The 288358-nt window shown below is 44.3% G+C and overlaps 12 protein-coding genes and 1 non-coding gene across 14 annotated transcripts; 4 read left to right on the top strand and 9 right to left on the bottom strand.

Annotated features, from left to right (window-relative positions):
- Positions 1-6234: 6234 nt before the first annotated feature.
- LOC119811643 (beta-defensin 4-like) lies at positions 6235-8370 on the bottom strand. Its single transcript, XM_038325538.1, has 2 exons — positions 8286-8370; positions 6235-6368 (listed from the first exon to the last, which is right to left on the bottom strand). Exons 1-2 carry the CDS (start codon positions 8341-8343, stop codon positions 6235-6237), a joined length of 192 nt encoding a protein of 63 aa, XP_038181466.1. The 5' UTR covers positions 8344-8370.
- Positions 8371-17240: 8870 nt separating this feature from the next.
- LOC119811073 (beta-defensin 14-like) lies at positions 17241-18177 on the bottom strand. The gene is made up of 2 exons (XM_038324637.1): positions 18120-18177; positions 17241-17386 (listed from the first exon to the last, which is right to left on the bottom strand). The coding sequence occupies exons 1-2, from the start codon at positions 18175-18177 to the stop codon at positions 17241-17243; spliced, it is 204 nt and encodes a 67-aa protein (XP_038180565.1).
- Positions 18178-42791: 24614 nt separating this feature from the next.
- On the bottom strand, positions 42792-44253 carry LOC119811642 (sperm-associated antigen 11). The gene is made up of 2 exons (XM_038325537.1): positions 44199-44253; positions 42792-42955 (listed from the first exon to the last, which is right to left on the bottom strand). Exons 1-2 carry the CDS (start codon positions 44251-44253, stop codon positions 42792-42794), a joined length of 219 nt encoding a protein of 72 aa, XP_038181465.1.
- A 23452-nt stretch (positions 44254-67705) lies between these two features.
- LOC119811118 (beta-defensin 13-like) lies at positions 67706-69415 on the top strand. The gene is made up of 2 exons (XM_038324690.1): positions 67706-67763; positions 69273-69415. The coding sequence occupies exons 1-2, from the start codon at positions 67706-67708 to the stop codon at positions 69413-69415; spliced, it is 201 nt and encodes a 66-aa protein (XP_038180618.1).
- Positions 69416-74275: 4860 nt separating this feature from the next.
- Positions 74276-77722, bottom strand: LOC119811639 (ubiquitin carboxyl-terminal hydrolase 17-like protein B). The gene is made up of 4 exons (XM_038325533.2): positions 77633-77722; positions 76492-76701; positions 75578-75758; positions 74276-75489 (listed from the first exon to the last, which is right to left on the bottom strand). Exons 1-4 carry the CDS (start codon positions 77720-77722, stop codon positions 74276-74278), a joined length of 1695 nt encoding a protein of 564 aa, XP_038181461.2.
- A 10914-nt stretch (positions 77723-88636) lies between these two features.
- LOC119811638 (forkhead box protein H1-like) lies at positions 88637-90157 on the top strand. Its single transcript, XM_038325532.2, is given in 2 exon segments — positions 88637-88818; positions 89020-90157. Coding segments are annotated over 2 exon segments (1320 nt in total).
- Positions 90158-94547: 4390 nt separating this feature from the next.
- Ccdc70 (coiled-coil domain containing 70) lies at positions 94548-95219 on the top strand. Its single transcript, XM_038324873.1, has one exon. The coding sequence runs from the start codon at positions 94548-94550 to the stop codon at positions 95217-95219; it is 672 nt and encodes a 223-aa protein (XP_038180801.1).
- Positions 95220-102180: 6961 nt separating this feature from the next.
- Atp7b (ATPase copper transporting beta) lies at positions 102181-172537 on the bottom strand. Of its 2 annotated transcripts, none has more exons than XM_038328823.2 (21): positions 172187-172537; positions 136176-137400; positions 131637-131894; positions 129870-130033; positions 126413-126574; positions 124318-124394; positions 122654-122828; positions 121047-121280; positions 120311-120402; positions 119244-119371; positions 118983-119137; positions 118447-118581; positions 115380-115574; positions 113823-114005; positions 112680-112833; positions 109149-109292; positions 106555-106697; positions 105805-106008; positions 105607-105724; positions 104295-104397; positions 102181-103675 (listed from the first exon to the last, which is right to left on the bottom strand). In XM_038328823.2, exons 1-21 carry the CDS (start codon positions 172268-172270, stop codon positions 103402-103404), a joined length of 4407 nt encoding a protein of 1468 aa, XP_038184751.1. In that variant the 5' UTR covers positions 172271-172537; the 3' UTR covers positions 102181-103401. The 2 variants fall into 2 exon arrangements, with proteins under 2 accessions (XP_038184751.1, XP_038184750.1); XM_038328822.1 differs by lacking the exon at positions 172187-172537 and adding an exon at positions 155945-156211.
- On the top strand, positions 172307-182673 carry Alg11 (ALG11 alpha-1,2-mannosyltransferase). The gene is made up of 4 exons (XM_038328824.2): positions 172307-172948; positions 174136-174366; positions 177472-178403; positions 180491-182673. Exons 1-4 carry the CDS (start codon positions 172905-172907, stop codon positions 180760-180762), a joined length of 1479 nt encoding a protein of 492 aa, XP_038184752.1. The 5' UTR covers positions 172307-172904; the 3' UTR covers positions 180763-182673.
- Positions 182674-185410: 2737 nt separating this feature from the next.
- On the bottom strand, positions 185411-229971 carry Nek5 (NIMA related kinase 5). Its single transcript, XM_038325531.1, has 18 exons — positions 229855-229971; positions 228423-228507; positions 226143-226240; positions 223064-223147; positions 222913-222983; positions 221545-221631; positions 219549-219603; positions 216786-216986; positions 216646-216710; positions 212836-212902; positions 212125-212241; positions 209955-210041; positions 204982-205050; positions 203966-204092; positions 199588-199716; positions 197667-197798; positions 189844-189949; positions 185411-185612 (listed from the first exon to the last, which is right to left on the bottom strand). The coding sequence occupies exons 1-18, from the start codon at positions 229969-229971 to the stop codon at positions 185411-185413; spliced, it is 1899 nt and encodes a 632-aa protein (XP_038181459.1).
- On the bottom strand, positions 216135-216233 carry LOC119813871. The gene has a single exon (XR_005285314.1). It is a non-coding gene; the product is annotated as a small nucleolar RNA U13 (small nucleolar RNA).
- Positions 229972-234390: 4419 nt separating the features above from the next.
- On the bottom strand, positions 234391-263078 carry Nek3 (NIMA related kinase 3). Its single transcript, XM_042055012.1, has 16 exons — positions 262954-263078; positions 259173-259343; positions 256395-256488; positions 256209-256306; positions 255200-255283; positions 252870-252937; positions 252698-252784; positions 250692-250746; positions 244927-245127; positions 243931-244003; positions 241826-241875; positions 238453-238549; positions 237473-237622; positions 236654-236788; positions 235412-235535; positions 234391-234863 (listed from the first exon to the last, which is right to left on the bottom strand). Exons 2-16 carry the CDS (start codon positions 259296-259298, stop codon positions 234713-234715), a joined length of 1593 nt encoding a protein of 530 aa, XP_041910946.1. The 5' UTR covers positions 259299-259343; positions 262954-263078; the 3' UTR covers positions 234391-234712.
- A 2094-nt stretch (positions 263079-265172) lies between these two features.
- Ckap2 (cytoskeleton associated protein 2) lies at positions 265173-284939 on the bottom strand. Its single transcript, XM_038328139.1, has 9 exons — positions 284831-284939; positions 277421-277502; positions 275716-275788; positions 274836-275629; positions 273708-273903; positions 272956-273126; positions 271902-271971; positions 266503-266752; positions 265173-265669 (listed from the first exon to the last, which is right to left on the bottom strand). Exons 1-9 carry the CDS (start codon positions 284937-284939, stop codon positions 265417-265419), a joined length of 1998 nt encoding a protein of 665 aa, XP_038184067.1. The 3' UTR covers positions 265173-265416.
- Between the last annotated feature and the right edge of the window lie 3419 nt (positions 284940-288358).

Here is a 288358-nt window from a genome sequence, read left to right as displayed (position 1 = left end):
CACATTCGTAATTCCAGTGCTTAGGAAGTAAAGGGCAGGAGGATTGGGAGTTGAAGCCAGTCTCGGTGATACAGTGGGTTACAGGACAGCACAGGCTACATAGTAAAAACCTGTCTCAAGAAAATCAAAAGCAGCAAGCAAGAAAAAAACCCCTACATGGGGTTTATAGTAAGTCAGGATTTTCCAAGGGGTTTCGTTTCTACTCATGATTTGAAGGACTTGTGTTTAGTTTTTATTTTATTTTGTTTGTTGGTACAGAGTCTCTCTATGTAACACTGACTGACCTCAGACTTGCTGGGTTGACCCGACTGGCCTTGAACGTGTAGTGATTCGCTTGTCTCTATCTCTCAGGTGCTTGGGACTACAGGAATATACACACACACCCTCCCCAAGAAGCTAAAAAATTAGAAGAGACTTTGTAAATGGAAACCCCCTTCTTTGCTTATTGAGTTTCAATTTGTTATGCTAGCCAATGGAGAAAGGCTGCTCCTGCTCAGGTTCAGCTGTCCCTGCGGCCAGCTCTTGTATTGCCCACAGCTGGTGAAGCATGCAGGGACAAAAGATCCTTAATACTGACGCTGCATCAAAGACGTCAGTACATAACAGAATAAACGTATGGGCAGACAGAAGAAGATGGCAGGGAGATGAAGAAATGCTAGAGTTTTTATGTTCATGTCCCCTGAAAAGCTCCGTGTTGAAAAGCCAATCCTAAGGAGTAGGACCAGTGAGAGTCAAAGCATTGGGGTCAGGGCCATCGTTAGATAGATCCATGCCCTTACACGGATCTGCAGAAACCATCAGGGGGGTTCTCAACCTCTGTGACTATGAAAAATGAAGTGTGTGCATCTGTGTGTGTGTGTGTGTGTGTGTGTGTGTGTGTGTGTGTGTGTGTGCAGCCTCTTAAAGGAACTGAGACACTAAGAAGTAAAGGACACAATAGAGTGAGAGGAGGGAGGGTGAGGAACTAGGAAAGGGATTCAGAGGCCAAATATCCCTACTCACTTACTAGTATTGCCCTACACTGCTGTATCCCGGTTGCGGAATCAAGGGAAGATGGTGCTTGAAATGTAAGCATCAAATAAATTGCTCCACCTCTGAAGTAGGCTGCATCTTTAAGTAGGTAGGGAAAAAGGAATCTTATCTACAAGTTAAAATATGTAGTTAGGTAACTGGGCTCAAAGACCACTTTGCTGCTCACTGAGTGATGCTTTGCAAATAGTTTGCCTTTTTAACACTTTAGTTCTTCTTCTGCTCTTGCCACACAGTTGAGTGGCTGTGGGGAAATGGACTCTGAGCCCTCAGCTTCTCTTCTCATCGGTCATGTTGATGTAGCCAACTTCCTTCTCTACATTCCAGAGGGTGACTCAGGGCAAGCTGGTGGTGGACGTAACACCTCTTCATAAAGAGTGTTTAGTTTTACTGAGATGATGGCGAGGCATTTCAGCGTGAGGCTGCAAAGGCTTTCAGGAGCCTCTCAGCAGTGCTTCCTCACAGGAAAGCTAGGCGCTCTCAGAAAACGGGGCGGGAGGGGAGAGAAATTCCAAACTAAACAAAGGACAATCTCTTGCAGCCCATAAGTGAATGTCAGTAGGGAAACTGGCCATGTGGGGTAGAGATCTTAGAAAGGAATTAGAATTGTAAACACAATTTCCCCTTGGTTTTTCACTTCTAAATAGTGTCAGAACTTAATAGCTTTATCATTTAATATTATATTGAACATCACCCATCACTCAAATAAGAGAATTTTCTTAAATAACTTTATATTCCAGAGTCTTAAATATGACACTTAGCTAGAACATTGAGGTAACATAGGTACTTTCTTCCAGCATGATAAGGCATATTGAGCCTAGATCCATTTAAAAAATTATACTTATTAACGGTTTCTTTGTTGCTAAAATACTACTTGAAGAATGAAGGAGATGGCTACAGGAAGATTGTGTGTATGTGCACGCATGCCTGCATGTGTGTGCATGCTCATGTATGCAAATAGACATGCCTAAGAACTAGAGAGTATAAGAGCAGAGAGTAAGTAGGGTCATGTAAGGCCAAGTCAACCTTTCTATCAGAGGGAAAGGCCAGGGCAGCATGGTAGATTGTAGTTGGTTGAGATGCTAAAGCAAGGTTGCCAAATTAGTAACAGTTTAAAGAGAGGTGCATTCTAGATTTCAAGGTTTTATTACTGATAGTTGCTGCGGAACAAGAGACAGGCAGGGAACCAGAATAGAGTGCCGCATGATCGCTAAGGAAACCTCTCGTTTAGTAAGTATATTCCTGTGTTGCAGGGTCATTCTCTCTCCTGCCCATCCCCAACCTCTAGAAATAACCCCAAACAGTGACTGACCACATGGTTTTCTAGGACATGGTGATCATTGATGGTGCTGGTTTATCTTTCCAACTTATCGTTGGCACATTTCCCTTCTCAGCCTAAGAACCACAGGAAGGCAGGATCAGAGAACAGTAGTGAGCGCCTGGGCCCCACTCGGAAGTCATCACTAGAGTGTGGAATGTATCTCCAAGTGTACAGCCACGTCAAACACTTCACTCTGAAGGGCACACTATTTGCAGTGCATCCCACAGAAACAGTGCTGATGCAGGGGTTTTTTCTTTCTTTCTTTTTCTTTTCTTTTTTTTTTTTTTTGAGGAAAATTGACTCTTTTATTTAAATAAGAACAGAATTTCTTTTTTATTTCATTTTTTATTGATTTTTATTGAGCTCTACATTTTTTTTTCTGCTCCCCTCCCTGTCTCTCCCCTCCCCGGTTCAATCCTCCCCCAAGGTCCCCCTGCTCCCAATTTACTCAGGAGATCTTGTCATTTTCTACTTCCCATGTAGATTAGATCTATGTATGTCTCTCTTAGGGTCCTCATTGTTGTCTAGGTTCTCTGGAACTGTGATTTGTAGGCTGGTTTTCTTTGTTTGGTGTTTAAAAACCACTTTGAGTGAGTACATGTGATAATTGTCTTTCTGGGTCTGGGTTACCTTAATCAAAATGATGTTTTCTAGTTCCATACATTTGCCTGCAAAATTCAAGCTGTCTTTTTTTTTTTTTATGCAGGGGTTTCTTAATCTCAAAGGACACCCGGATGAAGGCTTTCCTGTCATTTATTACTGAATATATATATTCTCTTGGAAAACATTCAACACCGAAAGGTATAATCAAATTGCCTTTAGACTAAGACTGGAGTGTTGATAAATGACTTCCTTCACACTCTGACCCTAGTGTCCCCTACTGGGTTTTGAGGGACCTGGAGAGGATTCATTGCCCTGCTCTTCAGTATCTCTGTGGGAGAACATTTACTTCCTCGCTGGCCGCTGGCCGCTGGCCGCCTCCTCCTCAGCCTTCCACATTCATAAGGGAACTAATTCTACTCATGTTGTCTAACCAAGTCCCCAAAGTCTCACTTCCTAATACTGATGCTCTGGAGATGATATTTCAACACAGAAATTTTGAGCAGACCCAAGCAGTCAGATGATAGCAAACGAGGAAAACAAGAAAGCGCGTGGTGAAAGCTTTTCCACCCTCCACAAGCCGTCTCCTAATAACTTACCTAGAAAGTCGGCTCCCTCTGCCCTCCACAGGCAATGTGCTGCCTGGACTCTGAGGCAGGGCCACTTGGGAGTAGGAGCCCATTATGATATAATTAAGAGTCAGGAGAATCATGTGCAGGGGGAAGGCGTCATAAAACAGCACTGTGAGCCTGCTGACTAGTCAGACTCGGGTGGGGAATGAAGGATGAAGGCAGCGGGGCTTATGGGATACCTGTTTCAAACTGCGTCGCTGAAAAGCGCAGCGAAGAGAAGCTTAGAGGTAACGTAGTGCCAAAGACGTTTTTTCGACGGATACGCTCAGTAGTGGGGCATACAAGGTAAAGCCTTAGGGCCAAAGAGCCAAGCTCTTCTCCTTAGTTTTCTTGGACTGCAAGTCTCTAGGGTGTCTTCCAGTTCTGTTCTTCTACTGGTGCATCTCAAGAAGACTAAATGACTGGGCAGTGGTGGCACACACCTTTAACCCAGCACTTAGGGGGCAAAGGCAGGCTGATTTACAGTCTGAGTTCCAGGATAGCAGGGTCTACATGGAGAAACGCTGTCTCATTAATTAATTAAAAACCAGATAAACAATCCACAAACCACAGGAAAACAGAAAATACAAGGATACTCAGTAGAAAATGACTTCTACAAATTCATAAATTCCACAAATGTGGCATGCCTGGTAGGCAGTAGCAATGAAAAAGCAGTCTAACCAGAGGCCAGGAAATGCCAGCTTTTTTTAAATAAAAATTTTTCTGTGTTTTTAAAAAATATATACTTTTATATTTAAGTTTGCCCTGTCCGCTGCAATAAACATCGGTCACACAGGCTAAAGTTTTATCAGTTACATTCAGCCCAAAGGAAACCCTTGTAGAATGAACTGCAGTGAACAAGCTTGTAATTGGAGACTTTTTATAAAAGGCTAAAACATCCCCAAACTTTCAAACTTCTGTCATGGTGCTCTTGTGTTAGACTGAGCTTGACTAGGTGTCTGGTGGAAAAGATGTTCATGAATTGTGAGAAGCTGGGCCCAGAATCTTCTCAAAACTCACTTGCATTTGATGACTGAGCTGAGAGGGCTTGAGAAGCTCAGGGGGTGGGGAGTCATTAGGCAACCCCCTCTTTTTCCTCCTGGTTCCTCCAGATGGGCTCTCAAACATGGTGATTTCAAGACTTAACACACTGTATTTAAAGGTTCATATCACTGGCCATGTTATATTCTGGCATCTAGAGAGCCACATGGGAGATTCTCATCTTTGATGACATCCAGGGGTTCTTCAGCAACACAGAGACCACCTTCTCAGTACAGACAACTACAACAGCCTATTTGGGAAGCAAGGGAAGCTTCCATAAGCCACCTCTTGACGGAATGGTGGGATGTTTGGGGACCATTTGGAAACGCTGTATCTTTCATGCAGAACAATGTGGAAGTATGTGTGCCACACACAGAGCCTCATTAAGAATAAAACCCAAAGCACTTAACCCGCCTCCCTCAACACACAGCTCAGCAGACTCTAAAGCTGGGACTGACCGTACTAGTGATTGCTGGGAGAAGAAAATGAGCCTCTTTGAGGGGCATCGCTGTGCGTTCATCCCGCTGGGCAATGAGTCTGTCCCTGCTGGATGCACAGAGGCCAAATGACTGAAGTGTTACAAGCAATTATTTGCTGAAGATAATATAATGCAATGTATCTTTAAAATAAAAGTAGGGGTCTGGAGGCAGGACACAGTTAATAAAATGCCTGCTGCTTACGCTGCTACTCCCCCATGAGATCCTCCAACTGCACTTCACAGCCCAGCCCCAGAGAGACCTCACCATGTCATAATTTTTGCCAACAGCCTCATATCCTCTGAAGGTTTCTCAGAAGGTGATTTAAAGGCATAAATGTTTCTTATAAAATGATCTTGAAGCCAACTCATTAATGGGCTGGGGACTGGGATCAAGAAAATAATGTATCCAAAGGCAAAATGTGGAACCCAAGGAATTATTTTATTTAACGTATTTATTTTTAATAGGTTTTAATTGAAATAGAATTACATACATAACTTAATTTTCTTCCCTACAACCTGCCTCAGCTACCTTCCCTCAAACCCCACTTTCAGGTTGATTGCCTCTTTCACTTTGATTATTGGTATCATACTATATTACATACATATGTGTGTGTGCATTGGTATGCACAAATATATATAAATACAACTTTTGAATCTGTTTTTGTTGGTGTGTTTATGTAGTTTCAAGGTTGATAACTCTGCTTTATAATAACTAACAAGAGATCTTCCTTTATCAGTTCCAGACACAATGAACTAAGAGGCACGAGCCGGAGAGAAGCTGTAGCTGGCTCCTTTGTCTTGTGTTGGGACTGGACGCATGAAGCAAAGAGGTTAGAGGACACCGAGGGATGCAGAGGGAGGGGCAGGAAGAGCACTGGATGCAGGAAATCAGCCAGCACATCCCGAATAGGGATGGATGTCCATAAACCCGAGAAGCAGAAGAAAGACCCACTTCAGAGTCCCTGACCGACTTCCTCAAGGATGTTGGAGTTCAACCCACGAGGAAACAAATCAAACGACAAGCCCACACAGCCATGAGGAGGCAAGGTTTTGTATTTAAACCAAGTACTTTAATTTGGTTGAAGTTTTGTACTTCTCCATGGGTGAGCGGATTCTGGCCTTTTATTTTCCTCGCTGCTTCTTGGTCTTCTTATTTAGGTTTTCTTGCAGCACCTGACTTTAGGAAGGCCACAAGTGCCAATCTGTTTAAACCCTGAACCACATGGGCCCCAGCATATGCCTCCATTGGTGATGCAAGTTATAGGATTCTTGATTCTTTGAGTAAAGACTGAAAGATAAGGAAGAGAAACCACATATTAGAGTTGAAAGTATCATGTCAAAAATACACACCCATGTGCTATTATCATGAACAAATTCCAGCAGCCTTTTTTTTTCCTGCCAAGGCTAGGATGTCTGTTTCATCGGGACTGAATCCAGCTCTTGCTAGAGAGCGGTGCTGCTGCTGTCAGCTGCTGCTGGCTTTCCTAGGACCCAATGGGAAGAGTCTGCTCCATACCTGTATGGCGAGAGCTCCAGGACCACCAGGCAGGAGCTCAGCAAAGACTCTGTGTGAGTCCCCAGCTCCTTCACAGCAGCCTTGCCTCTGCTTCTGCACACAAGCCCCCTTGTTCTAGTCTCACGCATAGCCAGTGGGGTATGAGTGTGCGTGTGTGTGTGTGTGTGTGTGTGTGTGTGTGTGCATGTACACATGTGCACACACATACAGAGACCACAGGTTGGTATCACATATGTTCAGCAACTGTTCCCACCTCAGCTTTTGAGACAGGGTCTCTCACTGTGCTCAGAACTCACTGAGTAGGATTTTCTGGCTGGCCAGTGCACCCCTGGGATCCTTTCCAGGGCTGAGGTTACAGATGTGCACCAGCTTGCTCTGCTTCTGCATGGGTGCTGGGGATCTGATGAGCTTGTCCGGCAAGCACTTTACTCAGGGAGTCAACTTCCTACCAAGGTGTTTAAACTTCCAGGTGCCTACTTTTACCAAACAATCTGACCTGAAGCTCAACATATAGGAATTGTTTAATGACAATTTGATGCCCAAATAACTTACAATGAAAAATAAAAATTAATAGTAAAAATAATTTTTTGATCATTTCTAAAGTCTAAAATTAAGTTTAATCTCATCTTTCCTACTTTCCTTCCTCCCTTCTTCCCCATCTTTTTCACACTCATCTAAAGCTAGACATAGCAAGTGTTTGGTATCTCTTGGTACCCAGATGCTTCTCTGCAACCAGAACCCATGAATGAAATTTGGTTTTTCTGTCTGCAATTTATGTCTAATGCAGTTTCAGGCCTTTGCTTCTTTCATCTTATTTTCTTTCTCTCTTATGCGGGTTTTGTCTCATTTTGTTTGTTTTGCTTTTTGGTTTTTCAAGACACAGGGTTTCTCTGTAGCTTTGGAGCCTGTCCTGGAACTAGCTCTTGTAGACCAGGCTGGCCTTGAACTCCAGAGATCCACCTGCCTTTGCCTCCCAAGTGCTGGGATTAAAGGTGTGAGCCACCACAGCCTGGCTCTCTCTTATGTGCTTTAAGCCCTTATTTTGAGTTTTCTATACCATTTATTCTGTTTGCCTAATGTCAAGGGTGAAATACATACAGCCTTGGAGCTGGAAAGATGACTCAGCAGTAGTGCATAGTGCTCCTGCAGAGGACCTGAGCTCAGTTCCTAATATCCTTATCAGGCAGCCCACAACTGCCTATAACTCCATCTCTGAGAGATATAATGCCTCTTTATGACTGCAAGGGCACATACTCCTTGGCACACACCAATACACATGTGCACATATTTTTAATTAACCTTTCTACAAAATATAATTAAGAAAGAGTTGGGAGAGAAGAAGAGGAATAGAGATTTAAGACAGATGAGGTAAAAACAAGAGAAGAAGACAGGACATAGGAAAAGAGGGGAAAGGAGAGAGAGGAAGCAAAGGGAGGGAAGGACAGAGAGAGACAGGCAAGCAGACACAGACAGACAGACACAGGAACAGAGACAGACAGAGACAGACACACACAGAAAGAGACACAGATAGACAGACATACACACAGAGAGAGACACAGATAGACACACAGGCACGAAGAAAGACAGACAGACACAGAAAGAGAAAGAGATACAGAGAAAGACAGATAGACAGAAAAACAGACTCTGTTTCTCACTTCCCTTTGGAACCACCCCATTCCCCTGCCTCACCTGCAAGAGGTGACAGCAGCACCAGGAGAAACATGAAGAGGAGGTAATGGATCCTCATGACTGAAGCCTGGTGAATTGCAGAGACACAGAGGGAGTCCAACGCAGCGCCTTATATAGGTCCAAGTGCTGGCTCCTGGGTAGAACCCCAGTAATTACAGTTATGAAACACAGAGTGCCTTACCTCTCTTGCCAAGGAGTGGCCCTTTGAGAGCACAGTCATTGTCACTTATGCAAATGAGGGGAGCCCCAGACAATTTCTTCCTCTACTGGAAACCAAGAGCAGCTTCCTGTCTTGTTTCTTTAGGTGTGAGGGACCCGGGCTGCCAAAGGTCACAGACTTACTGGTTACAACTTGACCTTACTTGCCTGTTCCTCACGACTTTACCTTGGTCATCTTAGAGTCTGAAAACAGTCTTAGGTCCCACTGGGAACTAATTTCACTTAGATCCATCAGGGTTTAGGTCCCCAAGCTTTTCCAGGTCAGAACATGGACCTTGTCTCATAGATTTCTCCCTCCAAGTTACTACAGAATGGTGAAATCCATTTGTTGCTTTAAAAGATCACTAGCAATTCACCAACCACCCAATGTGATGGGCATGGAGTCAGATCGGTGTGATTGTTCCTCTTACAGAGAAAGCAATGAATTGATAACATTTTCCCTGGACATGTGTCCCTTGGCCCACCTAGAACAAAGCCAGAAAATGACTGGTTCTGGCCACCACTTGATATGCAACTCCATGGGACTTGATAGCCATTGAGTCTGTGGTTCTCAGCTTTCTGGGACAATGGAATATCAGTGGCGGAACTGAGGTTTGGATTCTATTATGAGACTTTATGACAGTGGATTCCAGTCCTTCCTACCTCCTCCCTGTTGGTCTTGGTTCTGAGGGAGGCCATGCAGCTCGGGCCTGAGTGAGATCTCCTGTGACTCCCATAACCCAGTTGGTCATTTTTAACCTAGAGAATCATTGACGGTGATTAGGACATAGCCCATGCCGAGGACTGAGAGATGGGACTTTCTAAGAGAAAAGAGGTTTCATCAATCATGAATTCTTCCTCTCTACAGGGACTTTAAACAAATAAGCAGATAGGCAGAAATATAATTTAAGGTCAGTTTTGACAAAGGCTGTTATGGAGTTTCCTGCAAAGAGATTGGCAAATCTGCAGAGTGAGGAATTTAGACACACAGTAGACTGCTTCATTCCCTTTGCTGCTGTACTTTGAAAACCCATGGAACTGGGCTGCATAGGGCATACAATAGAGATTTTAAAAGATCACACACAGTAAGTATGCATACTGTGTACTATTTCAACATATGCTTACAGTGTGTAATGATCAAATTGGGGTAATCACCATATCCATCACTTCAAATTGCATGATGTTATTATTACTGAGTAGCCTCTATTCCCCATCCCATAGCTATTTTTAAATATGCAGTAGCTCATTAGCTCCAGTGATACCACTATCCAATAGATACAGTGGAAACCAGGACTTCATTCGCCTATATTTTTTTAAACCATCAGCTAACTTCTCACTACACCCCTCCCCGTATCCGTGCTTTTCTCTGGTTATTATTAACTACTCTGTCATTAGAGGTGTTCTTCAAGGTAGTCAGTGATTGCCATGTAATGATGGTTTGGTCCAAAGAGGAAGTTTCTGATGAATCAGGGAAGGACAGGGCTGGGTTAGGATGCTCTTGCAAATTATAAACAAATTCCTATCTGGGGCTGGAGGATAGCCATATGACATCACACCCCTTGTCAGGACTTCTTTTCCCTGTGTGATGCATGCATGCAGTACTAAAAAGCATGCTCACTCATCCCCAACACTAAGAGTATTTCTTCCAGGCCAAGGAAGCGCATACAAAAACCGAATGCAAAAAGGTAATTGTCTCTAAATGTGCAGCCTGAATTAATACTCCAAACCTATTAGCCTGAGTTCTCTCACTTTTGACAGTAAAAATTAAACATTAGTTTTCTATCAAGGTGGCAAAATACTTTTGACAAATCAACTTTGATGGAAGGAAGAAATGTTATTTCGGCTCAAAGCTCAGATATTCAGTCCATAGTCAGTTGGCTCCACTGTGTTGTGGTCTTTCACGAGCCAGGACATCATGACGAGGAGCATGTGGTGGGGTAAATTCATTCACCTCCTGGCAACCAGGAAGCAGAAGGGAGGGATCTGAAATACCAATACCCATTGCTATGGTGCATGTCCAAAGATCTAGCTTGCTTCTACTAGGCCTGCTGGCTAAAGGACCCATCTCCCAGAAGAGCCTCAGGCTAACCAAAACTTTAACATGTGACCTTTGGCATATATTTAGGATCTCAGTGAGGGCCAGGTGTGGCCATGAATAAACATAATCCCACTCATGTAATCCCACATACCCAGGAGGTTGAGGCAGGAGGACGAGAAGTTCAAACCCCATTAGAGTTATATAAGACTTTGAGGCCAGCCTGAACACCTTAGAGAAACCGTGTCTCAAACCAGAGTGGAGAAAAAGGAGCTGTGCATGAGGAGTTCTGGTTTAAAGAGCACTTGACTAGCACAGACGAGGCTCGTGGTTCACTCCCTAGCATCATGTGAAAAAAATTTCAAATGTCCTGAATCACAGAACTTCATTAAACTTTTTTCTGATTATCTCATCATATGTTTCTTTAGGGAAAATTCCCTCATACATACAGTCCTATTTATATACACAAAGAATTATGCCTTAATACAGTTTAGTATCTGGTCAATACTCATAAGCCTTCCATTATTACAAGTAGGATCTCAATAGCTATTGATTGTTTTTTCCTGGGTCATTTTAAATCTAAACATGCACTTCAAGTTAGGGTAGTGTGACCATTTATTTGTAGACTTCTGTTTTTGTCTTGCTTTTGAGCAAGCAATCTTAAGGCATTCTTATAATAAAGGGGAGAGGCTTTATTGGGCTTAGAGGTTGAGTGAAGGTAGTGGATCCCACGTTAGTATACTTAGCCTTGACTCCGACTCACCATCTTCCAGTGACTCATCTGCTTCCAATTACTCTTAAAGCAACACGCTCTCTTTTAAAGCCCCACCCATCCCAGTGTGAATTTCCCATAAAGTCCTGTTGCAATCCCAGAGAGCAGCCAGGAGCCCTTTCCTGGATGATGCCTGTCCTGCCTTAAACTCGGTGAATGAGTGAGGCCTTGATAGAAAGAAAGCAAAGATGACCTGAAATACACACACGGAAGGGGGCATTAACCTTCCCTACCTCCTTCAAGGACAAATACCTCAGCCTGTCTGAAAAACTCTTGTACCTGAAGTTTATACTTATCGACAAGGGCTAAGGTGACTTCTTGTGGCTGTGTTCATCCTACTGACTGAATCCATCCACTTGAAAGGGACCTCCAAAAGGGATTCCCCCCCCCCCCCGCAGAGAATGACCATTCTGTCTCAGCCTAGAGGATGCACACTACCATAATCAAGGGCCCCTCACCACTACCTGGAGATGAGATTGCATAGCTCTTGGGTGAGTTCAAGTGTAAACCTAAACAAGGTTTAGTTTCCTAAGAGCTTCATGCTGTGGGTGTGATAGTAACTGGGAAAGCTGGGAACTTGGGGAGAGTAGACTCGTGGCCCTTCCTTTCTAAGGAAAGATAAAGACTATAGCCCCATATCTTTCGTCTATACCTGGAGAAAGCAGCTAGCGTCTATTTCCTTAGGGAGGAGCTCAGTCACCCAGGCAAAGGCAAAGGTTTTCATGGGTGTGATTTCTGCAAAATATGACTTCTGGGCATGATGGTTTCAGTGTTTCTTTTAAAACATAGCTCTTCATCTTCCTTTTGCTCCTGGGTAGGGTGGGGTAGGGTAGAATTCAGGGCTTGAATATTGTGGGGTGTCACACAGGGCCCTGTTCACAGAGTGGGTGGTGCTTGGTGTCACACTCTGTTGTCATCATCTCAAACTTTTTCTTTTCTCTTGACATTTTGTAAGTAACGTGCAATGAAACGATGGAGCAAGCATGTCGAAGCCTGGACATTTCTAGAAACAGGACACAGGCTCAGGCCCAGAGGACAAGGTTGATCTGGCCATCTTGAGAATCTCAGGAGAAGCCTGGGAATCTCAGGGTCCAGACATAATGGTGACGGCAACTGTGACCCCAGCCCTGGAGAGAAAGGATGGTCTCCATGTGGGCCAATCTTGGAAAGTGCATTTATCCATCAATGGAAATAACCTGGAGTATGTGCACCAATGTTAATTCTGTCCTGAACTCTGGGCTGGAACTCGAAGTCTCCCAGCAACAGTCAAGATGAGGAATCATCTCATGCTAGATGTGACCGTGTAAAAAGGGGGACAGACACCAGAGCTCTTAAAACTTTTACAGGATCTTAGAAACTTCAAGGGCTTAGTGCTACCTCAGAAACGGGGGTTAAATGCATGAAGAGTCAAATTCAATGGAGAAGAATGCCATTTTCATATGAAGCTTTAGATAAATTTATTGTTAACAAGAAAGAGGGCCAGTCAGTGGTGGTGCATGCCTTTAAAACCAGCACTCCCAGAGGTAGTGGCAAAATGATCTCTGCAAGTCTGGTCTACAGAGCAAGTTCCAGGACAGCCAGGGGTCCACACAGATAAACTTGTCTTGAAAAAAAACAAAAACAAAGAAAGAGGATTTTAACTTTTATTTTTCTTTCATAGTGAAGACACAGCAATTGAATGCTGCAACAGAGGGCAGAATAAACTCTAAGGCATGGAACTGGGTTCCCCACCTTACCTGCACAAAATGTGAGCAGAAATACTACAGACCACATTTCCATTTCAAGTTAAACTCAGGAGCTGAAGAGATGACTCAGTAATTAAGAGCACATACTGCTCTTGTAGAAGATCCAAGCTTGGTGTTTCCGGTACCAATATGTTAACTTACAACCATATGTAACTCTAGTTGTAGGAGATCCTACCCACTTCTCTAACCTCCATGGGCACAAGGCATGGACAGACGTGCAGGCAAAACACTCACATATAAAATAAAATTAAATGAATCTTAAAATGAGAAAAGTTAAATTAAAATCTACATGAAACAGACATTTTAAGTAATTAAATAATAGGATCTTTATAAGAATAACCATCTTCAAAATGCATGCACCACTTTTGCACACCAAACTGATACATCTGCACGCAACACAACTCCTACACCTATGGCTCAGGAAACATCACTGAGGAAGGAGTAGGAAAGATGGAAAGAACCAGAGGACTGGGATACTGGCTACAATATTGTGTCTTCTACATATGACAGTGAAGTTACACCCAAGAAATTTTAACAATATGATTTCCTCAACAAGACCTGCACAGTGATATTACCAATTAGCATTTCAACATGGATGGGGGAAATCTCAAAGGCCCAACCCTTGGGTAAAGAGGTACAGGCAATTAAGGGCTGAGAGAGGATCAGCCCCACTTTTAGGCTACCCATTTCCAAGTGGTTTGCTCCAAACACATATACACATGAGCAACATTAAAGGAACTCAGCAGGTCATATGTATATATACATGTGTGTATATTTATGTAATACTAATAATTAAAGGAGTCATGATTTTGAGGGGAGGACACAGGAAGAGCTGGACAGAGAGAGGGAGAAATGGAAGTGATATAAATATAGTACATATAAAATTCCCAAGAGAATTTGAATTAATCTTTTAAAAAAGAATCAACATCTCAAGATAAAGAAATATCTTTGTTTTATAATAACGTATCCCAGCATTTCCTAGGAAATGCCTAGGAAACACCCTTCACTCCTGCACAGCACATCACCAAAAAAAAGTAATTAAGTTGCTCAAAGTGTAAATGATCTAAGAAACAAATTTGTAAAAAATGCTGTATGGAAAAATTGAACAATCAATCAATTCATTTTACTAATAAATTAATTATTTCCCAGATATATAACAACTAGAACGGTTCTTTACCGTTTATAAGCCCATGCTATTTGTCCTCTATAGTTCTTATTCTTATTACATATTACAAATTGTAAAGTGTTATTAAGGAAGAAAGCTTGCTGTCTTCTTGTTCTCAACACAGCTTCTCTTTTCCGGTCTTTGCATAGTCCTGCATCTTTGTCCAGCACCGAGCTTTCTAAGTGTGGAGTTGGCCCTGTTTTGATCACCTGTGGGTGAATCATCTCATTTAGTCCTTATTCACAAACCTGCCTGAGAGGAATGACTCAATCTCACACAAGAAAACTCCAGGACCTGGAAAAGTTGAGACACCCATGGTCACTTGGCTAAGTGACAGGGCTGTCAAAGGAAAACAGAACCAGCCTGTCTTCAAAGTCTTTTCTGCTAATCCCCTACCCACTAACCAAGGTGTCCTGACAACTTCACCCCTTTGTCTTTCTACAGCACAAAGCCCAGAAGGGTACTCTACCAAACACTAGCTTTACTTGGCACCGCCATCAACCTCTCCAGTCTCCTGAGAGGATGGGCTGAACTTGCTGGGACTCCGATTGCAGGCTATTGCCACCTTGTGGGGAGCCTTCATCCAGGTCCCCTTAAGATCCACTTCCTTGCTTGCCCAAAGAAGCATGTACAAACCCGAGACATCTCATAAACCATGCTGACTTCAAGCTTGGTATGAAGCCAAGGATGACTTTCATCCTTGGCTCCTCATGCCCTCACCTCCCAAGTGCTAGGATTACAAGCATGAGCCAAGTTTTACGCAGTGCCAGGGAGTCAAATCCTGGGCTTCATGCATGCTAGATAAACACTCTACCAAGTGAACCACATCTCCCACCAAAATTCAGCATATTTTATTCAGATGTTTACTGTTCATCTCTGGAAGTTCCGTTCAATCCTTTATGGGCTTCAGCTCTTTCCTTGTGAACTGTTTTATCCTGGGCCTTGGGCATGCTTACACTGACTCTTTTTATACCACTGGCTAACTCTACCATCCTCAGCTTCACTGGGTTCATCTTGCTACACCACCTTTCTTCTGATCGTGGCGTGTATCCTTATGTTTCTCTGCCTCTCTGGCCATTTCTATGGCATCTAGCACACTTGAAACTCTTGAATGTTAAGGATGGATTTGACCATCTCCTTTAAAGAAAAGCTGGGCTTTATTCCAGCTTGGATTTAGGTTTGTTTTCCTTAGATAGTTCTTTCAAAAATGACTTCACAATCTGTCAGAGAGCTGCAGAAACCTTTGTAAAGAACTCACCAGTAGCTCCCCACTTTGCTGTTGGCAATGCATTTCCCAGGTCCATGTACTCCAGAAACATCCACACAGGTACTTTCTGATGTTTTCATTTTCCTCTGGCCATGTGATGTTTGTCCCAAGTGTCCTTGTGTCATTCGTCACCCCAGGACTGAAGTCCCCTCTACCCCTCTGGTGCAGCTCTCAAGCACTTTCTCCAACTGAGGCCCTATCCTCCCTTTCCCACCTCTGAAGAAACTGGAGGTGTGTTGTGCTGTTGGAATAGCTGTCTCAGTGGTTTAAAGCAGAAACATTGCTTGCTGGTCTTGTGATTCGGCCTCTCTGTGCCTTGGCTAAAAACTGCTCATGTATTAAGTGTTGTGTTCATGAACTTGCCATTTTCCTTCCCTTCCTCTTTCTCTCCCTTCTTCCTTCCCTCCTTTCCTCCTCTCTCTGCCTGCCTTTCTCCCTCTCTCCCTGTCTCCTTCCTTCCCTCCCTCCCTCTTTCCTTCCTTTCTTCCTCTCTCTCTTGCTTTGCCTCTCTCTCTCTCTCTCTCTCTCTCTCTCTCTCTCTCTCTCTCTCTCTCTCCTTTCTCTTCTGTCACAGGTTCTGTACTAGTTGTTGTTTAGTGTCTGGAAACAGCCCTTTGCACCATCCTTTTGATGAGAGGTGAGTTCCATAAACTGTGTGGCAGGATGATTCTTTCACCCTAACTGAGAGCCTGGTTATCTTGTCTGTGTGCCCTTCTGACTGGGTGCTGCTGTCAGGGGAGACCTTCCATCAGGGTGTACTGGACTCACTCTATATCAACATCTAGAGAGCACCAAATTGAAGGAACGTCTAAGCTGTGTGGATGTCCTTCACTTCAAATGACACTTGTTAACCAGTTCCACAGTCAGCTTACTAAGTGTCCAGAGATGGGGGCAAGGGCCATGCTGTTGTGAATTCCACAACTGAAGGTGGAGAGTGGCAATATGTGAATGCCTGCAGATCAAAAGCCACGCAAGAGCTGTAGATAGAGGACTCGAGTCGGAACCTGTGGCCCATCAAGGAAAGGTGCTCCTATTTGGGAAGTCTGCTGTTTCGAGGAAGAAGAGAACACAGGACAGCCCCCCCCCCCAGAGGCACTTTAGGGATGAGAAGTGAGTGGGTGGAATGCAGATCAGGCAGGAAGCAGCTGAGCAAAGGCACTAGCAGTGAGAAAGCAGAGAGAGCAGAGGAAGAGCCAGGTTCCCGTTTCTCTGAGCAAAGTTTTCAGAAGGGATAAAGAGTGAGTTCTGGGTTGAACTGATGTTTTCGGTTCAGGAAAATGCAATTCTGGGGAGAAGACTGTAAAGATCAAAATATCTACAGTAAGATCCAAAGGGATATTTCAAGAGATAATGGCTCCACTTCCAATGGAATATAGGGCAAAGAAAATATAAAATGTCTATCTATACACGTGTGTATGTACATTCCATATATACATATATTTCTATACATGCTACACACCACACACACACACACACACACACACACACACACACACACACACACCTTTTCGGGTCCTTGGCCCTTGGAAAATAAGCTAGGTATCTTGTAGACCACTCCAGAGGTGCTGCTTCATTCAAATCAAACTGAGTCTCACAACTTTCTTAGTCGCCTACTTGTTTATGACTGTGATGACCAGAATGTTGAAAAAGATTAAGCTACTAATTTTTTAAAAAATATATATATATTAATTTGATTTTACTCTTATACGCCCCCAAGAGGATTCCCCCCCCCCACCCCCAAATGGTGACACTCTCGTCCTGAATCTGGATCTTCTACTTCTTCTTTCGGCAGCATTTCCGACCTCTTTTTGAACAGCGACCTATTTGTTCTTCCGTTGTAAGACAGCTAAACAGAGCGCAGCGGCCGCCTCTTATCTTGCAGTATATTTTTCGGAGGTTTTTCTGGATGAATGCATCCCCTGCGAGAGGCAACAAAAAAAAAAAAAATCAAAGCACATTTTAGAAAGAGTGTTAGGAAGACACTGGCTCCAGCAAACCATGCTTTGCTGACTTGGTTTCTTTTCATGTCTGTCTCTTCTCTCTTGTCCTAATAAACCTAAAGAAAAGCTAAGGGTGCCTAAGCAGGAAACAATGCCTCCATGGGCTGCATCTCAGCTGGGACCACACAGCAGCCTGGCCTCTAAGCCCTACTGTAAGAACTTGGAGTTGGGGACGCCCTTGTTCCTAGCGCCTTTCAAGCGGCCTAGGGTGCCGCTCTACCTCCAACCACTAAGCCCATTTAGAATAGACATCTGTGGGCTTGGGTATCAGACTAAATCATTCACTTCCATCAGAATTAAAATTCCACATCAACTTTCTCTTGCCTCATTAATTGTATCCCAGCAATGAAGTGGGTCAGTGGGTGGAGAGTTGGCTTCGGGGCATTATTTAGTCTTTGAAGAGTGGAGCAAGAGGAACTCGGAAGCCTGCTTTCATTTTAATGCTCTCTTTTGACTGTTGTTGTTGTTTTGTTTTGTTTTGTTTTTTTTGAGACAGGGTTTCTCTAATGATTGTTATAGAAGGAAACACTGGCGATGTTTGGTTTCCACCCAACAGATCCACCTGATCTCTGGCGCACCAGGAACAGAGAAGGGCTGACTAAATGACAAGTTCTCAATCCTCTCCCACCCTTAATTTCCCAACCCATCTTACCTGGAGCAGGCACCAAGAACAAGACGAGGAATGCAAATAGCAGATAATGGAGCCTCATAGCTGACTGCTTCCCAACAAGCCGAGACTGGGCCGAAAGGTGTGCTTGTGCGCCTATATAACGAGGTAAGCTATGCTTGTCATTCTTGCAATGTCGTAGTGATGACAATATGACATACTTCCTGACGTGTCTTCCCAGTGTCTCTCACCGCAAAGAGCACACCCACTCCGCCAGGAGCTCACACACCCGATGGGAGTCGTCAAGCTTGATTGGACTCTTTTGAGGTTCTCCAGGCCCTGGGCACATTTCCAGATCAGGTTCTGGCTGTGGGTACAGATAGAACTGGTATGGACAAGATATTTCTTTTTGGAGGGTGGCCCTAGGACATGTAGCCCAGGGCTTAATTGCCTTTGAATGTAATCTGCTTTCTGTAGCTGCCTAAAAGCCTAGAAGAGAAAGATGGTCTTCTGAGAACCAAGGAAGTTAGGCTTTAGACATGTTCAGAATTGAGGGACAGAACTAGAATTTAGGTAGCGAAGATAAAAGAAACTTGGGCTATATTGAAAAGCTTTTGCTACAGGAATACTCTAGCTTAAATGACACTTTTGTCCCATACTTTATCTTTGTCTAAAAACTATCTAGATTCATGAGTGAGGGCATTTCATTTTATCAGAGAGAGTGCCTTAGTGATACATATTCATCTTCTCTCTGTACCAGAGAGGCTTACAAAGACAACAGTAAAGACTTCTAGGTGTTCTTGACCCATGAACTTTTGAAGAAGGTCAAGGCTCAGTTAATTCTTCTAGATAGAAATTCAGTAGCAGAAGAATCAACAGATTTTTGACCAATACATTTAAATGTTGAGGAATTTGATTACTGTGTTATGATCATTAATTGTCTCTTCAGTCAGGAGATCAAGTCATCTCATGGAGCTCAACTGTTGCAAGATGTCAACGCAACTATAGTGGATCCAAGGTTTGGGTGTGTTAGTTCTGGGATGGAAGGGATCCAAAGTACTGGGATACCTAGCAGGACTAATAAACAAACTCCTACAGGTTCAGACTAGCCCATGTGCCCCATGGTGGGGGAGACAGAGCAAACCCACAATATAGCAAGAAGGATAAAGCTTCATTTCTTCTCTTGAGGAACTCAAAGTGGGCTCAGGCCTATGAGCAGACATTCAAATATAGCACGGGTGCTGACAAGTGAGAACGGCACTTATTCAAGCAAGAGGCTATGTGAATGTAAAATATAGTGTCTCGTGTTAAAAAGTGGGTTCAGATTTAAGAATACTTTGAAGTTATAGACACTGACATTTTAAAATCTAGTTTCCTCTTATATCTGGGGTTTAAAGACAGTGGGAAATATTTTGAAATGAATGAAGTTGATGAGTGTGGAGCAGGTTGGGGGTTGGCTTGGCAGTCTTACTATATCTTATATATTACAAGACATAAAAGGACTGGTCTTAGTGTCAGAGAATAACCAGATCGCAGCCTTGTGTCACTGGGCCATCCTGTCACTGGGGGTGACTCACTTTTCCATGTGGAGAACAGATTCCACAGGTGAACTGTTGGCTCTGACATGTTCCTGCACAGACAGAGAGGCCTTTCTATCACACCATCATTGTCTCAGAAGAGATACATTCGGAATAATGGTCACTCTTCCTCATTAACCACCTGCAGATTCTGTTTGTTCTACTTTGGGTATTCTGTGGCCATGCCCCTCTAAAGGACATCTCAGCTGTGACTGCAGCTTTAGGAGATTCTATCCTCCCCCTCCTAAGGCAAATTCAGAACACTACCTCACAATAGCAGAAGATTAAGGAAAACTGACTTTATTTCACAGTGGGTAACAAAGCTGTGTGACACCACCAGGCCACTGGGTATGTACCAATGTCTGTATCATCTTCAGACCAAAGGCTTCCCAGGGTTTTTGCATCTTGCATGTAGGAATGTACACTCTATGGCTTAAACACCACTGAATTTTGAACATTGATATTGTTCTCTATCCACTATAATCCAGACACTATATCAAGAGGAGGAGAGAGGCAGAGAGAAAATGAGGGCAGAGCGTCCAAAGCATGGATAAAAAAATAGCACCAAGGATCCCTGGCTCATCCTGAGTCATGTGATTTGAGGTATGGCAGAGTCAATAATTCAGGCAGACACACAGACGTGAATTTTCCCCAGAAGCAAGATCACGAAGATGGGAAGCATCTGGGGAAACAAAGTGTGACGATCAAGATTTGGTTCACGTTTGCATTTGATTTAGTTAATGAACTATGCTGTGGGAACACTAAAACTAAGATTCAAGTTATCTGAAATTATAACCCTATCAATAATTCCTTGCATGAAGACAGAGGAGAGAGCCTGGAAAAGTGTGTACAATTTAACTGAGTCTTTTTTAAAAAAAAAAAAATCCCTGTGTTTACATAATCAACCTGCAAATAATGGTATCCAATTAGCAGGCACACGTGCTGCTTGGCTTTGGGAAGAGAGGATAACGTTTAGCACAATGAACCCACATTCATATTGGTCACCAACATCAGAGAGTGCTCCCCTCGATCTTTTATCAGAACATGGGCCCAAATCCCTCCAACTGCTGAGCATGGCTGTCTCTCCTGAAATCATCATGCTTAACTGATATTGCCTGAACAAGCACTACAGGAAGAACAAAGAAAACCACAATTGTTTGGACAATAGAGCCTCCAAGGACTACAGGGGAAGGAGTCTGAAGACCGTGTTGTCCAGAGGTCAAGCCTTAAGGTAATGAACGCTATGTATAGAGATGAAAGGAGAAACCAGATTACCGTAGAAAAGGCCTGGGAGTGAACATTCTTCCAAGATCTGGGCAAGGGCAAACTATGGCTTGCATGCACACTCAAGTTTGTTTCGATCCGGAAAGCGAAAATCAACCTGAATCGATGCAGGTTTTGTTTATTTAGATAACTTGATGCCCGCGTGCTGTAAGGAAACGGTTCATGGGACGCGATTTCAAGAAACGATGAAAAGGACATATATAAGGGTCTAAAAGCTGGTTCTTCCGGTTTACTCACTAGGGGGCCAGGGCTGATGATCAAAACAGAAAGGCCGAGGTCTGTCACGTAGAAAAAAGACAGGGCACACACAATTCAAAACTCCAGGAGCCAATAAAGTAGCGCCAAGTCCCAAATCCACTCTTCAGCCAGCTGGCTATACCCTGTGTTTCTTGCAACAGTGGAAGGAGCCAGGCCTGCTGATGGATTTTGAAATACAGACGCCTTGGTGGACGTCAAAGACCGCTGGTGTATGTACAAAGAACATTTGCAGAGAAGCCCTACCTAGGCACTCCGAATTCCTTATCCTTGGAGTAAGCAGTTGGTCCTGAAGGCGTCCACAGCCTGTTGGCCTTTCTTAGCACAGTTCCCTACTCTGTGGTTTAGGTTAATGGGACCAGAACTCACCACTGTTGCCAGGATAATCTCCATATTATAGACTCTTGCTCAAAGTTTTGTTTCCACCCATTCGTAATGCTTTTGTCTCAGAAAATAATCGATTAATCTTCTTTTGGAGATGTACTTCTGTAGCCTTGGAACCCAACTCTGAACCATTGCCCCATTGCTACTTTGCTCAACTCTCTCTCTCCCTCTCTCTCAGCATCTGTAGTGGCCTAAACCTATGTATATATGCATGTACCTATCTTACACTTACCTAATTGCCCATAAACCTATTATTTCCTGGCATCTGTCTCAATAACCCATCAAGGTTTTTTTTTTTTAATTTCAACAATGAATTATGCATATTCAATCCTTTGCCTTTTTTGTCTAATTTTTACTTGGTCTCCTTGAATCATGTGACCTATGGGGCATATTTATGCCTGAAGCCACCCCTCTACTTCAATACCCAGAAATCATTAAACACACCCTCTCTTGGGACCTTAGGAACTGAGACTGTACAAAGGTCAAACATAAATATAAATAACATAAAAAATAGTATTCGGTATTTGGGCTCTATTGTCCATCACTATTTCCAAGTTTGATGGGGGGAACACCACAGAGACTGACACAGGAAGACAATACACTTTCTACTTCCTCCAGTACCAATTGCTGTTTTTCATTCTTCACGGGCTGTCGCCTCTTTTTATCCCCAATCTGGCTAAGAGTAAACATCTTCAAGAATTTGACAATCCTCCTCCTCCTCCTGGTCTTGTCATCTCCATTCATCTTTATCAAGCACACACTATGTACCTATGCACATTGCTAAGCAACATAAACATACTTATTTCATTTGAATCATTCAATAGTTCAATCAAGTTATATTTTTATTTTACAGATGAGTAAATGGAGGCTTAGAGAAGGTAAGAACATACCTTGTGCTCTTAGTTAGGGTGACATTTGTACTCCGTTCCCTCTTACCACAACACACAACCCTGGGATGTGGTAGAGAGTGTTTTCCAGCTTTTCTGGCTGACTTCCACACCTACTTGACTAGCATGAGCATGACTTCTGAGGCCTCTCTCATCTCAGTTCCCAGTAAATCCTTCCGTCTTTTCTGTGAATGACACCTGCATCTTCCAGTTTTCTTTGTTATGGAATCTGGGGCTTCAAACTATCTTGAGTCTTCTTGTTTCCTAATTGTTCGAATGCATCACTTACTGTATCCACACAGCTCTTTCCACATGGTGGTTTGCACAGTGTTCAGAGCCTGGCCCAAGTACCATGCCCTAATGACCCCATCATCATGGTTAACAGCGGCCCCTTGGTACTCTGCACTGACTCAGAGATTGGTTTGTAAGACAGATGTGCCTTTTAACAACTCGACAGAGGATATAATGTGTTATTGGTAATCATTTCTGGTGATCTGTATATTTATTGTCTTTTTTTGGCTCCTTGGATTCATGAGAAAGTAAAGCCATGAGTCCTATATTTCCCTTACTCTTTGAAATATAGGAACTTTTCAAAACTTAGACACTTCAAGGCAAATATTATTAAGAACAACTAATTCCAGTGGGGGTGTAAATAAAAGGACCTTTATCAGATAATGAAAATGTGTTGCAACAATACAATAGCTAGAAATAAGTTTACGATTAAATATAAGCTAGAAAGTGGGTTAGATGGTTGTGGAAATGAAGACCAGAAGACTAAGCTCACTGAGAAGTTGTCATATTTCAAGGACAATAGCACAAACAGATGGACTTGAGAGTCACGGTCATTTAGGAGGATGAAATAAAAGCTAATATCATAGTTAAACTTGAGTTAAGGGAGCAATGAAAAGAAGCAGGCTGTGAAGAACACAGGGTGGAAGAGCGTAGGGAGCACAGCTTAGAGTCAGCATTGGGGAAACCAGGACTGTCAATCATGCAGGTCTATTTTCTTCAAAGGAAGTGACTTATGCCTCGTCACCCAGAAGCCTTTAGTGAATGTTGTCTGACAACTTGGTGATCTTTTTGTTCTTCTATGGAGCCAGCCTTCTGGAATCCCCCCAAAATCCTGAGGATTGAAATCCCCCAAATCCTGAGGATTGGAATCCCCCAAAATCCTGAGCATTGTTTTAACCTTAATCATGAGCTTTGTCTCTTGGTGACTAGAGCCATCCTTATGAAAGAGGCGCCATGTACTCTGCATTCTCCACCAACAGAATTTAACCTTACACTTACTGCAAATTCTTCCTGTCTAGGCCCTGGCCCTGAGATCTGGGTTTTCAGCCCAAAGAACTCCTTCTTATTGTAAAGGTCACATGGGTGTTGTGGTGCTTTGCACAGAGAGTTTCTATGTAGTTGTACCTAAAGTTTTGTTATGAGAATTATCACACGGAGATTTTTTTTTTCTCACCAAAGTTTGACCGTGTTTAAATGTGTAAGAGAATTAAACCACGGGATCAGACTCTCTAGAAGTTTTGATCCAGTCTGACTGGTCAAGTCCAGATGGATCTAGTTTTCATCCTCACCTCTTCATATTTTGCTTCCTTGTCAGCACTGATACATGCAGACCCTACAACAGATGAAGGTACCCTCCATGAGGAGAACTCAGTGGTAACACTTGGCAGGGAGATAAGATCTGGAGAGATAGCCAGGATGAACACACCCTACTTTTTTGATGTTTGATAATTTCCTACATGCATAGAATGTACTTTGGTCAAGTCCATCCCTATCCCTCCTCCAATTTCCACACTATCCCCTATTATAATTCCCTCCTAATTTTATTTGATCCTGTATTAAAATCACTGAGTCCACCTAGTGTTGCCAGGATCTGCATGCATTAACAGCCACCTACTGCAGCATGGGTAACATCAACCCTGGAGATGACTGGCACTCCCTCCTCCAGGAGCCACCAGCTGCCAAGAGCAAGGTCAGTTCGAGGTGGAGCTTAGTGACTGCCTCCCCTATGCTTGCTGGGATTTTGTCTGGCTTAATCTGCACGGTCCTTACGCATGCAGTCACAGCCGCTTTTGACATGCTCAAACTAGTTTAAGAATGTGATGCTTAGCAGTGATGTGAGCGCTTTTGTTCAGTCTCCAGAGTCACAGCTGACCCAGCAGGGGCTGACTCCTGACTCTTAGGGCTGAAATAAAGTGAGAGACAGCATAGCACATTCAACAGAAGGCTGCCCCAAGGACGTTCTTCTATACATCTAGCTGTGATTGACTCGTGCCCAGTGGGATGAATGCACAGGGATGCCCCTGTGTTTATACTGCTACTCCCTCATCAGATCCCCCAACTGCACTTCACAGCCCAGCCCCAAAGAGACCTCACCATGAAGCAATTCTTGCCAACAGCCCACACATCCTCTGGAAGAAGGTTTCTTGGGCAAGGGGATTTAAAGGCATAAATGTTTCTTATAAGATGATCTTGAAGTCAACTCATTAATGGGTTGGGGACTGGGATCAAGACAATAATGTATCCAAATGCAAAATGTGGGACCCCAGGCATTATTTTTATATAGCTTATTTATTTGAATAGGTTTTAATTGAAATAGAATTACATAACTTTCCCCTTGAAAACAACCTGCCCTGGCTACCTTCCCTCAAACCCCATTTTCAGGTTGATTGCCTCTTTCACTTTATTGATATCATAAATGTATTACATACATATGTGTGTATGCATTGGCATGCACAAATGTATATAAATACAACTTTCTGAGTCTGTTTTTTGGTGTGTGTGCAGGTAGTTTCAAGGTTGACGACTCTACTTTATAACTAATAAGAGGGCTCATCCCTGAGAGGCCAGTTCTCCTTCTCCCAGCAATCACTAGTTATCTTTAATTTTGTCTCGTGGAGGGACCCCAAGAGAATTTCTCCCATCTGAACATGTCCCTTGATACTGCCACTGTTCTGGTCTTGTTTATGCAGCCGTCTCTAGGAGAGACAGTTTCACAGCAGACTTCCCGGTGTTCTGAGTCTTATAAACTTAGGGACGTTTCTTTTGAGGTGTTCCTTGATCACTGATGCAGGAACTGGGATGTAGATGTATCCATTGCCAGTGGACTCCATTCAATCTCTGCACTGTGTTCAGCTGTGGTTCGAGTGTCCATTTGTTGTATTGTAAAGAGAGGCTTCTTTGGTGAGGCGTGGTAGCTGCACTTACCCGTGGGCGTAAGAACAAGATTTAGAATGCAGTAAGGGATTATGCTGATCTAGTAAAGTGGCAGTAGCAGATTCTTTGCTAAGATCCATGACCTTACTAGCTCCAGGAAACTGGATAGGTTTCTGGTATCAGGCATGATTCCTTCCTGTTAAGCCAGCCTTGAAATCCAATTAGATAGCCCTTGGTTGCTGCTTACATGTGAGTACACTTATTGCACATTTATGCATATCTTGCTATGCTGGTCATTGCTATGGTTCACAGGTGTTGCAGCTGGGTCATTACTTCCTTCCCTTGGCAGTTTGCATAGTATTTTCTGAAACCATGGGAGATAAGAATGCAGGAAAAAGGCCTACAGGTCATATCCAGTTCAAATCATCCAAGACCTCCTGTGTTGTTAATGTGTGGTGTCTTCAGCAATAGGGGCCCATCTTCAACCCCTGAGAGGAAACCAATATAGCCTACAACTATAATCTATTTTTATGAGGACAGACTTGGACTACCCTCACTAAGTTTATGATTCTTATGGGAAACATTGTCAGGCCAAGGGGCTGAGATATAATATAATTTTAGGTAAATATAAAATAATATGATTCATTGAGGATTTATCAAACAAGCTTGGTTTGGTTAGTCCCTCGTCCTCCTTCTTATGTATTGATCTCCTTCCCTTCTTCCAAATTGGAGTCCCATTCATGTTATTCCGTTTCCCACATCATCTGTATCCCGCTTTCCCCCTCCAAAATCCCCTCCACCTATGGTCCATTTATACTTTCCTCGTTTCTATGGTTATACCATGTTGTATATACACTATTCAGGCTAGTTTTCTGCCAACTTGGCACACACTAGAGTCATCAGAGAGGAGGGTTCTTCAATTGAGAAAATTCCTCTATAAGATTCAGCTGTAGGCAAGCCTGTAGGGCTTTTTCTTAGTGATTGATATGGGAGTGTCCAACCCATTGTAGGTGGTGCCATCCCTGGGCTGGTGGTCCTGGACTCTATAAGAAATCAGGCTGAGAAAGCCATGAGGAACAAGTCAGTAAGCAGCACTCCTCCAGGGTCTCTGTATCAGCTCCTGGTTCCAGGGTCCTGTCTCATTTCCTCGGATGATGAACATGATATGGATGTGTAAGTAAATAAACCCTTTCCTCCCCAACTTGCTTTGGTCATGGTGTTTCATCATAGCAATCGAAACCCCAACTAAGATGCTTACATCTGAGAATTTAGAGCAGAAACTATTGATGAGAGAAAGCATGTAGTGCTTGTCGTTTTGGATCTGGGTTGCCTTACTTAATATTTTTTTTAGGTCCATGCATTTACCTGAAAATTCTGTAATTTCATTTTTCTTTGCAGATAAATAGTATTCATTCCACTATGCATATTTTCATTATCCGTTCATCTGTTAAAGGATCCTGAAGCTGTTTCCATTCCCTAGCTATTGTGGATAGATCAGGAACAGATAAGTCTGAACAAGTATTTGTGGAGTAGGATGTCACAGCATCTTGGCATGTCAAGGAGATGTATACCTGGGTCATATGTCATATGGTAGATGTCTTTGTTCTTTTTTCCTTTTTTGTTTTGGGATTCTCCACACTAATTTCCAAAGTGGCGCCATTTGTAAACAGAAACTGTACTTTTGTTTCCTGGCCACCCAGACCCGAATAATCGCACAAAACTATATTAATCACAACACTGCTTGGCCAATGGCTCAAGTGTGTTCCTAGCCAGCTCTTACATCTTAAATTAACTCATTTCTATTATTTTATATTTTACCACGAGGCTCATGGCCTATTGCCTCACATCTTGCATCTTGGGTGACTACATGGAGTCTCCCTGACTCTTTCTTCCTGCATTCAATTTAGTTTTCCTGCCTAGCTACATTCTGCCCTGCCATAGGCCAGAGCAGCTTCTTTATTAACCAATGGTAATAAAACATATTTACAGCATACAGAGGGGAACCACACATCAGTGGCTCTACCGTTTACATTCCCACTAATAGTGAATGAGGGCTCACTTTCTCCCACATCACCTCCAGCATCCCTTGTTCATTGTTTTGCTTACCTTGGCCATTATGACTGGGCTGAGATGAAGTTTCAAAGTTGCTTTGAGTTTCCCTAGTTACTAAGTATCTCAGCCACTTTTCTATTGCTGTGAAGAGACACCATGATCAAGGTACCTTGTAGAAGAAAACGTTTATTTGGCTTACAATCTCAGAGAGTGCATTCATGACCATCATGGTGGGGAACATGACAAGCAGGCATGGCACTGGAAAAGCATCTGTGATCTCACATGGGATCTCACATGGGATCCACAGGTATGAGGTAGAAAGAGAGGAGAGAACTCTCTAGGGTAGATGGGATTTTGAAAGTCCAAAGTCACCCCCAGTAACACACCTCCTCCAACAAGGTCACACCTTATAATCCTTCCCAAATAGTGTCACCAACGGAGGACCAAACATTCAAACCTATAAGCCTTTCAGGGCATTCTCATTCCAACTATCACACTAAGGATGATGAATACTTTTTGAGGTATCTTGGCAATTTTTATTTCTCCGATTGAGAACTCACTGTTTGGATCCCTAGCTCATTTTTTAATTGGATCATTTGTTTCCCTAACCCCTTTATTTTTTGAGTCTTTTGTATAATCTGCATATCAATCCTCTGTCTGATGTATAGCTGTCAAAGGTTCCTTCCCATCCTTTACTTTATTGTTTCCTTAGTTGTACAGAAGCTTTTTAGTTTTATGAGGTTTGGGTTGCTAATCATTTACCTTGATCTTTAGTTAATGAAGTCTTGTTCAGAAAGTCTTTTCCTGAACCTGTATCTTGTGGGGAACTGTCTATGTTTTCTTCTATCAGTTTTAGTGTTTCGGATTTCAAATTGGGGTCTTTGATGTAATTAGATCTAATTTGTTCTAGATATGGGTCCATTTTCATTCTTCTGTATGTAGACATCCAGGCTTCCAAGTTAAAAATGCTATCTTTTTTCAAATATATTTCTCTGCCTCTTTGTCAAATATCTCATGATTGTAGTTATGAGCACTCATGTTTAGGTCTTCTATTTAATTACTCTAGCATACATGTTTGTTTTGTGCCAATATCATACTGTTTTAATTACTATAACTCTATACTATATCTTGAAGTCTGGAGTAGCAATTTCTCCAGTGTTCTATTTTTCTCAGCATTGATTTGGTTATCCAGGGTCTTTTCTGGTTCCACGTGAATTTTAGGATGCCTTTTTTTCTATTTCTATTTCTGTGTTGTGGAGACTGTTGTAAATATTTTAATTGGGATTGCATTAAATCTTTAAAATTCCTTTTGGTAGGGTAGTCATTTTCACAAAATAAATTCTACCAATCCACTTAAGATGTCTTTCCACTTTCTAGTGTCCGTATCAATCTTTCTTCAAAGAGTTGACATTTTCAGTGTAGGGGCTTTTCACTTCCTTGGTTAGATTTATTCCAAGATATTTTATTGTCTTCAGTGCTACTGCAGAATTACCACAGGTAACCAACAGCACAACTGAAATATCCTTTATGCTATTGTACACGGGAGTGCTGCCATAAGCTCTTTCTCAGTGTGTTTGCTGGTGATGCATACAAAGGCTCCTGATTTTTGTAAGCTGATTTTTGTACCTTATTTTGCTGAAATTGTTGATTGTTTCTAGAAGTTTTCTGGTATAATTTTTAGAATGTCTTATGTTTAATATATATCATCATCTGCAAATAGAGATAACTTGACTTCTTGTTTCTCTATGTGTATCCCCAGGGGTTGTTTTTAATACAATGTCTGATGTAATCAAGCAATCAGAACTGGTTATTGAAATGAACTATTGGCTAATGGTGCAACGGTCACGGGTGAAGCACTCACTGTCTGTGATCGCTTGTAATCATGAAGCTGTGATTTTACAGCTGGCCCTGTAGTTAAAACTATGTTTTCAGTTTGAATTTTAATGCATTTTTTTGATCCAAATGATGTGAAGTTACTATTATAATCTGTATTGTAAGAAGAAGGAAACCATAATTTTCAATTCACATTTGCAACCTAAGTCATCTGACCAACAGACTGTTACACTGCAATCCCTCTCTACTACTTGGGTTCAGTGTAAATATTTTTCTGCTCATCCTGTTGCTAAAGGTTCGAAAGTTCACTTTCTCAGTGTAAAGACCAGTCACTGTAAGTGAAGGAATATGAATGAAAGAGATTTAGGGAACTAAAGACATGCCTCCCATACTCAATACAGAACAGAGAACAATTCTGGTTTTGAGAGTTTCCAGCTAGCCACTTTATGAAAGTGCAGGGTGTCAGAGAGAAATCTAGTCCCAGCAGCTCAGTTTCCTCTTCGGTACTCTTTGGTTTCATGATGCCCTTGGTCAGGAACCTAAAGGAATAAGTCACAAAACAATCCCACACCAGTTTGGAATTATGATTAATAAAAGGGTTATTTATTTAAAGGGAAAAAGTTACAGATCACCATCCTAGACAACAGTCCTCTGCAGAACCAGGAAAAGTCTGGTAGCCAAAGCAGATTCCAAAGCAAGAGAGGGAGCACAGGGCTCCCACTGCTTTTTTCAAACCAAAGAGACCACGCCCAAGTGGGCTGGTATATTAAAGACTATTGACTAAAGGAGAGGAAGGAGCTCCTGAAGCAGGAACCAGTGAGTCTCCTCTATAGAGTCTACATAATGGGGACTTTTAGGTTTTGCTGGCCACACAGTTTCTAGTGCAGCCACTCAGCTTTGCAGGTGTAGCGCAAAATGTATCAGAAACAATAAGCAAATGCCTATGGCTTTATCCAATAGAACACCACCTACGTAAGCAGGTGGCATCTGGAGTGAGCTGGGAGCTGTAGCTTGCTGAACTCTGGGATGCATTCCAGAGCATAGGAGTCTAGTGCGCAGTCCCCACAACCTGATAGCCATGCCGTGTGCTCTGCTCCTTTGGATCAGGGGCTGCTCTCCCAGACACTAGCTGTCTCCTGACCAGGCTGTCTTCTCAACCTTCTCCACAAGCATGAGAGCCTGAGTTGGATCCCCAGCACCCATATAAAAGCCAGGGACAGTGGCACATGTCTGCTGTGCGGTCTCAATGCTAGTTGTCTTTTCTATGTCAAATGATGAGTTGCTCATAGCACCAGGCATACCAACAGCCCATATCCTGCTTCAGCTTTTCTCCAAAACATACTGGGGTCTGCCTCTTAAGAAGAAGGCTGTCGGGGTGGGAACCCGTTAGCCTGGTGCCCTCTGGAGCTAGGTCCATCTCTCACACTCCCAGTGGCATGAGAGCGCTACAGAGTTTCCTTATCATAAAGAGACAGTCTTTATCCAAAAGGAGATGCCTTTTTCTTTATAACTCTTTTATTTCTGTGTATCATCTCTCTATATATCTGATTTCAAATTTAGTTTTGTAAGTAAAGTGGCAGATGATTTTCACACCCTACATTTTATTTACTGTTTTTTTTTTTTTTTTCTGAACGCCTGGACTTTCTCTGTCCACCTTCCTTAGGAAGATGCTACCATTGCCTTGCATCCTAAGTGGGAGAGTCTGACATCACCGCCTCTAATACAAGGAGAGAATAACAGTATGTCTTAAGTGTCCAGGCAGACATCGGTGGGATGTGGAAGATGCCAAATGGATTCCTAAAGCTTTGGGAAGTGAGGAAGTCTTAGCAATCAGGGAACTATTTCCTTCACCACAGTGATTACGAGTGTACTATCCTGAAAGGCAAACACCCATCCTAAGGAGTGACACAAATACTCTGCCCAGCAAGTTTATGATATAAGGGATGAGCTTCTCTGCACTCATGCTAGCGAGAACAAAGAAGAAAGCCTCGGGTGTTGGAACAATGCCATTCTAGACAGAACGCCATTGAAACCCCACAGACACCGCTCACACTTCTCCTCCTCAACCTGGGCATCACTACACACCCACAGTTAGCCTGCAGCTCCTCACGGTGGGTGATCCAGTCTGGTCATTTGAGAAGGTCCCCAGACAGGCGTTCCTGAATTGAGCCAGGGTTGGAATTTCCAGGAGTACGTGGAAAATGAATAGAGGAGAAAGAGAGTAGGCAGACAGCTTTGGGGAAAGAGACTGAGCCCGGAACACATAAGACAGCACTTAGAAAGCCGGCCTTTTAGGGGGTTAGGGAAGGTGCTTTTTTTTTTTTTTGAATTCAAAAAGAAACCATAAATTTGCTTGACTTCACTATTTTATCTCCTCCAAGGAAACACTGAAGACATTTGTATCTGACACATCCAGGGTAGATGTGTTGGGGGAGCTGGAGGACATGAGGCAATGAGGAATTACCATCATTATTATCAGCCCTCTGTGAGCTACTGGGGAGGGAACACCATCTACTGCATATACGTGACAGCGGCAGGCTGGCTGTGCCAAGGGCGGCTCACAGGTTGTTCAGGAAGCACCAACACTCCATAGTGTAGGGGATGGCTGTCACTTCATGATATAAAATAATTGCTCTTTTAGAACCTCAGTAAGAATATTGAAGGAGCTACGCCAGCCGCACAGGTCAGATCCTGGGAAGGGGCCTAGGGATAGCAGTAGTTTTCTGAGCTCTGAGGTTGGGACTGAGCGTCACAGTACTGGAGGAAGCTGATTCCTGAAGGGTGAGGACAGATGTCTGGCTGAGACACAAGCCCTGCCTAGTGACTGGCAGGAAGAATCAGTGTCCCTCCAGTCACCTCCCCATGACTGCACAATGAGGGCCACAGTGAAACGAGACTCTTTCTGGCTCCCGTGTCTATGCTGCCCTGTGGTGTACACCACGCCTAGCATCAAGCATTGCAGTGCAGCCGACTAAGCGAGTCATCATGACTCTCTGCTCCCGACTGGTTTGGCAAACGTGGGTTCCAGGAAACCCTGGGCTGACTCATCAATGCCTTCCATCCACCAGGGAAGGCCCAGATCATCGCAGCTCTGTCTCACGGTGTCTCTCTGCACCTGGATTGCTAACATCCACCCTGCTTTCCTCACCTGGAAGTCAGGGAGTCACGTGTGTTTGGGGAAGGGAATGGGATGGAGAGACACTCCCTCTGTAGAGGAAGAAGATAGAGGTACACAATGAAGTAGAAATGTTTCCTTTGAGGACTTCAACTTTCAACATTCTCCAATTCTTCCTGCTTCTGCGTAGTAACCTGGTGTACCTGCAAAATTTTCCTGGTGCACCTCAGAGAGCCTGCGAACTTCCTCCTTGGCTGTCCCTCCCTTCCGTTTGCTGCCCTGCCACCTGGTCTGGCCCGGATGCCGCCTTCCTTAGGTTCCCTCATCCTATGGCTGGGAATGAACCAAGAAGAGCACAGCAAGGGCACTGGGGCTCCGTTGACTCTCCCTACATTCTGGAGGATCTTGTCAAAGTCACCCTTCTGGATGCCAGCCTGGATTGTGGTTCTTTGCTTTAAACTCTTGCCCTTCCTTCCTTCCCTCCCTCTCCCCTCCCTCCCTCCTTCCCTCTCTGCGCCTCTCTCTCTCTCTCTCTCTTCCCTCTTTCCTTTCTTTCCATCTTCTCCTCCCCTTCCCTTTCTTTCTTCTGTCCAAAAATATAAAATAGATGCCCAGTTTAGGGTGCAAGAAAGAATGGCACAACTCTGGGTGTTCTGCATGAGTGGCAGCTGGGCCAGGTGACAGATGAGGTTTGTGCCAGCTGCTGAGGAAGGAGGTTAAGGCGGGCACCTGGCTAATGCATTATAAAGCTTAGAAACGAACTGGGCATGGGAAACAGGGGTACAAAATAGGGAAATAAATGGCATGATAGTTAAGAAATCTAAAATACTTTGAACTGATTAACGCTGACCATGAAAATAACTGCAGTTCAGTTTATCAGAGTTTGACACAAGGAGTCCCAGAGGTCATGTTGGGAAATTTAGGTATAACTGTCAAGATGGATACTTAGGCAATCCCAAGACATGAGAGAAACAAAGAGATCGTGTCCTTCTTACCTGTGTTCCCATTGGCTCAGTACCAGTAACAGGCGTATGCCAGAAGGGCTGTGCTAAAGCCAGGTTCCTTGTGTTTCCAAATAGTCTTACAAACAATGGACCCAAGCCCTCTTAGGAAACTCACACATCAAGGTGAGAAGGCTATGAGCATGACATGGAGAATTTAGGGGAAAAAAATCATTTGCCGACTGCTGCTACCGCCAGGCTGTACTAAGAGAAAATTTCCCACTTTCCTGGGCCACCTTGACAGCTGCCTGTCACCCGCCGTTTTCTTCCAAGAGAGGACAACGGGAGTTCTTTGGATTTTGCCCTGATGTGGCTTGAGGTAACGTCCCAAGTTCACTTCAAGCCTTGCAAATCTAGAAACACCTGAGGTATGTCAGAAATTCCAACGTCTTTTCACATTCACCCACTGCATAGGGATGACAGGCTGCTTTCCTCCCTTCCTGCTGCTTTCCTAACCCAGGTCCCCATTTCCCCATCTCTAGAGTCTGCATGACTCACTTGTCCCCCAGAATCAGGCACATATATGAAGCGTGATTCACAGTACACAGTCTTCCCCTCATGCTGTGCCTATAGTGAGTCTCAGAATAGCCATCTTCTAAGCTAGAAAGCTCTGGGGAGCAGGAGTAGCATTGTGCATTGGTGCTGCAATCCGTATGTTTTATGAGATGAGAAGAAGGTGCCATAAGAGACAGTGGTTTGGACTAGCAACCATTGACTTCCTGAGAGTCATAAGTACATGGCTTTGTTTTATTTGTTTTGTTTCCTTTTGTGTGTGTGTGTGTGTGTGTGTGTGTATTGGGGGATAGTCTCTCTAATATCAGTGAGATTTAAACTGGAATTCTGCTCTTAAACATACAGAAATTGTAGGTAATCTGCCGATGATCTATACCTACTGAGCACCAGCAAGCCCAGCTATGAATCACAAATCTCAAGTTATGACCTTTTATTTTCTGCAAAGGGCTAAATATTTTGGACTTTATTGTCACGTGCGACCTGGCGCTGCCACTGTAAGATGAAGACAATAGATAATACAGAAATAAACTGGTGTGTTGATTCCAATCATTGAAAATATGAGGTGTATTAAATTTATTTCAACATGTACTTTAATATAATCATACTGAAAGTCTCTGCCTCCGCCTTGACAGCTTAGAGTCGAGCTTCCTTGTAGAGCAGCTCTGCGGCTCTCAGTGAGTGACTTCATGTGCCTGAAACTTAGCTGTCTCATCTGCATTGTGGGCAGGTGCGTGCCACCCTGTAGATGAACTGAGGTGGTTTTGTGGGAAGAGCTTAACGCAGAAGCTGGAATAGGAAGGGTATTAGATAAGCCACAAGTAACTCGTGATTCCCATCCCCAGAGCTGAAAAGTCCTTAAGGCTCGGTGCCCAGCGTGTTGCTGTTGGGAGATAGTGGAACCTTTGGTAGATTTTTGCCTAGTGAGAGGTTCTTGGTATGGGGGTCGTACCTCTGACTGTGTTGGTTCTCATTGATTCTCTTCTCCTCCTCCTCCTCTAATCCTCTTCTTCCTCCTCTTAATCCTCTTCCCCCTCTTCCACTTAATCTTCTTCTTTCTTTTTCCTCTTCATCCTCCTGCTCTTCCTCCTCCTCTTCTTCCTCTTCACCCACTTCCTCCTTCTCCTCCTTTTGTCTCCATCCTCCCTTCCTCAAAAGCAAAGCCTCAGATGCTAGATGAGAACCTCCAAATGTGTGGGCCCAAATAACCCCTTTCTCTTTAAAAGCTGATTCTCTTTGGTGTTTTTCTTTATCTTCCTATAGGTTAAAACTAGAAAAGAAAAAAGAGGAGAGAGATTAAGAACAGGTGATAAGGAAGGATGCGGTGGTCAAAAGGACACATGGGTGTGGAAGAGAAGACACTAGGAAGGAGGTCACAAGGGGGAATCGGGTAGGCAGGGGTGGGGAGAGGAGAGGGGAAGAGAATCACTAAATGCACATTATGTGACAATGTCATAATGATACCTCCTATGCTAATTAAAGAACAAATGCACAAAAGTTAATTATCTCCAGTGTTTTGTTCATAGTGACAGAAAGCAAACACAGGGATGTAGCTGGGTGTGTCTTGGAGTACTGCCTGGCCTTTGGGACATTGCTCCCAGAATTCGTCTGCATCTGGATGCCGGGAAGACTTCATCTGAGTTTTGCATTGTCCTGAGCCAGGCTACACTAATGCTCTTTGTCCCCCAAGATGCCTCCCTGTGGCTCATACAGAAACTACCAGCCCCTGGCTGCCCCGTCAATGGGAAGAGCACTCTCTGTGAATTCTCAGACCCAGCTGGAGGAAGCACATTCCCTTGCAGGCGAGATACATGGCGGCCTCCAATGAAGTCACCTATGGAGCAACCTAAAGTCTACTGTGAACTGATCACACTGGGCATCTCCCTACAGTCTAGTGTGAACTAATACACTCTGGGCATCTCACACTGAGAAAGCTTCGGGACCTGGCATGTTCACCTGGCATCCAGCCATCCCAATGACTCAGGAATTTAGAGAGCCATTCATTGTCTGTGGACTGTGTGTGCTGAAGATTTGCTTCTCCCTGGAGTGAGGGGAGTAGCAGAGAATTGTAGGTAGAGCTCCTAACTTCCGGAGGAACCCCTGAACTCCTTTAGGAGAGAAGCGTGTGGTCCAACGGAACCAGATCTATGCAGAGGGTGACTTTTGCAGGCATGTTATGTGCAGGGACTCTGAAGCTAGTTCCGTGAAAGTTTTCCTGGTGTTTTGAGCTGCCGTGACATTGCTGATGAAGAGTCTAGCTTCTGGTTCCCAGAGGGAGTGTTTGGAGTGTTCCTTAATTTATAAATATATATTTCATATGTGTATCACCTATATGTCCTAAAGAGAGCTGTGTTTGATTACTATGTCTTAGTTTTAGGAGGCAAGGTTTGGCTCAAAGATGTCTGGTGGGGCTAATATAATAATGTCTCCCAGAAGAGCATTAGTAATGGGTGGAATCAAATGATAGTAAGTCACCTCTGGGGACAGGTGGCAGGACTGCCCCTTCTGTCTTTATGTTCATCTAAGTCAGGGGTTATGAGGCTGTGGGTTGCGATCCCCCCCCCAAAACCCTCAGAAAAATGCAGACATTTGAACTATATTAATAGCAGCTACCAAGTTACAGTTATGAAGTAGCAGCAAAAATAATTCTTTGGTTGGGGTCACCACAGCACAAGGAACTATATTAAAGGGTCATAGCATTAGGAAGGCTGAGAATCATTGAATTAAGGGTCCTAGGAGCTGAGAGGGAGAAGGGAGTCTAGAGCAGTCGGCTGACTCTGATGTCACAGACACCGAGCTTGCATGTGGCTCACAAATCTTGATGCACTGCAGGGAATGATTCTGTGTAAATGTGAATATATACACACAAGCGTGTAAATGTGAATGCACACACAAGCGTGTAAATGTGAATCACACACACAAGCGTGTAAATGTGAATGCACACACACAAGCGTGTAAATGTGAATGCGTACACACAAGCATTTAAATGTGAATGCGTACACACAAGCGTGTAAATGTGAATGCACACACAAGCGTGTAAATGTGAATGCACACACAAGCGTGTAAATGTGAATGCACACACATAAGCGTGTAAATGTGAATGCATACACACAAGCATGTAAATGTGAATGCATACACACAAGCATATTTTCACCACGGCATTACTGTAAGCATGTGATACTCAAATATCTCCACATTTAAAACAATCTCAAGTACATATCGTGTCTTATCTGAAGTCATATCGAACCAGTAGAGAGCAAAATGGATCGCCCATGTGTTCCATCCAGTACTCTAGCCTTGGTCTGAACATGGTGGCTTGGCTTTGGAATTACAGCAAGCCAGAGACTGGAGTAATTCATCAGTTAGTAAGATCATGAGTGAGTTCAAAGTCATCCTGTGCTATCAATAAGTACCGGACTAGCCTGAGCTACATAACAAAATGCTATCACATGCCCCGGAACCAAAATACAGCCAAGTCATCATTCACCAAGTTGCATGCATATACTATCACTCATAATTAATAATTGCAAAAACTCACACCCAAACTACAATGGTGGGGGACTAGAACCTCTATGCGGTCAACCAGGGCCACAAGTTCAAGACAGGGACTGGGGACTTTGACGTATCGCAGGAATCTGTTGCCTGTCATTGAGGACAGGTTTACTCAGTGACCTCCTAGGTCGCTTTCTTGTCTGAAGCTCTGGCAGAGGGACATAGGAAGTAGATTGTGGCTCTGCCAGAGGCAGGCATTCCCCCAAGAGGCTCAGGATTCAAGTGTTCCCTGTATGCCCTTACCATACCCTTCCCCCCACTGCCTCCTGTGGGCCATTCTCAGTGAATCCTAAGCGCCCCTTGGAACTGAATTGGTTACTGAGTCCCACTGAGAGGAGAGAAAAGACAAACCCCATCCCACACTCTGACTAGAGTTGGAAGAGAAGAGAAGGACACAGCAAAAGCTGGAAGGGTTAAGACAAAGGACACGGGAGGGTCTTCAGGTTGTCGCAAGGATGCTGCCTGACACACACCAGCCCCTGGGTGAGAAAGAACAGGAGCGCCAAAGGAAACCTGTGTTGAGGTCTGGATTAGTTAATTCATGAATTTATTTTTCTCAAATGGTCAGTAAAAGTATAAATGTTAGTGTTTATAACTACCAGACCTTTTATGACAGTGGTTCTCAACCTTGCTAACTCTGTGATCCTTTAACACAGCTCCAATCATGTTGTGGTGACTTCCAACCATAAAATGATTTCATTGCTACTTTATAACTGTAATTTTACTACTGTTATGAATCGTAATGTAAATATCTGATATAGGACTTCCCAGTGGGGGGGGTCATGACCCAGGGTTTGAGAACCACCGCTTTATACCTAGTCTGCCTTTAAGTTCTAAGTATAATGAGGAAAACAGGAACGGAAGCAGATTATGGGGCCAAAAGGCCTGAGTCCTATAGCAGGGATGCCGGGAAGGGCACAAGAAACAGAGAGAAAAAGCGACTGACCCTGCAAAGCGATGGTGTGGGGAGGGGGACGGAAGGGGGTAGCTGTGGAGGCCACACTAGAGGGGAGCAGCTGTCCTTACAGCTCTGGAGAGTAAGCCAGCGCCCTAGAGGTAACAAAGCTTAACCGAACTTCTCACAGGTGAAGAGCCATGGAAGCTCTTTGGCACCGCTGGCTGCACGGAGCAGACTCCCAACCAGGGACACCTCGGCTGCTTCTGGGGTCAATAGAAGGTCTCTGCCAGGCTCATCAAGAGAGGACTGAGCGCATCCCTAACGTGGATCAGCTGCTCTGGGCTCTGCTGCAAGGGTCACAGGGCAAGCGCGGTAGGTAAATGCGTTGCTCTTTGAGGGCAGCTGCAGTGAAAGCCGAAACTGGCCTCTATTTGCTTGAACAACTACGAAGTTTCCGGGCTCTGGTATAACCCCTCCGAGGCGGCGCTGGTGCCGTACAGCTCTGCTGCTGGACAGGGCCGGAAAGAGCCCACCAACCCTGCGCTGAGTCAGCTCTGAGCCCTAGCTCTCCGGCTGCCACGGACCTGCCTCCTGGCTGCTGAGAAATGACGGACTCCGCGGGGGTCACAGCCACTGAGGATCAGCCACAGGAAGCGAATGGGCTTTTAATTTGTTACATGCGGCTTTGACTGGACTCTGCTCTCAAACAGGAGATTCATGGGGATGTTTTAATAAGTATTCTGATGGATCACTCTGAACTGAATTCTTTTCCAATGCCCGGAGTGAACGGCTATCCTGGGCAGGTAGAGATAAAGACACTGCGGTTAGTTAGTACCAAGAAATCCAGGCTAGAAGCCCAATTAATTCCGAATCCTGCGGCAATCCTGGGGGATTTTTCTTAACCATGGGACGAACCTCGGTGGGGGAAAGTAAATAAAATAAAAATGAAACAAACAACAACAACAAAAAAAAAAAACCCTTCAGGCTCTAGCAGTGGCGGCTCGCCCTCTTGTGGCCAGTATTGGTATCGACGCCTGGCCCACCAGGCCCCGGCTTTCGGTAGCCTCGGAAAAACAATCATTAATAATATACACCAGGACTGTTTAGTACTTTAAGTACTTTCACTTAATAATATGAGAAAACGTATAGCTTGGGGATGAGGAATGAATGCTCTTCTTGGCGCTCATTAGGAGTTCTAAACCGATCCCTTCAGACTCCGGGGACGTCTTTCACAGGGTATCAGATTGTCCCTAAACTGCCACTGAAAACTTCCTGGGGAAGCCTCTTGCCACCTTGTTCTTTCCTACCGACTGTCACTTCGGAGCTGTCTCAGTTTCGAGCAGGTACGAGAGACCGCAGGGGCCTCTTTTCTTCCGTCTGAGGTGCCGGAACATTCTTTCAAAGAAGCTTTGCATTGTAGCCGAAGACTATCCCTACAATGTTGGTCCAAATTCCAGCTCCAGATTTTTGTACAGGGTCTTAGAGTGGGCTCAGAATGTTTGCCTGGCGTGCGTGAGGACTGAGCTCAAGGCCCACTACTGAATACACACAGTGTGGGGGTGTACACTTGTAACTCTAGCACTCGGTTGGTGGACACAGGAAGAGCGGAAGTTCAAGGCCAGTCTGAACTACGTGAAAAGGTGTTCTTAAAAATGAAATAAACAACAACCAAACACACATAAAAGCATACAGTAAGCAATATATTCTACAATGTGAGTACATAATAGGAATTTCTAAAATCTATCTGGCCCGGTCCTCAGCTGATCTTGCTCCTCGTTTAGACGTGTCCGCTGTGTGGTGGAAAGAAGGTGAAGGGGTGGGATCTCTCAACACTTTGCTTGCAGAGAATCCCATCCAGGACTACTAAAGAAGTCTCATTCTGCTCTCAAAAGCTGGCGGCGTCCCGGCTGGGGCGTCAGTTGTCTAGTTCTGGTTCTTCATCTAAGTGTGACACAGCCAGGAGCCAGCCTGTGCCAGCGGCCTCCTGTGTCCTGCTCCGTGGGAAGGTGAACCAGGCCCTCGTCTCAGCACCGGTTGCCACTTCAGGCCATTTCTTGTTGAGACAGATCTGCTATGCTCACAGAGGTGACTCTGCTGCTTGTGGGCAGGAGTTTCACTACCTCAGAGCAGAGGCTGAACCCCGGGGGCCAGCGCCCTCCCCAGACAGGCTTCACATGGGCAGGCATGGAGGATGCTCTGAAGGGAAGATGGTATCTGCGGGAAGCTCCCCTCTGTGGAGTCCAGGAATTATATTTAGGGGGAAAAAATGAATGTGTACCTTGGGAAAGGGCCGGAGAAAGGCCAAATACAGGATATCAGGTGTTCATTGTAACTTGGGAGGAGAATTGAGGCAGGAACCCTGAAGTAGTTTCAGCTGGTTCAGAAGCAAACTGGATTCAACCAGTAAAGAGAGACGTGGAAACAGGGATTTTTATCTGTTAAAGGGAGCTCAGCATGTGGTCTCTAAGCACAGTTCCCTTAAAGGGAGTCTACATTCATCACCTGTAATGAATTCACTACTCCTAGGCAGCTGCCCCACAGAGAACAGCAAACTGCTCCTTGTTAGGAAATTTCACCCACAAGGCCCTGCAGAGCTCCGAGTCTCCGGAAACATGTTCTTTGAAAATAGCAGAATGCAAAGATTTTTCTGTTCCCGGTGTGGTTTTTGTTCTGTTCTGGTTTCTGTTTGCTTGCTTCCTTACCTTCTTTAGTTTTCTTTCATGGGGGGGGGGGGGGGCACAGCAGGGGTGAGAGGGGATGTGGCGGACTAGGAGGTGAACAGAATTGGGAGGTGGGTTCAGCAGATAAACCTGCAAGTTTTATCTGACCCTAATTACCAGAGTTCCACCCCCAGAACCCATGGAAGAAGGAGAGAACTCATTCCCAAAAGCTATCTTCTTACCGCCAAGTGTGCACATGGCATGAGAAGGTGTGCATCTGCACACACACATACATGTATACATACACACAAGCACAGCACACACATGCACACGCTGTACACAGACAAAGACAGCAAACACATACACACATATATACACACACACTGTACCCACAAAAGACAGCATATGCACACACACAAACACAGCACACACATACACACACTGTACACAAAGACAGCAAACACACACATATACACACACACTGAACCCACAAAAGACAGCATATGCACACACACAAACACAGCACACACATACACACTGTACACAGACAAAGACAGCAAACACATACACACAATAACACACACAATGTATTCACAAAAGGCAGCATACACATGCACACACACAAACATGCTGTACACACAAACACAGCACACACATACACAAACTACACAGACCGACAGCATACACATCACACACGCACACACACTATACACACACAAAGACACCATACACATGCACAAACACAAACACACTGTATATGTGCATACATACCAACACACACACAGAGACAAACATCCCCCACACAAACACACACACACACCACACACACAATAAAACAAATAAACACCTAAAGATAAGTAACAGAAGGAACAACTCTTACAGGCTTATCAAGAATCCTGTTTATGAATTTCTGATTTGGGCAATTTAATTGGCCTTGATAATTTTTTTTTCATTTTTCTTAAATCCCACAGATGGCCGTGTTTAGACCTTACTACATTCTCTATAAAGATGGCAAGGTCACCATTTATTATATTATAATAATCACCATTATTTGGGTGAGATAACCAAAGAGTAAATGTTGAAAGGGCAACAAAACCACAACGTGAGGAGGCTCCCGGACTCCAGCCGGCACCCTAGTGGCTTGAGCAAGAGGGAAGAAGCTAGTGCTGGGCTTGACAATACGGGTGCCACAGAGGACATAAGGCCAGGAAGTCAGCCATTTCTGTCCCTTTGAAACTGTTTGGGGCTGTGCTTGTTTCTGCTCTCTGCTATCCCCGAATGTGTAGGAGACAGCTCCTGAAACCGCGTAAGGGTGAGGTAGAGAAATGAAGTGAATGCTGGAAGTCCCCCGGGTTCTTTAAAACCAATGGTGAATTAACACGTTTCCAATAAAATCCTTTCATCAAACCTTCGCATTGGAGCTACAGTCATTCAGCAAGTGTTTATTGAGCACACACCATCAGATGCCCACCCTCAAAGACTTTGGGGTGTCTCCAGGGCTCCACCTTCCAAAGGCTTGCATCCCAGATCCTAGCTCTTCCGTCCTATGTCATCTGTCTTCTGTTTTCAAGGGAACTGGGAATGCAGCATCTGTTCCAGGGATCAGAGCAGATTTCCCCCCTTCTTTCACCAGAACGGCACATAAAAAGTCTGCAGTGGCCATACTGCATGAGGCAGATAGTATTTCTGATTCCGGGTGGAATGTCTCCTGTGGATCCAGTACACAGAGAATTAGCAAGTCTAGTCCACAGCCCAGTGCTAAGAGTTCACCATATTCTTACAAAACCAAGGCCTGATTTCAGTGAGTTTTGACTCCCTAGCTTATAAAACAATACTTTCTATCTCATGGTGGTCCCAGGATGGCATGAGACAGGCTGTGTGTGTCATGCAAATCACTTGGCTCATTGCAGGCCTTGAGAAACTTCTGTTACTTCAGGATCCTTCAATGACCTTGGCAGGGTGGCATTTTAGAGAACAGAATAATAGGAGGTAGGTATCAGGCTGTAGAAAAATTAGAAATGGGTCTGCCTTTCAGCTTGTGGCTGGACTGTCACTCATATTACTACAATTTATATTTTATAATTTTATAATTATATATATACAGTTTATATTCTTTATAGAAGCAAAATAAAAATATGACTTGTGTGTGGCCTTCTAAGAATATATATAAAAAACCAACTAGAATTGCCATTAAGAAAGCTCTGTGGGAAAGAGACTTTTTTAAGAATGTTATATATCATGAGTTTAAAAGCAACAGTAACATAACATGTTTCTTACATGTTTAGAAAAATAGTCTTCTGCGATAGCCAAGCTTCAAATGGGGACCGATCTATGATAGTGTGCCCATCAAGTCTACCACAGTTTGGAGGGGACAAGGAGATGCAGGTGTAGCTCACCTTGACTAATGACCAAAGAGCCACTAATCCAATGGCTTCGGGATCTGAACTCTGGTTTTCTTAAAGTAACTCATTTTCTCTCATTTGGAAGTTCATTTAAATGGATACATCTGTTTGTCATGGATATAACAGGCTATCTACAAAAGCTAGGGGATGCTGTTGACAAGAATACCTTCTCTGTTCTCTGTAGGGCAGTAATCTTTCTCTGCAGTCTGGTTCCCTGCCCACAGACTCTGGGCTGCCTGAGAAGATCTCTAGTTCTCTTCCAGTTCTGACACATGTGTGACTGTACTTCTGGCCTGCACAAACTGTCTCAGAATGTGATTAGACCTTTCTATTTGTATTGGAGAAAACAGGCTTCTGTCTTGTGCTGTAAACCTCACATTTCTCAGAACAAACAAAAACAAATATAAAACCCCCAAACCTCTTCATTATGCAAGTGGTCCAGCCCTGAGCCCCAGAGTGGCCCACTATCTGTACTCAGACACACCTCAGGGCTGTCCACACGCAAAAATGGGAGTCCTGCCTTCTTCAGAGCTATCCAGAACCGTTTACCTGAGTTTCCTTGGACCAAGCAGAAGAAAACAGCAAAGAATAACAAGACGTTCATGTTTTCTGGATCCCTCGGTCCACTCTGCTCGTCTGAGCAAGAACACAGGTGTGACGCCAGGTGGTGAGGGGGGAACTGGGGCCTTTATAGTTTTGAAGAATGCAACTTGGAAACGAGTGTATTTATCTGCTCTACTGACTTAGACTGTGGGCAGAGAAGAGCCAGGCAATCTTTCCTTTTTCTGGCCTAAAAATAGACAGGCATTGTGACATTCCCTAGAGGCAGAGATTGACCAGTTAAGCTGGGAAACTTGAAGAAAGACAGTCAACAGGAAGCCCTGGCTTCTTCGCACCAAGCGCTACAGTAGTAGGTGACAGAGAGGTGACTGTGTCCTGGGCCTTCAGGGTATTCAACAGGGGGCAGGATGCACCTCAGCGGAGAATACCACAGAGTCTGACCAGAAGCCACGCCCAGATATTTGCTCAACAGAAGCAAGGCCCCATGTACACCCAAGAGGGTGTACAAGAACATTCAGTGTAGTGTGACTCATCAATCTGTAGACAAAATTTAAGCAGCAGATTGCAACATAATGAAACAATTAGTCATCTCCCACCCAGCAAGGAAACAGCAGAACACAATGACGTTAGCAATGATATAGGGATGCGGAGTAAAAAGTTAAAAAAAAAAAGGGCCAGATATAACATACCAAATTCACAAATTTGCAGAATCAAACTGGAATATTGTCCAGTAGTCATAAGGCCCCAGGGGAGGCTTTAACCTCTCTGAGGAGCAGATGGGAGGTGAGTTGGGAGGGGGAACTTGGATTAGCACGTTAAAAAAATAATTAATTAATTAATTAATTAATTAATAAAAACCTTATTTAGGCAAAAAAATAGAAAAGAATATTGTTCACATGGGAAGAGGAAGGTGTATTTTATAAACATTTCATAAACATTGACTTGGGCATGCATTTTATTTTGAGGGGTTCTGTATCTGGAGGCTGAGAACAGTGAAAATTTCTTCAAGGGACTGTTATATTCTTAACACTATGTTTACAATGCTATGTGCTTAATAAGTGATTGACATCTTTTGGGAACAGCTTTGTGAACTGGAACCCCATACCCACCCTCTGAAATAATACACAGTTGCTCTATAAAAGGTAGAGGTGCTGGAGTCTTTACAGTGTGAAAATTCTGTGGACATCAGTGACGGGTCACTGGGTATCTCTGCCCAAGTTTGATCATGCTTTGCTGGAAGAAACCTGCGGTTCTGCCGTTGCAGCATCCCTAATGTGCAATAAAGATCTGACTTCCAATGTAATCTCAGTGCCTTCGCTAGATGAATATCTTGACAGAATAACTGGTCCGGGAATGACATTGACCCGAGACAGAAGTGCTGCTGAAACAGACCTGTGCCACTCTCTAGCAAAAGTGAGTCAAGCCATTTGCTTTTTCCCATTTATTTATATGGAGAGGTTTGGTCCATTCATTGTGCATTTCACATCTGGAATGTTGCTTGACATCGCGTGGGTACCAGTAACATCTGTCAAACAAGATGACCTATTTGCCAACAGACACCAAACTTAAACAAATGTATAAATAAAAAGAGTTTAAATGGAGTTACCCTACAGAGGGGATCAAGCTCGTCCAAGAAGCCGTAGGTTACCAAATAACTTTTACTTTTAAAAATAGCTCATTGCCAGCCGGGCGGTGGTGGCGCACGCCTTTAATCCCAGCACTCGGGAGGCAGAGGCAGGCGGATCTCTGTGAGTTCGAGACCAGCCTGGTCTACAAGAGCTAGTTCCAGGACAGGCTCCAAAGCCACAGAGAAACCCTGTCTCGAAAAATACAAAAAAAAAAAAAAAAAAAAAAAAAAAAAAAAGCTCATTGCCCTCCAAAAAATGGAATGCTGGTTGCCAAATTCATCCTCTAAATATATCCATATTAAAACCCATTTTCTTATATCCTTATTATAAGATTTACACATCATCCCAAGGACAAAAATCGTGACTGTGGGGGCTGGAAAGATGACTCAGCGTTCAAGAGCACTTGCTGCTCTTACCTCTCAGGTTCTGTTCCCAGCTACCACGTGGTGGCTCGCAACCATCTGTAACTACGGTTTCAGGGGATCTGACACCCTCTACTAACTTTCATGAGCACCAAGTGTATCCATGGTGCACATACATCCATGCAGACGGAACACACATACAAATAAAAGAACATAATTAGGACCATGTTCTTCAGTGCTAAGTCTGTTTGAATTTGACCCTCTCTTAGTTCCTTGAATTACCCTACCCCTATTTAAAGTCTGCTTCAAACTTATAATTAATCAGACCAAGTAACAGGAACAAGGAATAGCCCGGGGCACTTTGTCTCTACTGTAGAAAGGAATCTGCACGTACACCGAATTAGTTCTTAGCGAGCACACGTTGTTACACTGCTTCCTCTGAGTTACACTGCAGGTGGGTAATGCAGACACTGCTGTGACTCAGTCTTCCAGGAAGTGGCTGAACCCAGATGTCCGGAGAATGAGGAAAAGTATAGAGTGTGGTAAAAGAGGCAATACATGTCGCAAGTCTCATAAACGTGGCCGACGAAATGGCCTCAGGGGCAAGCCTGAGCTCCTGTATGATAGACTGACTGCCTTTGTCGTGAAGCCTGCTGGCTGCAGGCGAGAGAGAAGCCAGCTTGTTTCCGAGGTGTTGACCCTTTGCCTTCTCAGATCCCTGGATCTCTAGGCCAAGCACTACTTAAAGATGCAACCTCTTAACGAGCTGTCTTACAGTGAACAGAAGTACTGACTGGCCCACAACAGGTGCCTCAGATAAGAACATAGCAGGCAATGACCAGAATTCTCTGTGCTGAGAGTTCTTAGGAGTTAGAGGATGATGGTGTTGGGGTCCAAGCAGGGAGTCCCCAGAATGCTCTCCTACTTCCCTCAATGCTTAAACACAGTGACTTTGTGTACCATCCTGTCACCCAACAAGCACGTCAACCCAACAGAGCCATGTCTGAGACCCTCTGAGAAGATCTCTGCTCATCAGGAGACCGTGCCATGTTTCTCTGCCTTCCTCCTCTGCCTGGAAAAGCTGATGTGACTTGGGATTGCTCCAGGAACCTAGTCTGTTGCATCAGGAAAGCAACAGAACCTGTGTTTATGAACTCAGTCTCACAGTAGTTTCCCTTCTTTCTCTAGAAGATTTCTTGGGAGCCATGGTATCAGTTCCTGTGACCTAAGTAGCAAAAACAAGCTAAGCCAGGAAAGCCCAGATCGTAGGGTTGTAATGCCCACCACACATACAGACAGGGGGAAAAGGTTAGACGTGGTTGTCATAGGTCACAGAAAGCCAAGTTGGAGACAGGATTGACTGAACTTGCCGTCCCTCAGCTGCCTGACTGACTTCAGGTACTGAGGAAGAAACAGATTTCCCAATGATGGGGAAGTCTCAAGCAATGAACAAAGCAGAGGGATCAAAGCTCTTGGAAGACTTCCATGGTTCCGTGGGAGGGAGGACATTGTGTGTGCAAGGTAATGTGGAAACGAGGAAGACCGGGCAGTCAGCTGTGCCCCAAGTGGCTCTTGACTAGCCTGCGGTATTGCTGGCTAGAGCATCCTCCCACCAGGGTACAGCTCGAGTCCATGAAGATCCTGTCATTGTTTGGGATTCTGTAATAAACGGCTTCGGCAAAAAGATCATGAACAAGATGGCTAATAGATCCGATGGCTCAGAGCTGACCTCAGGAGGCCATTGTGTCCACTTCCTTGTCCAAAATCAGAAATGCAAAATTTACCTCAGATGGGTGACAGAGATATTTTTTATCCCTTGTGAATCTAGTGAGGCTCTACAACCTTCCTGGGTTGTAGTCCTATCACTTTAAAGTCTATCATTTTAATGTTTAGAAAGTTCTGTCTTACATTAACTTTATAATTCTGCAGCATTTAACTATACTACAGAATACAGGTCTGAGATGGTGCTGTACATTCATGCATGTCCTGAGGCATAGGGTTTTTCCTCCTTAGCATGTATATTTCAAATTTAAGAATAATGCAATGATTTCATGGGGAACCTATAAAGATAAAATAATTAAAACCACCAGTGAGATTTACATTGGACTTTGTATTGAATTCAAATAGTTTTAACAATAAATTTCATGCAAATTATATAAATATTTGCTTCCTATGCAGACAGAAAGCTACCTTTGAGGTTTTTTTTTTTAATCTTTTCTTTGGTTTCTCACTGCTTTGTCTTTGTTGCATCTTGGTTTTAATATCCCTTTAAGTAGACATACCGTAGCTCGCTCAGTTAGATATGGCTCTCCTTTGCACACTATGGTATTTTTTCCAAAACTTCAAAATGTTTTTGTAATCACCTAGGGGATAATTTCTGCGATGCAGAGCAGCTGAGATGACAGGAACATGTATTTTGAGTCTTGTGTTCATACAGATAGATCGCTTCATAAAGTCTTTTGTAAGTTTTCCGTGCTTCTACTGTATGGAGTTTGGCTCCTGATTCAGCTGGCTCTGAGAGTAAATGATTACTCACAGGTGTCCCGAGAGCACAGAAACCAGAGAGGTAACTTTAATGGGGCTACAACAGCTTAGAGCAGCTCTCCCCTTGGGTACCACACAAGGACAAAGAGCACAAGGTCTAGCATCCGGGTCATGGAGGGAGAGAGAGGTTTGCCTACACACGGTTCACTTGCAAGAAGTTTGTCCCTATGTTAAAAACTCAACTTGTAGAAAAGGTGTGGTATTTTCTCAGCACTGGCAGGGTAAGGTCATCCTTGGCTACATATTGAGTTTGGGAATGGTGTAGGCTACATGCGTTTCTATCTAAAAGTAAAGACACTTTACAAACAAAAAGAAGCTCAAAGTTTACAGCTACCACTTGAGTGATTGGCTTGGAAGAGGAATGGATGGGGCTTTGTATTTTGAAGTCTTCTGAGAGTAGAGGGAAGTAAGAGCAGGTTTTATTTTTTCTTATTTTCTTTTAGCATGTGTATTTATGAAGACTGTGTATGTGTGTGTGTGTTGCACTCCAGAGAATAGCATTGTACTTGATGTTCACTAAATTAGAAGTGTGTGTGTGTGCGCGTGTGCGCGTGCGTGCGTGCGTGTGTGTGTGTGTGTGTGTGTGTGTGTGCGTGTGCGCGTGCGTGCGTGCGTGCGTGCGTGTGTGTGTGTGTGTGTGTGTGTGTGTGTTCTTAATTCGTGCTGTCTGCAGCTGTAAATGTCAGTCAGCAGAGGCAGGGGGTGAATCTTTAAGTTGTGTTTTATTGAGAGCTTGCGGTCTGAGAAGACCAAGAGCTAACAGCTGGATCAGACTTCCTTACCTACCTTCCCCAGCCATCCAGCTTCATAGATGGTTGGAGGATGCTGGAAAGAAGCCAACCCAGAACTGTCAGTCATTCTTGAGCTCAAGAATATAATGTCCTGCAGGTCAGGTGATGAGTCACCTTTCTGAGACTTGTGATGTCTGTACTTCTCTCTGGTTCTTGTCTCTTACCTTCTTCCTCAGTCTCTAGATGGAAAAAAAAGGAAATCTAGGGCAAGGGGTAGAAAGGGAGAAGAGGGGTAGCAAGGGGCGTGGAAGACCAGGAGAATGAAAGCCACAAAAACACACCTTGTCTGAAAACACATTGTTTGAATGCTTTCCTATGAAGGTTTATTACAGCCACCTCTTCCGGCATGAATGACGTGACTTTGAAGATGTCTTTGAAGTTCATGGACCTCTTGTAAGCTAGTTTGTAGACAGTTCTTGTTATTTACTTTTGTCATAATAAAATGTTTAGATTGCCTTACATGGGTAGAGATGCCTCAGCCGCCCCTCCAGGGCTCCCACACCTGGAAGGACACCGCGGTTCAGGCGAGCTGACAGGTATGCAGGCCTTCAGCTTCAATTACTGGTGACATCAGTTTGTATGTGCGCAGCAGGTTTCATTTTTTCTCGGATGGCAGTCCACCTGTGTTTTCATCAAATTACAGTATTCTTGACAGTAGCCCATGCTTCTCTTGCGGTTGAAAATTCAGTAATTTGGTTCAGGCTCGGTATAAAGGAATGTCCAAATTAATATCATCAGACTATGCCAATAGTCAGTCGGTGACCATTTCCAAAGGCCAGGCTATGATGTGAGGGATGGCAATCAATATGAAATAGCTTGTAACATTCATAATTTCACATTCTAAACCATGAACACAAGTCCAGACACAGCTCCGTTCCTTCAAAGTCTCCTAAATTCCTATTTTATCAGAATGGATTGGTACCTAAAGCACATGCGCACATGACATCACCTCATAGCACATTCAGACAGAGCAGCCTATGCCCCCGTTGGGCCTGTTTATATCAGTGCTGCAGCAACTGCATTCCCTGTTTCTCTTTCTTCAGTCTATTAAGTCCGTCGGAACAGAGATTATGATAGGAAAACGCAGGAGGCAGAGTCAGTGGAACTGTAACTATCGCATATCACCAGGAATTTTCCAGCCCTCAATTGTGCCCCACGTCCATTGACCCAGATTTGTATCCTGCTTCCCTTGTCTCGGGATCAGAAATGACTTGAGATTAAGAGCATTTCAGGAACTACCAGCTCTTTCAGGCGCTGTGGATTTGAAACAGGCTCTGGGCAACGGTTTGGGGACAGAGAAGAAACCTGGACCTGACGGAAGAGTCCCAAGGAATGCCTGAGCTAGTGGTACTCGACAGTCCCTGTATCTGTCCCCACTGGAGTTGGCAGACAGCACAGTTTTTCCTCTACCGGCTTCCTCAGGAGACCCTGTCAGGACTTCATCCTCCACCTGAAACTTTGTGAGGATTCAATGAAGTCCTATTGAGTAAATGGTCCCCAAGACTGGGGGAAGAAGATACCTGGTAGGAGGAGACTCATCTCCTCTGGTTAACATTTGAATAAGGTAAGAGATTACCATAGGAAACTCAGAAAATTCACCTCGTGCACCCCTCCCCCAGGCTCCTGAGTTTCCTGAGACCTTCAATGATCCAGTGTCAGCAGAGGCTGCAAGATTCCCCAACTTTCTTGACATCTAGGAAAGACTTGCCATGTCTCCCTAAACAATTTCTCTTTTTCATCATTTTCTCCTCCCCTCTCTCTCTCCTCCCCCATATATAAATTTTAAACTGAAAAGAATACAGACTCAATTCTGTTCCTCCTCCTATAATGTAATCATTTGGGGATCTGCTTTATTTTCGAGATTTTAGCAAAATAAAATATATTAAGATAAAACAAAACCATCATATCAAGTTGGACAATCCAAGCAAAAATAAAAATAAAAGAGCCCCAAGAGAAGGCACAAGAATCAGAGACCCACTTGTTCACAGATTCAGGAGTCCCAGAAAAGCAGGAAACTGAAGGCTGTGGTATATGTGCAGAGGCCCTGGAGTAGACTCATGAAGCCCCATGATCACTGCTTTAGTCTTTTTTTTTTTTTTTTTTTGGTTTTTTCGAGACAGGGTTTCCCTGTAGTTTCTAGGGCCTGTCCTGGAACTAGCTCTTGTAGACCAGGCTGGCCTCGAACTCAGAGATCCGCCTGCCTCTGCCTCCCAAGTGCTGGGATTAAAGGCGTGCGCCACCGCCACCCGGCTCTAGTCTTTTTTTTTAAAGATTTATTTATTATGTATACAACATTCTGCCTCCATGTATGCCTGTATGCCAGAAGAGGGCGCCAGATCTCATTACAGATGGTTGTGAGCCACCATGTGGTTGCTGGGAATTGAACTCAGGACCTCTGGAAGAGCAGTCAGTGCTCTTAACCTCTGAGCCATCTCTCCAGCCCACTGCTTTAGTCTTTGTGAGTTCATATTGTTTGGTTGAAAGTGTCACCTCAGCCCCTGAAATCCTTATCCAAAGAAGTCTGGAATGTTTGGTTGGAAGCATCATCCCAGCCCCTGACATTCATTTTGGAATGTTTGAGTGGAAAGTTCCATTTCAAGACCCCTCCCCTGGGAGTTGCCTCAGTCCAAACTCCACCCCTGAGAAAACCCACCAAATAGTGACCCATCCCCAGAGAGGGTCAAGACCACTCCCACAGGCTGTTTAAACTGCCCTCCCAGAGAACAAACGTGTGGTCTCTCTGGTTCTCCTTCCCCCTCTCCGTGTTTTCCCGGAGGGCCTCCCAGAAGCACTGGTATTCATGAAACCTGGGCCTTTTCTAATTTGGTTTGATTTGGTCTGATTTGGATTGTTGTGTTGGCAGAGAGGCTTGTCAGGCCAGAAAAACTTTACACATATGAGCTTTCTTCAGTTGTTTTTAGAGGGCCTTCTTCTCCAGGTGTCCTGCATCTCCCAAGCCTCCCTCACTCCTTCCACCTCCTCTTCCACAGGGTTCCCTGAGTTCTAAGGGGAGGGATTTGATTGAAACATCGCATTTAGAGCTGTGTGTTCCAAGGTCTCTCTCAATTCTCCTTTATGTTGACTTTCACTGGGGGCCAGGTGTAAAAGCTGCTGAGAATCGCTGCAGATCTGTATTTTTGGAGAGAAGATAGTGAGTTTCTGGTTGTATATATAAGACCTTGAGAGCACAGCATTGTTTCCTGCCAATTATGGAGCAATATACCCGATGCCTATGTTCCTTTTCTGCTAAAAACAAGATGATGTGACTGTCATTCTGTGTAGTGCAGATAGCAAGAATCCACTAATACTAATGTGGAAATTGGACATTAGAAGATATAATGCCACTTCAAAGAAATAAATTCTTTAAAGGGCACTTATGAGATCATCAGGATCATTTGAACCCTGGTTGGTGATTGAATTATACACCCATCTCATCTAATCATTTCCCACAAAGCCAAGGGGCTAGGAAAGCTGACACAGATGGACTGGTTACCTTCAGGCTATGATTGCATGTTTCATTTTGATGTGGAAAAGAAAATGTTATTTCCCATGTCTAGGTGCAGTTTAGATCGTATGCTTTGGGATCTGGAAGAGCCACATAAGGTTGGGAGTGCCCAGAAGAAAACATGGCTGTCACTAAGCAGTGAGCAGACTTGTCAGAGTAGAGGACAATGAAGCTCGAGGGAGGGAAATGGTGATGAGGAGGTTGAGTCCTGACTCTCTGACTAGACACGGGTCATCTTACTCCCTGGAGATGGAGGTGACCAACAAGTTCTGTGACCTTAGAGAAAAAAGATGAAGGTTCGAATGACAGTGGACACAGAACAGACTAGACAGAGAACATGAGCCTCACGACACTGTCCTATATGTCACAGAATGCTTCTGTATGCATTTACTCAAAAAAAAAGAGAATAAAGGTTGAAAGAAGGAATGTGGGGAACTGTCAGCAATGTAGGCACAGAAACTCAAGCCAAAACCTGGTTGGTATAGTTCATAAGCTACCAATGTACTTAAGGGAGAATACAGCATATACAGTAAGCGATAAATAAATCCTTGCTAGTGTTAGTCAAATCATACTAGGTCTGATCCCATGCAAAGGGTGCACACCTGTACACCCCGAGACTTGGGTGAGTGTGAGGGAGCTCACAGTATGTGGGGCCACACTTTCTCAGCACACCACATTCACCCACACTCGATATTATCTGTCACTCTACTCCCCACCAGCTTGCCTTAGGATGCAAGTATAAATGAAACACACAGACCTTTCTGTCCATAGCAACAGCTCTGCAAGAGCAAGCCCTGGCCCTGGAGGAATGTCTGTCCCGAGAGTTTGCACTTTGACAGGTTCTTTGGTGTGTGGTCAAACACTGACAAAGACTTGACTTCTGGGTGAATAAGGATAGTGTTATACATACATACATACATGCATGTATGCATGAAAAATATATACCCAGAATGTATTTATAGTAAGAATTTAGAGAAGTAACTGTGGCAAATGACAAAGCAAGAAGGAGTTGAACCCGCTCCTTCTACGAACTGATCCCTCTGTATCTCTGCAGACAACTATAAAAGGATAAAGAAGGGAAGAGACGACACCTGGGCAACCGGCTGGGTGGCAAGGGAAGAAAGAGCGTATGGATCATTGGAGTTAGCACTGCAGGATTTGTGTTGAATGATTTTGGATTGGTGACACTTCTGATGCTGTGACAAAACACCATGTCCAAAGGAAACTGAAGGAGGCAAGAGTTCTTTGGTCTATGATTCCAGAGAAGGAAAAGTGATGTGGGAGTCCCCTCTGTGTGCTGTGATTACCATTAATGAATAAAGAAACTGCTTTGGCCTGTTGATAGGGCAGAACTTAGGTAGGCGGGGGAGGACTGGACTGAATGCTAGGAGAAAGGAAAGGGGAGTCAGAGAGACGCCATGGATCCACTGCCAGAGACGTGCTGAAACTTTGCTGGTAGGCTACGACCTTGTGGTGATACACAGATTAATAGAAATGGGTTTAATTAAAATGTAGGAATTAGCCGATAAGAAGCTAGAGCTAATGGGCCAAGCAGTGATTTAATTAATACAGTTTCTTGTTTCAGGGCTAAGCAGCCGGGAATGACCAAGCAGCCCCCTCCTCCAACAGAAAAGTCCATCATAGTGGGGAGCGGAACAGCAAGTGGCAGGCAAGGATGCAGGAGCAGGAAACTGAGAGATTGTATCCTTGGCCCTAAACTCAAACACAAAGAGCAAACTGGAAGTGGAGCGAGGCTATTACCTCTCAAAGCCAGCTTCCACATGTACTTCCTCCACTGAAGCCACTGTCCCTAAACCTCTTCAGACAGCTCCAGCTGGGACCAAGGGTCCAAATGCCTGAGTCGCTGGGGGGACATTCTCATTGAAACCACCAATGACTCCAAGAGAGTTTCTTCCCTTCTCTGAACTAGAGAGAATCTGGGCCAGCTTTTATAGAGAGGGAATTAGTGATGCTTCCAAATGCACATATTCGCACGGGAGCCAGAGATTGCTAACGTCTGACTCTCACTCAAAAATCTCCTCAGTGGGTCTAAGCAGTACCTGCTCCTCTTTTTTGCTATCAATAAAGTCCTTCTTCTAATCAACACAATGTGGTCCTCTTAATCTTGACGTTCTGACATGATAAGAGGGAGGGTCAAGCTTAAGGTGCACAGCGAAGCTGCCAGGAGGACACAGATGTGAGAGGGCACCTCATTTCCACATGTCGGCTCTACCTGGGCTGCCCCACAATGGAGAACAGTCAAGGAGTCTCATCACCCAAAATCCCAAGAACGATACCTATACCGGTTCCTAGAGACTGCCTACGCTGTCTAGGAATTCTGACTTCTACCTTGTTGAGTTTTCTCTCATTTCTTCCTTAATCTAAGCTTCATTACAGGAGGTAGGTAGGCGGGCTATGGTTTACAATGTCCCATAACTTATTCAGTGAAAATGACGCTATGGTTGACGTAGCTTGCTTAAGCTCCCAGGATTTATTTTTTCAGTTGTTTCCCCAACTTCCATCTTCTTCAGCGACATGAGCTTATGGCTGAGAGTCCTTTTTTTAGTTGGAGGAAGTAAAAGAGACTTAGCGAAGAACAATACAGAACAGCAATGCCAGGGTTGCTAGAGAGAACCAGAAGCGGGTGGAGGATCTCCCCAGCATGGGAAGGAGCTGGACTTACAGACAGTGTGTCTTCAGCTTACTGAAGACATCCCAGGCCAGCATTCCTTGGTGGCCACACACCAAGGCATAGAGTAAAAGAAAACATTTTTAGGAGTTATTAAGTTATACAAATGCAAGTTATTAAGGTGTATAAAAGCAAGTTATAAAGGCCTAAGGATTACAAAAGCCTAAGTGATGACAAAGGCAAGTGATCTGAGCCATTTAAAAGCATGAAGCCTGTTTAGATTTCTCTCTCTCATTATCCCACTGTTAAGACATGAGAAGGTCATAGTCTTAACATTAATCAGAAAAATTCTGATAAGCTATTGATCTCGCTCTGACAGAGTACTACCACTATCACCATGGCTACAAGCTTAAGATTTCAAATTCCATTTGGTTGTTTCCTAACTAAAGACTTAAGGGGGTGTTTTTTCATTGTGCTATAAACACTGTGCTAGTTTTTGGATAGAAGAAGTTTAATGTTTCAACCAAAATAATTTCTGGCATGAGTATATTGCCATTTCTACAATGTAAATTTCAGTGCAGATTATAAACAGTGAAAATGCTGATGTGTCTAAACCTATCTTTTCACAAACTCAAAGAATTCTTGTAAGTTCCAAGAAGTCCACGTGGATTCAACTCAGACAGGTCAGAAACACTCCAAATAAGTAAGTACTTCCACTTGGCAGCCTAAGCCACCCCACCTTTCCCTGGTATTGACACCTTCCTCCCTCAGTTACCAAGACCTAAACTGAACCTTGTCCTCTGCTCTGCCATCTCCTCACCAGGTCCAAGAGGCACCAGAAAACTCCACAGAGCCTGGACAGAAGAGAGACAACCAGCTACTCCACATGGTCAGCTCCTCAGTTTTCTCAGGTACTCCCCCCGGCAAGATTTCAATGCCCACAAATCAGCAGGAAGCAGTGTTGAAAGCCCGGTGCTTCCATCCCTGTCCCACCTGCTATCCCCTTTAATTTCCCCACATTTTTATAATAAGCAAAGGTAGGAATATTAGGATTCAGGCATTATGCTGGCCTGCCTCCTGTTCCCTGACAGGATGCACTCAGGCAGTATCCTAGCCAACCCAGAGTTGTGTGGCTGCTACCTCACACATAGTCTGTATGCAGGCACACACACAAAAAGGCCCCTTTAGTGTCTCCTGTCATGCTGGCTTGATGGCTATGAATTGCTTTTATGTATGTTTATTGTGGAAGGTCTTCACGTATCCTTTGACTTTTACAGTTTAACCTTGCAAGATAGCAAGGTTTTTGTGGGCAGTTCTGTTGTTTCAGAGCTTGAACTAAGTCATTTCCTGCTCTCCCAGCCTATGCTGTTCCTGCTCTTATTTATTGTTACCTACCTTTGTAAGAATCTGGGCACTTCTCTCTCACAATGTTCAGTATTCTCTATTTGTTTAGTCCTGGTATTTTAACTATGATATGATGTGGATAGGTTTGTTTCTGGTCATTACTGTTAGGACACAGGCATTATGCTGGCCCACCCCCTGTCAACTGGCTGGTGAGTTCACAGGCAATCAGGCAAATATTTAGTCAGCCCAGGGACCTTATGCTGTACGTCACTACATCATACACTGAGTGGCCAAGGCATGCGCTGAGTGGCCACGTCATGCCTTGTGTGGCTATGTCATGCGTGGCCTAGCTGTGTAATGCTCTGTAGGCATGTCTGCACAAAGGGTCCCTCATAAGCAAGTTCTGCCTGCCCCTTACTCTCTTAAACCCTCTCTTAGTTGAATGTCACAACCTCTCTCCTTTCATCTCCCTACCAATAAACTCCTACCGGGTTTGTTGTATACTGTGGTTCGTTCTAGACAACTATAGTTACTATTTGCACTCTGAAAGACTCATATCCTCAAATATTATTTCTTTCCCCAGACTTAGGATATTGTCGTCTATAATTTTATTGACTAAGTGTATGTGCTTTTATCCAGTTGTTGGACCCTCTCTTCTCTACCACAGATTCATGGGTGCAATCTCTTAATAGTTTTCCATGGGTTTTGAATTTTTCAGTCATGAATTTTTATTGTTACCTAAATGTAGCAATGCTTCAACCTTGCCTTCCACTGCGGTATTCTTGGTGATGTTTTGTACTGAACTTTTTGTTTGATTCATTGATTTTTCATTTCTATGATTGCTACTGTGTTGTTTTGTTGCTTTGTCAAAATCTCTTTATCTCTAATGAATTTCTCACCTGGCTTGTTGATATCCAACTCTGGGTTATGAATTTCCCTTCTTCTTCTTCTTCTTCTTCTTCAACTTTCTGTTTATTTTAATTGGATATGAATTTATCAATTGTTCTCGAAAGTAAGTTTGAATTCTCTGCCATTTCAACCATCCCAGTGTTTGAACTTAACCACTGCAGAGTTGTGAGCTTTTAGAAGAATTGTGCTTCCTTGCTTTTTCGTAGTTCTCAGGTTTCTACCTTGTGATTTGTGTGTTGTTGGAAGGGGAATCAAGTTTCTTGATGGTCATGTTAGTGAATGGTCTTCTCTTGAGGGCTTAATCCCTAGTGTCACCCAGGCGAAAACAAACCACCATAACAGCAACAACATCAAAACAGACTAGATATAAAAACACAATCAGAGGGAACTAAAGCCAAACACTATACTACTGATAACTATTTGAAAAAATAGCTGGCATCATAGAAGTGGGCTGCTTCTTACTTTTTTCTGTGTGCCATCTCTGTTTCTACATGGTTCTTGGCTGTTGTATTACCTCTCTGGAACAATTGCCTCACCCCAAAAGCATAGAAAAATAAACAAGAATAGGGGGACCATAAAGTTTAGATAGCCATTCTTGGCCTTCTGAAAGAAGGAGTTGACAAACTGAAGAAAAGCAGCCGTTTATTTTCATTGACATATCTGCTTCCAGCAGATGCCACAGCAAAAAGACACAGCTAGGTCATCTCTGAATCTCTATGTAGCTGAATCGTTGCCTTTGCTCCTCTCGCATGGCCGGACTGTCACACAGCACTTCAAAGACTTCCTACAGAGAGAAGTAAGTTCTTCATTTTTCTGACAGTAATCCGTGCATCTCCCGTTAAGCTTGCTGCATTTCTCATCGAAGAATGCATTCTTGGCTACAAAAAGAAGAAATACCCTCACTCAGGTTAATTCTTTGTTCAAATGTGGCTAATTATTACTTGTGATTGGTGTATGACGTCAGCAACAGTCTCTACAAGCTGTGGCTTAGTTCGTTAGTTCTCTAGTAGATGAGTTACTAGCACAAGCATTTTCTGTGTGGCATCTCTGTCTTCTGTCACACAAGGTAAAAGATCAGAAAGAACTAGGTAATGCTTGAAGAGTTTTGATTAGGACTTTGGAAGACAGAAGCTGACATCCCTTTATACAAATCTGAAGGGGAAAAGAATATCAACTCAGCTCATAAATACTTTCACAGCTAGGAACTTCCCTGAGATACTTTCAAAGACTGCTACTCTGTAAGGGTTGAGAGCAAGACCCGAGAAGGGGGAGATGACTCAAGACTACTATTAAAAGTGATAGCTGTGTACATAGAACAAAGGCTTAATGGAGTAGTCAGAAAATAAAGAGCCTGTAGACTATCCAGTTCACAATGGTGGCCCAGGCAGAGTGAAGCCAAAGAACATCTCTGACCATGGGTTTCTAATGGGCCATCACAATACCCAAGTAGAGAGAGACGTCTGATTTCTCTGCCACGTTCCAGGATGCCACTGTGAAAGTCAGACACTCTAGGGAAATAGGGGTAGTTGAGACAAGCTCGCTGCGACTCTTACTCATTATCTTACTCATTCTTTTTCATGAAATTCCAGTTCTTGCATTAGCACCTTGTCCGCAGCTTTCACAAGAGCAGACCACTGCATGTTAAGGATAGACAATTCATCTTACCGGGATCAAAATCTCAAGAGTTGCTGACTTGCAGTACGTGCAGTGGAGGTATCCAGTGTGTAGAGATTCCATTTGATATGAATGCATGAAGTTGCTAATTTAAATTTATGAAAAACATATAATCCAGGGGTGACAACCCTCAACTGTACTAGCCACTAACTACCATGAGAATATCGGTTCACAGGTATAAGCGGCCCATGTTTCAAAGCCCCTTGAACTCTGGCTTTCACTGAAATATTCAAGACTTCTCTGCTCTCCTAATATAGTAAGGCTATGTCAGACTACAAGTTCAGGACCTTCTTAGAGTCTTTGTAGGACATCCAATTCACAGTGATGAACCAGCAGCTTTTAGAACAAAAGAACATCTTTGCTGATAGCTTTCTAATGGCTTCAAATTGAGTCTCTACACATGTGGTGCATTTGGTATGATAGATAATTTTATAGTAGATAATTTTTGTGTTAACTAACTTGTAGTACATCTGAATGGTCGTAACACTTCTAATCAGCTCCCAATGTTCACATCAGTTCCAGGAGGATGCAGGATAAACCATTCATTCACTGAAGGCCTAGATCTCCAGATCCTGATGCAAAACCCATTCATATAGACTTGTCACAACACAGACCAGGGGCACATACAAAACGGTGAGCAACACACATGGGCTGATACAACACTAGAACCTGGAGTAAAGTTAAATTCACGTTGGCTCCCAAAAGTCCCTTCATTCAGCTCCCTGGAATTAGGAAGCATCCCTGTGCCTTAATTTTGGAGAGAATACAGCTACACTTTTTCAAAGTTGCCAGAAGTGTGAGAGAGCATAGAGAGCTCTAATGTGGGAAGGATATCCCACATCTCTCACTGTGTAACACTGAGTACCAATTCTGCCTTATCTGTATGTCCCTGAAATGAACCTTCACCCATCTGAGTCTCTGTCTGCATGAACATGTGTGTGTGTGTGTGTGTGTGTGTGTGTGTGTGTGTGTGTAGGGTAAATATTTTAAACAAAAAAAAAGAAGAAAAACCTGAGTATCACTCAATTAAAAGTAGAACAGAAATTTTCTTAAAGGCACTGGTTTTGGAGAACTCAATGCATTTCATTATCAGGAGTCTGCAACAGAGCATCCATCTTCAGATGAGCAGTAAACTGGTCGTCTCCAGTATGGTCTTTAGCCTGATGCCATTATGGACATGGATATGTAGCTCCATTACTTTCCTCTTCCACACCTTTCTTTTTCTATTTATGGCCTATTTACTCTTCATTTAAAACACATTTGAAAAATCTGGATTTTTTTTCATTTTAATTACACCTTTAATTTTTGTCCATTATTTTTGTTAATAAGCATAAACCCAGGCATCAAAAGGTATCTTTCTTCATGTTTTGCAACTTATTCAAACCTATGACAACTTCTCATAGATACTAATGGAAAATGCAATGTATGAATATATGGTTATTGATGAATAGGTGATTCATTGTAGGAAAGTTACCTTCTGCAGCAACTGTTCTCTTTCAAGGCAACAGACCAAAGGCATCCTTCCATCCTAGGATTGATCACACCTGGGCATTTGTAGGATAGACCTTGTGTCTGGGCCAGCACCTTAGATCACCCTCCATATAAAGAAGTTTGTTTTCTTTACCTGGGTCCAGAAAGAAGAGAAGAACAAAGAGAAAGAAGAATGTCTTCATGACCTGGAGGACCATGAGGGGTCAGCGCAGTGTCCGTGGGAAAGGACAGCAACACCCACCTTTATATACATTTCTCCAGACCAAGATTCTTGATCAGTGAAGCTCAACAGAATGAGTGAGCCCACGCCCTGCTACACAGAGCCTACCTGCCGCAGTGGGTGTCCCTCAGCCTGCAGCTGTTGCTTTTCTGGTTCTGGAAAGTTCCCAAGAAGGAAAATAAGCATGAGAGAACAGAGGTGGATGCAGATGGATGAGTGGAGACAGGGGTCACGGGAGACGAATCTGGAGTCCAGCCATTTTATTGCTAATCCTGACTGTGTTCCTTAATAGCGTCAGCTCTCAGGGGTAGTGGGAGTATAAGCATATGACAGTTAAGAACCGGTGCGCTGTGGACTCTGAACTCCAGATTCAATCTTTGCAAACTGTGCACGCTGGGCTAAGAACGTGATCTAAGCATGCACACCATTGTTTGTTTTAAATTCTGGACTTTGTTATATGCAACCCATTTCAAGGGTTACTCATCTTACTTTAGCTGAGGGTTTCTTGTTTTGTGTTTGTTCTTTTTTTTTTCAAATTTTGCACAATATATTTTGACCATATTCTTTCCTCTCCCATAACTCCTCCCAGATGGCCCCCAACTCCTCCCAGATCACCCAACTTCGTGTTGTCTGATTTGTGTTGGCCAACTACCCTAAGCATAAGGCATGTCCTGGAGTGTGGTTGATACACCCAGCGTCACTCCAGTGGCAAAAACTGTTTCTCCCTCTTCCAGGGCTATCAATTACACACAAACAGCTTCTTGTCTAGGACTGAGCCTGGTGCCCGCTTCCCCTGCAGTGTGCTGGAGCTTTATCTGTTAAACTAGCGCTGGTCTTGTGCACACTTTCACAGTCCCTGTGAGTTCACATGTGCATCAGTGTCGAAGGAGTTCCCTCGAAGTTGGCCGCTACTGCAAGTGCTTATAATCGTCCTGCCTCCTCTTCCACATAGACCCCTGAGCCTTGAGTGGAGGAGTGTGGTAAGAATCCCACTAATGGCCGACATTCCAACCAGTCTTTTGCTCTCCACACAATGTCCAGTAGAGAAGGTCTATGTTAATTACCTTATAATGCAAGATTCTCTGGAAAGGGTTGAGTGATGCCCTGATCTGAGTATAGGAGATGTCTTTAGGTGTCTTATTACTATGCTCATTTAACAGAATAGTTGTTCAAAAAGTTATATAGAAATATGAATGTAATAGTAACAATAATAATAATAATCAGACATTACGCTAAACACTTCTATGTTATATGCAATGTTTTCAAATGTCCCATGAGATAGATATAATTCTAACCCAATTTTAAGGATAAGGAGACTGAGGTTTGAAAAATTATGACCTATAAAAGGTGGTCTTCTTGGTAGGTATCTTTCTGATATATAGTCTGCATTTTTCATGTATGTGCCTCTCTCTCTCTCTCTCTCTCTCTCTCTCTCTCTCTCTCTGTGTGTGTGTGTGTGTGTGTGTGTGTGTGTAAAGGGAAAGAGAGGGGAGCCCTTAGAATTAAGTGTAAGGCTTTTTGTGTGCTAGACAAACACTACAGCCCTCTTTTTAAGTATTTTATGGTCTTGAGCTCACTGAATTCACTGAATATCCCAGGCAGGGTGTAAGCTCATGATGCTCCTGCTTCAGTCTATGGAGTAACTTGTTTATAAACCTATGGATCCAGGCCTACCTCGGCCTCCAAGACTGAAGATCAGAAACATCATGTAACTATAAGCATCAGGGTGGCAGTAAATGGGACACAGTTCATGGGACTGTCATGAATGACATGATTATTCTTTTTGATGCCCATGTTTTTGATTGTTAAAGATTGCTATGGTTACGAGTGGTCTGTGATGCGATGTCTGACAGGCACAGGATTCAAAGCAAACTCAGCAAAAGGGCTGTTCCCCCCGCCACATTCTCCTGAAACATTTCCAAATACGTCAATGAGACAGAGGAGGACAAGGGTGCACATCTGTGGATGGCCTCCCAGTCCCCAGCAGAGCTCTGTAAGCATGAGCATTCAAAGTACTTCTGTGTTGGGATCATACCAGATCCCCGGGATTCCCGCAGTAGAAGTGTGCATTCTACCCTGTGTTCTGCCAGCCTCGAACAAATACCCACTCTACTCTCCAGGCTGGCCAGGTGTTGGGGAATAAGGCTTTGCAGGCTCCGAGGTTATACCCCATTGCTTCAGTTCTTGATCTTGGCAAATGGAGCATGCAGCTGTGCTTTCTTTATTGATGCACACCACTGCCCAAGAACAGAACCCATTACTTTCAAATATAAATGCTTTCTTGTCCCCTCAAAGAAATCGTGACCCTGTGTTCTGAAGAATCTTCCCTCAAACGTGGCCCTGAGCAGAGAGATGTTTTCTTTTGTGTGTGCTCTGTTCCTCGGTGTAGCCCTCCTGCCGTCAGGTAAAGAACAGCTGATGGGACCTTGACGGGGTGATGGGCGCAGATCATGAAACCCAACGGCTCTCCCGTATATCACCCTGAAATTGACAGTAAACCCCCCCAAAGATTTCTTGGAGCTGTACATCCTAAGAGCCACCTGAATAGAGCTTTAATTTTCGTTTTATTCTTGTTTTGTACATTAGTCTTCCTGGCTCAGGAGTGCTGGCCTTGAGAATCAAATAAAGGATAGTAGCCATAGCATGGGTAGTCCCTCATGGGCCATGTCACATGCAGGAGAAGTCTTACAGAGTGTCATTTCTTGCCTTAATATTCTTTCCTAAAGTGTATTTTGTTTTAAATTTAGGTTCCTGGGCAGGACTTGAATACTCCCAGTCATTTCCAGGAGGTAAATTATATTCCTTATCCATACTTTCTCATTCTCTCTTGGGGATGCAGGCCTAGTTAGCTATCTTTGACCGATGAAACCAAGGATGGAAGGTAGTTGTGTATGGACTGAGTCCTGGATCCTTGGCTCCATATTTTCTTCTTCTTGTATCCATGATCCTGTTTGTATTTTTCCATTGACTTTCCCATTAATTTACGGTGCTTAGGTTCAATCTCATCCACAGCAGTTGGAACTACCACAGTTTCCCTTATCTTATAACCTAAATTTAATGAGGTCTGCACAGTTGTGTGCTGCTGGAGTAAGGAGGATTAAGTAGAATGGTTTTGTAATAAGTCATCTTTGTTATAGAAAAAGCTGCTTATAATGGTTAGTCACGAGCATTGGGTATGCACAGGAGAGTCTCTTACATGGGAAGACAGCAAAATGTAAACACTAAATAAATATTGAAATATTCTTGGAAGGCTGGAGGAATCGCTCACTGGTTAAGAGAGCCTGCTGTGCAAACATAAGGACCCAAATTGGATTCCAGCCCCCACGCGGCCTTGCTTGAACTGTAACCCCAGCACTGTGGAAACAGAGCTAGGAGTCAATGGAACCTTTTTATCTGCCAGTCCAGCTAGAAAAAAAAATGAGCTAAGATTCAAAAAGAGATCCTGCTTCAAGGCTGAGAGTAATAGAAGGGAGGGGATACGCAATGCCTTCTTCTTGCTTCTATATGTGCACATACATGGGTGCATGTACCTTTACATACATGTGCATGGGCACCAAACACACACACTAATAATAATAGTAATAATAATAATAACTTATTGAATAGATTAAGACAATATTCCAGAGTGAGAAATACGGAAGTCATAAACTACCAACTTCTCCAGGTCTTAATAAACACACATCAATTAATCATTAAATTAATTAATCATTAAAACCACTTAATCATTAAAGAACCCTTACAAGTAAATACTCTACAGCACAAACATTCTCACACAGTTAATTTGTTTGTTAACAAAGCAAATTTAAAATGTGCACAGGTATTTCTGCTATGTTCCTAAGTTGAATAGAACGAGATAAATTAAGAAATTTATTGAAAATACACAGCTGTTACTAGGCCCACACAAGAATTGAGACTAAAATACTTCATTCCAGCTTCAAGGATATGAAACCCCAAGCTATTCCTTTCCTTTTCATTTAGTAATTTTTCAGTAGTATCAGATGCACATTTAATAGTTCTGAAAAATAGATATTATTCTATCACTTATATTGGAACAATGAAAGACAATAAACACCTGGGGAACATGGATGATGTTCTCAGCTCCACACCATGGTAAACAGAAGCTATGGGGTAGCTATGAGGCAGTGCTTTTCTTATATGGGGTATGTGTGTGTGAGTGTGTCTGTGTGTGGTGTTCATATATGTGTGGAGGCCAAAGTTGGAACTTAGATGTCATTCCCAGGAGCCATCCATACCGTGTGTTTTGAAACTCAAGCTGACTACTGAGTTTCCAAGATTCAACTGTTTCTGCCTCCCCAGCTCGGATCCAGCCCAGGATAAGATTCAGGTCCCCATGCTTATACAATAAACACTTGACCAATTGAGCCATTCCCCCAAAGCCTCTGGGCTAATTGTATAGAAAATGCTCTCCGTAACCATATGTGCGAACCATACACGTGTTTAGGTGGCCTAAGACATTCTTCCCATTCCCAACAAGTTCCAGCGAACATCTCAGCAGCTCTTTCCTGGCACAGGTGAATTTGCTGTGTGTGAGACCTGCAGGCTCGGTCGGGGGAAATGCAGGACGGTGTGCTTGGAAAATGAGAAGATTGCAGGAAGGTGCAAGCTGAACTTCTTCTGCTGTCGGGAGAGGATCTGAACAAACCAGCCATCGCTCCTCGGACCTTCTACTCGTACTGAATGAATGTCCAAAGCCAGAAGTTCTGGGGCTCAACTGGGCCCCAGCAAATGTGGTCCAGGGTCCGTCTCTCCTCACTTTTGTTTCTGCACTTCCTTTTTATTTTAAGATGATAGAAATCAAAACAGCAACGAATACCTTGTACTCAATCTCTCATAAAGCACGGAACGGGGTCACCCCCTGAGAGTAGGTGTGGCTGAATGCAGAGCGGAGAGCCCGTAGGTCACACACCGACTGAGTTCAGTTACTTTATAAAGAAAAGTTTATTTCACTCCCAGGCTAAAGGCCAAGATCAGGTAACCTCACACGTTTGACTGTAGAGAAGGTCTCCCGCGCTGTGTCAGATCATGGTGAGGGCATCCCGGAAGAGGAGCATGGATGAGAGCAAAATTTTGTGCTGCATGAAAACAGGGAGCCAGAGAGCAGGGAGGGGAGTGGGGGACATTTTCATTATTTCATAATAAACTCTCTGGGAACAGCCAGTGTCCCCATAAGAACCATGCTAACTCCTTCTAAGGACAGTGTCCCCAGCAACCTAATAAACTTACACTACCTTACACGCAGTTTGTTGATTTTACTTTTGTTGAAACAGAGTCTCAGTACGTGGTGCAGTTGGGCTGGTACTCACTCCGTAGCCCAAGCTGGCCGGAAACTCCCTGCGTCCACTTCCTGAGCACTAGGGCACATATGTGTCACCACAGCAGGATTTAAAGCCCTAATTTTAAAGGTCCCATCATATCTCACGCTGAGGGCCATCACAGGTAGCTCCCCAACTTTCATTCCTTAACTAGACGTTTTCTTTTCTCCAAGATGGCTTCTCTGCATCTTTCTCATCCTTTTGGCATTCCTCAGAAATTAATTTACATAGATTGATCTGTCAAGCGCTCGCTCTGTTGTGGATGTTGGTTTTTATTCTTCCAGATAACTGTACTACACAAAACTACACAGGCTCCATTGCCTTTAGAACAAAATTAAGGTCTGTTGGTAGCGCATAGCTGTTTAATACAAATATACATGGCTTTTCCACCACTAATGGTTATGGAAGAAATTTTAAGAATTATATCATCTTCAAAGCCTTACATATGTATAAGCTTGAAAGATTTAACAACAATTTGCATCTAATTGCTTGTTTATTCGTGAATTCCCCTAATCAGATAGCTTTCCGCTAGAAAATTAAACAAAACTGATGTTGAACCTAATGGAGAAAAACAATCAAATTTGAGCTGGTTTCTTCTACGAAGTTTGATATCTATTGGGATAGCTAATTTATTCTAAACCTTAAATTTTAAAAGCCATTCTACCAGGTATCAATCAATTAACTAACAACCGGTGGTTAAAACTTGTAAGTATACATTATGCATAAAATTTTAAGGCACAGGAAGAAAAGAGAGCATGATTGTAGGTTTTGTGGAAATGGGGACACTTGAGATGGAACACAAAGGGAAATGGGGAAAGCCTAAGAAGAAATGGAATAGAATATTCCAGGCAAGAAGGCAGGGTTCTTTCTCTGCTTTGTCTCCGATAAAAGACTTAGACGAAAACCTGATCTGCTGGCCCACACAATACTCAGTGGAGCATGGAAAATAGTTCTCTCTTAAGGCCATTTCTGAGCAGCAGAATGAGTCTGACTCTGCTCTCTCAATAAAGGAGCCAGGCTCTATGCTGTACCTCCTTCATCTCCTCTCCACTGATGCGTAGAGACATGAGAATTCTTTCCTTAGTTGTTGCTGGGCTCATTCTTCTTGTTCAACTTCACCCAGGTAAGAGAAAAATCCCTAGAGAGGTAGTGTTGGCACTTTAATCGGGATCTGTCTTTGGAAAAGCAAGCTGACTTCAGGGAGACCTCACTGTTCACCACTATGATCTCAATACTCTCAGGCTAAACCGGTCACCGAGCTGAGAAACAGAAGAATCTAATCCACTGTCTTCTATCCTTAGCGACTAGAGCACCTGGTCCACTTCCCTAGTCAGTCTACATGGGGATTTGGGCTTCTTCGTTATTTTAGATCCCTTTCCTGGTTTTCAAATCTTCAACACACCTCAGCATATGACAAAGTAACTGCTTTAAAATGGAAAACAACATTTTCAGTGTCTCTGTAGTTGGTTCAAATACTTTACCCTAAGAGTATCCCAAACTTTCTTTGGGATCTCATAGATAATAAACAGAAAATGATCTCATTGAAACCCCTACCATCCTGACTTGTTTGCACTCGAGACTCGGTGCTTTAAACAGATCTGTTTGCTCAGTATAACCCACAACCAAATGGATCTTCTGGCTAGTCCTCCTCAAATACCCTTGGAACGTGCTACCTGTATTCTGAGGTCTCCCATCCTTCATAAGCTCCCAAGTGTTCAGTCCTCCTGAGTGTGTGCGTCATCCTCAGAAGCTCTAGTTAGACAAGAGATCCAGACAATGTGTCCTTACGACTTGGGAGACATTTTCCCCACCTGCATTCATTCACTTATACAAAACAAACAGAAAATTTTAATTAGAGCCAAACCTTTGTTTTTAATTTTCTGTTAATAAAATGTAGACTCCCTGAGACAGTAATCATTCAAAACTTATGATGTATAAATAAGTAAATGAGTGAGAAAGAAATACACACATGGAATTTAGCACAAAACAATACCCTTAAAAGCCAGAATGCAAAATATAGAGAAACCATGTTAGAAAAAGAGCAAGCTATGTTCTCACTAGGAGGTGCAGAAAGGCCTCCTGGGTAGTAGGGATGAACCTTTGGGAAGAAGCATCCGGGGAACTGTGACCACCATTGTCAAGGCAATGAGGTAGGGGTGAGTTCAACGATCAGCAGAAGGCAGCACCCATGAAACTACTTGAACTCTGTGCTTACTTTTCTTTTCTGCCAGTGGCAATAATGAGAGTGTTGGGTTACATCTGAATCTTAAAGGTCTTACAATAATGGGCACAGTTTACTGTTGATCTGCCTATAATATTGTGCACGGCTTTGTAAATTTTGATCTCTGTCAGACACTACTAGAAATACAAAGAAGAAACATCGTGTTGGAAAGGTTTGTTTGTTGGAGTTGGAAAGCGGCTTGCCACCTTCCTAGGAAGAGGCATTCTCTTCCGGTGTAAGCCGGCTGATTTGAACAGGGGAATGACCTGCGTCTTTTGCAAATGATGCCAGAGGGCATTGCATGTGATTTACCAGGAGTCTGGCCTCCCCACCCCCCAGATTTAGTAATGAAGAATTTACTTTTTGGCCTGGTAGATTAGTAGATTGCTAACCGCCACTCTCTTCCCCTAGGCAGTGCCTCACTTTACAGACAGCACCTCTGTTCAAAGCTGGATGGTCACTGTGCGATTGACTGCCTTACCTTTGAAGAAAAGATCGGGGGCTGTCGGGCTGACTTAACACCTCTGTGCTGCAGAAAAAGAAAGAAACACTGAATTCCCAACAGCAGCTCCCAGGCAGAATCTCCCAACAAAGCTCTCCAGATTTTCTCGACACTATGTCCTGTAAACCCTCTGTTTCTGGCAAAAAAAAAAAAAAAAAAAAAAAAAAAAAAAAAAAAAGTCTATGGGCTGTTTTATTGGCTGATCAAAGTAAGAAAACATGTAAAAGCAGGTAAAGATGGAAAACCAACTGATTTCTCTAGTTCTCTCCCTAGTTTTAAGCAGATCTTTGACAATGGGTCTTTCTTCTCCCCCAGTGTCTGATAGTTGTAATTAGAGGGAACTTGACCCTTGCAGTAAATGGCTACTTGCAAGACACCAACGGCTTCAGCTGTAGCCCTGTCACGTGTTGTGAGGCATTGTTTAGGCTGCTTTCCATATGCTGTGGCCTAGAACGGAGTTCCATAGAGAGTGGAGCTCACATCAAAATTCGGGTTGGCTGTAAAGTAGATATGTTTCACACAGGCCACGTACGGAGAACTTTACATCACAGCCCATGCAGACAGCCCAGTTCTCAGAAGTCATGAGCACAGTGCCTCACTACAGATGAGCCCGCCTTCAGTTTCTGACTTACTACATTCATAACACAGACGTCTGGCTTTTGTGTCTCATGCATGTCCTTAGCATGCCCAGTAAATAGTGTCCTGTGTGAGGATGGAACAAGGAAGGCCATTCATAAAGGTGCAACTTGTCTTAGGAGAAAATGTGGTCAGCTGAGTGGAAGGACAGGTTAAAACAATCTGCTGAGAAAGAAAGCTCACGCTGCTGGTGAGCCCGTGCTCCATCTCCCACCAAAAAAAAAAAAAGATAGCACGCTCCGGCCTGCCCTTTGCCCTAATTTGACAAAACTGGAAGGCCAGTGTATTTCACAGGCCACTTTTACCATGCTCCTTTCCTAGCTCTCATCCCACAGGGATTTGTGTACCCTGACATAAAATCAAGCTTGTTTGGTCTACATTTAAAACAATGGCTTTGCAAAACTTTTTGGTGGTGTCAGACATCGAGTTAATGAGCATAGGCCCGATTTCAAGAAGTAAGTGTGGTTTACAAAACTCAACTTGCTAATACCATTTGAATTTTTCTTCACTTTTTGATGGCTCCATTTTGATTTTAGAATTCTCTAGGACAGTTTACATTTCAAGAGATCAGAAGATAGTCAATGGCACCATCTAGTGGAAATGTCATTTAGTGAGCATTCCTTTGCATCCTGCTCTTTTTGGAATGGCACCCCAGCTCCACCCCCTTTTCTCTATAAACTTTTTTTTTTTTGAAGTCCTTGCTGACTATCCTGTGATTTGATCCTGTCTGGACAGACATATCCTAATGAGCAAGTAACACACTTGGGAAAAAGAAAGAGTACTGCAATCCACGATAGCAAAAGTCCATTGGAGCCAAACGTGAGCAATGAAAATGTTTAGAATGATACCCTTAACTAAGTTTATCACTTAAATAATAAACTAGTATATTAAAACAGGAGTTAAATAAACATAGAACTCCAATAGAGAATAGTTATGACGCTAAAATCAGTTTTTAAAACAAACTTGTCTCTGTCAAGAGGTTATATTTGAGAGTATTTTGGGGGCACAGGAGATAGGTCTATCAGTAATGTGACTGACTCCCTGCAAACACAAGGACATGAGTTGAATCCCCAGTGCACACATATTTGCAGGCCCATAGCTGTAATCCAAGGTCTGGGAAGGTGGGGCTCGGTGACAGACGTGCCAGAGACAAAACCACTGAGAAACCCTGTCTCAAAAAGAGAGGGTAAGACCTGAGGAAATGGCAGCTGAGATCTCTTCTGGCCACCACATGAATGTCACACGTGTTCTGACAAATACACGCAAGCTCTTGTGTGTGCTTGCATGTGCACACATACATACCACAAATACACACACACACCACACCACACCACACCACACACACACACACACACACACACAGAATTTATGTGTGTCTGTGTGCAGATCCTGATGAGTTATCATTGGGAAGAAAGTCCATAATTTTACCTTTAAAAAGTTTTTTAAACAACTGTGAAAGCTTGGTAGGAATAATCTTAAGTTTTCCAAGCTAATTTTTCCCTGGAATTTAATGTATCTGAGGGTTTAATCGTACAAAAATGCCACAGGTGTGTTTTGTTAAAGATGCCTTCCTCTTTGATCTTCTTAGGACAACGCTTCTCATCTGCAGCATAATTTCAGCCCACGTTGCCCAAGCTCCTATCTCTAATCCCCACTTGATGAAGCTATGAAGGCAAATGTGTCTGGATCACAATTGCCATTTTTCTTTTAAAATTTATGTTTATAGTTTCACACTTATATATGATGTATTATTATTATTATCGTATTTTCCCCGTCCTAGCACCTTCCTTCCTTCCCTTCAGAATCCATTCTTCCACACACCTAGTCCTTCAGTGTTTACACCATTAGAAGAAATGACATCACTGCCTCTAATAACCACCAACAGCCATTAGCTCCTCAGGAAGGGATGGGGTCTCATGGGCATCCTCTATCCAGGGCTGAAAGTTGGGGCTGTTATGGCTGGAGAAGCTCCATTTTGTGCCAGGCATCCATCTTGGTACCCACAAGCCATTTGACTCTGACTCCAGGCCCTGGAAGATAAGTTCCCAGGACCCCCGACTCAGTAAACCCCATCTGAAAGTGTACAGCCATGACTCTCTGCTTGTTATGATTTGACTAACTGCTTTTATTTTGCTTCTGTCAACGAAGGTAACTGAACTTGAGAGCCCAGAGTTCCATACTTTGTGATGTTTGTACCTAGATTTCATGATGTCAATCAGGCCAAACGTTCAGCAACACAGCACTTGTTTGGACAGGGAGCTGTACAGATTTGTCCTACCTCTCAGGGGTCTTATGACCACAAGGTAGGTGTAGGTGTGCAGTGTCCATGTGGCAACCTGATGAGGTAGGTTGATGCCACTAGGGTTTGCAGTACATTGGTAGTGTGAATAGCCCCATGTGATCCACAAGAAAAGCCCTGTATATACATAATTACTAGGACAATTTTAATGCTATAAGTTAATAATGTCACACCATTTGACAAGATAGTTATGAACATTGAGGTCATCTAAAGGATTTTCTTTATGTTTTGTTTTGTTTTGTTTTGAGACAAGGTTTCTCTGTAGCTTTGGTGCCTGTCCTGGAACTAGCTCCTGTAGACTAGGCTGGCCTCAAATTTACAGAGATCCGCCTGCCTCTGCCTCCCGAGTGCTGGGATTAAAGGCGTGCGCCACCACCGCCCTGCATCTAAAGGATCGTATAGAGGTTCCTAATCATGGCAATGGAAAGGACAGGTGAACCTTTCGAGAGTGCTTCTCAGCAGCACACTTCAGAGTCCAGAGTCCATGCTGAGGTAATGCCAACGGCATGGATAAGTGAGTCAAGCCATTGGAGGAGTTCTCGGTATTGCTGCCGTTTGGACGGAACGTGAGCGATCACTGTCAACTCCTGAGTTCATTCTGGAGAGGAGCATCCGAATCCACGCAGATTCTTTTCACTCCCCTAAAGCTGTTGGTGTAAGCATTGGAGCCATGTGTCTTAAGACAGAAGACATGTTTTATGACACTTGTGGTTTTCTCTAAGTCTCTGATTCCTGCCAAGATGAGCTGTTTGGTAAGGGCTAAGAGAAAAGCTTATTTCCATACAAGGTGGACAAAAGAATCAACTGCTGCTTAGTAGTGGGGGAGGAAACAATTGCAATTCAGGTAAAAAAAAAAAAAAAAGACTCAAGGAAGCCATCCACCATTTCAGTAGCTACAAAATTTAGTGTAAGTTGGTTTGGGTAAGCAACTCCGCGGCTGAGTAGAAATCCAGAATTAATCGCTAATTCTGGCAGGTGAGCTAGTTTCAATATACATGAGGTAAACTTTCAGGAAATACTTCAACTTTAATAATATTCAATATCAATTATCCTTCAAGACAAAAGAAAGGACAGAGAGGCCAGGCAGTGGTGGCAAACGCCTAGCACTTGGAAGGCAGAAGCAGGCGGATTTCTGTGAGTTCGAGATCAGCCTGGTCTACAAGAGCTAGTTCCAGGATGAGCTCCAAAGCTACAGAGAAATCTTGTCTCAAAAATAAAACAATAAAATAAATAAATAAAAAGGACAGACAGTGTCAAGTAACAGATTTTATTTGGTAAAAAGAACTGTAGTTCAAGCACAATGAATAAAACTATCCCCCCAATGTGTTCTATTCAGTAAAACCAAGAGAAAGGGTTTTTTTAAGGTATTAGCTTTAAAAGTGGGTCTGGCCAGCACCTCCTTGGCTGAGAGGAAATCCTAAATATAAAACTTGTGGGTGGCAGCATCTACCCTACTTTGGGTCATGAAATCCAGTAGGGGGCGCTGCAGACATCACCTCCCAAATACAAAAGAATACTGAGGGTTAACTAGCCCAGATCTCTGAGCAGTCTCTGTCATGTCCAAATTGACTTTCTTAGGGTCACAGGAACAACAGTGGAGGACACAGGGGAAGGTGGAGAGAACCTTCAGGGTGAGAAATTCTGTCCTGCCTAGAGCACAGGTCCCCATCTCTCTCTCTCTCTCTCCAAAGTTACCTTCAAGATCACAGATCCCAGGGTCAGGGAGTGGCGTGAGACCTAGAAAACAGCCAGAAGCCTCCTACCTTAGTTTATCTTCTTAGATCTTGGTCTTCCACCCTCATTACAGAGCTGCCCAGTGTCCGTGATCCCCAGATGAGACAGAAGCCTGGCAGAATGTTGATCGGGGTGATTCTTCCTATCGTGATGGGGATGGTGCCTCCCCCAGTCCACTCTGTATATGGACTGGAGAATCACAACTCCATTGGCTGACAGAGTGAACCCGTTTTTTGCCAAGATTCACCACAGGCTTGGGTAGTCAGAAAGCATATCCCACTGGAAATCGTTGGTATCTGTTTTCTTTGTGAGATCCAGTGGCTCTCTTATTTCTATGGGGGATCCTCTGTTGGTCATTCTCTGCCCGGATGTTCCTACCTGGGGTTCTGGGCAAAGATCCCTGCTTACTGTGTCCATGGGAGCATCTACACCATCCCTTCTGAGAGCAGTCTGCTGGACGTAGAAGAGCAAATAGGCGGGCTCACTTAGGACCAAAGTCACGTCGCATCTGTCGACACTAGAATCATCCATCTTATACCATCGGCCATTGCCAGCTTTGACATAACAGAAGTAATGGCCACTGTGACAAGTCACACCATTATGGACCAGCACAGCATACAGGGTATACACCAGTGGGCTGCTACTGGACTGAGATACGTATGGCTGGAAATCAAGGGACTCAGGGTAGCTCACTTCCCTGTCCTTGTTGTCGCCTGTGAACTCTGAGAAGCGATTCAACACCAGCAGGAGAACCTGTGGGGCATCCTGCACAGTCAGAGTCTTGGAAGCTGCCGTCTTCTCCTGACAGTGGCCGCAATGGTAGGCATTTTCCCCACACAGCTTTTCCTCCTTTATTAAATCCTCCAAGGCTTGCTCCACACTCTGAGCTGCTTTGATATCCAGGGTGATGTCAAGGAAGGGCTCTAAGATGTATGTGGTTTCCTGGCAGCGGAGACACTTGATCTGAGATCTCCAGGAGCCTCCAAATATCTCACAGATCAGGGTGCTGTGCTCAGATGTGGACCCCAAGTCCTTGCTTCCTTGGAGACAGGATATGTGCATGGCATTCAAGATGAACATCAGAAACTCATGGGCATCTTCCTGCCTGTCCTTATGGAAGGCAGCAGTCAGCGTCTTTGAAGGCTGGATGACATCCCTGGAGTGGAGAAGACTCCGGGACACATGATGTTCCATAGCACACAACACGCAGCTTCCTTCGTGACAATTCTGAGAGTGCTCCCGGGACAGCATGTAGTCGACAAGAGGTGGAGTGTGTGTCAGACACTGCAGGGCAGCATTCAGGTAGCAGCTGTTCCCCGTGTTCTTGAGCCCAGCTCCCACGTCATAAGGCTTCTTCCACCTCAGATTGTGATTCCCCTTGGCAACCAGCTCTGCTGCCACCTGAGCTTCTTCATCCTGATGCTGGGCTGGTTGGTCAGGAGATGACAGGGCAGGATCTGTGGGAGGACAAGATCACATAGACTCCAGAGCTAACAGCCTTGGTTGAGGACATGTAAGTTCTAATTGACTTACTGTGAGACTCACCTTCTAAGAACAGCTCAGCAGACTCTATGCCCCCTGGAGTTCCTTCATCAGGCAGAAGGATATTTTCACTCAAGTAAAAGTTCACTTCTTCATCTAACCAGTCTAGATGGCTCATCTGGTCTTCATTAGATTCTGACATCCCAAAGTAAGAGTCTCTGATGCCAGAGGACAAATGGAGTTGCTAGCAGGGTAGGAGCAAGCAGGAAAAGTCAAAAGCTTCCTTCTTCCAGGTTCTTAAGTAGGCTTTCAACAGAAGGTGTGGCCCAGAGTAAAGGTGTGTCTTTTCTCCTTATGATCCCAATCAAAGCCTGGAGTTGGTGGCTCGCACCTTTAATCCGAGCACTCAGAAGGCAAAGGCAGGGTATCTCTGTGAGTTCCAGGGCAGCCAGGGCTGGAACCCTGTCTCAAAAAGGCAAATTAAAAAAAAATCCCATCAGGTGTATGTCTTCCAGAATCAAGATGAAAGTTAAAGCCTTCCGTCTTCGCACCTCAAAGTCTGGTGTTCCTTTTAACACAAATCTACACAACAGCCAATGCAGAAAGGTTTGTAGACATGCACTACAAGACTTTCACTTCAGTGATGGGCAGGGCAACAAATGAGACACAATCCTGGTTTTAAACTAGCTTTCAAGATGGTGGAGGCAATGCCCCTGTGGCAACATTCCTTTCAGCAGCTTGTTTGCTTATTCCCTAGATTACTGTTTTTTCTCATGCCTATCTTTGATTGTCAAGGTAACTACATCTGGAACTATCTAAAATCCAAACATGGCAGCCACCTGTAAGAGATTTTTTTTTTCCCTTAATTTGAGGCAGGAAGATCCACCTCTACTCAGGATCTTTGAGTTAGGAAGACACGCCTCTAGTCCACATCTTTCCAGGTCAGAAAAGAGAAAGCCTAATTTCATAGAACTAACCTTACGTTTGACACTCTGGAGACAACATTTTGCTCTTGGGAGCAGGAGTGAAACAGGAGGAGGGTGTTTGTCAAATGTTTCTTCTCCCTTTGCCCTCCAGACGATGCCCTTTGTTCCTTCACTCAGATTTTCAAGGTCAAACTTATCACCCAGAAGTACAGCTGTGCTTCCCGGGCACAGGCGAGGCTGCTGGCTTCTATGGCTGTCCATCTGCACACAACATGTTCTAAGCAGGCTTCTCAGAGGCTTTGGGGTTCAAGCAGCCCTCTATCCTGATCACTCCCTAGTAACCCCACTACTGAGAAAGAGATCCCTGTCTTATACAGTGTGAGATGGTGGAACCCTGCATCCCCACACCAGAGAGGTATAGGAACAAACAGTAAAATATCTTCGCACCACAAGGCAGAAGCACACAGCTAACTCAGCACACCACAGAGAACCAGCGAGGCTATGAGAGCCATGCTTTTGAGGAAAAAGAGTGTGTGGTGAGCCTGGGTTCTCGTGGAGAGTGCCGGTTGACTAGTTTGGATTATGTACAGACTTACAGAGATGGCAGTGCCAGAGAGTTATTAATCAGGAGAGGTGTAGCCAGTAGATTAATTAGGGTGCTGGCCAGGTGGGAAGCATTTTGCAGTGGACAAGAGGCACTCGCGAGTGCAGGATTGCTGTTAGGTCTTTGGAACTTGGTGAGGCAAGAATATAACAAGGGAGTTGGGAGAAGTTCATCCTTTCCACACTCAGGCCTAGGGCAATCTTGTCTTGTTTTTTCTTTTGGCCTTATTCCCTGGGTAGGGGATTTCAATTTTCTTAAAGCAAAAAAGGAGGTATAATCAATGATAAGATACACAACGCCTGTGAAGCAAAAATAAACAAGTGTTAATGCCTCCCCCACGGCTGGTAGGCTAGGACAATCACTGGCCTTTCTTTGGCCTGCCGTGGGAAATAGGTGTTTGATTAGATCCCTCCAAATCCACATTTCCTTTTGACTCCTCCTCCTCGCTGCTGTATTTCAGAGAGACCCCTCCGCCCCCCACTCAACAGAGCTGCTGAACTTTGACCTCTAGGGGACCTCACATGCCGGACCCTGATGGGGGGGGGGGGAGGAAGAGGGGCATGATCTGTGATTAAGGCAGCCTCTGACCGCAGGAGCTCCTGGCCATCTCAGGCGAGGAGATCTCAGGCAGGGGAAGGGTCTTGGTGCCTCACTGAAGGGTTTAAGGTGCCAACCCATAACTCAAAGTGGCCTCTGGGTCCTGCCTACAAACCAGCGCACTGATGCCTTTATGCCATCCAGCTAGTGAGGAATCCTGCATCCAGGTCTCCAGCTTCCACCTTTGCCACCACTTGGCACTTTCCTTGTTTGTTTTTTTTTTGTTGTTGTTGTTGTTGTTTTGGATTTTTTTTTTGTCTGCTTTGTTTTACTCCCTAAGAAAGGGCAAAAATTAGGCAGGTGGTGGTGGCATATGCCTTTAATCCCATCTTCGGTGAGGCAGAGGTTAATGGATCTCTGTGAGTTAGAGGCCAATTTGGACTACAGAGATAGTTTCAGGACAGCCAGAATTACACATAGAGCAAACCCTGTCTCAAACAACAACAACAACAGCAACAATAATAGCAATAACAATAGTAATAAGAAGGTGGAAGAAGTCTGGTAATAATGTAAATTTCACAAAGTGATTAAAATTAGAGTAATTAATGTTTAAACAAAAAATTCTCAGATAATTAGTGTTTATCATGAAGTAGGTCTAAGTCCTAGGCTAGGGTTCCCTGGAGTTTACTTTGTGGTATAAACTGTACTGATTTCCGTCATAAATCTTGCTGACTCCCACCTCAAAAAGATAAGATGAATGTTTAGGTAGCAAATGCTACTGTTGTGTTTGTTTCTGAGGCAAGATCCTTTGTGAACCATCCTGACTGTGCTGGTGGATTTTGTGTGTTACCTTGACCCAAGCTAGAGTCACCAGAGAGGAAGGAGCTTAGTTGACAAAATGCCTCCCTGAGATCCAGCTGTAAGGCATTTTCTCAATTCCTGATCAATGGGGGAGGGTCCCGGCCATGGTGGGTGGTGCTATCCCTGGGCTGGTGGCTCTGGGTACTATAAGAAAGCCTTCTGAGCAAGCCAGGGACAGCAAGCCAGGAAGCAGCACCCCTCCAAGGCCTCTGCTTCAGCTCCTGCCTCTAGGAACCTGCTCTGTTTGAGTTCCTGTCCTGGCATCCTTCCGAGGTAAACAGCAATATAGAGTAAGCTGAGTAAACCCACTCCTCCTGTTGGATTCAGGGGGTTTGCGCAAAGATGGGGGCAGACCACCAAAGTCTAATAAACCAGAAGCAAACTTTATTCCAGAAACCAGATTCTAGGAAAAAAATTTAAAAATTAAAAAAATCTCCATGGGGCACAAAAAGTTATCAGCTGAGACCAGAGCCAGAGATTTTTTTTTTTTTTTTTTGGAGGGGAGTAAGGCTGTGGTAGAGATCAGTTTCTGAACCCACCCTTTTATAGTAGGCACCAAGCATTAGGTCTGAACAAAGAAATTTTTACAATTTTAAGGTAAAACTCAGGTACAGATTGCCTTACTTTACAATCTCCATTAACAGTTTTTTTGTTAAACTAGTATGTGTACTTAACCTATTATCTTCCTTGGTACTTCCAGGTGGTGTTTACTGAAGCCCTTGCTGTCTGCTTGATGATGCCAGTTTAACATAGCAGGGATAATGCCTAACCCAGAGGTCATATAACTATTTTCTAAATGTTGGCTCATATTCATAGGCTAGCTCTCAGTTTGCAGAGAGATGCTTTGGCCTTGTAAACAGAGTTGTGGGTTGTAAAATGGAGTAACCCACTGTTAATAGTTAATCCTCAAGCTGCTGAGAAAGCTGTTGACAGTCTGTTCTCATTCTCCTAGGCTTATAACTTCATATTTCTTTAATTTTACATTCTTATTTCTGGAATCTACATTTTTATATTCTTATTCTTGGACCCTTCCCTCCCAAACTTGCTTTTTGGTTATGGAATAGAAATCCTAACTAAGAAAATCTGGTACCAGTATACTGGGGTGTTGCTGGGACAGCCCTGGTCATGATTTGGGGATAATTGTGGAATGACTTTGGAACTTTGGGCTAGAAGAATAATTGAGTGTTAAGAGCTCAGTGGGGTGTTCTTTAGGACCTTGAAACTCAAGAATATTAAGAGCAACTCAGAAGACTAAGGCCTGGCTTGGGAAGTTTCAGAGGAAAGTTTAAAGATTCTCTCAAAGCCTTTTGTTATTCTGAATAAAGATTCTGTGGTTCTGGTTAGCAGAGGCTGAAGAATCAGCTGTGATTAACAACAGACTAGCGCTTTGCTTTGCTGGTATACTTGATGTTGCTCAGTTGGAACACAGATGTTAGTGGTGAATGAGAATAGACCTAGTCACTGAAGTGAAATCTTCTGGGAAGTGTTTCCTGAGAGCATGGAAAACCTAAGTTCCAGAGGCAGCCCGGATGAACCTCGTGCGGTGCTGGCAGTTGGGCTTGGTGATGAGTAAGTCACCCAGGTGGTACTGGTTTTGAAGTCATGAAGGGGTCATGGAGAGCACCTGAGGTTTGGCACTGTGAGAAGGCAGAGATCATTGGTGAAAGTACAATCTCACTGGCAGTTGAAGGCTCAGGACTGAAGGGGTCATACAAGTTGTTGAGGCTAGGCACCATGGAGAGAGCCTATGAGAGCATTAGTGAAAGTTCAGTCCAGTTGCAGCAGAAGACGCCAGCATTTTGGAGATGACAGTGAAGCATGGGATGGATGACCACCAAGAACAGCAGCAGCAGTGGAGTGGAGTCAGCCAGAGCCAGAATACGAGCTGTGTTTTCTGTGGAGTGCAGAGCCTGAGAAGTGACCCAACTCTCTGGAGGGGTCTAGGAGATCGTGAGTAGATCCCAGACATTTGCGTGTGTGAAATTAATTTTGCTTTGATTTGATTGTGACTGTGCCCTAATGTTTCCCTCCTGAAGAAAATACTTACTAGAGGCAACAATAGAAAGACTTTAAATTTTAAGAGAGATTGGCTATTTTAATGGGACTGAAACTTTAATGTTTGAATTTGTAAAGACTGGGGCATTTAAAGTCTCTGTTTTTAGTGTGAGATTTAAGGGATGAATAAGAAATGGCTTGTGGCTTAATAGTGAGATGCATGCCTGCAAAAGTTTACAAGGTTCTGTTGTAATTGCTGGTTTCAGGAGTTACTCCACTAGAGTAGAGGATTTAGCCCTAAGGAGTGCATCTGTGAGATCTAGCTGTAGGGCATCTTCTCAATTAGTGACTCAATGGGGGAAGGTCCAGCTCAAGTGGGTGGTATCAGCCTTGAGCTGTTGCCCTGGGTTCTATAAAAAAGCAGGTTGAATAAGCTAGGGAAAGCAAGCCAGAAAGCAGCTCCTCTCCAAGGCTTCTGTGTCAGCTCCTGCCTCCAGGATCCTGCCCTGTTTGAGTTCCTGTCCTGACTTCTTCAGTGGTGGACAGCAATGAATATTCCCCAGAATATTCAAATTTCAAGTTCTTAAGTTCCCACTTAGTTAAATATGCTGGGGATGTGGAAACACAAAACAGGAATCATTGTTTGATGGCTATTAGCAGGCACGTGTTCTTCTCATGGAGTTTGATTTCATTGACTCTGCTCTCCGATTTCCTTTGATTCAGCAAATCCAAGGCAACGGCTCCGGATGACTGATTCACATTTAGCAATGAGTCAGGAAACATATATGGAGATTCAGGGTTACAGAGCCGTTCCAACCTAGGGAGTCCAGGGTAAGCCAAGAGGGACCATAGGCTCCACTGGAAGAGGAGAAACCTAGAGTAAGTGGAGGCCTATATGTGTCAGAAGACACTGGGGCTAGGAGACACATGGATTGGGTTTATGACAGAATCTTTGTACTGTGGGGTATCCACCAGAGAAGATGCTCAGACATGGGATTAAGCCAATAGAAAGTCTTTATTAGCGGGCAGGCAGAGTACGTGCCAGGTGGTCCTTATCTCGGTGGATCACTGAGCCTTTCTCAAGGTGAACTTTTAAGCACCATATTCTCAGTTGACATGTTTCAGTTAACAAGAACAGTGGGCCCCAAGAAGAAAACAAAAGCCAAGGGGCAAGGGCAGTACATTGGCCACAACTATGGACTTGGATGGATTAGGACTCTGTTTTCATTTTGGCACCCAGTAGTGTTAATGGGATGAGTTCTATGGCCTGAATGGTATGTCCATCCTGCGGTCAGTGGTGCCAATATCTACTATGGCCTCAGGCCTATTACACTTGTCCCACTGATCCACAATTCTGATCATATCAGACAGCAAGGCAAGGGAATTACTACTCCTGCTGATAGACCTAAAGAGAGACTGGGAGGTAGGTGCAGCTACTCTTCAGCAGGATAGGATCTTTGTCTGATAAAGGGCTTACTATCTTCACCTGGGCACCTCTCAAGTAAGCTTGTTTCTTCCATGTTCAAAGGAACAACCGTTTGATGTTGAAACCCATGGTGCATTGTGTGTCCTCTCTAGAGAGAGAACACTGAAGCACATTTGGACCTTGACAAGGACCTAGGGTGGGGAGGTGCCAAATCCCTTTGTGACTCTCTGGTATCTCCTTTGCCATGCGTAGGTGAAATGCAAGGAATGTGGGGCCTTTGGTCACACCTCAAGGAGCAGCAGGTGCCCCCTCCTAGTGCGACAGCCTCTGAAAACCAGGAAGGAGAAAGAGAACCAGGATCCTCGCAGGCTCTTGGGTCTCCCAACACCAGGAACCATAAACCAGGCTGAGAGAGACAAGAAACGGAAACAAGTCACCGGACAGAGGTGAGTGATGGCCAAGGGCCAGGGTACATATGGAAAGGGCTGGCAAGAGAGAAGGTGACAGCAGAGCTCATGGGGAAGCCATACCTCACCTTCTGCCCCCAAATATCTGAAAAGGGGCTAGAGATCTAGAAAGTCTCCCCTTCTGAGACAAAAGCTGACGTGTTCCCACACCATTGTGTGTCCCACACAGTTCTGATAAGCAGCGGAGGAAGGCACCCTTTACGGAATTTCCCATGGATAGTCCAAGGATGGACCAAGACTTCAACTTGGCGGTGAGTAAAAGACCTGATCCTGTCGAGGAAATTCTGTCTTCCTGGTCCCTGAAACATTGTCCTTTGCCTGCCATGGTGGGTCTTTGCTTGGCTCATATCCACTGTGCCCATCAGATATCATAAACCTCTCTGGTGTGGCAGCATTGTTTCCCTGTGTCACTTCCAGACTTCAGACTGACTTGGGTTTTGACGTGGGAGCCTCTGCTGTGTGGCTCTCCTCCTTGTAGACCAGCTGTCCTAGAGGACAGGCAGCTTGTCCTTGTCTCCCTCACTTGTGCTTAAGCATGACCTTGGTACTCGGCCTCCAGGTCCTTCAGAGCTCCATATCACAAACATAGCCTGCCCTGTTAGCTTTCTGGCCCCCTTCCCCTCTGTCCACTGATTCTGCTCTTGCCATTAGGGCTCGGCTTCTTACTGCTGCTTCTAGAACCCAGACTTTGATTGGAGAACTCTTACTGGAACCTACATATCCCAACCTCTTCCTTCCCAATCTGTTGGCTACAGAGTTGACCCAAAAGACCATGCTGAGAGTTGGGGTCAAGGCAGGGCATCTAAGAATACCTACAAACAAGAGCTTCTCTGTTCTCATCCAGACCTTTTTGGTTTTTTTCCAGAAGCCTTCAGCTGCCCATATTTCAGGCCAATCCCTGAGGATGCAATTCACCAGACTCTTTGGTGACCACTGGAGTTCCAGGTTCATGACAGCAGCCCCGGGACTTGGCATTGAAAGGGAAACACCTCCTTCTGTGTGTCCTGCCTCTCAGGAGAATGGCGAACGAACACGCTCCCAGGTCCCATGGAGTGTCCTCTATGAGGACCTACAGGTCTCCTCGTCTTCAGAGGACAGTGATGGGGACTGAGTCGTCACCTGCAGAGAAGATGCCACCTCTCTGTTCAGACTGCCCAGACGCCTCTGGGTTGTCACACAGTGGCCTCTTTGGGAGTGAAAAGAATCCGAGTGGAAATGGATGCTCTTCTCCAGAATGATCTACGGAGATGACTGTAATCGCTCATGTTCACTTCCAGAGTGGCAACAAAACTGAGAACTTTTCCCTCCCATGTCTTGACCCACATCTCCATGCCCATAGCCTCAGCTCCGAGTGGACTCTGAACTATGAAGTGTGCCCCTGAGAAACACTCTAAGGAAGTCACCTCTCTTTTCCTTGTCAATATCAGTGGCATCTAGTACTTTCCATAACCTCAATGCCCTTACCTATCTTCTAAGTGTCATGTTTTTATATTACCAAGCTTTATCATTAAAATTGTCATGGAAATTATGGATATTCAGAGATTTTCCTGTGCCCAGGACATGGGGTTTTTCCAAATACCTATTGTTCAATAAAAAAAAATAATCCACTAATGCAAGTGGCATTCAAACCTACCACATTGGGTGCGCCACACAGACACTGTGCACACACACAGTCACCTTATGATCTCAAGACCATTGAGAGGTCAGACAATCTGTAGGCCTTGCCATCTTAGCTATCCCTGTGTTGCTGAAGTGTTTGGCCTGATTGTCATCCTGATATATAGGGACAACTACCATGAGGTATGGAACTCTGGGCACTGAAGCTCAGAGTTTCCGTAGGGTTGTGTATTCACAGTTACACTAGAATTGACTAACTCACGAAACGAGATGTTCTCTATCTTTGTCTCTGTCTCTCCCTATATCTCTAAAATGCAAACACATACAAACATAAGCCTACACACACAAACACACACACACACACACACACACACACACTTGTACGCACACACACAATTTCCACCCTGGCTTTTGGCTTACAGCCATTCATGTCAATACCCACTGCCTCTTTTTTTGGTAACTTTCATACAGTCTCACACTGACTGGATGCTCTAACAGCTTGGATCTTTTTGCTGGCTAGCAGCATCAGGAATGTGTGTGTCTTGAGCCTACTAGATTGAAAGAGGGCTAAGTCTTGTATAGGGTTTCTCCCCCAACCAACTAAGCTCTGGTAACTCTTGGGGCATCCCCTGCTGCATCCTCCTCTGTCATAAAACCTCTATTCCCTGGGTGCTACTCATGCCCCAAGGCCAGATGGGCTCTCAGCTGAGATCATTTCCTCGCTATCAACTCTTTCTGACTTCTCCAACAGCTCTCTTTTGCTTCATGCTCCATTCCTGACTTCACTTGCTCGAGCAAGGGTCCTCCCGGGATCTTAATTGGTATGGGTTTGATGTCCTTGAGCCACGAGTCAGCAACTGTGTGCCTGTTGCCCCTGTTCTATAAACTCCACGTCTGCAAAGACAAGCTAGCTGGAGACAGCCTTGATGGACAGCACTTCCTGATTCTAACTCTCCCTAAGGATACACATTATACACCCTCTGCGTCGAGGTCAGTCCTCTGCTCAGAACACTCTCTTCAGCACCTCGAAGGGAAAGGCATTGTGTTCTGCAGCTCAAAGCAGCCCAGCCAGAACCCAAGCTCAAGGTTGCATTTGGCCTCAATGGATCTCACCTGAGACAAATACGCAACAGTAACATTTCCTTCTTGCTATCCATCTACATGTGCATTGCAACTCATTGCCATGGGAGGATGGAGGATTTTTGAAAAAATTATGTCAATCTACAAGTCATAGTCAATTCCAGGCTATGCTGGCCTAGGTTTTGAGACCTGACTTGATGGTTAACACTAATCACTAGTTGATGATAATCACTACCAATCCCACTTCCAGCCCCTCATCACTACCATACCCTCAACAGAGGAAACAATACAAATTAATCAAGCAAGCAAAGAGATTCAGTCACAAAACTGAAACCAACCTGATCCAAACCAAGCAAAACAAAAAGAAAAAAGAGAAACCACACTAAAAGCAAAACAAACAAAAATCACAGTAAGAGAAAAAAAATCTCTATCCACACAATGTTGTGTGGATGACAAGCCTCTGACTTTCCTGCTATGACCTGCAAATATGTGTCTGTCGAAGACACAGCCACCCAAAGGCATATAGTGTGTTGGAAGTCAACGTCACATCGTGTTTCAGTGTGTGTACATGCTTCCCAGCAGATGATCCGAGCACTGGCAGAAAACTCTTGTTGGGTCCTTAATGGAATTTGCCTTTTGAAACTCTGTCCGTGGTTCTGGAGCTTCGCACGAGCACTAAGAAAATCATGGAGGCTTCCAGGCCAGTTCAGAGCAGGTGATTTTCAATCGAGGTAGGGATCAAAGGGCGGGTGTGTCTCACTCCTCAAGGTCAGCTTTCCCTACAGTCTCCTTAAAGCAGCCTCCTGTCTGGTGTGAGGGGCCAGATTACACCGCTCGCAGAACCTGCTGCAGAGACCACAAGGAGACAGCTAGCTCAAACCGTGCAAGACAGAGCCCTGTTTCCTCCTTGGTTGTCACATAAAAAGAGTCCTCACTGGTGTTACTGAGAGGGGTTCTCCCTTTCCGAATCTCCATACAAGATCCTGCGTACACCTGGACTGCATACTTCCTCATCCTGACTGAGGAGCAGCTTAAAGCAGGACAACTTCGTTAGGGCTCACAATCTGAGGGCAGGGTGGGGAGATGCTTCCATCATGGCCGGGGAAGTCTGATGGCTGGAGCCTGGAACAGTGGGTCACTTTGGATCTGTAGTCTTCAGGGAATGAATAGGAAGTGGAGCAGGACTCTAAAACCTTAAGGCCCACCCCAGTGACCCAGTTCCCTGTGCTGTTCCACTGTTCCCCAGCCTTCCAAAACAGCCCCCAGGCTCTGTGGGTGATTGGTCCAACACATGAGCCCGTAGGGGTGCATTTCCTGCTCAAACCACACCAGAACCTGAAGCTCACCAGTTAAAGGAGCACAGATTTCCCAGTTCAGGCCCTGATGGGGTCAGTGTCTGTGCACACACCACACACACCCTCCTGGATGCCAGAGGAAAGAGTAACAAGTGCAGCAGCCTAGGTACTGCATCGTTCACTTCCCCCGGGGTATCCCAGAGGGCACAGAGGAGCAGACTGCCCCGCATAGTACCCTGACAATGGAAAATGCCACAAAGAAGTGAAATACATGATTCAGTCAAACAAGAGTGAAAGCCACTAGCCACTGTGCCTCTCCTCACCCTAGAACAGATGGAAATAACGGAATATTTGCAGTTAATACCTTTATAAACAGTGGCATGCAAGAGAAAGATTCCATGCAACAGGGCTCACGTGGAGGGTTTTTTATTGGGAGAAGGGAATGGGAAAAGGGAGGAGGGAAAGGGAGGACAAGCCTCTGGTGACAGGAAAGGTGGAAGAGGAGAGAGACAGAGTCAGACAGAAGCAGAGAAAGAGAGAGAGGAGGTGGGCAAGGCCCACCTTTTAAAAAGGAACGTAGCAAATGTGCACTGGAGGTGCCCTTAGTAGCTGCAGCTGAGGACGTATCCTGTCAGGACCCTAAGGGCACGCCAGTACAGATGCCTGGATGCTAATAAATACCGTACCATTCTCCTGGTCACAATCAAGATGAACCAGCCAGGTCAGTTCATCTCCTGTGCAGCAGCATCTGATTCTCTGGCCCAAGGAATCAATCTCTGGGGCTGTGATTCTGCGTTGCGAGGAAACCTGTGTGTGGTTGCGTACGCAAGAGCCCGATTAAATGCAGTTCATGGCCTTGGGCGTAATGTCTCTTCACAGCAGTAGAACCACCAATTGGGGCAGGGCTGCGCGAGTTCTAATTGGTATTAACAATAAAAACCCAGAGTCAGCTATTAGGGGGTGAAAGTTGAACGATCAGAGAAGCAGAGCAGCCAGTAGCTAGTTCTTACCTCTACTGAATCCTCAGACCAAAGGGAGGATCCTGTCTCATTAAATCCGCAGACTTAATGCTGTCTCTACAAAACCTCAGACTGAATCTGAGCTCGTCTCCTTCTGTCTTATATTCCTTTCTCTGCCCAGCCTTACCATTCCTGTCTCCACCTCCCTAGTGCTGGGATTAAAAGGCATGTGATTCCCAAGCGCTGGAATCACCTTTGTGTGAGTTCTTTTAGACAGATTCAGTCTCGTATAGCCCAGGGTGGCTTTGAACTCACAGAGATCCATCTACCTTTGTCTTCCAAGTGCTGGGATTAAAGGTGTACGCCACCACTGCCTGGCCTCTATGGCTAACTAGTGGCTTAGCTCTGCACTCTGATCTTCAGGCAAGCTTTATTTGTTAGATCACAAACAAAACAGGACAGTCACTCTGTTTATCACAGCAACAGAAACCTAATTAAGATAATATCCAAAGTGATGAATAAATTAAAATGGCTTTAAAATGTGGTTTTCCTTTGCTGCAATGTTTTGGGTTTGTGTGTGTGTGTGTGTGTGTGTGTGTGTGTGTGTGTGTGAGAGAGAGAGAGAGAGAGAGAGAAACAATAAATTTGTTCACAGAACAAGCAAAGTTGAGGACTCCAACATTCATGTTTTCTTGGGATTCCTATCAATATATTGCCCCTCATCAAGGGCTCACTTGAAGGACAGACAGCCTGGATGTCAGCTCTGGTTAAGCAAGGAAGGCTGTAGAGCCTCTGCCTGGGCCTCACCAAAACCACTCACCCCGATCAGTGACCAGAGTCTGCTAGGGAGTCCACACAGTGTGCTGAAGGTGACCCCCAAATCACTCAGCACCCCCTTCAGGCACTGACATATATAAACATTATCTTTCACACCTCACCCATATTTCTCCAGAGGGGAAATAAATTTTACTTGAGGTTTCATGTTATTATTTTACTTTAGTGGCAAGGAAACTCAAAGCCAAACTGTAACCAGGTTGAAGGAACTGCTAGTGGCTATGACAGCTAGTCTCCATGGAAGAGGGAGTGAGTACACACAGCCCCTCCCAGCACTCCACCCTGGGACAGAAGCAAGTGTGTTGATATACACAAATAAAAAGGTGGCAACATCTGCATTCTAATGGCCTCCTGGGGTTTCCCTACTGACATCGTTTCCTTATATTTTTCCTTTAACTATATACAGCAAGGAATCTAAAGATTCTGAGCTTGTTACAGAACAAGATTTAGAGAAGGAAGAAAGGATGACGGGAGCTCCTTCTGCCAATATCTGGTAAGTCATCAGGTACATTAAGGTAAAGATGGCTGCGACATTCCAGAGACATACAGGCCTCTCTATGACTCCCCAGAACCCAAGAGCAGCTGCTGATGAACCCAGAGCTCCAGCTCCCATCGGGCACCTGGACAGCATCTTGGTATCCATGGTTCCCACAGGCTACCCGTCAGCAGCCCCGACACCTTCAAATGAGAGCGGTACACACCTGTGCGTGTGCGTGTGCGTGTGTGTGTGTGTGTGTGTGTGTGTGTGTGTGCGCGCGCGCGCCCACGTATTTAAGGCTGAATTATCATATAATGAGGACTCTAACTTCACCAACAAAATTGGAAAATATTTCACATATTTGAAAATTGAGCTAAAGACTTGTAAATAGCAAATGTAAAAGTAGGAAAAAAAATGAAATTGCAGGTTAAATCAGACGCCCACACAGGGCCGCTCTCCTTGCGTGATGTCTTGCAACACCTCTCATCAGAGGCCTCCAAAGGCAGAGTCTCCCCCCAAGAGGAGGAAGAAGAGATACCTGCGTCATGATAAGCCCCCCTACACCTACTTGGCCATGATCGCTCTGGTAATTCAGGCAGCACCTTTCCGCAGGCTGAAGCTGGCCCAGATCATCCGTCAGGTCCAGGCAATGTTCCCCTTCTTCAGGGACGACTACGAAGGCTGGAAGGACTCCATCCGCCACAACCTTTCCTCTAACCGGTGCTTCCGGAAGGTGCCCAAGGACCCTGCAAAGCCCCAGGCTAAGGGCAACTTCTGGGCGGTGGACGTGAGCCTGATCCCAGCAGAGGCACTCCGCCTTCAGAACACTGCCCTGTGCCGGCGATGGCAGACCCGGGGCACACACAGAGCTTTCGTCAAGGACCTGAGCCCCTACGTGCTCCACGGCCAGCCTTACCGGCCGCCCAGTCCCCCACCACCATCCAGGGACGGTTTCAGCATCCAGTCCCTGCTAGCGGACCCCGGGAAAGAATCAACATGGCCCCAGCAGCCTGCGCTAGCTGGACAGAGCAGTTCAGCTCAGGCAGGTACCAGCTCTAAGGGGGAAGAAGAGATGTGTACCGTGCCTTGTGACTCCACTGAGAAGCCTCTGTGGCCCCTCCGCTCCCTTCCTGGGCCCACAAGAATAGAGGGGGAGACTTCCCAAGGGGAAGTCATCAGGCCTTCTCTTTCCCCAGAGCAAGGCACCTGGCCAGTCCACTTATTTCAGGGTTCCCAAGATCCCATGGGGATGTCCAGCAGGGGGTGCAGAGCTTCCCTGTGGGGATAGCTACCCACTTCTTATTTGCCCATCTACACTCCCAATGTAGTAGTGCCCTTGGCCACACTACCTCCTACCTCTTGCTCCCAGTGCCCGTCTTCAACCAGTCCAGCCTACTGGAGTGTAGGTACTGAATCCCAAGGATCCCTGGACCTGCTCTGTGACCTAGATTTCCTCTTCCAGGGAGTACCACCCAACAAGAGCATCTATGATGTGTGGGCCAGCCACCCTTGGGACCTGGCTGCTCCTACCCCCAGCTGGATGCTCTCCTGGTACAGCCTGTAATAGTTCAAGGCAGGCAGGGGCTGCTTCTCCCTTCTACCCCTGGCTACCATTTTGATGGAGATCAGACCTAGGAGCATGTCCACAGCAATAGCTTTAAAACACCAGGCACGGCCTCGCTGAAAACCCACAACTTTAACTGGGCTACTCCAGAAAGGGTTTTGCCTCTGCTAGACACGACAGGTCAAGCCAATCACTCTCCCACACACAGGGACAGGATCTGGAGAAGCAGCGCTCAGCCTAGAGTGGGGTATCTTCTTTTTATCCCACTCTGTCATGCCATCCATCTAGCCATCCCTCTGTCACCGCGCCTTCCTGGCTCCAGGCTGGGGGAGGGCGAGCCAAAAGTGGGTCTATTCTGAAGTCTTCCTCCCACCCCTCAGCTGCCTGGGTAGGAGGTAGCACCTTTTAGGGAAAGGGTTAGGAAATGAAATCTGGACCCTACATGATTTGGGGTGGTGGAAGTAGGGGAGAGATTAACAGTAAAGGAATTAACAAGGCTTTAAAAAAAAATGAAATTGCAATGGATGTCAGGAAAGCTATTTCTTTTTAGATACACCCTCTCTTTGTAGCCAGAACTACCTTTGAGCTTACGTGGTGGTTCAAACGGGCCTTCAACTTCTGATCCCCCTGCTTAGCCTCCCAAGGGTTGGGATCATTGGCATGTCTACCTCAGAACACAGTTTAATTGAACGATACTTACAATCTTAAAATGCAGGGGAGTTAAAAAAAAGGAAATTGTCTTAAGCAAAAAGATAAATTAAGCCTTAAGATATCATTTGCCTCCTGGATCAGCCTGGAAGACATGACTACTAAATAAGTTAGACACAATAGAAAACTACTGTCTGGTCTCACTCATATGTGGAATCGCAGAAGAAAAAAATCTGAATATATAGAAACAGAATTAAACAATGGTGGGGTAGAAATGGGTGAAACTTGATAAAGCATATATCTGGGATACATGTTTCTTGATATAACTGTGTTGCTTTGAAGATTTTTGATAAGTAAATTTTGGGTGTTCTTAACATCTTATCCCCCAAAGGATAAACACCTCTGTGAAATAACGGATTTGCTAATTTTCTGTGATATAGCAAAAATTTCACTGTGGTTAAAAAAAAAATTAGCTCTAGTGCTGAAAATGAAAAACTAAATCGAGGGGCTTAATAGTAGATTTGAGCCGATGGGAAAAGAACACATGAAGTCAAAAGCAGATCCTGAGATTTGGATTTCTGTCCAAATGACAGAAATGAGGGAGCAAAAGAAACAAAACTTCAGAAACTCGTGGGCCACCATCTGCTCCAAGCATGTGAATAATATAAATGCCAGAAAGAGAGAACAGGGATTAAAATGACAAAACCTGACTGAAATTGGATGAAAAAAAACAGATAAAGTCTTCAACTATCCAAGGATCCCAACAAAAGCAACTAGCATAAACTAAAAGAAACACAGACCAAGACACGTCCTAGTCAAACTACCAAATGACAAAGACAAACAGAGCAAGCGACAAGAGCCCTTCATCACATACATATGCCCCCATGAAGCATGGTCCCAGAGGCCCTTCCAGAAACAACCTGGACAGAATCCGAGGTAACAGTTACAATTGGTGAAGTCCAAGATGAAAGGTGTCACCATCTTTCTCTGGTGTGCTCTCTCCTTTCATAGGTCTCTCACTGAGGGCCCCATCTTAGCCCCCACCCTGTGACTCAGAACTGAGTACAAAGGGGTCACTGTGAGGAGGGGAGGGGTGGGCCCAAGAGAGACATCACTAGGATTCTGATGTGACAAAGACTGCCTGCCCTCTGAGGGCTACGGAGCTTTCCCAGTTGGGAAACAGCTAAGCAGTAAGTAACCTCAAAATAAGTCCTAGCCTCATAAGGTTATGAAGGCCAGGCATGTTTTTATTGAATTTTAAAGTATCTACATAGACACATATAGGCAGTTTTCTACTGTTCTTGATATATGATGCATTTATGCTTGATTTTACCGATTTTATTCCTGTTAAGAGCATTTGTTTTACATTCGTTTGTGTGTATGGGTATGGGGGTGTCACCACTGTGTGTGTGTGGAGGACAGGGAACAACCTGTAGGAGCTGGCTCTCTCCTTCTGTTATGTGGCTTCCAGGAACCAAACGCAGGTCTTTGACCTTGGTAGCAAGTGCTTTTACCCTCACCAGCCCCTGCCCCGCCCCCCAAAGATAATGCAGTGGAAATGGAAGAAAAACTGGGATGATTTTTCCTCTTATATTCTAATTCAGGAAACTGCCATCAGTTCAGCTGCTGCTTCTTGACCAGCTACTCTGAAGCAGAAACTGCGCTAGGAACTGCGCCTAGGGATGGGAGACGGGGCTACTAACTGCACAGGAGGGCAGCCCTGAGTCAGCAGCTGTGAGGAGAGAGGGTCTCCTTGCCTAAATCTGAAAGAATCAGGTCAATTAGTTCAAGCTATCCAGGGAAAAGGAACTAATGGAGAACTTAGCACATTCCAGGGATTCTAGATCAAGAACAATACGATGACATAAACAAAATCAAAGTTCTAAATTCAGTTATATTCATCTAGCATTGTTTTACTAGCTCCCAGGTTACAGAGACAGCAGGAAGACACATCCAAACATAATGTCAAGTATGCCAGGTAACGGTAGGACACTGGCAGACAGACACAGAGAGGAAGGGAGAAACAAGAACTGGAGCCCACGCCAGAAGGTGAAGGAAGCCTTAGAGGGGACACAATTGGTGCTTTGGTATAGAGGTAAAACTGCTCAGGTTGTATCTAGAGAATTAGCTATATGCCACCTGGAACAGAGTGGAGAGACAGAGGAAGCGAGGAGACAGACAAGCGCCATTGGTTGGCCTTGATTTGCAGCCTAAGGAGTCTTTGACTGCTTGTAAGCAAGTGTGATGCACCAGGACAAATTTTTAGAAATCCATGCAGGACGGAGGAAGGCTATACTGTGTAGGCAGAGAATCAGGACTGCAAGATCAATGCCAGACACCAGGCAGGCGGGGAAAAGACATCCTACCCTGAAGATGGAACAGGAAATGTGTGCCTGCCTCCAAGAGATATAAAGAATTAGGGCTTGGTGGTGGTGGTGAAGTCTGGTATAGGAGAAGATCAGAGGTGAGCCTCAGGTTTCTGGTTTGTGTTACTGCAGAGAGGAGAGGTCAATAGCCATACACACTATAGCCACTATCTTCGTGTATGCATGTGCATCATGTGCGCACGCGCACCTCCTTCCATTGGTGGGGTTCACCATCCAATTCCCAGGTGTCTTACAACAACTTTAATGTGTGAGCCACCCAATGTGAATGAGCATGAAGATGCACGCAGTTGGGGGAAGAGGGGAAGAAGGAGAGAGGAAGAGAAGAGGGAAAAAGGAAAAGGGGGAAGGAGGGAGGGGGAGGGAGGGGGAGAAAGGGAAGGAGGGAGAGAGGTTATTTATTTTCTCATCCCAAGCCAAGAGAAAGAAAAACGCAGGGAAGGTCTGGGAAACCCCCTGCAAATGTCTCATGCTGCTTTACACTGCGGTGCTTTGGTGAGGGCCATTGAGGACAAACCCCTGCTTCCGAGAAGCACACGATGCGATCTCCGCACCTGAGTATACACACTGTCTGCATTCAGCTTTCCCTGCATTCTAAGCCTTCATCTTTCTCCTAGTGCGATGGCCTTGGTAGTTATCTGAATTGTGGATTGTCCTGATACACGCTACCTCGGATATTTAAGTGTTGAAAATCCTCATCCTCTCCGTTTCCTTCTTCTTTCCTTTCCTGCCCTTTCCTTCCTTTCCCCTCTTCCCTCCCTTCCTTCCTCTTTCCCTTTCCTTCCCTTCCTTTCCTCGTCTCTCCTTCCCCTACTTCCCTTTCTCTTCTCTTCCCATTCCTTCTCATCATCCTCTTTTCTCTCTTCTCTTCCCCTTTCTGGTGTGAAATGTTTTACAAACCTTTTTTTTTTTTTTATGACGTATTTGCAGCCACTTCCCAAGCAAAGAAACAGGACACTGCCAGCCCCTCTGAGGCCCTTCCCGGGCACTCACCAATCATCTCTTTGTCGCTCCCCAATTGTTCTGCCACGAACCATCTTAAATTATCACATCATTCTTGTGCACTTTGGTTCCTAGTTTAGGACTGCAGTCTTTACTGGGCGAGATTATTTGTGGAACGCTAGACCGTGTATCCCTGATCAAGTAGCTCAGAGCCATGCCCACCCAGCGTTCTTCTGTACTAAGTCTTGCCTCTCACGAAGAGAGCAGTGATTAAATTTTCTGCTATCAGACAGGGTGCCTCCTATACTCATGGACGTGTTCTCTCTGGTGTACTCACAGGGTTTGACCAACTGACCTGGACGTGGCCAACAGACTGATCTCCAACACAGCCACCCACCATTCCGACCGACTGGAAGATGTTTCCCTTCAAGGTGTGCAAATGGATGGGGCTGGCTTGCCTCCGGTCCCTGGTGCTGTCACCACCCAGTATTCGTCAGAAGAAACTAATACACAAGGTGCAAGAGGAAAAGGCTTTTCGAGAGGAGATGAAAATTTTCCATGAGAAAATAAAAGACTTCCGGGAAGAGATATGGGATTTCCGAGGCAAGATCCGGGCTTTCCGGAGCCAGATCCTGGGTTTCCAGGGGGAAGAAAGACCATTCTGGGAAGAAGAGAAGACCTTCTGGAGAGAAGAAAAAACCTTCTGGGAAATGGAAAAATCTTTCCTGGAAGAAGAAAAGGTTTTCTGGAAAAAATACGGAACCTTCTGGAAGGAGGACAAGGCCTTCTGGAGAGAGGACAATGCTTTACGGGAAAGAGACCGGAATCTTCTTCAGGAGGACAAGGCCCTATTGGAGGAGGAAAAAGCCTTGTGGGTAGAGGAAAGAGCCCTGCTTGCAGAAAAGAAGGCTCTGTGGGAGGATAAAAAGTCTCTCTGGGAGGAAGAGCATGCCCTTTGGGAGGAAGAGAAAGCCCTCTGGGTGGAAGGCCGTGGCTTCCAAATCCTTGGGGAGCAGAGACCCCAGAATGGTCCTCACCATGCCAATGAAGAGCCGCAGTCAACAATCTTCCCCCGAGGGCGTGCATAGTGAACACTAGACACGCAGGACCACGGGGTACAGCCATCACTGGTAGGGATCCAAGACCAGGATGGCCCCATGTACTAGAGTAAATAGACACTAATTTGTCTCTTTGCCATAAGAGAGGTAATAAAGGCCTGAGGAGAGGTTTGAAAAATGGGTCTTCGAGGAAGGTTGGCTTCATTCTCCCTGCCCCGCCATGATTCTGTGATTTTTGTATCCCATCCTCCAAACTGGACAGTTCCCAGTGTCTGTCCTCTGCCTGTGTGGGGGTTTGTAGGGTTGTGTAAAAGAGACCCAATGTCAGACAGACACACACAGGGACAGAGAGGGGCTGAGACATCTTGCCTCTGTCACCCTGCGGGAGTGAGCTCTTTACTCTGGCCAGTGTGGGAGGCCTGACTTGGGCTGACAGACTTCTAGAAGTCTGCCAAACTCCTTTGTTGCCCCAACCTTATTATCAACGCTGCTTGTGTAACTCATCAGCCTGTTTCCCCGACACACACAATCATTTGCAGCTCCTCAGAGCATTGAGCTCTGCTATTCTCTCCTGGAACGTGTTTGATATCTCAGCCCCCAGCTCATTCCTGCTCTATTGGTGAGCTTCTCCAAGCATTTAGCCCCTCTAGGAAACATTTCTTCAAGTCTCCACCTACCCTCCTGGCTAGAGAGAAAAGCAAGGAATCACTCCCAGGCAGAGCTGTCTCTTCCGGCTTTCACTGTCTGGAGATACTGTTGCCCAAGGTCCTGCCTGTTTCCTATGTAGATCTGGAAGAGCAGAACCTGAGACAGTGAAAGGTCACCCGTGGGTGCTGGAGAGAAGAGTCAAAGAGGCCCGCTACTCATCTCTGACAGCTTCTCGAGGCACTTGTCAAGTGACAGCTGTCTTCTCCAGTGGTCTCTTACAGGACACTGAGAAAAAGGCCACCTCAGTCATTCTCAGCAACGGATACACCTTCCTCGTCACCCCAGAGTAATGGGAAAGCTCACAAGTCAGCAGGCAAGGGCTAAGGAACTGACGACATGGGGACAGGTACAGTGAAAGCTGTCTGGGTGTGAGGACACAGAGGCAAGACAGGGAAGACTCCTGGTAGCTCCTGGGTCATCCCACCAGCTACTGGGGAGGGCGAGTGGGGGCTTGTAGAAAGGTTTCCTAGAGGGGCTAACGGCTTGGAGAAGCTTACCTTCAGAGTAGGAAGAAGCTGGGGGCTGAGATAACAGATGCAGTCCTTGTGAGAACAGCAGAGCGCAGTTGTCTGGGGAGCTGCAAATGGTTGATTGAATGTGGGGGATGGAGAGACCGATGAGTTAGTTATATACAAAGTGTGGCATAAGGTCAGTGGGCAACAGGGAGCTGCCGAGTGGCAAGGAAAGTAATGACGTATTTATATTAAAGTTAAGGAATTATTTAGTGCCAGAGATCAAATCTAAGGCCTCCTGTATGCTAGAGGAATTCACCAACACTGTTACACCTCCAGTTCAGGCTTCAATCTTACTTAGAACAGCAGCTGATGACTGTCAGGTGACACACAGTGTTGGCCTCACCCGAGAGCTTCTTAGAGATGCAGAATCATAGGCCTTGATCTAATCTATTGACCTAGGGCCCTGCTTAATAAGGTGTCTGAGCTACTTGTGTGGCTTTGAAGTTGAGGGCATATTTCTGTAATATGAGTGTGCATGGGAGGGGGCAGTGAAAAATGGTGAGACTATTCCTCTGTCTCCTGCTTTCCCCTAGAGAGGCCTACCCACCCCAGGTACAGACCAATGCTCATTCCTGATTTATGGGTCTTTCTCTACAGCAGACCTTTATAACTGATAGACTCCAAATGCCCTAATCTCTGGGGTTTTGTTTTTGTTTGTTTGTTTTTTGGGTGTTTTGGGGGGCGGGGAAGGGTTTCAAGACATGGTTTCTCTGTAGCTTTGGATCCTGTCCTGGAACTAGCTCTTATAGACCAGGTTGACCCTTGAACTCATAGAGATTATCCTGCTCGGATTAAAGGTGTGTGCCACCACCGCCCATCTTAAATGCCCTAATCTCTGAAAAACCACAGCCCTGACCTCTTTAAGTCTATTCTACAAACCCATGGACCCACCTGGGATGAATGTTAACAATTGCTTTTGACTGTTCACCTCTGAGGAATGATGTATGTTGGGATTTTCTTGGCCACAGCTGCCTGCAGAGGGTAGAAAACTGGAGGTTTTCCCTTCTACCCACTCCAAATGGGACCCTAAAATGCCCACCAGGCATTCCTTGAATGTTTGATTAATAGGAAGCTTTCAAAACATACATTCCTTTGGACCCTCTAGAATGGACAGGCTCTAATTTTGGCTTTTGTTACCAAGTCAAGAAAAAGCCCCCAAAACTTGAGGGTTTCATGGGGACACAAACACGTCTCAGCTTCTAGAAGTGCCCAAGAGGTTCTCATAACTGAGATACTGAGAAAATAAAGACAGATTAGACTCTAGATGTGGTCGCTGCCTTCAGAATCAGCCCATTCTGGACCACAGGATGACCTAAAGAAAAAATAAACCTTGACAATAAAAAAAAAGGTGAAAATAGACAACACCCACTAGAAAAGGATCAATGTAATTACTGTAAGCAAAAAGGGTACTGGAGAAATGGATGTTTCTGCTGTCACAAAAAGGTCCCGGTCCTTCCAGTCACTGGAGGATCAATAATGAGTCCTAAGGGGACTAAGGTCTGCTCTCCTAGGTGTTCAGGAAGCCTTGGATACAGCATCTATAGGAATCCATTTAAACTAACTTCTAGTGGACAATGGGGCCAAACCCTGCTAGATCTGCCTCCCATTCAGGGAGCTTCTGTAGTCAGGGACAACCACTTCATTCCTGAGAGCGCCAGGAACCTGGGTCATAAGCAAGTAACTGTGAGAGCCCAGTGAGACTGTGGGTCACTTCATGGGCAAAAAGTTACAGGGGAAACAAACTGCTAGGTGTCTCCAAGAATAACAGATGAGACTTCAATGGAAGAGCAAGCAGACTTTGTGATAGTTGTTAGCTGGGGTGGGGTTAGGGGTAGGGGCTTGGGGGTTGGTCTTTGAAATGCTGCAGGCTGTTCAGATTAATCAGGAACTAGTCACCCTTGACCATTGGAATGGATAAAGGAAGTAATGGTTTCCCTGGTAAATGGAAACCTGCCTCATGAGATTCCTGTGGAATGCTGAGTTTAGGTTTCTGTTTACCCACTAACAACCCTGTTTACCCAGTCAGGGCCCTCTGTTTAGGAAATTATCACCAGCACCTGTGCTTTTGAGGCCCACTTTGGACTTACTGCTGATGGGAGTGCAAACTGGTGAAGCCACCACACAAATCAGTGTGGAGGTTCCTCAAAAAGTTAGTAGATCTATCACGATGTGATTTGGCAATATACCCAAAGAACCCTCCATCCTATGCTAGAGACACTTGCTCATCTTTGTTCATCGCTGCTCTAGTTACAAAAGTCTAGAAACAACCTAGACACCCATCAACTAAGGAAAAGATGATGGAAATGTGGTACATGCACACAAGGGAATATTATTCAGCTATTAAGATAAACAAGTTAGGAAATTAGCAGACAAATGGGTGGAGGCAGAAATAATTATTCCAAGTGAGATAAACCACACTCAAAAACAAACGTGCTTTCTCTTTTGTATAGACATTAGTTTTGAATCTTTAGATATGTGTGTTTTATTCTGAACACCCACAGAGGTCACGAACTTAGTAGGGGGTAATGGGAGTGTTAATTAAAGGAAGGGAAATAAAGGTACGAAGGGTTAAAGAAATAATGGAACAGGAAGGGTTGGACTGGGGTGGGCAGGGTAGAAGTGGGAATAAGGGATAGATAAACAATTAAAAACTTGAAAGTGGGAAAAGAGGGAATGAAAAGAAAGGTAAAGAAGGGGAAATGTAGGGAAAGCACATAAAAGAGAGACAGAGACAGAGTAAGCTGGACCTAATCCAGGAGTTTCATCATCATATAATGGCATCCAAAAAGAAAAGAAGTGAAAATATTATGGTGGAAAAAAATCATGCAGAAATGTTTCAGCACTGTGTGCTGAAGACAAGTGATAGATACTCAGGTTTTTGTTGTTTGGTTGGTTGGTTGGTTGGTTGGTTGGTTTTCCTTACATCTTACCAAAGCAGCTAGTCTGCTCTTCGCCTCCTAACACAAAAGTGCTATACCACAATAAGCTCGCCTGGTTAATACTGATTGTTAATTGGACTGGGTTGAGAAATACCTAGGAAAACAGTAAAGCACAGTTTGGGGGTCTGTCGCAAGGGTGTTTCCTGCCTGACGGTGAGCAGCAGCATACAGGAGCTGGGGACCTGGATGAGACAAAACTGCAAAGAGGCAGCATGCTAGAACAGTCTCTTTCATCCTTCCCCCTGCCCCACCCCAGCTTCTGAAGAGGACAACCTCTTACCCCTGCCTTGCTGCAGGCCCAGATCAATGGGGCCGGCTGGTGCTGGATGGAAACACTGAGCCCAAGTGAGTGCAAAAGAGAAAACCCTACAACATCCCAAAGAAAAAAGGAAGACGGGTGCAATGGTTAAACTGGGTTGAAGAAAAAAGATTTAGTTTTATGTGTATGGGTGTTTTGCCCACGTTTGTCTGTGTACTATGTGTGTCTGGTGCCCTCAGAGACCAGAAGACAGCATCTGGTTCCTTGGAGCTGGAGTTCACAGATGGTTGTGAGCCACCGTGTGGTGCTGGGATCCTAACTGGGCTCTCTGCGAGAGCAGCAAGTGCTCTTAATGACTGGGCTCTCTGCGAGAGCAGCAAGTGCTCTTAATGACTGAGCCAGGAGCAGCAAGTGCTCTTAATGACTGAGCCGTCCTTGTTAAGAACCTGTTTTTATTGGTGTTTTTCATGTTTACAAATTCACTTTTGTCTCTGTGATTACAAACAATTAAAATGTCTCTCCTTTCCTCCCTCCAAACCCTCCCACACACATACTCCCCCACATATACCCCCCACACACACACCTTGCCTTGCACTCTTTCAAATTCATGGTCTCTTATTTCATTAATGGTTGTTACATTTGCATATGCATATATTCTAAATAAAACTGGCTCATTCTGTATAATATTACTTGTACATATGTTTTCAAGGTTGGCCATTTGGTATTGGATAACCAATTGGTCACTTCCCTGGAGAAGACTCTCCCACTCTCAGCCATCCTTAGTTACCCATGGTTCTCTGAGGCCTCTCCTCATCAACTATAGCATGTCATATTGCTGTCAAGTTTGGGCATTCATATTGGAAGAACTTTATGGATATAGCTTCTGAGATCACAAGAGGCACCATCTCAGAAAATCCCCTGCTCCTCTGGCTCTTCATCTTTCCACCCCAGCTTCTGCAACGATCCCAGAGCCTTAAGTGCACGAGTTGTTTTGTAAATAGATCCATTGGGACTGGGGTCCAGAACTCTTTGTCTTTGTTGGCTGTGGTTTTCTGTAAAGGTCTCTGCTACAAAGGGAAATGCCCTTGATGAGAGGTCAAGACTACACAAGTCTGTGGGCCTAAAGGCAAATAGTAAGACTGTAGTTAGGGATTGTGCTGGTTTAGTACAGTGGTGGCTATATGTTCTCCTTCAAGATCCATGACTTCATTAGCCCTGAGTGGTTAGCTAGGTTTCCCTTATAAGGCATATCTATTGAGTGGGTCTCGAGTCCAATAAAATAGGAGATGGTTACTACCAAGGTACACCTGGCATTATAGCACCCTTAAGGTTACACCATGCTGGTCGTTGTTGTGGTTCATAGGCATCGTAAGTGGGTAGGAAAACTGATTGCTTACCTCCTTTGGAAGCTTGCTAAATCCTCCCTAAAATGAGCAAGAATGTTCTTTCAGGATGGTGCAGGGAAGCCCCATGCCTAGACTGAGAAGTCCTCTAGGGTGCACTAGAGATCAAGCAGTGCACAGCATCTGGGACACCCAAGGACCAGCCTCTAGTTAGTGGTCCTGATGCAGCACAAGAGGCGAATGCTGGCCCTGAGAGGAAGGCCTGGACCTTTCGTAAAGGATTGTGTCAACAGCGTATCTCTGCTGATACTCTTTGCACTCCCCGTGGTGGCCAGGTCGGGTGACAAATTGTATCATTAGGGTACCCCAAGCAGAACTTTGCTTCCCCAACAGAAGCCCCCCGGTCTTGGGTTTTTTTTTCACTGTCTTCTATCCCACTCTCTCAAGGCAAGGATCCCAAAGTACATCCTCGCTGATCACTATATGTTTTTCAGGAGGGAGCCAAAGTCCACGAGTCAACCCATTGGGGCATGACTTCAACAAAGGCCTCTCAGCAGTCCTGCATGTCACTCTGCCAGGGCAAGGCAATATTGGGTCCCCACCACCTCGTGCCTCCACTGGTAGAATCCTATTCTTCTCTGTCTCTGTCCTCCAAAGGAGCCCTCACAGGTTCTCATGCAGACAGAGCAGCCACGGCGTCTCCCGTAAGAGAGCATGCAACTTTACCCTCACACTGCATGGGAAGCTTTGAAGAGAGAACGGTTCTCTAGTCAGAAATGATTCCAGACTCTTTGAACATCTAAAAAGTTATTTATTTGTACAATTACATAAATATTTTCATGTCTACATGTGAACATGATGCTTCTGTTCTCAGGTGTAAAAAAAATCAACACAATTAGAGTCTTTAGAAAATGATTACCTTAAAGCAAGAAAAATTCCAAAACAAAGCTGTAGATTGAACGGGTGGAAACAGTGGGAAGAGTTCTGGTGGGCGGTGTGGAGGGGTTCAAAACAAAAAGCACAACAAATTCCGGAACTTGGGACTTGAGAGGAAAAAAACTCCACAAAAACACATATGCAAAACTAAAACTAACCATCCAAAGTGAAGGTTAGTAACCTCGTGACCAGCTGCGCTCTAAGTTCATACAACTAACACACGTCCTCCAGAGACAAGGACCTTTGTCCAGTTTACTCTCACCAAGCATAGTGATATTTAAGACGACCTTCAGGGCCAACAGAACCGCACACTGGCTGTGAGTTCCTAGGGAGACACTGAGCTCCTCTGAATCCGTTTCCTTGTTTTTAAAATGTAGACAACAGCTACTGAGCTACTTTTGGGGGGAAAGAGACAATTAATCTGCAAAAAGTACTAACTGCCCCTGGCAATAAGTGACATTCAATAAAGGCAATATTTTTTGTGTGTGTCACAAATGAGAGGAATCTGATTCTGCCAATCTGTTCCAGGTAGTCCAGTAGCTCAGTTAAGCAGGACCTTCTGATGATACCTGATCACAGTCACTAATGACAAAAGCCATTTTACTGGGGAGCTGTGCATGTCCCTCTATTAAATGTCCCTCAGCAGCGGACAGCTCTCTCAGGACCCTCTCTTCTGATGGAACAGTTCTCTCTAGGCACACACAGTAGGCATTTGTGACAAACTCCACGGGACCCCACTAGGTTCCCTTATGCTTACGCCCACCAAGAGACACTGCTTTAAGCACCACAGGTCACAGCAGGGCCATATAGGATGCCCTGGGTGACGAGGACCTGGATCCCACAGGAAAATGGACTCTGGCTTCCCTCCAGCTGTTTGGGAGCAGCATGTATGAATCTGCAGAACTGGCTCTAAGCAGAACAGAAATCTCTCCTCAGAGTAAAGAGGGATGCAGGGAAGCTTTTGGGTTGGGGTGTAAATCGGGGAGTCACATTTAGGCAGAAAATGCAAGAGCCAGAGCATCTAATCCAAGACAGAGGGGCAAGCACATCCTGGTATCAAGATGCCAGCTACACAAGGCAGAAAGCAGCAGGCACATGTGAGGGATGCATGGCCCATGTGTGCTATGTAACGCCAAGCTTTCTGGGAGCTCTTAGTATGGAAAAGCTCTGGATGGGCGCTTGGCTAGGCTTTTGGTACTGAGGGTTCCCCATTTCACTGCCAGCCATACAAATATAGGAGGCGGAGCTCTGAGGAGTGCTGGCTTTCTCTCCTATACTAGAATCCAAGCAGGATTTGGAGAGAGCAGTCCTACCCGGTGTCTGCAGATACACCAGGTTAAGTTCCCACACACTTTGGGAAGGCTAGCAGGATGGTCGGGGCTCGTGATGAGCTTCACCCCCCCCCACCACTGCTGCTTGTTGGGGCTACCCCTGCCGGCTCAACCAGATTGAGCGGAGGCAGGCTCACCTAGAAGGAGCACCTTGGCCCGCCCAGGGCTGCCACCTGAGCTCTCAGATGCACTGCTCTTCATCCCTGTCACTCAGAAGCAGGGACCATTTGTCCCCAGCGTCATCTGCTGTGCCACCATGACGAGACAGTCTGTCTGATGTCAAGGAGGACAGAGACACTTGGCTCACATAGCTGACCTGGTCCCACGACGTGGCCTTAGGGGAATCCCGCCGTCGGTCATCCATGCCAACGTGCACGCTGACCTGGGATGCACTCAGAGGCTTCATGCGGCCATGGGCCTGCGCCTCGTATCTCTCCACGTCGGGCTTTCTGTAGCTGGAAGGCAAGAATCCGAGAGTACTTGAATCACTCTGGACACAAGGCTCTTTTTTGTGGGTGAAATCAACATTTTTCAGTAACACGTGTAACAAAATTTCATGGGCCTTGAAGGAAAAAGACCCTGAATTCCCATGGTTCAAATTCATCTGATCCAGAAACTTTCTATGTCACAACCCCGCATAGTAGGCTGCCATTCACTTTCGTTCAACGAATGCATGAATCAGGAAATCAATGTCTTACTTTTCTGGCAGTGTTAGGGACTGAACCCAGGGTTCTGCACTTGCTAGACAGGTGCTCTGCTAGTGAGTGGTACCCCAGTCCGTGAACATCTCTGTTAAGGAGAACTGGTGACACACGGGGATCGTGTGCTGACATGTGTTCATACAAACAGCTCCTGAGCGTATGAGAAACGCCCAGCCTATGACAAGGGGCAAGTGGTCAGTTTCTTGTCCAGGGTGCTGAAAAGCCACTGCAGAAACCCACTCAGGTCCTTTGTGGTTTTCCCGGATAAATAACGGGGAATGAGAACAAGGAAGCAGGCTGTGTGCCCCCGCCCGCTGGGAGCGCATAGAGCGGAGCCTGCGGGACTCCAGCAGCTCTCCGGGCCAGGACTCACCACTTGAGCTGGAGAGAGGAGAGCACCACAGACACAGAAGAGGCCGCCATGGCCGCTGAGCCCATCCACGGCTGCAGGACAATGCCAATGGGCATGAAGACACCTGCCAGGAAAAGGGCAAGCGTCACCTGACTGCCAGGGAACACGGAGAGCCCTCCTCGGGGAACTGAGATAACTGCGCCCACCAGCTTCCGAGGTCAGACCATCTTCCAAAGCTAGCAGAGGTGCTGCGAAGGGAAGGTGGGTCTCTCTTGCCTATCCTGATTAGATCTATGAATTGGTAGCACCACCCAGCTCAGGGGTTGGGAGCCACAAGGGACGAGCACTATGGATGGTCATAGTCCCTGTCTACAAAGATAACGATCTGTTCTGTTGGGAGGGTCAAAAGCCAGGTCCCAGACATCCCCCTGCAGGAGTCTAAGAAGGGACTGAAATGAAATTCCTGAGCTGGCTCTGGAGATAGAAAGACCCTTCCTTGTCTGACTTCAAGGTCCAGGAGGCTGAGGCAGACTGGATAATTTCTACTATGGAAGTCACCAATAGCCACTTGTACACAAAAGAGAAACTGGCAGAAAAGCTGTGCTTAAGAACTTCTGGCCAGGGGCTAACAAGATGGCTTAGTGGGTGAAGGAACTTACTGACAGCCCTAATGGCCTGAGATCATTCCGAGGACCACATAATGGAATGCGAGAACTGATTCTGGCTCAGAATCCTCTCACCTTAATCAATACCCACGTGCACACACGTGTGTGCACACATGCACACATGCACGCGCGCACACGCACACACGCATACACACAAATAAAATGTAACAAAAAAATTAACCTTCAGGTCCTTTCAGCCTACAAAGCCTTGCAGAAGTGTCTGGAATGGTCCCTTGCCTGGGTCCTCATTTTTTGTGCGGGGAGTAGGAGGGGAGGAAGGGCAGTTTCAAAGCAGAAATACTTTTTCTCTCCAGGTCATTAGTAGGAGTTAGACAGGAGAGTCTGGGCAGGATTCACTTTAAAGACAGGCTCTGAGACAATAGGCTGTGTGTCTGGCATCGCAGGTACCTCAAAACACTCCACAATGCTTATTACTCAGTCCACTTGTCTTAATAAAGCTCCAGAGATTAGGGTCACCTTAAAGGAATGGCCAAGCCTCTTAATCAGCGGTCTATTGAGGGCCAGAGGGAAGGAAGCTGTGAGGCCCCCTCAGGACTTTCCATACCGTGTCTGGCCAGCCAGCCCAAGGGAAGGATGACTCAAGAGTTCATCATGAACTTAGCAGAAAGACCAAAGGTGATGTAAGAGCTAGAGCCGCCCCTACCTACCTGCGGCAATAGGTATTCCAACCATGTTATAAATCAATGCCAGCACCAGATTGACACGGATCCGCCGGACAGTCCTCTTGGAAAGATGAATACTGGCCACCACATCCAGTAAGTCATTCTACAGGAGAGGAGCACGCTTGAATAATGAACTCATGCCAACCCCAGCCCCTCCTAGGACCTGGACACAGCCGAGCTCACTCTGATAAGAACCACGTCTGCTGCTTCGATGGCGACATCTGTGCCAGTCCCAATAGCAATCCCCACGTCAGCCTGGGCCAAGGCTGGGGAGTCGTTCACGCCATCTCCCACCATGGCTACTTTCTGCCCTTCGTTCTGGAGTTCCTGGACCTTGGCCACCTTGTGAGAAGGCAGTACCTCAGCAAAGACTTTGTTGATGCCAACCTGAAAGGAAGGAAATCAATGCCTACTGTAGGTGAGAGGTGACCAGAAGCAGAGATCCTTGGCAGCAACGACATTCTTGTGGCTTTGTATATGTCTGGCTGGCTGGAGTAGGGTGTGTGGGGGTGGAAGTACAATGTTCAGGCATTCACACTAGAGCCACGGTTTATGGAGAGCCATTCAGTGACACATCCTTGTGCCCCAAGCCTCAGTCCAGAGTAGGTTGAACCAAAACAAAAAACAAACAAACAAACAAACAAAAAAACACTCCCATAATAGGATGCTTAAATGATAGGTTTTGTTCTTATTGTTTGTTTATTTTGGTTTGGTTTGGAGACGGGGTCTCTACGTAGCTGTGACTGCCTAAAACTTGCCCCATAGATCAGGGAGGACTCAAACTCACAGAGGTCCACCTGCCTCTGCCTCAGCGTGCTTTTACACCAGGTGCTTAGATTACTTTCATTTTTTTATTTTACTTACTTATCTATTTTGCGTGAGTGGACATGTTTATAACTTTCAAGGACAGAGAATGTCTGGTCACTGTCATACCTGAGTGGCAATGGCTCTGGCTGTCTTGCGGTTGTCCCCTGTGATTAGGGCCACATCCACGCCCATGCTTTTCAGTGTGTAGATAGCCAGGGCAGCCTCCGGCTTAACGGCGTCTGCGATGGCAATCATGCCGCAAAGCGCACCTGAAACAAAGCATCCGCAATCAGCAACAGCGGACCAGGCAGCTCTGCGCAAACGTGATGCCAGGGCTTGCAATGATGGCTCTCTTCATACAACGCATCCACAGGAAATGATCCCCCCAGTACCTCATATGTGTCTGGGTTCTGTTGATTTGTTTTTTTAGTCCTGAAAATGATGGCAAAGAGTACACAGCGGCTCCTGAAGGGGTGGGAGCGGGGACAACCTCACATCCTTCTCCAAAGCCCTGCAGATTGTCCACAGTTTCCACTAGGAACATATATTACTTTGCCAAGAACATTTTACATAATAAGAACCTAGTGTATCAATGAAGTACTACAGAGCAGAAAAAAAATGACATCTTGAAATTTGGAGGCAAATGGATGGATCTAGAAAACATCATATCGAGTGAGGTAACCCGGACTAGAAACACAAATATCATATGTATGGCATTTAGACATAAAGCAAAAAACTAAAAAATAAATGAGCCTACAATTCACAATCCCAGAGAACCTAGACAATGAAGAGAACCGTAAGAGAGACTTACATGGATCTAATCCACATGGGAGTAGAAAAAGACAAGATCTCCTGAGTAAATTGGGAGCATGGGGACCATGGAAGAGGGTAGAAGGGGAGGGGAGAGGAAGGGAGGAGAGCAGAGTAAAATATATAGCCAATAAAAACAATGTATATGTATGTATGTGTGTATATAGATAGATATATGTATATCTATCTATATATATGAGCGGGGAGCTAAACAGAAAATTCTCAAAATATGAAATACAAATGGCTGAAATATTCATTTAAATGTTGACATCCTCAGACATCATGAAAACAAATGCAAATTAAAACTAAAAAGCAGAACCTAGTGTATGTTTGCTTACTGAAATATGAGAACTATACAAACGCTGCTTGCAGTGATGGACAGCTAGCCTAGGAAAGCTGTCCTTTGTTGTCTCTTCCTACAGAAAACATGTTTGTACAGTATGCTTTCTCCTAGAGCGCCAGGCTGCGATGTGACACAGTAAGAGGAACACACCCGGGCACAGAGCCTCTCCTTAGCCCAGTTCTGTCGGAAGAACTTGCAGAGCCCAAGGATTATGGGGGGGGGGGGGTAGAAATAAGGCAGGAAGGCACATCTGACTGGAGCATTCAAAATACAGGGTTGTAAACTATTTTTTGTTCAAACCCAGTTTTAGTTCTAATAACGAACACCAGAGCGAACAAATCGTAGGCTCTGATCTCTCCGGCATACAGTCTGGCATACCCTGAGTACTAAGACACCTACAGTCATGAGACACTGTGCTCACCCATGGGTTGGACGGGGGAAGCTGCAGGGGCCTCCATCCACTAAGGCTTCTGCAGGGAGGCCTCTGATTTCTGTTTTGTCTGTAGTGATGAGCGAGACAGGTGACTGAATTGTCACCTTAGACAGAAGCAAAGATGACAAGAAGCAATTTAGACTTCTAGGAGCAGAATCAAGGCACTGAATTCTAGGCACTGAATCAAGATGGAGATATGACAAAGGAAAGCCTCAACTCTTTGACGAGTGGGAGAAACAGTCTTCCCAGGGAAGAGATACCAAACAATTAGCCCTGGAAACATACACAAAAGAAACATCGTACAGACTGAGCTGGCTATACTTACATATTTGGAAATATACACATATATACATTTACGCTGTCTTAGTCGGGGTTTCTATTGCTGCGATGAAACACCATGACCAAAAACGCAAGTTGAGGAGGAAAGAGATTCTTTGACTTATACAGATCACAGTCCATCGCTGGGGTAAGTCAGGACAAGAACTCAAGCAGGACTGGAACCTGGAGGCAGGAGCTGATGCAGAGGCCATGGAGGGTGCTGCTTCCTGGCTTACTTCCCATGGCTTGCTCAGCCTGATTCTTATAGAACTCAGAACCAACACCCCAGGGATGGCACCACCTCTGCTAACAACCCTCCCCAGTTGATCATTAATTAAGAAAATGCCTTACAGCTGCATCTCATAAAGGCATTTCCTCATCTGAGGCTCCTTCCTCTGTGACGACACAAAAATCCAGCCAGTACATACAGCTATGTCAACAATTAATGAAAAGGAGGCCATGATTTTGACGGAGAGCAAGGAGATGTATATTGCAGAGTTTAGAGAGAGGAAAGGGAAGGGAAGACGATGTAATTACATTATAATCTCAAAACTGAAAGAAATCATTTTATAAAAGAGGGGGCCTCAAGAGAAGTAAGCAAGTGAAAAGAGCAAGAGAGCCTGGAAAACACAGCAGAGTAACAGAAAGGAGACTTTCAAGATAAGAAAAAAGAGAGAAAAACCATGACAAGCAAAAGGAAGAGGAGAGAAGTGGGGCAAGAAGAAAAAGAATGGAAAGGAGGGGAAGGGGAAGACAGAGGCGCCTCCCGCAGAGCTGGGAAGGGTGAACTGTGTTCTAGGCTCAGGCAGAGATTACCATCAATAGCCACCAGGATGGCTGTCTGTCCTTTCATCTCATGGTCTGTCATGGTGTCACTGATCTCGCTGGAGATGGTCAAACCATTGCGCTTCATCCATTCCCGGTTTCCAATCAGCACCGAGAAGGTCTGCGGGCCTGAAGCTATTCAAAAGAGAATGGTTACTCCTGGAAAGGTCAGCTTCACAGGGAAGGAAGTAAAACCCGGGCAGAGACTACAAGCTCCTGTGACACTCCCCTTGAATGACCAGAAAGATACGCAGTACAGAACACTAACGTGAATTAAATGCAGTGTTTCATGCCTTCTGCATGTGTGAAAATGCTGTCAGCATGTTAAACATCATGTAATGTGCTTGCATGCCACTAGAGGTACTTATTTAATGTATGAGAAAGAGTATTTTGCCTGCATGTATGTATGCGCACCACATGCATGCCTGATGCTCACGGAGGTCAGAGGGTTTCGGGTCCCTTGGAACTGGAGTTACAGATGGTTGTGAGCCCCCATGTGAGAATTGGAACAGGACCTGGATCATCTGCAAGAAAAGCATGTGTTCTAAACAGCTGAGACATCTCTCCAGGTCCTGATGCCTTTTTAATAGGGGTCAGAGGATGGCATTTTAGGTCAGACCAAAGAATGTGTTGACTAGATTATTTTCTGGCAAAATAATCCCAAAGTGAATCCACAAAAATCAGGTAAGTCTGTTTCTATGGTACATATACATACTATGAGATAGAGTCTTACACTGAGAAGGGGACACACACACACACACACACACACACACACACACTGCTCTTATATATTAATTTAACAAAATCAAATTACTGCTCCATGTCATGACAAGCTAATGGAAATGCTGGCCTCGAAACCATGATTGTGTAGAAAGAAGCAGAATGGGATAAAGTCTCACCTAGAGTCCCCTGATTTTTTCCCGCACAATCAGGCCCCTTCCCCTCGTCTTTGAAAGACAGAAATACACAGAGACTGCCTAAAGCAGTGACTCACTGTAGGTCCTACGTGCTAAGAAAGGAAATCTTTTGTTGCTGCTTCCAAACGCTTGCATACTTCTATCACTGCCTGCAAAACACCGATCTGCAGAGATGCTCATTCTATTTCTACAAACATGCTGGTGACAGAAATTCCTTTGGTGGGCATGGAGCTCAAAGACCACCCACTAATTACCCGACTCATCAAAGCTATAAGAATGTGCACAAGCAGGGCTGGACCTTTCCAAAGCATTACCTTGGGTTTCTGGCCACAAATAAATAGTTTCTTCTGTCTCTTTAAGTGCATGCTTGATTCTTGCTGGCTGGGATCTTCCATAACAATGTAGCCTAGGTTGGTTTTATATTCCTGGTACTCCTGCCCCATCTCCCAAGTCCTGTGACTGAAGGCATACAGCACACCCAGCCTCTATGACAGGCTCTAAAACCACGGCTCCAGAAAGCACAAGTGACTTTTTATCTGCCACCTTCTGGCAGTATATGACCCCGATGAGACACTACCCAGCTTCTGGATGCTCTAATTAGAAAAGTCGCCTTAGGGATTGAAACTATTAAAAAGCAGCACATGGATGGCATCTAATAACATCGCCTAAATAAGTATTTATTTTGGGGAGCATTCTAGCATTTGCTACCAGTTTAATGTAATCTGGGGAATATTGGGGGGGCAGGCAAGGGAGATGGCTCAGTGCTTAAATGTGCTTCCTATGCAAGCTTGGGAACCTGAGTTTTGATCCCCAGCACTCACATCAAAGCCTGGCCCATGGAACCCCAGCACCAGGGAAGGGATCAGACAGGAAGAACACTGGCCTGCTAGCCTAGCCCACAACAGGGAGCTCCTGCCAGCCAAGCCCACAACAGGGAGCTCCTGCCAGCCGAGCCCACAACAGGAAGCTCTAGATTCAGCAAGAGACCCTTCAAGGGCTAAAAGTGGAGAATAGTAGAGAAGGACACCTAGCCCCCCCCCCCCCCGCCTTCCTCTGTATACACACACATAAGCAAGTCCTACCATCACCACACACAGATGTACACACTTGTGCATACACCATATACACACAGGAATAAAAGAAGGAAGTTAGGAAGGCAGGCAGACAGACTGACAGACAGACAAGGTAGGATGAAGGCAGTGCCGCATGCCTGCAATCCCAGCACTCAGAAGGTGAGACAGAACCCCAGAAGTTCAAGACCAGTCTGGGTTACACAGTTTGACCTTGCCTTAGACAAAATCAAGGAGAGATGGCACAGAGAGGTTAAGAGCACTGACTGTTCTTCCAGAGGTCTTAAGTTCAGCAAGCACATAATAGCTCACATACCAGATCTGTAATGAGATCTGGTGCCCTCTTCTGGCCTGCAGCATACATGCAGATAGATAGATAAATAATAAATCAATCTAAAAAACTTTTTAAAAAACAAACAAACAAACAAAAAAAAACAGTAAAACTAAAATCAGCATCTGCCGCTGAGCAATGTCTTTCCCTGGTGTGAGCAGACCATTTCCGCTTCCCTGGCTTTCTGTCAGCTCTGAAAGTACTCCACGTCACACCAGAGAGCACCCAGCTGGGAAAACGACAGGAAAAACAGATTCTGTGCCACTGCCACCTGGAGCTACGGGAAGGAAAATCAGTGTGGAGTGAGAAAGATGACATTCCAGGGAAGGAGTCGCTATGACTCTAAGTCCTACGCTACCTCAGCCTTCCGTAGGCATGAGAACCTGGAGGCGTCAGCCAGGGACAGTAGTGCACACCTCATGAGAACCTGGAGGCGTCAGCCAGGGACAGTAGTGCACACCTCATGAGAACCTGGAGGCGTCAGCCAGGGACAGTAGTGCACACCTCATGAGAACCTGGAGGCGTCAGCCAGGGACAGTAGTGCACACCTCATGAGAACCTGGAGGCGTCAGCCAGGGACAGTAGTGCACACCTCATGAGAACCTGGAGGCGTCAGCCAGGGACAGTAGTGCACACCTCATGAGAACCTGGAGGCGTCAGCCAGGGACAGTAGTGCACACCTCATGAGAACCTGGAGGCGTCAGCCAGGGACAGTAGTGCACACCTCATGAGAACCTGGAGGCGTCAGCCAGGGACAGTAGTGCACACCTCATGAGAACCTGGAGGCGTCAGCCAGGGACAGTAGTGCACACCTCATGAGAACCTGGAGGCGTCAGCCAGGGACAGTAGTGCACACCTCATGAGAACCTGGAGGCGTCAGCCAGGGACAGTAGTGCACACCTACAGTCTCGGCCACCTGGAAGGCTGGGGTGGAAGAGCCACTCGAGTTCACAGGCTGGAAGCTAACACAGCAAAACCCATTGCAAAAACAAAATACATAAAAACTTTAGATGTACCAAAGCAGGCAAGAGAAAAAGCAGGCATTCCTGGGGTAGGCAAGGCAGGGAGTGCCCAGCGATGAGCCTTTCATCTCTACAGGAAGGGAATCACACAGGAGGGTCTGGTACAGACTGGCTTGACTTTGCTTTCACCCAAGATGGGTCCAACCACCCCCAGATCCAGGAGGGACAAAAGCAAGGAATACCTTTTCCTGTGGGAGAGTTGCCAACTCCATTCAGGGGACCAGTCGGATCACTGTGAGACAGGATGCTTTCCACGTTGCTAACTTTACAGCCAATCCCACAGCCTGGCACTGCCTGGAAGTCTGTGCAGTGTCCAAGGGTCTCTGTCCCCAGTTCCTGTGGAGGCAAGAGAGCAGGACAGAGGCTGGAGTGAGGCCAGTGAGGAGAAAAAGGGACGGAAGGGGCAAGTAAAGGCAAAGCGAAGGAAAGGCACGATGAGCTCAGCAAGCGTTCTCTCATCAGACTCAGGGTTGGTTGTCAACCTGAACCAGGTTAAAGAGCTAAACCCTCTCTAGGTGAATACCTCATGACACGGGCAGGCAGCAGAACCAAGAGAAAAGTCAAATCACCTCATACCGCACAGATGTTTCCATGTCGAAAGTGATTACACTACAACAATGTGTAAGTGGCGTGGGACAAAGCCACTCTGGAGCTGCCAGACATATCATTCCCTGTGTGTGATACCCAGGGAAGGGATCAGAAATGATGGAAGTCATCAGAACAGCCAGCAAGAGGAAGTCTTCCCCCTGACCCATACAGGGAGAGGTCAAACAGCAGTGTGTTGACCCCTCTGAGGGACAAGCACAGTATAAAATTTCTCAAACACCCTCTCCCTTGTCGATGTTTTTCTAAGGTACCTACATCACCCCATATATCAATGATAAAATTTTGCTCAAGCCATTTAGACACTATTAGTATAGTCCCCTAATGCACTCCACTGTTTTAGGGCAGAAGGAGAGGTACAGTGCTTCTCTGAACTCTCCAAATTCAGGCTTCTCGGCTCACGTGTGCTAGCTCCTCCCAGTGAATGCTTGTGTCCTCTCACCCTCACCAAATAAAGAAGTTACTGAAGTACCTGTCTTCCCCTGCCTCAGACTTAGGTTCTCAGAAGGCAGAGGAGTCGTATCTCACTTATTCTGTCCTACGTCCAGTGTTATCATCTCGTTCCACAAACGGCCATGAAGAAGTCACTACAAGCCCTGTCTACCACAAGTGAAGACCTCCTCCGAGGCAGCTCAGCAGGGAAGTGTGTGGAGGATGAGGTTGATGAGAGAGAAGGCAACGCAATGCCAAGGCCCGGCAATGCAACGCCAAGGCCCTCATACCTCTTTGCAGTATTTGGTGACCGCCACACCCAAGGGGTGCTCGCTGCTGGCCTCTGCAGTACCCACCACAGCCAGAACCTTCCTGAGGGACAGTGCAGCTGTGTCCATAAGCAACAGGAACCGCATGACTTTGGGGACCCCATGGGTGATGGTGCCAGTTTTGTCGAACATAACAGTCTTTATCTGCAAGAACAACTTTATGTCAGGACTTAACATGGAGGCAGCTTTCACAGTTCCCATGTCTTAAGGCAGAGTTTCTTCCAACCTGCCTTGGGTGGGAACTATTCCTACCTTCCTAACTCTGAACAACAACTGCCAGTCTGTACAGCTAACTGTACTTTTCCTTTGACCCAGTAGAGGGCAGCAGGTTGCTCTGTGCAGACCATGATCCAAGAGCAGCAGATACAAACACTGTTGGATTCCCAAGCTCAGTGGTAGCCCCTGCCTTCAACACTGTTAATTGATCGTCTCCCTCCAAAGATCCCTGCCTCCCCTAGTCCACCCTTACCGCGCAGCCAGTCTGACTTTCCCAGCATGCAGCCTAGTGGCTTGAAGGAGCAACCTACTCTATTATGTGATCTCTCAAAGCTTTTGTAACTAGGCCCTCCCTCAACACGTTCTCTGTCTCAGATTTTCTCCTAGTTGTTCATTAGTTTATTCAGCACGATGTCTCCAGGTGCTTTAGGGCCGAGTGCCAGGGTCAGAACAGTGAAGGGAAACGCAGCAGACTTCATGTATGATCCACACAGCTGCATGGTCCCCTCGGGTGATCTTCACCCACCCACTACTTCGCTTCTGCAACCCCCCAGCTACCACGTCAGCAGGCTAGCTCTTACTCAATGTCCCCGAGCACCAGCACTACCTGAGGACCCCTGAACAGACCAAGCCCCAGTACAGTGTCCTTAGGGAGTTGTAGTCCTAATACTCAGTACTTGGGATACCTGTCCTTCCCCTGTGCTGTGAGATCCTTGGAAACTAGGAGCCATGACAAGTGCCAGAGCCTGGTGAGGGGCCCGCCTGCAGGAAGTGTGCAGCAGACAGTGCAGAGAACAAATAGGAGTGTAGACTGGAGTGCTGGGCGAAAGGAGGGCTCTGGGTTCCTAGATACGGTCTCACTAGGCAGCTCAGGTAAAACGTGAACTCATGATCCTTCTGCCTCGGCCTCCTGAGAGCTGGGACTGCAGGCACATCTCACTACACCGACCTATGTGAAGAGTCGTAATAGACACTGTCGCTCTTCCAAGTCACAGGCACCTGTGAGCTGGCAACTGTGTTAACTAACAGCTGCAGGTTACCTAACCTCCCCCTGATGTAGTCTCTTGTGAATCCCATCTACCACATGAGATGGAGTCCAGGACCGTCCACGAAGCAGCGAACTGTACAGCCATTAACTGCTGCTGGTTTTGCTACTACTCCCAGGCAGTCATGGCTTCCTGCTCCGGCCACCAACACTTACCCCCAGGCTTTCCTCTTAAGAACAGTAAAGAGTTACTATTTTTATAAGGACTCTGTAAAAACTGTGATCCAAGCTCCCACACAGAACCTGACAGGGCCCACCTTGTGTGCCATCTCCAGAGGCTTGCCTCCTTTGATCAGGACACCATTCTGGGCAGCCACCCCTGTGCCCACCATAACTGCTGTGGGTGTGGCCAGCCCCAAGGAGCAGGGGCAGGCGATGCACAGCACGGTGATGGACGTCTGGAAGGCGAAGCGGATGATCACCTCTGTCTGCGAGATATGCTTGCTCGGGTTCTGCAGAGGGAGACATCAGATGGGGTATTCGGGGAGGAACCTCACACCAAGACCGTCACAGTGGGGCAGTAGGAACTGAGAACGCAGTGAGCTAGTTTGGGGTACATGCTTGTTTTCTGTGCAGCTTCAGTATCAGAGCTGACTTCCCTGCCCCACTTCCTACTTCCCCAACTTCTTCCTATAGCTTCCCTCAAAGAGGCAAGGTGGGACAGGAGCAGAGTCGTGTAGACCCTGATGGAGCACAAGCTCAGAGGTCAGACCACGTAGGTCACACACCCGGCGCGACTGTTAACTTCACCCCCTCTCTGCCTCAGCTTTCCCGGGTATAAAACGGTGATTAAAGAATCTCAGAAGTGCTTTGTGCTTATAAATGAGGCAAATGCACACAAACAGACATCTGCACAGAACAGGTGATTAAAGAATCTCAAAAGTGCTTTGTGCTTATAAATGAGGCAAATGCACACAAACAGACATCTGCACAGAACAGCACTGGCATGTTAGAAATTACAACCATCATTGTTTTGGGTTTCATTATTTTGAAAGCTTCAATGGCTCTCCAAAGAATCTACGTTCAGATGATGCAAGGACATCTATCACCGTTTTCTTTCCATTATAGCAAAACCCGGGGATGACCAAAAGGGAACTGGTCACAATGGAGTATTAGGCAACTGTCCGGAAAATGAAGCTGCATGCACTAAGGCGGAAAGGAAGCAGTTAGACTGTGAGATTTAAAAGGCGGCATAAGGAAACCTGCTATGGTTTTATTCATGCTATTAAATCTTCTGCCTAACGCATTAACCACAGAAAGCTGCAAAGGGTAGCACTGGGGGCACTTCTAGTAACAGCTTTATTCCTCTGTGCATGTTTCATCACCCAAAGAAAACAACATAGAGGTCTGCTTTAGGGTGTGGTGGCACACAGTGAGACTAGTACTGGCTGTCTGGGATCTCCATTCATCTTGCTGCATTTTCATAATGGTTATGGTTGTCAAACATTATTCTAAGAACCACTACACTCACTAATCACAATAAAAAGTGTGTTTTCTGAAATGAGATTAAGAATCACAACTTCTTCACATCCTTTATCCTTCCATTTTAAAAGGCACAATTTTAAAATAAGGTATTCTGTAAGAGTTATTTAATATTCATAGAAGCCACTGTATTCATGTAAAAAGGCATGCTACTTAACAAATATGGGATTTTTAAGAGATTCAGACAATGTGATCCTTTTAACTGCCATTCTTACTAAAATGACACTTGGCATTTTAGCGGCACGGATAAACTTAGGGAACTAACATGAACCCTCCCTACAAATAATGCTCTTGCCGCAGTGATAAGAGTATCTGAAAGAAACAGGCAGTACCCCAGTTGTTAACACACACCCTGATTTAGAAATGTAAACCAAAGAATCAGAGTAAGAGGGCAAAGCGTGGAGCAGCAGAGAGCCACATACTCGCAATTTCCCGAAAAGCGGAACCCCTGACCATCAGGCCGGGCGCTGCCGCTGGCAATTCTAGGAACATGCTTATTCATGGGCCACTCTTTTGAGCACCAAGGGGCTGCTTAGATGCCACAAAGGACTCAACTAAGACTTTCTCAACTTAACATACAAACACCGAGGGAGAAAATGGCATCTCAGTAAACGGCGTGCACCATGTCTGATATACCTTTACCTGCGGGCAGAAACTATTTTTTTTTGTTTTTAAAATATTTATTTATTTATTATGTATACAATAGTCTGTCTGCATGTACGTCTGCAGTCCAGAAGAGGGCACCAGACCTCATTACAGATGGTTGTGAGCCACCATGTGGTTGCCGGGAATTGAACTCAGGACCTCTGGAAGAGCAGGCAATGCTCTTAACCACTGAGCCATCTCTCCAGCCCCCCAGAAACTATTTTAAAAGAAGAAACAGGTTCCGTCTTTAGCTCTTTACTCTGTTACTCTAAGCTAAAATAAGCCCTGGCATGGGATAAGATGAAATGATGCCCCACTCACTGGCCAGCTGGTGGCATTGATGGGTCATTAGCTGTTCAGGCCCGGCACTGCTGGCCTCTCAACTGTGGGCCTCCGGGTGTCAGTTCATAAAGCCACACTCATAAAAACCACGATGTCTTTAGACATCGCTGAGTGTCCGCTCTTGTTTCTAAAGCACATACATTTTTCTGAGAATACACTGTATTTTCCATTTGTTTTTGATGTTTGATAAAACAGTATTTCCTAAGATAGTGTTCTTCACCTACTTCTTAAAATTAGAAAATGTCTCTCTCCTTACTCTGTTGTTAAATAACTGTCTAATTATGAGAAAGCCTTGTCTATAATGACACGTAGCCTTTAAGTAGTACAGTAACACTTGGGAAGCACCACTGTTTGGGAAGGCAGGATATCAAAGCTGGTGTTAGTAGACAGAGGGATCAAAACACATACTTTTCCCTAAGATCTAGCATAGCATTGTGTCCTCAAAATTGCGGTTCATTTTCTATAACGTATGTCTTATAATGGCCAATAAACTCCTGAAGCATTCCAACTGGGAGCCAAATGGTGAACATTATCTCTGAGTAGAAAGCAAAGTGCATTTGTGTGTGTGTGTGTGTGTGTGTGTGTGTGTGTGTCAGTGCCAACGATGGGACCCAGGGCCTCGCACAAGCTGAGTGAGTACTCTGCCGCTGAGTGAGACCCCTGACCGTCAGTGAGCACTTCAGAAGTAGACCGATCACCCTACTGTAACATAGACTTTGCTGCCAACAGGTGAAAGGAGCAAATAGAACATAACGAGTGATAAAGCCCAGTGAATCCAAGACACACGAGGATAGAGCCAATGGCAGGAAGTTACTCAAAGCATGACCACCGTCCTGTCCAAGGCACCCGACTTACAGGGAAGTATTTCTGGACAACACCAAAATCAACAAAACCGATGACAATCCACACCACCAACGTTAAGGTCGAAATGATGATGATAAATGGGACAAAATATCCACTAAACCGGTCAGCCAGCTGCTGAATGGGTGCCTACGAAAACAAAGCATGAAGACCACAGAAAGTTACAACCCACCGAGACAGACGAGAGTAAGGCTTGGGTCCGAGCTCCCTCCATGCCCGTCTAGGAATCATCTACTCGGTAACTGATGGGTAGTCCTGTGAACCTTGAGAGTAATCCTCACGCTTCTTTGTCTGGAGGCAGGGATATAATGTAGCCCGGGCGGTCTGGAGCTGGCCCAGGCCAAGAATGAGCATGAAGTCCTGATCTTCCAGCTTCCATCTCTGGACTAGCTAGGGATGGAAGGTCTGTGTGGTCCCCACCGCTCCATTTTAGTCAGAGCTGGAGATGGACTCCAGGGCCTCTGGTAAGCTAGGCTGTGACCGTTTCTCAAAGGAGGGATTTCATCACGTGTTTTAAGTTTCATCACTACCTTTGACATCTGAGCCTCTTCCACCAGCTTCACAATCTGAGCCAACGTAGTGTCGTTGCCCACGTGGGTGGCTTTAATGAGCACAGAGCCGTGAGCATTTATAGAGCCAGCGATCACTATGCTGCCGGGTTTCTTAGTGACAGGCATGGCCTCTCCTAGAAGAGAAGACCCAAGTCAATGGCTCGCTCAGCCCACTCTACGTCACATGCACCGGAGACGACCATGACCCCACTGAAGGGAACATAAAACAAACTGCCTAACCTGTGATGAGGGACTCATCGGCCATGGTGTTGCCTTCCAAGACTTTCCCATCCACTGGGAACTTGCCCCCAGGGACAACCTTGATGATATCACCTCTCTGCACCAGCTCCATGGGCACCTGCTCCTCTCTGCAACAGAAGACATCCAGATAACATCCTCCTGGTCTGTAATCAGACCGGGTCCTAGACTGACTACTGGACCTTTTACAGCTAAACCCTATGTATCTGAGAGTTCTAAATTAGCAGACACAATCAACCTCGCGTCAAAAATATTCAGGAAAGGGATTGGGATGTAGCTTGGTGGTTCAACACTTGATTAGCATGTAAGAGGCCCTGGGTCCCATCTCCAGCAAAATCTCTCTCTCTCTCTCTCTCTCTCTCTCTCTCTCTCTCTCTCTCTCTCTCTCTCTCTCTCACACACACACACACACACACACACACACACAAACACACACACAAACACACACACACAGGAGGGGGGCCCTCTCTGTACTCAATAGTCACATATTCTTGCATTCTTGTTCTCTAAACAATACAGTATAATACCTATTTACATAGCAATCGCATTGTAAATGTATCGTAATTATTCTAGAGATGATTTAAAGTATATGGAAAGATGTGAATGAAATTCTATACAAATACTATTCCATTTCAGAGGAGGGGCTTAAGAATGGGGTGGCTTGGTATCTGAGGGTCCTAGAACCAAATTTCATTTATGCTGAGGGGATGGCTATACCTGCTTGGCACTGAGCAATGGAAAGGGGCTGAGCTTGACAGGGGAGTGCGCAGTTGAAAGCAGACTTCCACTGCCATGCTAAGGGCTAAAGACTTTACCCTAAGACAGCAGGGAGCCGCTGAAGGATTCCAGCACACAGCGGTGCAGACGGACCGGTGCGACACAGGCCTTTAGAAAGGCCACCGGTCTGAATGTGGAGAAGCTCCAGCAGCCAATGTCAGCTTAGGACAGCCCCTCAAGGCAACAGCTACGGTGGCTGCACAACGTCACTAACTACAAGAAGGACACTTGCTGGGAACTACAAAGATGATATGAAAAGATCACAAACCCACCTGAGGATTAAGTTGTCCTCACCAAGGGTCACAACTGTGGCTTCTGTGGCTTGGAGGGACATGAGTTTTGCCAGGGCTTCTGAGGTTTTGCTCTAGGAAATAACCGGAATGCAAATTGAGAGCTGACTGCCCAAACCCAGGCAGACACTCACAAGCATGGTGTCAAAGGTGGCTGGTGCAGAACACACAGCCACCACTAACCACTAAGGCAGCCACGCATGCCAGTGCCACAAGGAAAGCCCAGGCCAGTGCTGCCTAAGAAGACCTTGCAATTCCATTTCAGATTAAAACAATTCCAGTCTCCCCGATGGCTGTTTTCTTTCACCCTCAAAATAATTTTCTTCCCCTTCCTTTACAGGCTCCATTCCGATGCTGGGCTCGGTGTAAAGTGTTACACATCACCCAAGCCTGAGGTGGAGGTGTGCATTTCCACACTGACTACAATCCATTAGGCACTAAGAGACCATGTGAGCTCAGGCATAAAGTTCAAAGTTTGTTCCACTGTGCAATTACCCGAACAAAGGTTTTACTAATTAGCCAGATTAGCTGGGATTCTGAAAGGAACAACCAGCTGGGAGATTAGTGACTACAGCCCCTAATTACACAGGGGTTCAGATTCCTGTCATTCTCTATAGCCTGTATAATTGGTGGGTCTCAGCACATGGTGCCAATGGACTGAGATTCAGATTACTGGAAGGAATGGTGCTTTTCTTAACCTGTAGCTAGTTGTAGCTACCTTTGCCACGTGCTCCAGCCACCGCCCAAGGGCTATGAACACGAAGAGCATAGGGGGTGTATCAAAGAATGTCACAGGGCTCTTCTCAGCCTTCTCAGCGATGGCAACCACCAGGATGACCAGGGAGTAGGCGTAGGCAATGGTCGTGGCCAGTACGATGAGCACATCCATGTTGGCTGACTTGTGTCTCAAGGATTTGTAGGCTTGAACATAGAAGTACCACCCACCAAAGAACTGAAAGACAGAGAGAGCAAGGGTTAGACAAAGAGAAGGCGGCCCAGGAGCCTGCAGGATGATGAGGATTCTAGGTGCATGTATGTATCTGGTATCACTCTGTTCTCAGTGATTATTTGTTACTGATGACACACATTCTGCCTAAGCCGCCGATGAAGCATATTTTCTGGTCAGAGCGCTACTGGCCACAGAAGTGGATGAGCCCTTAAGGACCTGAGGCCTTTAAAATGCAGGCCTGTGGTGCAAATGTCCGTAATAAGAGAATGGTAACAACGATGATGATGGCTCACTTCTACTGTAAATGGTCCCTAGAGAGAAGGTAAATCAATGGCATATGTCCTTGACTCAAATAAAAGAGACAGCATCCGTTAAGTGTCCAACATAACCCCACTTCCATTAACAAACATCTGTGTCTGTGTAGGCTGAACATGGCATACATACATATAAGCATAAACACATACATGCCCCGCACACACACACACACATTTGCTCTATTTGTGAGACATAGGAGCAATACATGCCTAACTCCTGAAGATACAGCAGCAATACTAGAGAACAGGACTGGGCCAGAGGAGAGCGTAATTAGTCACAACACCTTTCCCTTTCTGTATTGCTGAAATTACTTAGGATAAGTCAAAGCAGGTTTGCAACTAAAAAGAAAATATAGGAAAATAATTCAGCCTACAGATGGTTGCCCCTGAATAGTCCTAGTTTTATTTGCCAAAATGTTCACATGCAGACATTCCCTATGCATATACATGCCTGCATACACAGATGTTCCACAGAGCCTGCCTGTGCTAAAAGGTGATTTTACCCAAAGCTGAAGGCCATGGCTTTGCCTTTCAGGATAGAATATTCAAGAGAAGCATGAGCTCCAGGGACATTCATCTAATAATTCTAACAACTAAGGTAAACTAGATTAAATAATAAGCAAATCAGGGCAATGGGGACTTGAGGAGTGACTGAACGATAGCACACTTGCCTAGCATGTATAAGATCCTGAGTCTTGTTACCGGTAAAACACACACACACACACACACACACACACACACACACACCAGGAACAGACAGGCTCACCAAGCTTACAAGGAGAGCCTGATTGTTCTAACAATTTTCAATCGCTTACAAAGAAGTGACGGTGAAGCTGTCAGTGAAGCCAGGCCTTTCTTAGTTCCCACATTTGCAGCCCTCCCTGCTGGTCAGAAGACAGAAATAAGAGCAGCAGCTACCCAGAGGTGAGGCAGCAAAGCTGCAGTGCAGTACCACTCGAACCAAGCTAAAGGGCTGCTGACACAGTTGGGGGGCGGGGTCAGAGATCCACTAGTCGTGCCTGGGCACAAAGGGCAGGGGTTTGCCCAGCTTCCAATACATACCTGGACAAAGGTACACAAGATGAAGAAGATGAGATTTAGAATGGATAGTCCCGGAATGATGTTGTGGTCCAGGACCATCGTCTCATGGGGCTTACTGCTGGGGATTAACATGTAGATCATCAAGCCCATGACAGGGATGCCAAACACCAGGCTACACAGGAAAGATTTCTTCCACCTGGAAGGCAAAATCAGCAACACAGACATCAGAACTGAGATCAGGTCAGATCTAAGATGGACTAAACCAAAAGTAAGGCTCACCCCTGACACGATCGTCAGTCCAAAGGACCACACATGACTACAAAGATCTTTGGGCTTAGCTCTGCCTTTGCATAAGCTGGTGTGTGACCACCAATTTATACGGGCAGCCACTGAGGACTAGAAGACGAGGACTATCTCCAAAGAGGTTACCACCCCCAGCCTACAGCAGCCTAGTGTTCTCCTGTTGTCTTATGCAGATTCCCCTCAAAGCAAGAAATGGATGAAAACAGTATTTTATTTGTGTAAGCTTAGTTACACGTTCAATTTCTAAACGACTATTTAAAATAAGATTAGTGAGGCTGTCAGTAAACACAAAAGGTTAGAACCCAGGATCACAGATGACATCTGTGGCCTCATGTGAGCTACATCATACATTATATTCCAAACAGGCCATACGGAACCTTCACTGAAGGTTCTTTGAAGTTCTGTATCCTAATGTAGCTCCTGCAATCCTGTGCGCTCAGGCTGCTGCCTGAGGCCATCCAAGAGGCAGATCCACTAGCTTCCCAAACTCTCACCTGCCAATCCCCTGCACCCTGGGCAAGCTGACTGAACCACGATGCAGGCTCTCCAAAAGCCCCAGAAGGACCCTCACTCCCTGATGACTCCTTTAGCTTAACACACTTCTCCGGGTTGCAAACCCTGGGTCTCCTGGTTCCTGGACCTTCCAGCATCTGCCTAAGTCACTGATGTCATAGTTGATGAACTCATTCCCAACAAGGCAAGGAGCCGCTCTGAGGCACTGTGCTACATACAACAGCAGCCTTCAAGTGTGTCAAAAGACTAAGCAACCATCTAAAACTACGAATGAACCTATATCTGCATCCTAGCCCACCCCACCCCACCCCCACTTTGGGCTGGAGATTCTGGGGCCTAGTGCATGCTAAGATACGGTCTGTCACTGGGCTAAGTGCCCTTCCCTGCACCGGCTCTTTCCTTTCCACTTAGCTTTGAGGACTGTCCTCAGATCCTACTTCTAGAACTTACGCAAATCAAGCTTACATAGATTGTAAAAGAAAAAGCCAACCTTCCCTCCCTCTATTCCAGCTAAAGCACATCTAGCATGTCAGCCGCCCATTGCAGGTGACCATTTAGAGTTAATTTAAAATTAAAATCAGTGAAACTTAAAAAAAAAAAAAGAAAACCTCAGTTCTACATTCGTACTAGCACATTTAAAATACACTATCAAGCTAGGCGGTACCGACACAGAGGCTGCCAACAGCCAGACACTTCTACAGACAGCATGCTCCCAGCTGATGCCACCCCAAGGGTAAAGGCAATGAACCCAGGACCGGCGTGGCTAGGCCATAGTCGAGTATAACGGCATCTGCACGAGCCAGAGTCAGTGGACAGAGGAGGGTGGAGACTTAGACAGGGCTACCATTCACCTTCTGCTTTCTACCTACTGTTTTATTTCCATTCTGTGGTCCAAGTGATGAGCGCTGGGATGTCTCTGGGCCAAGGAGGCACGAAAGCCAGTTTCCTTGTGATTGAAAGAGACAGGTGAGGAGCAAGGAGAAAGAGGGCAGTTAAAACAGGCACAAGTGGGAAGCATTTCCAGCCCCGGAAGTTAAAATCTCAGAGTTCCCCTGGGGACCTAAGGGGAACTCTTTGTCCCAAATGGCTGCCAAACCTTGTTCAGAGAGAGGTTCAGTACTCTCCATGCTGAGACTGTACCACCCCGCAGACATGGCACTGAATGGCCATGCCTCTCCCTACTGTAGTAAAGGTGGTTGGTACTGTCACACTAACTTCAATGGGTCCCAAAGCTGACCAGGGTTGCCTTCAAAAGACTCTCAAGTTAGAACTCCAGGCGTCCTGTGGTCTGGCACTTCGCCTATGCAAGAGGAAAGTGAGGCCCAGAGAGAACAAGTATACTAAAATACTGGGTGCAGAGTGTGGGGCTCTGGGCTTCTGAGCAGCTTCCTACTGCGTCCAGGACCTCTCTACTTGAAGAGTGGCTTTTTCGATGTCCTGACAGACCGTGCCTCAGCCCGGTGCTTTCTCCAAGCTCTGCTGTCACCACCGTCACCGAACACTACATCTCTGCTGCTCCTTGTGAATACACACGGGAAAGCTGCCACGAGATGCCTTCTCAGCAAACAGAGAGGGCCCAGCACGCTGGCGCTGAGCAGCTCCAAAATGAAATGGCACGGTAGAAGGGCAATCGAGGCAACACAAGACAAACACTCTCCTAACTCATCCCGGCCTAGCTGTATCAGGACAAGACACCCCAGAGTCAGGAGCCTGGAAGCCAGGCAATCTTCCAATGTTTCTGTACTATGGACCGAGGTCCAGGAGGCTGCACCGAGTCACTGAGCAGGGTGGAGGCAGCTAAGGGTATTGGAAGTCAAAGGGGAAGGGAGACGTGTTTGAAGACTCCACTGAGAACTCTCCTTCATGCTCATCGCGTCATGGCGACTCCTTAGCCCCGTGAGTGACATGTGAACACTGTTCTCTCAGATTCGGGGTACCGTAGAATGGGATCTGAGCTGGCAGTGCCATCTTGCCCCCTGTGAGCTGGGCATCGGTGAGCAAGAACCTAACTCCTCTGGGGCTCTATTGTCGTTTAGCTGTGAAGCTGGTTAGCCTACATGTATACAAACATCAGCAGCATTTCCATATCCAACAGCTCTGCTGGGCCACACAACAAGCCTCTCTCGCTATACACATGCCCAAGGAAGAAACAATTAAGGATAACATTTCACAAGCAGTCAGTTTCGCTAAGTAATTAACCTTTACCCCTGACTGCTACAGGTTACTCTTACTAGCTTGGACTGTCTTAACCCATTCCAGTCACCAAGGATGGTCGTTCTCTCAAGTCTGGTATAATACCGACCAGAAGAAGGAAATGGGAGGTCTGTGGACAGACACAGGGAGTGGGAGGAAGGACAGTCATGAACCCTCTGTTCCTAATGCAAAGATGACCATGTTCCCCTACAAACCTAGCAGGGAGGTGAGTGTGGAATTATCTGTGTGGTGCCATTGTTCCCTGAGTCTGCACACACCTGGCACAGATAGAGACAGTATTTGTAAATAGAGGTTAGGCAGCTTAATTCTCTACACCAGTCCAGACTGATGATCTTCAGGAAATATTTAAAACTAAAAGTAATGTCTCTTTCCTCTCATCTTTTTCTTAAAAAAAAAAAAAGTATGAGCGTATGTATGCACACACGTGTGGAAGCCAGGGCTAACAGCCCTGGGAAGTCGGTTCTTGTCGACCGACCACGGGTTCCAGGATGGAACCTGAGTTGTCCTTCAGGCTTGCACAGCGAGCACTTCCAGCTGCTGAGCCCCTTGCCAGCCTCATCTCTTACCAGTGACACTCTGCTCACACAACCTGCTATGAACTAACCTTCTTCAATTAATTAAGCAACTGTGCTACACTCTGGAAAAGTCGATAGCTTTTAGAAGACTTTTTAATTCCGCTTAGTTACCTTTCTCTAGCAATTATATACCACCTTTGTAAAAGTGGACACACAGTTTTCAGGAACTGACTACCTCAATAATCTTGATGATATCCCGTGGACCAATGATTTCAGGATCAAACTTCACATGGGCTTTGTTGGTGGCGAGGGCCACAGAGGCATAAGTGATGCCATTTGTCCTCGTGAGCTTGGACTCTATGTTGTGGACACAGGAAGCGCATGTCATCCCTATGATCTGTAAGACAAGAGGACAAAAATCCCAGGACTGAGAGCAGCCTTTCCAATGTACCTCAGGGACTTGAGTGACAGGCATTTACTTCTTCCTCCAGTTTCTTCCCCAGACACTGGACTCCTACTCCTAAGTCCATGTGCAAGATTCCATCCCTATCAGTGTCCCAGTGACTTCTGCAGCTTTCTTCCCATTCCAGAATACGCAACGGTAATCATTCAGCCAGTGACTGAAGACCAAGGTTTGACTTTTGGCTCTCTAAGAATGAATGAGCTTTTGGCAAACACTCCACATTGTGTTTTCTCGGCAGCAACACTGCAGCAATCACTGCATATCAAGTATACGGAAAAGCACCTTTGCAAAATCTTTGGAACCCTTCAAGTGTTGCCAGAATCTGATCTGCAGCCTTTATCTGGCCCTCTGTTCCGGGGCTCTGCTGGCTCCCACGGAGATAATGTCAGTGCCACGTGATCAAGAGACCAAATTTTAAAAATTACTCTTGGAGGGGGTAGAAGATGAGCTGATCCTAGAACACAGAGGGTGCTGACAGGTGATGGTAAAGATAACAACAAGGGGGAAAATCCAAGGGCAGCGCAGCATGAGGCGTTCAGACAGCCACAAGCAGCCGGGCCTGGCAGGGCAGCGGCCACACAAGGACGAGGAGGAAAACCTGAAGCGCCGTTGGATGCAGGCGTGAAGGCTTGTGTGCTCTCAACTAGAAAGTGTGGCTAAGCTGGCAGCTGCTGCATAGCTACTGGGAGGGGGATGGACATCAATGCAATGTGATCGGAACTGCACTTCAGAGTGTGCAGCAGAACTCCAGGATGAATGCCCAAGGAGCCATGAGATCCATTCGGAATTAGGGGGCAAGAAGGGAAGTCACCTATTGATGACACATTCGACATCCAGCTTGGCATGGTACCCAAGAACAAGACAAGAAAGGCGGGACCATCAGGCACCAGCTCACCTGCTCTTCGTGCTGCACTAAGAGACACTTAACAAGTTGATGGGTATGTCAATGGAACATATGCAACATCTTTACAGTAATAATTTTATTACACACTTTCAACATGGTAGGTGCCATCTTAGACACTAGATTGGTCTCATCAGGCCAAGGAGGGAGCCCTCCCTATGCTGAAGGGCTGAGAAGCTTACTAACTTGTGCATTGTCCCGCACCAGTGAGGGGCGGAGCTGAAGCCTGCCCCTGAGAACCTGGCTCCAGTGTCTACTCTGAGCAGCTGCGGTCTGCACAAGAGAGGCAAGTTGTTGGAGACCAGGCTAGCAACTGTCCCTGCAGCAACAGGGCAAGAATTTTAACTATGGCACCTCTGCCAAACCACTGTGTCCTCGGACCCTGAAAAAGAAAAGATTTAAAGTGTGACATGCCACTGCCAGATATAAATGAGGCACAGCAGGTAGCCTAGACTAGGAATTAAGTGCAAAAGAGTCCTAAGTTAGGGTGTAGTTCAGAGGCAGAGCACATGCCTAGCCTGTGCAAACAAATAAATAGATACAGAAGTTCACATACAACATTCAAACGGATGCAGTGGAACAGACCTTTAGTCCTAGCACTTGGGAGGCAGAAGCAGCAGATCTCCGTGAGTTTGAGGCCAGCCTGGTCTAGGCAGCAAGTTCAGGCCAGCCAGAACTAAATAATGAGGCCCTGTTTTAAAAAGTAAACAAAAATCCAAAGACGCCATGGCTGCATAGTGAGACCCTGTTTAACGGGCACGAGGACTAGCTTAAGGAAAGACCAGAGTGAAGCTCATTGTTTAAACGAGTTTTCCCTCTTACCCATTTCTATTTATTTATTTACCTGTGCATGTCTGTGATTTGGGAATGCACTGTCCAACGCCCACATGTGGAGGTCAGAGAATAACGTGTGGGAGTCGGTTCTCTGCTCTCACTATGTAGGTTTTGAGTATCAAACACCGGTACCAGGCTTGGTGGCATGCTTAGCTACAGCTCCTCTCGCCAGCCGTATTTATTTATTTATTTATTTATTTATTTATTTATTTATTTATTTATTTATCTATTTTCTGTATGCATATGTATGTATGTAGGGTGTGCACGTCCAAGCGCAAGGCGTGGGCTGATGGCAGGTGTCTTCCTGGGTTGTATTCCACTTTGTTTGTCAAGGCAGGTATGCCCCTGAACCCAGAGCATGCCAGCTCAGCTACTCTAGCCACAGTGACAGTCTGCCTCCTTAGCACCAGCGTTACAGGAAGTCCTCGATACCTGTCTGGATCTGTGTTGGGGATCTGAATTCCGATCCTCAGGATTGCATGCTAAGAGCAATATTATTTCCTGAGTCATCTCCCAGGCGTCTCTTGATCTAGGTTTTCTACACAGTGTCTCAGTGGGGTCAAGGTGTTGACTACGGGTAACGAACCCTACAGGGACTGCATCAGGATTCCTCCCCTGGTAGTGATGCCTGCTGTAGCCAGGAAATATGAACTCTGTCCTTCAGCATGTAGCCCCTGGAACCAGCACAAAGCGTGGGAATACCACTTATCAGGAGCTCAATGCACCTCGTGTCCTCCATCTTTTCTTCAAATGTTTACTTACCATTGATGGCAGACAAAACACAAGGAAGCAAAGGCCCCACTTACCTCAGTAAAACAATAGTACTCATTTGGCGAGGGGGGAGGCAGTTCTTTACATCTCCCTTTGTTTACGCAAAGCACTTTCTACAAACATGTTCTGAATAGAGGACGCAGCTCTATGCTCTTCATTAACTTGCTGACATGCAGTTAGCATAGCAGACGGACAGAAACACTGAACAATCCCTCCCTTAGGAATTCGCCTCCTATTGTTTCAGGACTCTTCGTCACTCATCTCGTGGACACTGGTATGCCTACAAGTCCTCTCCATCTTTGTGTTCTCTCATTTGGGGGTGGGGGGGAAACAGGATGGAATCTGAGGCCAAGATCTCCCGACATGTCACTGAATGGAGCGCACTACTCTGAGGACTTAGGTCTTCTATCTAGAGACACCTTTGGGAGGTTGAGCTTTAGACTCGAAGGACTGTGCCACAATGAGCCTCCGGTTTACCAGGCTTACCACAGCCCACCGTCTGCGCTTCTGTCTCTAAACTCTCACACTTCACCATCTCTCCCTCTTGACCTTGGGTATACCCACTAGAATGGCCTCCTCTCCCTCTCAGACACAAGCAATCTCTCTTCCCAAACTAAACAAGCACGCAGCCCAGCAGCCAGCAAGTATAAGGACAGCACCTGTCAAAAACTCACCCTCCACCCTCCACAGCCTGCACCTCAAGGTAATAGCCCCTGGACTTACAATCAGTTCGATGTCACCTTCAGAGACCGTGTTGTCCTCCATGACGGTTGCTCCAAAGCCCAGGTCCTGGATGAGCTGAGCTATTCTGGGCGGCTGGATGACCTCTGGATTATACTTGACCTCCGCCTTTCCCGACATCAAGGCAACCAACACAGAGAGAATACCTGGAACCATTGGGTCATGGCTGAGACTCTGGGCATGGCAACGGGGCTGATATTGTTGTCAGCCCAGCTTAATCAAGAAAAATACCTCAGTAAGAATCCACTAGAGCAGTGGCTCTCAAAATTGGCTGGGCATGAGCATCAGCTGGGGAGCCATGCTAGTTGCCTCCTAGCACAGCCCAGGCAACTCAGTATCTCCCAGGGTAAGTGTCAAATGTCGTTTTAAGGTTTTTCAGGTGGTTCTAAATCATAATCAGGATAAAGAGCTACTATTCCCAAAAACACGCCTCAAACGTTAAAGGGCATATGAGCCCTCTGAGGACCTTGTTAAATCAGACTCTGATTTGGTGGGTGTGGGATTCCAAACACCCACCCAGCCCCTGAAGATGCCAAGCCTTTAAGAAGGTCCAACTGTCGCATGCACATCAAAGAAGGGGTGTAGATGCAGTGGTTACAACCACTGTCACAGAGAGGGCACATTTTTCTTCCCTTCCTGGCATACACGGGGAAAATTAGAAATTTTCAAATATTGGTTTATTTACTCTTCTCAATTTTTTAAGGATTTCCAAAAGTGAAAATACTATAAACCATCTGGCTAATACTATTGTGTTAGTTTAAGGAGAAGAGTTACGCTCAAACGAAAGACACAATATGCTTTAGAAAATAAAAGATAAAAAAAGGAGATAAATTAAAGTCAGGTGCAGAAACGTAGGTACTATGAAACTATATTTTAATTTGTCTGCAACCAGACCACAGTTGACAAAGGTTCTCCTGCAACACCCTGATTTAGCACAATGACCCAAGAGCTTCGGTAGTTTGTTGTTGTTGTTGTTGTGTTGTATTGTTTTTCAAGACAGGGTTTCTCTGTAGTTTTTGAAGCCTGGCCTGGAACTAGCTCTTGGAGACTAGGCTGGCCTCGAACTCACAGAGATCTGCTTGCCTCTTACCCAGAGAACTGGGATTAAAGGCGTGCGCCACCACTGTCTGTCAGTAGTTTTAAAAAGTGAGCAGAAGGCCGTGAAAACAGAATATCCTAAATTAAGCCTGATGAAGGGCCAAAAGTCAGAGCAGAAAGTCTCACGCAGCACTGGGCTAACTCTGCTCCAGGGGAACAGGTAGAGTCTTGACCGAAGTATTCCCAAACAAAAACAAGAACACTTTCAGGATTAAGGAGCAATATTATAAACATCATCTGGAGGGCAAACCCAGCAGACGCAGAATTTATTTATAGCCTCCGGCATCAACAAGACAGAGGATCCGAAACCAGAAATTTTAAGCCCAGGCTAGTTTTTCATTTTCTAGAGAAGGGCGGATGGGATGTGGGTAGGAAACAAAAAATACTGGGAAAAGCTAATCGAGAAGGAATCTTTCCATAGAACATACCATGACTTTCAGCCTAGACTTGTTTGGCTAATGTACTCAGAGACAGGCTTGTGACAAAGTGTTTCTTAAGGGACAGAATGCCAATCATGCAGGGATGTTAGACAAACATGGACATTATCACCTGACAGGCTTGTTGCCAGACTGTCTGGGTTACTGATAAACACAGTGCATGGAGAAGGGACACCAAGGACGTCCAAGTTCAGCATGGTTTCAGGTCTCTTACCGGCATGTCTCTGAAGACCCCTCTCTATGTTAGACACACAGGACGCACAGGTCATGCCTCTGATCTCTACAAAGCACTTCTGCGGTGCTGCTGTTCCCGGGGATGGTGGGGTATCTGACGAGTGGCCAGGATCATGGTTTGTGGGGACCCCTCTAGCACTGGAAGCCAGGTTCTGCGTAGACTCTGGTGTACCACCCATGGTATGTGGCACAGAATTCCCAGAGCTGAAGTTTCCGACGCGGTTGATAGGAAAGCTTTCTACAATGAAATGTGAGAGGTAATCAGAAGACAAGAAGCAACTTTGCTTGTTACAGGTGGAGGTCAAGCGTGACAGTATTCAGATTAAAGCTCCTAAAGAAGTGGCCAGGGGACTGGTATCTCCAACACTGTCTCTCTCCTGTATCTTTCAGATATCTTTGTCAGTGACAAGCAATGCAAATGCGTCCTCCAAGCTTATGCTTTGTGTTGTCATCCTTCTGATGACGTCTTTTAGTAAAGAAAAAAAAACAGTTCATATGTTAATAAAAACCAACCTTTGTAAATGTTTAGTTCTTTTAGTAGATTCTATCTCAACTTGGCAAAAATATCCATGCAATTTTTCTCTAAAAGCCCCAGAAGATTTCTCTGTGCATACATGCGATGTGTGTATATGTGTGCACACAAATATGTGTGTGTGGGGGTGCACATTTAAGTGTGGGTGTATGTGGCTATCCATGCATGTGGAAGACAGAGGCTGACATCATGTATCTACATATGAGGGAGGTGTACATGTGGGCATAAATAAATGGAGGATGCAGGTTGGTATCACATGTCTACACATGCATATGTGGGGGCACATGTGGGTAGACATGCATATGGAGGACAGAGGTTGACATCATGTGTCTTCTTTGATTACTCTTCACTTTATGTACTGAAGCAGCATCTCTCACTAAACCCAGGGCTAGCTGGGAAGAAATCGATCTTCTTCCACAGCCGGGAAAGACGAGCATCTTCTCCCCAGAGTTCTGGTGACTGAGGAGGTAATATTTGTATAGGGCTGCCTCTGGAGAATCTGTTCATTCCCAGGTTCCCAGCCCCATTTCCTCACATTCAATTAGCAATCCCAAATGTCTCTTCAGCTGTCACCTCAGTCTAGCCCAGCCAGGAAAGGGTCTCCACTTTTACTGGATGATGGGATACAGCTGGGTCCACTTGGGTAATCCAGCACCTTCCACCTCAGATCCACTCTTTTCATCACATGTATAATGTCTGTTAGGTATGTAAGGATGCAGCTCTCAGCTACCTCTCCAGTACCGTGCCTGTCTGCCTGCCACCATGCTTCCCACCATGATAATAATGGACTCACCCCCTGAAACTGTAAGCAAGCCCCCAATTAAATACTTTCTTTTATTGTGAGAGTTGCCTTGGTCATGTTATCTCTTCACAGCAATAGAGAAGTGACCCAGACAAACAGCATCCAGACTAACATTGAAACATATTCACCATTCCATCTGATAATGTAAAACACCCTTAAATGTATGCAGAATGGAAACAATGCGACTGGAGGACGGACTGACATTTCCTCGAAACCACAAGTGCCGGAGACAAGATGGGCAGTGACCGCCTGAGCTGACAACATCTATGGCTTCCAAATTATTCTTCTGAATGAATCTCACATGTTTGTCGTGACGTGCTGCTATTTTCTGTGATCTGGTAAACAACCTCCCCTAACCTTAGGGTGTGGCAGCAAGTCAGCAGGCACGGGATACATTCACAAGCTCACCGACATGTTACCCTAAACGAAAGCCTCCCATACAGGATGTCCAGCTAAATTCCACTTTCAGGTCACTGTCAATCTTCTCTGGTGTAAATATATCTTCTGTGTGGATATGTTTATACAAAAGAAATCAATGGATACTTACCTGAAATTCAGCTGAGTGTTTAGATTTCTATTCACTAGATCCTATACTCTAAGCACCTCTTGGGCTTAGTGACTATAATCCTCATGGTTCTACCTAATAGAAATTAGTTCTTTCCTTCCTATGTTTGCTCAGTCAAGTTCAATTACTTTTAATATGTAGTTCCATAGTCATTTCTCTTTTGCTGCCAATAACCCGACTGTACCATTAGAAGATTAAGCCTTACACAAAACAGTTTATATGGAGGCTCTTCAATACTTCTTTGGAGTACAAGATTTACTGTTCTGTTATTGTCTCTACTGACTTTGTTTTAAGTGCACACACACCGCATTCTTTCCAGGCTGTGGAGAACAGAACGTGGTGAGAAAACAAAACAGCCCTTGGTACGAAGAACAAAGCATGTGGCCTCCGTATTTCCCAGGCTGCGCCTGCTGGGGTGGGGACTGTGGCGGGGTACGGAGGGGAGTTGGTAAAGGATCCCAGTTGAGCAGCCTTTCCAAGGACACAGCTCAGCTCAGTGGTCAGAGGATACGGAGTATGGGAAACAAGCCCAGAGGCTCTGGGTGCTGCTGGGGCTTTGCCTGGGCGCTCTGGAACTAGTCCCAGGGGCCAGTACAGACACACCAAGAGCAGCAGCAGGTTCCAGGCAAAAGGCTCGGTGACCAGGGAACTAAGTTTTACAGCACACCACCACCCACAGAGCTGTCCCCTCAGCAAATAAGCCTACCAGCTATAGCCCCACTCGGCAGACTGTGGTCAGGACGGCCTAAGCCCAAGGCAGCTGATGCTAGCCTGGACAATGAAAAGGGATGGAAGTGGGGGATAGAGGGGTGGAGGGAGAGAAAAGAGAGCAAGTGCCCTGTCCTTCCTTATCTTGGGCCTCTCTGGTACATGCTACCTCTGCCCACCCTCTGCATGCCCCCGTCTACTGAAAGTCTCCCCAACCTCACAACAAAGATCGGGCTCCCACTTTCCTTGTGTAGTGGACTGGGATCCTCTCCCTAGTTAACTGTGGTAGGAGCTGCTCAACTTGGCTTCCATGGCCTCTTGAGCTAATGTAAGAGGCTGCCCTCTCTGGTGGCCATCTGGAAAATGTTACCTGTGTTCTCAACCCCACTTAGCTCAGCTCGCTCGCTTTTCCTCCAGCACTCCTTCACATCCATTTACACCCCCAGCTCCACACTGCCTGTCCTTCAGCATCAGGGAAGGGTTCATCCTGGGCTCCGCTTCTCCTCCAGGGCTGTTTCCCGCCACACACAGCCCTCACTCTGACCCAGGCCTGTTGGCACTGACCGCTGACTTCCTGATGTGCTGGGTCAAGAACCAGCCTCTGGGGGGCTGGAGAGGTGGCTCAGAGGTTAAGAACACCAACTGTTCTTCCGGAGGTCCTGCGTTCAGTTACCAGCAACCATATGGTGGCTCACAACCATCTGTAATGAGATCTGGTGCCCTCTTCTGGCATGTGTATACATAAAAAAAAAAAAAAAAGAAAGAACCACCCTCGGTCCTGCTCAGCCTCTCTGCATTTTCCTAAAGCTCCTTCCTCCTTTCAAGGCACTGACTCCACTGCCCACAGCACCTCCAACACTCTCAGGCTTTTCCTTCACTATCTCCTACTTCCCACCATACGCCATCCTGGAAAAACAGCCAGGACGTACCCACACGATGCAGTAGTTTAACCCTTCTGCTGCCTCCTATCACAAGGAGGCTCTCCGATGAGCTTTCTCCTACAGCACGCACAGCTAGCACAGGCCCCGACGGCACGGTACGCAGAGGAGTTCAACTGATGCTGCGGTGCTGGGTGGGAAGGAGAAGCAGGGCTGGCTGCTACTCAGGAAGCTCGACTTGATAACGAGCCATCTCAAAATGGGAACCCTTTGTGACCCCTGTCACACACCCTTCCAGAAAGGCTCTAAGAGCCATCCACAGGAATGGCCATTGTAAAACTCCTCCCCTTAATTTCTACTTTGAATGGACAACCCTTTAGTTGCTGCAAGTTTTGAGACTTTGGTTTTCTGAGATGGGGACTAATGTAGCCGAGACTAGGCTTGCACTTGCCATGTAGTTGAGGGAGGCCTTGTCCCTCATCCTCCTGCCTCCCGCATCCCCATAAGGTCCAAAGTTACAGGCATACGATGTGCCACAATGAACAGCATTTTGTTTTTTAGACAGAGGGTCCTTGAACACACACCCGCCTGCATTCGTTTTCTGTTTGTTTGTTTTATGTTTTGGTGGTCTCTCAGCCTGTGCCATCATGCCCCGTAAGACTAAAATTCTATTGCATTTATTTCATTTTGTGTAGGAAAGGAATCTTCAGAGAAAGGAGCAAATGTTCCTTCTGTAAGAGAAGAGTCTAACAGTCCTACAATGCACATTTATAGAATGCACACTCAGAGTTCTTTCTAGAAAAGAAGCCCAAATCATGAGTCTATCATTTGAGTGTCAGCGATGTGACAGGCAGCAACTGGAAACTGTGTTTTCACTGCCCTGCTACTAACAGATGAGCAAAGGTTAGCAAACCTGGCTACAACTGCCAACATGAGAGGCAGTGACAGGGCCCACCTATTCAGCTACCCAAGTACCGTCATGAGACACCAAGAGAGGACCCCAGACACACTTTAAACATGTAACGATGGCATACCGGAATTCACTGACACCTCAAATCCCATGTCTTCTACGGCCGCTTGGAGTTCATCTGCATTAACTATTGAGGGATCGTAAAGAACTGTTCCAGTCCCTTCAGCCGCAGAGATGGAGACTTGCTGCACGCCTTCCCGCTGGGACAGCATGCCTTCGATGGGCGAAACAGACGATGCGCTGGAAATGCCAGTGATGCTGAGCACTGCAGTACTGCGCGGGCCCTGCTCTTGGTGTCTCTGGGAGGAAGCAGGGGAGGGAGAGCTGAAAGACCCGCTCTCGGGCTCACTCCCCTCTACTCCATCAGGAAGAGAAACTTTAAAGCGTCCAGGTGGCAGCGCCTCAATGGCCTTCTGTAGGAGCAAGGGGGTGATACAAGAAGGGTCATACTGAATCTGGGAAGCTTTGTTCTCCAAGGACACTTGAATACTTTGAACCCCTGGGAGTTGGCCTATGTTTCCTTCGATATTCAAAACGCACGACTTACAGTGCATCCCGTCTATTCTCAGCTGGAGGGTGGCCATGTGGCTCCCTTGGTGCCCTGGGGTCTCAGAGTTATTGGAATTCTGGTTAGGAGAAACTGTTGGTCTTTTTAGGTTAGTGCTTTCCAACTTGTCTATATCAATTGGTCCCAGCCTTAGGGGAGCCGTTCTGTTCTTGATGGCAGCTTCGAATCCCATATCACAGATGTGGTCCCTGAGGTCTTCGGGTTGAATGAGGTAAGGCTGATATGTGACAACGGCCTCCTGGTTGCTGAGGGAGACTTTGATTCTCACGACCCCTTGTAGCTTCCGGATCTTGCCTTCGATGGAGTTGACACAAGACTGACAGGTCATGCCCTCGACCCGGAGCTTAACCACGGCCTCCTCGGCTGCAGAGGACCTGGATGGCCAAGAGGCAGCCTTTCCTTCTGCAGCACTGGCCTCAAAGCCCATATCCTCGATCTGAAGGCAAATCTGCTGCAGGTTCATGACGGATGGCACATGTTTGACAGTGGCACTGCCTTGCTCCAAGGAAACCTTGATGCTCACAATGCCTTTCAGACTAGAGATCCTGTCCTCGATGGACTTGACACAAGAATGGCAAGTCATGCCCAGGATGCTAACCACACTGGTGGTGGCTGGGCAGATGCTGTCCAGACCCCCTTCATAGCCAATATTGTCAAAGGCGAAGCTCTGCTTTGTTGCTTGTTCCCTGGGACGTGCAGGCATGGTAAGTTTAGATAAGATCTAAAAGAAAAGGAAGTAACAATTTTATCCTTAAAACCAAGTCTTTTGGGTAGGGATTCCACACCTGCATTGCTAGTTCCCTAAGGACCCACTGCCTAAGGAGATGTCGTGAGTGCCTCCCCAGGCTCCTAATGATTGACTACAAGAATCTATAACTCTGCAGAAGGTCTGTTCCTGGGCTTAGGAATCCTACTTCACCTGTGTGGAGCTGGAACTACCCCTGAAACTGTGCCAGAACATCAACAGTAAATTGCCCAAAGACTGAACGCTAAGCCCACACAGCTGATCAACCACCTGACAAGGAGTCGTAACAGGAAACAAAGCTGGAAAAAGCAACTTGACAAAAGAGACACGATTTTCATACCGAGCAGTCCAGTACTCCACATAAACTCGCACCAGGGAACAGCAGGGCAAGTCCGCCAGGTCTTCTCCAGTAGGCACCATACCCCAACCCCTAGATCCAGACTTGGTCCCACATCCAATGACCCAGCCTCATCTGGTCAGCCCTGTCTGTACGGCCACCAACCTCCAGGCTTTGGCCAGGGCATATACCTATGCAGCAGCCCAGAACCCTCCTCCTACCACCTGACTTCATCCCTCCTGCGCTATATCCAACTTCCAGGCCCAGTCTGGACCCAGATATCTTGCACTGGGAATCACCCTGGTGATTTTACCAGCTGCTACTTTCCGCATGCCTTCCTCAGCGCCCGGATCTAGCCCAGGCCCAAATCTAGTTCTTTACCCCTAACCTCCAGGCTTGGACCAGAATACACATCCTGTGAACCAGTCCACCCCTCTGGGGCCACCTGGCTTCATCCCACCCACATCATATTTACACTTCAAGCTGAGCCCAACCCAATCATTCTGCGCTGTGTCCCAGCATGCTATGTCCATGTCAGACCCAGAACTAACAAAAGAAGTCCACCTGCCCAGGTCTCATGACAAAAATACAAATATGAAAAATCAATACAGTATTCCAGCCATCCCCAAGTCCACAAATCCTCCAGAAATGTTCTCCAATGAGAATTGCCTAGATCAACTCTAAGACACAGAATTTAAAAGAATAATCATAAACTTCATCAAAGAATGTGAAGCTCACCCCAAGTGACACACCTCTTCCAACAAGGCCATACCCCCCTAACCTTTCCAAACAGTTCCACCAACTCCAGAACACGCGTTCAAATATATAAGCCTATGGGGCGATGGGTCATTCTCATTTCAAATCAGCACAAAGATGAACTTGAAAAACTCAACATCCCAACCAGGAAACACAAGGGAAAGCCTTACAAGTAGAGTGGATCAAGTAGAAGATAGAATCAGGATTTGAAGATAAAGCAGAGGTCATGACCTAGCACACAAGCAAAGAATATGAAAGAGAAAAATGAAAACATGAGGAAAGGAACATGCACGACAACTATGAAAAAGACCAAACCTTCAGGATAGCCACAAATGAGGGAGAAGAATCTCGGGTCAATGGTACAACCCCGATTTTCACAAAGATCATCGAAAACTTCCCCAAACTAAGGAAAGACACACCCTCTCATACAGATTCAAGAAGCTCGTAGAACACTAAAGAGACAAGCCCAGGAAGTCACCACAGCGTCACACCAGGTGCAAAACAAAGAAAGGACAAGAGGAAAACCACATGTCATATATTAAGAAAAACCCATCAGAATAAGAGCTGATTTCTCAATGCAATCTTTTAAAGCCAAGAACTGCCTGGGGCAATATATTACAAGTTCTAAAAGCGCACAGCTGCCAACCTAAACTACTGCACCAGCCAAACTTTCTGCCACAGCTGAAGGAGAAAGAAAAGCTTACCATGCTACAAACAGACTAAAAGAATTCACATCCAGCAGACCAACCCTATATAAAATAAGGAAATAGCTACTTAAGACAGGAGAAGGGAATAATCACAGCCCAGAGACTGTAGGAAGAAAACAAATGAAGCTGTAATTACTGAAACACAAAGTACAACTGAGAACACAAACAACAACATGACTTCAATAAATACACAGGTTCAATAATAACTGTAAATATTAATAGCCTCAACTCTCCAAACCAAAGATACAAGCTGACAAAAAGGACTTAAAAAAATCCACCTTTTTTTTAAGAAACTGAGCTTTAAAGACAGGTACAAACCTTAAAGTGAGAGGCTAGAAAAAGTATCCCAAGCAATGGGACCAGGAAGCAAGCAATCTAACAAAACAAACATCAAACTAAAACTAATCAGAAGAAATAAAAATAAAACTTCATTCTAATCAAGGAAACAACTAACCAAGAAGACATTACAACTCTAAACAAAAGACACATAAGGCTGATGAAGTCAATTTCATAAAAACTGTACCACTGGATTTAAAAACACAGATTAAATGCAATCCATTAATAGTAGGTAATTCCAATACCCCACTTTCTCCAATAGCCAAAAATAAACAGAGAACCATCAGAATTAATTCATACCATACATTAAATAGACTTTATAGATATCCACAGAATATTTCATCCAAACACCAAAGAATGCACATTCTACTCCGCAGCACAAGAAAGCTTCCCTGAGCATCTCATCAGATGCCGAAAAAGCTTTTGACAAAATCCAACATCCATTCATCCCTTCATGATAAAGGTCTTGGAGAGAGCAGGGATACGAGGAACACACCTAAACATAACAAAGGCAATATACAGCAAGCCAACAGCCAACATCAAGCTAAATGGAGAAACTCTCAGCGATTCCATTGAAATCAGGAACAAGACAAGGTTGTCCACTCTCTCCACATCTATTCAATATAGTTCTTGAGGTCCTAGCTAGAGCAATAAGACACCAAAAGGAGATCAAGGGAATAAAAATTGGAAAAGAAAAAGTCAAACTCTCACTGTTTGCTGATGATATGATAGTTTACATAAGCAATCCGAAAAATTCTACCAAGGAACTTCTACAACTCATAAACACTTTCAGTAATGTAGCAGGATACAAGATTAACTCAAAGAAAAAAATCAGTAGCCCTCCTGTACACAGATGATAAAAGGGCTGGGGAAGAAATCAGAGAATCAACACCCTTCACAATAGCCAGATAGCATAAAATATCTTGGCTTTAATTCATGATCTTCCTCTTCCTGAAAAAAAAAAAAGACCTGTATCTTTTCTTTTCTGTATTCATTTCATCAATAGGGTCTTCTCACAACTGTATTGATCTCTTAAGCCACACAGTCTGTCCTCTCCTTCTCCTGCTGGGCTGCGTGCCCTGAGCTTCCTTCACACTTTCCAACTTCCAAAACACAGTGGCAGAGGCTGCGGCTCCGTGACCATGGCCTGGCTCTGCAGCTAGAGCTTGGTGGCAAAGGCACACCTTGTGCCCGGCGTGCCCTTCATTCTTTCACCCACTCAACAGAGGCTGCTGCTGCTCTGTCACCGACCACGGTACCTCCGCTTGCCAAGGGCAAAGGTGGAGCCACACTATGGCTTCACCAAGTCTAGGAGCAGCCCAAAGGTGTCCTCCTACCCCAGCTAGGATCACAATAGAAGTCACCCCAAAAAGGTGGCTTACAACATATGGCAGCCCAGTGTGGCAAGGCTCATGACATTCTTCCCTTCTCATGTTCACAAAATCCAATCCCACCTCGTAGACCCTGATGTCTCCTTGTATCCATGTTCAACCCTCAGCCCTACAACTTTACTCCCTAGCAGCTCCTTGTCTTCACTAACTTCCTGTACTTTGATAGTAGAGCCTACCCTATGCTCCTTTCAGCATATATGTGCTAGTCTGAATAAGAATAGCCCCCATAGGCTCATATATTTGAATGTCTGACTACCAGGGAGTGATACTACTTGTGAGGGATTAGGTGTGGCGTTGTTGGGGGAAGCGTGTCACTAAGGGTGGGCTTTGGGGTTTCAAAAGTCCAAGACAGTCCCAGTGTCTGTCTCTTCCTGATGCCTGTGGGTCCAGATGTAGAACTCTCCAACTACTTCTCCAGAACCATGTCTGCCTACATGTGCATGCGCCATATTCCCCAACATGATAAAAATGGACTAAAACCTCTGAAACTGTAAGCCAGCCCCAATTAAATTCTTTCTTATAAGAATTGGTTTGGTCATGGTGTCTATTCGCAGCAATAGAACAGACTATGATAGAAATTTTACCAAGACTGGGGTATTGCTGTGACAGACTGACCATGCTGTTTGTTGGCAGAATGTGGACTTTGGAACTTTGGATTAGGACAAAAGTTTAAGTGGTGCTTAACAGGCCATACTCGTAGGGATGTGACCACTTGTAGGACTAGTGGCCCTGAAAGCAATGCAGATTATGAATATCCAGTTCAAGAGGTTTCAGAGAAAAGAATATTAATAAGTGGCCTAGAGACCACCCTTGTGATATATTGGCAAAAAATGTGACTGCTTTGTGTTCTTGTCCAAAAAAAAATTTGCCTGAAGCTAAATTGAAGAGTTTTTGGGTTAATGTTTTTGGCAGAGGAGATTTCAAGACTGCCTAGTATTGATTATCTCATGGCTATTAGTATCTACTCTTATGCAGATCTGTAACAAAAAAGAGCAAGCTGAGCAAGAAAAAACATAAATGCACAGTTTGAAGAGAAAAGGCACATCAGGGAGTATGATGGAATTAAGTCCCTTGCTCAAAGAGATAGAAAAAAGTTTCCAGAAAAGCCCAATGATAAATGGAATAAAAGGAAGTAGTGACCCTAAGGCAAGACCCCACCCAATTAAGCTTCCAACTTATGGAAAGGAATTAAAGAAAAGCTTCAGTACTCAAGGAAAGTATCAAAAACAGAAATCTGGTGCAAATGTAATTTAACAAGGAGGCTATGTTCCTGCCCTAGCAAGAAGCAGGACTTGTCAGCTTTGGTCGCATGACTCTGGTTGTAGAGTCATGGATATAAGAAAGGGGTCACAAGAATCTCCCTCCACAGCTAAGGAAAGCTACTTACACCAGGTGTGTGTCGGGGTGTCCCTGCATGGAGGCCCAAAGAGCCCACTGTGAGAAGCTGTAAAGGTGAAGCCCGGATTGCCTGAGAAACTCCAAGATGCTGGAGATGGCAGTTATGCAGAAAAGCTGCAGACTAGGTATGGACCAGGCCTAAGAGAGAGAAGTGTGTTGCAGCCAACAAAGCAGAGTTGGAGATGTGAAGAGCATTTGACATGAGACATGGAGATGAAGAGTTTGGAATTTGCCCATCTGGTTTTCAGACTTGCTTTGTCTAGCATTTCTTCATATAATTCCTTTTCTCCCTTTTGGAATAGTAACGTATATTCTGTCTAACTGTACATTAGAAGTATATGATCTGCTTTTTAATTTTGATTTTACAGGGGGTTACCGTTAAGAGATTACTATGAGTCTCAGAAGAAATTTTGAACTTTGGACTTTCAAACAGTATTGAAATTATGATAGATAATAAGAACTTTTGAAGTTGGAGTGAATTCATTTTTGCAATATAATATGTCTACAAGCCTATAGAGGCCAAGGAGTGGTTTGAATAAGTATGGCCCCCATAGGTTCATAGTTGAATACTTGATCATCAGGGAGTGACACTACTTAAGAAGGATTAGGAGGTGTGGCCTTGTTGGAGTAGGTGTGGTCTTTTAGGAGGAAGGTTATTATTGAAGGTAGGATTTGGGACTTCAAAAGGCAAAGCCAGTCCCAGTCCAGTGTCTCTTTATTCCTACTGCCTGTGGACCAAGATATAGAACCCTCAGCTACTTTTCCAGCACCGTGTCTGCCTACATGCTGCCATGCTCCCCACCATGATGATAATGAACTAAACCTCTGAAACTGTAAGCAAGCCCTAGATAAATTAGTTTTCTTATAAGAGTTGGCCTAAGCCGGGCGGTGGTGGCGCATGCCTTTAATCCCAGCACTAGGGAGGCAGAGGCAGGCGGATCTCTGAGTTCGAGGCCAGCCTGGTCTACAAGAGCTAGTTCCAGGACAGGCTCTAGAACTACAGGGAAACCCTGTCTCGAAAAAAAAAAAAAAAGAGTTGGCCTAGTCATGGTATCTCTTCACAGCAAAAGAACACTAAGGCAATTAGATAAATAATACCTAATGCCCCTGACTAGTTCTTAGATGGATGTTCCTTCAGGAGCACAAAAGAGCTGGTTATGCTATTTATAAGACCTATAGCTCCAGGCCAGGTAGTGGTGGCGCACACCTTTATTCCCAACACTTGGGAGGCAGAGGCAGGCTGATCTCTGTGAGTTCAAGGCTAGTGGGGTCTAGAGAGCAAGTTCCAAGACAGTCAGGGCTACAAAAAGAAAACCTGTCATACACACACACAAACACACACACACACACACACACACACACACACACACACAAGCAGCCTACAGCTCCAAACACACAAAGCCATATGCTATAGCATATCACTCACACTCCATGCACACCCTCACTACAGCTCTCCTGCTGGCTAAAGATACCATAATCAGCCTATACACAGACTCCAAATACACATACAATATGATATAATCTGATGCAGCCATCTGGTGGGAACAAGGCATGCTCACCCAGTATAACACCCTAACTCAAAATGGCACTTTTACACACAAATTCTTTCAAGCAGCCTGGAAGCCACAACTGGACACTATCATTCACTTCAGGGGGACATCAGTCAAATTCTCAATGACTCCAAACCACTAATAGTTAGGCTGAGAAATATGCTAAGCAAGCCCCCACATGACCACCCTTCCAAAACTAACACTCTCTCCCCTACTACTACAGTAGAGCAGAACAAAATTACTTCTCAAGATGGCTACTGGGATGAGTCATGGTGCAATCAGAGTCAACTGTTAATCTTAACTGAAGTTTTCAAACAAAAAAGCTTTTCAACTCTGCATAATCTCTTCCACCCAGGACCTCCAGCCTTTGCTCAGTTCTGCGAACATGGGATTACCTGTCCCCACAGGACAAACAACTGTTATAATAGGTCTCCTCTGTTTGCAAAAACCAGTTAAACCACTAACCCCAACTCTGCCTTTTCCAACCCATCAGGCAGGCTGGTCTCGCCCAGCTTCTGGCTGACAGGTAGATTTAACTCAAATGCCTCTGTCTAGAAAGTACGGATTATCTTCTTGTCCTACTAGATAGACACCTTTATGGGATGAATTGAAGCCTTTCCCACCGCCAACAAAAATGACACTACAATTCCAAAAGTCACCACCACAAACATAACAACACTCGGTTTTGGCCTCTCTCGTACCCCGTCATAGACAGTGGCCTTGAATTTATCTCCAGATGATGTCTAACCTGCTTCATACAGCATACACCAAAACCTGCTTCACTGACCAATACAATTCCTTCCAAGAGACAAATGCCAACAATTCAATGCAAAAAGGAAGACAGTCTATGGGGGGAGGGGAGAAGGAGGAACAAATTATCAAAAAGGAAACAACGGTCAGTCACAGTGGTGCACACCTGCCACACCAGCAACTGGGAAGCTCGAGTGGGAGGGCCAGCCTGGGCAACACAGCATGGTCCATCTCAAAAGAAAAGCACAGGGGCTAGAGAGATGGCTCAGCAGTTAAGAGTATGGGCTGCTCTTTTAGGGAACCCAGGCTGGAGTCTCAGCATCACATGGCAGCTCACAAACATCCCAACTGCAGGTCCTGAGGATCTAACGCCCTCTGCTGGCATCTGCAGGTGCTGCATGTGCATGACATATTGGCAGGCAAACTACCCATACGCATAAAATATAAATAAAGGTAAAAACAATTTTTTTCTTTTTTCTTTTTTTGGTTTTCCGAGACAAGGTTTCTCTGCAGCTTTTTTAGAGCCTGTCCTGGAACTAGCTCTTGTAGACCAGGCTGGCCTCGAACTCACAGAGATCCGCCTGCCTCTGCCTCCGGAGTGCTGGGATTAAAGGCGTGCGCCACCACCGCCCGGCTCTGGTAAAAACAATTTTTAAAGAAAAGAATAGGCCTCTCTTTCTGACGTCCTTAAAGGCAACGGAACATCTCTGGTGGACAATCCAACACACCTACTAAAATAAATTCACATGGGTTTGACTCAGCAACTCGACTTCTAAGAGTTATCCAAGAAATGGCTGGTGTAAAGTGCCAAGAGCAACAAAGACATTAAATTCCACAACAGTAGAAATAACACATTTCTATCTATAAGAGTCGGGCAAATTAAGCTACCATATAGCCATGCAGTAGAGTGCTGCACAGCTCTTAAAATGAATTGGGCAGCACTGCACACACTGATACAGACTGGTATCTAATACATCGTTCAATGAAAAGAACATGGTACAGGATATACAGTGTTTCGTGTTTAGGTCCTCAAACTTAACGCTTGTAGGGACAGCTCAGTCTTCGCCTTGGATGACAGGAGGCAGTGAGCACTCATCTCTGCTCCACACACCATCATGGGCAATGGCCTCATGGGGCTGGAGAAGATGACAGTTCACTGGTCACACGCCTGCTAAACTGGGTCCAGCTGCCCGCTGGAAGGTCAGCTGAGACTGTGGGCAGTACTGTTGGCTCTCCATGCAGCTTTTCCTTATGACTAGGGAGTGGATCTCACAGATCCTGAGTTCTGGAAAGCAGTGTCACAATGGGAAGCATTCCCAGAGAGCAAGCCTCCATATGTAAGCACTATCAGTAGTCCCGCTGGCCAGTGTCAGTCCCAGCCAAACCAAGTTGGAATGGAAGGGAACTAACACAGGGCTTGAATAAAAGTGGCAATAACTGTGAGACAGAGACTGTTAGTCAAGATTGTCATCCTTAAGGAAATGCCTGAGATACCAATATGGCCTGAAGAAGATGTTGGGGCAGCTGAGGAGGTCACATGGCAGGGATACAAGGAAGTCATTTTTACTACACAATTTACATACAATGCACAAAATTACCATTCTGACACTAATTAATTTAAAAGTTAAAACAATAGTAAGAGCACAACAAAGGCCCAGAATGGTGACTTGATTGAACACTGATTCAACTGAAAAGAATCCAAGGACGAAAGGAAAACTAAGATGATTTAAGAACGTTTACTTCCATATAGTATCACAGAAAGTAGAAACTGCCTCGTTGCAATAAGACATAACCCTCCAAGCACCTGGTGTGTTGGAGAAAGGAAGCTCTGTAAACTTTTCTAAATCCACCCCTCCATGCTGGTCCCAGCTCTGCCTACAACAGACCAAATCAAGGTCGCAGTGTGGGCTCTCGATGGCTGTGAAGCCGATCCTATGTGTTCCTGGCAGAAGGATTTGTGGAAGTGTTTATCAGTGACAGACAATACACAGTACTCAGCCGCTCCTAGGCAGGTGGGTTTTCCACAGCAGGCATTTACGAGACAAAGGTTTTCAAACAACAGTTATGAAACACTTGACCATAGAGAGCCACCGCCTACATTCTTCTGTTGCGATACTGAACGGACCCGAGGCCTCCTGTGTGGGTGAGTGTCCTACCACCACGCCACACCATGGCTTGAACAATCTGTTGACAGTTATGCAGTGTTTGGATAGCTTTTAGTGTAGATACATAGTGTGTACATGCTCTTAAGTCCATTCTTTGATGCAGTGTTTGGCGAGAAGAAAAAATGAACCCCCTACTGAGTTTTATATTTAAAAATCAAGGCAGGTTTTAGATTGAAAGGTCTGTCGAACAATCCCAGATTTAGACAGAGGCTAGGGTTGAAACTGAGTGTCCGGGGACAGGCTTGTGGAAGCTATTGTTCCATCTCATTCCACCCAGTGAGAATAGCTCCTTGAGAACATTTGGGAACTTGAGCTGCAGACCTTACATCAATTTGAGGAAGACTGTTTGCTAGCCCCTGATAGAATCTTTTATGGTTTGTTTTTCTGTTGTCTGAAACAGGGTGTCACTGTAGCTCAGAAGCATGGTTACCCCGGATGGTTATAGACGTGGTACTTTGCTCAGCCTCTCCTCAGAGCTCTCTGGCTATCGGACTCAGAAGGATGGAAGACGGAGACGATGGCCAGACCCACGGCAGCTAACACAGGGCTAGGGGTGTGGCTCAGCAGTAAAGCGAGGGAAACGGAGGAGAGACTGATGTCACCCAAATCGTTCCAGGCATACAGATGAATGGCTGTCAATCTCTAATGTCTCTACGTTAAACACTGCAAGCACACGGAAACACACATACACCTTTTCTTTAGTACATACTCTTTGAGGTTATCTTTAAGTATTAGAAAATAATGTTTTTAAATTTATATTTTGAAACTTTTACAGTTTTAATTTAAAAGACAAGTGTTAATTTGTGTGTGTGTTATTTTGTGTACACATGTATATAGAGAGAGCGTACATGCATACATGTATATATACAGCACGCATCCCTAGGCATGAAGAGGTCACTGAACTTCAAGGGTCTTCCTCTACTGTTATTCTTTCACTGAACCTGGAGCTTGCCTTCCAGCTGCCTGTCCAAGGAAGCCCCAGGCTTTGCCTGTCCTCACCCCAGTGCTGGGGTTATAGTGCATATCTATACCTGGCTTTACATGGGTGCCCAGTATCCAAGCTTAGGTCCTTATGTTAGCACAGTAAGTATGTTAGCCACTAAGCTATCTCCCTAGCCAAATGAGTAAAACTGATAAATAAAATTAACACAGATATACATATATAATATTATAATGTTATGTTATATGTTGATTATAATGTATATTATAATGTTGATAATAATACTATCTATATTCACAAAATAAAAATTCTAATCCAGTGGTAGCCTCTCCAAGTGGCACTTCACACTGTCTCAGTGGGGTCGGGGACAGACAGACACAGGGCTCCAGGCTGTCACCTGCAGCAGCCTGAGAAATCCGCTTAACCTCTTAGGTACCTAGAGGCAGGCAAAGCCAGATCCTTGGCCATAGTGCAAAAGAGAAGTCCCGTGCGAGCCAACAGAGCAGAGTCAGGGTGTAAAGCACAGAGACTCTCTCTCGTGGAAAGAATAAGGTCCGGGGTGCAGGCTCCTCAGAGCAGGCCAGTGACGTGTCTCAGCATTAGCCATATGCACGACTTCTCTCAAGTCACATCACAAAGGGTTGCTAGTAGCCTTTCCTCTTCTTTTTCTCTTTTGAAAATTAAAACAAATCAAAACAAAACCATTCATGTGTAGGCCAGAATCTGGGGGGTCACTGATTTGGACAAACTGGATGGGCCAGAAGACCCCAGATCCTCCAGTCTCTGACTCCCCAGCACTGGAATCTCAGATGCAGGCCATGTGCCAAGCTTTTACGCAAATGCTGGGGTCTGAGGTCCTCACACTAGCCTGACAAGCACTTTATCAGCTAAGACAATTTCACGGCCCCATCCTTTTCTTTCTAATAAATGAAATTATAGAGTGATTTTAGAGGTGCACTAGATGGATTACAATCTGATTTTTTAAAAGATAGGATTGTACAAAGGGGTTAGACAAGTTCTTACTATAAGGGGTTTCTGATGAGATTTCTAGAAAACTGAAGGTTTTCAGCTGAGAAGGGAGAAAGGCCTTAAGCAAACGTCAATCGTGCTGGAATCCTTGACTCTCGGCAGGGAGAGGCTTTGAACCAGACCCTGGCAAGGGGCTGCGACTCTTCCCACACGACATTATCTTCCCTTCCTATCCTGCCTCACCGCTTCCTCCTGCACAGCTGACATCAGCCATTTCACGGAATCCCACTGCTTCTAGCTCTTTCTACTGTAACAACCGCTCCAACGGACACACCACTTTCCTGCTTTGGAATGTGTATTTTCTCCAGTAACACCCCACTTAAGGAAGAGTGGTTTTCCCTGCCAAACAATAAAGGCTTAATTGACAGGTTAATCACTATCAAGTAACTGTAAAAGTCTTGTATTTAAAAAAAAAAAAAGTTTGAATAAAGTAATATCATTGAAAACCACAAGGTGGGGCTGGAGAGACGGTCTGGTGGTTAAGAGTGTGTAGAGCTCTTCCAGAGGGCTGGAGTTGGATTCCCAGCACCCATGCCCAGGGGCTGGATTTCACAATTGCCTATAATGCCAGCTCCAGAGCATCTGATGCCCTCTTCTGTCCTTGACCAGTACCTGCATGCATTGCACATACCTACACAGATACACATTTTATTAAAAATAAAAACCAAGCAATATGATTATGTAAAAGGGCTACATGGAATATGTAAAACACAGTACCAACTCACTAGAAGGAATGCCAACTTTGACATTAACTGACATATTTACACCACATGATAGAAATCAATAGACTCGGGGTTATTTTTTGTTGCTACACTGTTAAATGATCATCCTATTTGATGAAATAATGTATTTTATTATTATAAAAACTATACTATGTAATGCACTAGTTCCCAACCTTCCCAATGCTGAGACCCTTTAATTCAGTTCTTCAGGTTGTGGTGACCCCAACCATAAAATTATTTTTGTTGTTACTTCAAAACTGTAATTTTGCTACTGTTATGAATCATAATGTAAATATCTGTGTTTTCCGTGGTCTTTGGAGGTTGTGAACCACAGGTTGATAACCGCTGCCATAGTGGCAAAGAAATGTAGTTTTTTCTACACAGAATCATAGGTAGGACCAGCTTCGTATAAAACAGACATACATCTTTAAAACCTTCACCGTGAGTCGGACGGTGGTGCTCACACCTTTAATGCCAGGACTAGGGAGGCAAATACAAGTGGATCTCTCTGTGAGTTCGATGCTAGTGGTCTAAAGAGTGAGTTCCAGGACAGCCAGGGCTGTTACACAGAGAAACCCTATCTTGAAAACAAAACCAAAACCAAACAACAACAACAACAACAAAATCCTTCAGTGTGAATCTAGTATAATGTTTATAGCAACATTACTGAATAAATGCATGAAGGGAACTCACTACTACAACAGTCTTCAGAAAAAGAAATGCATGTGGTTTACAAAGCCATTTTAAAAGTATTAAGTACGAAGGAATTAAGATAAACCACTTCCCACCAACAGGCTGGCATTTTAAAGTTCAGCAATACCATAAGCAAATGCATAGAGAAACAATGCACAACCACTGCTTACAGAAAGGTAAGCACACATCTTTCTGGGGAGCAGTTATCAAATAGGCAATACTTATCAACATGTTAAATGCTCAATGCTTTTGTCCTAGATCCCAGAACATTTCCTCTGAAACTCTGAGGATTTCATTATATGGATATAAAATTAGATGAGAATGATCACTGTCATATTTAAATGGTAAACATTTGGAAGCCAACTAAAAACTCTGTAGACAATCAGCTACATACAGCCCACCACAGAAAGCTGTGCTGTGACTGTAAAATAGGCAAATGTATAAAAAGACATCTACAGTCTTTAAAAGTGAGGAGTCACAGAAGAGCGCCGGGTGTGGTGTGAGCCCTCAACCCCAGCACTTCCCGCAGAGAAGCGGGAAGACTCTGGGCTCCAGGCTAGCCTGGACTACAGAAAGAAACCCCAATCTAACTACCTCTCACCAAGAACAAAATTCTGAATCCTATTTTCCAAAAATATAAGGATTGTGAGTTCAGTTCAGTGGTAGACAATACCGGGAGTGTAGCTCAGGGGTGAAAGCCTACTATGCATGCGTGCCCACTATGCTGGAGGATCTGGGTTCCATCATCAACACAGCAAATATTAATCAACTGACTAATCAATTAAAATGGCAGCTCCATAACCTAACACCCTCATAGCCATCATCTGTTCACTCCTCTGTCACTCCTACATGCTATGACATAAAGTCAGGTACAAACCACTCATCTCTTCATCCATTAGAAGCTTGGTACTAAGACCGAGGCGACCAAATACAGGACACAAAAACAAAATCATCAGCCTACCACCCAATGGGGTGGGGGGGTGGTTAACTCACTGACAAGGTGTGTGCATGAGACATGTGAGGGCCTGGGTTCAATCCCCCCAACACAACAAAAACTCTGGCAGCTCATCATGGCCTGGGAGATCAATGGGGTCATCCGTGTTGTTTCTAGGAAAATGGAGACTTCTCTACATACTTAAATCCCCAGTGAACCCCCCCACACACACACACTCCCAGTCCGCAGTTACAGTAGAGGCATTAAGGAGAGGCAAGACAGCAGACAGATGGATACCCCCTCTTCCGGCCCTCTCCTAAGCTTAGACCTCTGCTCACAGAAGACAAGTCCCTAGGGTGGTGGGGAAAATGTGCTCGGCAAAAGAAGCTGCTTATTCCAATGTTTTAGAAAAGGGAAATTTCCCCTTCCTGTTCAAAGCACAAATCAATCAGAGTAATGATTTAATTCTAAATTGAATAGAATGTATGCTATGTTGTATAAGAAACACAAAATTCAAACAAGAAAATTCATTAATCTAAAAAGCAATTTTTAATTTTTTTAATTACATTGTGTATGTGTGTATGTTGTATGCGTGTGTGTGAGTGTAGTGTGTGTGTTTGAAGGGCATGAGCATGCTATGACATGTGTGAAGGGCATGAGCATGTTACTACACACGTGTGGGAGTCAAAAGACAACTTTCGGGAGTTGGTCCTCCTTTCATTATGCGGGACGTGGAGATTGCACTCGGGCTGCCAGTCTTGACAGCAGGAGCCTTTCCCTGCTGAGCCATCTCACTGGTCCAAAAACAAATCTGAAATGCTTCCCTCACTGCAGCGTCTGGTGTCTTGTGAACCAAGTGCCACCTAAGACTTACCCTTCCCATTCACCATAAATCAGTAGCTCTCTAATACTCCATACTCTCACGCCTGTCTCACCAAATATATTAAACAGTATTTTGATGTTATTGGAAAAGCAAGGGCTTGTAATCAGACCTGGGATTAACTCCTTCGGGAACTTATTACCTAGTCAATCAATCTGAGCTCCGTGGCTGTTACAGACAAGGCTACCTCTTCAGGTAATGATTAAAGTAAGTGACAATTAATACATACAAGGCATTACACCACATACCAATTGCTACATGAACAACCAAACTTTGATCATAATAGGCTCGGATGTAAATACACTGTTCACAGTGAACAAGTATTCAACTATAATGGGCTTGTAGTTTGGTTCTTGGGGGTCATAAAACAGTTACTACAAATGTGCCCCATTCTTTCTTAAAAAGCAATGCCAACTTTTAAAAGTGGTACTTAAATTTAAAAAAGTATAATGTAGCTGCAACTATATATATACAAAGCGTGTGTTCCACAAGCAATAAAGTTAAAAGAAGGCCAGGCATATATCTGAGCTCACACACATAATCCCAGCACTTGAGAGGCTGAGGCAGGAAGATCTGATTTTAATTCCACATTTTAAAATGTGCACATAAGTGCACACAAACACATTCATATACATACACTTATGTATAGATGTGGGGGGAAACAACTGCTTCCACTTTTTTCTTTCTATCTTTCTATATTCTCTCATTCCATGATAAATTTGTTTGGGGAGTTTCCCGTGAGCTCTTGTTTATAACAGATCTAACAGTATAATCAGTGCTTTGCTTCAGTTGCCATTTAAGCATGAGGATCTGAATTTGACCCCAGCACACACATTTTTTTAAAAAAGCATGCACCACACACAGCTGTAATCCCAGCACCAGTGAGTTGCGGCTAGAAGGGATTCCTAAGGAGTGCAGCCAGCTAGTCTGTCCTAATGGGTGAGCTCCAAGTTCCGTGAGACCTTGTCTCAAAACATAAAGTAGAGAGTACCTGAGGAAGACACCAGACACTGACCACACACACACCCTCATACATACACATACAAATGCATTTCACACTGTCACACATATGCACTCACATGCACACACACACTCAAACACACTCAGACACACACAAAATGGAGTTGTAACTGCTCAGACATCTATGGTGCTAACTCAGTCTTATTCAATCGGCAAAAAACACATAGCTCAAGAACCGCAAGTTCTATATAAAAGCCTAGTTTTCCGTTTGCAGTGGATGCAGACGGGATCACAGCCGTACGAGGCGGGATCCCTCACCCAGCTTTGAAATGAGAAATCTGATGCTGAGCCTCCAAGACTCTAGGTCCAGCGGCCTATAATGAAACGAGTAGTGCCTACTAAGGTTTCTTCACCAGCTTCTCTTCTCTTCTTTAGGGTAGGGGGCTGCTACCCTAGTCAGGTTCCGGGGATCCCTTAGCCTAAGAGATTAGCATTGACCATTAAAATGCGCATAGCCCAAACCTCAGAGGCTGAGTTTACAAAGTCTGGGAAGTCTGAAGCATTTTTCCCAAGAAAATGTTTACTATTCTTCTACCCTAAACACTTAGCTAAAGATATAGATATCAGCTATGTTGTTTTTTAAAAATGCTACAAGATCCCCTGAAGCAGTAGGCAGCAGAAATGCTGTAGGTCCCAAATGGTGGTGGCCGGCCATGTGGCGGGAGGCCGCAGGCTCTGGGAGCAGCCAGTCCCAGGCAGAGATGGCTGCCGGTCCCCGAGCAGTGGCTGGTCCCAGGCAGGGAGACACATGGAGGGCAGGAGACATGAATAGACACAACGTGCAGAGTGAGGTTGAATATTTATTCAGGGGGTTATGAAGGGGGAAGGGGGGGGAGAGAAAGAGACAGAGAGGAGGGGGGGAAGCGGAGAAGTGGGGAGAGAGGCAGAAACAAAGTTGCCTCTCCGAGAGGAAGATGAGAAAGAAAACGAGTACAGGCCGGAAGCTGAAGATCAGCCTGCCTCAGCGGATGGGGGGAGTGGGCGTGGCTTGTCTCTTAAAGGGACCAGGGACCAAAACCATAACAAGCTATGAGTCACATACACCAGCAACACAGGATGTGTCTGAATAAACGCTTTGTTATTCTGCAGGCTTCTAAAAGCTTGAACAGTTTGCCTGCCTGTTTAATGTCCTTTAAAGAGCTACAAAATGAAAACGGAACAGCGACTCTCTGGAAGCAAAGTGCCTGGAATCTACTAAGCACAGCGTTCACATCTGGCCTGCCTGAGACCTACTCAAACTAGCCGATTTTACACATCCCTGGCCAGGAAGAAACTTGGAAAGAGTCTCTTGGAATTGTCTACAAATTCACCAAAAATAAAAGGCAATTAAAAATTGGTGAGGAGGGGGTCATCCTGGGGATTCAACCATGATCTACACCTACTAAGCTTCATCTCTAGTCTTAAAAAAAAATTTAAATTTTAAAAATAAATATCTCAGAGCATCCTGGCTAAAGAGATGAAAGCAAAATAAAGAATCCTAAATAAAACTTTCTGTAATCAATACCCAAGTAGGTCCTTACAACAATCTCTCTCTCTCTCTCTCTCTCTCTCTCTCTCTCTCTCTCTCTCTCTCTCACACACACACACACACACACACACACACACACACCACACATTAAGCCACACAATTTGGTTTGGTGATTTTCACCACGTGAGCACCAGCACAGGCTTGGTGGTAGCAAGCACTTGTAATCCTAGCACTTGGGACACTGAGGCAGAAGGATCGCTGTAAGTTCCGGGGTTATATAGTAAGGATTTTGCCAGTCTGGGCTACAGGGTAAGATTCTGTATGAAATCTAAACAAACAACAACAATAAAACAACAAAATGAACAGCAGAAAAACTCCTAAAAGAGGGAAAGTATTTAATGAAGACTTCTCTTTGTCTCTAACTAGTAGGATGCCTTCAAAATGTAGGCCCCAGCCATGACAAGCTCAATAGAGGCCCAAGTCTCAGAAGTTTACCCTAAGGAATACCTGATTCCAAGAAAGATCACAAACTGAGACCATCCAGGCACCACCCAGGAACAGACCATCCAAAGGAAATTCCTAACGTTCCAACCATTGCAGATAGGATAACCCGCCAGCACACACCCAGCGTTTTTCACCTAGATAACCCCTAGACAAATGACAGCCAATCAGGGGTTCTGAACCTTAGAAATCCCTCACCCCCACTTTGCCACTATAAAACCCCAACCCTAACTGAGCTCGGGGCTCTCCGATCATTTCAATACACTGAACAAGCAGAGAGTCCGAGTTTGCAAATTTGTGTAAGAATAAAGGCTCTTTGTTTTACATACAGGACGGTCTCCTAGTTGGTTTTGGGAGGACTCCGTGATCTGGGCATGACACAAAATGACTTTCCCCCTGACTATTCAAGGAAAAAAATCCCACACAGACCATTAGGAGATGCCACTAAGACCGTCACTATTAAATAACCCTGTACGCTCCCTGCCCCCAGTAAAAATGACTTTTGGCCTAACAAACCTTACATTTATTTGCTTAAGAAAAGCAGCTTCCCTCTGAAGCCACATTTTTAAAGTATTTTATCTGAGTTGAGATCAGCAAAATAAGAATGAAGTAGGGGACGGAGCACTTGTGCCGTAGGCTCATCACAAGCAAATCACAATCAGAAGTAAAGGAAGGCCCGTTGTCTAGCTGGCAGTTTGGGAAGCTTGTGCTTCACCAAATTTTCTGAAAATATAAAGCAACAAGATCCAAATTTCACACTTCCACCTTGACCCCAACCCCGCAGACTTGACTCCTGTCAGTATGACACTTGTACACACACACACACACACACACACACACACACACGGCCAAACCTCTCCCCATAGGAGACCTGGAGCTACCTCCAGTTGCAAATTTAGTCCCAGTCTGGGGAGCCGCTCAGCCTATCTTCCCGTGCACCGACCTGGGAACTCCTTTCCAGGGTTCTAGTTAAAACGCCGCCTTCTTCCTCGGGCTGGGAAGAGTCTTTCTCCTCTGAAGACGCCAGTCTGGCCAAGCCCCCGACCCCAGAGCTCCTCCTGAAAGAGCACCTCTTGTGCAGGGACAGCAGTGTCACCTGCGGGTTACTCAGAGTAGCCAGGAAGGATTGCTCCGGGTTCGGGTGCACCTTGCCCTTAGCCTTCTCCATAGCCAGGTCCATCGTCACTCCTTCCCTTCCCACTACCGCAGATCGGCTTCAGCGCGCTTCTGGCGGTGTGAGGGAAATGCTTTACAAAAGGTCTTGCTCAATCACTGGGACAGGCGGCCCTTCCCAGCAGGGCAAATTGCAGGCAGGGAAAGGCAGTCTGCAGTCCGCAGCCAGCTCAGGAACTTGCGGAACTTGCACACCTTACACACCGTCGCCGGGTGCCTATTTGCTTTGTTTATCTCCACCCAACCCAATTGGCAGTCTCTCATTCAGCACAGGTGTGGGGTACTGTGGGCCCCGACACAAAATCCACATACACCATCCCCAACAGCCAGGAGCCCAGCACGGCTTCCTCTTGGCCACCTGCACGCCTAGAAACCTGGCCAGAGACAAAAGTGATGAGGCGCTTCCTCGTAGTGCCAAGCTGCAAGGGCTTTCCTGGAACGGTTTCAGTGGCCTCGTCCAGCTCCGGCACTGGCTGAGGGCGGTCTACTGGGTAAGCGAAGTATTTCCCGGACAACAGGACTTGCATTCCCAAACAAGCACTGGGAAGCTCCATGCTTCCTGAAGCTTTGCGTTCCAGTGACTTCAGTAAGAACTGACTGCGCAAATGCACGGCTAGCAAGGCGCACTCGGCCTTTATATTGGCACAATTGGCAGGAACTAATCCATAACGCAGCCTTCTCAGGCTACCTGCTGCTCCACCTGAGGATCACCAGACAGTGTGGAAATCCAGACAGTTGCCCTCAGTCAGGCGGGCAGTCTCCTTTCCCGTACCCCACCTGACCCACTAAGGAAAGTGACTTCATGCCCTGTGGGAAGAAAATTCAGACAGACACTAATCCTGGCCACATCTACTGTTAGTGTGTGGAAGGCACACAGGGAAGAATGATCAAATCCGTGTGTAAAGCATTCACTCTGGGAGTAATCATTTCTGCATACTCCCCACAGCTGAGCACACCACGTTCAGCTCACTGAAACATGTATGTAGAATCCAGTGTCCTTCTGCAGCCACACAATGACATCTCTCTCTATCCGAAAATGACCTCAAGAACTCTGGACCAAGAGATCTGTCCTTGAGTGAGTGGTATCAGGGATAGAGCTCAAGGGGAGCCACATTGCATGCTCCACCCCGGGTTCCAGCTCCAGTACTACAACCAACTAACCAACACAACAATCAGCCCAACAACCAACCAACCAACCCAACAACTAGCCCAACAACCAGCCAAACCAACAATCAGCCCAACAACCAAACAATCCAACAACCAGCCAAACCAACAATCAGTCAAACCAACCAACCAACCCAACAACCATTTAGGTGTGCCTAAATATTTGGGGGTTTGTTTTACTTTTTGTTTCAGTGGCACTGAGATAGACCCCAGGACCTCCTGCGTGATGGGCAAGCACACCTAGAAGAATTTCTAAGCATAAGACCTACAAAATTGCAATACACTTGTGATATGGAAATACAGTTGTTAGAGCACGAAGACAGAGGAAGGGGGCATTACAGAACTTACAGGCACAGGCCACTTTCTTGAGCCAGAAGATCTAGCCCAAACTGTTCTTTCATCTTTCCCTCACATCTGACCCCAGTCCTCTCTCTCAATCCCATCTCCCCAGCTATTCTGATTAGCCTGCCTTTTTCAAATTGCCCCTGTCCCTACTGAAATCCCAGCAACACCGAGGTCAACACTATCTGAGCATCTAATTCCTGTTAGGGAAATTCAACTGTCAAGAACACTTGGAGAGACAGAAGAAACTCTTTCATTACAAGAGGCTGCGACCCAACCTCACACTTTGAAAAGGTCCTGCAACTTTTGTAGGTCTGATAAGAGGGGCCGTCTGAGTCCCGTGTCCACCAAAAGGAATGTTCACCAGGCACGATTACAGGAGCAGACATTTTTGTACAGGGATGTTTTGCAGGTGGCAATAAAAAAAAGTAAATATTTGCTAGAGTTATGGACCGTCAATGTGGCCAAATGGGAGAGAAGGACAAAGGGAATGGGCCAATGCATCTTCCCAATGTGGCTACATTAAATAAAACTCCTTTTTCTGATTTTCACTTTTAATTTGGCTCTTTTAATTGACCTCTTGAGAGCAGATAGCCAGACCTGACTTGGGGCATAGGCTGGGACCCCAACCCCTGCCACGCATCTCCCAGTCCCCAACTCCCAACCCCCCCCCCCGCCCGAGTTCTCAATAACATTAGTAGTAATTAAAGCATACAAACTTTGGCAGGTAAAAGGATATCTTTTTAGCAAATAGGATCTGCAATGTGACCTTTACCAAGATAGCTGTTGTACTTACTCTTCCAGGCAATGTTTATTTTTCCCAGCAAAAGGAGTAGAGGTCTCAACCAGCAGGCAGAAATCAGTACACTTCAGTAAAGACAACTTATTTTACTTCTACATAACCCTCTGGTTATTAGGCAATGGTTTTGATGAAGCTATTATATCATAGAGTAATAATATAATTATAAACATATCCTCATCATCTCCTGTTCATTATCTTTCCTAGAAGTCAACTGTCCTTTGCACACCGACTCTGCGAGCTGATTATCCACTCTTGCTTCTACTGCCTCATAGGTGCTCAGTTCTGAGAAATGGCTGAGCTCTGGAACGAGGATCTTCCAGCATGGTAATGAGCAAAGTCAGGTGCTAGGTAAGTCTGTTTAAACACATTTAAATAACTGAGTTGAGTTGTATGCACACAGCAGGGAATGCTTTTTTAACCAGAATTCTTTAGAGGTTTTGGTCCTGTTTTTCTTTTAGATGGGTCTTACCATAGCCCCGGTTGGTCTTAAACTTACCACATAGACCATCCTGGCAATCCTTCTGCCTCTGCTTTCTGAGTGCCAGTATTATAGGCATGTTCAACCATGCCTAGAAGTTCTACCTAGAAATTGATTTTCTGTCTCCTTTATACAAATCCAAGAGCAAACTCCATTATCCTCTCATTCATTCCTTCTAGAACAGCAGGTCTCCAAAGTGTCACCTTGCATTCGTGTATTTTGACTCCCACATGTGCAAATTTTGCTGTGTCCTAAAACAAAATTCACACACAAACACACACACACACACACACACACACACACACACACACACATTTATATATACATATATATGCCACACACTCCCTTTGCTGTCCCAAACAACCATTTTGCAAGCTGAGATGCCTGGGCCCCAAAGGCAGATGGGCAGCTCATGTTTCCATGAGCCCCTAGGACAAAAGCGCCCTGTTTGGGGGGAGGGACATCTGGCGAAGAAAACATTTCACCACTCAAAAAGATTACCAGCTCGACCCAGGAGCTTTCACTAGAAGGGCCTTCAAGAAAGACCCTGGGGCGGGCCGGGCCAGCCCTCTGAGGCACAAGAAGAGTCTCAGATTCTGTGACAGGACGGCAGAATCTGACACTAAGCTGCATGCTGGACACAGAGGCCTGGAAGTTTCCCACACTGGGAATATGGTTCTCAAACACCACGTTCACCACTGCTAAGCCCACTGCTCATCCATCCTTCGAGCCAGAACACAGACAGGTCAGACTGAAAGACAAATGTTAAGCGTGCACACAGCATAAGACCCCAAAACCGTGGTCTAGCCCTGTAAGTCATGCCTGACCCTCTCATCCATGCACCCTCTCAAACTTGCCGGATCGAGCCGGGGTCCCACATCCAGTGTCCCAGCCTAGTCTGGCCACCTTTGCCTACATCACCACCAATTTCCAGATTTCTGTCATGACCCGCTCTGTCTATCCCACAACTCACAAAACCTCTGCACCAGCCACGTCTGACCCCACGCTCCAGCTGGAACTGGGGCATGCGCACTATCACTAACCCAGTCCCATCTGTCCACCCGACTTCATTTCACCTGAGCCATTTCCAACCTCTTGGCCCAACAAGCTGCTCTGTCCATATCAGACACAGAAAAAGAGAAGTTCACATGCCCAGATCTCGTGGCAAAATGCAAACAATATGAAAGATCAAGTCTCCCATTCTAAATCCACCAGTCTTGTAGAAATGTTGCCGATGAGAATTAACCACATGAACCCCAAGGCACAGAATTTAAAAGAACAATCATAGACTTTATCGAATAATTCAAGGAGTTTAAAAAAGACACAAAGAAACAGCTCAGTGGAATTAAGGAAAAAGAGCTTAAGAATAAACAAAACAAACAAACAAAAATTAAAAAGAATAAACTCCTGAATGATCAACAAACAGGCAACAGCCAGACAGGGGCAGAGGTAAACAGGTCTCTTTGAGTTCAAGGCCAGCCTGGTCTACATAGTAAGTTTCAGGACAGCCAGGGCTGACAACTTGTCAAAAAAAAAAAAAGCAAGAAAGAAAGAAAGAAAAAAAAAAGAGAGAAAAACATATATATAAGCAATATTATACAGACTGAGCAGAATGCATTTATATATTTAGGAATATATGTATAAACATGTATGTGTGTCATGCTAATTAATGAAAAAAGAAGCTACAAATTTGAAAGAGCTCAAAGAAGGGGACATGGGAGTGTCTGGACACACAAAAGTATGCTGGATGGTTTTTATGACATCTTGGCTTAATCTATAGTCATGTGAGATGAAGAAATCCCAGTTGGAAAAAGAAAAAAAAAGCCTCCATCAGATTATGCTGAAGGCAGGCCCAAAGCAAGCCTGTAGGACATATTTTAGATTGTGATTGATGTGGGAGGGCCAAACCCCTCACGGGTGAGACTACCGCCAGGCTAGTGATTATGAGTCACATAAAAAAAGGAGGCAGAGCAAGCCGGTAAGCAGCAGCACTTCTCCATGGCCTCTCCATTAGCTCCTGCCTCCAGATTCCTGGCCTGAGTTCCAGCCCTGACTTTCCTTGATCATAAACAATGATGTGAAAATGTAACCCAAATAACCCTTTCCTCCCCCAGTTGCTTTTGGTCATGGTGTTTATCACAGCAATATAAAACCTAAATGAGACAGCAAGGGGAAAATGATGTAATTACATTAAAATCTAAAAAAAAAAGAAAGAAAGAAATAGCACTTTTAAAAATAACCTCTACAGGAGCACAAGAGGCATTTGCCCTTAGAACAGGAGAGGGCTGCACTCAGGTGTGAAAAGATTCTTTTAATCTTCAGGCACCCGGGTGGAGCAAGGCAGCTGCTGGTTAAAGTTCCCATAGTCCACACTACTGCATAGGGAAGCTACTGCTTCCCAGGATGAAACAGCAAGCTCAGGAGGACTTTAACTCTAGGGTATGACTAGGAAATGGAAACAAGCCAACCAACCACAGGCAAGCTCACTGGAGAGTGTTCTTAAAGTTCTATTGGGCCACACAGCCTGGAGTGGGAAAATAACAGTAGTTAAATCATAGGAAGACCAGATGGGGCCAGAATGAGAAAAACCTGGACTATCAAAGCTTCTGTTTCACAGGTCACTGTGTGGACGTGGACAGTCCCCTCCCTGGTTACTCTCCTCCCTGGACCCGCCTAAATAACTCTGGCTCTGCTGTAAATTCCAAAGGGTTCACACAAGGCTGCTGAATAGGGGTGAGATTAACGCCCCCTCCAGGTGCTGCCTAAGGCTCTCAAGCTTCACCCCTGGAGAGGGCTCTGGCGCCACCTGGAGGCCCAACGCCTCCCAGTAACCACTGCACACCCATGTTTTAGCTCTTCTTTGTTAAGATTCCTTGTCCCATTTCCAGCCTACTGCTCCTCTTCCTGAAATACTAAAACATGGAAACAAAAAATAAACAAACAAACAAATAAATAAATATGATCTTTCTTGGACTTCACCACCTACCAGATCCCTTTCTTCTCATAGCCTGGAGTAACCCATTTTGGCTGCCATGATCAGCCCCTAGGTAAGCCCATACTCCTGGGATTTCTCCTATTCTATTCCACTCTACTCTGAGTCCTACACTAGAGTCTTGTAGGCTCCAAAGTGCTAAGTGCAGGAGTGCCGCCCACTCTCTGTGGAGTCCCCTCCGACTCCCCCAGCTGATCCTATGGGTCTCTTCTTCAAATGCATACATTCTCTGATCATCTTATTCAGTCCTATGGAAATACACCTTTCTTAGTCTGATCAGGCTGGGTAACAATGCTCCTCAGGCTGGGTCTTTTGTAAATGAAAACAAATGAACTTCTCATAGCTTAGGTCAGGAGCCTAAGATCAAGGCGAGCAGATTTAGTGTGTGTTGGACACCGCTCCTCACGACGATGAGGCAGATCCCAGTAGCATCCTCATTTGGCAGAAGAGCTAAGGGAGTCACTCCTTCAAGCCTCTTTTCTATTTTATTTTTTTATTTTTTAAAATATTTATTTATTTATTATGTATACAATATTCTGTTTGTGTGTATGCCTGCAGGCCAGAAGAGGACACCAGACCTCATTACAGATGGTTGTGAGCCACCATGTGGTTGCTGGGAATTGAACTCAGGACCTTTGGAAGAGCAGGCAATGCTCTTAACCTCTGAGCCATCTCTCCAGCCCCACAAGCCTCTTTTCTAAATGAACAACTCCCTTTATTTTTTGAGTTTAGACATAATTACATCATTCCCTCCTCCCCTTTTCAAGCCTCTTCTATAAAATCACCAGTCCCATTAGGTCTGCCCTCCTGAGTTAACTAACTGCTTCTAAAGACCCAACTCCAGACACAGGTATCTGGAGAAGACAGGCATTCATTCCCTGGCACCACATTTAGGGACCCAAATGCTCTGTCACCATCTCCCTTGGATGTCAATATGCACCACAAAGTAAGCTTTCCTACAACTGAGCAGCTCCCAATACTCTCCCCTTCCCTGTCCCTTCGTTAGTCTCTGATAGTTCATGATGTTCCTCCCAGCTATGACCCAGGACTCACTACTAATAAGAAGTGTCTCCTCTCAAATCTGGCGTCTTTTAACAACTTCTAAAGTGGTCTTGGAAGAGTGTGCCTGCATCCCAGCACTCAGGAGATTGCAGCAGAAAGACTGCCACCAGTTCAAGGTCAGGCTGGGTTGCCTAGCAACTACTGGACCAGCAAAGGCAACTAACTGGGCCCTGTCTTAAAAAGCAGAAAAAAGAAAAATTCCTTAGTGAACTCTGACTTCTCAACACAGAATAAACAGGAAAATTGAATAATAAATAAATAAATAAAATAGGAAATTGTTACTCCCCAGAGAGGATTTCAGGGTGTCCCCCACACTCAAGAGCAGAACCTAAAATCCTTACAACGACCTGTCAGAACACTGTAAGAGAGCACGTGCACTCTCTCTGGTCTGGGTATCTCATACTCTGATGACCATTCTCATCTTCCTGTTCCTTAAATAAAGGGACTTAGAACCACCTGTTCCCTTAGTGTGGAGACTCCTCCCACCAGCATCCCATAGACAGATCCTCCTCCCATCCGCTCTTAGGGATCCTCACTCACTTAAAAACCTCATAAATCAGTTCCCCCAAAACTATTTCATTGAAATTACAAATATTCCCAACTCCTTAGCAACCTTCTCCGCCTTATTTTCCTCGCCAAAGCAGTCAGCCAGCACACGCTACAGTGATTACTGATGTGTGGGCTGTTGGCGAATGTAGATAGGCAGGACTTAGATTCCACGGGGCAGGAACCCTTTGTCAGTTGGTGCCCACGCCTGCTGTGCTCCCAGCGCTGAAACACTGCTGGACTTAGTTTCTCAGCATCTGTTGAATGTATGAATGAACTCCTGTGATTGTAGAGAACTGAAACGTTGCTGGTCCTGAGCCAACTTTATTATCTTGGTTTATCTTAAGCCTTCTTAATAACAATTGCTTGGTCTAACATCCATCCTGTGCCTACTAGATAAATCTTTTTGGGATGTACAACCCTCTAAATTCTCCCAACCAAAGGCTAAGAATTTAATCAGATGGCGCCTGGGGTATAGAGCAAATGTTTCCCTTCCTTTGCTATATCCCACTTCCTGGTGTTCCCCATGATGTATTTGTAATTGTCATTGTTCTGTCTCTATACAAGCATTATAAAACCATTACCACATTAGAGCACGGTATTTAGGGTATCTGTATTTCCAGGCCATTGTCATTCATACTTGGCTACAGAATAAACCATCCTGTACTCCTTTGAAGTGATAGCTGAGTTTTGCCTCAGCTGGTAAAAAATAATTTTAAAAAATATCGAAGACAGGTCTCTGGAAAAAGTCCTGATGACTTAGAACTAGTGAAGACATTTAAACAAGGGCAGGGAATTGGGTTTTGGTTCCATATACAACCATTTTTAGGATCAAATTTAAGTAGATATCTGGAATGCTTTCAAGATCATTCTTCCACTGTCTGAAACATCTGGCTTCCTTCTGTCTATGTTAATCTCCCCATCAAGAGTTTGCTCGACTGCACCCCCAGTGTCTTCGCCCAGTACCCCATTATTCTTTACAGAGCAGGTAGGCTGAGAATTTTCCATCTCAGTCTGCTTCCCTTGTTATGACAGTTTCCATTCTGGATCCATCCTCTTGTGTTCTGCTCTAGAGACCGAGAGAAACCCCGCAGCACTCCATGCACCTTGCTTGGTGTCTTCGTTTGTTAGGCTTTGTTTTGTTTCCATCAAATATCTTAGATCACTGCTCTCTGGATCTACTTTCCACAAGCATCAGGCTGTGGCCACCGTTTATCCAAGTTCTTTGCCACACTGTAATAGAGACGGCCTTCCCTCCAGCTCCCAGTAGACTCCTATCATTTCTATCTGAGTTCTCATGACGATGGCTTTTACTGCTCTATTTCCACCGACACTCTGATCAACCACTGAACTATCTCTGAGGGGATCTGAGTTTTACTACAACCGCTCCCTTCTGAGCCCTCACCAGAATCGCCCTCAACACTTTGTTTACAACAAGCCATGGTTTTTCTGGCCTGACCCAAACTCTTCCAGCTTCAACCTATTTTCCAATTCCAGGTGCCTGCTACAGCGCTCCTTCTCAACACCCGTCTCTTAGTCTATCTGGGCCACTGTAACAACACAGTAATTTATAAAGAACAGAACTGTGTGTCTCACCATTGGAGAAGGCAAGAAATCAAAGATCAAAGCCACTAGGTCAGTGTCTAGTCGGGGTTACGTTTTATTAAGGATGGTGTCTGGTTGCTGCACTGTCCTGAGAGAAGGACCAGTGTCCTCACTGGTCGATGAGACAGAAAGGGGCAGGAGGTAGGAAGCAAACACTTTCCACGAAGACTTTTCACATGGCACCTAATCCCAATTTCACAAGGGCTCAACTCTCCTGCTCAGTCACCTCCGAAAGGGCACAGCCCTTCATATTGTTGCGCCAGGATTATGTTTCAACAAGAATTTAAGGACAAACACATTTAAGTCAGAGAGAGGACATTAAAATAAACATTGGGACAGAAAGACCCTGGCATTCATGGAAGATAGAGGAGAGGTTTCAGGACCGTGATGAAGGCAAAAGCAGAAAGTACTCAGAAGAGCAGGGCTAGGACGGTGGCCTGTGTGTGTAAGGAGCACAGCAAACTGTCATGACAAACGGCTCATGCCTGTAAAAGTCCACAGACCACGTCTACCTGCCAATTCCCCTCAAAGGCATACTTCCCAGGGAGAAATCTTAGAGCAGCCATGTCTAGAAAAAAACACTAAGCACACTGGTATTTTTTAAGCAAATCTTAGATGTTAGCAAAACCAGATAACATATTGTTCATCTATCCAGACACACGTGAAGCATTTTAAAACACAAAAGGCTGAATTACAGAGGCTGCAGATATAGCTCAGTGGTGGAGTTATGTGCTTGGTATACCCACAGCTCTGTGTTCAAACCCAAAGCAATACAACCTGGGCTATAAACACAGAACAAAGAAAGGCAGTTGCCCTCTACAGTGGATACTTCTGTAGACAGTGGGGGGAAAATGAGGGCAGCAGGCTAGGGAGACAATTCAGTGGAAGAAACAAAAAAAAGTGGGAGAAGAGGAAAGAAAAGGAAGTTGGATAAACATGATACTGCTAGATAATATTCTTGCTCTTTTTAGTAGTGGGGTGGGTATCCTAGGTCGTCAACTACAGCCAGAATTAACGAGAACCCACACTAAGGGGCACAACTGTGATGGATTTTTCTTGATTGGATCATTTGAGGTGGGAAGACCCACCCTAAATCTGGGCCACACTTTCTGGTGGTGGCCTATATAAAGGGCATGGAAAAAGGAAGTACCTGCTCTTTGTCTGCTTGCCCCCACTTTTGATGGCAAGTTCGTTCCTTCGCTACTATTAGGGCCCTTCTTCTTCAGGGTCTGTTGCACACTGAAGGCCTAAGACATCCAGCCTTATGGACGGGACAACTATTGGGTTCTGGACTTTCCGTGGGGAGGCAGCCACTCTAATAAACAGTGCGGGGGCTGGTCTATCGGTTCTGTTTCTCTAGCGAGCCTCACTAACACAGGGGATAAACATGCATGTGTCATGAATGTGTACATCATGGAGAAGAGGACACAGGATGTTTCCCACTGTCACTCTGCACCTCCTCCTTGAAGACAGGCTCTCTCACTGAAATGAAAGCTAGCCATTTTAGCTAGGTTGGCTGGCCAGACAGTTCCTATCAGCCTGTTTCTATCCCTACTCCCCACAACGCTGGGTTAACAGGAAACCACCGCTAGGGGCAGCTCCTGCATGGGTGCTGAGACTCAAACTCAGGCCCTCATGCTTGCACGAGGGTCATCAAGCCATCTCCTCAGTCCTGATATTCTTATTCTTAGGTCAGGTGAGGTATAGAGGCATAACCTATAATATTACATTTTAGAACTGGATATAGATGTTTGTATGTAATTCTTCCATAGCCAAATGAACTAATAAAATCATGAGAAAAATGCTAAGTGGTCAAAGAATGAAAACAAAGAAATGCAGGGCTCTTTCTCTGGAGGGAAGCAAGTCCAACAGCTAGGGGAGGGCACAGAGTCCCAGAGAGACTTCAGAATAAAAGCCAGTAGCCGGCTTACCGGGCAGTGAGGTGGGAGTGAAGGGAGGATCGGTCCCCCAGAGTCCAGGCAGGCAGAGGGGAAGGTCAAAGGTTGAGCACGACCTTGAAAAGAAGGCTGAACTGCCCTTTGATTCTACAGAAGAGGAGAAAACGCAGTTTGTACAGCATGGTGACATGCAGGGGAATAAGGCAGAGGTTTAAGGTCAGTCTAGGCTACAGGACCTGGCCTCAAAGAACAAAGAAAAAGGAAAAGGGGGGGGGGGCAAGTTGTAGATCTCAATAAAAATTGGGGAGGGGGTTGCTTGTCGAGGCAGGAAGAAAAGTTAAAGAAAGGACACCCAGGGGTACCAAGCTCCTTAGAGTAAGAAGGGAGAATACTTGTTGAGGGTAAGGAGCAAGATTGAGTCACTGTCCCTCCAACAAATGGTAACAGTGTTTAAGGTCACAACCAGATAGATAAGGGCCAAGTCAAAGGCACTACCGAGATAAGGAACAAACTGCTAGCAGATCCAGCTACACAGTTGCCTGGCTTTTTTGGCACCAGCAAAACTTACATTCTAAAAGGGCGGATTTCACAATTTCTGGCCATTATTTGGCTAAGGGGTTAGCTCTGTGTACAGGCGCAAAGCTCTGGGCTCCAGCTTGCTCTGGCTAGTCTTCACGTCAACTCGACACAGGCTAGAGTCATTCTGGAAGCGGAAATCTCAATTACGGCAAGGCGGTGGGGAATTTTCTGAATTAATGACTGATATGGTTGGGCCCATCCCATACGGAGTGGGTGCCACCCTGGATGATATAAGCAAGCAAGGCATGATGAGCGAGTCGGTAAGCAGCACCCCTCCGTGGCTTCTGCATCAGTTCCTGCCTCCATGCGCCTGGCCTGTTTGGGTCCCTATCCTGACTCCCCTCAGTGATGGGCAGTGATGTGGGACTGTGTGACGATCAAGCAGACCTTTCCTCCCCCGGCTGCTTTTGGTCCCAGTGTTTATCACAGCACTAGACACAGCCCTAGCCACACAAGGAAAAGAAAGCTATTCTGGTCTGCTCTGCTCTGCTGCGTCCACCTTTGAACTGCTATTTTCTTCTGTAACTTAGTTTAAAAAACAAAGGGTTAGGATGCACCTAGCACGGATAAGGTGTAGCAAGTTCCCAACATCAAGAGAAATAAATAAATGAACTAAACATTAACAGGCACTTTCAAAATTTCACCTGGTAATGGTTTTGTTTTTTTCCCCTCATTTAGTTGGGAACAATATAGAGTCACTTGACCAATGACACTTCCTTATACCTGTGCTGTGGTTATCAGTAACCATGGGCCACCCTCTGATTCAAACTGAAATGACTGTCAGTAAAGCATTTAAAACCCAGCTACGGGGCTGTGGAGTGGGCTCTGCGGTTAGGTGCTTTGGCTGCTCTTCCAGAGAACCCAGATTTGATGCCCAGCAGCTCACAACTGTCTGTAACTCCAATTCCAGGGGATCTACTTCTCTCTTCTGGACACCAGGCACTAACGTGGTGCACAGATATATATATATATGAAGGTTAAAAACACTCATACACCTAAAAATAAGTAAGAGAAAAGAAAGCTGTAAAAAAAGAAACTGAAATTATAAAGGAAACAATAAACACAAATTAAAAGTTAGGCTTGGTACAGTGCATACCTGTAAATCAGGCTTTGAAGGCCCTAAACCACCTGGTAATTGCTGCCCCACGGAGAGGCCCCTGAAGAAAAACACAATGGGTGAATTAATGATTCATTCACTCTTAAACAACTGAAGGGAACCTTTACAAAGTATGGGGAAAAAAGGAAGCCCACTGTGGTGACTCACGCCTGTAATTCCAGGACTGGGTAGGAGGGTGTAAGTCTTAGACCAGCCTGCGCTCCATAGTAAGTAGCAGGCCAGCCAGCGCTACCTAGCAAGATCCCCACCTCAGGAAGAAAACTATATTATGAAATAGTCTCATTCCCTTCAATGCTACCCATACACCTTAAGAGCTAACTCCAACCTATATTGCTGTTAGTACTTCCCTGGGCTCTGGAGTAGCGGCTGGATGGCCTACTCTGTACTGGGAAAGCATCCTGTGGAGGATATGCTTGGTATTTATTTATGGGGGAGGTTGAGACAGGGATTCTCTGTGTAACAGCCCTGATTTTGTCTTGGAATTTGCTCTGTAAACCAGGCTGGCCTTGAACTTACGGAGATTTGCCTGCCTCTGCCTCTCTAGTGTTAGGATTAAAGGTGTGCACCACCACCGCCCAGCTGAGGATGTGCCTGAAATGTTTAAGTCTGACCCCCATGTTCAAGCATCTCTGAGTTGCAAAGTTAAGCCAAATCATTAATTCAATAATACCAGATGGCATAACCAAGTACCATGAAGTCCCAACAATGGTGTGCTTTTTGAGAAAGCTGGTCAGGCTGACCTAGGACCAAATACTAAATTTGCTCTTATTAGCAAGCTTCCTTGAGCAAGTTCTTTAACTGCTGCCTCAGTTTCCCCACCAAGGAGGCCTGGATGTTGTTTGAAGTTCTAATAGTGCCTGAAGTTAGCACAGATCCCCTGGGGCAAGGGCTGCTTACGCGGCTATTAGTAGGGATCCTGCCCAACGTTAGGATGTCCAGTTCACTACAGCAGTTCGCAGGACATACATAACAGAGGGCGTAGTGAAAGAACAGTCAAGTGGAAGAGATGCACAGAGCCAGGGGGAGGGGATGGGTTCCCAGAGGTCCCACACCGTCAGCCCACAGGCCACCCACACACCCTTCATCTTCACAAGGTTTACTTCCTGGAAGTTCCCCAAACTCATCATTTCGAAGTTATTTGAGACTAACTTATCTTCAGTCCCTCACTTCCCCCAAGGGTGGGTTCTACTGAGAGTCTAGTATAATCATTCTAAGGAATTTGGGAGAGGTCTGCCTCTAAGGCAAAAAGTGGGTGAGGTCTGCCTCCACAGATAGCAAATGGTCACCAGGTCCTTAGCAGTATCCACTCTCGGCTTCTGGACGGAATGTAGACGTATTCTTTTTCAGATATTCTATTTCATCTTCCCTGGAGAGACACCCATGCTTCATTAACATTCCTGGTTTCTTAGTGCTTCTCAGTAAGTACAAGGACCTCTGTGTCCCCAGCACCTACCCTGTAGTTACCATTGCCCTCCTACTCCTATTCTTCAAGAATGTAAACTTCCCTAAGTCACACCTGGAACCTCAGACCTCAGTATTTCTGACACAATACTCAAGAAATCATCTGTCAAACAACAGCACCAAAAAGGTAATAGAATGATCACAGCTAATGCCAGGGCTGGCACACGGGACGCAGTCACTGGTGGGATGCTAGGGCCCCAAAATTAAAACAAAAACCTCTATCAAAGCACTCATGAGCACAAGACCATGGATTTGATTTTCAGCACGGTAAAAACAGAATAAAGACAGACAGAGACATGGGTTGTGAGAATTAAATGAGAGTGAACACAGAGAAATATAAAAATAATACATCTAGCACATACGAAGCCCGGGACTTTGGCTAAAGCCATTATCAGTGTAATTCACAGGAGGGCGAGGTCAACATGGGCCAGGGCAGTTAACCAATCGCTCCAAGGAGAGGCACAGGTCTTGAATTTCACAGGGACAGTGCAAAAGATAGGCCATGTCTCCTCCTGTGTTCTGGCCACCACTACCCAGTGTGTGCTGTCTTCACACCACGGATCAAACGCAGTTTTCACACTCTAAGAATTACCCATTCACCACCCTCTCCCCACCCGCCCATCAGCCCACTCTTCTCATTTCTCCACACCTGAGCCTAAATGAATTTCGCTAAAGGCACACTCAACAAAACTGCTGGATTAATTCGTTTCAGAGACCTGTACAAAAGGAGCAAAATACTCTCCAATCCCAGACATCCAGACCTAAAGAAATACTCAAGAATATATAATAAAGCTGGGTGGTGGTGCAGCGGGCCTTTAATTCCAGCATTCAGAAGGGAGAGGCAGGCGGATCTCTGTGAGTTCGAGGCCAGCCTGGTCTACAAGAGCTAGTTTCCAGGACGGGCTCCAAAGCTACAGAGAAACCCTGTCCCGAAAAACAAAATAACAAAAACAAAACAACAACAAAGAATATAAAAATCAAATATAGGACCAGCTGAATGGCTCTGTGGGTGAAGGCACCAAGCCTAATCTCCTTCCCTCCCTCCCCCATACAATCAATCAATCAATCAATAAATAAATAAATAAATGTTTTTTAAGTTCAAGTACAAATAAGGCAAGATGAGTCACTGAGTAACGACACATGCCTTTAAGCCTGATGACCTGAGTTCAGCCTGCAGGACACACACAGTGGAAAAAGAGAAATAACTCCAGCAAGCTGCCCCGACCTCCATAACAAATGGGTACACACACACACACACACACACACACACTTAAATGATTCAAGTGCAAAGATCATGTCAACTTTGAAATAGGGAAGGAAAGAAACCAGCAGGACTACCCACAAGGGAATCATCAACAGACTATAGGGGACACCTATGTCACTTGTGAAACAATCTGCAAAACATAGTTACCTGAAAAAAGTCGGAGAATATAAAAAGTGATTTCTATTAGGCAAGACGAAATATTTTAAAACAACACACAAATCTTCAAGAATTATTCATATTCAATAATACTTTCTGACAGGAGACATACGTGAAGAAAATAACAGGAAAACAGATCTGCTTTTCTTGTTAAATATTTCTGTATTGTTTGTATTTTTAAGAGATTGCATTAATTGACTACTTGTATTATTAAAATGAGTGCCTTGAAGCTACAAGACTCGGATGTAGACTATTTGAGAAGCCAGGCTCCAGATCGCGACTAATCCACCCCCAGGCAAGAAGTTTTGAGCAACTAGAGCTTTTGCACAGTAATCCCACGCTCAGAGCCCAGAAAAGTGCCGGGCTCTAAATGGTTGAACACCAAAAGATCAAGGCACACTCGATCTCGAGTGCTTTTCCCCCAGACCACCCCTTGAGCTGGGGTCCGGAGGGGAACGTGTCCTCAGTCACGAGTCCTGGAGGAACCGAGGAGGAAAGCGCTTCGGGCAGGTGCGCGGAGCGCGCGGTCCGAGGAAGTTAACTTACTTTCCGACCGGTCTCTTTGGCTGAGACCTGTCTCTCTTGCTCAGGCACCGTCCCCACAAACGCCAACTTCTTCCTGGGATCCATCCCGGAGCCCAAAGGTCACCTGGTCAGGGGACGGAAGGGCGACTTTACAAGCCAGGGAGAGGAGGCGCGAAGACGCGCATTCGCGGTTCCTGGGGAACACCCGGCGCTGCGGACTCGGGGCAGCGAGGTCGGCGATGCGCCCGGGAGGAGCTGCAGCCCGGGGCCACAGCCGCAGGACGCCGGCTCCCGCGCAGCCCCCTCTCCAGCCCGCGTCCCGTTCCCGCGACCGACGGGGACCCGCCACCACCTCTGAGAGAGTGGACTCTGGACGGGAAGAGCACCGCGCCGCCCGCCCGCACCTCCCATTGGGTCCCGACCTGGTGCCCGTACCGCGGTGGGGGCGGGACGGGGCGCCCGCGAGGGGGGCTTCCAGACGTGGGGGGGGGGGGCGAGGTCAGGAGAAGCCGCCGTCCATCACAGGCCACGCCCCCGACCCCCCACGCCCATCACCGCCGTGGTGCGGCCCAAGTGGGCGGGCCCCTGTGCGCCCCGCCCGTGGGAAGCGGCGCTTCGGGAGCCCGTAGGGAGGCGTGTAGGCCGGAGGGGCGTGGCTAGAGCACACGCTTCCCCAGGAGCCAATAGAGGAGAAGCACAGCCGAGCACTTCCGGGCGGCGAGGTTGGGGGGTGGGCAAGATGGCGGCGGACGCGGGGAGCTGGCCGCTGTGCGCACTGCTGAGGTGAGGAGCGTGGTGGCCTGAGCTCGCGAGGGTCCCCTCCTTGGTGGAGGTCCCTGAGGCCACCCAGCCGAGCTCCGCCGAAGGGCTTTCTTCGTCGTGCCTCAGTTTACCGCAGCCGTTAAGCGTGCCTGCTACTGGCCGAGCAGCTGTTTCCTTACCTGTCATTGCCGCTTCTCTCTCAGCTCCGTAAACCGATTGATTCATTCTCTGCTTCTTGACCCTCTGTTGGTTTATTTTTTTTTCCTGCCTGATGTTTAAATTATAAATATGTTGGTTTTGTTTTTAGGCTAAATATAGTTTCCTTTGTAAGAATTAGGAAATAGAAATAATAATAATAAATAGTAATTACCGCTGCCCTAATAGTTGTATATTTCAACATCTTCCTAACCTATGAAGGCCTACCTAAGTTCTTTCAGCTTCTATGTACGTTTGTTCAGGTTGAAATTTTAGAGCTAGCAGCCAGGGAATGGCGGGGGTGGTGCACACCCTTAATCCCAGCACTCAGGAGGCAGAGGCATGCGGATCTCTGAGTTCGCGGCCAGTCTGGTCTACAGAGTGAGTTCCAGGACAGCCAGGACTGTTACACAGAGAAACCCTGACTCAAAAAAACAAAAAAAGTGAGAGAGGGGGGGGGAGGGAGGGAGGGAGGGAGGGAGAGAGAGAGAGAATTTAGAGTTAGTATAATGGCGGTTTGAAGTGGGTCCATGCGTTCTTGCCAAAGTTTGTGTTACATCTTCATTTTTGTACTTTCTACTTCTAGTTCTAAAGTGATTGTTAAAATTATGACTAGGCTAGTTCTAGCACATTCTTGTTTCTTCCTGCTGTTTGGAATGCCTCCAGCTCTGTGCTGTGTACGTGTAGTGGCTAACTTTCAGCATTATGATGGCGATTTGATGACTAGTTCATAACTTTGCATTATAGTTACCTTTCTTTAAAGCCTTTTGCTTAAATACGGGTAAATATTGGCTAGGAGTTAAATGTTTGCTTGGCATGTATAAGGCCCTGAATTCAATCACCACCAGTGAGGTGGGGGAGAGTATTAAAAATAATTGGATATTTTGTTTTCAGATTTATAAGCTACAAAAATTCTAATACTAAGATATTAAGCAAATATGTAAAAGTAAACTTTAATTTGTAGCCTTTTTTTAAATTGACAACAAATTGATTTTCACCTTTTATTATTTCAGATTTTTTTATTCACTGTTCTTTCCTGGGCTAATAATATGTGGAGTTCTGTGTGTATGTTTGGTCATTGTCCTTTGGATAATCAGGCGACATCTACAGAGGAGAAAAAAGTCAGTCTCAACTAGCAAAAATGGAAAAGATCAAATGGTGGTCGCCTTTTTCCACCCTTACTGCAATGCGGGCGGCGGCGGAGAGAGAGTTCTATGGTGCGCTTTGAAAGCCCTGCAGAAAAAGTAGGTATGCATCTTTCTTAGCTAATACACTACGTTGCTGCTTGCCTCCTAAGATCATACTGAATTTTAGGTTCAGCCCAGTGTTCCACAGCTATCATCCCACCTCCTCCAGTGGGTAACATGGGAGGATCAGTTGAGCTCTGGAGTTGTAAGCCAGCCTAGGCAACATCAGGAGAACCACCTCTCTCAAAAGGGGACGAAAAAAAAGCTAGCTTTTAAAACATGCTCTTCTCAGATAAAAACACTAAGCTATGTGAACAAAACCTATGTGACTAGTCCCGTCAACATCCCGTCATAGATGGAGAGGGGCTTCTAAGGCTCCACCCATTCATGAGAAGCTAAAGGTAGTTAGTGCTTGCTGGAGGTGGGGGAGTTATAGTCCTTGGTGCTGCAGCCGCTAGTAAGTTGCCCTTGTTTAAATAACTCTCTACCTGTGCTCACACGGGTGCCCCTAATTAAATGCCCACATACCAGAAAAAGACGTGAAGGTAGGAACAAAGAAATTGGTTGGGATGGGGAAGATGATAAGATATGGGGACAAGGGATATGATCTTAGTGTGTATATGTAATAACTTTGTAGAAAATAATTATATTTGTTTATATTTGGTTTTATCAAGGCAGGGTCTCACTGTGTATCTCTGGCTGTCCTGTATTGCACTATGTAGACCAGACTGACTTCAAACCCACAGAGACCAGCATACCTTTGCCTCCCAAGTGCAGGGATTTAAGGACATGCACCAATATGTCTAGTTGAAAATAATTTTTATAAAGTGTCTAAAAATATATAAATATTTTTGTATGAAACTTATCCAGGTAAGAACATATTCCCAGATTCCCTTAGGAAAACAACCCCAAATTATCTTAAATGTCTTAACATTTTCCTTGTTGGCATGCTTTTTAACTAAGAAAGATTTACAGTCTTTACAAAAAACCAAAATAACTAAACATGTAGTTTGGGTGAGCATTTGTGTATGCATGTAGAGTCCCAGAGCTAATGTTAGGTGTCATATTCAGTTAATCTCTACATATATAATATGAATAGTGTTCTTCTGCATGTATACCTGCAGGTCAGAAGAGGGCACCAGATCTCATTACAGATGGTTGTGAGGCACCATGTGGTTGCTGGGAATTGAACTCAGGACCTCTGAAGATCAGGCAGTGTGACTACCAAGCCATCTCTCCAGCCTCAATTTTTTTTTTTTTTTTGGTTTTTCAAACAAGGCTTCTCTATGTAACAGCCCTGGCTTTTCTGAAACTCGTTTATTAGACCAGGCTGGCCTTGAACTCACGGAGATCCGCCTGCCTCTGCCTACTGAGTGCTGGGATTAAAAGCATGCACTACCACCACCTGGCCCAATGGCTGCCACTTTTATGTGGGTTCAGGGGCTGCAAACACTGGTCCTTACACTTGTATGGCATGTGCTTTACTGAGCCATCTCCTTGGCCCAAGTCTATAGTTTTGGTATTATATTGTAATCAGGATATAATTGTGTATGTATATATGTATGTTACTTAGAATGTGTTTAAGAGAATTTGTTATGTTAGAATTAGTTAAATAGCTGAGGAAATCTGTCTGAAAATTGGGGTACCAAAAAAGGGAACAATATGTTTATAACTACTTTAAAACAAGGGAATTAATTTTTTAAAGATTTTAGTTATTTTTATTTTATGTATATTATTACCTGCGTGTATGAAAGTGCAAGATATGCATGCAGTGCCCACAGAGGCCAAAGAGGGCATTGGATCCTTATGAGCCACCATGTGGGCACTGAGAACCGAACCCAGGTCATCTCTGTAAGAGTAGCAAGTACTCTTAACCACTGAGACATGTCTCCAGGGCCAGGAATTAATTTCTTAATGGAATGTGGTTAACTGTCCCCAGTCAGTTACACTTCATTATGTAGATTTACATATGTGGGAGCAGTATTACAAATGAGGGGGGAAATACTAAGTAATGCCTTAGAATTATGATTCTGTCTATCAGGGCTGGAAGGATGGCATAGCAGTTAAGAGTGCCCGCTGCTCTTCCAGAAGACCTTAGGTCAGTTCTCAGCATCCAAATCAGGTGCTTCATAATTACCTAAAACTCTAGCCCTTAAGAGTCTAACACCTTCTTCTGGCCTCCTGGGGTACATACATACATGTAGCATACACTCTCAGTAACATACAATACACATAAACAAAAATAAATCTTAAAGAATTATGATCATTTCTTAAGATAGCTTTGGTGAATATTAGGTTTTGTTTTCTTAGTATTTCATTACTGCTTTATATAAAGAACCATGTAAAATAAGGTTCTTTATGTCACACACACACACACTTTGTCTTTTTTGTTTATTTTCTGTGATACTAAAGGTTGAACTCAGGACCTTGTGCATGATGGGCAAGTGCTCTGCAGCTAAACTACTTAAAATAAAATGTTTACTATTTCCTAAGAGTGAAAACCTCTTCTTGGTATGTCAGGAATATCTGTTGGAATTTGCTCCATTTAAAACCCATAGTAGAAGGAATGTCAAATAATTAGAAGACGTGATACCTTAGTCTTATAGGATGACTATAACATAATATCTTAAACTGGATAGTTTATAAACAAGAGAAACGTACTGCTCGTAATTCCAGAGGTTGGAAAGTCTACAGTCCAGAGCCAAAGGATGTGATTCACTCATAGGTAACTGCTGCTTGCTGCATCTTCGTGCTGTGATGGAGTGAATGTTCTCCTTTAGTCCTCTTATAAGGTCCCACAAAGGATGAGTGTAGTGCAGGGGTGAAGTGTATATTATATATGCACAGGGGCCTGGGTTCAGTCTTCAGCAGCAGAAAGTTTTAAAAGGCACAATTCCTGTTATTCCCATTTGAGTTCCTTTCCTTTTCATGCCACTCCTAAGTTTCAGCTGCAGAATGTGCAGGTAACAACCAAACTACAGCACATGGTCTCGTTTGAAAAAGTAAGTTAAAACCTCAAGGAAGGGTGGAATCAGTAGTTTAAATGCAATAAATGAAAAGGGGTAGAAAACATTTTAGTATAAAAATAAGCTTGCTTGTGATTATGAGGAAATTGTAGCATTTGTCTGAATTTTAACTGAAATTAATAACATTTTCTTTCAGGTATCCTGAAGCGGTTTATGTAGTGTATACTGGTGACAGTAATGTCAGTGGTCAACAGATACTAGAAGGTGCTTTCAGAAGATTTAACATCAAGTTAGTTCACCCAGTACAGTTTGTTTTCTTAAGGAAGCGCTACCTTGTGGAAGATCGTCGGTATCCCCACTTCACATTGCTGGGGCAGAGTCTTGGATCCATTCTTCTTGGCTGGGAAGCTCTGATGCAGCGTGTTCCTGATGTTTACATCGACTCAATGGGCTATGCTTTCACACTCCCTCTGTTTAAATATGTGGGGGGCTGCCGAGTTGGGAGCTATGTTCATTATCCCACTATCAGCACTGACATGCTCTCTGTAGTGAAGAATCAGAACACTGGATTTAATAATGCAGCTTTCATTAGCAGGAATGCTCTTCTCAGCAAAGCAAAGCTCATCTACTACTATTTATTTGCTTTTATTTATGGCCTTGTTGGTTCTTGCAGTGATGTAGTCATGGTGAATTCCACCTGGACACTGAATCATATTCTCTCTCTGTGGAAAGTTGGCCATTGCACTAACATTGTTTATCCACCTTGTGATGTGCAGACATTTCTGGACATCCCCTTACATGAGAAAAAAGTGACCCCAGGACATTTGTTGGTTTCCATTGGCCAGTTCAGACCTGAAAAGAATCACGCTTTACAGATCAAAGCCTTTGCTAAATTGCTAAATGAGAAGGCACCTGAGTCACACCCTTCACTTAAACTTGTCCTTATTGGAGGGTGTAGAAACAAAGATGATGAGCTTCGCGTAAACCAACTGAGAAAACTGTCTGAGAATTTGGGCGTTCAAGAAGATGTGGAATTTAAAATAAACATTTCATTCGATGAATTGAAGAATTACCTGTCTGAAGCAACAATCGGGCTGCATACCATGTGGAATGAGCATTTTGGGATTGGTGAGTTTTTCTTTCCAGCAAGTTGTTTGATACTGCATGATATGCATTTAGGTCCTTATCTTAATTATTTACATACTGCTGTGGCAAACACCATTACCAACACAATTTATAAAAGAAAAATTAGGGAGCTCATGGTTTCAGGATTAGAATCCATATTAGTAACACAAAGCCATGCTGACAGAAAACAACTCAAAGCTTATATATGGTTCCACAACTTGGAGTCAGAGAGAGATGCACAGAGAATGTGCAAGTCTTTTGAAATGTCAAGGCCTGCTCCCAGTGACATACCTTCAATAAGGTCACAGCTCCTAATCTTCCCAAACAAGTCCACCCTCTGGAAACCACATATTGAAATACATAAGCTTATGGAGAATATTCTCCTTCAAACCATCACAGTTGTTTCGATTGTTCTAGAAGCCTCTACTAAGGCTGTAAGTCACTCTAATAAATCCTATAATATATGTACTTAGTCTGTCAGTTCTGTTCCCTTAGAGAGCCCTGACTAATACAGTGTGGCACAGGCAGCTGCAGAACTGGGGAAAGTGTGAGAGCAAGAGGAAGCTCAGTAAAGAGCTGAGCAGGAGCAGGTGAGCAGGCAGAAGAGGGGAGGCTACAGGAATGGTTATGGACTGTGCTTTGCAAACATGGAACTGGGGTTTAGTGACAGAAAAGGAACTGGGCTCCAGACTGCACAGTGGGGAAGGGAAGAGGCCAGGAAAAGATGACTAGTAAGAGAACGGGAAGCAAAGGTAAACAGTGAGAGCACCTGGAGTCTGTGAGTACAGAAAGCATCATGGCTAGGTCTGTTTAGGAGAGGGAATGAAACCGGAGTGCAACTAGGGAAGGCCGAGGAGAGTAACTACACCTTCACATACGTCATGTGACAGGCAATAACCAAAACTTACCCAACTCCACCTTGCTGTTGAACACAGGCAGCTGTGTGTTTTGTGAGCAGCAGCACACTTTAGCTCTCTAAGGTTGTTTACACTTTCATCTGCCAATGTTATTGAACCTCTTAAAACTTTATACTTTTGATGTTTTCTATCTTCTGATGCTTGTTCATCTTTTATCATCTTGGCAAGATTGTCTAGTTTTCTACTTTGTGTAGTATATTCTTCCCCCGCCGCACTCCCCACTTTGAGACGAGACGGGAGGATCTCACATAGCTTAGCCAGGCCTGGAACTTGCTGTGTAACTAAGGATGGCCTTGAACTATTGATCTTCCCTATCTACTCCCAATGGCTAGAAATATAGGTGTGCACCATCATATGTAGTGTTTAATGTGGTACTAGGGTTCAAACCCAGGGTTTCATGCATATGAGGCAAGCACTCATCCTACTGAACTATATCCTCAGTCCCAGTGTATTGACTTCATAGAATATTTCTGTAGACCTCCATCTACTTGTCTGTTTTAATTAAGAGTGAAGCAACATTATTATGACACTTTAAAGACTAAAAGGCTTAAAGGAATGGGTGCTGGGGAGGTAACTCACTGAGTATCCTGCTCACAGTGCAAGCATTAGTACCTAGGTTAAGTCCCCAGCACCCATGTAAAAGCAGATGTGGCAGCATACCTATAACTCCACCACTGGTGGTGGAGTGTTATGGTGACCCCCAACCATAAAATGATTTTCATTGCTACTTCATAACTGTAATTTTGCTACTGTTATAAGTGGTAAATATCTGTGTTTTCCGGTGGTCTTGGGAGACCCCTGTGAAAGGGTTGTTTGACTCCCCGACCCCCAAAAGGGGTTCAACCCAGAGGTTGAGAACCATGGCTCTAGTTAATGTTTAACTCACTGGCCAGACAATCTAAACAAAACAGTGAGCTCCAAAATCAGCGAGGGTCTGGCAATCAGTGGAGAGCAATAGAGCAAGCTGAAGTTAACCTCTGTCTTGCGTGGGCACCTTCACAGGCAATCACACACACAAATCCTTAAAATTGTTTTATTTTGTATCATGTTAAATAAGCAGATTTCTAGACTCACAAATATTTAATCAAATGTTTCTAGATTTCAGAATTTTTTAAGATTTGTATTTATCAAAAACTTAAAATTTTATGTGTTTTATTGCTGTTTCTTTCTCAGGAGTTGTGGAGTGTATGGCAGCTGGCACAATTATCCTTGCACACAATTCAGGAGGCCCAAAGCTTGACATTGTCGTTCCTCATGAAGGACAAATAACTGGATTTCTGGCTGAGAGTGAGGAAGGCTATGCCGAAACCATGGCTCATATCCTCTCTCTGTCTGCGGAGAGGAGACTTCAGATCAGAAGGACTGCTAGAGCGTCTGTGAGCAGGTTTTCTGACCAGGAGTTTGAAGTCGCATTCCTGTCTTCTGTGGAGAAGTTACTCTCATAATGCCAAATCTATGCACATTCTAGATATTTTATACAAAGTGGAGCTGGGGGTGTGGATCAGTGGTAGAGCCTGTGCTTGGTGTGTGCAAGGCCCTGTGTTCCATCTCCAGCATCAAGAAGTAAAAGGAAATGCTTCATTTGGAAATGCTTTCACATGTAAATATTTTATACGTTTATTCTCTATTGTGATAAAGGCATCCTGAGCAATATTCTCACAATGTGTATATACACATGGTAGTATTAAACAAAATGGCAAAATTATCTTTATGGAAAAAGTAATCTCATATAGCTTAATTTACAGATTTTACATTAATATTTGGTCTCAATATCTGAACAGTATAATTCTTAAAGAAAAAATTACCAATCAAGCCAAGCAGTGGTGGCACACTCCTTTAATCCCAATACTCGGGAGTCAGAGATCAAACCTGGAGAGAGCCATGCTCATGGTGCACAAGTGCTTTAACCAGTGCATGCTTTACCCCAACCCCAGGAGTCCTGGCAAACAACAGCATGGGTAACCCTTTTAAGTATACCAAATAATTTTCTTAAAAGGAAAAAGAAGCTTCAAACAGACATCTTAATCCTAGTCTAAAACATCAATCAAGAGATGGGATAGACTGGTCTCTTCATGGGTGTGTATAGATATGTTGAAGTCAAAACACAGACAACAATCTTCCCCATAACTAGGTTTGTGTGGAAGTTGGGTTTTGTTTAGTGCTCACCACAGATCATTTCTGTGGGTTTCACATCCATTAACAGCCCCACCCACTTAAGGCTAAAAGTCAGCCTCAATCCATTCAACAGAATAGGAAGCTACCGTTGCTTTTCTGAAGCATATCTTATCACGGTGCCAGGTGGTAGTTAGTATGCTGGGCTGGACCTGGCTTCACCATTCACAAATATCCGACCTGCTAACACTGAAGCTATGCCTTAAATTTTTTGATTCTTGGGTGTTTCATCTGAAATCAAGCTGTTAATACCTTCAGAATTGTGATATAAGATGTGAAGTGTATGAAGCGACTCTGCAGACTAAGCATTGCCTTGGTAAAAGTAAGAACCAAAGATACAGTGACCTGATAGGGGAAATGGTGTGTGGGGTGTGTATCCGGGGTGGTTTTTAGGGAAGGGGGAGGAGGTAAATAATGGAGTAATGGAGGGAGGCCAGCAAAATAAAAATAAGGATGTCAGAAAAAGCCACCAAGAGTCATATTGTTAAGCAATACCACCAAAAATTTTTTTTTAACCAAAAAAAAAAAAAAATTTTTAAAAAACCTGTAATACATGTAATTCTGTGTAATTTTATAGCTATCTTTGAGGTAAAATTTGGCTATAGCTCACACAGCCTACCCATCCACACAAAATATTAGGACTAAAGATTATAGAAATTGGAATTTAAAAAGCAGAATGTGATGGAAGAAGAAGAGATTTTAACTTCAAAATTATTTTCATGTATCAAAAGCATAAAATATGGTTTACATGTATATTCTTTTCCAGTGTTCCTAAGAAGGTTCTACAGATTTTTTTTTTTATAGATGTCAGGTACTGTGCAAAATGTCAAGGCTCGTCTTTAACTGTCTCTAGGAAACCTGTGAGCAGCTGTTAAGTTCCCCACAGTTGTGACTTTTCAGCGGTCCACAGCAGGGATTCACATTCCTATTACAGTGTGTGAAGTCACAACTGTGAGTATATGTTCCATTGTCTGTACAATATATTTATAACTAATGTGATGTAGAGCTAGTGATATAAAATCCACTTGTAGCTAAATCTGACGGTTGATTTCTCTACTTCAATTAAAATATTTATATTATTTTTCCACTTCCCCTTACCCCTCAGACTCTCCTACCTCTGAAGTTGATGGTCTCTTTTTCCTTAATTATTGCTATATGTGTATGCAAATAAATTTGTAAATGCAGTTTCTGGGTCCCTTTGGTGTTGCTTGTCTGTATTGTTTTAGGGATGACCACTGGTATTAGATGACCAATTAGGGGGCTCATCCCTAGCGAAAACTAATTCTTTGTCACCAGTCATTAATTCCCTGTAGCTCTTAATCTATGAAAGAGGCTCTCAACCTGTGGGTCAAGACCCCTTTGGGGGTCGCATATCAGATATCCTGCATAGCAGATATTTATATTACAGTTCAAAACATTAGCAAAATTACAGTTATGACATAGAATGAAATAATTTTATGGTTGGGGTCACCACAACTTGAGGAACTGTATTAAAAGGTCACAGCATTAGGAAAGTTGAGAACCCTCATCTAGGGATTGAGCCATGTAAGATTTCCTCATCCACTTTGACTCTCAACTGGAGTGGTCACTCTTCAGGTCTTGTTTAGGCATATTGTTAAGATTTTGTGGGTGTAGATTCCTCTGTCATATCTAGAAAGTAAGAATATTGCAACAGACTACCTGGTCCTCTGGCTCTTAAAATCTTTCTACCCCTCTCTTGTGTAATGTTCGCTGTACCTTAGGTGTAAGGGTTGTGTTGTAGATGTATCAGTTGGGACTGGGCACCCCACAGCAACTCTTCTCTACACTGGACCAGATGTAACTTCCTATGATGGTCTCCATCTGCTGCAGAATGAAAACTACACTTATCCATGGTATAAAGATAGATACTTAAAATGCAGTTTGATAAAGTGGTTTTTGAAAGTGGCAGCAATATATTCTCAAAAATCCATGACCTCACTAACCAGACATGATTTCCCTTCTCTTGTATGATCCTTCCATCCAATTTGGCAGCTATTGGTTACTACCAGTATATAAGTACCACTGTTGCACATTTAGAGACAGCTCATGCTGGTCATTGTTGAGGCTTATAAGCATCACAGCTGAGCAAGACTAATGATTGCTATCCTCCCTTGGCAGCTGGCAAAGCACCTTCCTGTATTATGAATTCGAGTTTTCAGTCAAAAGAGGAAGCTTTCCAGTCAGATCACCTTGAATCCTGCAAGTCTTGTGTCCAAAGTGTGTGACAACAATGGGGACTTACCTTCAATTCCGTTAGGTAACAAAGGCAATAGTGATGTCCTATATTGTCTTGGGGGTCTCTTGATCAGTCCCATGACCAACAACTCAAAAGAAGGTTTCTGATATCGGGTACTGGGGGTTTTGTTAGCTAGTCTATGGTTCTTGGGGGAGGAGAGAACATTGTCCTGAGTCCTCTTAGAAACCAAACCATCTCTCCAGCCCTTTATAGAGGTGCCTTAAGTGAATTAGAAATAGTTATATCTCACATAGTTGGTTTTGGTGTTGGGAATCAAACCCAAGTTCTTGTGCATGCTAAGCATGTACCTTACCTCTGAGCTATACCACCAGCCCCCGCATGCCCTAATTTAATAATTTCCAGAGTATTTTATAGGATCATCGTGTAAGAAAAATTGACAAGTACCAGTGTTGTTATTAGTACCTTCAGAATATCATGTAAAAGTACCCTTGACTCCTAAGCATTGCTTTGAATAAGTAAATGAGAGTGCATCTGCGTTCATGTCCGTGAATACTACAGAAAAGTTACTTCTGTTATGTAACTATGATAGGAACTTCGGAATTTCTAGAAGAAAGTTGGCCTCTGCAGTTTACCTCACTTTCCCCATTGTGCTTCCTCTAACTCTGCTCACCCCAAAGTGTAAGATCACCCTATCTTTGGAAAACAACAGTTTCAGTATTCTATTGCTAAAATTTGTTCCCTTGAGCCGGGCAGTGGTGGCACACACCTTTAATCCCAGCACTCGGGAGGCAGAGGCAGACGGATCTCTGTGAGTTCAAGACCAGCCTGGTCTACAAGAGCTAGTTCCAGGACAGGCTCCAAAGCCACAGAGAAACTCTGTCTCGAAAAACCAAAAAAAAATAAAAATAAATAAATAAAATTTGTTCCCTTGGACTCTATGTAAATGTTACAAGAACCTTAAAGGGAATGTGATGGAGGACTCTCATTGGTTAATAAAGAAACTGCCTTGGCTTTTTGATAGGGTAGGATTTAGGTGGGTGGAGTAGACAGAACAGGATGCCGGGAGTGAGGCAGACGCCTCGGGCAATCGCCATGCCTCTCCTCTCTGGGTTAGATGCAATGAAGCTCTGGCCCAAGATGGACGTATGCTAGAATCTTCCCAGTAAGCCACCACGTCGTGGTGCTACATAGATTATTAGGTATGGGTTAAAGCAAGATATGTAAGAATTAGCTAATAAGAGGCTGAAACTAATGGGCCAGGCAGTGTTTAAATGAATACAGTTTGTGTGTTGTTATTTCGGGGCATAAGCTAGCCAGACGGCTGGGAGCCGGGCGGGACGAAAAGCAGGCCTGCCCGCAGCTCTTCACTACAGGAATGGAAGGATTAATAGAGTTTTACTACCATTTGAGCAAGGACCAGCATAATAACTGCCATACATAGCCAAAGCTGGTTTTTTTTCCCCTAAGAATTTTTATTTTAAAGACAAACATGGAGATATAAACAAATAGTTCCAATTTAATAGAGTTAAAGCTAAAAAAAAAAAAAAAAAACAGCATTCATCAGTTGTCCCTCAAGAGCATAATCTGGGCAAAGTATGTAAACTCAGTAAAATAGATTTTTCTTTAAGGACATGAATCACCAGCAATGCAAAGTAGGTTGTTGATACATGCACATCTTGACTGGCATTTGATGAACTGAGGCCTTAGCAATGCAGATTAGACAGGTCAAACTCCAGACCGTCACTGGAGTTTCTGGCTGCCGAGTTTAGCCTTTCTTTCTCTCCTGGCTTTTCGGCATTCTTAGAGCAGCCGGGAGCCTCTTCCCTTTCTTCTGTGGAAGTTGCAAGTTTTTCTAGGGATTCTATCATTTCACTTCTCAACTCATCTTCAGACTCTTCACATTTTCTGAAACAATAAGCAGTCAAAGCCAGTGTTATGATATGAAAGCAGTAATAGAAAAAACTAGTTTCCTTTTTCATTCCCTGCCTCCACCTGAGCATTATGTAAGTTGGATTGTATCAGTTTGGCCTGGGGAGGGAAGTGTATGGGACTGAATGTGTGTGCAGACGCAGGCAGGTGCAGGTGCCTATACACATTCATGCAGAGGTCAGAGAAGGACATAGGGAGTCCTGCTCTGTCACACTACACTATTCCTTCAAGACTGTCCTTCATTCAACTCGGAACAGCTGTGCCCACAATCCTACAGTCTCTGCTCCCTGCACAGGTTACAGGCACACAAAGCCACGCCTGTTTTAGGTGGGTGCTGGACTCTGAGCTCAGAGTTTACTCCTCATGTTTACTCCTACCTGAAAAGAAAAGTTTATTGTATAACATACTTACATGGGGCTGGGGATGTGGCTCAGTTGGCAGAGTGCTTGCCTAGCCTATGAAGTCTAACCCTTGATACACAGCACTGATTAAAGATGGTGGCACATTCCTATAAACCCAACACACAAGAGGTGGAGAAAGAAGATACTCAAGTTCAAGATTATCCTTTACTACACAGCAAGTTTGAAGTCAGTCTGAGGTTCCTGAGTCCCTGCCTCAAAAACAGAAACAAACAGCTCCCCTCCCTTAAAATGGTTACACCTGGAGCAGCCCCATGTAGCTTGTGTGTAGTGTTTGTTGACTATGGCAAGAGGCTGTGTGAATCAGGCATAGTGGTGCAGGCCTTTAATCCCAGCACTCAGGAGGCAGAAGCAGGTTGAGTTCAGGGCCAGCCTGGTCTATAGAGCATGTTTCAGGACAGCTAGGGCTACAGAGGAACCCTGTCTAGAAAACCAAAAAAGAAGCTATGTGCAATGACTGACCTACACCATGTAGGTTTGTTTAACTGTATGTACACTGTGAGGTTTACACAAAGATGAAATCAGCTAACAGTACATTTCCAAGAGCTAATCCTTTTGTTAAACAATGTGTGTTTATAATTAAGGGAGGAGCTAGATGAAGACAGAGACATGATAGCGTGTCTTGGTAATTCATGGCAACAGATGAACTTAGAGAAAATATTTCCCCATTCCTAGGAGTACCAGGCAGCAGGAGCCACCATACAGTGGACTGAGAAAGCAACAGGAGGCAATAAAGGTGACAAGGACTACAAACTCATGCTCAGTCTTCCAGGGAGCCCAGCCCTAGGAGAGATTTGAACATGTTTTTGTTTTGGTTGTTTGTTGGGGTATTTTTTCAGCATGTTTAGATGCTTGAGAGAAAGCAGTACAGATGGGAATCCTTTATCCAAAACACTGCTGCTCCTACGCATTTCAAATTAGTTCTAAACCCGTAATAGAAAGATGGAAAATGACAGGGTTTGGGGAAGTGATTAGGCCATGAGAGCAAAGCTCTAACGAGTAGGACATTGCTTTTATAAAAGGAACCTGGTGGAGTGTTTTTACATTCTACTCAGTGAGGACCTAGGACTTAGACCTCACCAGACATCCCACCTGTTAACATCTTGATCTTGAATTCAACAGACTGAAAAACTGTACACTTCCATTACTTAGAAGTAACCTACTCTAAAGCCTTTTGTTTTAGCAGCCCAAACACTTATTTTTTATGATTATATATATGAATGATATGTGTATGTGTATGGTAAGCATGTGGAAGTCAGAGGAGAAACTTTTCAAGCGTCAGTTTTCTCTTCCCTCTGTCTCTGTCTCTGTCTCTCTTTCTCTCTTTCTACACACACTCACTCAGACGCACACGCACACACACACACACCAATGCTAGCAGGCTCATGCCTGTAATCCCAACACTGAAGAGGCTATGGCCAGAGGATTGCAAGTTAAATATGAGCCTAGATGCACAGCAAGACTCCATTTTAAAAATCAAAATCAGAAATAAACCCAAGTTCTCATACATGCTAAGTAGGCATTCTTTTACTGAGCTATGTTCTCCCTGACCCTACTCCCTAATTGTTTTAATTAAATAACTTAAAATATAATTTTCACAACATAATTACATGAAGTTTTTCATGGCCTAGGCCTAATTCAGCCATTTCTTGGGCTTGCAGTCTCTTATAGTAGATTCTGAGTGGCTGCATTTTATTTTGTTTGAAAGAGGGTCTCATCTGGCTAGATGCTGTTTTTACATTTAAGTTTAATTTAATGAACTCATCTTCATTTCTCCTCAGAAAATTCAGCACAATATAACACCTGAACATTTTGCATTTACTTCTTCAGAGATAGTAGAAGCAACAACATCCTTTAATGTCATTCTTAATGCTGACTTCTCAGGATGGAGGTCTCCATGCTGTGATTCAAAATCCAAATCTGAGCAAAACCAAGTCTGAGCTTACAAATTTCTTGTGGGATTTCTTCACAAGTGTGGTAGTTTGAGTGAGAATGCCCACCCCGTAGACTCAGATATTTGAACGTTTGGTTCCCAGTTGGTGGAACTGCTTGGGAAAGATTAGGAATTGTGGCCTTGTTGAGGTTTCAAAAGCCCCCACCAGGTCTAGCCTCTCTCCTGCTGCTACCTACAAATTAGGATGTAATCTCTCATCTACTGCTCAGCGCCATGCCTGCCTGCAGCCATGCTCCCTGTCACGAGATCACAGACTCACCCTATGAACCTGTAAGCAAACCCCAATTAAATGCTTCCCTTTATAAGTTGCCTTTGTCATGTTTTAGCACAGCAATAGGACAGGAATTAAGACAACAAGACTGGGTCAAAACAGACAAGCCACATTCCTGGAACTTTTTTTTCCTAACCACTTCTTGTTTTCCAAAGGTCACAAATGGAGCAGGACCTAAAGAAGAAAACATTGAAAGAAATGTACAAAAGGAAAGGAAGAAAAAAAATATCTCTTCAAAATAAGGTCACAAACTATCATTAGAAAACATGTGACTAAATCTAGTGGAAAGACATGAACAAACTGGATGGTTTCAATGTTCGGTCTGGGAACCAAATGAGGGCTTTGTTCATGCTCAGTACATGCTCTGCCACTGAGCCAGATACCCAGCCTCCATTCTACATTCACAAGGAAGATGATGAACTAACTCTAGAGGAGGTTATTTCTATAGGAGATGCTGGTAAGTTTCCCTAAAGTGTCCTCAAAGGGGGTACACATTAATGTACAGCATACACAATAGTAGAAGATTTGCCTTGCATTTATGGGATATTATATTTGAATCTCAGTACTGCCAAAATTATTATCAGAAATCATTTCAAATTAATAAAATAAGAACCTATATATATAAGAAAAATTAGGTTGGGTAAAAAATATACATTTAAGTGGAAAACCCAATAGATCATATCCAGATAAGTTTTTAAGAAAACATGGAAGAATGAATATATAACATGTAAAAAGTCCTAGGTTCAGTCAGTCCCTAACACTGCCAAAAGACAAAAACTATATCAATAACAACTATAAAGTTAAGTGGTACCTATAGGAGGAAATTTAAACTATTAGAAAATTCATTTTAAACTAGCAGGCAGAGTGAAACATGCCTGTTCCCCACTACAAGGGAGGCTGAAATAGGAAGGGCACTTGAAATGATTTGTCTATCAGCCTGGCAACATAGAAAGATCAATCCTGTTTCAAATAAAAAATCAATACACAAAATGTGGCGTGTGTGTGTGTGTGTGTGTGTGTGTGTGTGTGGTTTTGTTTTCTGAGACAGGGTTTCTCTTGTGTAACAGCCCTGGCTGTCCTGGAACGCACTTTGTAGACCAGGCTGGCCTTGAACTCAACAGCGCCTTGCCTGCCTCCTGAGTTCTGGAATTAAAGGCATGTGTCGCCGCCAACACCTGGCATGCATATATATTTAATATCATGCAGTTCATCATTTTGTGGGGGGGTTGAGACATGATGCCATGTAGCCTGGGCTGGCCTTCAATTTGCTTATAGCTGAAGATGTCATTGAATTCTTGATCCTCCTGCCTTTCTGCCTGTAACTCTCAAGTTTGGGTATTATAGATATATGCCCTGCTGTGAAGCAAGCTTATGGGTCAACCCTAAAACAGAAAAACATATTCTGTTAGACACAGACACACATTCATCTCTGCACACACATGTACACCACAGAGATGGAGGAGTGGGGACAGAGCCCAACCAATTCCATTTATATTGTAAAACTTGGTCTCCTTAGGTAGATCTCTATAGCTATCTTTTAGCTCACTTGTATGACCGACTTACATATCGTCATCGGATCCTGGATCCAGCTGTTCATCATCCACTACAATATCAGAGGCTATTTCTGCCTCTTCCTGGTCTTCTTGAGGAAGCTGTGGTTTTATCATTCCTACTGAAAGAAATAGTAAAGATTAAGGTAGACTCACCTGTGCACTTGATGAACAACATATACCCACAGTCCTACAGTGAATGCCATTCCTGATGGCAAAACAAGGTACTGACAGGAATGCTAAAAGATGCATGCTGTGGTTTGGATGTGAAATGTCCCCCATGGGCTCAAGTATTTGAACACTTAGACCCCAGCTGGTGGCACTATGTGGGGACATTGTGCAACCTTTTGGGGGTGGATCCTGAATAGGGAAAGTGGGTTGCTAGGCAAAGAGCCTTGAGTTTTATAGTCCTGCCCTGCTTCCTGTCCCATCTCTGCTCTCTGGTGCGCTAAGATGTGTGCAAGCAGCTGCCACATGCTCCTGCCACCACAGAGACATCTTCTGCCATGCCTTCCTGGCCATGATGGACAGTGGCTCCTCAAATCATGAACCAAAAGTTCTTTGTCCCTTAAGTGGCTTCTTGTTGAGTATTTAGTATCAATGATGAGAAAAGCAATTAGTGCAATATTCAGTTGTTTGGTGCTGTACTAAAAGTAGGCAACACAAGAAAACATTAAAAAATGAGTATCATGATAAGGATCAAACAGGATGAGACAAAATTACCCCATTTTGGAGGTTGCATAGAAATTTTAAGAAAAGTATGAGTATCAAAACTTAAGACCTGCCAAAACTGAACCATCCTTATTCTTCTCCATTTCTGTAAAATCCATGTACATCTGTGCTTTATGCACACAGTGATGTGGCCTGCAGAGCAAACTAGAAGTACACATACACACACATTCATCACTGCCGCTGTGTCTTTGTATTGATTCTTACTATCCCAATAACAGTCTTGTTTTGGGCATGATAACTGCCAGGAATCACAGCACTTGGGACATAGAGGCAGGAGGATAAATGAGATTTAAGGCCAGCATGGGCTGTACAAGATCTTTTCTGGTGTCTTAGATACTTTTCTATCGCTGGGACAAAACAAGGTCAGTTACCTGCTTGGATGAGGCTACATGTCATCTGGCTGGCAACTCCCCTTTCTTCTTCCCAGAGACCTCTCTGTCTCCAGAAGTCCCACCTAACCTCTTCCTGCCTAGCTATTGGCCATTCAACTCTTTACTAAACCAATTTCAGTAACACATCTTCACACAGTGTAAAGGAACATTCTTCAATGCGCTTTGGTTTCTCTTTTTCTCCAGTTAGTATGATGTTGGTACATTGCTTTTATTATGTTAAGATATGTTCCCTGTATCCCTGGATTCTTGAAGACTTTAATCATGATATTGGACTTTGTAAAAAGCTTTTTCTAAATCTAATGAGTTGATCATGTAGTTTCTGTCCTTGTGTCTTTTGTATATGGTAGATTAACATTTCTTTATTTACTCATGCCAAACCATCAAGATGCATCCAGCTTGATGATGGTAGATAATCTATTTGATGTGTTCTTGAATTTGGTTTATAAGTAAGTTATTGAGAATTTTTATATCTATATTGATTAGAAAATCTGGCCAATAATTTTCTCTTTTTCTTGGTACGAGGGAGGCAGGGGTGTTGAATATTTGTCTGGTTTTGGTATCAAGGTGGTTCTGGCTTCATAAAAGAATTTTAAAGTGTTCCTTTTCTAGTTTATGAAATAATTTAAGGAGTGTTGTTGTTAGTTCTTTGACGGTCTAAAGGTTTGAAGGTCTACTTGGGTGTGAACATTTTTTTAGTTGGGAGTTTTATTACTACGTCCATCTTATTGACTGTTACTAGTCTGTTTAAATTATTTGCTTCAATTTGATCCAATTTTGGTAAGCCATATGTATTAATAAATTCATCCCTTTTTTAAAGTTTTCCAGTTTGGTATAGTACAGAATTTTATAGTAGATTGTGATTCTCTCTGAATTTCCACAATGTCTGTTGTAATGTCTTTCTTTCATCTCTGATTTTATTAACTTGGGCCTTCTCTTTCTTTTTTTGTCTAATTTGGTAAAAGCTTGTCAATTTTGATAATCTTTTCAAAGCACCAACTCTTTTTTAAATTGAGTTTTGTATTCTTGGCTGTTGTTGTTGTTTCTGTTTCACTGATTTCCGTCCTGACTTTTATTATAACTTCCCAGCTACTCTTTTTGAGCGTCGTTTGTTCTTATTTTCCAAGACCCTCAGACTCAGCATTAAGATATTAACGTTCACTCTTTCCAGTTTTTTTTTTTTTATGTAGGCACTTAGTGCTATAAACTTTGCTCTTGTGAATGCTTGCATTGTTGTAGTGATGAGCTACGGGCAGCTTCCAGCCGCCCTGCTCTCAGCCTCCTGGCTAGCTTATGCCCCAAAATAATTACACGGAAACTGTATTCTTTTAAATACTGCCTGGCCTGTTACTCACATCTTGACTAACCCATATCTAATAATCTGTAGCACCACAAAGTGGTGCCTTACCAGGTAGATTCTAGCGTGCGTCCATCTTGGGCTGGAGCTTCATCGCATCTGGCATCTCTCTCTGAGGAGAGGCACGGCAGTCTGCCTAACTTAGGAGAGGTGTAGCATCTGACTGATCCTTCTACCTCACTTCCTCTTCCTGTTCTGTCTACTCCACCCACCTAAGGGGCGGTCTATCAAATGGGCCAGGCAGTTTCTTTATTAGCCAATGAAATCAACTCAAACAAAAGACTCTCCCACATCATTTCCCCTTTTTCTGTTTAAACAATAAAAAGAAGGCTTTAACTTTAACATAGTAAAATTACATATAACAAAACAGTTATCAAGTAAGAATTACAGGTACAATATTTATATCTACTTTATCTTTTATCATAACAAAGGAAAACAACTATAACTATCTATCTATTCTTCAACTCCATCAGAGACTCCAGAAAGACACAATATTACCTAGGTGAACAAGAAGTAAGCTACTTCCAAAACTCTAGAAATGACAGAGACATCTCACTGCCTGGACAGTCACCCAAAGTTCTTTTGTACTGTTGGGGCATCCATCTTCAGCCTACAGGCCCATAGTTTCCAGCAGACATTTCCATGATCAGGAAATTTCAAAGGTAGTTCAGTCACTATCTGCTGTGTCCTTCAGAATGTCTCGCAGACTCTTTCTTGAATTAGGAACCCCAAAGAATCATCTCACATTTAGGCAAGTTCAGCAGTCCTCTCTCGTTGGGTTCTTTGTGTCCAGTTTCTGCCAACAGTCCAGGCAAGAGCAGTTTCTTGCCCAAGTGGCTATCAAACTCCATAAGGATCCTCTTCGATGCCCATCTTCCTCTTGAAGTAGATTGGTGCTGCCAGGAGCTGATGTGTCTCATTGTCATGAAAAGCCTTAAGTTATTAAAACATCTAAAATGCGATATTCTGTAGTCTTTGAAAGATATGAAGAATGCCTATGTAACTTAAATAAATCTCTATATAGCTAGAAAATCTAACTAACATAACTACAAATTTTACTAATATTGATAACTATCCATTAACAACCTATATACATTACATTTTTAAATGAACTACACAATCACAATACATTAATCAGTATCAGAAATACATATACATATAACAAAATTGACCTTAAATTTAAATCACTAAAGCCAAATCCATATCAATGCAAATTACTCATCTCCATATTATATCCCCCTTTAAATGTAAAAGAACATTTATAAACAATATTTGGGAAAATGGGCGCAGTTATTTCTCTCCAAACTGCTTCCTGCTGAATGGGGACGCTGTTAATTAGGTCTTTCATGGTGTAACCTGTGTGCCAGGTTCATCTCAGTCATCAGTTGGGTGAAGTAATTTTCTGAAGGTGTTCACAGCAACCTTTCAGGAGGCCGTGGTCTATCATACCATATTGGGATAGAAGCAATCCAACGGGTCTCATTTTCTGTAAAAATAAAAGAAACTCCTTTCCAAAGCATCATGTCCTTAGATCCAAATTGTAAAGTCAAGGTATTTTCAAAATATCTATTCTGGAATAGTTTAGCAGCATTTGTAAACAAATATCTTTTAGCAGCTGTTGCTCCTTCCTCAGCATTCAAACAATTCAAAGAGAGCATAATAGTATACAGCATCAAGATTCTTTGTGTATTTTCCATCTTTGTACGGCTTTATTTTAACCTCTATTTCATTTATTTTTACTTTTATTTTTGACAAGTTCTCTGTATATCTTTGTCCTGGAATAACTCTGTAGACCAGGCTGTCCTTGAACTCTCAGAAATCCACTGGCCTTTGCATCCCAAGTGCTGGGATTAAAGGCGTATGCTACCACACCTAGAACTCACAGAGATCTGTCTGTCTCTGCCTCCCAGGCATTGGGATTAAAGGTGTGTGCTGCCACACCTTGAAGTCACAGAGGTCAATCTACCTCTGCCTCCCAAGTGTTGGGATTAAAGGTGTGTACCACCACAACAAACTACTTCCTCTTTTTCTTTTTTTCTTTTTCTTTGTTTTTTACTTTTAAGAACTTTAACATTTAGCCTGCATATATTTTTAACACAGTGTAAACCACTTAGACATTTTCTTCGACTTTGAATTTTTCTTTTACTGTATATCTCTCTTTTTGTGACCACATAAGTCTTTAATTTACCCACCAAAATCGGTAGAACTAAAGCCGTAACTTTGGCGGCTGGATCCAGCCCATGCCTTAGCTTTCTAGCCTCGTGGTGGAGGTACCGGCGGTAGCCATGTTTATCGCCACAACTCTATGGCATTTCAAGGTCCCTGCCAGCAAGCAAGCTGCAACAGTGTCAAACAACAGTCAGGACTGCCTGCTTGAAAGAGTCAGAGTTTGTCCTGACAGTACAGACCAGAACACCAGCATTTTAAAACAGCACAACTTTTTTCCTGCTATGGCTGAAAACAAACAAGCATGCAGTCAGCTTTTATCAACGCCATTTAAGTGTTTCGTAGCAGGACCTCTTAAAAGAGCTGCAAGATTTTGCAGCTAAAGCTGAGTCAGGAAGCCTCTCTTAGATGAGAGTGCTTTCTTACCTCTAGCAAGCAAAGCCAAACCTGAGAAATAGCTGCTACCAAGAAAACATGCTTTACTCTATTCTTTCCCAAGCTTTCTCAGGCTTTCTGTGGATTCAATTATCCACGTGGGCGCCATTCTGTAGTGATGAGCTACGGGCAGCTTCCAGCCGCCCTGCTCTCAGCCTCCTGGCTAGCTTATGCCCCAAAATAATTACACGGAAACTGTATTCTTTTAAATACTGCCTGGCCTGTTACTCACATCTTGACTAACCCATATCTAATAATCTGTAGCACCACAAAGTGGTGCCTTACCAGGTAGATTCTAGCGTGCGTCCATCTTGGGCTGGAGCTTCATCGCATCTGGCATCTCTCTCTGAGGAGAGGCACGGCAGTCTGCCTAACTTAGGAGAGGTGTAGCATCTGACTGATCCTTCTACCTCACTTCCTCTTCCTGTTCTGTCTACTCCACCCACCTAAGGGGCGGTCTATCAAATGGGCCAGGCAGTTTCTTTATTAGCCAATGAAATCAACTCAAACAAAAGACTCTCCCACATCACATTGTGTCCCGTAGATTTGGGTATGTTTTGTTTTCATTTTCATTCAGTTCTAGGAAGTGTTAAACTTCCTTCTTGGTTTCTCCATTGACCCAACTTTCATCCTGTAGTATATTGTTTACTTCCCACGGGTTTGTGTACTTTCTCTTCTTTCTGTTGCTATTGATTCCCAGCTTTATTCCTTTGTGGTCAGATAATATGAAGGCTGTTATTTCAATTTTCTTTTGTAAATTTGTTCAGACTTCAATTGTTATCCTAATATGTGGTTGATTTTGCAGTTGATTTTCATGGGCTATTGAGAATAAATAAACTGTATTCTTTAGCGTTTGGGTACAGTGTCCTGTAGATGCCTATTGGATTTATTTGATTTGTGATGTTATTGGGGCCACCATTACTCTATTTAGTTTTTGTTTGCATCGGTAAGAGTGGAGTGCTAACCAGGCAGTGGTGGAGCACACCTTTAATCCCAGCACTTGGGAGGCAGAGGCAGGTGGAGTTCTGTGAGTCCGAGGCCAGCCTGGTTTACCTAGCGAGTTCCAGGACAGACAAACTCTGTCACAACCCACACACACGAGAGAGAGAGAGAGAGAGAGAGAGGAGAGAGAGAGAGAGAGAGAGAGAGAGAGAGAGAGAGAGAAAGTTTCTCAATATCACTGTGCCTGAGTCAATCTATGACATTAGATTTAATAGCATTTGGTTTTATAAAAGTGGGTGTCTCTCTGGTGCATAAATGTTCAGGACTGTAATATCCTCTTGGATTTTTTTCCCTTAGGAGTTTAAAATGTTCTCTTTGGATTAGTTTTCATTTTAAATCTATCTTGTAAGATATTAGAATAGCAATATCTGCTTGTTTCTTTATTCCTTTTATGTTCAGAATAAAAATCTATCAGGGACCCCTGGATTTGTGTGCTTGCCTGCTTGGTTGACAGGACTATACACCCTTCCACAGAAGTAAAACTTCGCTTTGCTGAAATATTTTGGGTCATACGGTTATTTTCTTGGAACCCTCAAACCCATTTCTGACAGGCTATCTCAAACACAAGGTATTCCAGCCTCTACTTCTAAAATGCTAGGGCCATGGTTATACAGCACCATGCCTGACCTATGCTTGATGCCCCCAGAATGAATTTAGTGTAAACATCCTAGGGAAAAAGTTAAACAATAACATAGATGTAAACATCCCAGGAGAAAGTTAAACTGTAACATAGGAAATTTTGTTTTGATTCAGTGGAAAAAATCACTTAGTAATGAATCTAAACAAAGATGAAGAATCATATGGTAGCCATTTTGAGTCAGTTAAGAAAATCTGTTAATAAAAATATAATATGGATTAGTCAGGTGTGGTAGTGCATGCCTTTAATTCCAGCACTCAGGAAGCACAGGCACTGTGTGTGTGTATGTGTGTGTGTATGTGTGTGTGTGTGTGTATCATGTGAGATTATATATAGTGTGTGTATCATGTGAGATTTTATATATATATGTATATATATATATATATATATAGAGAGAGAGAGAGAGAGAGAGTTATATAATCTATAACATATAGGGAGAGGAAGGAAGGAGAGTGGAAAAAATATATAGCTCAATAAAAACAGTAAAAAAATGAAAAAATAATATATAATGTATTTATATGTAATGATGTGTGCTTGTCATCCCAGCTACTAAAGAAGCAGGAAGATCACTTGTGCCTATAAGCTTGATGTCTTCTTGGACAACACAAAGATTCTGGTAAGAAAGAAGGGATGGGTGTTGCTTTAAAAATGAAGACCACTCAGGAGGTAGAGGCAGGTGGATCCCTGTGAGTTCAAGGCCAGCCTGGTCTACATAACAAAGAGTTCCAGGCTATCCAGCTATCCAGAGCTACATAGTGGCAGGTACCCTTTAAAAACAAAATACAGTGGAAACAAAACAAAACAAACAATGTTTGTTTGCATTCTCATCACCCATAGGAAAATAAAGTGAGCCCCTGAATACCTATCAGAGCTGAGCAATGCTAGATTCAGTTGCCACCTTCAAATGTTACACAAAATGATGCCTCTGTCCTTGGACGTTCATGCCTTTTGTTACGTCACTTAGAAACAGCTTGGTTTGAGAGCAAATCAGACAAGGCAAGACATGTTCCCAGTTCTCTCGCAAGCCAAATACGCTGTTAGCACCTTTCTGCACTCATAAAGCATCGCCATAACTCCTTGGGGGTTACCAGTAGCTTAGTAAGAAATAAACTACATACCAGGCCCTCCTTTCCTGGCTGACAGTGAATTACTGCAGGCATGGGCTGCTGCCAAAGCACTCGAGGTCCCTGGTACATACCACCACTGCTTCCCACTTTCTGGGCTACCTTCCATCACAACAACGTGGCCATCTGCAAAGGATACTGCATTAGCAAACATAAAGGTGCCTCTTTGCTTCAGTTCCTCTAAGACCATGAAACGTTAGAACCATGGATGGAACCACATTCCCCATTTTATTAATAAAGAAACCAGGATAAAAGCAACTTTACTGCCTTTTTGTCAGGTGTCGATGAGAAGAGTCGTATTTTACTGTGTGCACTGGGATGAGTTTCCATGCGCTTATTTTTTAAACTGAGTTCACCCTTGGATGTCTTCCTGAATTATAAGTCAGCTCATACACTACACTAAACTCACTTTCACGATACACACTTGTCTCTTGGCACTCAAAGCAGATTAATTAGAGGGCATCCAATGATATAAAAATCTGTGCATGGGGGCGCGAGAGATGGCTCAGCAATTGAAAGCACCTGCAGCTCTTGCAGAAGATTCAAGTTTGCTTCCCGCATAGTCTCTTTCAACCACCTGTAACTCCAGCTTCAGGAAGATGCTAATGCCTGTGGTCTCCACAAACACCACCCATGTGTATATCCACACAGAGACACAATGGTCCATAATTAAAAGTAATAAAAGTAAAATATTTTTAAATATGTGTATGATTCAATAGTTTATAGGCAATAGGCACTATTTGCACAAAAGCTAAGCACACCTTCCCACATACTTTTATAGGAGTGGGGAGGAGCCAGTGTCTCATGCAGTTCACACTAGCTTTGAACTGTCTATGTACCTGAGGGTGATCTTGAACTCCTGATACTCCTGGTCTCCATCTCTCCCTCCCAAACATTGAGATTGCAGCATATGCCACCATGTCTAATGGCCAGCAACATTATATTTTAAGACTTAATTTTTATTATTTTTAGTAAGTATGTATATATGTGTGAGGGTGTTGGTTTGTGCGTCTAGTTGCAGTACTCAAAGAGGTCAGAAGAAGGTGTTAGATCTCCTACAGCTCAAGTTACATGCTACCATAGTTGGGTGCTGGGAACTGAACTGCTGAGCCATCTCTCCAGCCTATTCCATAGGCTTTACACCAACCCTAGGTGACTTGTCCAGCACAACACAATTCAAACGCTGCACACATTATTGTTATACTGCACTACTTAGGGAACGATGACAAGAAGACATCCATACGTGTTCAGCATAGACAAAGCTTTTGTTCTGAATATTTATTTCCATTTGGGATAATTGAATCCAAGGACATGGATGGCTGTTCACTCACCTTATACCATGGTTTTAAACTTGAACCTGTTCTCAGGGTTATGTGATAAGAAGGAACAGAGGAAGTGAGCAATAAAAAAAAAAACCTCCCTGTTTATTAAGATGACTTCCAAGGGCTTGGGGGTTGAGTCAGTAGTGAAAACTGCTTGTTGCATAAACATGACCACCTGTTTGCTGGAGCTTGACCCCAGGACCTGTGCATGCTAGACAAGCTCTTGACAGCAGAGTTGCATCCCTAACCCTAAGGCCAATTTTATTGCTGAGGGGTAAAAGAAATCGTCAATGAAATAACAAGGCTGTAATTAAGCTGGTGTGGGAATTAAGTCCAGAAGACTCCCTCCTTGTTTCCCCTCTCTCACTTCAGGAAAGACAGCAGGTGTGGTTTTCTTTCTTTCCTTTTACATGACCAGCATCATCAACCGCTAGGATAACTAGCAGCCAAGTCTCAAGTTGATTCTCCAGAGGCCCAAACAACATCTGTGTCAAATGTTTAGTGACTGAGAAGTGACAACTATTCCAATTCAGTGTGCGCTGGCAGCACATCTGTGCCAGGACCCGGACAACGCTAACTGAGCCAAGACTCACCATCAGGCATGGTGGGGCAGGTGGAGGTGACATCTGCTGTTGCCATTATTTGCAGCAGAGTCTGAGGCGCTCGGGCATCCCACCGCCGCCTGTTCTCCACAGAGACGACATCAGAAAAGCGGCAGCCCTCTGGGTGTAAGACAATAACTCATTAGTTCCGTGGCAGCCAGAGAATGACGACAGCACCGAGCAATTCTTAGGGACTGTCCCGATTTGCTTTCTGTTGCTGTAACAAACACCATGACCGAAAGCAGCTGTTGGAGGAAAGGGTTTATCTCATCTTACAGCATGAAATACTTCCTCACGAAGGAAGTCACGGCATGAGCTCCAGGCAGGCACTGAAGCAGAGGCCATGGAAGAATGCTGTTCTCAGCTCACATTCAGTCCCCTTCCTTCTGCCTCCCAAAACCACTGCCCAGGGATGGCACCATGGTGGGACCCTCCTACATCAATCATCGGTCAAGAAAATGTCGCACAGGCTTCCCTATAGGCCAACCTCAAAGGGGCCATTCCTCAATTGAAACTCACTATTCTGAGATAACTCTAGTTTGTGTTACGAAGACATGAAGCTAATCAACATGGGGACCCAAGAGTAGGATGTTCAAGCCACAAGGACCGCCACCTGGTCTTTTAACAGATCCACCATAGAAGGTTAGAACCGCAAACTGCTTTCAAAGTTGTTCCGTTTCATCATTAATGTTTGATTATCCAGTTTAGCTAAGAGCTAAGGAAATACAGGAATGGACAAATCACTGAGACATCTATGAAAATTCTCATGGGACTCTCTTTCTACTCATGCAATCTCTGTTTCCTTTCAATGCCTCTGTCTTCCCAGTGTGCCCCCTTTCTGTGTCCCGGACTGGCTGGGAACTCATGGCAATTTTATCTTCCTGCCTCAGCCTCCCATGTGCTAGGACAGCAAGCAAAAGCCACCATGCCCAGATCAATTTTTTAAAATATATTTATTTTATTATTTGTGCAAGTGGATAAAACATGAATCTGAGCCAGGCGGTGGTGGCGCACGCCTTTAATCCCAGCACTCGGGAGGCAGAGGCAGGCGGATCTCTGTGGGTTCGAGGCCAGCCTGGTCTACAAGAGCTAGTTTCAGGACAGGCTCCAAAGCCACAGAGAAACCCTGTCTCGAAAAACCAAAAAAAAAAAAAAAAAAAAAAAAAAAAAAACCATGAATCTGATCCCCTGGAGTTGGAGTTTGGTTTAGAGCCACCTGGTGTGGTTGCTGAGAACTATATTATGGTCCTCTTAAAGAAAGCCAAGGGCTTTTAACTTCCAAGTCATCTCTCCAGCCCCAAATGCATTTTCTTTTTAGTTTATATAAACTAATTCATCTTCTTAAGGTTCAGCAGGAAAGGCACGTGCTGCCAAACCTGACAGCTAGAGTTCAATCCCATGTGGCACAGACACACACATACACATACACAAACATACATACACACGCACACATACATATATACATACACACAGACACACAAACACACACAAATTTAATTGAAAAATTAAGAAATTAAATTATAGCCAGGTGGTGGTGGCACACACCTTTAAACCCAGCACTCAGGAGGCAGAGGCAGGTGGATCGAGGCCAGTCTGGTCTACAAGAGCTAGTTCTAGGACAGGCTCCAAAGCTACAGAGAAACCCTGTCTCAAAAAAAAGGGGGGGGAAAGAAAAAGAAAAGAAAAGAAATTATATTACTCATGAAACTTAGTATCATATTTTTAAAATATTTTTATTATTATGTTTTGGCCTTTTAATCCTGGACCTTGTTGTGTGGCCTCAACTTCTGAGCCTCTTACTACAGCCTCCCAAATACTGGGATTATATGTATGCATGAGTCGCCATGCTCAGCCAAGATTTTCATTATTAATGCCACATCTATTAATAATTTCTTTTATTCCATGATGTTTTTCTACATTTTAAAATATTTCTTTATTTACTTCCTGATTTTTTTTTATTTTGGTGGATTTTTGAAATAATGGACGTACTCTGTGGCCCATACTGGCCTTAAACTCTTGACCCTTTTCAGCTTGGTCTCCTGAGTGTTGAGATTACAAGTGTGTACTGCATTCCCAGATTTTTTGTTGTTTGAAAAACCAGTTCTTTGAAAGCATTGGCATAGGAGAATACTTCCTAACTATAACCCCAGTAGCACAGACACTGAGAGAAACAATCAATAAATGGGACCTTCTGAAACTGAGAAGCTTCTGTAAAGCAAAGGACACAGTCAACAAGACAAAACGACAGCCTACAGAATGGAAAGATCTTCACCAACCCTACATCAGACAGAGATCTGATCTCCAAAATATACAAAGAACTCAAGAAATGGGTCATCAAAAGAACAAATAATCTAATTTAAAAAAATGAAGTACATACCTAAACAGAGAATTCTCAACAGAGAAATCTAAAATGGCTGAAAGACACTTAAGAAAATGCTCAACATCCTTAGTCATCAGAGAAATGCAAATCAAAAGAACTCTGAGATTCCATCTTACACCTGTAAGAATGGCCAAGATCAAAAACACTGATGACAACTTATGCTGGAAAGGTTGTGGGGTAAAGGAAAGACTCCTGCATTGCTGTTGGGAATGCAAGCTGGTACAGCCTCTTTGGATATCAGTATGGCCATTTCTCAGAAAATTAGGAAACAACCTTCCTCAAGACCCAGTAATACCACTTTTGGGTATATATCCGAAGGATGATCAATCGTGCCACAAGGACATGTGCCCAACTATGTTCATAGCAGCTTTGTTTGTCATAGCCAGAACCTGGAAACAACCTAAATGCCCCTCGACTGAAGAATGGATAAGGAAAATGTGGCACATTTACACAATGGAGTACTACACAGCAGAAAAAAATAATGACATCTTGAATTTTGCAGGCAAATGGGTAGAGCTAGAAAACATCATTTTGAGTGAGGTAACCTAGACCCAGAAAGACAATTATCATATGTACTCACTCATAAGTGGTTTTTAAACATAAAACAAAGAAAACCAGCCCATAAATCACAATCTCAGAGAACCTGGAGAACAATGAGGACTCTAAGAGAGACTTACATAGATATAACCTACATGGGACAAGATTTCCTGAGTAAATTGGGAGCATGGGGACTTTGGGAGAGGGTTGAAAGGGAGGGGAGAGGCAGGGAGGGGAGCAGAGAAAAATGTAGAGCTCAATAAAAATCAATAAAAAAAGAAGAGCCAGTTCTTTCTTATTTAAGAAAATATGTATATACACATTCTTTTACTTCATTTTCAAATATGTAACCTTACATGTGATTTTTTTAAAATTTTGTCTTGTAGTATCATTGTTTAGGATCAGATTTCATATTTTTTCCCAATGCAATGCTTAGTTTTAATTTTAGTCTATTTGATATGATGAAGAATCAAGTGGAATAGAGCCTCAGCAAGGGACTGTCTGGATCTGGGCATGTCTGTTGGGGACTTTATTTTTTTAGTTGATGTGGGAGAACTCTGCACACTGTGGGCAGCACAGCTCTCTAGGTTTGGCCCCTGATTATATTTGAGTAGAGAAAGTGACCTGAGCAGCAGCTACATCTGCTTGTGAGTGAGGATGTGATGGGACGAGAGGCTTCACGCTCCTGCTGCCTTGACTCTGGGTTCCTACATCAGATGCTCACAATCTCCTGTAATTCCAGTTCCAGGGGATCTGCCTCTGGCCTCCACCAGCACCTTCATGCAAGTGGTGCACATAAACCCATGCAGGCACACATGTATAAAAGTCAGTCAATCATTTTTTATTAATGGAAGATTATTTATTAGACACCTATCATTTAGGCAGGTACCTTGTACATATCCTATATCACTCTTATTACTACAGAAACCCTGTGTGGTTATTATTACTGTTGTTTCCTATGCCTCAAAGAGGAAAAAGGGGATTTAGAACATGAAAGTAACTTGCAAAAAAAGAAATGCCCCATGACCAGAAACCCCAGTGCCAGCTAGGATTCAGACTACCACTAGCTCCAGAACCCTGGATTATGCATGGTTTCCTATGTCACCACAGTGCTCAAGGGTGACAGAATCCTACCTAGCAGCAGAAGGCATGGAGGCAGAGGAAAAGTTCAGAGGTATCTCTGAGGAGGAGATGCCCTGCGTGTGGAGAAGGAGCTATCACCTTGGCAATGCCTTGACCTGAAGCAAAGGTCTCTGGGAAGGAGGAGGACACATGCTGAGGTTGAGGTACTTTCTCTCTCTCTCTCTCTCTCTCTCTCTCTCTCTCTCTCTCTGTGTGTGTGTGTGTGTGTGTGTGTGTGTGTGTGTGTGTGTCAAGAGTGCAGTGGAGAGAGTTGGAGAAGATAGCAATGAAAAATTCCCCTTTCTTCCACTACTTTGAAGCAACATGTACCTGTTTCTGGGCCACAGAGTTCTTCAAAGGCTCTGTCTGTGTAATCTTCATGCTCCTTTATAGGTCTGTACTCCTGAAACTTCATGCCATCTTCAAAGCTCAAAGTGTCATTTAGTTTATCCATTACCTAAAGAAATTTCACAATTTTTCATGAGTAAAAAGCCAAATTGGGAGTTAAATGCATTAATATGTGTGTGTCCCCAAATATTAATTTTCAAGATACATGGTGTGTAATATATGTATCTGTATACACACACATACATATACATATAGATATTTGTTAAACAAACCCATATAATTTTAAAGGTGGAACCATTTTGACTGAGACAGAAACAGCAATGTTTTCATCTCTTCTTGCAAATAGCAAGCAGCCAGCCCTGATCACAGAACAACTTGATTTCCACCTTCCGAATCACACTACCCTCTTCAGGGTTTCCTTACCCACGCCCAGCTCTCAGTATCCAACGTAAGTCTTTTTCTTCTTCTTTTTAAAAATATTTACTTACTTTTGTTTTATGTGTACGAGTGTTTTATCTATATGTATGTCTATATACCACTTGTGCACATGAGCACTTATTGCCACATCAAGGGGAGTCCAGATACACAACTGAGATTTACCCAAAGATAGCTGCAAAGTTATTAGACCTAAAGTAATCAAGACCTAAAATAAATGACACTTTCAGATTACTTGCTCAAAGATTTTTAAGTCAGCATATTAACTGTTGACTATATACCATGCTTTTTTATTGGCAATAATAAAAAGCTAACATTATCAGGAAAATAACTTGTTTATAAAAGAAACATAAATTATAGTAGAATGATTCATTCAAGGAAATAGTCTCATCTTTTTACATGAGAAGATAAGAAGTCTTTGGAAGGTTCATTTAAGCATCAGACATCTTGCTTCTAAGTGTATTTAGGAAATTCTCATTATAGCCCATGTAACAATTTCATGAACCTGAAGAAAAACTCACTTCATCATAGCTGATCATGGCAATATGTACATAATGGCATACCTCATTCTCTTGGATGTTGTCATCCTCAGAAACACATTTATCTAGGCTAATTTCAAACTTTACTCCTCTCTAGAATAACAAGAAAAAAATCTTAGTTTATCAGTTCAATAAAACCTTCAAATTACAGACCCTGAGGTCAATTCACGTTGACAGCACACACATGAAGATCATTAGTCTGGTGCCAGCAGGGCTATCCCATGAGATAGTGGGAATCGCACAGCCAACCCAGACTGTGAGCATGAGCCCCAATCATCTTTCTAACATACAAGCAAAAGACAAGAATGTTTGGATCTTAGTTTTATATATCTGCTTTGGAATTTTACTATCTTTTATGTTCCGAAGCCTAATTTGTTTCAAGTCTCTTTCAGCATTCTGAAAGTTTGGAAAAAAGCCTCATATCAATTATATATTCATAGTATCTGAATTCATATTGCTATATATTTCTATAACTTGATTTCTACATTGAATCTGATGATTCACATGAGAATAAAAACATTTTATTTGCCAAGAAAAGTTAACCATAATTCACTAAAAAGTTATATAAATATTGCTCAAATTAAAATAGTTATGTACGCCAGGCGGTGGTGGCGCACGCCTTTAATCCCAGCACTCGGGAGGCAGAGGCAGGCGGATCTCTGTGAGTTCGAGACCAGCCTGGTCTACAAGAGCTAGTTCCAGGACAGGCTCTAAAGCTGCAGAGAAACCCTGTCTCGAAAAACCAAAAAAAAAAAAAATAGTCATGTACTTAACACTGGCATTTTAAAGGGCAGAAATTCTATAATGTGACAAATTTTTGTTACGCCAATGCAATTTAAGCCAATCTAATTCAAGAACATGATTTTCTTATGCAGTACTGGAGATCAAATCATGGCTTTGTACCTGTTAGGTGAGTGCTTTACCACTGAGCCACACCTCAGTCATAGAAGGTGTGTTTGTGTGTGTGTGTAAAGTGGCACATGCTTATAATCTCTGCACTAGGGAGGCAGAGACACAGATTCCGGGGGCTCATTGGATAACCAGCCTAGCAAATGTGCGCAGCTCCAAGCCAGTAAAAGACCCTGTCCCCCAAAACAAGATGGATGACCCCTAAAGAATGACACTTGAGGTTACCTCTGTCCTCCAAATATATACATACATGCATGCATGTGCACCCACATGTATGTATATACACACAACTTAAATATACCAACAGAACATGATGTGGGATGTCCTTCTGTATATGTATTGCTTTTATTGGTTAATGAATAAAGCTGTTTTGGCCTATGGCAGGGCAAAATATAGCCAGGCTGGAAGAGACATAGAGAGAGAGTAGGCGGAGTCAATGAGACACCATGTAGCTGCTTAAGGAGAAAGAAATGTCAGAACCTTACCAGTAGGCCCCAACCTCATGGTGACACACAGATTAATAGAAATGGGTTAATTTAAGATATGAGAGTTAGCTAGGAATATGCCTAAGCTATTGGCCAAACAGTGTTTTAATTTATATAGTTTCTATGTGATTATTCAGGGCTGGGTGGTTGGGAAACAAACCATCAGTCTCCAGTTACATGCACGTGCCAGTAATTCCAGCTACACAGAGGATAAGGCAAGATGACCATGAGCTATTCAGGAGGAAGGCAGGAAGACCTTGAGTTTGAGGCCATTCTGGACAACACAATGAAATCTTTTCTCTTCTAAGAAAAGTAATGGGCTTTAGGGCACAGCTCAGTGTTAGAACACTTGCCTAGAATATGCGAGGGTCTGGGTTCAGTTCCTAGAACTACAAAAAGGGGAAATTAAACATACACCCACTATATGATCCAGCCACCCCAGGCCAATGTAGGTATAACCAAAGAAAGAAGAGATGTGCCTATCACTTTAAGACTCGCCTATTAGGCCTGGGAGATGGCTCGCATCTAAGCTCCCTTGCTGCTGAAGCATGAGGTCCTGCACTGGAACCCGTCAACTCATCATAAAAGGCTGGGTATGGCTATGTTTGCCTGGAACCACAACAGGCTGATCCTGGAGCTCGCTGGACAACTGTCATAGCCTAAACAGTGAGCTTCAGGACAAGTTGTAGACCCTGTCCCAGAGAAATAAAGGAGACAGTACCCTGACATACATGGGGGTGACATTTGCTCATCATGGTCCCAACTGTCTGTAATAGCCAAAAGCTGGAAACTATCTAAATATCCACTCATAGTTGAATTGACAACAAATTTTGATATAGTTATACAGTGGGATATGCCCTGCAGTGACCAGGGATGATAAACTCTATGAACACCGTAGGTGAAACTCAACATGATTAAGCATAATAAGGCTTCCTGTTGCATGAAAGAAGCCAGATGAAAGGGGACCCTAAGGGCCCTTTATGTGCTGTGCTCTCGTCTAGAAAGTGAAGGCTAGACGTTTGTGGCAGAAAGCTCACAAGCAGCCGCCTAGAGATGATGTGGGAGTGGAGGGAGGGAGGAACAGGAAAGGAAATGACAGGATAGCACCTGAGCTTTTGACAAGGTCCCCACCCCACTACGCCGGCTCAGCAAGAGGTCAGATGACCCCTGGGACGGGAGCACCCTCACTGGAATGTTCACACACCCCTAGCAATAGCACCTCTACCTGTGCCAAGGCCTCTTCCTCAGGTATGTCAGGATGGGCAGGCAGGTGACTCCTCTTCACCAAATAGGTTTTATGACTAAGGTCTGCATTCTTCTTGAAAACAGATTACACACATAGTCAATGAGATTGGCTCCGTAGGCTACTTACTGTCTGTCCCTCTCTGAGAAGGCAAAGAGCTAGTCACAGATACCTCAGAGCTCTCTTGGTTCATCCTGTACCTTGGGATTGACTTAGTTCTCATCAAATGCTTCTTTCACTGACTCTAGAAATGCCAGCTCGTTGGCCCTGGCCGCATGCACAACCTGAGTTCGATCCCCAGTACCCCAAATAAAGGTAGGAAACAGACGAGGCGGGAGGAACGCATGCTATTCCGCTTTTCTGGATTCAGACTTCCCATTGCAGAGCCGCCAAACATAAGGCTGATAGTGGCACAGGCTCCCCACCATGAACGAAGCGCTGCTCTAGAGAGACCCACCCCTTACCGCCTTCAGGCCCTCTGTGTGGCTCCTTCAGAACAGGCCACTTAGCTCAGACCATCTAAACTCCACCCCTCTTCTTGGTCCAGGCCCCGCCCTCTATCCATCAACTCTTCCACAGAAGCCTTCCTTCTCCTCAGCTGTCTCATCTTTGCTCCTATGCACCTAGGGGGCTTGGCGATGGCAGTCTCATTTCATTAGGTCATACATGTGTCCTTGTGAGCAGAACTCTATCTGCTGCGAAGCAGATGTGCCAGAGGCATCCCCTTAGCTAGCCATCGAACTGCTAAGAGACTTTGGATGAATTACAGAGTTTTCTGTGGTATGACATAAATGAGGTGCACGGCAAAATCTCCACTCGCGCTCACTTGTACTAATCTTTGCACATGCGCTTGGAGGTGAGGAAGGCTGGAGGTGGCAGATCTGCCGCAGCCGCATGGCAGGCAGGTCTATTCAAGGAAGGGCTAGGTGGCGTCTGCAGAGCCCAGCAGGCCTCAGAAAAGGAGCCATCCAGGGTGCGGTGGGGATTCATAGCGTTGCAATGCCTGCATGTTTTCACACAGCAGGTCAAATGCAGGCTAGCTAAGTCATCTCCTGAAGAGATGGCCATCTGCAGCATTCCAGAAGCCTGGGAAGTGCAGCACCATTGTGGGGTTTTTAAGAATGACGTCAGCTGTGATCCAGATTTTGCCTTACATAGTCTCATAAGTGAAAGAAGTATGTTCTGGGGAATATGAGCACCACAACATGTACGTATACAGACTAAGGTGGCAGTGGCATCAGACAATACAGTCTTGTGAGACCACCATTTCATACGTGGTTTATCATTAACCTCAAATATCATTACTCCAGATGTGTAGATCCCAATACAAGCACACACATACAGGAACAGCCAAGACAACATGCCTCCTCCAGAAGCCATTATGCCCTATGGTAACTTAACAATCATTGCTAATATATTATTATATATTATTATCAATATAGTATCCCCCCAAAAGGAAAAGTGACACTGCCCATGACCACGTAGACTTGGAGCCCCTGCTCACAGCCTCTGGCCTTTTTCATTCCCCTTATAGCCATGAGACTATACTCGTTTTTGATTTTCTGCATCTAATCCAGTTCTGTCCTAAGGCAGCTGTTCAGTAAACACTGGCTTTCCGATCACGAGGAAGACAATATGTATTTTAAAGAGCAGTACTTCCTAATTAAGACCTCACATCTTGTCATCGTCCGTGTGGCCTCCAGTAAACCATCATGCTAATCTTCTGTGAGGTCTGAGAGCTTTCCTAGGGAGAAAGAGACCCAAGGATCATCTCTTTCTCATTTCCTCTGAGGAGATTGTGTTCTCCTCACGTGTCCATGTTTCTGTGTATATGTGTCTGTGTGTGTACATGAGTGTGTGTCCATGTGGGTATGTTGGGCATGTGTGCATGCTTGGATGCCTGTGCACGTGTGTGAATATGTGTGGATATGAGTCTATGTTTGTGTGTGCATGCTTACATGCATACGTGTAGACATGTGTAGGTACATGTGCATATGTGTGGATATGAGTGTATGTCTGTGTGTGCATGTGTGCATGCTTAAACGCATGCGTGGACATGTGTAGGTGCCTGTTCATGTATGTAAATGAACATGTGTGTGCACAAGTGTGTGTGCGCTTGTGTATGCTTGCATGTGTACACAGCCCACTCTTGGGTCTTGGCTGCTTGGTTTTTGGAAACACCTTTCGGCCCTTTCCTTCTACCCTTCCCAATCTTTGTGACTCTGCCTACCCCAGAACCTCTCTTCACCAGGAACCCAAACTGCCAGCCTAGTTTTAAATATTAAATTGCTTTTACTGTCTAGTAATTTTGTCACCTCTAAATCAATAGACAAACGTTCACTCTAGTAGAGCGACTTTACCTTCAGCTCTTGCCCCAGCCTCTTATTAATCTCCTTCATGTCACTGTGGTACTGTTGACGGATTTCCTCCAGCTGTTTCCAATATTCCTGAAAAGCAAAACCAATTTAAAACTTGAAAATAATCTCTACAAAGCCTACAATTTTGAAACATGTGATATAAGTAATCATTAGAAAACTAGTTGCTTCTAAATGCAGTGATATGCTCACTTTGGCTGTGCTACTTCATAGCCTGGGAGGAACACACTAGTATGGGACAGAGACCTTGTTTATTACAATTCCAAATCACATGCAGCTACTCTGTATATTCAGTTTTTGCATTAATTGAATATGTTGCCCCTCAAAAGATGTGTGGAAGCTGGTGTGCACACCTTTAGCCCTAACTACATGGAGGGGAGAGATGGGAGGATTACTTGAGCTTAAGAGTTCAAGAGTAGCCTGGGTATCATGCCAACTTCACTCATCGTCATCACCATCACCATCATCACCATCACCATCATCACCATCACCATCATCATCATCATCACCATCATCACCATCATCATCACCATCATCACCATCATCACCATCATCATCATCACCATCATCACCATCATCATCATCATCATCATCATCATCATCACCATCATCATCATCATCATCACCATCATCATCATCACCATCATCACCATCATCATCATCATCATCATCATCATCATCACCATCATCATCATCATCACCATCATCACCATCATCATCATCACCATCATCATCACCATCATCATCATCACCATCATCATCACCATCATCATCATCACCATCACCATCATCATCATCACCATCATCACCATCATCATCATCATCATCATCACCATCATCACCATCATCATCACCATCACCATCATCACCATCATCACCATCATCACCATCATCACCATCATCACCATCATCACCATCATCACCATCATCATCATCATCATCATCACCATCATCACCATCATCATCATCATCATCACCATCATCACCATCATCATCATCATCACCATCATCACCACCACCACCACCACCACCATCATCATCATCATCACCATCACCATCATCATCATCATCATTACTATCATTATTATTACTATCATCAGACACAATATCATCATCACCATCACCATCACCACATCCACAGAACTCTTATCACCCATTGCCCCAGAATGGGATGCATTTGGAAACAGGGTCTTGGCAGATGTAATTAGTTAAATGAAGTCATGCTGGAGTAGAGTGTGCCTTTTGAGAAGATGAGCACAGCCCACTCCCATCCACTAGGGACTTGGCTGTTTGGTGTGGACCCAGGGTCCCCCTAGTTCTTCTTGGAAACACCTTTCAGCTCTTCCTTCTGCCATCTCCAGTCCTTTGTGACTCTGCCTACCCATAGAACCTCTCTCCACCAGGAACCCAAAGCTGCCAGACTAGGCTGGAGCTCAGGTAGGGGACCTTCATCCTCCTTTCTTTCCTCCATTACAGCCTCTCCAGACTTACTGTTAGTCCTGCAGCAGCCTGCACACAGGAACCCCTCCTCCCAGGTCATCTCCATCCTCTTGGCATTCAGCCTCATGGTGCAAACCCAGGGTCTCTGGTTCTTCCCCACAGCCTCTCTCACATTTCCTTCCAGAGACCCCACAACCAGCACCTGTGGCTAGGACTCAGATTGGTCAACTGTAACAAAGAACTGAGCATCTATTTGATAAAGACTACTCCTGAAATATACACCAAGAAGCACCTTAAACATCATAACTCCAGATGCCTAGATCCCAGCAAACACACACACACACTCACACACACACACACACACACACACACACACACACACGAACAGCAAAGGCAATACACCCCCTCGAGAAGCCAGCAACCCTACTGTGTACAGGCTTCTAGGCTCGAGCCCATGACGACCCACATGGTTCTGGTCTTCAGCCTCCGAAAGCACAAACTGATGTTACCGCTGTTTTAAGCTCTCGATTTTACTGTAGTTCACTAATAGTCGTAAAAGACGTAATAAAAAAAATCATTTTATCAAATGTTTTGTATACTCAGCTCTCTGTGCCCACAGGGATGCTGGGAGCAAAGATGACATATGGCAGAAAAGTCTGCAGTGTGAAAGACCATGACGCACGCACAATGGTAGAAAGAACTGGAAATTTTAAACCTGGTCCTTCATTTTGTTCTTCCTATACCGAAGCTCCTGGAGTTTAGTCTCCTCTCTGTGGCTTTGTAAGTTTTCTCTCTCGTTGGGATGTGGCTCAGCAGAAGATGGACGAAGACCCTGTTTATGAAAGAAAAGAATTTATAAAGGCATACTTGCATATTCTGGCTTAATCCAGACTATTTTCTCGAGACAAGAAGTGCATCACCAAGCAATCTGCGCGGGAGATTGCTTAGCGAGTAGCAGAATTTTCTTAACTGAAATATGAAATGCTTTCAGCAGCATTTTAAAGTTGTTTCTAAGCAACAGTTGTTTTCGTGCTATGACTTGGGTCCATTTGCTGAACTGGTCAGTTGTGGCTGTCAGGTCAAGCTCCTCTGAGGTTTAGCAGCCCTGGGGTATGATAGCAAGAATAAGAAGTTGGATGGTTGAACAATTCAAAAGAGGAGCGATAGAAGCCAGGCCTGGTAGCCCATGCCTGTGCTCCCCACCAAGAGGCTGAGGCAGGAGGTTCAGCAAGAGCTTGAAGTTGGCTTGCTATACATGAGTTCTGGGCCAATCCTGGACTGTATAGCGAGATTCTGTCTATAAATAAAAGGTGAAGGTAAATGGTGGGTGGCCTTGGTTTTATAGCAGAATGAATTTGAACTCATTGATGTCTGAGGGCAGAGAAGCTTTGAGGAACCCCCTGAGCATGGTTGGAGTCTCACTCACCAATTGTCTTTCCACTTGTAATTTATACTGCTGAGCTTCAAGTCTCCTTTGAAGGAATGCAGCAAACCTGAGAAAATAAAATGTTCCACTTGAACATAATCCTCCTTCTCTCTCTCTTTCCCTCCCTCCCTCCTTCCTTCCTTTTGTTTTTTGTGGTGGTGGGGATTGATACATGTTCTAATGCTCAACTCCAATCCTCCAGTCCGTGAGTAAGTATTCTAACTAACCATCTCAGGTACCAAATTGATGAATGGGTTTTCACCTCAGTGATAGAACTCTTAATTCATCTGTACTATGAAGTTCAAAGTTACAGAATGCAACATCAGGAGAGAAAAGCTTTGGAATCAAGAGGAAAAATAAAGAAATAAATGCTTTTTAAAAGGAATGAAAATGAGTATATGAGGAGACCCAGAGCAGACACCTTGTAATAAAGGTGAAGATTAAAAGCAGGTGGTACACACCCTTAATCCCAGTATTCTGTGAGTTTGAGACCAGCTTGGTCTGCAGGGGGAGTTCCAGATCAATCAGGCCTACATAGAGAAACCCTGCCTTGAAAAAAAAAAGAAGAAAGGAAGGAAGGGAGGGAGGGAGAGAGAGAGAGAGAGAGAGAGAGAGAGAGAGAGAGAGAGAGAGAGAGAGAGAGAAAGAAAGAAAGAAAGAAAGAAAAGAAAGAAAGGGATAAACGGTGAAGATAAGAGTTTTGCTACTGCAAACCAAAGAATGGCACAGATTGCCTAGAAATCCTCAAAAGCAGAGAGGGCTCTTCGTGAACAGACTCAGTGGGTAAGTGTGCCTGCTGCCAAGCCTGACAATCGACTTCAATGCTTGGTACCCACATAGAGGAAAGAATAGCCACCCCTGCAAACTGTCTTCTGATCTCCATGCACACCCATGCACAGGATTAATTTTAAAAGGAAGTGGGGGAGCCTCAGTTAGGGATGCTAAAAAGATTCTCTAACCTAATGAGTTTCTTTCTCCAGGGCAGAATTTGGTCTTTCTTTCCTCAGACTTGGTGAGGGGAAGGAAACAGAGCCAGGCCTGGCTTCGCTCCAGTTTTGTGGGATGACTAACCCACAGCTCGCTGCTCCCCCATTACATGGCTGCTTGTCTGCTCCCTGCACACACAGAAGCTCCAGAGAGCAGGCTGTGGTTCAGCCATTTTCCCTCTAAATGAATGAGGCAGTGATGTTACGCTGCTGTGGGAACATTTAACGTGACTGTCAGCACATCCCGGTTAGGTCTGGTCAGATCACTGTCAGACTTAGGCCTATGTCCTTCCCTCTGCCTCCCCCCTTCTCTCCTGCCATTGTGTAAGACTGGTCTCTAGGTGGCCCAGATGGACCTCAAATTCACAATCTTCTTGTCTCAGTCTCCCAGGTGAAGGGATTATAGGCCTGCACCACCATGACTAGCTATCCTTATCTTTTTAAAGGATGCTCAAAGCCCTGGATTAGAATAATTTAAAACCAAAATGAAACAACTTGAGTGTTTAAAATTTTTCCAGACCACTAATATTGACATAAGAACAACAACTGAGCTGTGTCCCATGGAAAGGCAGTTGACTCTGATGGTCTACACCAGGAAGAGAAGCAATGACAGAGTACCATAGCATGTTTTTAATAGAAAAAAATGCTTCTAGCATTATTTTCTATATTTGTAGCAGTAACTTAATTTTAATATTTATTTATTTATTTATTAGGAAGAATCTCATTTATTCCAGGTTAGCTTCAAACTCTCCATGTGGCCAAAGGTGGTCTTGAACTCCTGATTCTGCCTCTTCCTGCTGAGTGTGGGATTCTAAGTATCTGCCTTCTTCCAAGCTGGGACCTGAACCCATAGACTTGATCACTTTGCCAACTGAGCTATACCCCAGCCCTGAACAACTGCTTATGTAGATGGGAAGAATTAAGGGTAACATTGTACCGAAATAGTTGTTCATAATAACGAGAGTAGTTAAACATAGCCATAGGAGCCTGGGTTGTCAGGTCACACCTGTGCTGGTTAGCTTTTGGTCAACTTGACACATACTGGGTCATCTGAGAAAAGGGAACCTGGGTTGAGAAAAATTTCTCCATCAGAATGGCCTATGGGAAAGCCTCTTGGGGCATTTTCATGATTGAGGATTGATGTGGGATATTCCTGGACAAGCGGTCCTGGGTTGTATAAGAAAGCAGGCTGAGCACGTCATGGAGAGCAAGCCAGCAAGCAGCACCCCTCCATACTCTCTGTGTCAGCTCCTGCCTCCATGGTCCTGCCCTGACTTCTCTCTGTGATGGACTGTGACAGGGACCTGGAAGCCAAATAAAATTTTTCCTTTCCCAGCTGCTTTGGCCAGGGTGTTTAGAGCAGCCACAGAAACACTCTTCCTGACTCGTTGCTGTTTGTAAAGTAAGTATGTTTTTTTTATGTTTGCCTCAGCCTTCATTAAAATTTAGTGTGTTTTTTCTTTTCCTGTATCACAAATGTAGACAATGGGTTTTTTCACCTCCTCTAAGCAGTCTCAATCTGGATGGATATGCAATGTCAAAATAAACACAAAAAAGCTTATTAATTCTCTTTATAACCTGCTTCATTCTCAGTTTCTTGTTTGTTTCCCTATCATAGACTCCTTTGAGAGATTTTCTACTCTCTAGAGGTCCAGACATGTGACTACAGTTAAATCCTGATGCTTGTACTTTCTCTTTCATAATATTCACCCCCATATACACACTGAGCACCCCAGAACTTCCGCTGATTCTTGATACCTGACTGATTTGTTCTCCTTACTTATTACCCCCACCAAACACCACCTGCATTCTTTGAATTGCATCTGAGTTCTCACACTACTTTTTATTAGGTCCAAGATCCAAACTTAAGCTCCAGTAGGCTTTGCAAAGTAAGTCTCAATGGGCAGTGCACCTTTTCTCTTACAGAATAAGCATCACCCCATGAGTGCACAATAACTCATGACCTATGAATAGTCTACTCTGTTCTCTTCCGGACCCCCCATCACTTTGTGTCAACAAAAAGTAAGCTTTGATTTAGCCACATTCAGCATCTCTACTAGCAAGTCATGTTCTGTGACAGTTTCCTGACTAAGGAGAAGAAAGGAGCTGAGTTCCCCAGGTCACCTCTGAGCTAGATAGACAACTTCTTAGGAACACCACATCTACCCACGTGAGCAGATGGTTTCAAGGTTGTTGATACACTTACACTTTCTAACTGTCCACATTCATCACAGTTACTGGAATTTCTCCCATGAGTATCAGCAATATGTCAAAACTCATGGTGTGATACACACATAATAAATGTTTTTTTTACATCACAGTTAGGGTGCTGGAATCACAACAAAGTTTGAGACAATCACAACCCACACAGTGGTGTGAAAACCCAGTCACACTTATGAATCAAATAAGGATATAGATACTCCTCTTTCTATTTCTTCAGTACAAAGATTGAACCAGGGCATCTTGCATGCCAGTCAAGGGCTAACCACTGAGAAACACCACTAACCCCAAAGAGTTAGTCTTTGGACTTGTTTTTGACAGGGTATCACAAGATAACTTTGGGCTTTTCTTCATCAGGGTCAGACATAGCTTAGGTATGTTGTGATCCAAGCAGTTGTGATCCTTTTGCCTCAGTTTCCCAAGTGCTGGGATCACAGGTATGGTGACGTCCTGCTAAGAACTGACTAGGGGGTTTTATTATTTCATTTATCTGATGCTGGGGCCGAACTTCAGGTCTTGTGCAAGCTAGTTCAGTAGTATTCCACTAAGTTCCACTTCCAGACACCACAGATGCTCTTTGATTACATGACTACATGATCCTTACCATGGACTATCTCCCCAGCCACAATTCTGCACGTGAGCATGGGTCTGAATTCTTCTTGAATGGACCTAAAATCAAATATATGAGTCAATGGCTGATCATGTAAGATCTCTACCAAAACCTGGAGTCACCCCCAAACATACCTCAGGAGAGAAGTGTCGGGCAATATGAGTTTCTAAAAAAGGCCTTTTCAAAAGAGAATTAATGGATGGTCGATCCTGAGGACACACTTTAAAGAGCTGAAGTATCAAGGACTGTAGGTCAGGAGAAAAGTGGGGTGATATGGGAGCAACACGACCTTGACAAATCTTCAGAACAAGATGGTGTAAGTTGTTACTTTCAAACTGAAAGGGCAAGGATAATTACACATTAGAGACAAGCTGAGTACTAGTAGTTAAAGTAATAAATATACCAAGAAACAAAAGCTGTCTGACTGTAATCTATCAATGTACCTGTCTGCCTGTCTGACTGTCTGACTGTCTGCCTGCCTATCAATGTATGTATGTATGTATGTATGTATGTATGTATGTATGTATGTGTGTATGTGTCTGTCTGTCTTGTCTATCAAACTATCAATGTATCTATCTATATATCTATCTACCTATCTATCATCTACCTACCTACATATCTCCTCTCTACCTTCCTTCTCTCCATCTATCATTGTGTTTAGCATTGGCACAGTGTCTTGAGCATGCCAGGAAGTTGCCCTATCCTTGAGCTGCACTCCAGTCTATGAACTTTCCTAAGCCGCAGTCTGATACACTATGCTCTGCCCGATCTTGTCATCAACTGTCTGTCCTGAGTGCATTTCAGGCAGCTACTCTGAGAGGCTGTGCTGCTCAAAACCTGATGAATAGCTTTAATATTTTTGCTTTTGTTTTTGGTGCTGCCAACTGAATGCAGGGCCCTCCATTTGTGCCGTATGTAATCTACCTATAAACTGCACCCCTAGTCCCTAATTTTAGTTTTTTAGCAAAAAAGTTTCCTTTATTTTTAATTTTTATTACCAAAATACCATTTACTTGCACTTAAAAACTGAAAGGCAGAGAAAGTTATAAACAGGAAAATATGTAAAATTTCACAACTCAGAAGTATAATTCTGTAAAATGTTTTCAAGAGTGCTTATTTAGCCGGGCGGTGGTGGCGCACACCTTTAATCCCAGCACTTGGGAAGGCAGAGGCAGGCGGATCTCTGTGAGTTTGAGACCAGCCTGGTCTACAAATGCTAGCTCCAGGACAGGCTCTAAAGCTGCAGAGAAACCCTGTCTCAAAATAAATAAATAAATAAATAAATAAATAAATAAATAAATAAAACAAACAAAAAGAGTGCTTATTTTACAGAGATAATCATGCTGATATAACATTTTTTTTTGCTTTTCCAAATACTATAACATAAATATTTACTCATAAACTCATCCACAATAAAGTCTTCCATTGTATGAAAGAAGCATTTATTTGCACATAATAATGTTGAATATGACGGTATGGCAATCAAGCGCAGGTTTTGTTTGGATACCAGCTGTGCGGCCTTTAACATTAACACCAGTAATAATGAAGACAGCTGCATAGACAAGAGTTGGCAAGCAAGCTGTCCTTGGAAAGTCCTGCCTACAGCATTGGTTTGGTCTGAAGTCTCTGGGACCTGAGATTTGTAGAGAAATTTCACTCCTGCCTAAATGTTAAGAGCGGTTCTCATTGTCCAAGACATTTATACAAATAATAAAAAATTTTGAACATATGGTTTGCTTCTGGGAGCCTTGGAAATTTTGCACATGCCAGGCCAATGGTGCCTATGTGGCCACCATCCAATAATGCGTCCGAAGAATTCTCATCAAGACTTGTTGCTCGGAAAATCAGGACCTTTCATGTGACAACTGGAAGACTCTCAGGAGTCTGTGCTTGATTTACCACAAATCCTGCCACACATACTCTTTATACATGTGTATAAGAGATATGCTCCACACGCTATTCTCTGACACGGACTTTTTACTTTATAGTACTACCTAGATATCTGTCCATGTCAAACATGTAGTTCTAATACGTGTGTGTGTGTGTGTGTGTGTGTGTGTGTGTGTGTGTGTGTGAAAGAGAGAGAGAGATACAGAGAGAGAGATAGAGAGACAGAGAGAGAGACAGAGACAGAAAGAGAGAGAGAGACAGAGACAGAAAGAGAGAGAGAGAGAGAGAGAGAGAGAGAGAGAGAGAGAGAGAGAGAGAGAGAGAGAGATGAAAACACAGAGCCAGAGCCAGAGAATCGACATCTCACTGTGTAGACCAGGCTGGTCTCTAACTCTCAGTCCTTCTGTCTCCAGCTCCTGGGTTTATTTTGTTGTTGGTTTTGACTTTTTTTGAGACAGGGTTTCTCTGTACCTTTGGAGCCTGTCCTGGAACTAGCTCTTGTAGACCAGGCTGGCCTCGAACTCACAGAGATCCGCCTGCCTCTGCCTCCCGAATGCTGGGATTAAAGGCATGCACCACCACTGCCCGCTGGTTTTGACTTTTTTTAAAAAAATATTTATTTATTTATTATGTATACAATATTCTGTCTACATGTATGCCTGCAGGCCAGAAGAGGGCACCAGACCTTATTACAAATGGTTGTGAGCCACCATGTGGTTGCTGGGAATTGAACTCAGGACCTTTGGAAGAGCAGGCAATGCTCTTAACCGCTGAGCCATCTCTCCAGCCCCCTGGTTTTGACTTTTTAAAGATGAGTTCTCTCTGTGTTGCTCATGATCTTCTTGAATCCCTGAGTGGATAGGACCATAGGCACATGCTACCATACCTGGCTATCCATGTAATTTTTAAAAAATACAATAAACCCAAACAATCTTTTTTTCTCAAAAGATAATTTCCAATACATGTGCTCAGTAATTCAAGATTCACATCACAATCAACATACTTACAGGATGCTTGAGTGTGCAGAGCTCGTATAAGACACATCCAAGAGACCAAATATCCCTGGAGAAGAGAAGGGTTTACATGGCCAGAAAATGGCAACAATTACAGGTGGAAGTATTTGCCTCTTGTATCTCTTTATGTGGGTATAGCTTCATTTAATTAGGTTGGTATGTTTTCACAAGTGCTTTCAGATACATTATCAATTCTAAGATAAAAATTAAAATATGAATCATTTGAAGTTCTTTGGAATTTTGGCAGACAACAGGTAAACAAACATTGCCACAATATGATAGATGAGTATTGACTTCATGTGCCCAAAGAAAATGTGTGTGCAGTGGAATTGGGGATATTAGAGCATGTATTTGTTTTTGACTCAAAGTTGGAAAGTGGGTGATTTAGGAAGACAAATTCTACTCAAAGCTCTTGACAAAGAAAAAAAAATTACATTACATGATAGCCTCAACACATAGAACTTGAATTTTGCTCTTTCCACGCTTATTTAAGAACTTATTTAATGTCATACTAGGGATTAAACCTAGGGCCTTGAGCATAAGGCAAGCAATCTCCCACCCCTCCCCCATCCCTGTTAGTAACTATAAATATATGATTGGGTTAAGGAGTCATTTTAAAGAATAAAAAAGGATATTTAAATCCAAAAGGCAAGAGGATGAGATGTCAAGGAGGTTGCCAAAGTGCCCAAACAAGGATTCAGTAAAGAAAAGGAGAGTGGGACAGAGGCGTGGCTCAGTGGCAGGCCACCCGGTGATACAGGTAAGAGGGAGCCACTTGTCTGAAGCATGGTGCAGATGGTAAGCTCAGCTGGACTCACTACTGGTGTCAATGGTGAGTTCAGAAGTGCCCTGTCTAAGGTCATTTTCCTTAGGCAGAAACACTGAGGGATGGGGCAGCTAGACTCTCCCTCGCTGTCCTGGATTCCTTCAGCAAAAGGATTTTCAGTCAAATCACCAGCTAGCCCACCCATATCCAACACCAGCCATCTCAAATACCCCACACATGGCCGGAGAAGACTTCACAACAGTCTTGCCTTGGCTCCTGAAGACACAGTCTGGGCTACTGAAATAGTTTATAGTAAGTTTGTATGTCAGAAGCCTAATGAACTCTGAATGATCCTCCCAGAGTGGTGCTGGGCAGACAACTTGTGCTTAGTGCAAGCACTCCTCTGGCTATGTAAGCAGGCTGATCAGATTTCCATCTAGTCACCAGGAGACGTCTCCTGGGCTGCCTCCAGGGTGCTGCAACATCACAATAAAAGGCTTTCCTTGGGTAAAATTTTCTTGTTTATTTTTCCCTCATTTTTATTAGTCATTATTAATTTAAAAAATTTTAATCAAATTAATCATATTCACACATACCCATTCCTCTCAGATCTACTACTGGGATAAAAGTCAGTTTCCTTGCCGGGCAGTGGTGGCGCACGCCTTTAATCCCAGAACTCGGGAGGCAGAGGCAGGCGGATCTCTGAGTTCGAGGACAGCCTGGTCTATAAGAGCTAGATCCAGGATAGGCTCTAGAAACTACAGGGAAACCCTGTCTCGAAAAACCAAAAAAAAAAAAAAAAGTCAGTTTCCTTTTAGGTGTGGCCCCCGCACACCCCCATGTGTAGGCCACCCTCTAGTGAGGTCACACATCCAGGGTATATGGGAAGCACAGGGTTTCTCTGTGTAGCCCAACAGTCCTGGAAGTCCTTCTGTAGACCAGGCTGGCCTCAAACTCAGAGCTTCGCCTATCTCTGCCTCCCGAGTGCTGGATTAAAGGCATGTGCCACCAGCATCTGTATTTTTTGTATTTTTAAATGAAGAGAAATTGCTTTGTCTTAAATAATCTAAAATCTTCCAGGAATATTAGTCACTGGAACTCTGATTTCACACAGAAGAAGAGGAAAACGCTCACATGTCAGCAGGAAAGAGATTAGAACTTTAGGTTACAACTCAGTGCCACCCACTAGATGGGACTGGCACCCTCCCACCAAGAGCAACTCACGTTTTGTTGTTGTATGGTCTGTTCTGACAAATCTCTGGGGACAGGTAGTAAGGTGTCCCTGCACATGTTTGAGCAAGTTCCATGGAACTAGGCAATTAGAGTAAATTTAAAAAAAATATGTCTTATTAGCAGAGTGAGAAAGGCTGAAGACATGAGTATGCAAGGAAAATTGTAAACATAAACAATAAAACTGCATTCATGCACACACTGGAAGAAAGCAAGATATCTCACATGAAAAACGGACTAATGAAGACAGCAGGTTTTGAACCTTACAACTCAACCCCCAATACAATAGCAAGCAAAATACTCATGCAAATAAAAGAACCTAAAAATAAGTTAAAATGTATACACATATATTGCTATATATATTTAAAAATTGAAACATATCCTATGGCTAGGTATGTGAATGAGAGATTTCCCTGAGTCATAGCACTGCAAAATAGCAATAAGGATACCAACAATAATATCAATAATAATAGCAGCAGCAGTAGTAATAATTACATATATATTATGACTTTAAAGACTCCACCACAAGGACAGAATTTTTATTTAAAGATCTCTTGGATATAAAAACATTTCTGCTTTGCCAGCTACCCATGTAATGCAATTGTGTGTTTTAAAATCTGGAAAATACAGAAAGGAATTAGACTGGGGTGTAGCTCAGTGGTAAAACACTTGTCTACCATGTGAAAGACCCTGGACTTAAACCCCAACACCATTAAGAAAAAAATTCAAGTCACCTCTAGTCAGAGAATCCCTAAAACCTATTGTGAAATTCATAAATTTTCTTCCCATCTGCTTCCACACCATTGCTTTGTACAGCTGGCAGCATGCTGTTTTGGTAGTTCACCATTCTGCTTTGCTCCTGGCACAGAGCAAAATATTTCCTTGTGATCCCAAGAAGTCCACAAAGTAAATACAGTATATTTAGGAGTATGATTTTTCTGTGCTTTAGAACAACCCCACCACCATTCGATTAGACACAATTTATCTTGTGAATTTTTTCTAGATTTTACTTTCTTTATTTGTGTGTGTGTGCACACATGTGTGTGTATGTGTGTGGGAGTGACCACAGAGGCCAGCAAAGAATGCCCTGGAGCTGGAGTCACAGGAGACACCAGAAGCGGCTGCTGGGACCAAACTCAGGTTCTCTGTAAGAGGAGCAAGCGCTCTTCTGCTCTGATTCATCTCTGGAGACCCCTAGCTTCAGAATCTAACCACAGACAGTCAAATGACTCAACCATTCACACATATTCACCTAAAATTGTGGGGATAAAGAAACTTTTATTATCTTAATTAAAAATGCCTCAGGATGAGCACTTGGTCAATTTTGCGTAGAAAGAAAAACAGAATTTTACAAGTACTTACTTATTCAGTGTTCTTGCCGTTCCAAAGTCCCCAAGCTTTGCCACCATCCCATTCTTGCTAAGAAAAATGTTCTAAAAGTGAAAAAAAAAAACTTATGTTCAGGGAAAGAATAAGAGTTGCGGTGTCTTTATTCATCAGTCTGAGCAGTTACCTGGGATTTTATGTCCCTGTGTAGTATCTTCCTGTCGTGGATGTGCTTCAGTCCTAGAGAAATCTGTACGAACCAGCACAGGATCTGCAGAAAGGAACAGAACAGAACTACAAACAGTCTGCTGGTCACTGACACAGCTTCATGACGGCACGAAAACAGAGAAATAATAAGAGAGATGGATCTGATGGCTATAACACATGAATTCCAATCTATAGCACAGAAAGATGCTTCAGATGCCATTGGTATTAACGTGAAATTCATATGTAGAAAAAAAAAAAGAATAAAAGCCAGGAAGAGTGGTTGGCTGGCTGGCCGTCTATCTGTCTGTCTGTCTGTCTGTCTATCTATCTATCTATCTATCTATCTATCTATCTATCTATCTTTAATGTAGTACATTTACACAATGGCATATTACTAAAAATGAAATAATGAAATCCACAGTCAAATGGATGGAACTAGAAAAAAAATCATCATCCTGAGTGAGGTTATTTAGACCCATAAAGACAAATATGTTCATAATAGTTTATGAATGTAAACTATTAGTCATTGATAATCAAGCTGCAATCCTTACAACCACATAGATTAAGTACAGAGTAAAGGACGGGGGGGGGGATGTATCTCTAGAAGGTAAAATGGAATAGATAGCTATGGATGGAATGGGGGGGCTAGAATAGGAGTAGCAAATGGGTGGGGCAGATGTAGGCGGGATACAGGAGAGACTACAGGGAAGGACAGCTGAAGCTAAGGCCTTTTGAGGGGTCATATGGAAGCCTAATGCAGAAGATGCTTCCTAAAATATATACATATATGAACGTGATCTAAATGGAATCACCAAACAATGGAAGAGAGGCTGAACTAGATGGCTCTCACCACCAAATGAAGCTTCCAGTACATCTAATTGAGTTGTTTGCCAAAGAAGTCCCATGGGAACACCAAAACAACCCAGGACACTGCCGAGGCTATTGGTTGTTATCCACAAACTGATTGCAGAAGATAACGCCTATACAACTCATTGTTCATGGAAATATTGAGCCGGTGCTTACCAAGAGCCTTCACCCCCGTGGACTAATGTTCACAATACCGGAAGGTACGCTGCATGCTACCAGAGGAGACAGGTAAACACTAACCAGATTACAAACCCTTCTGGTTACAATGGCGACCAACTTGCAAAATATGCTTCTGCAATAGTGGCACAAAGCTTGTAGGAGTGACCAACCAATACATGATTTGTTTAAGGCCCACTCTGTGAGATAGAACCCATTTCCAACACCACTTGTGTCAGGGACCATTTTCCTAAGGATAGATTTGTCAGGGACCATTTTCCTTACAGGGATAGCAGAGGTCATTGCCCTAAGGATGTTTACAGAGATCCCACCCCTCATCCCAACTATCTTGAGAGCTATCTGTTAATGGAACCCACCCCTTACTCCAATGCTAATGGATCACATCTGTTAACTGAACCGCCCCTTACTCCAATGTTAATGGATCACATGCTTTGGCTTACTCCAGGTGCTGGCTGATGACCTTCAGTTACCCCGGCAGAGTTCCTGCCTACCCCTACCTCCACCCCATTCAAGGGTATATAAGCTGTAACTTTCACCCCAATAAACGGAGACCTTGACAATAGAATCTTGCTTGGTTTCCTTCCTCTCTCCAGCTCATGTCTTGCAGGTTAGCGCCCCTTCAGAGGACCCTGAATAGCTGACCCGCCAAGCGGGGGTTACACACTTGGGTAGCCAAGTACCTAAGACTAAATAGGTCAGGGACCTAGGAGAAAACCAACTATTACCTCTCTGCTAAAAGAATATAGTAGTCAAATGATTTTCAATGACATTCTGCTACACTCATAGATCAGCTCCGTCCTCAGCCATCATCAGGGAAGCTTCCTTCTATGGTAGAGGGGAATAAATCCAGAGACAATGTGCAGAGAGTAAGATACACTCAGTACTAAATAGGATGTCTCTATCAAATCCTTCACCTTGGGGACCAGAGAACTCTGCAGAAGAGGAGGCAGACACAGCATAAGAGCCAAAGGGGCTGGAGGGCATCAATGACACAAGGCCTTCTAAGCATAGCAGGACCAATGCACATATGAGCTCACAGAGACTGAGGCACACACAGGGCCAGCACAGATCTGGGTCAGACGGAGTCCTCCAGCCGAAAGGAGAAGTGAACACACATCCCTATCCCCACCCCAGAAGCCATCTCCAATTAGTAACCACTTGCAAATGAAATATTAGTTTTCTCAAACAGAGTCTCATTGGAGTAACGAAGCATCTTAAGAACAAGCTCCATGCCCAGCAGTAGATGCCCAACACAAAACAAACACAATGGCATTTTGGGAGGCTCTTTTTCTCCTTTTTTTTTTTAACCTTAGAGGTCCTTTGCATATATTTTTGGTGGCTGAACCATCTCCCCAGGCCAATTTGAAAATTTAAAAAGTTACGTTATTACTTCTGTGTGAAAAGAAGGACGCACACATGCCCAGGCCAGTGTGTGGAGGTCAGAGGATAACTCACAGGGGCTGGTTCTCCCCATCTACCATATGAGTCTGAGGACTGAACTCAGGTCGTCAGACTCGATGGCAAGTGCCTCTACACACTGAGCTATCTTTCTGTTTTTATTTTAGATTGATTTGTTTTATTTTATGTGTATGAGTGTTCTGTCTACATGTATGTGTGTATGTACACCATATACATACCTGGCACCTGTGGAAGTCAGAAGAGGGCATCGGGTTACCTAGAACTAAAGTTCTGGATGGTTGTGAGCCCCCATGTGTGTGCTAGAAACTGAGGTCCTCTGCAAGAATAACAAGTGTTCTTGACACCCTGAGCCATCTCTCCAGCCCTGTCCTCATGATTGTTTTAAACATGAAGTTCATCCTGCATGAGATATGTAGGCAAGAGATATTTTCTCAAAAAAAAAAATCATTCTCAAACTAAAGTCTGTTTCAATTTAACTACCAAGAATATTCATCTACAATTTTTTGATTCAAATTCCCACCGGAAACATGCTTCTCATGGCCTAGTACGTATAACATTATAATTTAACATCCCATGCACTTTAGAAGTAGGCTTACCTGATCTTCACTGAACAACACTCCCCTCTGCCTCCGGACCCTCTGCAGGAGATCCCCTCCGTCACAGTATTCCATTACAATAAAGAGCCTGTTATTCTCTGCAAGAAAACAACGTCATTTGGTGCTGGAGCTTTTAGCTACTGTTTGTCTTTCAAAATCCAGAGCATTTCTTTTGTGTTTGGCCTCGTTGAGAAAGGGTTAATTCATGTAGCCCTGGGAGTTCACAGCAGGGGTCAGCCTGACAGGGTCTAGACTCTCCTAAGAGACAAATCCCTGGGCGTTTCAGTGATGGTTTCTGGATTGGACTAAGAAGAGAAGAACCACCCTCAATGGAGATGGCACCATCCCCTGGGCATAGAGCCCCTAACTGAGCAAAACAGAAGGAGTGGGCACAAAACAATTGCTTGAAGCCATCAGCTTCACAACCATTTGTTTCACGGCAACGGAAACCAAGCACAACAGCACAGAGATTTGTGTCTATTCCGTTCAACATTTCTAGTGCTTGGCTCTAGAACTTGCTTAGCACCTAAGAGTTAATATTTCCTGAGGGAAGTCGTTTTGCCTTAGGAAAAGATTACTAAATTATTATTTTTCTTTCGCTGTTCCAAACTCATAAAACCTCATCTTTCATACTAGCCAGCTAATTTTGAGTAAATCAAAAGGATTAGCCAGGCGGCTTGACTGCTGTAAATCTGAACCTGGAAGTCAGGGGCAGGAGCGGTGAGTGATTTCCAGCTCCACTTCCTGCCGTGTGGCGGAGCACAAAGTTTCACTTCTAGTAGAGAGCGGCCCCTCATTATCAGCCAGCAAAGGGAGGAAAAGACATTAGACCATGGCTCCTGGAGTGAGAGATGAGCTTCCGTAGAGCCAGCAAAGCCTGTTTTCAGGTTCCCACAGTCAGGCGCCTTTAGGCTCTGTCTGGGGTTCTTGGCTAAGCCTGTGGTTTTAAGAACTAACAAACTATCAAGCAATGTCCAGGGGGGAAGGAGGTTAATTATACTGTGAAGTGGCCTTAGCTGTGTGACTGTATCTGGCGCAAAGTGTCTTCAGAAACCTATACATGGAATAAATGTATCCTCCTGTCTGTTTAAATCGTCCAGCCCATTCATTCATTCAGCAAGTGCAATTGAGCATCTACTCTCTGCCACATGTAGAGGACCAACGTGTATATATAAATCCCTAAGCTCATTAAATTAATGTTTACATTTGTGTGTCTGTGTGTTACTAGGGATAAAACCCAAGACCTCTTATGTGGTATACAATTATTCTACCACTGAGCAACATTCTCAACCCCTAAGTTTCTTATCTGAAGAAAAAACAATAAGCAAATTTGTAATAATGTATATGTACAGATAGTCACAAGCATTGGTAGAAAAGTGCCCTGGGGGATAAGTGAAGGGATGGTAGCTTGGGGAAGCCTGAGAGTGAACAGAATTCAGGTAGACAAGGATTTCAACTATAACTCACAAGATGAGGAAGAGAAAGATGGGAATAGTAGACAGAAATGCGGAGCACTTTATTCCCTGAGTGCCTTCAAAAGTTATTCAGAAAAAAAAAAGTTATTCAGAGTTCAGGGTGTAGCTCAGAGGTAGAGCATGCACACTTGTCCAGTCCAGCTGAGCTCAGGGCTCTGCCCCTGAGAAACCTCCCCAGAGCCCCGAGGGTTCCAATGACTATCATTAATTGAAAAGGGTCATACAAACAGAGCTGCTTTTAACTTAACTAATATTGTACACGTTTTGAGATAGAAAGCCGCTATCATACCACTGGTTAGCCAAGAACTCACTTTTTGTAGACCAGGCTGGCCCTGAACTGAGAACAGTCCTTTGCCCCTGCTTCTCCAGTGCTGGGGACTGCAGGACTATGAGACCACGCCTGACCTCATAACTGCTCTGAATGTGGTGGTTTCTAAGCAGCAAAGAGCACTGGGCCTGCACACTATGAAAAGTTCAAGAAATAGTGGATGTATCTACAGACTTGCACGTTGCTTTCCACCCTCCTGGTGATACTCGGAGATGTCTAGGTTAACCCTTCTCTCTTAGTACCTACAGGGTCTGGAGTTGGCAGTGATGTTCAACTACGCAGTGCACGGAAGCTACAGAAGACCCTATTCAAAGGACAACACCAGACAGGAAACAAAGACACCATTTCAGACAACAATTTAACTAGGCAGGGAAATGAACACACTTACAAAACTGAATAAATACACAATTCATGGGGACACATCTTTTCTAAAGATCTGTAGTTTACTGGGATGCTTTAATGATAGGAAAATCTAACCTTGAAATGAACCAAAGAAGGTTACAATGTTGGGATGCCTCATCTGAGCCAGAAGGACCACTTCTTTCTTTGAAGCTTCTTTTTCCTGGAAGGGCATCAAAGTGGTATTTCAAGACAGCGTGTCTTGCAGAGGTAACTGACTTACAGAGGCATGCTTCCTGCTCACTACGATCCGAAATTCCCCAAGACGCCACTGGCTTTAATGTCATCTCCAAAACGTTATCTCTGGAAGGCAGGGCCACTAAAGAATGAGCAGAGCGCCTCATATCAAACCATCGGCTCTTCAGTGACAATTATAATAAAGAAAATTAATAACGCTGGGGAAATATTATTGTACTGAAAGTTTGAAATTGGTTTCACTTGCTACATGCTTTGACAAAAGAAATGAAGCTAATTTGAAGAGGGAGAGTCAAGAGTCAAGTATTTAACAGGTAATTATCTGGAGGTGGATTCCTGAAACCAACATGGGAAGTTGTCCTTTGACTTCCACATGTGTGCTGCGGTGTGTGTGTGTGTGTGTGTACGCGCATATGCGCATACATATGTGCAAGCACAAATATGTACCCTGAAATAAATTTTAAAAAACAAAACTTGAGACAGGATCTCTCTTCTTAGCCCTGGTTGTTCTGGTACTCACTACGTAGACCAGGCTGGCTTTGAACTCACTTTGAAATCCACCTGCCTCTGCCTCTGGAGTGCCAGGATTAAAGGTGTGCACCTAAATAAATATATTTTTTTAAGGAAAAGAATAGTAACTGGGCATGATGGCGCACACCTCTAACAAACAGCACTAGGGAGGCAGAGGCAGGAGGATTCTGAGATTGTCTACATAACTAATCTAGACCTTGCCTCAATAAAAAGAGGGAGGGAGGGAGGAAAAGAGGGAACAGGGAAGGAAAAAGGGCAAAAGGGAAGAGAGGAAGAGGAGGGGAGGGGAGAGGAGGGAGGGAAAGGGAAAGAAAACAGGCCTGAACAGAGGTGGGCCAGCTGGGGATTCAGCAATCAATCACAGCAGGTGTCCTGCATAATACCAAATCCTTTGTTCAGTGGGCAGGGATGGGGGGGGGGAGACACTAAGAAAATGAATGCAATACACATTGTTGAATAGGATTTTGAAAGTAGAGTCAACTGAACCTTAAAATTCCTAATGGGGAAAAGGGTATTTGTTTCCATACTAGATTGACAATATGGGGCTGGAGGGATGGCTCAGCACTTACTGCTTGTGCAGAAGGCCCGGGTTCCGTTCTTAGCAACCAGATCAGCGACTCACAACTGCCTGCAAACCAAGTTCAGAGGCACCCAATGCCCTCTGACCTCTGCAGACATTTGCACTCATATGGTGCCCATACATACACGTAGTAAATACAGAAATCTTGTTAAGAGCTAAACATGCCACTTAAAACTATCAGAAATTTGAACTTCTTAACTTTACCTTTGTAAAATCGATCTCTTTTATGACACACTGATTGCTTTCCGTCTTATGTTTTGCCAAGTACACTTTCCCATAGGTGCCTTCCCCAACGATCTTAATCAGGTCAAATTTATCCATTGATTCAGGGGTCAGAGGTTCCTAAAATGAAGAAATGAACCTTCACTATGCACTTTTTTTTTTTTTTTTTTGGTTTTTTCGAGACAGGGTTTCCCTGTAGTTACTAGAGCCTGTCCTGGAACTAGCTCTTGTAGACCAGGCTGGCCTCGAACTCAGAGATCCGCCTGCCTCTGCCTCCCGAGTCACTATGCACTTTTTATGACAACTAATGACAGAAGAACTGTTTGCTAAAACGTTCCACCCAGCTTTTGAAAGTCACGAAATTTCCCTTCTGGACACAGGAATGCAGTGAAAAGGGTTTGATTGGTAGGTTCCAAGGTCATACTGGACTGCAGCTCATCTCTGTGATCTTAGATGAGTTGCCACCTCACAAAACCTTTCTTCTCTAGCTTCTAAAATGGAAAAGTACTGTATTTGAAGGAGAGACACCTCATTGTAGGTGCTTGGTGCAAGTCCAAGGGTGGGGCAAGCACTTTTCTCCTCTTAGTGGGAGGTACCGCCCTCTGCAGGGAAGCCTAGGAATTTATTCCGTCCGTGTTTTGGACTCTAATGATGGGAGGCATTATGGTAGTTAAGATGAAGTTAGGGCCTGGGGTACTAGCTTTGACATTCAAAGGTCTTTGGTCCCACACAGCGAGGGACGGCCGCAAAGTCACAGTTATCTGCCTCTAGAACCAAACTATCACACGGCTATCTCAGTATCTCCCCATGGATTAACTCTTACTGAATTTCCTAGGAAGATAAATCAGGGCTTGGTTGCATCCGGGGTCTTTCCTACTAGTTGTGCCCCAATATGGAAAAACCCTGGTCTACTGACTGTAGAGCTGCAGGTGGTGGGAGGTCCAGAGTCTAGCAGCTGCGATCAGGTGACTGTCCTGTAAAACAGGTGTTTACAGGTGGAAATATGCACTTCGTTGTAGGTTGCTTTCCTTCTTTTTCCCGTTTATGCCACAGTTGGAGCATAATGGAGCTTTTTATTTTGCTGTACTGGGAATCGAACCCAGGACCGCATACGTGCTTGGTAAGCATTCAACCACGGAGCTTTATACCTAATCCTTTTGGTATTGAAATTGGTCTAAGTAGTTCAGGTAGGCTTTGAGTTTGCCATCCTCCTGCCTCAGGCACAATGCTGACTTCTACTACCCTGGGTGGTCTACTGAGCAGGTTGTTTTCAAATAATTTCAAGTCATGGGTACAGGATTGTCAGTGGAGGCTCCAGCCAGCATGCGGGAGGACTTGAGTCCAGGATTTTGTAGTTGCCATGGAAACTGACGCAGCCCAGGCAGCAGTCTCCTCCCGCCTGCCCAATCTCTCTTCCCTGCCTTCGAGAAGCCTGGGACAGCTCCTAAAGAACAAACACGGTGGGCTCGGCCTACCTGCTCAGCGGACTTTGTGCAGTGGGTCTTTAAGTGTCCAGGTGGATCTGACCCCTGGCGGCTAAGCCTCCGGGACACTGGAGCGGGGGTTACCGCCGGAAAAGTAGGCGGAGCGCTGGGCGGGGGCAGAGGAAACCTACTGGTGCTCCTTCCACTTGCCCAAGGTCGGAAGTAAAACAAGCAACGTGAACGTCTCCACACTCCCAATGTGTAAGAAGTCAGGGGAGGAAAAAGAGAAGACTGAGTTCGACTTCAAAGCTGTGCGATCACTTTTTAAAAAATTTTTTAATTTTTTATTTTTTTATTAAAAATTTCCGCCTCCTCCCCGCCTCCTAATTACCCCCTCCCTCCTCCACTCCCCCCTCCCTCTCCTGTCCAGAGAGCAATAAGGGTTCCCTGCCCTGTGGGAAGTCGAAGTTCCTCCCCCCTCGGTCCAGGTCTAGGAAGGTGAGCATCCAAACAGGCCAGGACCCGCAAAGCCAGTATGTGTAGTAGGATCCAAATCCAGTGCCATTGTCCTTGGCGTCTCAGCAGCCCTCATTGTCTGCCATGTTCAGGGAGACCGGTTTTATCTTATGCTTTTTCAGTCCTAGTTCCGCTGGGCTTGGTAAGCTCCGAATGGATCAGCCCCACCATCTCAGTGGGTGGGAGCACTCCTCGCAGTCCAGACTTCCTTGCTCATGTTTTCCTTCCTTCTGCTCCTCATTTGGACCTTGGGCGCTCAGTTCGGTGCACCAATGTGTGGCTCTGTCTTTATCTCCATCCATCGCCAGACCTTGGGTGTGGGGTGGGTTGGGGGCAAGGGGAGATGGGGAGAGCAAAGCGTGAAGGGGAGGATAAGGAGAGCTTGGGGGAATGGGATGCTTGGGATATAGGAAGGGTGGATATGGGAGCAGGGAAGCATATATCCTAATTAAGCGAGCCATTTTAGGATTATTAAGAGACTTGACTCTAGAGGGGTTTCCAGGTATCCAGTGAGACGCCCCCAGCTAGTTCCGTGGGCAGCTGAGGAGAGGGAGTCAGAAAAGCCCAGATCCTATAGCCATACTGATGATTATCTTGCATATCACCATAGAATCTTCATCTGCCGATGGATGGAGCTAGAGACAGAGCCCCACATTGGAGCACCGGAATGAGTTCCCAAGGTCCTGACGAGAAGCAGAAGGAGGGAGAACTTTTTTTTTTTTTTTTTTTTTTTTTTGGTTTTTCGAGACAGGGTTTCTCTGTGGCTTTGGAGCCTGTCCTGGAACTAGCTCTTGTAGACCAGGCTGGTCTCGAACTCACAGAGATCCGCCTGCCTCTGCCTCCCGAGTGCTGGGATTAAAGGCGTGCGCCACCGCCGCCCGGCGAGAACTTTATTTATTTATTTATTTATTTATTTATTTATTTATTGGTTTTTCGAGACAGGGTTTCTCTGTAGCTTTGAAGCCTATCCTGGAACTAGCTCTTGTAGACCAGGCTGGTCTCGAACTCACAGTTTCGACATAGTGACTGGTTTAGAACTTTTTTTTTTTAATTGAGAGGTTGGCACCCTGCAGCTCGGTGTCGGAGGTGCAGAAGCAGTGCAAGGTCCGAGCTTCAGTTTTTATGGTGGAGAGTAGGGGCCGAGGAGAAACCGTTTTGGGGGCAAACTTTTCCAGAACTGCGGGTGAGAAATCAGTCAGAACGCCTTGTTGCAACCTTTGGGTTCCGTAGCCGGATGTGTTTGGCCGTTTTCTAGACTTCGATGAGCAGCATTTTTGGAAGCCATAAAGCTGGTTTTTTTTTTTTTTTTTTTTTTTTTTTTTTTGGTTTTTCGAGACAGGGTTTCTCTGCAGCTTTTTTAGAGTAAAGCTGGTTTTTGACTGGATTTTTTGCGTGTGGGGATGGAAGGGTTTCCTTGGTGAAGTTGGTATGTAAGTTCTCTGCTGTCTGCCACTTGCAGAGGTTTCTGATGAGTAAGCAATGCTGAGAGAAAACGTGCTGGTTTGGTTGTTGGGGGAGGCAGTGGTGATGATGCCTGGGGTCCCATACGAGCCAGGCAGTGTTCAACTGTAATATTGCTCCCTGAAGGAAGCAGGTTTCTCATGCAAGGTCTCAAATACTGCTGAGGGGTATATAAGAATGGAACCTGGGTCTACAAGCAAAACTAGGTGCTGCCCAGGAGTCTGCAAAAGAACCTTGGACACACCCAAGTTAAGGATAAAAACAGGATAACTAACTAGCTCTTTTCAAAAACGGCAAGGGCAGACAGAGAAGCTACCAGAGATGGAAGACTGCAGGACTGAGTACAAGGAGACACACAGGTAGAGTGGGGACTTGCACAGCAGCCTTTGCATGGTGAACAAAAGCTGTGCTGTGCTGTAGTAGCTGTGGTCGATTACTTGCCTTGCATTCCTAAGGTCCTGGGTTAACCCAATACTGCAGATAAGGGAGGAGAGTTACGTTGTTAAAAGCTACTCGTAGTTCCTATGTTTGCAGATCCTGGTAAATGACTAGACCATAATTTCTACCTACTCTTCATCATACCGGGTCAGGAGAAGCCAGTTTCTTCATTGGGGAAAAGATTCTCCTTTCTCTAACGTGGCATAGCATTAAATGAGGTAATACACAATGGGGTCCAGGATCCAGCATGCATATGCACTGTGGCCCACTTTCATTTTTTTAAATATTATTTATTATGTGTACAAGGGCACCAGACCTTATTACAGATGGTTGTGAGCCACCATATGGTTGCTGGGAACTGAACTCAGAACCTTTGGAAGAGCAGGCAATGCTCTTAACCACTGAGCCATCTCTCCAGCCCCCTGTGGCCCACTTTCTAGAACACTTTCTAGTTTCTGACATCCATCATATCTCTTTGGGTGTATTCCTGCCTCGGGTCCAGGACTGCAATCTTCTGGGAGCCCGTTCCACTCATCTTATGGCTGATCCTCTGACCCCCTGGTTTTTTGTAAAGCCTATGAGGAACATTTAAGGACAGCTGGTAGCTGGTAAACATCACTGGAAATCATTTTGAAGCATCCCCAAGTCGGGTATTATAGACAAAGAACACACATTTTTATGTCACAATTTAATATATTTAGATCACTTTAGGAAACGTCAGAGTGTCACACAGTAACCGTGGATACAAACACATGGGTTGCTATAACAGTCTTGGTCAGCGTTCTTATGAGGTAGGCATTGTTATTCTCCCTGGATAGTTGAGAAAATGAGGGAGCACAGAAGCGAAGTGACTTCCTATTATCGCACACAGAGTTAGCCAGCAGGCTAGCATTCCACCTCTGCTCTACCGGAATGCAAGGACACAGCATCTCGAGACCTCCCTTGTGTTAAAATGGCTCACAAGGGTTCTGGGTTGTTATTTAAGCTTGTGGTACATTTTCTCAGTCGTCACCCCGTTTCCAGGCATCAGTGTCTCCCCCACATGGCTCAGGCACATGCTCCGCGGAGTTTCCGTCTGACGTGTCCTTCCACCCCACGTGCTTCTTTAATTCTGACACCCAGTCAGGGTTTTCATCGTCTTCCTCAAAGTCCCTGTGGAAACGGTTTGGATGATAAGCCACTGTATTAGACTCGTGGTTTTTACTTCTTGATGGGTTCAATGCAGAATTCTACCATGTGCTATCTAAACTGTTGAAAGCTCAATCCCATAAGGTAATTAAGTAGAGGGAAAAATGTTAGTTCTCCCCAAAACGTATCACTGTGGGTATTTTTAACATTAAAAAATGTATTATAAAATGAATATATATATATATATATATATATATATATGTATATATATATATATGTATTCACACTCATACAATCCCGACACCTGAAAGCAGGTGCAGGAGGAGCCTAAGTGCCTCAAAATTCAGAAATAGAAACAAGTCCGGACTGAAAACATACTACACGCAGCCAGGAAGTCATAGTAAAATGTCAGTGTTTCCCGTCACACGGGAGCAGATAGAAGTGCTCCTTTAGGATGGAAAGCAGTATAGCTATTACATCTGAAATTACTGTCGTATGATACTTGATACGGCATGTGTGTGCATACAGGCTCCATTCCCCAGCTACAGCATTCTAGGTCTGTTACGACGTACGTGTCTTCCTCATCCAGCCGAGGTTCAAATCTCTCCGGATCCAAAATGACTGAGTCATGGTCACCATCGACACTGTCTGATGCTGTTTCTCCAGAAAGGGGGCCTTTCAAGAATCCTTCTGTACCTTCAGGGGAATAGCAACAGAAAGTATGACAGTTTTCCTGTTTATTTTTAAATGGGGTCCCACCATGTTGCCTAGGCTGGACTTGATCTCCTAGGCTGCTCTTTTTCAGTCTCCCATCTGTTAGGACTACAGACCAGAGCCATAGTGCCTGGGGAAGCCAGCCAACTTAAACAGTATTTACTCGTCGGGATTTGGGTAGACAACAGATTCAGGATTAAATTGTAAAGCAATACCTTCTCAAAGAGAGCAGAGAAAAAATACTCTAAAAACTTGTAAAATAAGAAACCTATAGTACAGTCTGAGCAATTTCGGGAGATCCCGTCTCAAATAATAAAAAGGTCTAAAGAGTTGGCTCGGGGCCTTGTGCGTGCTACACAGAGCACACCACCAGCCCTCTTTTTCATTTTAATCATCTATATATTCGCCACTCAATAAACATTCATCAGATAGCCGGGCGGTGGTGGCGCACGCCTTTAATCCCAGCACTCGGGAGGCAGAGGCAGGCGGATCTCTGAGTTCGAGGCCAGCCTGGTCTACAAGAGCTAGTTCCAGGACAGGCTCTAGAAACTACAGGGAAACCCTGTCTCGAAAAACCAAAAAAAAAAAAAAAAAATTCATCAGATAAACAAATATAACGAACTCTCTTGCAACATTGTCTTTCCTGCACCAGTTTTACAAATCACAGGGAGTTGAGGAAGAAAGAATGGGGCTCTTATTTAATGTGTGCAGCTCCGGCTTTGCAAAGAAACAGAATCTGGAGCTGGCTACATAAGAACATGCATCAGTGTAAAACTACTGAGCTGGACACGCAGGGAGAGCGAAGATAAGGGGCAGTTAAGGACAGCTGCTGCTCTTCCAGAGGCCCTGAGTTTGCTTCCCAGCACCTACGTGGTGACTCACAACTGCCTATTACTCCCAGATCCAGGGATCTGATCCCCCCCCCAACTTCTGGGCTCCTTGGGCACCTGCACACACGTGGTGTACATTCACACAGACACGGACAACACAAATAAAAAGAAATCTTTAAAGAATTATTAACATGGTCAATTTATTCATATTTTACCGTATATTTTTAAAAGCCAAAGTGTCCTCATGGTCATATAATAAACGAACATTACCTGGTCTATATATTGTGTACGTTTCAAATGCCAGGCTGAGATCAGCATCCTTCAGCATTGACAGCAAGGTCTCGGGGGGCTCTTTGAGCCACTGCTGACGGGCACGATTTTCATTGTACTTTATTACAGAACCACCTGGTTGTAAAAAGGGACATAGGACCAGGTTAAAAAAAAATTCCAATGTCTATCATATTTCAAGTAAAGTTATGATTATATTTGACGCTCACTGAAAATCCAGTTCACTCACTACATGAGGAGCCCCAAATGTCAGCTGCAGAGAAATATAAACTAAAACCCTAGCACGGTGAATTCTACTGGAGTGTTCGGTCTGACTTTCCCTGTATATCCATGGGCTCTAAATTTTTGGATCTTAAGATATTTTTAAAGGTTAAGTCTGGAGCTGGAGAGATGGCTCAGTTGTTAAGAGCACACGTTGTTCAATTATGAGGACCAGAGTTCAGATCCTGGCACCCACAGTGGAAAGCACACAAATGCCTGTCACTCCAGCTCCAAGGGATCCGACACCTTCTTCTGGCTTCATACACATATGCATATAGTCACACACACACATACACACCACACACACAATATCAATTAAAATTAAATGATAAAAGCTAAGTCTGTGTTGAACATATTCACATATGATTCACATAATCAGTGCAGTGTGGCAACTATTTACACAGTATTTATGAACACGTGGTCTAGAGATTAATGTATACAGGAGGATGTGGGCATTGGATGCCTTTTCCATGAGGCACCTGAGCATGCATGAACTTTGGTATCTGAAGCCAGACCCCAAGGGACAATGATGGTGCTAACCTCTGTCATCCTTGGCCGTGAAACTGGAGGTAAGGATGGGTGCCTTTCCCAAAGCTGCTAGAGATGGGCAGGGAACATGGCTCTCCCACTGCTGCCTGTGAGGGCTTCCTGGAGTGGCGTTCTTCTGCTGCGCTGACGGGCTACCTGATGCTCAAATGGGGAAGAGGAGGGTCAACAGTTTCGTTCTGTTCATTCACCCGCATCTAAACCGTACGCTAACAAGGCAGAAGTATTTCTCGTCTCTTTCCAGCTCAGATAGAACAAGAGTCCTGTCCGGTCTTAGGAACGAAGGAAATAGCAACAAAAACCTTGAAATGAGACCATGCAAAATAATAGCTCAATTCAGAACGAACCATTCAAGTGTTCGCATTAAAATACCTATATTGTTAATGTTTTGCATGATGTACAGGTATGAAACTCCCAAGGACTCATGTACACAACATTAGCTATACTTCTAATGACTCTCACCAACATACCTCTCTTTTCTCCCTACTCCCATTTTATTTATTGTTTTGTGGGCTGAGGTTTTACCTAGAGACTCAGGATGACGGCTTGAACTCTATGACCGTATCCCCCCCACCTCAGCCCTTAACCTCTTTTTAAAAACCTGTTTAACTTCATGTTATCGCGCCTGTATATATGTCTGTGTACCATGAGAGTGTTTGGTGCCCACAGAGGTCAGCAGAAGGCATCATCTTCCCTGGAACTGGAGTTACAGGCACTTGTGAGCTGCCGTGTGGATGTTGGGAATTGAACCCAGGTCCTCTGGAAAAGCAGCCAGTGCTCTTAACCATGGGGTCATCTCTCCAGACTTTAACATCTCTTTTTGGCAGATAGCCAAAATATTTCTCTAATAGTAAAACCTGGATACACAATAAACACCCACCTGCTTACTTGCTAATGATACCCAAGACCAAGTAAGGTGAACACTGGTGTCCACTCACAGCATGTAAGTAGTGGTCATGATTGGAATGACTCACCTGTATTTCCTTGGGCGGCTCTCCTCAGCGCACTTCCAGCTGAGTTTGGACAAGTGCTTTCAGCGTGACGACACTTTCTGTCATGTCCTTCCTCCTGCTTTACAAGAGATTTTACAGTAGTGATTAAATAATGTCTGTGTTACTACAGAAGTGTAACTATATAATCAGCTGTTTTAATTAAAAGTAAAAAGGAATGAAGTCATAGAAACACATATGATGTCATAGATGAACCAAAAAAAATGAAGCCATAGAAACCCAAATACAAACATTAAAAGCCATATATATCATATGCACATGCATATGAATGACAGTTTGCTCATATATATGTATATTAATATCCATGTATGTCAGTAGCCATTACAGGATGGTTATGTCTCTCTATGTGTGTAGTATATATACATATATAAACAGCAGAGATATTTGACTAGTTTTTTCTTTATTTACTGAAAATAATTTTTTTATAAATATATTCTGATCATGGCTTCCTCTCCCCCACCTCCCCACATATTTAACTTCATGTTATCATATCCTCTCTCTCTCTCTCTCTCTCTCTCTCTCTCTCTCTCTCTCTCTCTCCATCCACCCACCCACCCATCCATCTCTACCACTTTGGTAACTACATTTTTTTAAAGTAGTCAAACATTAAAGGGTATAAGTATAAATACTACTGAACTGTATACCCCAAAATGATTAAGATGGAGAGCCAGTAGAGAGAGAGGAGAGGGCTTAGCAGTTAAGAACACTTGCTGCTGAGAAAATCAACTCCAGTAAATTGTTCTCTGACCACCATATGACAGCATATGGGACCCCACACTCCATAATTAAATAAATGTAATAAAAACTTCAAAGAATCAGGTTGTTTACCCTGGGTCTTTGAGTACTCATTCCAGAGTCTCCCGGCCCTGTCATATAAAACTCTATTATGAAAATGTGATTAAATCGGTACTTTTCCAAATTGTCTGAACCCCACTTCGTGCAGTGTAGGAGCTAGCACAAAGAGTGGCCCTCACTAAACACGCACATGTTCAGAGAAGAGATACAAATGCAGGACCTAGCTGGTCCCAGGCATGGTTCTCTGTTACTGTTTGAACGAAATGGCCTCACTGGCTACTGACTTTTCTTGTTCTCATGCAGTGGTTCTCAAAATTCTTTTTGACACATGTGGGGGACACAGAACATCTCTGGTCACGTCACAGTGATGGCTCAGCACACGGTGATTTCAAGCCCATCTGCCAGCCATCAGGGTCTTGAAGCAGTTGTAGGAAGTGGATGTTAAAAGCCCCCAGGGGATGCCGAATGTCCTACTTAGGTTTAACCTCGACTTGACAGTCTATAGCCATCTGAGAAAGGAGTTTCAATGGGGAGACTGCGCAGATGAGAATGGCCTGTGGATTGTCCAGGGGTGGGGGTGGGGCTGTCTTTGTTGTTAACTGATGGAAGAGGCCCAGCCCACTGTAGGGGCACCCTTCTCTTGGCAGTTGGGTCTAAGCTGTATAACAGAGCCCCTAAGCACACAGCCAGGAGAGAGCCAGCAAGCTGTGTCCTCTGTGGTCTCTGTTTTGGTTCCTGTTATGTTCTTACCCTGGCTCCTTTAGTGATGGACTGGCCTGGTCCTGTAAATTGCTTTTGCTCAGACTGTTTGTTACAGCAACAGAACGGAAGTGACAACTAATCTTTACCCCACTGAAACCTGATGTTCTCTGGGGGCTTTAGGCCAGGATTCAGCAATGCCTGTGACCCTATGATGCTCCCCCCCTCCCCCGAGCTGCCTGTTAGAGGCATGTTCTTTGAGAATGGGCCTAAAGGCTGGCCAATCCTGGTGAGCAAACATCTACATCCCAACATTGTAAAGTTCACTCTGGCAGGCCTAGTTAGCTACTTATCTCTGGGGTGCTGGAGGACAGTGCACCCTTACCTAAATTCTACTTGGTATGATTTAATGCCTCCTAAACAAATCCATTAGCAAATCCTTTATAACATCAATTTTATTACTATGAATTTCTTCAACATCAGTATAAACTAGTCCCCATTTCCTCTGGGCCGGTTTCTGGAGCATTCCATGGAAGGAGAGTTTGAAAGACAGTTTAGGTTTTGCTGGAGGGAGAGATTTCCCAGATTTCACTTGTCTCTTTAGACTAGCTCCATCCTCTTCTACATGGTTACATAAACCTATCTGTGCGCCCGACACAGTGGCTTCAGATGTTTGACCCTTCTGCCTCGTTATCTTTTTAATTAAAAGCTTGGATGCTGGGCATGTAGCTCGGAGGCTTAGCAAAGCCCGCGCTATTTATTTTCTGTGCAACAGAAGAAGAAAGCAAGCTACTCGGAGCGTCCAGGAAAGGAAAGGCGTTGCTCCGCGGAGTCCCAGATGGTTTGCTAAGGTGTTGGGGGAAGGACACCTGCTGTCACTGCTCACCGCTTCAGTGCATCAGTAGTGGAGCAAAGTGTCACAGCTGCCTTGGGCTAGAAATGGCCAGCAGGGCCTTGAATACCAGCCTGGAAAATGTCAGCTCGATTCACAGGATAACTTAAGAGGGACTACAGACATTTTAAAAGAAAAACAGCAAAGTCCTATGATGGCTAGTTCTCTGTCAGCTGGACACAAGTCATGGGGGTGGGGGGGAGCAGAGGGAGCCTCAATTGAGAGAATGCCTCCATAAGATCCAGCTGTAGGGCATTTTCTTAATTAGTGATTGGTGGGGGAGGGCCCAGTCCACTGTGGGTGGAGCCATCCCCTAGGCTGGTGCCCTGGACTGAATGATAAAGGCAGAAGGGAGAAAGCAGGCCCAGCTCTCTGCTTCCAGAACCTCACACTCTTGCTGGGATGGACAGCACCTTAGATGAGCCACAGTAACCCACCCCCACCACCTGCCCCGACTCTGCTCACCCCTACCCCATCCTCCCTACCCTCACTTCCTTTAGTTGCTTTCATCAGGTATTTTGCCACAGTGAGGGGTAAAGCATAAGACATTGTCTCAAAACAAATAAATTGCTAAAATGGCTAAATGGTTTGACTATATATATTTATATTTGTATTTTAATTATTTGAATATATATGTATATTACCATGATAAAGGCAAAAGAAAAAGCCAAGCTCAAACAATATTTTCACATCTGGAGGCAGAACTGAGTTCTGTCTTACCCATATTGATACCACTGCCATTGGCAATTAAAAATGGGAACAAAGAATAAACGAGGGTCTGGAAGGTTCAGCAAGGTGGTACAGGGCAACAGCTGCTGATGCTTCATGCATCAAAAGGTGAACGACATCTTAGCTGGAGGGGCGGAGCTAAATCCTAAAACCTCATAGCAAGTCAGAAAGCCAGATGCTCTCCAGACCCAGGCTTCACAAATTCAGTCTTAAAGCACTTACCACCGCATGCGCTTCCTCTCCAGGAGCTCTCCCGATTCTGCTGGGGTCCGCTTAGAAAGAGAAGGCAGGAGAAACACAGGAAGATTATCTTACTAAATTCTAACATAACTTTTGTTATGATACTGTGCGAGATGGAACCTTTGAGGCGTCCCATGGCAGGTGGAGAGTTTTACTGGGGGAAGGAAAAGGAGTGGGGAAAAGGAGGGGAGAGATGAGAGAGAGAGAGAGAGAGAGAGAGAGAGAGAGAGAGAGAGAGAGAGAGAGAGAGAGAGAGAGAGAGAGAGAGAGAGAGAAAAGAGAAGAAGCAGGAAAAGTCCTGCTTGCCCTTCAGAACAGTGAGGTCAGGAGTGGGTCGAGCTTGTCTTTGTACCTGTGTACACACTAGGACCCTGGGCTGGCCAGGGTACTGCCTGGGTATATCCTGCCAGGTGAAGGGCAGGCCAGCAAAATGCCTGAATCCTAACAGCTCTCCCCGCTTACGCTTTGTGTTTAAAGATCCTCGGTAAGCAGCCCAGGCAGTCCTTAAACTCTGACTGTCCTTCCTCAGCCTCCCCAACACTGGAATTATTGGTGTCTGCCAAATAAGGACACTAAAGATACTTGACCACAGATAGCATCAAACTGAAGGGGTATCGAGCGTTCAGCACCGGGTAAAATTCTCTAGATATTACAAGAAACGATTTATGTTGTTTCATCCTTAACGTTCAGATAACGCAAGAGTCATCCATGCCAACCCATTTAAGCAGCTGAGAAGTCAGAGGAGCCCGCATCCCCACATTTACCGACTTTTGGTTTTGTTTAGGGCATTGAAGCAGGGTTTCGCTATGTAGCCCTCACTAGCATAGAACTCATGAAAATCAGGCTAGCCTGAGGCTCACAGCGATCCTCCTGCCTCACCGCAAAATGCTATGATTAAAGGCGCATGCTACCATGCCCAGCTTCATTCGACATCTTAAAAATGGCTTTGAATACCTGTAAGGACAGGCCATAGAGACACGAGGGGAGCATGTCACACACAGTCCCTGTCCTTGTGCGTGATTTCACTGTTCTGATCTCACTATGTAGGCACTAAACGGTCCCAATGTGGTAGCATTTCAGTGGCTCCTCTTGTGACCATCAATGAAGACATTCTAAAGAGGCATTTACGTTCCTCTCTTTGGCTATCAGACTGCTGGGACAATAACCCCCAAGGAACTGGCGTTTCCCCAGGAATCTCAGGCTGGGGAGGGAAAAGGCTGAAGCCTGGGGAAGACAGAAGGGCAGCTTTTCTCCTGGAAAGGGAGTCCTCATGGTTCTGACAATGGAGAGGAAAGGTCAAGCATGGAGGCCCTGGACCAGGACAACTCGGTCATGCTCATCCCTTGCCTGCTGTAAACTTGAACCTCACGTTAGGCAGACTTCTGCCAGGTGGGCAAGGTGACCCTGGGTAACAACAATTCAGACAATTCAGAAAGAACAATAGTGGTGTATTTAAATAATTCTGGCTATATCTTTGCTGTGTCAATCTCCCATCTGCCCGAGTGGCCAGACTTGCAATCTCCTGTCTCTGTTTAAACTGTTTAGAGTGTAACCTGAGGCTGGGACCCCAGAGCGAGTTACGGATGACAGCCTATGTGGAATGTATAGATCAAAGCTGGTACCATTTTCTCTTTGAGGCTGGTTCCTTTTCATGCATCACCAAAACCAGCCACGGACCATTATTAAAAAGCTTTTTAATTAATTAATTTAATTAATCTAAGTGTGCGGGGTGATTTCTCACTGGGAAAAATGTACTATTTCTTCTGGATCTGAAGGAAACTCTGTCTGAAGGAGCAAAAAAATTATTTGAAGGCTATCTGTGATAAACAATTCTAATAACTTGAAAATGATTACTTTTTTTGTTTTTTGTTTTTTGAGACAGGGTTTCTCTGTGTAACAACTCTGGTAGTCCTGGAACTCGCTCTGTAGACCAGGTTGGCTTCAAACTCATAGAGATCCACCTGTCTCTGCCTCCTGAGTGCTGGGATTAAAGGTGTGCACCACCACTGCCCGGTGGAAACTATATTTTCTTTTTTATGATACTTATAAAAAAAACACTTGAAAAATAAGCTTCCCAAAATTCTTACCTCCTTTTTTAAATTTCTTGGGCTCAGATATTTTGGTTTCATCCAGTATCTGCTCTCCATATTCTGTGATGATCTGAAATTTAAAGATGAGCATTTAAAGATGTGAAAAACACTTTTCTATACCCCAAGACTCCTGTCTTAGCCCACACAGCAGGGATTACTCACCAGCATACTCAGGCCCAGCTAAAGAAAGACACTTTGCTTTGGACACCACCATAAGGTCATGTAATTACAGTGCTCTTCAACACAAGAGCACTTAAAGTTGGAAAACAAAGATACCACATAAAAGCAAACATAAGGAGAGGAGTTTAATCCTGGATACTTGGGGGGCTAAGGAAGGCCTGCCAATGCGAGGCCAGTGTCACCCCAAAAACCACAATCCAAACTTGATGATCACTAGACTCTGCCCACCGTAAGTGAAGCCCCAGGCTCAACCCCAGTGCAGGAGAGTGTCACAGCTACTGGAGGGAGCGCTGGAAGGGGAAGAGGGAAAAGAGGTCTACATTTTAAATACACCTGGCTGGAGAGATGGCTCAGCGGTTAAAAGCATTGCCTGCTCTTCCAAAGGTCCTGAGTTCAATTCCCAGCAACCACATGGTGGCTCACAACCATCTGTAATGAGGTCTGGTGCCCTCTTCTGGCCTTCAGGCATACAAGCAGACAGAATATTGTATACATAATAAATAAACAAATATATTTAGAAAAAATAAAAAAAATAAATACACCTCTGAATTACGTGAGCCTTTACAGGCATGTTTGAGTAAATTAAGCTTAAGAGATACAAGTTTAGGGCCAGTGAGACGCTGCAACGGTTAAAAGCACCTGCTGCCAAGCCTGATAACCCGAGTTATCACTGGACCCGTTAAGGATGAAAGGAGAGGGCCGAGATGTCCTGTGACAGCTCCATGATCACCACTGTACGCCCACGCCCACCGCCGGATAAGTTAAAAACACACGCTACCACGCTAGAGCCAATGAGAGACACTCCTGTCATACCTCCCGGGGTAAGCACTTCGGGACGAGGGGCACTAAACTGCCTCTGCAAAGCAGGGTGGTGGCAGAGGGGCGCTGGGAAGGGCTCCTTTTCAACATCTGCCTGACGAGACAGTGAAGCTTATCGGAATACAGAGCTGGCAGTGGGGGGATGGGCCCCTGACATATTCTCAGGATGAGGTTTTTCCAACTATTTGCCTGAAACTGAAAAGTGAAAATGACACTTTATGGAAAGAAAATACAGAAATAAGAAATATCAGCTGAAGTAAATTCATATTTTCATAAGCTACTTTTATTTTGCAAAGGCACCGGCTGTTGGGTCCCTTCCTTCCACGGAGGCCCTAAGGTCAGTTCATAGCCTCACGTGCTTTGGAGGACGGTGGACATGAACATCACAGCCTCCACACGGAGACCGGTGTCTGTCAGTGCTGGCCTGGCACACGTAAACTCAGGGTGGCTTCCGAGCAACAGCGGTTCCCAACGTTGGGACGCACTTCAGAATCGCCTGGTTTAAAAACAAATTCGAGACCTCTTTGGAGATTCTGATTTAAGTATGTGGAGTAGGCTGAGGCCTCGGCATTTTTAAAAGTTCTTTGAGCTGTTCTCTTTTTAAAAATGTATTTATTTTTTAAAGGTTTATTTTTATTATGTGTGTATATGCGAGAGACAGACAGAATGTTCAGGTGCCCAAAGGGACCAGAGCTGTTAAATCATCAAGAACTGGAGTCAGAGACGTTTCTGAGCCTCTGTACAGGTGCTGAGAGCTGAACTCAAGTCCTCTGCAAAAGCATCAAGTGTTCTTGACTACTGAGTTGTCTCTGCACCCCACCCCCCAATGTTTATGTCACTGGCACGCTCAGACTTTATTTTTTGAGTGTTCCCTGTCAGGTTGGCCTTGCGCTCTGGGCCTTGTCCTCCCACAAGCACTCCCAGGCCTAGCTTACCTCCTTAAGCTGTGAAGCTGACACCAGAAGTCACTTCTATTCAAGGGAGATGCCCTAACATGAACAACACATGCTTTGGTCTGAATTACTCTCACATCAGGTGCTGAGAGGGCATTTTCTGACTCAACCACCTCCTGAGCTGTGTGCTCTCAAGCAGAGACAGATCTTGATCCACAGATAAACGATTTATTTCCATGCAAAGTGAAGACCTAGTCGGGATCAGTTTTGATGGTTGCTTTATGCAATCAGCTACTGCCAAAGAAGCAACTACCACCAAATGAGTAATTACCACCAAATGAGCAGCTACCACCAAATGACTAATTACCACCAAATGACTAATTACCACCAAACAGGCAACTATCACCAAATGAGCAGCTACCACCAAACAGGCAACTATCACCAAATGAGCAGCTACCACCAAAAAACAAACAAGCAACCTCCACCAGTCAACTACCACAAAATGAACAACTCCACCAAATGATCAACTACCACCAAGTAAGTCAAATTATCTGAAAGTATCTAGAAAAAAAAATATTTACTAGGGCAAATTCTGTTTCCTCACATTTCAGTTCAGAAGCTAACAATCATAAAAATGGCACAGACACTCTAGAAAACAGTTGGCGGGGGCTGCTACAAAACTAATCATACATTGCCCCACACTCCCACTCTCCAGTCCCAGACCCAGGCGGGAACCCTCCCTCTCCTCACACCCTTGTCTAGTCTGACCCAGGACCCTGACTCTCTCTCGCCTCCAGACTCAGGCAGGCTCTCTGGGTAAGCCTGGCTCAGTTCCTTCCTCCCACACTGCTGTGAAATAATCTTTGTACACTGTGAATATGTATTACTCTCATTGGTTAATAAAGAGCTGACTGGCCTATAGCTGGGCAGGAAGAGATTGGGTGGGAGAGCCAGACTAGGAGATGCTGGGAAGAAGGGCACTGCCAACACCAATTATTCAAATATCTACACCTATGCGAGACACTCTCATTTAAAGTGCCACAAATGTGCAGTAACTTTGGGACACTGCAAAAAGATCAGCAGTATGAAACACCGCCACAGAAAAACTCCACGTCAACAGTATAGATCAGATCTTCAACAAGAGCATAGAAAAAAGTCCCCAAACTAAGGAAAGACACACCCATACCCATACAAGAAACACACAGAACACCACATAGAAATGACCAGAAAAGACATTAAAATGCAAGATATAAACTGGACCATGGTGGTGCATGCCTACCAGGACTCAGGAGGCAGAGGCAGGCAGATCGCTGAGTCTGAGGCCAGACAGAGGGAGTTCCAGGAAAGCCAGGGCTTCATAGAGAAACCCTGTCTCAAAAATCAACAACCAAAACACTAAATAGAAAACAGAGAGAAAGAGTAGTGAACACTGCAAGAGAAAAACCACAAGTCACTTCTATGGGAAAATACATCACAATAACGTATGCCATCTCAATGGAAACTGTGAAGGTCACAAGTGCCTGGAGCAATGCCACCCCAAGTTCTAAAAAAACCACAGATGCCGACCCAGGAAAACTATCTGCCACAGTTTAAGGAGAAGAAAAAACTATGCATAATATAAGCAGGCTGAAAGAATTCATGTTCAGCAATCCAGGCCTACAGAGAAGACTGGAAGCAGTTACTGCAGACTGAAGAGAGGAGTAAATACAGCCAAGGAACTACATGAAGGAAATAAATGAAGCCACAGTCCTGAACTACAAAACAGGACCAAGAACACAAACATTAAAGATAAAAATAAACTACAGCCATCAACACACACCTTTCAATGATAACTTTAAATTATAGACTCAACACCCTAATCAAAATATGAAGGTTAGGGCTGGGTGGTGGTGGTGCATACCTTTAATCCCAGCACTTGGGAGGCGGAGGCAGAAGAATCTCAGTGAGTTTGAGGCCAGCCTCACCTACAGAGTGAATTCCAGGACAGTCAGGACCATTACACAGAGAAACCTTGTCTCAAAAAAACAAAGAAGAAGAAAGAAATTCTTCTACCTTCAATGGAAGGTACCAACTTAAGAGTGAAGTGAGGGACAAGTACCCCCCAAGCAAAGAAGAACAGGAAGCAAGCAGGCATTGATATTCTAATACCTGACAAAAATAGACTATAAACTCAAATGATAAAAAGAGACAGAGAAGGACATCTATTCTGGTCTAGGGAACAATTAACTAAGAAGATATTGTGATACTAAACATCTATGCACTAAGTTTTTACACACTCAGTTTCATCAGTAGGGTACTTCTAGACTTCAAGACAATGATGAACCCAACTCAGGAACGGCACATGATCTGAATACCTCCCTTCCTCTAGTAGACAGGTCATTTGAACTAAGAGTAAACAGAGAAACATTAGAATTAAACAACATCATACATCAAATGGGTCTAACATCTACAGAATATGCCACCAAACACCAAAGGAAATACATTTTACCAGCAGCCCATGAGAAATCCACATAAATGACACATATAACAGGACTCAACAAATGCTGAAAAGCTTAAATAACTCCATAGATCTCATCTCATTACTATTCAAAGAAAATAGTAAAAATTGTTTAGTAATTACATGAACTCATGGAGATTGAACAACATACTACTGGGTCAAAAAAGAAAGAAAAACATTCCAGGAATTAAATGAAAATGAAACACAATATAACAAACCCTCTGGAACCTATTACGAGTGGTCATAAGAGGGAAATTTAATTTAGAGCACTTGTTCTTGCAGAGGACCGCTGTGATTGGTGTAATAAAAAGCTAAACAGCCAATACTTAGGCAGGAGAGGGATAGGCGGGATTTCCAGAGAGAGAAAGGAAGTAGAGAAGGAATCTAGGCATGCAGGAGAAATCAGGAGACACGAAGAGGAAATGGGAGATGCAAGACAGAAGGAGGTAATAGCACAAGATAGAATGCAGATTAATAGAAATGGGTTGATTTAAGTTATAAGAGCTGGTGGGACAAGCCTAAGGTATAGGACCAGCTTTCGTAACTGATAAGATGTCTCCATGCCATTATTTGGGAGTTGGCTGTTGGGTCAGAGAAAGACTAGTTACAGAGAACCCAGGTTCAATTCCCATCACTCACATGGTAGCTCACAACCATCCATAACTTCAGTTCCAAGGGATCCAACACCCTCTTCTGAACTCCTCAGTAGGGGAAATTTCACAAGGCCACCCACAGATAAAGAACTCCAGGCAATCAATGGCTGCTCAGAGAGGAAGAATTAGTCTTCTCCATGAGCAAGCTCCCTGCTAAGCTACCTACTGCCAAGGGCAGTATGTAAGAGCAACAGGAAATGTAGCAGTTGGGTATGTGTGTGTGTGTGTGTGTGTGTGTGTGTGTGTGATATGATATGATATGATAATTATAGAAGAATAAGGACATGAACTTTAGATGGAGTTGCAGAGAGACACAGGAGGAATAGAAGGCTGAATATAGGGAGGGATAGAAATGTAAATACAGCACCGATATATAAAATTCTCAAAAGATGTTTTATTTAAAAAAAGTTAAGTGTACTGGTTAGTTTTTGCCAACTAGAAACAAGGCCCAGTGGTTAAGAGAGAACCTCAGCTGGGGTTCCCTATCAGCAGAGGACCCAGGTTCAATTCCCAGTACCTGTATAATGGCCTACAACCATCTATAACTCCAGCTCTGGACTATCTAACACCCTCTTCTACCTTCCCCAGGCACAAGGCACACATGTGGTACAAATACATGCAGGCCAAACACTCATATAGAAGAAATAAAATAAATGAATCTTTAAAAAGGATGAATACCATAGAATCGTATTACATGAGATATATAGAATATACAAATTCATAGAGACAGAAAGATAGGGGCTGGAGAGATGGCTCAGGGGTTAAGAGCACTGGCTGCTCTTCCAGACGACCCGGGTTCAATTCCTGGCACCCACTTGGTGATTCACAACTGTTTGTAACTCTAGTTCCAGGGGATCTGACAACTTCACACCAATGCACATAAAATAAAAGTTAAATAAATTATAAAAAAATTAGGCCGGGCGGTGGTGGCGCACACCTTTAATCCCAGCACTCGGGAGGCAGAGGCAGGCGGATCTCTGAGTTCGAGGCCAGCCTGGTCTACAAGAGCTAGTTCCAGGACAGGCTCTAGAAACTACAGGGAAACCCTGTCTTGAAAAACCAAAAAAAAAATAAAAAAATAAAAAAATAAAAAAAATTAGAAGTTATCTCAACCTGGGGAAGAAATGAATATAGAGCCATGATTTCCTAAGAACAAAGTATCTGTTTGGTGTGATGGAAAAGCCCCACAAATGGACAGCAGTATCAGGATATAATATCATGAATATAATCAATATAATTAATATAATTAATAAAGATCATAAATGTAGTTATTGAATGAATACTGTGAACGTAACCAATGAATATCACAAACATAATTAATGAATATCATGAGTGTAATTAATATCTTGAATATAATTCATAATATAATTGTGAACTTAAAAATAGCTACAATGGCAAATATTATGTTATATTTAAAAATAGCTACAATGGCAAATATTATGTTATATTTAAAAATAGCTACAATGGCAAATATTATGTTATATTTAAAAGAAAGAGGAGAAGGAGAGAGCTACTTATAAAATTACAGCCTCTAATAGGCTTTTCCTGTTGGCACAGAACTACAAAATGGCTCCATGCAAAGATAAAAAGGGGGAACAAACAGAAACTTTTATAACAATTTCTTCCTGGGGAAGTGATCCCCAGTAGAAATCCGGCGCATCCCTTGGGCCTTAGCAGGACATGACAAATGGCCCTTTGGTCTGGCACCATACTTACTGGATGCTTCAGAGCACAGAGTTCGTACAGAATGCATCCCAAGGACCAGATGTCACTAGAAGCATAAAGAGATGAGCATTGCAAGAACTGTTATGCTATATTATCACAGTAATACATGCATTTTTATCTTATTTTATCGCACTTAATTTATTTTTGTATATGTATGAGCACACACATGAGCCACAGGGTGTATGTGGAGGTCAGAAGACAACTTGCAGGAATCTATTCTTCTGCTACTATCTGTGTCCTGGAGATTGAACCCAGGTCATCAAGCGTGGAGAGTTCCAATGAGAAACCCTGCCTCAAAAAGAAGTGGGCGGTGCCTGAGGTATAATGCCCAAGCAGGCCAAACACTCATATACAAGAAATAAAATAAATAGGTACACATGTGCACATGTACCTGCACAGACACACACATGCATACATACATATACAAGGAAATATGCATTCCTATTAGAAAATGAATATGGAACAATATCAAAGGAAAAGGCAGAATACCAAACTGTATATGGAATCTATCAACTGGTAAATCCCAATATAACAGTCTGAAAAATGTCTCGGTAGCTAAGAGCACTTGTTGCTCATATTATAGATGACCCAGGTTCACAGTGGATCACAAAGGCCTCTAACTCCAGTTCCATGAGATTTTTTCATCTGGTCTCTGTGTGTACCAGGCTCACATGTGGCATATAGATATGCAGGCAAAACATCCATATATATCAAATAAAAATTTTTTAAAAATATTTTTAAATAAAAAATTTTAAATAAATACAAAGAATAATTAAAGAGTGATTTCTCTCATTCTCTTTCCTCCTTTCTTTATTGTTACTATTTTCTTTTAGTTTCCAGCGCTGGGGATAGAACCCAGGGCAATGCATAGTAGGCAACTTGTCTACTTCTGAGTTCAATCCCCAGCCCTCCACGTCCTTCCTCTGCCTCTATTTCTATCCATGCCTGCTCACCCATCATGTGAACAACGGATATATATCGCTTATATATTTTTTAAAAATCACACTGCAAAACATAAGCTCTTCATACATCATCAGCCAGATAATTCATCAAACCAGTGCTGATGCAGCACTTACGATGATTTGCTACAACCTAGTGGTTTCTAAGTGTGGCTGTATGGGAACCTCCCAGGAATCTTGAAAATCGTGACCATCTGCTTCCCAGTGCTCTCATTTGATGGACAGATGCAGGAGATTTGACTGTCTAATTCCCATCCCCGTGCTCTCATTTGATGGACGGATACAGGGATTCTTAAAAGCATAAACAACAAGTCTGGAACCAGGCACATAACTCAGACCACCCTTACGGACCGCTGAACCTTCTTTTGTCAACAAGGCCCTCACAGCTGTGATATGACAATGGTTGGAAAACCAGGACTTTCCTCTGGATTCCTGAGAATTCAGATTCCATGTGACTTTAAGATCTACTTTTTATGCCATTTTATTTCTGTGGTGTTGGTAATCAAATCCAAGACGCGTGCTAGGCAAAATTATTCTATTCATGAACTGCATACACCAAGGCCCCAAGCAGATCTTTATAAAGCAGAGTGGGGAAGGTGGCTCGGCTGGTCAAAACACTTGCCCCACAAGACTGGCCATCTGATTTTGACCTTCAGAATGCACGTAAGAAAGTCAGGTGCACACATCTGTGATCTTGGCACTCCCACCTCAAGACGGAAAGAGAGACGGTAGCACCGGCTAGGAGCTCGTGGGTCAGCTGGCCTTGGGTGTGCAGTGCAGCGGCAGAAACAACCAAGGAGGCAGCCCCCCTCCTTCAACAAGGCAGGAGAACCAATTTCCAAAAGGGTGTCCTCTGACCTCTCTACACAGGCCGTGGCACATGTGTACACACTCACATAGACACTCACGGGAAATAACTCAAATAAAATTCCAAAGCAAATAAGCTCTATGCATCTGCACCAGATTCCAGCATCAGTTTGCAGGTTAGAGACCCTCCCGCCAAATGCCCAACACTATCCAAATAAGGACACTACCCACCTTTTATTGTTATAGGGCAGGTTTTCCCAAATTTCTGGAGGCACATAATAAGGCGTTCCCACGTATGTGCACGCGAAAGCCATGGGACTGAAACCACAGAAAAGGCAAAGTGAACTCCAAAGCTCTTCTGAAAATGGCTGTTCAGTTCTCTGTCACGTGGACAGGTACATACCTGGAGAGAAGACGGGCAGAGCCAAAATCTCCCAGTTTCACTTTTCCACTTTGGGTGAGGAAGACATTCTGCATTGGAAAAGAAGAATATAGATGTTTTGATCATCCCAGCATAAGGCCGCGGTCTCCAGAGCAGCTTTCAAAGCCCGCTGATGGTGGGGATAAGGGTAGAAATACTGACAGCTGGGCCCCAGAGAAAACAAAAGAAATAGCAAGACCCCCTCTTAAAACAGCTGCATACTCCTCTGCCTGGGGATTCAGGATGCATGCTTTGAAATCTAACAAGCAAATGTCGGGTAGCATCGGATCTGATCAGTGGAAGCCTGTGTTGGTGACTCAGTGGCTGGGACAGGTGCTGACCACTTCCTAGCTGAGAACACGTGCATTTATTCAGAGGGCATTAAAAGGGTTACATTCACCTAGACGTCAAAAGAGGTTTCAACTCCTTTTTACATATGCTATTTTATTTGGTTGGTATAAATTCTAGGTCAAAGGGCATAAAGTTTTACGTAAGGTAAGCAAGTCCTAAAATCTACTGCATGGAGCCAGATGTGGAGGCACACACCTTTAATCCCAGCACTCGGGAGGCAGAAGCAAGTGGATCTCTGTGAGTTCAAGGCCAGCCTGGTCTACAAAGCAAGTTCTAGGACAGCTAGAGCAATTACACAGAGAAACCCTGTCTCAAAAAACCAAAAGAAAGAAGAGGAGGAGGAGGAGGAAGAAGGAAGAGAAGGAGGAAGAAGAGGAAGAGGAAGAGGAAGAGGAAGAGGAAGAGGAAGAGGAAGAAGAAGAAGAAGAAGAAGAAGAAGAAGAAGAAGAAGAAGAAGAAGAAGAAGAAGAAGAAGAAGAAGAAAAGATCTACTGCATGGTTCACACGGTAGCACATGCCTTCAATGGGAGGGAGAGGCAGATAGATCTCTTGGAGTTAGAGGCCTGTCTGATCTACATAGTAAGTTCTAGGATAGCAAGGACTACATAGTGAGACCCTGTATTAAGGCAAACAAACAAAAGACCTATATTGTACATCGTGGTGAGTGACCGTGGTTAATATACTATTTTGTTTGTTTTTTTGAGACAGGGTTTCTCTGTATAGCCTTAGCTGTTCTGGAACTCACTCTGTAGATCAGACTTGCCTCGAACTCACAGAAATCTGCCTACCTTTGCCTCCTGAGTGCTGGGATTAAAGGCTTTGCCACAACTGCCTGACAATATATAATATTCTTGAGAATTACTAAATGAGTAGATTTTATTTATTTTTCTGTGATAGGGATTTGACTCAAGTGGTCTGTGCTGACCTCAAACTAGAAATCCCCCTGCCTCAACCTCCCAGGGGCTGGGATCACAGGCAGTTATTACCATAGCTGGCTGAAGTGTAGTTTTAAATGTTCAGAAGGGGAGGACCTGGAGGGATGGCTCAGTGGTTAAGAGCACTTGTTGCTCTTCCAGAAGACCTAGATTTGGTTCCCAGGAAACATAACAGGTGGTCCACAGCTATCTGTGACTACAGCTCCAGGAAATCTGAAGCCCAGGGCTTCTTGGCCATCTATACTCTCTCATGCACAGTACACAAGTACGTGCATATGCACATACCCCCCCCCCCACACACACACTTAATAAAAGTAAATCTAAAACATTAAATAAGATCACAGACACATCAATTAGCATGACTTAATCATGTTACAATGTACATACTTGTATGTATATTAAAATACCATATTGTATACTATAAATATATAAAATTTTGTCAATTTTACCTCAATAAAGTGAGGATATTGTTTCCTTATGTCTTTTGAGACAGGGTTTCTCTATGTAGCCCTGATTGTCTTGGAACTCACTCTGTAGACCAGACTGGCTTCAAACTCAGAGATCTGCCTGCCTCTGTCTCCCAAATGCTGGGATTAAAGGCATGTACCACCACAACCAGCTAAATGTTTTTCATTAAAAGAGTAAATATTAAAAAGTATTATATTGGCAAAATTTTCTAAACTAAATAGAATGTCCCAAAAAGAAATAGTAATAAAAAAAAAGACAACGAAATTGTTTTCTTCATTCCCCAGACCCCCAAACACCTTGCTTTTGGAGCTCCTTTGGCCAATAGCCTTTAAGAAAGCAGCCCACTTGGGCGTGGTCTCTTATACTACAAATGCTGCTGTAAAGTGTGCGCTCGCTTCCGGCTGCTAGACTCAGTTCCTGTTCCCCATTCGGGAAAGAGGACTGTGATCTAGGACAGAGATCTGTGAGTCTCCCCTAAATAAATAACCCTTTATTATATGTAATTCTGAACTAGTATGAGATTATTTGTAACTTCTGTCATCAACACCTTATACTCACTCTGGACTTGATATCTCGGTGTAACACACGTTTCTTGTGAATGTGATTTACTCCAAGACAAATTTGTACGAACCAGTTAAGTATCTGGGAGAAAAAAGTATACACAGTATTTGGGGTAAAGAACTGGAGGTAAATATGATCAAAATATTCTGTATAAAAGTCTAAAAGAATGAATAAAATATTTTAAAAGAAAATAGTATGCAACACCTGTAAAAATGTAATAACTAGCTGATGTCAACTCAAATTCTGAGGAATGACTTCTAGGCCTTAATTTACTAAAATATCAAAAGAGAATTATACACGCATAAAAACTACACAATTCAACTACAATTCAGTATTATCTGAGGAAATTCATATGCCTAGTTCCCATGTTTTGCCATCTTATATATGATCCATAGTTTAATGAAATGTCCGCCACATTTTTCTTCTACTTTTCAACCGAATATAAGTTTCTCTTTTTGTGTCTGGCTGGGAGGTAAGGAAGAGATAGTCTGCATCCCAGACTGGCCTCAAACTTGCTATGTGGCCAAGAATGACTTTGAACTTCTGAGTTTTTGCCTCTGCTTCCCAAATACTGGGATTACAGGCATGCATCACCAAGCCTGGTTTATACGGCATTGCAGAAGGAACCAAGGACTTTGCAAATACTGGGCACAAGCTCCACCACTGAGCTACATGTCCATCTCTAAGAGCTACTTATTTTATTTATTTATTTATTTATTTATTTATTTATTTATTAGATTCTCACTGTGTAACTTTGGAACCCCAATTAAGGAAATGCTTCCATAAGATTGGGCTGAAGGTTGGTCTGTAGAGCATTTTCTTAATAACTGATTGACACAGGAGAGCTCATCCCATTGTGGACTGGTGGTCCTGGGTTCTATAAGAAAGCAGGCTGAGCAAGCCATGGGGAGCAAGCCAGTAAGCAGCATCCCTCCATAGCCTTCTGCATCAGCTCCTGCCTCCAGGTTCCTGCCCTGTTTGAGTTCTAGGTAAGTCGGTTTCTTACCGTATCTTCAGGAAGAAACTTTCCTTTTTGCTGTTTAATTTTCTGCATTAGGTCCCCTCCGTCACAATACTCCATCACAATATACAGATGCCCTTCAGCTAAAACACACAGGAGACTCCTTAGGAAAGTCACAGTTGTTAAAAATCAAATCCAGGTACGAGCGTATCTGGGAGAATTCATATTTACCTTCAAATGACTCTTGAAAGGCAACAATATTGGGATGTTTCATTTTAGCTAGCAGAACAGCCTCTTTCCTAGACTTCTGTATATCAGAGAAAGACTGAAAAAAAACTTTAAATAATTATAAATTCAATGCTCAGTTTTAAAATAACCTCAAACTAATGTTTTGTATAGTTTTATATGAGACTTCAATGTTCCATGCAGGTTTGTATATCTACTTTGGCTCAAGCTTTCAAAGTCTGAAACAAAATATGCAGTGACTTTTTGATTATGGCTATTTTATATGCTTGGACTGACCAAGCTTGGGCTCTATTGGAACATATTTTTTTTCCCTCCACATACATAATGCAAACTAATTTTCACATACACTTGAACTGGTGATGTGGCTTAGTGGTAGAGCCCCCCCCCCCCCCAGTAGTGCTCAAGGCACAGGGATTGATTATCGCCACCACCACCACCACCACCAAAACCAAGAACAAACCTGCCTAGGCATCAGCTGACTGGATAGCCAGTATTCTGCTGAAGAAAAAAACCAAAACACTCAAAGAAAACCAAAGCTGTCACTGCAGTAGACTCTGAGCAGACTTTCAGTAGCCCCTTGGCCCAGATGAAAAATATGCAAAGATGAACAAAGACGAATGAAAATTAAGTTTCCCAAACTTAAAACTTACTCAAAACGTATTCAAGGACAAAATGCTAACTGGCTTATAATCAAGAAACTGCTGTGGGACCTGGGTGTAGAGCCCAGAAGCAGAGAACTGGCTGAGGTTCTGGTTTAGATCCTCAGCATTACAAAATAAGAGGACTGGGGTGAAGGGGGAGGGAGAGAGGAAGGAGGAGAGAGAAGGAGGAGGGAGAGGGGAGGAGGGAGAGGAGGAGGGGGAAGGGAAAAGGAGGGAGAGGAGGAAGGGGAGGGGAGAAGGAGGGGGAGGGGAGGAGAAACAAAGGGAAGAAGGAAGAAAGGATACGGGAAGAGAGAGAGAGAGAAGGGGAGGAGAGAGAGGGAGGGAGACTGGAGGATTTCAGACGGGAAGGCAGCATCAGTGTCAAGTGTGAACACGCTGAAAAGAACTCACAGCCGGGCCAGACCTACGTGGAAGTAGAGCAAAGAGCTCTCTCTGTCTCAGCAAGCCTCTCACAGGACTGTGATACTCATTTAGTTTAAAATCAAACTTCAGTGGGAGCAGGTGTGGTGGTATGTACATGCCTGTCAGTCATCCCGTCACTTGGGAAGCTAAGGCAGAAAGACGGCAAGTTCAAGGCTAGCCTGGCTTACACAGTGAGACCCTGCTTCAAAAACAAAACAAAGTCGTCCTCATTAGTATAGACGTGTAATGAGTATCCCTGGCTAACATGAAGGGACATGGGTTCAATTCCATGATGCAGAGTCAACCACGCTTTTCTGTGAGCTGTAATAATGACCAGTGGCATGAATGCTACAGCTACCAACTGCTTTCCGACTGGACTGAAGGCCTGGTCCACAGCCACATATCTGGTACTATAAATCAGACCAAGAGCCCATCACAGGCCCCAAGGGATGAATCTATTATATTAGTTCACTAAATGCACACTGAGTCTAAATGCCCTCTAAATGTCCTCTAGATTAGTGCTGTCCTCGGACCTCATCAGAGATGTTGCTTTGTGCACCACAAATCGATTAACGCGGGAACTCAAACTGGTCCATGTGCAGAAAGTAAGACTCGGTGGAATGTCAGCCATCAGCAGGACCACTTCATCACTTCCTACTCCCCGCAAGCCTCAGCAGCCGTCACAGAAGAGGAGGTCAGAAAGATTTTAAGAGCCAGAAGTCAGAGACGACAGGACCAGAACAATGTCTCCTGGACATGGCAAGATCCTGCATTGTTGAGCTCACAGCAGCTGTGATTGACTGCACAAGACCTGTGCAAGAAGAATCCAATCAACACTCCTGCACGGAGAGGACAGGAGTTCCTGAGCGCCAACCCCTACCCAGGAGCTACGGACACCTGATGGCTTCTGGGGAGGGAGAGTCAGTTTTCTTTAAGGGTGTTGCCTCCAGCAGGCGGACCATGCTCTTATAGATGGACCCACAGAAAAGAGTATATGCCTAACATAATCGGAAGAGATAGGTTACCTCAAAATAAATAAGTAAATAGAAGACACAAAGTTATGGGGTGTGGGGAAGAGGGGATGGATCTGGGAGAAGTTAGGACAGGAGGAGTAAGGGGTGATATGATCAAAATACACTGTATTAAATTCTAAATTAATACAAATATTTTTAAAAAGTGATGCATTGGGAAAAATGCCTAGCACTGAGAATTTTTATTAAAATATATTTTTATAAAACAATGATCAAAATATTACTAATGTTCATGGTATGAATTCCTACATGGGGCAATTATGATACGCATTAACAAGCAATCCATGGGGGGAAAAGAACAAATATATCCCCTGAGTAGGTTTCCTAGTAACTGAAGCTATCCGTTTTCACCTGCTCCTCACGGCCCTCTATGCTCTCTGGCCATTCACACTGCACCTGACTACGTTTGGCGGATTTTCCACATTGCTGGCATACAAAACTGGAAACTGTGATCACTGAGATCAATCGGTACATTCTGACTGCTTCTCTGTTAATCTTCCTAGCCAAAGAACCACACAGAATAAATACATTAAGACTTTGTAAAGCTCACGAACAAGCCGATTACATGCCTGTGGGAAGGGTAAATGATTCGTTAAACCACAAGAACGTTCTCGATATAGGTCGTATGCTCACTTTCACCGTGAGCTGATTCTGTTCGCAGTTACCTTGGGAAGTCTTACTTCCTTCATGGCAAACTTCTGATTGCTGCTTTCCTGCCGAACCAGAAGGGCCCGGCCAAAAGAGCCTTGGCCGATCACGCTCAGAACCGTGTAATCGTCCATGCTGGGCATCCGCAGTAGGGTTCCACTCCCGCCTTCACCGCTGGCTCTCCCAAACTACATTTAAAAACAGAAATATTTAGGAATATCCTTTAAATCCTGCTGCAAAGCCATGTTTAAGATCTAATTCGCCAAAATAATGTCTTCTCAATATTCTTCCAGTAATGAAGTTAGACAGCAATAGTGATGGTTTTTTTTAAAGTTTAAAATGTGTAAGGTTGAGACATTTGGGTAGTAAGATAATGTTCTGGTGAATTATCCCCCTTTCTTCAAGTTTGGAGAAAAGAACAGAAAAATAACAAGAAGATGTATGTGTTTTAGCAGTGATTTTTTTTTAATCCAATCTTGTTTACAGAAAACATGACTGGCAGGGTCTTACAGAGCCGTCACCATGTAAATTACCATAAAGTACAACATACGCAAACACTTCCACAATGATGACACTACAGTCATTTAGATGGTAGTCACAAGAACGAGAGGGTTTATGCTATATTTTTAAAGGTTTTTTTTTGTCTAGGTTATCAGTTTACTTAAATATCAACCATTTCCTTTTTTTAGTTTTTTTGCTTATTCCCTTAAAATTTATATGTATCCAGTGGATTTAATTGTGAAATGTATGTTTTTATTATGGTATATTTTCTTTTAATTTTTAAATTATCATGTCTTTGTGATTTGAAATATACAAAATCAAATTACATTGTGGTCTTGTAAAAGTTATACAATTTTGTAATTGTACCCATAACTGTAATAGTCCATGTGTTTCAAAAGGTTGGATTCTGTTTATTTCTTATCCTTAAGACCACCTCAAAATAAGGTGACCTTATTGTATGTTTAAAGTATATTAGAAAGAATGTAGAAAGAGTGTTAGCTGCTAAAACACTTCTTTTCTTCTTCTTCTTTTTTTTTAGACTGGGTTCTCTGTAGCTTTGGAGCCTGTCCTAGAACTAGCTCTTGTAGATCAGGCTGGCCTCGAACTCACAGAGATCTGCCTGCTTCTGCCTCTTAAGTACTGGGATTAAAGGTGTGTGCCACCAATGCCTGGTCTAAAACTCTTTTCTTAAAAACAACACAAAACAGAATCAATTGGAAATTTACTTGTAAAATGCAATATTGACTCAAAGTTAGCTATCGTCACTATGATAGGCCAAGAGCAACTTCTGTGGTGGATGTGAATGGTGCTGCTTTGACACACAGTGAGTTCTGAACTGAAAGGAACTGACTCTGCCTCTGCAAAGGCAACTAATTCCGTCTGTGAATGCTGCTCCCTCTCCATTACTAGGAAAGCACCTCAGGCAAATAATGCTGGACCCCCAAATCTCCTTCCTTTGTCTACTTATCTTCCCACAACTTAACACTTTTTGTTCATACGAGCCCCTAGATCCAACACTTTGCATTTATATACATGGACTAAAACTCCTCTTGGACCCTTAATCTGTGTCTTGTCAGTTTAATTTGAAGGGTCCCTAAGAAGACAGAGAGAATGTTTCTCCTTCCTCTGGGTTATCCCTGCCATCACAGCCACTCACTATAATCCTAAGCAAATGCAGGAGGCGAGGCTATGCCAGCTCGCTCAGAATGACCAAGGGAGGGAGCGTGGAAGGACGACTAGAAGTGTGTTAGGCAGAGAGAAGACCGAATGATCAGGGCAGAGGGAATCGTGTGTTGTATGAGACAAAGGACACTCAGTTGAGCAGCTGAAATGAGGCCACAAAAGGTTGGTAGGGCAGATTTATCTGTCAACCACTGTAAGCCAAATTCTGTTGATGGATTTTATCTTTAGGGTAATTAATGGTCTGTCTCCGAATGGTTTTAAAGAAGGACACAGTCAGCGGTGGTGGCGCATGCCTTTAGTCCCAGCACTTGAGAGGCAGAGGCAGGCGGATCTCTGTGAGTTTGGGGCCAGCCTGGTCTACAGAGTGAGTTCCAGGACAGCCTGAGATACATGGAGAAACCCTGTTTGAAAACAAAACGAGGAGAGAGAGAGATGAGGAGATAGAGGAGAGATGGAGAGAGAGAGAGAGAGAGAAATCATTCTTTTGGATTACAGTATTAACGGACTGGATGAAAACCGCACAAGCATGCCAGCTCAAAGACGGGACTCTGCCTGAAAAGGTGAGAAAATGATGAAATCCAACAGGGCGGTGACCATGGCAAAATCTTCTACCTATCTTCTGTAACAGATTCATAGGGGAACAAATAGGGAAGAGAGAGGGCTCTGGACTGTATAACGTAATACCAATTCTCAGAGGGAAAGGGAAGGCCTGGGAGTCACGTGGACAGCCTTTTTTATTTTTATTTTTTTTAAAGCACAGGAGTGTGGCTGGGGTAAGGTCAAACAGAAGAGAGGAGGAAGACCTGTGCCATTTTGGACCTACTAAGCTGGAGGTGCTTAGGACTCCTGCAAAAGGATAAACAGTCGACTTCAGAGTCTCCATACAAAGCAACAGGATTTTTAATACACCATTTGTTGCACATAAACTACACAAGCAATGAAGATTGTAAGCACAGCCTTAGGGAAGACTGGTGGCACCCTAACCTGTTAAATGCCCTGGTACGGGAGAGGACTATACTTAGAGGTGATTTTTTTTTTTTCATCACAGGAAAGATACTCGAATGAATTTACTTGACGTTCCACAAAGATAAACGGTGTTTTACTGTTGTATTTGTTTAAACCACAAATAAGTAGTACACCACAGATCAAACCCTGCGGGTGGGGGGGGAGGGGAGGAGCGGGACTTCCGGTCTGTAGCTGGGGTAGAAGATACTCACCTGGGTTCCAGGCCAGCCAGGGGTACAACGGAAGAGACACTATCTCAAAACCCAACCCAACAAATATACCAAGTCTTTCCAGGTTGTTCTGCAGTCTATCACAGACGTATCAGAAGATTATTGCAATAAATCCTCCCTCCATATAACTTCTGTTTCCAGAAGTGAGGTGGTAGAACACATCAGGCACAAGTCACAAGCTACGACACTCGGGAGGCAGAAACGTTGGTCAGTCATACCCAGGAGCCACTGTTGATAAGTCGGAGTTCAACCTGTCTACACAGCGAGTTCAAGGCCAGCCCGGGCTACAAAAGAGGGACGCTGTCGCCTCACACCACTACCCGAGCCCCAAAACCTACACAAAAACAACCAAGTCCTTCAGAGCTTAACTGGCCTCTAGTTTCAATTGCGTGTTTTCCTATTTCTGGTGCTTGAGGACTTGAACCTATAAGACTGAAAACGACTTCCCTTGGCTGAGACCACATTTGTACTCTAATCTCTCTGTGCTTGATGTCTACACTACAGCCATAACGCAGGCCTGAATGCACTGGGTGTGGCGAAAAGTGGGTTGGTTCCTTCCCATGTTTATAACCAAATTCGCGTTTAATAAAGAAAGTAAATTTAAAAAAAAAAAAGAAAAGAGAAAGCTAAAGTGATTTTCTGTTGCCCAGAAGCAGGGTCAGGGGGTCACTGGCCAGGCGGTTTAGGCAGCAGTCCCAAGGCACACATCCTGGAGACCCTATTCTTTCCTCTGAAAAGAACCACTCGCTGCGGCAGATGCAAGAGCAGATCGCCGGCGCGCATGCGCGCTCCGAGGCCTGCTACCCGGGCGCGCAATCTACAGCCGCGGGAGCGCTGTGTGCACGTTTCCCCGTCGCCCCCGCAGCGGGCGTGCGCCTACCGGTGCTTAGGACCCCGCCGAGAGATCCCAGCCACTCCTCTCTCCACCGCTGCTGGCCCGGACCGCGCTCCTCACCCACTTCCCAGCGGCGCGCGTCGCTTCTTCCCCAAGTACCGGCATTGGGCGGGGCTGTGTGGGCGGTACCAGGGGCGGGGCCGTGGTGGGGCGGGGTCGGGCGTGTTTCCAGTTTAAGAGCGGAGGATAGGGATTTAGTTCCGGCCCCAGGCGCTGTTCACCGAGTATCCCGGCCCTTCAGAAGCGGTTTTAAAGCTGTTGCGCCACCTTGCAGTAGAGCCGTGCTAACATTTTGAGGTGGTACCACCAGTAATTTTGAGTTATTGCTCCAGATTAGGCGGACGGCCCACAAACACAAATTTCACAGGAACAACTCTTCTAGCATTTATTGTATGACCTTGGAAAAAGTGAAAATAGAATAAGAAAATCAGGTTCCACTCTGAAATCTGTGTATTTCTTCCCTTACATAGTAAAAAGTCATTAAGATTCTGGTTGTCCCGGGACGTGGAGGCTGCTAAAACTGGCAAGCACATTTACCCATTAAACCATCTTGCTGACCCAGTGTGTGTACTTTGAAAAGTGACTGGTATGAGTACATGTAAGACTTCAAAGCCAGCAACAACACACAATAAATATGTCAAACTATTCCTAATAATTGTAACAGTGATCACATGCTACCATATTTTGGATATATTAAGTATATTATACAAATTACATTCTCCCCTCCCCCCCAACAGGGTTTCTCTGTGTAGCTTTCATAGCCTCTCCTGGAACTCGCTCTACAGACCAAGCTGGCCTGGAACTCACAGAGATCCCCTGCCTCTGCCTCCCGAGTGCTAGGGGGCATGAGCCACCACTGCCTGGCACAAATTACTTCTTTTACTCTTCAAATTCATAGCCACTAGGATGCTGGCAACCTGTTGTTTCTAACGCTGCTCTGGAAGGTTGCAATGGGGAGAATGCCCAAAGAACAAGCGCTGACAGCGCAAGAGTCAAGAGGAACAATGACCTCAGAATCCATCACTTTATCGGGCAAGTCATTAAATAGCACCGAGGAGAGAGGAGCAGAATCCAGATCAGGGCTCCTGGGCTTCAGCACTGTTGACATCTGGGACTCTATTCTTCACCGAGGCTGTGGTCAGTTGTGGTCAGTATCTCTGGCCCCTGTACCCAAGCTGACAGCAGTATGCACAACCCCATCGCCCCATCTTTTTACTTTCTGAAATAGGGTTTCCCTATGAAGACCAGACTGGCCTGGAAACCACAGGTCTGCCACTGATGGGATTAAATGTGTGAATCACTACCTTGACAACCAAAACGTCTTGATTTTGAAAATGCTCGAAGAGAAGGACAGACCCAGATTCAATTCCCAGGTCCCACATGGCAGCTCACAACCTATCTGTTACTCCCATTCCAGGAGGGCCCACACCTTCTTCTGGCTTCTGCACTCATGTGGTACACAGATATATAGCAGGCAAAACATTCACGCACATAAAAATAAATCTCAAAAAAACTGTGAAAGGTGGGAGTGGTGTGAACTGGCCGTGTGGGAGACCCAAGTCTAGATGCAGAGGTGAAACATTAGAGGACAAGAGCGGGCTGAGCATGTGGCTCATGCATACGGTACATGCTTAGCACGCATGAAGCTTTGGTCCCCAGGCATCATCCATTGTTTAATCTGAATTATCCCTCGTAAGCTTGTTTAGATGCTTGATCTCCAGCCTCAGGCACTGTTTGGAAGGCTGGTGAGCAGGGAACTAGAAAGCCTGTGAAGGTTACACCTGCCCTCGGTTTTACCCTCTACCCTCTGCAGCAGACAGGCTCGTTCCTCTACCATGCCTTCCTCGGCCTGGTGGACTGCACTCTGAAACAGTCAGAATAAACTCTCCTTTGTTTCTGTCAGGCATTTCATCACACACACACACACACACACACACACACACACACACAGAGTAAGTAATGCAAATGCAAATTTAGCAGTGTATTTCAAAGGCAAAGTTTAAATCCGGTTACTGTGGCCAAAGAATTTGTTCCTGCAGTGCTAAGGATTGGATCCACGACCAATCCTGTGCTCGATTGGGACCACACTCTGAACCCACATAATGTAGTTGCTGAAATAAATGCATATTGCAGCAGACTGTAGCCCCATAGTAGGATCCTAAAGTCAGTTCCAGCATTAACTAAGTCAATCAATAAATAAAATGTCATTAGAACATTATACAGATATTTATTATAAGCATATTAGGTAAAAAGTCAATGTAAAATATAAATTTAAATAAAGTACATTTTCTGATTATGTTTTATTATTGTAAGTAGTGAAGTGAAGAAGCTAACATATTTTAAAAACAATAAACAAGCTTAGGAAGTTCACTGTATCATACTTGGGCATATGGACAGCTTCAGACCTGCATACGGGAACCACCAAAGGAATAACACAACCCTCCTGGCTCAGGAGCACTGTTTCTGTCCCGCTAGGTCAGTCTCAGAGAACAGAGGGTACAGCGCTGCGTTAGGGCGGCAAACAAAAGCATCCTCCCCCAAATCAGACAGCTGTTCCAGGGAGGACACAGAAGGGTCGTGGTCTTTTAACATGTCAGGCAATTGTGAAGTCTTCTCCTGAATGCGGCGTGAACGCCTCACCGGTGTGAGAAACTTTAGCTCTTTAAATGTGGAATTTTTACCATGTTGCATCTTCTTCATACTGAAAAACACAAAATTATTTCACAAATTCAAAAGCATGTTCAAGTGTTTATCTTACACTTTTTCCCGTAGTGTACACCTATGTGGCAGCCATGTGACAGACTGTCTTTTAGAAAGGGAGAGGTGATGTACACCTATGTGGCAGCCATGTGACATACTGTCTTTTAGAAAGGGAGAGGTGATGCAGGTTCCCAGAAGTGAGCAATCTGCATCATGTGGACACATCAGCCCAACTTCTCAGCTCCAAGCACTACAGCTATTAATAATACAGTGATAAATGTAAACCAAAAAAAGTCTTCACTTTGAAAATGCTTGGAGGGAAGGGCCCAGGTTCAAATCCCAGCATCACAAGGCAGGCAGCTTACAACTGTCTAAAGTTACTCTAGTCCCTGGGGAACCCAACACCCTCTTCTGGCTTCTGTGGGTATTACATACCTGTGGTGCAAAGATACGTACACAGGCCAAACACGCATATTCATAAAAATAAATCCTTAAAACAAATGTCTGGGGAAAGCTGAGGGTGGGACAATGGCCTGCGGTGGGAAACCAGCTCTGGCTTCTGCAAAGTCGCCCCATGTAGGGAAAAACAAAGCCAGTACAGTAACCAAAAGGTGAACTGTCCCAATGACCTGCTTCTTTGATAATTTCCTTTCTTGTTGTGTTTTGTCTGAAACAGGGCAGTCTAGGCTGGACTTCAATCCACAGCGACCTAACTGCCTCAGTCTAACCAGAGCTGTGACTGCATACGTGAGCCACCACAATCAGGGCTCTGGATCTGACCCTTAGCATTAACATTCTTTGTGAAAACAAATCACATTACATTTAAACATTTACTTTTGCAAGCATGGTGTAGAAGATACATTGTATTTAATTAGGCAGCCTGCTTCAGTTTTTGAATCAGGGGTTGTAAAATCGTTGGTTGGACCCTTTGCTTCTTGGTCTTGGCTGTTTTCACAAACTTGAACGTCCCTCTGAGGCTCGTTCTCCGCTTCTGCATCTCCTGGCTCTAGAGTGACACTTGTGTCTCCAGGTTCTACTCCCTGGCTTTGTCCCTTGGTTTCATGAGCCTCCTCAGTATTTTCTCCTATAGAAAAATTTAAAGAGTTAAACTTGAAATTTCAAAATAACAGAACCAAACTTCATCTCCTAGCCATTACTTTTCCTATGTAGACTGCTGCCAAGGGCTTAACAAGTATTTAATATCCTTTGTGCAATACAAATTTAAGAATGAAATCATCCCATTTCTTAAGATTATGGGTCATGCACGGCACAGTTGAAGAAGAATTAACTAGTAAATTAGATAAACATTATAAATGAAGTAAGAACAAAGGGTTGTTGCCATCTATAAAAAGGAATGGACTTGCTACTTTTACGTCTACTTGACACAGGCTAGAGTCATTTGGGAAGAGGGACTTTGAATTGAGAAAATGCCCACCCAAGACTGGTCTGTGGGCAAGCCTGAGGGAATTTTCTTATTAATGACTGATGTGGTTGGGCCCATCCCATAGGGAATGGTGCCACCCATGGGTGGTGGTCCTGGAAAATACAAGAAAGCAGGTTAATCCTCCCAACTCTAGCAGACTTCATCTGTCCAGGTATAGCCCACTCCAGCTGGAAGAACAGACCACATCAACCTGAGGAGCAGACTTCAGCAGCCCAGGTGGAGACCACAGCAGTCAGAAAGAGGCCATACTACTAGACAGAAGAACAAAGACCCACTGCTGCCCCAAAGGACAGCTCCCAACCTGGACAGAGACTCCCTACTAGATCAGAGGTCATGCCAGCCACCAGAAATCCAGGCCACAAAGACTAGAAGACCAGAAAGGAAACAGAAAGCAAGGAGTGAAACACCCGTCCAACAAAGACAAACTCAGAAATCAGGATCTAGACCTATAATCATCTCAAAACCAGATTCCTAAACTCCAGTGTAGTACAATGAGCAACATCCATGGCATTGTGTCACTACCAGAGCCCACCTATCCTATGACAGCAAGACAGGGTCTTTTTGTGTAACAGCCCTGGCTGTCCCGGACCTTGCTTGGAAGACCAGGCTGGCCTTGAACTCACAGAGATCTGCCTGACTCTGCCTCCCAAGTGCTGGGATTAAAGGAGTGTGACACCACCGCCCAGAAAAGACCTGAATATTCTTAAAACACAAGAAAATGACCTTAAAAACAACTTTATGATAGAGGTCTTTGAAGAGGAAATGAAAAACTCCCTTTAAAAAATTGAGGAAAAGACAACCAAAGAATAGGAGGAAATCAATAAATCCTTTAAAGAATACAAAAAAAAAAAGGAGGGAAGGAAACTATTCAAGACCTAAAAATCAAAATAGACGCAATAAAGATAACAAACTAAGGGAATTCTAGAAATGGAAAATCTAGGTAAGAAAACAGGAACTATCAAAAGAATACAAGAGAAGATAGAATAGAGAATCTCAGGCACTGAAGATATGATAGAAGAAATAGATTCATCAGCCAAGAAAATGTTAAACCTAAAAAACTCCTAACACAAAACATCCAAGAAATCCTGGGCCACTATGAAAGACCAAACTTAAGAATAATAGGAATAGAGGAGAATCCCAGCTCATAACAAAATCATAGAAGAAAATTTCCCCAACTTAGAGAGGATGCCTATAAAGGTTCAAGAAGCTTACAGAACATGAGATAGATTAGATCAGAAAAAAAAATCCCTGCAACACATAACAGTCAAAACACCAAACATACAGAACGAATATTCAAAGCTGCAAGGAAAAAAAAATCCTTGGACAGATGTGCTGCAGACTCTTACCAGGAGACTACAGCAGTAAATCCTCCATGGAACCAAATCCACGCAGTTTCCAGAAGTGAGGTGGTAGAACACACTCAGGCACAAGTCACAAGCCTACGACACTCGGGAGGCAGAAGTTGGTCAGTCATACCCAGGAGCCACTGTTGATAAGTCGGAGTTCAACCTGTCTACACAGCGAGTTCCAGGCCAGCCCGGGCTACAAAAGAGGACGCTGTCGCCTCACACCACTACCCGAGCCCCAAAACCTACACAAAAACAACCAAGTCCTTCAGAGCTTAACTGGCCTCTAGTTTCAATTGCTGTTTTCCTATTTCTGGTGCTTGAGGACTTGAACCTATAAGACTGAAAACGACTTCCCTTGGCTGAGACCACATTTGTACTCTTAATCTCTCTGTGCTTGATGTCTACACTACAGCCATAAACGCAGGCCTGAATGCACTGGGTGTGGCGAAAAGTGGGTTGGTTCCTTCCCATGTTTATAACCAAATACGCGTTTAATAAAGAAAGTAAATTAAAAAAAGAAAAGAGAAAGTTAAAGTGATTTGCTGTTGCCCAGAAGCAGGGTCAGGGGGTCACTGGCCAGGCGGTTTAGGTTAGGCAGACTACAGTTGCCAGCCCAGACTGCTGTTCCCAGCAAAGCTTTCAATCACCATAGATGGAGAAAACAAGATGTTTTATGACAAAGTCAAATTTAAATATATCTATCTACAAATCTAGCCCTAAAAGGTACTAGAAGGAAAACTCCAAACCAAGGAAGTTAACTACACCCAGGAAAACACAGGCAATAGATAATCTCACACTAACAAAATCCAAATAAGGGACAGACGGACGGACACACACATACACACAAAACCACCACCATCGGGGCTGGAGAAATGGCTCAGCGGTTAAGAGCACTGCCTGCTCTTCCAAAGGTCCTGAGTTCAATTCCCGGCAACCACATGGTGGCTCACAACCATCTGTAATGAGGTCTGGTGCCCTCTTCTGGCCTGAGGCACACACACTGACAGAATATTGTATACATAATAAATATTTTAAAAAAAAAACACACCACCATCAACAACAACATAATAACAGGAACAAACAATCAGTGGCCATTAATATCTCTCAATATCAATGGACTCAACTGACCAATAAAAGGACACAAGCTAACAGAACGGATACAGAAACAGGATCCATCCTGCTGCACACAAGAAACACACCTCAACAACAAAAACAGGCATTACCTCAGGTAAAGGGTTGGAAAAAGATTTTCCAATCAAACAGACCTAAGAAGCAAGTTGGTGTAGCTACACTAATATCTAACAAAACAGACTTCAAACCAAAATTAATCAAAACAGATGGAGAAGAACATTTCATACTTATCAAAGGAAAAATCCACCAAGATGATGTCTCAATTTTGAACATCTATGCCCCAAACACAAGGGCACTCACATTTGTAAAAGAAATAGTAATAAAGCTTAAACCATACATTGAACCCACACATTAATAGTGGGAGACTTCAACACCCCACTCTCACCAATGGACAAGTCAACCAAATAGAAACTACAGAGAAATAACGGAACTAATAAACATTCTGACTCAAATAAATCTAACAGATATCTATAGAACATTTCACTCAAACACAAAAGCACCTCATTGAATGTTCTCCAAAATTGACCACATACTCAGTCACAAACACAGAAAAAAATTGAAATAATCCCTGTATCTTATCAGACCAATACGTATTAATGTTGGATTTCAATAGAAACTACAGAAAGCCAACAAACTCATGGAAACTGAACAACTTCCCAAGGAAGAAATGAAATGAAAGACTTCCTGGAATTCAATGAAAATGAAGACACCGCATACCCAAACCTATGGGACAGAGCGAAAGCAGTGCTAAGAGCGAAGCCCACAGCACTAGGTGCCTACATACAGGATCTGGAGAGATCTCACACTAGCAACGTATCAGCACACCTGAAAGTTCTAGAACAAAAAGAAGCAGACACACCCAAAAGGAGTATATATGGCAAGAAATAATCAAACTGAGGGCTGATATCAATAAAATAGAAAGAGAACAATATAAAGAATCAAAGAAACAAAGAACTGATTCTTTGAGAAAATCAACAAGATAGACACACCCTTATCCAAACTAACCAAAAGGCAGAGAGACAATATCCAAATTAACAAAATCAGACACGAAAGGAGCAACATAATAACAAACATTGAAGAAATCCAGAGAATCATTAGGTCATATTTAAAAAACAGTAATCTACAACATTGGAAAATCTGAAAGAAATGGACAAATTTCTTGATAGCTAACACTTAGCAAAATAAAATCAAGATCAGATAAACAATTTCAATATAAAAACATTCTAGAAACCGCAGGAACCAGCAAGAATTATAGCCAGGACTTTGGAAAATTATTATCTATTTATTTGAAGACAGGGTTACACTATGTGGCTCTGGCTAGTCCTGAGATCAGATCAGATCGCCCTTGTGCCCCAGTGCTGGGACTAAAGGTGTGCGCCTACACACCCGGCTCACACTGCTCGCCTTCACACCCAGCTCACAAAACTTTTACTTTTATTTCCTTACTTTTTAATAACTAAAGATGGCATTAGGTTGTTCCTGAATTTTCAATCTCATTTTCTTCTGTTACACTAGTCTTTCTGGGTTTCCTCTCCCCTCCTCTTTAAAGTGTCTTCATTAAATCTGATTTGTAACACCAGGTTATAGCTATGTCCCATATGTTCCCCTGGACATGTTAACAGTCTCCCAGTTGACGCTAACTACTCCAATAGAAATATGATCTGTTCAAACTGACACAGCACACAGCACTACATCACTATGTCATTCACGTATTAACCCCAATCAACAGGATCTTCTGTAATCTTGCATATAATCAGAAACTTACACAACACACTTATTTAGAGTTCAGTAAGGTCACTGCCTTTATTTCAGGCTTTGCTCTTGACTTAAGAGTTCTGAACGTTAAATCAATGCTGCTTCTGTCTGAGTCTCTTACTATAATCAAGCTTCAAATGCAATCCTCCGGTGTCAGCCCCCTTCACACTGGGAACACAAGGCACTGACTACTGTGCCTAGGAACAGTGTTCTGAATGAATTTGCTTTCCTTTCCGAATATGTGTATTAATCTCTTTTACAACTTTGAAACTTTATAAATATATAAACTTCCTAGTATACAGAACAGATCATAGAACTTAACAGGGTAAAAGGTCTTTAGAGATTATCTCATCAAACAGCCTCAGTTTAAAAAGAGGCAGTTGTGTTGGTGATTAGGTCACAGCGTCACCAGCCCTAAAGAGATCTACGGAATCTCTTTAGGTCTGTGGGAGAACATGGAGAAGACCTCGCTTTTAAAAAGCTAAATAAGATAAAAGGAAAACCAAACCAGTAGATTTTTAGCAAAGTTACAATTCATGTGAAGGAAAACTTACCCAAATTAACTTTTTCTTGACTCTTCATTGTTAGAATATCTATGATTGTTTGGCGCATCTCTTCAATAGGCTTAAATTAAAATATGTTTTTAAAAAGAAGTAAGTTTACATGGTCAAAAATAAGGTTATATAAACAAAAATATTAGTGAAAATTTTTCCAATTTTAAAGTAAACATTTGTTAAGATTGAAAATGGTTATTTTTTTCAACTTAATGAAGAAAAATGAACTGAAAGGACAGAATTTTATCATTACAAGAAAAAAAAATCTCTAATTTGTAGGCCTTTGCTAATAATGCTTGCTTGACAGAACACAATCGAGCAATGGCTAGTTACCGTCTACTCAGTACCGTCTAAAAACCCCCAAAGCCCGTGGAGTCCTGCTTGTACTCCGTCTCACACTATGACGTCATCGCTGAGTACCTTACGTTGGTCAGCCCAGAGTATCTCACGTGTTCCAATTTAACTCTCTGCCGGGCAGCAGCAGCTCTTCCCAGGACTGTTTGTAAGAGGAAGCCCTGGCCCCTAGTCCTAGTTTCAGAATTCAGCTCTAGAATAATCAGTTCTGTTTTCAATTTCCCGCCCAGTTTCGATCCTGGTTTCCCAGCTCTGCAGCAGTGCCCGCGCTGACCTCTACAAATTCTGCCTGTGGCCTCGGCTCTCACTTTTACATCACTGTTGCCAGCGCCATGACATCATGGCACATGCACAGGAGGATATTTAGTGCTACAATATTCTGTTTTATTAAACTTATATTTCAGCTTATATCTATTTTCTAAAGTCTTATAACCCCTGGCACACAAATGAAAAGTCTTACAAGGTTGAAATCCTGCATAAAGTAATCCTTGCAGCCGTCACCGCTCCTGCGGCTGCACACTGAACCCTGTGCCTCCGCTCTCTACTACTGACCCATATTTCCAGGTCCTCTTTTGGTCTTTAAATATTCATTACTACCACATATGAAATCACAATCTTATCAAGTTACACTATGATGTGCTCCAAAATAACTCTGAATAGTTACACTGTGAAACCGAAGAGCAGTAAAATCTGACCTTACCTGAGCCCCTGCCAGAATGGCCTTCTCATAGATTGAGATAATATTTTCAATAGGACTTGTGATTGGCTCCAAACGTACAAGACATATCCAATATTTAACAAGTTTTTTGGCATCTGGAATATTACTAATCAGGTCATTCAATGTGTCTAAAACGTCTTCTTTTGGGCATCCCTAAAATACCAAGAAATAAAATATGTGAGCTACAAACTATAAACCACTGATAATCTGACTATAATCAAGAGCAGTGAGCAATATAAAAAGTTGACAGGGGAAACTGGACACAAAGCACAGCAGTCACGAGCACTTGATGATGCTCCACGGGAGAACCTCTCCTCGCACCCTAGCACCCGTGTTGGGCAGCTCACAACTGACTAGAGCCTCCAGATTCAAGGGGTCCAACACTTTCCGCTGGCACCTGCTTACATGTGATACACAAACTCATTTAAGTACATAAGCATTAATAATAATAAATAAATCTTTTTTAAAAATTCTAAAGTATAAAATGCACAAAAATGAAGACCCTATCTTAGAAGGCTGGAGAGACGGTGCTGAGGTTAAGAGCACTGGCTGCTCTGCCAGGGGACCTGGGTTCAGTTCCCAACACCCACATGGTGGCTCACAGCTATCTGTAACTCCGGTTCCAGGGCATCTGACACCTCTTCGAGCCTCTGCAGGCACCATGTACACACATGGACATTCACTCACACAGGTAAAACAGTCATCCACACTGTAGGGAAAAAAATGGACTCTACCTTCTTATTAATCAGGTTCAGGCATTCCGAAATTGTTTTGTTTACTTTCTCAGTAAATAATCTCTGTTCATCTTCTTCTGCCATGGTAGTCCAAAAGGACCCAGCTGGGTTTTTGTTTTGTTCTTGTGGCTCAGACTGATTAGGAGGCCTTTTTAACCCTTTCCCTTTGCCAGTTCTCCACTCAGCCATCCGAGCTCTACAAGCAGAAGCAGGATATAAATGTTACTTTGATTTTAATGATGGCATCCTGCTAACTGGAACAGGTAAATATATTTCAAATCTGGGGCTGGAGAGAAGGCTCAACAGCACCTTCTGCTCTTCCAGAGAGCCCTGGTGTGATTCCCAGCAGCCACATGGCGGTTCACACCACTTGTAACTCTAGTTCCAGGGGCTCTGACACATTCTTCTGGTCTCTATGGGCACCAGGAACACACATGGTGCATAGGCACACAAATCAAGAAAACTTTTAAGTCTACACATAGTTCTAAACTGGTGGGACACACAATGTATTTGTTTGCAGAGGTGAACTCCTGAACATAGCAAGATCAAATATATGTCCACAGAATCCAAGAATGGGAGCTGGGAGACGGCTGAGAGGCTAAGACTGCTCACTGCTCTTGCTGGGGACCCGGGTTTGGTTCCTCACACCAACATCAGGAGGCTCACAACCACCTGTCATCCCAGTTCCAGGGGATTCAATGCCCTCTCATACACATCCCTGGGAGGCCTCTCTTTTCTGGAGGGAAATGGAGGAGGAATGGGTCTGGGGGAGCGTGGAGGTGGGGAGAGGAATTGGGAGGAGTGGAGGGAAGGGGAACTGCTGTCAGGATGTAATGTGTGAGAGAATAACAATAACAATAACAATAATAATAAACATTCTAAAATAAAGAACTGAAGAATGTACTGGTATCTCTCAGCTGTTATTAGTATTCAGCTGAGATCAAAAAGCAACCAGCAAACTACACTTAAACACACAACTTTTTGGACTTATCACTCCATACATAAAGCTGCCTGTGTGGCAGAAAATAATTAATTAAAGAAATTCTCATACATTCAAGGAAATTACAAGCCAAATTCACAAATGATATTCTACTGAGAACTGAGAAGACAAAGTGAATTTCATCTTACTTTCTGTCTTCTGTGGTTTCTTGGGGCTGAACTGACCGATGCACAGCTGCTCCTGCTACTGAGTACCTGCGCTGGTCAATAGCTTTCGACTTTTCTATCAGTCTGGTATTAGACAAATTAGTCCTGGCTACACCTTCAGATGCTATGCTTCTTGACGGTGCCTTATCTCTCTTTGTGTCCTGAGGACGGGTATCGACAACAGCTACAACCTGTTCTGATCGCAGTGAGTCTTTTTCAAGAGGCCCCTTTCTGACTGTAACATTGGCCAGGGTCCTGGCGGGGCCCTGTTTCCCAGTGCCCTGGGTATTACTGTGGAGGCTTCTAATAGGTGGTCGCACAAGTGTGTTCTTCGACGTAGTGTTCACAGACTTGGTGTTTACAAACTTGGTGGCAGCGGTCACATTTGAGGCTCTTATGCTGACGGCATTTCCAGGAGCAGACTGAGCCTTTGAGGCTTTAGACACAGTAGCGGGAAGTTTTTTGGTGGCTGCAGGACTGTCTCCTTTGACATTCGCGAGCTTTCTAAACGAGTTAATCTTAGACTGCACAACCTGACCGTGGTAATAGCCAAGCACTCGCTTTTTAGGCATGGTAGCGTCCTGTTTGGGCTTCTCTGCAGTTGCTTGCACCTTTTTATTGTCTTTAAGGTGACATGCCTGGTCTGATGTCACAGTCTGAGCTTGGACAGCTTGAATATTATCCTTCAAGTTGTGTATTTCTGAACTGGTGACTTCATCAGCTTTTAAGGGAACGCAGTTCTTTTCAACTGTGTTGTCAATATTTTCTTTATCAGCCTACAAAGGTTAAGAGACGTTAATATTCCAGAACTCGTTTCTTCATAAAGAGCGTAGGGAAGGTCTGCATGCTAGACACGTCTTACCATTTCGGTTTTGAGTTTCAGAACTTTCTTCCCTTCTTGGACCGGATCTTCCGATGTCATCACTTGCTGATCTCTATTAGTTAAAAAAAATTAATCAGTTCTGTACAAAGGAGATTTACTTTTAGGGAAGGGAAGGGAGATTATGCACAAGCTAAGCAAATGTTCTACCACTGAGCTACAGTCAAGGTCCCAGTTTTAAAATCTTAAATAGAGGCGAGAAGTGAATTAATATTTGTGTAGTTAATGGAGTAAACAAGAAAGGTTTGAAGTTTTAGCCCAACTTCTTTTTAGCTATAGACTAACATAGCATCTGACGATCCTTTAGCAAAAGGATACCAACTGTGCATAAAATCAAGATAGGAAATAAAATATTGTCAACTAGACATTCCAGTAATTCTAAAACAGATTCACAAATTCAGAGTATGCTAAAATGTGGAAAAACATATTATTTGGTAGAACAACAAAATCTGGTATTTTAGAACAAATGAAACTTAATTCCTAACAACATCAGAATAAGATTATCATCCCCAAATTCTGTTTTTTTATTGGATGAAGTCTACCTACGCGGAGAGTCACCTGCTGTCCTCCAAGTCATGGATTCAAATATTAGTTACACCTAAGAGATTCTCGTCTTCTTCTGTTTTGTTTTTGTTTTTTGAGATAGGGTTTCTCTGTGTAGCCCCGACTGTCCTAGAACTCACACACAACGCACACAGAGCTAGCTCTGCCTTGCAGTGCTGGGATTAAAGGCGTGTGCCACTACGCCTGCCATAAAAGGTTCTTTTACTGCAGCACCTAGGCTATTGTTTGACCAAACAACTGGGCGTTGTAGCCTAAAAGATGCGTGAAACTACCCACTACCGCTGCAGAGGTACCAATCTATGATCTGTACCTGGGGACAGAAGGAATTCAAGTTTGAGGCTAAGGTGCTTAGAATCCAGACCTTCAAAACCAAACGCTGACTTTTACAGCACAGCATAGCTCCTACGTTAGTATCTCTGTGCACATACATACACTTGGTTTTCTCTTGGACCAGTGAGATGGCCCAGCAGATGCAGCTGTTTGTCACCAAGCCCATCTACCTCATTTGATTTACAGGCACACACGCCTGAAGGTTACTGTGACCTGCATATGTACTGTATCTTGCATGCACCTGCACAAGTGGATGAGCAAGTGAATATACACACAGAAAAAAAATTTAAGGGTGGAAGGGGAGAAGAAAGGAACGAAAGGGAGTGGGAGTATAAAGCCCAATAAAAACAAAAAAATAAAAAAGGAACTTAATTGTTCCCCTTTAAGAGTTTAAACACACGTAGAAAATGATGATCCAGTGCACCACTCACATAAAGTAGCCACAGGCACAAACTGAGATGTCTGAAGTGGTGATATAATACACCAGATCTCCTCAAGTCTTGACACCAAAAGAGAAAGTTAAATGCCACAGTGCTTTTCCTTTTGTGGTGCTTTTGGTGGCAAGCATTCTACTACTGAAATACACTTCCATTCCTCTTAATGCTTTTAAATACCACATGTTGAAATAGTATCTGGAATCTTAACTGAATTAGGTGCTATTAAAATTCATTTTGTTTTTTTTTAAAGTTAAATATGGTTAGTAGGAAAGTAAAAATTAGAAACGTGGTACATGTTAGGTTCTTAGTGGACAACTCTAATGTAATTCTCCAGAATGAATTAAACTTGACCTCACCTGGATATCTGATTTTCTTGTTTGTATGGAAGCATTGTTTTTCGTATTAACAGATATTCCTTGAGTTTTTGTTTTCTTTGTTCTAAAGAGGAAGGAGTAACAAAGTCAACTTTAGTTAATACATCAATTATGGTTGAGTAAAAGGTTATTTTACTTGGAAAATTGAGACGGACTTGTTTGTACTGATGGGAAAGTAATTCAGATGAATAGAACAGATGTTATAAAGGAGGCCCTGACGCGTTTGCTTAGGAGACATTAAATCACACAAAGTAGAATTTAGTGAAGCCAGCACTGCCCCCACAAACACCCCACAGGTAAGTGAGGCTAACCAGGCAGGTTAGAGGTAAGATTTAAGCTGCCAGGATGGATTGACCAGCCTTTTGGCTCTACTCCCATAACAAAGGACAGTCCTCTAACAGGCTGCTCAAGGTGGGCACAGTAGGGTCACAACCACTAAGTCCCCTGTGCTCTTATCAGTAAAAACATAGTTCTGCCAGGTGGGCAGGATGACCCTAGCTAACAGCTATTTGAAAAAACACAACACTGATATAGTTAAGAAATACTTCTGGCAATATTTTTGCTGTGTCAAAGATAGTCCCATCTGCCTGAGTGACCAGACTTGCAGGCTCCTGTCTCTGTTTAAACTGTTCAGAGTGTAACCTGGAGCCAGGACCCGAAGCAGATTGAAGGATGGCGGCATATGTAAAATGCACAGGCCTAAAGTGCATATAAGCCACTGGTTCTCAACCTGTGGGTCGTGACCCCTTTGGGAGTCCAACGATCCTTTTGCAGGGGTCACCTAAGGCTGTCAGAAAATAGACATTTATATTATGATTAATAACAGTAGTAAAATTACAGTTATGAAGCAGCAATGAAAATAATTTTATGGCTGGGGTCATCACAATATGAATAACTGTATTAAAGGGTCACAGCATTAGGAAGGTTGACAATCACTGATATAAGCGACTGAAATCTTCTCTTCAAGGCCGGTTCTTCTTTGGGTGTTAGGCAAAAGCCGGACAAGTGCTATCAAAGAGTTTTTCCTTCATCACTCCTTAGTGTGCAGAGTGATTCCACACAGGGAAGGCTTGTTATCTCTCGTTAGAGATAACATGGAGGTCCCCAGGGACATGGCCTCCTTCCCCAGCCCCTTCTGCTGCAGGAAAGGCTGCTCAAATGGCAGGGGGAGTCCTGGAAGAGGAGGAGTGCTCCCCAACTTATGTCTAGCACTTCCTCTGAAGGGCGCTCCAGACTCTCCAGTCTGCTGCTCACTGGTCCACACTCAGTCAACAGGACACCTGCAGGACAAGGACCATTGCCACCACTGGCCTCCGGTCTCAACCAGGCCCCACACTGGGGTAAGGAGGGCATAGGACAAGTTTTCTAGTAAAGCTGACAGACAGGTTTTCCATTAAGAAAAAACAATGGAGGGAGCTAGGCCACAGTGCTAGGAGGCAGAGGCAGGCGGACCTCTAAATTGAAGGCCAGCCTGGTCTACAGTTCCAGGACAGGCTCCAAAGCTACCTGGAGAAACCCCGTCTGGAAAAACAAACAAAACAAAGAGGGACTGTTGTAACCTTGGGATGAACACGGGGCGAGGAGCCTAATGTTCATTTTTTGTCTGTCAGGAGAACTCTCTGGTAGGTTGCAGAGAGCCCTACCCTGGGTGGGGGCCGGGTAGGAAGAACTTTGAGGAAATTAGCTGCCTGTTCAGCTGGATTGAGCCTGATAAACTAGATTGCAAACCCACTTTCACTCCTGAAGCCTGCATTATCTGTGGCCCTACATCAGAGCTACTCGCCCAAGATATCTCTCTCCCTCTCTCTCTTTCCCCAAAAGGTCCAGTTAAGGCTTGAGGCTCCCTCCAGCCAGAGGGAGGGTTTGGCTGCCTCTCATTGGCTGAAGGTTCCCCCACATCATAGCACGTCACTTGACCTATCTATATAAGCTGACACAGTAATAAACTGAGTTCCTGCTTTGACTTGAAAAAAAAAAAAAAAAAAAGACTTGGGCTCCCTCCATACGCAGGAGTTTGGAATCCTGTTCAGAACAAGAAAATGGTTCTGGCTTCTCTAGCAGGTCATGGAGTGGGCCATATAGTCTCCACTGAGTCCTGCGTAGGCTGGGCTAGTGGCTGCTGGAGCCTCTTGAGCTTCCTGCCACCAGGGAGACCAGGGCCCATGTCAGAGTGGTCCAGGGTGCACAGCTAGTTTCTCTGGGCCAGAGGAACTCTAAGTGGTGCCTCTCTGAGGGAGACCGGGGACAAGGTATGCTGAGTCCACACGCTCTTCCTCGAGCCTTTCTGTTCCTGGGGTTCCCTTGCCTTACACTGTGGAAGAAGCCACTGTGCGCTTGAGAATAGGTAAGATGATAGGTAAAATAAACTATTTCCAAGAGGGGCTCCTATTATTATCTCACGGTATAAAGATGCCCATAATAAAAAGAGCTAAGGGAAAACTTATACAAGGGAAGGACAGAGACCCACTGTCTAAAATCTTTCAGTAGTAACTCCAGCAGCACAGATTTAACAGGGCTCCCACAGCTAAATTGTTAGATGATATAAACATGAATTTAAAGTTCCACATGCTAATAAGTCAAGTTCTCCCAGCATCCTTCAGTCTCTACCTGTTACGGGGTATGGCTGGCATACCCTGATCTCTCCAGTTCAGGGCCTGGGCTGCTCTTCCCTATATAATCAGATATTATGGTTACCCTTTCTCTTTAGTACCTCTGGCCTCCTGGCTGCTGCCCCTGGCTCCCTCCTCTCCCCAGCTCGGCCCGTCCATATCCACTCCGCACTCTCCCGACATCCCGGCTTCTTTCCCACGTGCCCATAATCAGCTTCCTCCTCCGCTCACCGAGGAGCAGTCAGCGAGTCCTTTCCTTTCCTTTCCTTTTTATTTCTTTTTTCATTCAGTTTGCCTAGACACTTACAGGGCCTAATGGTGCAACAGGATGTTCACAGGTGTATTAATTTAGTGCATTACCCTATGTGTGTAATTTGGATTCAACTTCTTTATTAAGATGATGTTGCCAGGCGGTGGTGGCACACACTTTTAATCCCAGCACTCAGGAGGCAGAGGCAGGCGGATCTCTGTGAGTTCGAGGCCAGCCTGGTCTACAGAGCTAGCTCCAGGACAGGCTCCAAAGCTACAGAGAGATCCTGTCTCAAAAAGCCCCCCCCAAAAAGATGATGTTGCAGGTGTTGTAGCTAAACAACTGCCATCTTCAGACAGAACTCCAGCTGTGTCCGCTTATAATCACACAGCTGGACTCGTGAGATGTTAGCTAATATCGGCTCCAGGAGGAGCACTGCACCCTAACCTGGGTGAGGCATCCTTCCAGATAGCTGTACACAATCAGGCCCCGATGTCACAAGGCCTCAAGGTTTCTGGAGACAGGGTGTGGAGACTGGGAAAAATTAAGGGGAGGAGGGGGCACAACACCCCTTTTAGGAAGAACTTCTTACAGCAAATGACAAATTTGCTATGGTTACATCTCACGGTATTTAATTTTTTGCTTTTTGAGATGGGGTTTTTTCTGTGTAGCCCTGGCTGTCCTGGAACTTTCTGAACTCAAGAGATCAGCCTGCCTCTGCCTCCCCAAGTACTGGAATTAAAAGTGTGAGCCACCACACTCAGCTTAGTATTCAAATTTTAAAACTGTCCAGTCAAGATGATTTAAAAGTAATGCTTAAGATTGCTGGATATTTCCAGGACTAAAAAAAAAAAAAAAAAAAAAAATGGTTTGCTAAAACTCTATCCACAACTTGTTTGTTCTTGTTTCCACAGAATGTTCTCTCATTCATGGTTATTGCTGTCTCTAGTTCTGGATGAGACAGAACTTTCTCAGGATCAGTGAGGTTGTAAAACAAAAAAGTTAAGATATAAATTTGAAGTTATATCTCTAACGAGGGTTAAATTCTCTTACCATAACAACCATAAAAGCTTGAAGCCAGGGGCTGGAGAGATGGCTCAGTGGGTAAGAGCACTGATTGCTCTTCCAGAGGTCCTGAGTTCAATTCCCAGCAACCACATGGTGGCTCACAACCACCTGTAATGAGATCTGGTGCCCTCTTCTGGCCTACAGGCAGGATACCGCACAAATAAATAAATAAATAAATAAATAAATAAATAAATAAATAAATAAATCTTTAAAAAAAAGCTTGAAGCCAAGCCAGAGAGTCTGAACATGTCAAACAGGACTTACGGACTTAGCAGCTAAAAGGATCTAATCCTGTGCACATAATGGTCTATGCATGTGGACATAGAGGTGTCTTGTCACTTGCCACTTTGTGTCTTAACTTTTTTAAGCTTTAACTGTCTGGAGAAACTGAGTCATGCAGAGCTGTGGTAAGAACTGTACACCTTTTATTCTTCTGTCTCCTGATGGCAACCCATCTTCCTGGTCTCTGCTATAATTAAACTCTTATGATAAAATGAGCGACTGAATATAAAAGCTCGGTAAAATTGACTTAGACTATAATTGTACTTCTGGGAATAAATGAGCTACTGAATATAAAAGATCTGTTAAATTGATCTAGATTTATTTAAAACTATACTATCCAGGATAAAGAGGTTCCTACTTTCTCCATGGACTGTATTTAGTGTATAAAGTATATTTTGGAATGAAAATCGCTTCAATTAAAAAAAATGTCATTTTTAAGCCTCAGAAATTTTACCAGGGATAAACTACCTTAGTTTATAAAATCCTAATGTTGTTGAGAGTTGCTAATTCATTGTAAACTGCTAAAACAAAGGTAATTTTGGGCATAAAAATTAGTGATCGAGCCAGGTGGAGGTGGCACACACTTTTAATCTCAGCACTCAGGAGGCAGAGGCAGGCGGATGGATCTCTGTGAGTTCGAGGCCAACCTGGTCTACAAGAGCTAGTTCCAGCACAGGCTCCAAAAGCTACAGAGAAACCCTGTCTTGAAAAACCAAAAATTAGTGATCTCCAAAAGCTACAGAGAAACCCTGTCTTGAAAAACCAAAAATTAGTGATCAGTCACCTTACAAGTGATTACATGGCTGGGTGGGAGGTGCACACCTTTGGTCCCAGCACTGCAGAGGCAGAGAGACAGGTAGAGCTTCGTGGTTCCAGGACAGCCAGGGCTATGTAGGGACACCCTGTCTCAAAATAAAATAATATAAAAGGTAAAAAAGTAACAAATGTTCTTCATGCGCCCAGAATTGTGTTTGTAGTCACACTAAGTACAAATGTAATTCATTTACAGAAATAAGACGGGCTGAGGAGACCAATTTATATCTCCCAGTACAATCTTGTGTGTGTGCTGTCAAAGGCAATCCCTAAAGCAGGTCACTCAAAACAAATTTAAAAGCGAACTTAAAATTTGTTTACTATAAAGTACTCCTCAAAATCAGGTACATTTAAAAAACCAACTGATTATGGAGAATTAAATGCTCGAGTGAAATGAGTCAAATTTACAATACACTTACATGGCAGGCTCAGGTCATGGTGACCACCAACCATAAAATTATCTCATTGCTGCTTCATAACTAACGTTGCCACTCTTCTGAATCGTAACGTAAATATCTGATATGTAGGATATCTGATGTGTCACCCCAAAGGGGTCACGACCCACAGGTTAGAAGCTGCTGGTTTAGGCCTTTGGACCTGGAACTCTGAGCTCCTGGAGTCAGTTTCCTGCCTCTCCTGTAGAGATTGTGATGGAACCACCTCAGATACAGCCGGCTACTTTCTCAGGTAGTCAAAACAAACAGACCCTACGACACAGAATTTTAAACTGGAGCTTTATAAAAGAATTTTAATAGTTCCATCTGGGTAATGACGACCCAATTTATTCAGAAAAAAATAACACTGGTATACTTAAATAATTCTGGCAATTAACTTTGCTGTGTCAATCTCCCGCCTACCCAAGTGTACAGGTGTGTAGTCTCCTGTCTGTTTACACTGTTCAAAGTGTAACCTGGCGCTGGGACACAAAAGTCATGGAAGGATGACAGCATGTGTAAAATGCGCTAGTCTAAAGTAATTTCAATATACTATTAAATCTTCTATTCAAGGCTGGCTCTTCCTTGGGCACTAGCCAGAATAAAACAAATGCTACTATAGAGCACCTTAACTAGTCATAAGTGTGTGGAATGACTCCTCCCTGGGAAATAAATTATTTTTATATAATAGGAAATTTCCCAACTTAGAGAAATGATCCCATTCATCAGAAATTACCATAAAAGGTGCTGTCGCAGGGTTATTATGCTGTGATAAACATTGAAAAGCAACTTGGGGAAGAAAGAATTCGTTTATTAACAATTCCATAGAACAATTCATCCTCAAAAGCAGTAATGGGCAGGAATTTGGAGGCCAAGGAGGAAAGTTGCTTACTGGCTTGCTTTGCCTGCATTTTTTACAGCGCCCAAGACCAACCCAGGGGTAGCTCCGCCCACAATGGGCCGGGCCCTCCCCCATAAATCACTAAAGAAAGAAGCAATAAGAAGATACCCGGAGGCGGTGGTTGCGCACTCTTTTAATCTCCGTAAGTTAAGAGACCAGCCTGCTGTATCTACAGAGCGAGTTCCGGGGCAGGATCCAAAGAACAGGCTACACAGAGAAACCTACCTCGGACTCCGCCCTCAAAAAAAAAAAAGAGAGAGAGAGACAGATAGATAGATTTAAGGGGGGACGGGACTGGAGAGATGGTTCAGCGGTTAAGCTGCTCTTCCAGAGGACCCGGGTTCAATTCCCAGCACCCACATACCAGCTCACACTGTCACACTGTAATTCCTGTTCCAGGGGATCCGACACCCTCACACAGACATACATGCAGGCCAAAATCTAATCAATCAATCAAGAAAGAAGAGAGAGAGAGAGAGAGAAGATGCAATACAGACCTGCCTACAGCCTGATTTTATGCATGCATTTCTCTCCTCTCTGAGGATTCTAGTTCGTGTCTAGCAGACAGAAACCTAGCCAGCCTGACGTTCACAACTGCCCTGAGTAAGAACACATTCTCTGCAGTCCAGAAGTACTAGAGAGACGGACACGGCCGACAGACAGATAACCGCGTTTCTCAGGGAACACCACTTCGGCACACGGTTTCAAGAAAGCCAGTCTACAAGAAACAATTACAGAGATGAGGTACCAGTCTCCAAGTTTCTGACCAACTTACAGAGCTAAGTTGGGTGAGGAAGAGCTTTCCGTGTTACTGCCGCAGACCCATTCAACTCCAGTTTTCCAAAAGGTCCAGGACGTCCGTCCCAAACCTCGCCTTCAGCGCTGAGAGCCAGGAGAACCGGCGCGCAGGCGCAGTCGGGGGTCCCTGCGGCCCCGCCCCCCCACCCCGGACCACCACGCTAAAACCGCTGCCCCGGCGGCTTGCACCGAGACGCGGGGTAGGCTCTCCGGAGCTCGTGAGGCGCCGCCGCTCACCTCTGAAGGCCGGCTGGTCTCTCTTGGTCGGGGGCAGCTGCAGGTCCCGGGGCACCGGCAAGGTGTTCCTCCCAGACCGGCCTGGGAAGCGTTTCCTGGACTCTGCCATCTCTTAATGTGCGCGCCTCGGCGCCGGCGTGGATTGAACGGACCAATGAGCGGTAGGGGGCGGGGCCTGGACGAGGGGCGGGGCCGTCCCGGAGTCTGCAGGGTTGGCAGCCTGGCGAGAAGTTTCAAAAAATCAAAGGACGCTCTTCCAGCTGGATGGACGACGGAGGCGGAGCGGGCTCGTTGAATCCTCAGGATCTAACAGGGCTAGGGTGGACAAGTCAGGACAAGTCTTCAGACACAGCCAGATGGCTGCTGGTGCTCTCACCGAGGACGCAGCTGGAAACTTCCCTGAGGAGTACATATTCACAAATGCTCTCTCGAACTGTATAACTCAAGTGGGTTCTGACTACATCTCTCAGGCGGGATGAGCTCGATGTTGGGTGTCCATGTTTGCACAGCTTGCAAACAAAATCTTAAATTGAGATCTACCTTTGAGCCGTTACTATTTAATTGAAAGTCTTGCAATGTATTGGCCTAGAACTCTGAATCTTCCCTGACCTCCTGAGTGATAAGACTATGAGTGTGAACAAGGAGAAAGGAGAAAAAGAAAAGGCTGTAACTCTCTGTTCCTCCGAAGCAGTATATAATCTTCTGTGAAGATAAACTAACGCTTGTTGGACAGTTTTCTCTATGTTTGTTTATTTAGGTGTCTTGCTATAATCTTTACTCCCGTCGTGTAAACATGTACCTATATAAAACCCAGACAGTCGGGCAATGACGGTTCATATCTGTAATCCCAGCCCTCAGGAAGATGACGTGTGTGAAATATCTTCCCAGAAAGAGGCTACATCTTCAAAACCGGAACTTTTATTGTGGAGAGGTTGGAATGTTGCGGGTCCAAGGCCCAGCTACAGTCGATCTTTAGCTTACTAAATAGCTATCTCTTGCCAGCTCCCCCCAGACGACTGTTGCCATGTTGGAGGCCTTGTTTTAGTTGAGGAAGAATGCTATCTTCTTATTACTCGGGCCAGAGGGTCTCCCCAGCTAGCTCTCAGCTGTGGTCAGCTTTTCTCCTATTTTCTCCGTTTTTTCCCCGCCTCAGGTATTTTGTTAGTGCGTTTATTTTTTTATTTGGTTGGTTGTTTTTGTTGTTGTTTTTTGAGACAGGGTTTCTCTGAAGCCTTGAAGCCTGCCTGGAACTAGCTCTTGCAGACCAGGCTGGCCTCACAGAGATCCAACTGCCTGTGCCCCCCAAGTACTGGGATTAAAGGTGTGCGCCACCACTGCCCAGCTATTTATTCAGTGCTAGGGATGGAACTCAGACTCAAGTGCTCTGCCCTTGAGTGGCAGCCCTGGCGCTTCTGTAGCTTTCTTTTCATCTGGAAATATCCTGTTTAAGTGCAGCTTTACCAGCCTTGGGAGAAGCAAGAGCTGAGCAGCTCTCGCTTTTTTTTTTTTTGGCAGACATAGAAGTGGGCATTTATTACTTAGAGGAGAGAGAGAGAGAGAGAGAGAGAGAGAGAGAGAGAGAGAGAGAGAGAGAGAGAGAGAGAAGCTCTCACTTTTAAAGACACCACAATATGGCTGCTGTTTACACACTCACCACCATATGGCTGATTGCTAAAGTTCCATTGGTCCTATAGCTAGTCTTGGTTGTCAACTTCACTATGTCTGGATTGTCACCTTGACTATGTCTGGAATCAGCTAAACCCTAAGCAGCTGGGCATGTAAGAAGGATTACTCCACAGTACTGTGAAACTCACCTTAATAGCTTTTTTAAAAAAGTGTCTGTGGTTAAAACAAACCCAGAAGAAAAGAAAAACCATGGAGATTTCAATACACCGAGATAGCAAGAAAGCCTTGAGACTGCTGTTTCCCAGCATGGCAGTTTCTCCCTAATTTTCAGATATGCCCACTCCACGAACAGCATTTCTTTTTTCTTTCCTTTTTTTTTTTTGAGATTTTTAACAAGACCACATCATTCTCCCTTCCGTTTACTCCTTCCAAACTCTCCCACCCATCCCTCCTTGCTCTTATTCCAACATGCCAAAGTGGATGGGGAAGAGCCCATGAGGGCTCAACACTACACAAAGAGCAGCTTGTTTTTAAACACACACACACACACACACACACACACACACACACACACGGACGCGCACACGGACGCGCACACAGACAGCCATTCCACAGTGTTGGGAGGCAAGACAGATTCTTTTCTAAAAGGTCAAAGAAGACTTCTTTCAAAACAGGTCACCGTCAACACAGCTGGCTATAAACTGTACACATATGATACGGTTTGTCAGCTTCTCCTGTGGGTGCGTGAAACAGGTACCGTGCTTGTGGGAGGGCAAGGATGGGTCGGTCCTAAGGACAGAAGGAGGACAGCTGAGAAAGAAAGGCCAGAGAGAGAGAGAGAGAGAGAGCCACAGAGATGACATGGCGGAGGCCTGGCAAGGTTGGTACTCAAAGGGATCTCACTAAATTCAGAAATTAGGCGGCTCTGGCACAAACGTTCAGTGGAGAGAAATGACAGAAACTAAATGAACAGCTACAGTATGCGCTTGGGTCAGGAGACCCTGTGTTGTTATTCTAAAGGTTAACACGAGATGTAAAGGACCTAGAGAAGGCAAGACAACTGTGGAGTAGCCCCAAGCGGGAGCAGGGACAGGATGATTGAGACGGTGTGACACAAAGACCAACAAGGGAGCACAACGATTTCAGAGCTATAGCCAGGCTAGCTGGCCAATTGATATTTACAGTTTCCAAAAACCACCATTCAATAAACAGCGTGGTAACTGAATTTCAACATGCAAACTGCAGACTTTGATCTTTACCTCAACTTTACATTAAACAAGAACTGACAGCCTCAAGATGAAACATGCACCTAGTATAAGAAAGAAAACTACAAAACAGAAGAGAATACAGAAAAGTGCTGTTTGGAAAAAAATTCTTTTTTAAAAAATATTTTTTATTTGCATGGGTACTTTACCTGCATGTATATCTGTTGCATCAAATGCATGTTTGGTGCCCTTAAAGGCCAGAAGGAGGCTTTGATGTCCCCTGGAAATGGGGTTACAAACAGTTGTGAGTGTCTTGCGGGTGTTGGGAATTGAACCTGGGCTCTTTGGAAGAGCGGTCAGTGATTTTAGCTGCTGTCCAGCTCAAAATACTTAAGTAGAAACTTAACAACCATAGAAGGGTTAAAAAAAGGACAGATCCTCCCTCCCCTCCCTTCCCTCCCCTCCCCTCCCCTCCCCTTCCCTTCCCTTCCCTCCCTCCCTCCTTCCTTCCTTCCTTGTTCCTGTGTGGTATTTTGTTGTTGCTGCTGTTTGTTTGTTTTTAGGCTCTTACTACGGAGCCCAGACTTACCTGGAGCACTCCTCTTTCCTCTGTTCTCCAAGTGTTAGGATTACAGGTGTGTACTGCCATGCCCGGTTTGAAGAAAAAACTATGTTAAAAAAAAGGAAGGAGAGAGAG

This window comes from Arvicola amphibius, chromosome 4 (genome assembly GCF_903992535.2).
Source record: "Arvicola amphibius chromosome 4, mArvAmp1.2, whole genome shotgun sequence".
Classification (NCBI taxonomy): Eukaryota; Metazoa; Chordata; class Mammalia; order Rodentia; family Cricetidae; genus Arvicola; species Arvicola amphibius.
This window is presented reverse-complemented; position numbering and strand designations above follow the sequence as displayed.

What these genes read in the sequence shown, in the direction of transcription:
- LOC119811639 (XM_038325533.2), bottom strand. Translation starts at nt 77,722, where the DNA reads ATGGGTTGGCACCTTAAACCCTTCAGTGAGGCACCAAGACCCTTCCCC. An exon ending in TCCAGAGTGTCAAACGTAAG is followed by an intron (nt 75,759 to 76,491) that starts GTTAGTTCTATG and finishes CTACCCTGCTAG; the next exon opens with CAACTCCATTTGTCCTCTGG. An exon ending in TGCTGAGCTGTTCTTAGAAG is followed by an intron (nt 75,490 to 75,577) that starts GTGAGTCTCACA and finishes GTCCTCCCACAG; the next exon opens with ATCCTGCCCTGTCATCTCCT.
- Nek3 (XM_042055012.1), bottom strand. Translation starts at nt 259,298, where the DNA reads ATGCCCAGCATGGACGATTACACGGTTCTGAGCGTGATCGGCCAAGGC. An exon ending in TCTGCCCGTCTTCTCTCCAG is followed by an intron (nt 252,785 to 252,869) that starts GTATGTACCTGT and finishes CTGTGGTTTCAG; the next exon opens with TCCCATGGCTTTCGCGTGCA. An exon ending in CGAAGTGCTTACCCCGGGAG is followed by an intron (nt 244,004 to 244,926) that starts GTATGACAGGAG and finishes TTTAAATTTCAG; the next exon opens with ATCATCACAGAATATGGAGA.
- LOC119811073 (XM_038324637.1), bottom strand. Translation starts at nt 18,177, where the DNA reads ATGAGGCTCCATTATCTGCTATTTGCATTCCTCGTCTTGTTCTTGGTG. An exon ending in GTTCTTGGTGCCTGCTCCAG is followed by an intron (nt 17,387 to 18,119) that starts GTAAGATGGGTT and finishes TGCCTCTCGCAG; the next exon opens with GGGATGCATTCATCCAGAAA.
- Ccdc70 (XM_038324873.1), top strand. Translation starts at nt 94,548, where the DNA reads ATGTTTCCCTTCAAGGTGTGCAAATGGATGGGGCTGGCTTGCCTCCGG.
- Nek5 (XM_038325531.1), bottom strand. Translation starts at nt 229,971, where the DNA reads ATGGATAAATTTGACCTGATTAAGATCGTTGGGGAAGGCACCTATGGG. An exon ending in AAGAGATCGATTTTACAAAG is followed by an intron (nt 228,508 to 229,854) that starts GTAAAGTTAAGA and finishes ATGCCCTTCCAG; the next exon opens with GAAAAAGAAGCTTCAAAGAA. An exon ending in ACGGCAAGAACACTGAATAA is followed by an intron (nt 221,632 to 222,912) that starts GTAAGTACTTGT and finishes CTAATTGCCTAG; the next exon opens with TTCCATGGAACTTGCTCAAA.
- LOC119811118 (XM_038324690.1), top strand. Translation starts at nt 67,706, where the DNA reads ATGAGAATTCTTTCCTTAGTTGTTGCTGGGCTCATTCTTCTTGTTCAA. An exon ending in TCTTGTTCAACTTCACCCAG is followed by an intron (nt 67,764 to 69,272) that starts GTAAGAGAAAAA and finishes CTCTTCCCCTAG; the next exon opens with GCAGTGCCTCACTTTACAGA.
- Atp7b (XM_038328822.1), bottom strand. Translation starts at nt 156,181, where the DNA reads ATGGACCTGGCTATGGAGAAGGCTAAGGGCAAGGTGCACCCGAACCCG. An exon ending in TCTTGTGTACCTTTGTCCAG is followed by an intron (nt 121,281 to 122,653) that starts GTATGTATTGGA and finishes TCTGTCTTTCAG; the next exon opens with TTCTTTGGTGGGTGGTACTT. An exon ending in TTGTCCAGAAATACTTCCCT is followed by an intron (nt 115,575 to 118,446) that starts GTAAGTCGGGTG and finishes CTCCCTCTGCAG; the next exon opens with AACCCGAGCAAGCATATCTC.
- Alg11 (XM_038328824.2), top strand. Translation starts at nt 172,905, where the DNA reads ATGGCGGCGGACGCGGGGAGCTGGCCGCTGTGCGCACTGCTGAG. An exon ending in TTGAAAGCCCTGCAGAAAAA is followed by an intron (nt 174,367 to 177,471) that starts GTAGGTATGCAT and finishes ATTTTCTTTCAG; the next exon opens with GTATCCTGAAGCGGTTTATG. An exon ending in GAATGAGCATTTTGGGATTG is followed by an intron (nt 178,404 to 180,490) that starts GTGAGTTTTTCT and finishes TTTCTTTCTCAG; the next exon opens with GAGTTGTGGAGTGTATGGCA.
- LOC119811643 (XM_038325538.1), bottom strand. Translation starts at nt 8,343, where the DNA reads ATGAGGATCCATTACCTCCTCTTCATGTTTCTCCTGGTGCTGCTGTCA. An exon ending in GCTGCTGTCACCTCTTGCAG is followed by an intron (nt 6,369 to 8,285) that starts GTGAGGCAGGGG and finishes CTTATCTTTCAG; the next exon opens with TCTTTACTCAAAGAATCAAG.
- Ckap2 (XM_038328139.1), bottom strand. Translation starts at nt 284,939, where the DNA reads ATGGCAGAGTCCAGGAAACGCTTCCCAGGCCGGTCTGGGAGGAACACC. An exon ending in TGAAACTCAAAACCGAAATG is followed by an intron (nt 275,630 to 275,715) that starts GTAAGACGTGTC and finishes TAACCTTTGTAG; the next exon opens with GCTGATAAAGAAAATATTGA. An exon ending in TCAAGAAAAAGTTAATTTGG is followed by an intron (nt 266,753 to 271,901) that starts GTAAGTTTTCCT and finishes ATTTTTCTATAG; the next exon opens with GAGAAAATACTGAGGAGGCT.
- LOC119811642 (XM_038325537.1), bottom strand. Translation starts at nt 44,253, where the DNA reads ATGAACGTCTTGTTATTCTTTGCTGTTTTCTTCTGCTTGGTCCAAGGA. An exon ending in CTTGGTCCAAGGAAACTCAG is followed by an intron (nt 42,956 to 44,198) that starts GTAAACGGTTCT and finishes CTGGATCCACAG; the next exon opens with GAGACATTCCACCCGGAATC.